Genomic DNA, 288358 nt, shown 5'->3' on the forward strand with positions numbered 1-288358 from the left:
TCTTCCTCCAGACTCCAGGACCTTGATTTCCAAATCAAATTCCAAATGTACTTTCATCTGAAAACAGGACTTTTTTCCACTGAGCAACAGTCCAGTCCTTTTTGACCTTAGCTAAGGTAAGACACGTCTGAGCGTGGAGGCTTTTGAAGCACTGACGCCAGCTGCAGTCAACTCCTTTTGAGTCTCCTCCAAATTCTTGAATGGGCTTAATTTCACAATCAATTCAATTTTATTTTTATAGAACTTTTAACAATGGTTATTGTCTCAAGGCAGCTTCACAAAATAAAAAGAAAATTTATGGAAGTGTGTCTGAATGTTAGCATTGTCGCCGCACCTCCAGGGTCCAGGTTAGGCTCTAGGACCCAAGTAACGCTGTACACAGGATAGATCAGTGAGCGGTATAGACGATGGGTGAGTGAGTTATATATGAATGTAAGTATGTTATTATCACACTGATTATAAATTAACCAGGAAACTGGGGCATGCAAGGCTCATCTATGCCTGCGGGGACAAAAGGCTAGTGTATCCAGTCTGATTTCAATGATCCTGATCCAATTGAGCACATTTGGGATACGCCAGGGAAATAAGTCCGATCCACAGAGGGCAGCACAAGGGCAACCTACAAATTACTAAGCTTAATGTTTTGCATTAAAATTGCATGGCTAATCAGAGAAAAATAATTCATTATGAAGGTTTTTTTTCTATTCTACTATTGCAATATTAAACACATATCAATATTCACTCGCCTAAGAGCATTTGTGGTTTCAGACAGTTACAGTAAGCGCAGGTCAGTGACAGGTCAGAGATCATGACCTCAAGCACATCGTTCTTGGAGGTGGTATGCTTTTGTGTGGATCCTGGCTTAGTGGAGCTATTTTTGTCAGCTCATGTCAGTGTCCTTGAAGCTTAACCATGATCCCCTTGTATAGGCGTCTTAAAAAGCAACTGCCTGCCAATCAATTCTTTGGACTGAATCTCTAGCTCGAATCAAAGCCTCAGGAAAATTTATAATAGAATCTTCTATTTTTTTTTAAATCTCTTGAGTCTGTTGAAACAGAGAAACAGAACTCTGATTGATTCAGATACATCTATGGTGATTCCTGTGCTCTGTGACAGCCTGTGAGTGGGCAGCAGAGCTGAATGTTCCTCATTGCGCTTGTAGCTAGGACCTGCCTCTGCTGGCATGCTTTGCCTGCATTTCCGTTCATTAGAGACTCAGCAGGGAGCGTAGCAGGCTGGGGAGGACAACATGCAAGGCACAGCCATCAGGAATGTCCCACACTGGCACACTCAGGCTGCAAGCTGTTTGTGTTCAAACTGCTGTGAGCGCTTGTGTTGTGTTCTGCGTGTGTGTGTGCGAGTGCATGTGTCCGTGCATGTGTGTGTGTGTGTGTGTGTATGTGTGTGTCCATGTGCATCCACCTCTTTAAGCATTATGTCCCTCTGAGCTCATTCTGCCAGCTGCTCATGACAGTATTCCACGTTCCAGCTAGTGTTGCATTTGACAGTCATTACTTATATAGGTTATCCAAGATAGCTATTCTGGCCAGGGAGTACAAATCAATATTCATTTTTATTCTCATTATCCATTTTTTTTTTATCAATTCAGTGTCCTAAACCATTTGTCTGAGCAAGTTAATGGAGTCTTCAGCATTGAACAATAGTGTAGAGAACTGTGTGAAACATGAGCGCTCTAATACAGTGTGAATATGTCTGTGTGCCGCATGCTCCTATCTTTAGCTATAGCGAAGGACCAGAAAATGTGGTGAGGGTTCAGCCCGTTGCCATGGAGACTTTTGTACCTGCCTGAGGCTGTTGAATGATGGCATGAATGATGGGGAAAAAGAGCGGGGGAGTACCCTGATAAGAAAACACACTGTGAAACATTATATCCATCATAAAAAGGACATTTTGTATATCAATGTGTATTTATCTATAATAAATAACTGTTACATCTCCACCAACCAGTTTCAGGAGGCAGAGTAGTGCAATGAGAGTGTATTGTTTAAGGAACAAGATTATGTAACAGTACTGCATTCTGAACCCACATTTCCGGAAGTCCTTCAATGTGATTTCATGAATGCGATCCCTTAGGTAATATGTAATCTCAAGTGGAGGATGAGGCAATAATATTTTGATGAGCACTGTGCATTCGGATCTGTCGTTTTACACATCTAAAATGCTCTTGGTGAATATAATAAGCATTGTAATATTTTTAATAACTCTGTTCCGAGCCACAGTGCAACTGTGGTTATGAAAATTAACAAAATGCTCTCTGATGCAGCCTGTGCAGGCAACACGAATGAGATGGTTAGATTCCAAATTCCAAGTCATTTGCAGTTAATTTAAAAAAAAAAAAAGAAATAAAAAATGATATAGATATATTTTAAAGGTTACTTAAACACTTGTGTGAATCTTTATTGGGTGATTGAGATTCAGTCAATGAGATCTGCATATTGGAAAGCATCAGTGTGTCTGTTTGTCTGTTGTTTGGCAGCATTATATTCGCATATGGTCTGGCAGCCCAGTTCTGACAGGCTCAGGAGGAGCTTGGAGAGTGGGAGAGAGAAAGGAGAGAGAAGAGAGGGGAGTGAGAGAGAATTAACCAACAGAAGAGAAGAAAGTGGCGGTATGCAAGTGAGGGAACGTGGGGGCACTCTGCCAGAGAGTGATAACCCCAGCTTAACTCTCAGCCTACATTACCTGCACTTCTACACACTTATTAGTACACACGCATGCGCACCCACTCAGCAATGATGGTCTGTAGTCTGAGCAGAGCAAAGTGACTTCCCTCCAGTTTGTGCTCACCAAAGATCTCACAGCAGCCACAAACTATTGGTAAGTCTATGCTTTTCTTTCCTCCTACTGATCGCATTCAGTGTATATGTTTAATCTTCTTTAACTGTCTGCCTGGTACTGTCTGATTAAGGCTAATATCTGACTTCACTATGTTGATTTGAAAAAAGGGGGGAAAAAGTATAATTACTGGCGTAGATGGCATTGGTTTTGCTTTGAGCATGTTGTCTTTGATTCAGTAATCTTATAATTCCTTTAAGCTTGGCGTGTTTCCATGCTTGCCAACTGTCCCAGTGGGAGGTCTTTAATGCCTTTATAATAAGATTTAAAATCGTCTGACTTTTGGTAACTCATTACTGTCATCGCTGATAGTCTCAGGAGGCTTACAGAGTCACAGTGACAGCAGCAGTGTGCTGGGGGGGAATTCCCCTACTCATCCCTCTTTTTCTATTGTTTAAATGCTTGAATGCAATCATGATCATCTAAAACACAACTCCAATAATCTATCAATGTCCGTATTAGCCTCATGGTTTATGAAATAATAGACACATCTGTTTTTCATGTCACTTATTGAAAATCAATTGTCCTGTAGGATTAGACTGTTAAACCATTAGCAAAAAGATTAAGGACTGAAGATTACTCTGTCTTTCTGCACTCTAACACGATGTTAGCTAGGAAAGCTTAATAAAAAACAAATGGAGCTAACTCCATTTACAAGCGATTGGAACAGATTGACTGCTTTGTCTTGTACACGTTCATGCATCTGCCACATTAACCAAACTGGAGATACAATCCTGTTTGCTGTGATTACAGAAGGATTAAGATTTATCCTGATTTGATTATGTTCTGTGAATATTTAGTCCTGTGTTCAGTGTACGATTAGAACTACATAAAAAGAGAGGATGTTAAAGTGTTCAGACCAGCTACTGACCCTTACCTGTTTACAAATACAGCATGATGTAATTGTTGTCCCAAGTCAGCATGACTTGTAGTGTTTTTTGTTGTTGTTGTTCACTTACATTTAAGCTAAATTATCCGTTTCACTTGCTGACAGGCCTGAGGAGCACACAGGATAATAGCTGTGTTCCATGGCTCGGCACAGCTGGAAAAAAACAAACAAAAAAAAAACTATTTCCGATCTTCTGACAGCTTAGGCCTTCCTGACATAACCTTTTGTAGTCTGTTCTCAGAGTGCTTGTCGTATCCTATACCACTATGTTACTGTTGCTGAAAGTTTACTGTTATGGACTAATGAAGAAAGCCAATAAGGGAGATATTTATTGTTGTCTTATCTAATAGATCACCAGATCTACAGTACTGTATGTGCTGTCACTTCTGTTTTCCTCGAGAGAACAACTAACCTTTACCTTCCATAGCAAAAAAAAAAAAATATGTGAAAAGAAAATATTATTTATAAAGATTAATACTGTATATATATATATATATATATATATATATATATATATATATATATACACACACACACACACACACACACACACACACACACAAATCTGTCCAAACATTCTTTAATTAGTATGAGATTTACACAGATAGAGGATCAGTTTAAGCAACACATCTTTAATCTAAGACTAAAAAACAAGGTCCTGAAATGAAATCTAGAGATAATTACTGCATGTCTGTTACTGCAGCTTGTATATAAAAGGCGTGTTTTTATTAGTCATTGGACCTTGGGAGGGAGAATACATTCAAGGCTCTATTTTTGTATGTAATGTCTACCGCCATAACCCTATCAGACATAGGCTTTTTGTTTCCTATTTGTGCTCAGTTGCCATTTTGTTGCTCTGAAATTAAAGCATCTGTGCTGATCCGGATGAAGCAGTACAACATGGGAAATAACATACTGAAAATTCAGCAACGCGGGCTGATTTTTAAAGTTTTCAGCTGTCAAGGTCTTTTCTTACTGTCAACACATTACAGTATATTTTTATCATAAAATCAAGTAAAGATGCTTTGCAGATGTGCACTATTATATCAGCCCACAGCTGAACCAATGTCAGTGTAATCCAAATACTAAATAGAAAACCTAATCACAAATGACTGAAATACAACTAACAAAAAATAAAATGAAATGTAAGTATGAAGAAAACAAAGTATGATTAATAATGCATGTAAATATTTAGGACAATAAACTAAGCCCAAACATACTGGATGAGCTGCTGAAATTAATGTCAGGATAGCGATGAGTGTGTTTGTAAAAGAGATTTACAATAGTGCAGCGGAAAAAAGCATATTTAATACAGGTTAATATGTCAGTCAGCTAAAAAAATATATAAAGATGAAACCTGGAAAATTAAATAGCTCATTTTGAAAATGTCACTATGGTGCACCATGTATACTCAGTTCATAATGATCAAATCTGACATAAAAAAAATGTTCTGGACACCCCGATATTGTGAAAGATATTCTATGGTATTTATCTGGTATTTTTGTTAGTACTAATTTGCTTGTGAATGTGATTTTGGTCAATTTTACAGCTTAAATCCTTAACAGAAAGAAATGAGTGAGTCCATTAATTACAACTTTGGATTAATGTGTTCATTAATAAAAAATTGATTAGCAGAAAGTCACATTGATTTTAATCAGTCAGGTCGTAAAAAGGAGTTAAAAGTCACTGCAGCATGATAATGTGTCACTTAAAAGCTATTTTAGGTTTATCATCTTTATTTGATTAAAGTACGGTATATGCAGTAGCAATATATATTCATAATACTGTGATAGACATAATATTCCAACATAGACAATTTCCATGCTACTGTAGTCATATTCAGAAATATTAAACCCTTTGCAAGGGGTCTAACACCAAAATGGAAATACAAATACCTATACATCTAATTGAAGAGGGACAAACGCACATATTTTCAACATGCACTGCAATATTTAGCACCGTAGAAATATTTGTTCATAAATGAAAATAAAACATATTTATTAGACATTGTGCTTTAAATGTTTAATACATTTTTGTTTGCATATAATCTGAGTATTAAGCAGCCATCCATGACATCTCCTACTGTGGCTGGAATATGAGGTTACACAGAGACTAAGTACCCTTTAGTTATTCACATGGGGAAGATTAGAGATACACCAGTAAAATTAAACAAATGGGTTAATCTACATCAATCAGCAAACAGATATAAAATGGCAATGGGATCTAATATAAAAAGCATTGTAGAGGATTAGTGTTTATTTTCCCACATGCACAGTGAGGAAGATGGTAGCATTAAGCTTCCCGCTGCTCCAAATATACAATTAGACACTACCTCTATGTCAACAAACTGTTTAGAAGCTATGCCAGAAAAAGTCTGTCCTTTTTATGCAACCTCAAACAAAAGTGTCTGAGGTTCACTAGGCACAACTGGAGCCAAGTTTTTTCAGGTCAGATGAGCCTACAGTGGGGTTGGTGGAAAAAAGAGGTGGGGGGGGAGGCAGAATCTTATAGAGATCTTACAAAAAAAATCTAAAAGCAGAGAATCTGTTAGTTACTGTAGGGCTTATGCTCTAATTCTTATAATCAATTCTCGAGGGGTCTAGGTAAACTTGTTAAGTTACATCACATCACGGATTGCATCATAGAGGAATTTATTTAATTAAATATTGTAGCTGCATACATAACCACATTCCTTTTTGATGTTTTAATGTAGACAAATGCTATTTTATTAGCACCTAGGTGTCCATAGACAACGATGTTATTTGCAGTGGGGCTATTTACGCCAGTGTGTATAGAGGAACTCTAACCCTACGTAACCCTCACCATATTGAGCCAGTATTAGTTATACAAACAGCAAAACTGTTATGTGTAGCGTACCTTTTATGAGTTGTTCTACAATTTAATACAAATGTATACAGTTAATTTAATCTAATTTTAACTATTCATACTATATACAATTTACAATATTTAATCTACTCCCTCTTACTCTCTCATCGTCATGGAGCCTATCCCAGGAGACTTAGGGCACAAGGCAGGGTACACTCTGGACCTGGACATGGTGCCAATCTATTGCAGGGCACACACATACACACACTCATTTACACACAACGGGCAATTTAGGAAAAAATTAACCTAATCTGCATGTCTTTGGACTGTGGGAGGAAACCCACTAAGCATAAGGTGTGCTAAAACACACTCTATAGACAGCAAGTTTAATTAAAACAGCAACAAATCTGCGTTGATTTTACTGTCATTCAACATATTCATTCTGCACTGCTCTTCCCACTTTAGAGACTGTTTAGTGCACATGCTTTACCAGATTTATTACATTTTAAAACATTATTTTGCTATAACTGTTGGGCTAAATTTACAATTGATATGAGATTTTACTTTATAATTAGTCCTATGATGAATAATTTATATATAATAAATTACCAAAAATTTTGAATAAACAAAACTAATAATTTATACTGTATATTTATTTTATATATATATATATATATATATATATATATATATATATATATATATGCACATACAGTGAGGTCAATAAGTATTTGATCACCCTGTGATTTTGCAAGTTCTCTTACTTAGAAATCATAAAGGTGTCTACAATTTTCAGCATAGGTGCATTTCCACTGTGAGAGACAGAATCTAAAAAGAAAAATCCAGAAATCACATTGTATGATTTTTTTTAACAATTTATTTGTGAATTACTGTGTCAAATAAGTATTTGATCACTTACTCAGCAAAAAAAGAAACGCCCCTTAACAGCTTACAGAAAGTAGGCATTTAAGGTCACAGTTCTAAAAACGCAGGACACTAAAGAGACTTGTCTACCCACTGTGAAAAAAACCCCAAAGAAAGATGCCCAGGGTCCCTGCTCATCTGCGTGAACGTGCATTAGGCATGCTGCAGGGAGGCATGAGGAAGCAGTGGAAGACCACGTGTAACAACACCTGCACAGGATCGGTACATCCGAATATCACACCTGCGTGACAGGTACAGGATGGCCACAACAACTGGCCGAGTCACACCAGGAACACACAATCCCTCCATCAGTGCTCAGACTGTCCGCAATAGGCAGTCCATGAGGAGGAGATGCACTGTACTTCAAGCATATATATATATATATATATATACATATATATATATATATATATATATACACCCCAAACACCATGGCCAGGTGACTTTAATACCATTCATTATTAATTATATACCAGCTCCATACTGGTGACAGGATCATTGGCATCCAAGGCTCATCAGATATCAGGACACACAAGGCATCACAGCCTGTTGTGTATGAAGCTAAGCAGGCAAAGAGTTCAAGGATGTGGCTCTGGTCTCCATGAAATGCACTAGACAAACAGATCTGATCCATAGAGGCCTCAATTTGCGATCGACAGTGACCCCCCCACTCATGTCCACATACCCGGATGTCTTGTAGGTTAAGGCCCTAAGGGGCCAGAATTGCCCTGGCAACATTAGGGGAATCTACACAATTTTGTGCTTATGTTTTGCGTTAATTTAATGGCTGATCAGTGTATATAGGACTGTGCAAAAGTCTTGAGCTTCCAAAGAGCCAGACCTTCTTATATTTTTAACATGGTCTTATGGAACAATTCTCCTGGCTTCCTTGGCTCTCATTTTTGGCCAATTTGGCCACTTGTTTTTCAGTCCAGTCCCTGTACCTGTACCTGTCCTGTGAATGTTTATGACGAATCTTCTAGGCAGAAGAAACCATCTAGCATTGTGGTTGTGGCATCAGATTGTGGCAGATGCAGGTAATGGCAGATGATCAGGCCAGTGATTAGTATACTGGTAATTCAGTATACTGGAGTGCTGAATGGGTGAAACAGACAAGAGGGGAAATGATGGTGCTCCTAAGGTTGTTTCATAACCAATTTTTAATGTATATTTAAGCACTGTTTAGCCTGTCACAGCAAAACAGTTGTTCCCCTTTCTTTACTTTAATCTACATAATTTAATTACATTTAATTTAGGGGTGAATTCTTCACGGTGTATATTAGATAGAAAATGATAACTTTGACTTAATGTGATTTCCTGGAGAACCTTTTAAAGAATGAAAAGCTTGATGGCCACAAATATAAATAAAATGTTTAAATAGTATTATATTGGTATTATAGTAGCTTGAGTAGTATTATATTGGTATTATAAATCCTCCACTCACTAGGTATGTAAATTTTCTTTTGCAGTAAATTTTCCAGTTATTTCTTTCAGTCCATGCCTCCGAAAGGTTTAAGAGTGACTGACTAAGTGACTTTGTGGTGGTGGCTTTAACATAACCTAAATGACACACATACTTTATAATACATATAATGAGGAATGTATGTCATTTAGGTAATCTTAAATGTATAATAATCTATATAATGTATGTATTATATATATATATATATATATATATATATATATATATATATATATATATATATATATATTGCAGTAACATTGTAAAAAAAATTGTTTCTTATTGTCATATCATGCAGTAAAAAAATACTTTTTTTTTTACTGCATGATGTGACAATGAGAAACGAAACAATTTTCACAAAATATGATAACAAGTAACAATCTTTGGAGCACTTTAACTGACGCAATAACTTTAACTTGCTTTAACTTGAAAAAAAAATCTCTTGAAATTTTTTTTTTTTTCAATCTAGGTCTGGATTTTTTGCATCAATTTGTGCTACATGGTAGGACCAGACAAAGATGTGCACGGGCCTCAATTATTGTAAAAATGTGTTACTGCACATTACAGTTCTATCAGTATATTGTTGAACTATGTAGATATATAGAAATATATATAAGTAATATATATATATATAAAAACAGAGTATATTACAGTATATAATATTAGTATCATACAGTATATTGTTGAACTATGTAGATCAGAAATATATATAAGTAATATATGCATTCTCAGACTATATGAGTTAATATGCAATGTTATAAACAGACAAGAGAACATTCTTAAAATACATCAGTCAGAGGTAGGCAGTATTTTGAACCACAGAGAAGTGTCATCCCTACACTGAATCATTGCATACTAATCATTCCACCCATCCATCAACTACAAACACGCTCACACCACAAACACTGAATACTAACATAAGTGCAAACTTGTGTATCACTTCACACAGCTTGTGTATCACTTCACATCACAACAAATGTAGACCCAGCTCAGCTGGACTTCTATAATGCACTGCTGTTACTGAGGAAGTCTGGCAGGTGCTTTAAACCAGTTGTTATGTTGGTGTCAAATGGACACTGACCTCTGCCAAGAGGTAGTTTCTTTTCACTACAGTGCTGACAGAGATTCCCAGACATACACGCATTAACATGCTGTAAATCAGCCCTCCTGTTGGAGACTTGAGAATGGATGCCTAATGCTGGTTTTTCGGTGCTGAATCTCCAGTGACATTAGCAGACAGGTAGTCTGTATGAATACGTCAACACACTACAGAATGTTGTCATTTTAGTGTGGGCACCGCATCAGTGCTTATCAGATTCCTCCAAAATGTGAACGTGTTGGGAAAAAAATTGATGCAAAAATAACTCTGTTATGTTAATTACCCTTGAGAAGTAGTGTTTTGACATTGAAACCTCATACGAGCCTGTAGTAGTTGGTGTAAATCAATGGCCTATTTACAGTACGCACCAGTGCTATTCCTGACTGGTATTCACATAAATCACTGAGGAGCACTCCTATCTAGGCATGTTTCATAACTGCACATTGTTATCTGAATGCCTTTTTCTGACTGAGTAACATAATGGAGGCCAAACAAAAACATAAACAACATAGCCTCTGTCATTCATGTCCAATCCATCACAAACTCACTTTGAATATGAGGAATATTTATAGATCTTATAAAAGGACCAGGCTTATAGTATTGGGTTATGTTCTTGGAACAACCATTTTAGTGACAGAACCTAAAACAACTTGACATCTATCTTCCATGATACCATGACAAAAATAACCCACAGCTACTATCTTTACTGATACACTGGCATTTACATTATTTCCCTTCTCTTATTACTGGCATGGAATTTGTTGCCCCATTATCCCTTATTTATTAGGAATGAGCATGTCACTTCCCAATGTAAGGTCTTCGTTTTCCACACCCACAGCTGGAACAATCTGACATGTGATATGTCAGGAAAAGCACCACAAACCTGTTTCTTTCTTTAACTGACACTGCAATAAATTGTCGACCTGACCCAACACTACCAATCCAGTCATTCCTCAGAGAGAATAACGTTTTTTTTTTACATCTTGCACTTTTTTACTTATTAAATTTTGCTTCCAAACCCCACAAATTTTCCAGGTTTACCCAAGAAGGAATTGTGCTCCTCTTTACCAACCATCCACCCACCCATAGTCTAAATTTGGATTCTTTTCTCTTGAATTCTGCCTGAACCCCATTCTGGTTGTGTGCATCGCTCTGATGAGATTCTTTCTCAGCTCTCTGTTTTAGAGGCAGTATGGAGGAGGCTGACCTATTGCGGGAGAGACTACAGGCCATCACAGTGAGTATACTACTAGAAACACACTACATGTAAAAATACATAGTAGAACAATATTTTATGCTTGCTTGTTGGTTTTTACCCAGTCTTCATGGCTTCTACATATGAGGATTCTATATTTGTTCTCCAAGGTTCATTCAAGTGTGCTAGTATACTTCTTTAAAATAAAATAAAAATAAGAGTATGCTTTCAGTTTACGTTTGTGCACTTTATAAGATATATAAAACAAAATAATTATAAGGTATACTTGGTTTAAATTGACAAGTATCCATAAAAGTGTAAATACTTTGGCCTATTTAATATACTTTTGTAAACTGTGGAAAGAATATAATGTTTTTTTTATCCCTACTTATCTGTACTGTACATCTGAAAATAGTATTTTCTTAAAAGCACTTTGTGTCATTACAACACTAAAACCATTTAAAAAAACATTTTGTCATTACAAATCCCTGGCATAGTTTAGCATAATGTTCATGTAAATTTAGCAGTGAATCCTAATAAATGCATAAAATATGTACAATTAATAAAGATCTGGATACTGTATAAATCTGATTCTTCTCATATTGGTACAAAAATGTTATCATTTCTTCCTTTTTTTGATAGAGAAAAAAATACTGTTTTTAAAACAAATATTTTCATTCTCTGGAAATTTTGTTTAGGCCAATGTTCATGTTTTTTTAAATATGTTTATTTGTTGTACAATTATCAGATTTTGTGTCCTATAAAAGAATTAAAGGCACATTGGCATTAAAACCTTTCCCCAAAGGTTATACCTCTCAATATCATAAAGAAGCAGTTATATGTAGTGACCTTATGTATAAGCAGTTATATATAACTCAGCTTATAACTGCATAAGTGAGTCCAGTGACAAAATATACAGAGCTCACATCAGCTTAACAGATAAGATAACAAATAGGCTAACTGTTTCCAAAGTTTTGGAGACTAATATGTTTTTGTTGATCATTTGTTGAAACAGGAGAAAAGAAGAATACAAGAAGATATTGCAAAAAAAAGGAGAGAGATTGAGGAAGAGAAATTAAAGCTTCAGTATCTAAAGGTATATAATGTCTTACAGTTTTGCTTTACGGCTTATTGTACAGTTTTGTAGTTCACAGCTTTGATGGAGTTGAGGTCTATAACAGAGAAATCTCACTGTTGTCCGAATAGAAAAAAGCCTTGCGGGAGCAGTGGCTCATGGATGGCCTGAGTAGTCAGAATGAGCAGGAAGAAGAGGCCATGAAAGCACAGGCTCAAGAGGTGCAGCGGCAATCCATGTTCTTGCAACAACAAATCAACAGGTACTCCAAACAATAGAATGACTTCAGTTTTTCTGTGTCTATTTCTGTTATTTTAAGTGCATGTCTGGACTTCATCCTGTGTAGCCTTAGGCTTCAAGACGAGTCAATTTAATGCTTAAAAAAAAAAAAAGACATAAACCTATTTTGGAAGATCTTAGAGTGTCTACATAGGACCATCCACAGCAGCAGAAGTGCAGAAGCTACATATATAGTTGTAAACATTTACTTTTTACATATTCCTTTTTTTTCTTATACTTAGACTTTTTCATGTCTCATATTCTTTTCTTTACATATTCCAGCTTGTTGGGATGTAGGGATCAGAGCCTTAATACAGCCCTTCTTGAACAAATAAGGTTTGACAGTGCTGGTGCCCGAGCCCCTCGACCTCCTGACCAGTAAACCAGACCCTTATAATCATTAAGCTACCACTGACCAACAAGTCAAATAGCATCAGCATGAATCGGATAGGGGCAAAGGGTCAGAGGAGCCACAGCACTAGATAGGTCTAAGGATCAAGAGAATGTGTCATGTCAGGCAGAAAGATTATTATATATTCTGTCTACCTACATTGGCTCAACAACTAAGAAATGACTGAAAAATAAGTACTAAATAAGTCATCAAGAAAGCAGTATTTAATGTCTGATATCTTAGAATGGGTCATTTAAAAAAACTGAGAATTTGTGAGAGTAAACAAAATAACTAATTAATAAATTCAGCTCTACCTATCATTTATATCATTATATTTAAAATGATGCAGTCCAAAACCTGAACATAGATCATACCACCACAACACTTTGTGCCACACAGCTTTGTTTCTTGTTTTATTTCAAGCAAAAAGAATATAAATTGAGACTACTTTTGGCTTGAGAATCTCCTGTACCTTAGTGAACTGTCTGGGCTTTAATCACTAAAAACAAAAGGCAATCTGCGGGAAATCTGTCCTGTCAAACAGAGGAGACAACACATCTTTTGTTTTTATAAATGATTCTGACACTTCAAGTTCAATGTCATGCCCCCAATCACAGCAAGGAGAAAGACATTCTCTGTCTTCACTCTATTGTTACAACTGTCTGTGACCAACAACCTGGAGGATTAGTTTTACATTTTTTCCCAATTCTCTGGCACTTGTCTCAGAGCAGTCTTGCGCTTCTCACAACACTTGTGCAACTCTTAAAACATGTCCTATGCTGCAACAAACAACTAGTTTTACCTGCACGATGAAGACACCTCTACCCCCAACCCCGACCGCTGCCACACAACAATTTTTTTAATTTATTGTGGGGCAAACAATAAATTATATAGTGAAATACAGCACTACATCATATAAACTGTGGTTTAATACTTACAGTATAAAATGTTATTGCAGAGAACTGTAATGTGCAGTAACACATTTTTACAATAATTGAGACCCGTGCACATCTTTGTCTGGTCCTACCATGTAGCACAAATTGATGCTTTTGAAAAATATCATACAAATTGAAAAAAGTATGATAATAAAAACTATGATAATAAAAAATTCTATGATAGTAAGGCATCAAAACACTCTTTTGGCGCAGCTTGGTGTATATGAAGCTTAGCAACAAAGAGTTCAAGATGTTGATCCTAATCTTAGGATCAGCATTGGAATACGGTTCGGAAGATCTCAGGTTCGAACCCCACAACCACCAAGTTGGGCCCTTAAGCAAGGCAGTTAACCCTCAACTGCTCAGATGTGTAATGAGATAAAAATGTAAGTCGCTCTGGATAAGAGCGTCTGCCAAATACCTCATTGTAAATGTAATCTCCGGATCTCTAAATTTAATCGGTTCAAATGTCTATAGGACAAATGAGTCTGATCCATGGAGGCCCCACCATACAACTTATCGCACTTATACGATCTACTGCTAATGTCCTGGTGTCAGACACCACAGCACACCAACAAAAGTCTTGTTCTATCATGGTTTGAGGGGCAGAACTATTTTTGTGTCACGAGAAGAACTTTTTTTATTAAATGTTACGGCTGATCAATGTACATGTATAATATACACTTGCTGTGAGAAATTTAAAGCAATTTCACCACCTTCCTGTTAATGATGATTATTAACTAGAGCTGTGAGCTTCTCTGTGCCAACAAAAAAAGATTTGTCAGACAGCAGTCATTCGGTTGACCAATGCACAGTGGAATAGGAAAGTAGACTTACACAAATCAGGAATGTCTCTTGAAGCCATTTAGAAGCAATTGCAGATTCCAAGATCAGTTCACACTTGTATTTAAGTACAAGTTACTAGGAATTAAGTCTTTGCAAAGGTCTGGAAGAAGATGCAAACCGTCACCTTCACATGTAAGAAAATTCATTCGGAGGGACCACTATGCCACAGACCTGCCATGAACTGGAAGCTTCTGAAATTCCAATGTTAATGTTTTCAGTCAAATGAGATTTACATCACCATGGCTGCTATCCAAGAAAGAAGAACCTGCTCCAAAATTAACACCTTCAAGGTCATCTAATGGAGGTGTCTAGAGCTAACTAGAGCTATGTTTGGAGAATTAAAAGTGAAACATTTAATCCCAAGAACACTGTAGCATGGTGGTGGTGGCATCATGCTTTAGGGTTGTTTTGCTGCTAGAGAAAGTAGAATAGTGAAAAAGGAAGACCTTCAGTTCTTCAGTATAACTGCAAATCATTAGCTAGATAGTTAAAAAATGGACAAAATGTCCACCTTGTCCACATTTTTAAAAATATATTAAAGAATAAATATATTAAAGATATACTTTATTTTATACAATAAAAAAAAAAATCAACAACATGATGTAAATTTTTAATGACCACAACTGTATAAATCTTTTCAAACATCCTTTGGAACAGTGCATTGGATGGAAGTCTCAATGGAAATATGTATTAAATAAGCCTCACCTCTCAGATTGGCAATGCTACGATAGCGGTAAATAGACAGCAGACAAATAATAACATTATCAATGGGCAAAATAATAATAATAATAATAATAATAATATTATTATTAATAATAATCGTGATTTTTTTTTATTTATGTCATTATTTTTTATTTCATTTAAATAAATTATAAAGTATGTTTAGCTTGCTCAAAGTTAATATTATTTAGATGTTTCTACATGATAAAATGTTTTTATTCTTTTTTTTCCCCTGTTCTGCAGAATAGAGAGGGAGATTGAGGATCTTGAAACAGAAGAGATGAATATCTCAACAAATGAAGAACTCATTTTAAAGCGACTGAAAGAGGTGGAGAAGAAGGCTGAGGATATTATAAAGGTATTGCATACTTTAGTCCTTTTCTCATGAAGGCTCTGATGACATACTTCAGGATGTTGCCAACAGCTGATGGGTCAATAGTGTAAGGTGTGGTTAACTTTCAAAACTATTATTTTGGCAGTCCGAATGGACGAAAAATGGTTTGGCAGAATAAGTTATTTTGTCAGATTTTTTTTTACTTCATCCTGTGTTTTCATATCCACCAACTGTATTTCTACACAGGAAGTTAATGGCGAAGTCAAAAAAGGTAAAAAAAAAAAAAGAATATATATATATATATATATATATATATATATATATATATATATATATATATATATATATATATACTGTATATCTTTCTTTGTTATTTTTTGTGTTAGAAGTTGTAACATATTGCTGTTTTGCAGTATCAAAACCACATGATTTATTTTAGTAATATCTCATTCATTGCTTTTACAGAGATGATTCAATTTATCTGCTCTGCAATACCTGATATTCCTAACTCATATACCCCAGGCCTTATGAGAAGAACCAACACTGCGGTAAAGGATTCTAGTAGTGAAGCAGAGAAAAGGGGTATGCAACTTAAGTAAAAATTTTAATATTTGAATAAAAATTATGACCATTAAGATTATCTCATACCACAAAAATTATAACACTGCAAATCAAATTTTACATTTAATTTTATTTAAAAGGGAAATACAGTATAGATTAAGCAACCGTTCCACCAGTGACCCGAGTCTTTGTATTTACACATCGTTTAATTTTCTCCACTTAAATCCTAATTGAACATTTAGCACTGAATTACTGTCTTATTAAAGGTCTTCATTATCTTTCAGGGTAAAGTAGTTAAGTGTATAGATAAATTACTTATGGAGCGTATTAGCAGCAACTGGAAGACAAATAAACATGCGGTGCTAAAAGCAACTAATTAAAGCATTCCAGGTTTAGATCTTTGTCAGTGAATTTCCATTAAATTTACATTTCTAATAAAAATGCAAAAACATTTCTAATGTCATATTTTGTAAACTTAAAAATAGATTTGTTTTGATTAAATAAAATTTATTTTATTATCAACATGATAATAAGGAAAGGAAAGGTGTGGGTTGTCTGAAACATGTCGTGAAATTACGTATGGTAGAAAAATATAAAGAATATTAAATATTTCATATTATAATATTGCTAATATGAGTCTTGGGATGACGACATTATACTCTTTATATTAATTAGAAGCTGCAAGACTACAGTAACCAGGTGAAACCCACTAAATCAAAAGGTGAGTCTTAGGTATTATATGTTTTGGTGGGGAGGCACTTGTGATGCAGGAGGTGACTCACAAGTGCTGAAACCCACAGAAGCAGTAGGAACAGAGCATAAGAATAAGCACTGGAATGAACTATCCACAGCAGGTAGAGCGTCAATAGCAGGAAAATCTGTCAGAATCAGGCACCAGCATCAAATCAGGAAGCAGTAGAAGACTTCCAGATAGAAAGAACAGTTTATTAGGTACAACCGGATTGGCTGTGGATTGTGAAGGACTACTTAAGACAATAATTAGTTATAATTAAAAATATGAGGGCACCCTATGGTGTGAGCATGACATCATTCAACAACATGATTGACTGCGTGACAGACATAATTATAAGGTCAAAGCATCACACAGCATCACACAGATGACTGTCATGCCCATGACAGTCATCAATCTGCACCATTATCTTAAAGAAAAGCTATTTAACAAAGTCTCTGACTGAACAAATAGGATATTACTCCAAACACTAATTGGGAGGCTGATCCATAAATGGAGGTTTTTTTTATGAAAGACAAGATTTATTTTTTTAAATAGCATAGATAATGTTGAAAGCCAAGTTTAAGATTGTTGATGTACCTACTGGAATATCCAGACAACAAGGCATTACAGGAGACCAACCCACACGTTACTAGTTTAAAAATGGTAATTGATGAGCATTTTCCTGGGATAATGTTTAAAACACAGTTGCTAGAGTAAGCTAACTGCCTAACTTAAGCTAACTTAGCCTTTATCCTTCAGCCATGTTCGCCATGGAGATCAGCGTGGAGAAAGACCTGCGCACAGGCAAAAGTCAGGTTCTATCCTCTGCCACAGTCACTCCACAGGAATTCCTGCAGGAAGCGATCAAAGTCTATGATGATGGAAAGAAGTCAGTCTATGCTGTACAGTCAGCTGGAAAAGAGTCTGAGGATACACTGGATGAATTGAGCCCCCTGGAAGTGGAGGAGCTTATAAGAAAAGCTGCAGCGAAGAAGAACCCAACTGATGTGGAGTATCATGAGCCAGTTTTCTCCAGCAGGTTGTCCACTCCTCAAAATATGGAAAGGGGAATGGTTAGTCCAGGTCCCAATGGGTTCCACATACAGAACAAGGCGCCTGACCTACTACAGCCTGACAAACACACCTCTCAACATCAAGAATGTTCCCAAGCCATGATTTCTTCTATTTCAGATAATGCTACTTTCAACAAAAATGCTGTAAACAGACAAAACAACAATATTACTCAATTTCATGAAGGTGAGCATACAGATAAAGCAGAGCTTATGCAGGAGCTACAGGAACATAAAAAGCTCGTTCCAGTATTTGATTTAAACCTGGGATTTGAGAGGTGCTGCACTTTCGATCCGAGAGAAAATGCTTGCTTTAGTATAGACACCTCGTCAGAAATGGACTGCAGTGAGCCCGTCACTTTGATTTTTATGGGTTATCAGAATGCAGAGTCTGATGAGGAAAATGATGTGATTCAAGCTGAACTGGTGGTAATAGGCAATGATGAAGAAAAAGATGATGAGGAATCACCTCTCTCATATCATCCACAAGGCTACTATAGCAAGGTCTTCCAACCCAAGAAGGATAATCTTCATCGTTCTGAAGTCAGGGACAATTTTACCAAAAATCACAGCCCTGAAGGACAGTGATTAGTATACCAGTATTAGACACAAACACAGACACCTCAGGTATAATCAAACAGCATGCCGAATGTGGCATCTAATAGCATGATATATCACATTTAACCTTTCTGTAGTGTGCATTCAGGAGACATTCGGGAGTATAATATTTCAACATGCCTGCTGAAATATCCCATATTTCCTTCAGTGGTCTAAGGAACTCTTTGCATCTTTTGCAAGTATATCTTAACCAAAAATAATGGATGTTTTGACAATTAGTACTTGTTTGGTTTAGGTCTATTTTGCTTCAACATATAATATTCCAACAACTACATCAAGGCATGGCATTAATTATGTGATATCATTTAGCCAGCAAGGTGCTGGACATTGTTAGGAAGACTGACTGTTTTAACTTGGTCAGCTGTAATATCAATCTTGAATACGTTTAAAAAAAAAAAAGATAAAATTTTGCATCACATATTTCAGCAGGGGTGCTCTACTAACAGTTATGCTGAAATGTGTAATTACTCCTGGCAGATAAAGAAGAATTAGCTCCTCTCAGTGGACACAATTAATATTTTAGTAATAATGTAGAAGCATAACAAATAAAAAGCAAATATTTAATCTACTTTTTTATTTGTTTAATAATGTAACATCTAGTAAATATAATCTTACCTGTTTGTTTTTCCTCTAATAAAATCCAATTTAAAAAAAGCATTGCTTTTGACATTATTTACTAATAATTAAAAAATGCAAGGGCAAGGACATTTACTGATTTAATTCCATTTCGTGGCTAATTTTCTGTCACCATAGTTTTAATAATCTGTCTGTTGTATCTATTTGTACTTCTGGGTCCAAGCACTCATCAAACATCAATTTTTCTTGAGTCATGCAATGTGTCTTTTGTTACTTTCTCCTCCCACAGACATCCACTGGGCCAAAGTGGGATTGAACATCTGTCTATGGCCTGTGTGAAAGTATAAAGCACAGTATTTCACAGTATTTCCATGACCTTTCCTGTACATCATTCTTCATTGAACAAATTGTCCTTGGTCATTTTCAAGGCACAGTGGCTGTTCAAAAGACATTTCATAACAGCTGCTTAAGATTCAGTTACATAACCTATAAAACTATCCATTATATAATCAAGAAAATAACAAAAATGTACAAGACTCTATATAAATATATGTTTTCTGCCCTGTTCCTTCCATAACAGTAGAAAAATTTAATCCAAATTCTACTTGTACTCATTGCGCTCCCCTTTTTTCTTGACAATGAAACAGCCTCAGCTATAAAAATGTGTAGTTCCTGCACAGCACGATCCCAGACATCCATATACAATGAAGACATAACAACGAAACTATGGGCATTAGAATCTATTGTGCTTTAAAGTAGAAATGAGATTTAATATAATGAATATTAAAAAAATAACAACGATCATTAAGAAATAGATGTCTTTTCCTTCAGAAAATAGTTTTGTGTCATTTTATGTAAAATATTATATCATATGAACACATTAATTTAAGGCATATTTAAAATGCAAAGGAGCATATAAATTTTGTTTTCTAGTGAGTTATTTAAGTGTAAAATAATTATATATTTTTTTAAACTACGCATCTTTAATATTGCAGCAAGATAATTCCAGTACACGTTTCTTGTAAATGTACTTTTTGTTAGAATGAAATAAATTGGTATAGTAATGAGCAGAGGCTTAGGTGGCTGTCGCCTTGCACCTCCAGGGTCCGGGTTCGATTCTTGTCTAGGTTCGATTCCTGCCTCTGTGAACATGGAGTCTGCATGTTCTCCCAGTGCTTGGTGGGTTTCCTCTGGGTACTCCAGTTTCCTTCCACAGTCCAAAGACATGCAGATTAGGATAAATGGTTTTCCCAAATTGCCCGTAGTGTGTGAATGAGTGTGGGTGTATGTGCCCTGCGAATGTTTGGCACCCCATTCAGGGTGTGCCATGCCTCATGCCCTAAGTCTTCTGGGATAGGCTCCAGGCCCCCCACGACCCTGTATCCTGTAACTTGTAGCAATTTATTTAACAATTAAGCTATTTAATTCACGACATATACAGTACAAACTATCAGCGCAATTGTAGAGTGCTATTTGTTACATCTAGAATTGCTACATTTTAGACCCTACAGAAACCCTAGTTGTAGTTCCTTCAACAATTGATTAATGATAGACCATTTTCAAATCTGGTATAAAGGCTGAGCACTATTATAGATGCTCTTGGTGGTCGATATAAACCCAAAATCAATTTAGATTCAAACATGAATTTGCTGCTTTGTTTTTTTTTATGTTGCTATCATGTTTTTAACTTTGTTGCCATGTTTCTAAATTAGCTGTTGTGTTTTTTGGTTAGTGTGTTGTATTTTCTTTGTATTTGTTAATGTGTTTTGCAGTTTCGAGGCACGGTTAATCCTTGAAAAATCCTTACAGTAACTAGAAATAAAGTAAGTCTTCACCTGAGGTGAATGCCAACCCTTTGTATAGCCTAAAATATTTTTGTACTGTGTGTGATGATGTGAGAAGAGGAAACATGTTTCAACATTTCATCATTTTGATGTCATCAGACTTTTGCCTGGCTAATATTGTTTTAGGCAGACTATTTGTGTATCCCAGTTTGACAACTACTGTCTGTGAAAATACATTGGCTGGCTGTGTATTAAGTAATCATAGGAAACTTGTGATTTTTGCAAAGTCATTAATTGTGTGGGTTTGGCTGATTATCACTGTTTTGGGTTTATTCAAGCTGCGCTTTTATTATTATAATGCCTATGTATCTTGAGCACCTGCAATACTATGAACTGAATAAAGAAATGTTTGAGTGCGGCCAAAGTTCAACACAAAACTCTTTAAGGGTCCACCGTGTCCCCGTGGCCATGGCTTTCCATTCCAGATGTACTGAAGACCACATACACTTATTTAAAAACAAGGGGAATACCTTAAGCACTTGACTAAACAAGGCTTAGCTTGCATGGAAAACTGTAGCAGCATCAGTCCTCTATAAATAAAATCAAACTTTTGATTTTAACCTACTCAGAATAAGAAATGTTAGGTTTGTTTAATCAGGACATTTCCTGTGTGTTGCTGACAAACAGGAAGAAATCTGAACTCACAGATCTGATTCCTGCTTGTGAATGTCAGTTGGAGCTAAATATCTGCAGTTCTTGCTGACAGTTTCTGAGACCTCCTGTGAGAGCGTTAGTGTGCATGTATTTGTGCGAGTGTGTGTGAACGTGTAACGAAGCAGCAGAGACAAACTGCTCAGCTATTGGCTGCTTCTCACACATTCAGTGCTAGTCGCGTCTCTGTGGCTAGAGGGAAGAGCATCAGCTTAGCACTCTCCACTCTGCTGCTGCCACATAGCAAGGTAGGACAGCGACAGCCACACTCACAGACAACTCCACACTCATTCGCTTCACTTTACAATTACAGCTAGTTTATCAAGTGACCTGTGTGTTTTATAGGCAGGATGATAAGCTTTTGAGCGTTGCAGTGCTGTTGGTTGGGAACCTTTTAGAGAGAGACTGCAGGATTATTGTGGGGTTTTAAACCACCAAGTAATAAAGAAATACTGACTTTAATCTCACAGTATTGCAAATAGGTGCAAGTTTACAGATAGATAGGTTATTGCATGTAGATTGCATGTATGACCCATTTTTTTATGTTTCTTTAAATGTGATTTTTTGCTGCAGTGTTATCTGGCATGAGAAGCAGATTTGGGGTAAATTTTGCATTTAAGCTTTTTACAGAAATTACATTTTAAGATTATTATATTTAGGAGGAAAGAGAATCATGTTTATGTTGCATTCTAAATACACAAATTTTCATTCGATCATTTTAAACAATTGCATCATCATTTTTGAAAAGCAAACTTTTATATCTTTTTTTTCTGTAAATATAGATATCATTATCTTTTGAAATTATACTATTTTGGATACCAGCACAGATTTTTCTGCACCTGTCAGCATTATTTCTGATAGCTTGGCAGTTGCAAAGTTTCATATTGTGAGAGGGAGAAATTATATTATATGGAGATTATTGGTACAAATGTCCTTTGTCCATTTTTTTATGTTTATTACATATATATATATATATATATATATATATATATATATATATATATATATATACATATATATATATATATATATATATATATATATATAGAGATGAAAATAGAAAAGTGCAGATTTAAAATGCTGGTCAATATCAAATGCTTTTCCAAACCATTAGCATATACTGTATGTAGGACAGAAATCAAAGAAATCAGAGTGGATGGAAAGTCAGTGGAACTGATTGCCGATGATGAGTTTCTGCTCCGTCATTAAAAAGGCAAAATGCAGGAGGTAATTGAAATTCTGTAGCAATGAGAACTTGTTTATACTCACAGCAGTAGATCTCTGTAATGGTAACTTGAAATCATAAATGACTCTTAGATTGACAATGTTTTTGCATTCTCCAAATGTGATACAATAATAATTGTAAAATGTTATATAGGGTTAAAAAATACATATGGTTCAGTTTGAGTAGATTTACTTGCTGTATCAGATCTTTTTTTTATGACTATTCTCTCGTGAAACTTGTGAAACATGTGCCCCTGCTGTGCAGTGGCAGATGGAGCCTAATCAAGCTGTCTCTTAAGGCTGTGAGCTTTTCAGAAAAGTGGCTGGCTGGAGGTCTGAATGGCCAACCCACGCACTGCCGAGTCACTTTAACTTCAACTCTGATTATGATTCACAGGTTATTGTGCTTCAGAGAGCAAAATGTCCTTGAAATTAAAAAGCTAATTATTGCACCTTCTTGATTCTCATTGAACCAGGCAAATTCTCTAGGTTCTGAATGATTATATGAATTTTGAATATCTCTATTGCAAGATGAGAGAAATGATGAGAAAAGCCTATCTGTATTTCATAACCTTGATCTGACCACTGACCATCGAACTACACATGAGCACCCCTTCCAATCCATGCATGTTGTGCAATCAATTACAGACCACACAGATCATTATGAAAGCTTGGAGTGGAAGAATTGCCCGAAGCGACAGGCATTACAGACCAAAGCAAACATATAATGGCATATCTGACATTAATGCCATTTAAAGGTTCATGTATTTAACCTGCAATCACAATCAGAGAGCATGCACATTTTTAAAGAAAAATAGTGTACTTAGCAACAGCATAGAGATGATCGCCTACCGGCGATTCTGGCTAGAGACTATGGTAAATGTTTGGCTTCCGAAATACCTCTGTTTCTCTGGGTCTTTCTTCACTTCTAATGTCACTGAATTATTTATTGCATACTGATTATTATGACACAAGTGCTGAGACTAGGAGGCTGTGAGCATGGACGTTTACTCACCAGCTGAGCTGTTATACCTTCTGGGCTGTTGCCATGGTACTCAACACTTTTCCCTGTCTGTTGTTTTCTTTTAATTTCATTGCTCTTTATGCTTCTTGTAGGGTTCATTTAGTTGAAATCATGTATAGAAGTTGAAGTGGAGACCAATTGAGGCTTTTTTTAAACTATATTTAAATGCTTAAGCTTTCAAGAAGTATTCTGAGAGATATATTGTTGTGAAGAGGTATTACATGGGAACAAAGATTATGGATAAGAGCAAAGACTGCAGATTGTGATGACGCAACACCGAAATGTCGATGAAACACGTTCTCCAATAGCCAATGAAGTTTAAATGTATTCTGTAGTAAATCTATGCTTTGTAGCCAGTGGCTCTTGTGTAAGAGGTTTAGAATTAGAATACACACTATACTAAAACTTGGTAGAGGTACTGTACTGCTAAACTCATTGTTAACTTTCATCAAACACACAATCAGTAGATGTAAATGCACTATACTGTACAATTAACTGATGTGCAGTTTTTATTTGTGATTTAAACCCTCTGACTGGATAAAACAAAAACATACAGCAAATGTCTTTAAATCAGTTTTATCTAATTCTGCTTAGTTGAGCTTTGTGTAAAGTTCTGTTTTAGAACTAAAAATAAGGATGTTTCATTATGAGATTCTGATCTGTTTCATTCACTTCCTCTCTTCAGCTTAATGGCCAATAAGGCAAATAAAATGCCACGGTGCATCATACTGTATGTGTGTGAAGAACCCATTCTGCATGCTTACATAAGGAAAGCACTTAATTACTTAATTCCATCAGGTTTTAGCCTTTCCTTACTCAATGTCACGCAATGTGTGAAAGGATTCTCTACAGTAGTAAACAAATGTAGCCTTTCGAGTTACATAACGTGAAATCCATTATTTTAAGGGCTTTAATCAAAGTGCAATGTTATTTACAGTTTGCAGTGAATGGATTGTGTGGTTACACACTTTTAACAGGGAAAGACCGGAACATTTGAACCAAATGTATTTGCTTCAAAAGGTATTGTAATTTGTGTTAGGGTTTAAGGTCAAGTTCATGCTTCTGTCATGGCATGACATCTGGTCATGACATCAACCAGGTAAGGTACCCATAATGATGCTATTAGCATATAAGCATAATTTATGCTTGCATTTAAAACATTTTTTCCATAATATATTACTTGCATTAATAAAAAATGTTTTTGTTTCATGTTAATGAATGTTGGTCTTAAATAAGTACAGGTGCTTAAAACAAGGTTCAGTTATACAGAACCTTGTAGGTTCTCCTTGTGCTACCTGGGCAGCTCTGGCCCCTCAGGGTAGGACTCCACAAGATCTCTCGGGGGTGTGCGGTAGTGTCTGGCACCAGGACCCGGCATATCCCATGGGTGCTCGATTGGAGTGGCATTTAAGGAATTTGGAGGCTGGGTCGGCAGTCTTGTGCCTGTCTGGACACGTTGCAGCAGTCTGTGGTGCACTGGGCCTTCTGGTGTCTTTCTATCGTAGCCAGTATTGATTTTTTTTTTTAGCAAGTTTTTTAGCTGCATTGGCTTTTCTGAGGGATCATACCTAATTGGCTGGCCTTTGGGCCGCCCCAGGCATAAGTGAGCCTTGAATGCACATAATCCTGTCACCAGTTTATTGGTATATAATTCGTAATCAGTGATAATGTGATTTCTGATCACTGTATAACACAAATAATCTTGACCCTTGTCAAAATGCTGTACATTCCAGAAACTGCTAAAATAAATATGGTGTGCTCAATGCCTGTTAATGCCTGTTAAAGACTAATCATCACATACAAGTATAATGCGATCTTACTAGTTAATGGCCTCCGATCTGGAATTTATCATTTGTTTACCTCTTTATACTTATGAAAAAGTGTTTTTTTTTTCTTCTTCTTCTTTTAGGGAGCTGTAATTAAAAATCCAGAATCAGTTGGGACAGAAGTGAATGACGGTTTATCTCCCATTGAGAATCAGAAACAGACAGAACTTAAGACCCTCTCCAACACAGTCACCATGGAGACAAGTGAGCAATCCAACACAGGAAATATACCAGACTATGAGATGGAAGTCCAGGAGACCGAATTAATTGAAAACAAGCTCACAAGTGCTGAAGATGAACAGGTTTGCAATGATGATGTTCTATTCGAATCCTTGAATGCCAATGTAGCTGATGCCATTTTAGCAGACTTGCCACCCACAGTGACAAATGGTGATGAAATTGAAGATATGCTCCCCCCTAAAGAAGCTTTAGTATTAGATGACACAAATGGTGAGCTTAACCGCAACGAATCTATTACCTCGTCTGTGTCTGACACCCCATCTAGTGCTGAGAGTATGTATGAGAATGAGGCGATGCAAAAAAGACAGGATTCAGTTAAAGAGGAACTGTTAAAAAACATTGTGCCAGTAATAGAGGATGCTGAAGATGTAGATATAGTGGATCCACTTAAAGCAGAATTTCATTCAGATATCTTAGATGGCTTAGCCTGTGAAGTAGATGAATCTTTGTTGGAATCATTTATCCGGGAAGAAGTTATGTCAGACATTTCAAATGAATCTGGTCAAAATCCAGAAGACTTGGATGAGTGTCTATTGGTGGAAATCGCTGCAGCATCATCTGACAGTGAGACTGATGAAAAATGGAGAACAATATTTTCTTCCTCCATTAATAGGGAGGATGATGACTCCTATCTTGACAGCCTTCAATTAAGTGCACAAGAGCTTTTCATTCAAAAGCCTGCAGTGGAAACTGTGGAGAACCAATTAGATTCACAGGAAGATCCTGAGCAGGAAGTGCCTGTAGAAGATGCTGTGTTGGAGCAACCTGAAAGTTCTCCAACTTACGTGCAGCCTACACAAGAGATCTCTTATAATCCCTCCACACTATTCCATGGCTTGTCCAAAATATCTGAGGATGAAGAGGAGCTTGGGAAGGCTTCTGTAAACAATAAAGACTTTTCATCTACTTGTGTCAAGGCAGACTCAAACAAGAAAATGCCAAAAGATTACTGTGTGATTCAAGAGATGAAGAGTGAAAACGTCAGTACAGAGCATGTGGATTTCAGAGTTGCGCGCAATCAGTGGCTGCAGATGGAGGAGCAAACAAAGACCTTCACAAACCAGTCAGTCATCAGGCCTGCGACCTGCCAAGGCAACCACAGCTATATGTACACACCAGTGCGCAACATTGACAGGCAGAAGAGGGAAGCTGAATTAGAAAATTTGTCACTTGCCAGAGACTACCTTCAGAACCATTTTAGCCCATGCTCAGAAGATTCAGGTGTCGATGACTCTAGTTTCAGGTCAGCTAATGATGACCCAGAGACCCCAGTCGAAAAAGAGATTCGCTCTCCCGTTGAAAACCAAAGACGTGAAAGGGGAATGTCCAAATCGTTCTCAAGTGACTGTGTGCCAGGAAAGGGAAAACCAGTCATCTTGAACCCTGGGAAATTATGTCAAGAGGTTGATGTGAAGAGAAAAATGCTTGAACATCAGGAAGATGATTGTAAATTATCCCCCAGCACCCAGATGCCGTCATTCATCATTACATCCTCCCCAACAAGAACAAATAAGCACGAAATGGAAGCCAATAACGTCATTATCCTCGAACCTGAATCCAACCATCAAAGCCCACGTCATGCTGGAAAGCTGGTGACATCAAAATCTGCTGACTGGAGATCAGAGGAAACCCCCAGTGTAATAATACTGGAAACATCGAACCTCATTATTCGAAGTGCATCTGAGCTAAACCTTAACTCTGCCTCTGCAGTACCTGAAGAGAAAGCTTTTCTCAACAACCCGTTTTTCAAGCTGCGGTCCCGGAGCACCCTCTCTTTGGTCGATGAAGAGATTAAGATGGTAAAACAGCGAGAGGAAGAGCTAAAAATACAACGAGAAAGTATTTACTCGAAAGAGAATTTCCTGGCTTCTCCCAGTCTGCTGGACAGCACATATGACAAGCAAGGTTTGTGCATTTTCATATACGGGGAACTTTAATTTCCATGAACTATGATTAATTTGAGAATCTTTAAAGCTTCCTCACTTGTTGGCAAATATATACCATGCAAGTTTTTTTTTTACATTTAGAGAAACACATTATAAAGTCATTAACTTCTAATTTTCAGATGATATTCCATACAAATGTAAATCATCTCCCTCATCCCCTATGAAGACTTACAAGATGGATCGGTCAACCCTGTCCTGTGATCACAGAGTGAGTTCCAGTCAATCTAAAGTCTATACACATAGTTTATACAGTATATGGCCAAAGGTTTGTGGATGCCTGACCATCACACCACATGTGGACCTTAATCAAACTGTTGCCACAAAGTTTAAAGAACAAAATAAGAATGTCCTTGAATGCTGCAGTATTAAACATTACCTTTACTCTAACTAAGCGCCCCAAACCTTTTGCAGCATAGCAAGACCTCTGTACACAAAATAATGTATATAAAGGCATGGTTAGTGAAGGTTAAAATGGAAAACTTCAATTGGCCTAAACGTAGATCTTACTGCAACACCATTGAACACCTTTGGGGTAAATTGGATAGCTAACTGATCTCACAAATGCTAAATGATGGGGAAATCCTCATTACCACATGTCAAAATCAAGTGAAAAGTCTTCTCAAAAAGAGTGAAGATTATAATAATAGCAAGGTCTCTCAAAGACTAAGTCTCTAATAGGATTTTAAACTCACATATAGGTGTGACAGTCAGGTGGCCATATAGGATATTTTTTAATCATTATTTTGATTATATGATATAATAATACTGGAAATGTAGCTCATTTTTTCAATTTAAACTTACGTTAACTATTTGCCCCCATAGTTTCCTGAGGCCTATTCTGGTGGTCGTCGTAAAAGTGCCATGGCTCTGCGGTGGGAAGCAGGAGAGTTTGCAAATAACTAGAGAAAAACAGACTAGATATCAATCAGTAATTATTCTTGTTCTTCGTAAGAAACGTAAAGCACTGCTACAGACTGATACCGAGTTCATCATAAGCACATGCTGTTGCTTGTGTGATATTTGCAGCTTTCATTTATGTTCTCTCAGAGTCTAGAGATCTGAGCGCTTGGCAAGATGCCTAAATGTTGCTGAATCTTAGTAGTTCAGTCTATGCTTGTTCTTGTCACAAATGTCCGAAAAGATTTTAAGCATATTTTATTGTAATGTCTTAGTACAGAGTTCAGGAAAATGTGTCCTGTATTTTCATACTGTATTTTCTTGTAAGGCAGGTAAGTAGATTTATCTGGGCTATACCTAAATATGTAAAACTACAAAGATTACTTGGGTTATTTCTACCTTTATTCTGCACTACAATGAAGCCAACCTAAGATTTAGGCCATTAGGCAATGTCTTCTGCTACCTTTTTAAACTGGAAGTCAGTATTTGGACAAATACAGGTAGTCTACATGGACACTGTTGTTTTATGACAAGATCTTCACCTTTTAATACTGTATACGTATTACATAGATTCAAAAGGGAGAGTAATATTAAACACTGAGATTTAACTGTTTTTTCTGTGCAAATGTAGAATCATAATGTAATGCATTCCTATTTGTCTAAAACATATTTGTATGCTCATGTGACTCTGTTTAGGGCAATTAGATCTAAGTCTAAGTATTATGGCTATACATGTTACTATTGCTAGTTTTTATTCATATATGCCATCAGCAAGTACACATACGCATCGCTTTATATCTGAGAAAAGAATGGAAAAAAACAACACTTAAGTTGTAATTTAAATGAGCATTGAAACAATACATTCAAATGAGCATTGAAACAATAAAATTTAACAATAAAAAAAACATGACTTCTTTCTTACATAGCTAGAATTCTTTAAAAAGTAAAAAGTAAAAAAGGTCTGATAAATGACCTTTAAATAATGTGAATCCAGACTGGTAATAGATTAGCATAAAAAATAGCATGTCTAACTGATGCATATAGCTCTATCAGAAAGGAGCTCAAGAAAGTAGTGAAGCAGTAAACAAGATATTTATTAAAGGCAAAGCCATTAGGCAAAAGTGTTTCTTTTAATTTGTACATACATTTACATGATTGGTGCGTACACAACATGCATAATGATTTCTATACAAAATTGAAAGGGCAGTCACAGTGCAAACCATTAATATAAACTTAAGCCAACTGTACTCAACCTTTTTGTGGCTTCTGCATATCATAATGAATTGTGTTAATCCAGTGGATTTTTGCTATAAACTTTTCATACCAGCACCCAACCCGATAAGAGCCAATCTGACCCACCCAACCCACTCTAAAATGTGCAAAAGCACTAGCACCTGCCGACCAACCCAAAATAAAAAATTATGAACTTTGTAAGCACTAAACTGATAAATGGGATACAGGTTCGGACTGATAGCAGATAGCAAAGAAGCATGGGAGAACTTAAATTTTTACTCTAATAAATATAGTAAATTAAAATAAAAATAAAAAAACTAATCCAGTAGTTTTCATTATTATTAAACATTCCATACATCAATTTTATATGCGTAGAACTGCATCACAAAATTATCTGTGACCCCAAAACATCTTAAATGACACTAAAGTTAAGAATGTGTGACTTAAGGTATACTGTATATAATTTAGATTTAATAACTTTACAAACAAGAGTTTTCCTTTCTAATATACCACACTAGGATTGAAACTTGCATTTTCACTCATTCCTCAAATTAGAATGATATATTTTTTACATTTTATATTAAGCAAACAAAGTTCAGTCTGGGGGAAGTGGTATGAGACATGTAGGAAATGTAGAGTCTAGTAAAAATCTATGCATTTTTTTTCTTTTCTAATTAAATCAATGCAAAAATGAGTATTTGGTTTTCACAATATTTTTAAATTCAAATTATTATAATATGAATATTGATTGTCAAATATAACAACAAAAATATTCACCATCCACTCACTATATTAGAAAACCAAAACCTCCTGTGTTCATTCAGCACTCTCAAAACATGATTTATGTTGCTACAGATTTATGAAAAATAAAATAATGTTTCGTCAAAAAAAAACTTTTTTTGACGAAACAGATTGAAGCATTGATCTAAGCAAATAATGAGACATTCTGTACACTTTTTCTTATGACAATATCAGGTCAGCCCTCTGTGTCATTGCTTGGCACATAAAATTTTGGCCTGGAAAATAAACTTCTGTTGGAATGCTGAATTTTAAGGCTTGACCAGCTTATCCAGTGTGACTCACTTAAAACAACCTCAAATAAGGCCTTTTCAGCTTCTCAAAGAGTAGCCGAGTACAACAGCAGACATCAGTAGTGCACATGGCTTGTGATCCTTTAAGATCATACCTCAATGATGCTAGCAAGGAGACATGCTAGAAATCCAAGATTTCCAAATAGGTAGACTACTAACACAATTATTTTAAAAGATGAACCCTGCAAAAGAAGAAAGTAAGTTAAAGTCATCTCCAGAATTATTGTCATCCCCCGTACAGATGGGTAAAGTTAAAAAAATTATTTAACTGTGGTAAAGGAAATCTTACCAAAACCTTATTGATTCAGTTAAAACCAAAATATTTAATTACAAATAAATTCTTCATAGAAAATATCATTTTCTTTTTCAAACCAAGGATGACACTAATTCTCAGGCTAAATATACACCAAATTTATCCATAAAAACAAAACAAATCATTGTATGTGTTCTAACCTTGCTCTCATTTTGGGACGGAACAAACAGAATCTCCTCTTTGTCTTCTGTTTGGAGATTTTCTGTGTAGACCTGAAAGTTTCTAAAAATTTGCCCTAAAATATAAGACCATTGTGTGAGATTTTAAATTAGTGTGATTAAAATTAAAAGTTACTTCATGATGTACGTCACTTTGATAAGGCATTTTGCTACATCCTGTAAAACAGTTTGCATAAAATTGCCAACACAAAGCATGTTCTGACCTGCTCTAATTACACATTAGTCATTAGCATTCAGAGCAACAACTCAACTCTTAACAACAAACAAAAAGCTTTTTACAATTTAATGCAATCTGACAGATCAGTTGATTGTCTTGCTGCAAGCATAGCAGCCTAAATCACCTCTATGGCTCAAATTTTTGCTCTGAATGGCAAGTAAGGTCATACAAGAGAAGCCAGAGTGTAAAAAGCCATAGAGAAATTTATTTTTATTATAAAAAATTTGTAAGAGCACTGACCTATGGGGAACAGACCCCTCCTATGCACCTCTAGTGCCAAGTCTGCCAGCACAAACCAGACCACACAGGCTGCAAGAAGTCCTGTGGTCCAGGGGGCAGGGAGCAGCAGTGCCTGCTGATGGATGCCCAGGAAGATGGCCACGACTAAAATCAAGAGGTGAAACAATATAAAATACACACTTGCTAGGGATGGGGGGGAAAAACAACTACTGTATTATGGATTGATGGTCTTAAGATATGTATCATGCAGTATGTATGCAGTATTTTTATGCTCTTAGCTGTGGTCAGACTTTAAGTGGGCCAAGTTCAAATTATAAGCCACAATTGTTTAATTTCAATTTTTGGTCAGATCAGATTTGCATGTCATGATAGTTCACGTTCATAATTATACTTATATATAATATACCATTATTATTATATGTTCATCTTTGCTCATGCCATCTCAGGTTAAAACACATCATGAGTTTTTGCGAGCACTTATTCGTTACAAACAAGGATGTTTTTAGCTGTTTGAGTACTGCTATGAAATCTCTGACATCAGCAAGCACACGACACATAAACTGGGGCAAAAAAAAAAATTCACATGAATTCTGATCTGCCTGTTCTCATTCAGGTCACTTGTCCATGTATCAGCTATGAATCTGTTCTTAATTTTTCTACCCATCCCGAGGCATCTGGAGAGCCAGCTTCAGTAGACAAAGGCCAACCCTGCGAGGATGCTGAGGTATCCAGAGAATGCTGCTCCTGTGCTCCCAGTGATCCAGACCCCATAACACCCCATTTCTATCCGTTATCACCCAAATGAGGATGGGTTCCCTGTTGAGTCTGGTTCCTTTCAAAGTTTCTTCCTATTGCCATCTCAGTAAGTTTTTCTTGCCACCGTCACCGTCACCCTTGGCTTGCTCATCAGGGACAATCTCATTATTATCTAAACACATTTTTCTTACACATACACACTTCCATAAATTTTCTTTTCAAATTTTCTTTTTATTTTTGTGAAGCTGCTTTAAGACAATCACCATTGTTAAAAGCACTATATAAATAAAAATGAATTAAATCTGATCTAGGATCCCAAGTGACTCGAGCCAATCTAAAAAAAACATTCAGCACTCAACATTTGCATTCAGACATCCCTAGAAAAATCTGGGTAAAAAAATTGGAATTTAGTCACTTCAGGCTGGTAATGTGAATGTAGCCAACTGTATGTTCTTGTGGGACGTGCATGTAGGCCTAATCTCATGCTTCCTGGTTTTTGTTCATGATTGGTAATGAGTTCTGGTGTTTACATTTAAGTGTTCTTAGTTACAAAACAAATGCAAAAAACTATACATTTTTTATGCTTTTTTTATTGCCATTTAATTTCCTGATGTTTTCAAGGTTTTCCAACTTATCTACTTTTGCCATAGATGCTATGCTCTTGTTTTTGTTTCAGTTGGTTTAATAAACTTACGCCTGTCCTAACACTGTGCCTTTCTTTCGTTTCATGATACTTTACACCAGCAACTTTTTTCTTTTTTGCAATTAGGATAAGTGACACAACACTTGTGGATTATTATTAGTAGTACAGTATTAGTATTTGCATTACATTGTTATTATATTACTACAATTATTCTTTTGCAGAATTCACCAAACATGGGTACCAAACATCAGTGGTAACACAAACAAAAGGCTAATATATGCTGGTATATAGTACTGGCTGGTCAGAACCACTGCACTTCTGGCAGATCCCCACACCATAATGAACAGCGCATAGTGCATTAACAACAATATACTGATGAATCAACTGAGATTGAGACTGATCAGCAGATTTTTTTCCTAGTATCACATTAAAAGTAACAAAAAAATATTTTAATCGCATTAATATATACTGTAAGATGGGGGGGACAAAAACAAACCATATTACATTAAAAAAAAAAAAAAAAAATTGTCTCATCCACACAACTTGTATATGTATCTTTCTTTACCTAAGGTTTATTCAGTCATACTGCAATCTAGTAGATATAAATAAGAGCTATCTGTATCTATTAAAACTGACAGAATGCAACAGGTTATGCTTCTTATCTGTTATTTAAAGATTAACTATATTTAAAATATTTTTCATTAAATGTTTGTGATAATCTTTTATATAGTTATACCATCTAGTGACAGAGATGTTACTTACCAGCGAGGACCTGTGCTACAGTGCCATTGCCCAAATGGAACCAGTTAAAAATATATCTCCTTGGGGGGAAAATAAATAAATAAAACAGTAAATGAAAAACACATAATAATAACGCATTCTAATTATGGCCTTGTCTGACTATACAAGTATAGACTCTCAAATATATACAGAATTGACAGTAATATTGTTAACAGAGTTGACAGAATTTCTCCTTTGATGAACAACCACTGGCCATGTTTTACTGACTTTACACCTCAGTCACTGACACTGACCAATATAAAACACTACTGACAAGATGGTAGTGTCAGGACAATGTCAGTACAAAATCTACCATAGGTGTTCAGCTAAAGTGTATGACAAAAAAAATTGGACTTAAATAGGATTCGCTCTGTTTTACCTGGAGGAGTCTGGAGCAGGTCTAAACAGAGCCACAATGGGTTGGATCACAGCCAGAGCCATGACGGTACAGCCGAAGTAAGGATGTGAGCCTGCGCGCTTAGGAAAACACATACAAAGTGTTACCTTGAAGGATATGACTATTGCTAACCTTTTTACTCCCATGCTTTTGTCTCCACAGAGTAAAGCTGAAACAGCTATTAATGAATCACACACTAGACACCCAAGTGTGTAGTGTTGCCAGGTGATTTTGAAAAGGATAGACAGTCTGCATGTTCAACATTACAATGGTGAAAGATCGACATCTATTGGTGACACTGAAGCATACTGCCTACTGGTAGATTTATGGAAAGAAAACAAAGAACCCAGAGGGAACCTGGGTTCCTGGGAAGAACATGCTATTCTTTGCACAGACAGTAATATGAATTTAAAATCGAAAAAGAGTCCCTGGAACTGTGAACCATCAACACTACTTTTTTATGTCATAATAATGAAATTCGTTAGTTATAAAGCCATATATCCGAATAAATCTAAAAACATTGGGGAAATGGAAATTTCCACTATTTAGTAATAATAATAAATAGCTTTTCTGTTTTTTCCCTTATGTGCATTTTCTAAGGAAAGACATGTGAGTGTGTGACACATTTAGACATAATGAGAAGTCATATTGGTACACATTTGGTGGTGGGGGCCTAGAGAAAACGTGACACACAGATGAGCATTAGTCACACCAACTGTGACACTAGCATTCTGTGTAGTGTGTCTTACCTTGCTCCAGCCTCTCCTGTATACAAAAGGCAATATGAAGCCAATGCATGTTAATACGACCGTGAGTAACATAAGACCTCTGTGAAACTGTGGAGACAACATTTTGTATTTTTAACATCAGTACCAAACAATAATTATCATGTCTTTTTCTATTGTCATATCTATTTAGTTTTTTTATTTATTTTTTATTTTTTTACCTGAAACCACACTCTCTGTCCACAAACAGTTGTTTCAGGCCAGTCAGGTTTAAAGTATCTGGCTATAATTACTCCAGTGCTGACTGTTGTCATCCAGCCAATGAGCATAAACGCAGCTATAAATACAGAAACACTTGGTCAGATCTAATCATTTAGCACTCGTGGTTTGAATAAGATGCATTCAAAGATCCGCACATTTTATTCACACTCACCATGAAATTTGATGAGTAAGGGAGCACGAGAGCCACTCAGATCCTCTGGAGGACCGGTAATAACTACTTGCTTTGCAGAAATAAGGGGCTGGCGATCATGTCTGTGGGTTCTCCCTACAGTAAACAGAAGAACAGAGAAGCTTTAAAGAAACATGGTGAAATATTACCCGTGTACAGCATACTGTTTCGAGAGGAAACAGTATGCTGTTTTCTTTGTAAAGAAAATAACAGATGGGGTTTATACCATTCTCTGTCCGACCATGAGCCATGAACAAGTAGTGCATCAGATCCAGGTCAAATCGCCCTTTATTAGGGGTTGGAATGTGTATGTTTCTAAGAAAGCTGCACTGGATTACCCCATCAGCCATCCGCCATGCTGTGTCCCTCAAAACATTCTGGAGAAGCAAGAGGGCAAAGTGCAGAGAGAAAGCATTCTGATATCATATCAGGAATATTACTTAAGCACAGTTGTTTTTCCAAGGCTCACTTGAAGGCTAAAACATAAATTGTGGAGCAATGTCATTTTCAAAGGAATAGTTCAGGGGGAAGTAAACATTTTCCTTCTTTAAATGACTCAATGTCTTCCCATTATAGATATACTGGAGTGACTATTCTTCATAAAAAATAAATAATGAACAGACATTTAGCATTAGGGAAGAGCAAAATGATTTTGTTATGCAATACGATTAGGATACATTTTTATCAGTTTTGTCATGATTTTCTAACCCTATTGTTATTTACTAAATGTGTCCAGTCCGGTTTATTCCTAATTAATACATTTTTAATTTAAAATAAACAGTTCCACCATTTTGTTACTGCTTTATTAATTAAAGCAAATGAAAAAAAATCTTACACAGCATGCATCACAAAGGCAATCAAGGTATGTTTGCCAAATCACCCGCCCCCAAAAAAGTGCCACCCATTCATATTAAACTGCATCCAAACAGATTGATTTTTATGATTTTGGCATCGAGTGTGCAAGTTAGTTTACTCACTAGTTAGCACTAGTTATTATTTCAGGGATACAGAAAGCTTAAGTTAAGCATTTTCTATATCTGTCATTTGTTTAACCATGTACTGTAACTGTGCTATACATGTGCAAATGTGAGAGTACCTCTAAAGCCATCTCTGGATGTGTCCTTCCCTCAACATAAGCGGCACTGATGCTGACACTATCTTGGTCCCTAATACACATGTAAACGTCATCTTCCCCCTGAAAACAGGCAGTACATTTACAGAAGACATTTCCACAAAAGAAACTAACAAACTGTGCTGTAGACATGAACATATAGCACTACCATCCATTTATCAGTTGATAAGGCAAAGGAGACATAACCCGCAGCTGGTCCACTTAGCTCAAACTTTACATCCTGTTTGACTTTTCTAAAGGACAGGAAGTAACAGAGTGTATCGTTCTCAGGATTGCAACCTTCTGGATCCCTCAGGCAAGTCTTTGTAGTTCCACAGCCTTCTGACGTGAACTGCAAGGAAGTCGGATAAGGAGCAAAGAAACATTTATTCTCCAGAGACAGCTACTTTTAACACATTATTCATTATTGACCAGATTCATTTATGACTAAAAGTCAAGTTTAACAGAAAAGAGGAAATCTTTTTACCCTTTAAGAAGAGAGAATAAAGAAATCAATAAAATCAGATATTACCACTGAAAGGATCCAAGCCCTGCTCGGACAATATGAAACAGTGGGCAAAGTCTGAGTTCACTGCAAGTAATATGCAAATATTCACTGTGGGATCCCAGCTAAAGAATAAAATTTAAATGTGCCTAATAAACACAAGCATGCCATCCTGGCTTAAATAAAAAAATCCCACTATGATGCTTAGGTTGGACAAAGTTACAAGAGACATGACATCACACTGTAAATGACATGCCACACAAGGTGTGTTTGGTATAAGGTTTCAAACGTACAAACTGTAATATACCATCCCGGGAAGTGAATACAGCGACTCAAGGCAGTTTAAAAAAATAAATGAGCAGTTCCCTACGACATAATTTGTTTGGATTATTACTTTGCGTATTACCCCAGCCCTAATAACTGTAATTTCAGCTTTGTTAGAAAACTGATGCATGCTCAGACATGGTCAGGACAGAAGAGAAAATCATGTGTTTATTAAAAATGAGAAAATACTATTACTTACTGTAAGCAAAGGCAGCTTTACGATAAAACAAAAATTAGGTCAAACTAAACTTGTTGTGTAGCAGTACTCACTGGGTGGGGCAGAGGCGTAGGAGCTGTGGTTGTCTGAGGAGATAATGATGGTAAAGGAGGTGCACCCTTTTGCGACACTACAGAACTTGGTATCTTCACCCAGAACAGATCATATTTCTGAAGCACAGTTATTCTGAAATGCATAAAACATGAACATCAACTCCTGGGAAACTGGTTAGAAACAAACAATCAGTGTAATGGGCACTCACAGAAACTGGATACTAGGTGGAGAATCCTGTGGTGCTGTCCACATTACCTGAACTTCTTTTTTATGTTTATCACTGGTGTGACTGACAGCAGAGCCCTTACAAAATAGTTCAACAATACCATATATAAAAGTCATAGAGTTTCACAACATTAACAATACAACAGTTTCTTATTTCCATATCATCAATTAAGTCTCACAGCCTTCGTAAACATTCTTGGGTTGCTGACCTCTCTGTGGTCACATGTAAGAAGCTGCGAAATGGACGAGTCAAGAAGAGTAAACGTTCCAACAGATCCACTTTCTAGAGCTGCAGCATTACGGGCCTCTATTAGAAAGCCTTCAAAGTATGCAGTGTTATTTGCTGATAAAGTCACTGTGAATAGACAAAATTAATCTTTATTTATTGAGTTAACAACGGTAAACATGTTCTCAAGCCACCATTAGCAAAAGCAAAAAGAAATCATGTTAAAACATCTAATTAATAAAAAATGATTAATTATAATAAAATGAAAACTGCAATGAGTTGTTTGTTAAATATGGATAGCTGTGCAGTTATTTATGACAGGCTAGTACAGTAAATGTACACAACATTGAGAAAATAATTGTGTATTTATAAGACCCAATGCAGCAAAAGATTTACATGATGGGGGGGTAAGAAAGGGAGGCCGTGAGGAGCGTTCTGTAGAGTTTCACGTAAAAGCTTTATATAAGTTTCCAATAGGTTTCATATAACACCGGAAGTTCTCTAGATGACTGGAATCAAGGCAAAGTCTGAACAATATAGCAGCTGTAACATGATATCTTGGTACCTTTAATATGATCACCAGGACTGAATATAGACTTATCCATGGTGATGGTGTATGGTGGATTTTCAGGGCTGGGCTGATGTTGATGTCCGGGGATCATCTTCTGACAAGCTTTTTGTACTTTTCCATTGCTGTAGCTAAGGACAGTCCTTACACACAAAATGAACAGGAAGAGCACCTTCATCTTCACACAGATCTAAAATAAACAAACAAACAAGCGAGGGAAAAATCAAAAAGGAACATGTGACAACCATGAAAAAGCAAACATTAAAGACTGTACATATCTGTTTTGCGTGTTGTTGAAAGAGATAAAAATGAACTCAGACGTAGAGCAACACACTTAAGACCACTTTAGACATGCAAATAATGGCTTTAATTTTTACTGCTGAAAAAGCAGCTCCTGATAACCAAGCTGTATGTAAAGATAAGTGAGTGTTGAAGACGGCCCTACATGCACAACCTTAAGAGACACTTAGAAACCATGAAGATGGCTTTCAATAGGAAATGATACGAACAATTTTGCCACACTGGTCTAGAACCAAGACATAATTGCCTTGATAGCTTTAGGATTGCAATCACCACTAACAGCTTTCTGCTTAAGTCTTTGTCAGGGAACAACTGGTAACTTCAACAAAACAGACATGTTAAAACTGAATTTCCTGTTTACTATAGATCACACAATTATAAAAAGAAATTCTTTAGGGTCATGGTATCCGGTGTCCCCCAGATGAGGATGTGTTCTCTTTTGAGTCTGGCCTCTATCAAGGATTCTTCCTGGCTTTCTTTTTCCCCAATCACCTCTAAATGTTTGCTTGGGATGAAAGAAAGTGTAAAAATTGGCTGAAAAAAAAAATGAATCCCTATATAGTTATATTATTATATATTCATATATTTATTTTAAGTTATTTTGTGACAATTTCTGTATAATATAATATAATATAATATAATATAATATAATATAATATAATATAATATGAACTGTATTTGTAAATTACTTTTAATTAAAATTTTTTTACAACCACTCATTTCATTAACAACACAGCCAGGTGAACTAAATAATAGTGATCATCAATAACATATCAGTGAACTAATGACATGATCATGGGCACCCAAGGCTCATTTATGCCTGTGGGAAGCAAAGGCCAGCCTGTCCAGTCCAATCCTACAGAAAAGACAATGCAGCACAAACTGCTGAAAAAAGTCAATGCTGACCACGAGAGAAATGTATCAGACCACTCAGTGCACTGCAGCCTAACACGTATGAGGCTTAGCAGGCAAAGAGTCCAAGGTGTCGATCCAGCCTCCAAATTCCCTAGATCTCAACCCGATTGAGCACCCATGGAATTCACCAGACAAACAATTTTGACCCACGAAGGCACCACCCTGCATTCCACAGGACCTATAGGATATATCAAAAGACTGGACACAAGTTTTATAAGGATTATTTTTCTACATTCTAGATGTAGAAACTATGAAATAACGCATATGGTATTATGTAATTAAGCAATAACAACAACAACAACAACAGCAGCAGCAGTAGTCGGTTGTTATTTTAAGAAACAGAGGTCACCTATTCTGGAAAGGTTCTTGCAAGAACAGTATTGTCAAGAACATTTGGAAATCCATTAAGCACCATGATGAAACTGGCTTTTGAAGATCATCCCAGGAAAAAAAAACCAAACTCTACCTCTGCTGTTAATTTAGAGTTACCAGTCTCAAAAATCACCAATCAGCAGCACCTCAGATTAGAGCCGTTATAAAGGCTTTACAGAGCATAAGTATCAGACACATCTCAATATCACCTGTTCAAAGGAGATTATTGCATATTTTAGATGCATTCAGAATTGTTCTACAACGTCTAACAAAATAAAAACCAGGAAAGAACATGGAGTTAGGTGTGTCCAAACTTTTGACTGGCAGTATGTGTATATTGTATATATGTTACGACTGATTGGTGTAAATATACACACCAAGTGTGCTAACTCGCACTTTAAAAGATGGACAAAACATAGCAAAAACACTGCTGCACACATGCCATATTTTACTATGTTGCGCATTCTGTGATTTCATATTCTGCACATCCTGTGTAACGTACATAAAATTCCTTTCTGTCTTTCCACCACTTTATGTCACTTTTACTGGTCATGAACAGTCATATTAGCATTTCACTGCATAGAGTATTGTTTCACTGTATGTGAAAAATAATTTTTTTATGTGTGTGTGTGTGTTATGCATTTTTAAATGTAACTAATTTAAATATGTAACTAAATATGCAGTATTTTAGGAAACATTTGCCTCTTAAAACCAGCTATTTGCATTACCTCTAGACGGTAATTATCACAGAAGAAAACTGTAGTTATAAACAGTTATTTTACACAGAAATTTTACAAAATAAAGAGGAAATGCTCAAATAAAGTTACGACAGATTGAGATTTTTCTCCTACTATCATTTTAATGACATTTATGTTTATCACTGTAGTTATATTTAGTTGTGTTGCACTGAACTGAGACACATTGCTGTGGTGTTGTTGTAAAGTTTCTGAGATACAGTAAATGTCTAAACACAACCTTCAAGGTCACTGTGTACAGTATTAAGTTCACCTTTTGTACAGCCGCGTGCGCGTGGGTGTCCGAGCGCTGACCCACTTTAATGTAATGTTTTATCAATTATTACTAGTGTGAGAATAGACTATTAGTTATGTAACTTCACCAGCAACACGAGGAACCCCAGGTAGTTATGTTTAACTGTACACAGTCCTAGCCTATTTGGTGCTTTTACCAAAGAAAAAGTGTAGAAATTATGCTATAGAGACGTTTCCATACATTCAGAAAAGATAAACAGTGTGCTACGCTAACTATGAGCAGGTGAGTGTGTTAGAGTAAAGTCACATACCTCCATTGTCCCTGACTGGTGAGTGGGGTAGCGAACGCCGAGGCGTTTCCCTTCTAGAGTTGTAAGAAGGAGCGCTCTGATTGGCTCAGAGCCGCAAGAGGAGGAGCAGCACAACGCGGAAGCACATAGACCTGATCTATAAATCATTACATTGCGGCAGGTAATAGACAACGTGATTTGTTGATCGGCAGCTCCCACCGCGGGGATCTGTTTTTATTCGAGTACACCCTGATAAACCCGTTGTGTAGTGCAGTGTACATAAAGCGTAAGGAAAACGTATGAGCACTGGAGGCGCTTTGCAAAATAGCATCCCTAGTGGCCAATATTGTCCAGTGCACAAAACAACATACAGACTACAAGATTCTCAGGACTTGAAGTCCCTAAGCAACCTTGCTCACTTTGAAGAAGCTACATGGATGAGTAACGAAACATTTCAAACTATTTAAATTAAGTCCAGTTAACATGATTCAACTTCTATGAAAAAAAAAACGTTTTCAAAAATATATAAAGTAGTTGGGAAAAGTTTTCAGATTTCAAGATGGTAGCACAGTGCTAATGCTTTCTAGTGAAATCGAATTTTTCTGATTGGCTAGCGATATTAATAAATAACATCAGCGGCAATTGAAAATATGTAAGAAATGCAATATTATTATGGATTTTTTTACTCATTCTCTGTACCGCTTTTTTCTGTACAGAGATGTGGTTGGCCTGAAGTCTATCCCCAGAAGACTCGTGCCACCGTGCAAGGTACACCCTGGATGGACCCAGCTGATCCATTGCATGCACACTCAGCCTGCTCTGCATGTCTTTGGGAGGAAACTGGAAAACCCAGAGGGAACCACCAAGCACAGGGAAAACATACAAATTCCATGCACACACACACAGTGGGAATCTTACCCTCGCCCCTTGAGGTGCCACAGTCCTAATCACTATGCATTTGCGCTGCCCTATTATTATTATTATTATTATTATTATTATCATCACATATGCATTACTGCATAATACATTACAGAAAAGTTCTTTATTTGTGAACCCAGGCCCAGTTAGGGTCAGAGCGCAGTAGCTACAGCATCCAAGAACAGATAGGGTTCAGGGCCTTGCTCAGGGGTCCAGCAATGTCAAACTGGTGGAGCTGGGGATGGAATCACCGACCTTATATTACACATAACCTTATATCACACTGAACTTAAAACATCAATTCACGTTGCAAAATCTGTCTGGCAGGTACTCAGCATCTTGACCAGATATCATCATATCAGTCATAAATTAAGGATGTGCATTCAGTGAGAGGGACCGCAGTGCCAAGTTTCAGCTTTTACTCCCAATGTCAAACAGCTAGGCAACTCCACCAGCAGCATCAAGAATTCCTCCAAGAGCTCAAGAGCTACTTAACTATAACCCACCACCACTAATCCCATCAGTCCGTATATCCTTATATGGATCACAAATGTCGACACTCCATAACACAGAGCTGAATATACTTAAGATTTTCCACATTGGATATCTGTTGTTGGATATATGTTTAAACAAGTTGCACAAACTAAACAAAATCGAAAAGGTAACTCAAAGGAGATGTCTGTGATGGTTTGGACATATTTGCTAAACGGATACCATAACAGCTTCTCTGGCTTCAGTCCAACAGTTTGGTAGGTGAAAAGATCTGTGCCAAAAAAGATGTGGTCCAACTTAGAGGAAATTAATAAACCAGGAACAAGACCATTACTGTGGATTGTAAAGCAAGAAAATACATCATGGACGAAGTTCGAAATCCAGCTGCATCCTCAGCAGGGTATTGGCTTGAGACGAAACCTCATTCAGTTTCTACTTAGAGGTCAAAGAAATAATGAGCAAACAACTAAACAAAGAAATATAAAGAAGTGTATTTATGTCCTGACTTTCTATGTCATCTAAAGAAAACTCTGTTCTCCTCTATGGGAAGCCAACTGATCCCATCAATTTTTTTATGGTGAGACTGTACACTGTAAAAACTTCAACTACATACATATTAAATTAATTAATATTGTGTTGTTGGCCCAACTTCTTACAGTGGTATTTGTTAAACAACAGGTAACATTGTGTTACCTTATCAACAACTTTGAAGATTCAGACTAAATTAACAAAAAAATCAAGTAACCAGCAATTTACCTTTCATAAGATTAAAATCATGTGATTTATAAGACCCCTCTTCCCACTGGACTGATGCTATTAAACTGCACTAGAGAGGTGAAGATGGCCGTTAGGGGACTCTTTATTCTGGGTAAGTATTTATTTATCCAAATAAAATATGTTTACAGGTATTTGAGTGTTATATACGTGAGAAACAAAATCGTTTTTTCGTAGACCCTTTCTTTTTTGTCTGACACATTGGGGGTAAATAATTTTCACCTTAACTAGTTTTTAAAATTCGTTATGATATTTTATATAAAAGAAATAGCAAGAGACTGATGGTCTCGGTTTTATCCAAGTATTTTATTGACCTTTAAAGAAAATGGAATCTGTTCTGTACTCTACGGTTTTATGCAAATCACTGTTTTAACTTTGGCTAGTTTTTTAAGTAATGTTTGTGTGTTTTAATTGTTGGGGTATTGTTGGGCAAACCTGTTTTTATAAAGTTTTTCACTTGAACCAACTACCGTACATCAATGGACTACAATGGGAGACAAATTACTTTTTTGAGTAGGTGAAAAATTTGACTAAGTCAACCCTAGAAAACATTACCCTTAATTAACAGAGCCCACAATCAATACTATTCGAGCTGACTTAAATATGTAAACCTAAAAAAAGCTGTGCTAAACAGCTTTTGTTACTAAGTACTAAGTAAGTTTTGTTACTGAGGCGGCTTTTTTTGTTTTGTTTTGTTTTTTTACAGTGTAGGCTCTGGGACTGTACCTGGACTGATTTGTTTTTGCTTGCATCTCAGCAAAGTCATATTCTCTGATTAGGACTCAGTAACATTAAACTCAAAGCCTTTCATTGTCTAAAGTATGTAATAAAATGAGATCATTTATGACATAAAAACAGCTTACAATAAAGTACACTGTAATTATAGACAACATACCTATCAGCAATAAAGTTTGCTCAATTATATAAAATTCTGTCTTATTCCAGCCTACAGTACAAGGATAAATTATACACAGCTCACCTCACCATTTCCACTGAACACTATGTTAAAAGGTCATTTTTGTTTCTGATACTGTATATTTAGCATATCTTCTGTGAAGTGTGAGTTGTTCTAAGAGTTCACATGTTAATAGTTAAACAAATTGAATGATTTATGCGTATTTATTACTACTGTAGTCTAGTTTACTTACACAAAATTCTAAGAAAATTTTGATATAATTTTAAATATAAAACATGCAATTTTATTTTTGTCTATGTATTTATTTTATTTTTAATAGAACATTAGAGCATAAGTCACTAACCTATACTTTGACTTTGTTTTATATCTGTAGTAATTCTTTTGTATTTGTTTGTCCTAACCAGGAAAAGATAAACGAATGGGTGTGTGTTTCCAATTTATCAGGACACCTGTACAGAGTAATGTGAGGCTACAGTGGGCGCAGGTTCACTTACAATGAACAGTTCTCACTCATTCACTCACTCACCGTCTATACCGCTTTATCCCGTATTCAGGGTCGCGGGGGCCTGGAGCATATCCCAGGAGGCTTAGGGCACGAGGCAGTGTACACCCTGGACAGGGTGCCAATCGCAGACAATGGACAGTTAAAGATCTTATTTTTTACCTGTGCAGTTTTGGTGAGGCCTGTGCTCACTGTAGCCTCTGATTCGTAGATGGAACTTGATGTGACCAGTTGTAACCCATCTGCTTCAAGGTGTAAGATGTAGCACATTCTAAAATATTCTTTCCTGCAAACCACAGTTGTAAATAGTGATCATAAGACTTAGACTAAGACCATAGCCTTTATCTGAGTTTGAAACAGTCAATTTTCTTATAAACTCCTTCTTCAGCAGTATTTCCACCCACGAAACTGCTAACTCACTGAATGTTTCATTTAAAAACTATGATCAACAGTTCCTGAAATACTCAAACCAGCCTGCTGTGTCATGATGTTGTGTTTGCATCATAGGGCGGATGTGCAGGTACATGGGTGTTTCTATTAAAGTAGCCAGTAAGTGTATATTTAAAGTGAACACTTAAGCCATCATGCAGTCATATACAACATGATTCATAAAAAATGTCAAGGTATATAATGAATGTAAATAACTTTTTTTAAACAAGGATTAGGTAAATCCATGACAATCAGGAAAACTTTAAACCCACACTATGTGTACTAAGGAAAAAGGAAAGGTAAGCCAAAGAACATACAGTACATGTTGTGATAGCTAGATTGCTCTCCAATTTGGTGGAAATGCCACATTCTCCATAAACTACATAAATACTTATAATATGTGTGTTTAATGTAGCAATGTATAGTATGAGGTTTCTTTTTGCATGGTTTCTGATGCGGGGTGGGTCATGGCAGCATGCACTTTGGGGAGGGCCAGCTGCTTATAGCACAGAAATTATTCATTTGTCCCAGGTCCTACTTGTCTTCTCTGGATATATTCAATTACTCTTAAAGTCTCATGTATAAAGAGGAAACTATATTTTAATCGGTCCAGTGGTAACTCTGGTGTAGTACAGTATCTCGCTCTATAGATTGCACTTAAATTAGTTACAGTGCCATTTGTATGATAAAGGTACCCTTAGTTATGGGCTAAAAGTGTCCTACAAAATGGGCGATGTGCAGGGGAAAATCCTCAGTGATTTTATGTGCAACTAAATGCCTTTGGGAGGTTGTAAAGTGTGCAACCTGAAATATTCTGTAAAACTTGTTTGACTAAAAAGCCTCACCTGTCTTCTCACAATGCAAGGAAAAAGCTTTTAAAGACTTTCAACTGATGTGTGGGAATCTGCACAATCTCAATGAAGGGCAGTTGACATATAGGTACAATTATAACTGATCCCAACTTTTCATGCCAGCACATGCATGAAGTAATTAACCAGTTCTTAGCTTAAATCGTGGGATGTGTGGCATATATTAAATGTTAAATGTTGAAAGCATGTTGCAAAACTCTCGGATGTCTTCACCATTATTCTTTAATACAGCTCTTATGCTACAATTCAGCAGGAAAAATTGCATATCAAGTTGCACCGTTAAATATAATGTGTTCAGCCACGTATTGATTATTGTAGCACAATGTGGAATTGAATTACAGCATGTTAGACCTTCTTCAGTGCAGAAGGGTAATGTATATCTTATATCTGAACTTCATTGCGTGTGCGTGTATGTGTTAATATTCATCACGTTAATACCTTCTCTTCCACTAATAAACCTTTTATCTTTCTTTTAATTATTATTAATATTAGTATTTTCTGTTCAACTAGGGTCACCCAAAAGATGTTCCATGACCATAGAGGGGTGCTAGTGAGCCATTGGAGCTCACACATGACTAAGCTTCCGGTTGATGGCATGAGTACAGAGTGAGCAATGTCTGATGAGTCACATTGTTATTAAGCCCTAGACTACTCATTTTAAGGTAATAAATGTATAAAGCATAAGTTTTAAGAAGGCTTTTGTTAATATAACCTTGTTTTCCCATAGATTCAAAATTCTAAATGAAATATTAGTTCCTTTAATGGTATCTGTAATATAAAAGCAGCAGAGCAAAATAAGACACAAGACAACAACCAGTGCTTCGAATCTAAAAAGTAAGAAAGATCAAAGATCATTCTAACAGACAGAATCAGATCTGTCTGCGTGCATCTGTTTCTAAACTGGGTGGCCAAGACAGGCATGTAGCAGTTTCACAATACTGCAGATGTGGCTTTATAATGGGAGCTGATGATTCAAGCTAGTAAATGTCAGAACAAAGAACAGTGATATTTGGCTAAAATAGTAAAATACTTGAGAACAGCCACCCAATTGTGCATAATTGATGTCAGTCTTCAAGTATAAAGATGTCATTTAAAAAGAAAAAGCCCTTTGGCTACTCGGTCTAAAACACTTCCCCAATTTGATTTATCTCTCTCTTTCCACTGACTCTCCAGTGGTCCTGATCCTGAACAGTCTCTGTAAATGAGTTGTTTGTATGATATTTGTTTACACAGTGCATTAACATTTTCTAATATTACAAGACAACTTTTAGTGACTTCTTAATGTCCTAGTGGGATCCATTTCTTACCATTATCTTCTGTTCTTCTTCTTTTCAGCACTTAATTGATCAGAGGAAATGTGTTTTGAGTAATCTTGGGGTACGCATCAAACAAGAATGCACCAACATAAGGGTTTAAACAAATATAATAGAGAGAGTTTTGGCTGACTGGCTGAATTTATTTATATCCTAGGAGACTTAGGAATCCATTATCGCATTGGCTGCTCTATTAGGTTTAATTTACTCTTTATTGGAGTATTATAGATGTCAAAATGGACTCCCTTTCTGCATTGTGTAATAGTAGAATCCCTCATGCTAATTCTGCACAGAACTCATTGTGTTCACTGATACACCTTTGATTGCATGTACAGGATTTATCATCTAAATCTTAAAAGCTAACCCAACAAATACCCACAAGAGACGATTGTTAGTGGTGTTTTTTTATTATCATTTTTTTTTGCATTAGGGTTTATTATAATAAAACAATTATTAATTGGCTGTTGGAGGCAATGGTGACTCAGGTTTTAGAGGCTCTGAGTTTCTAATTAGCGAGTCAGGGGTGTGACACATTGCCATTGTTTGGCTCTTGGGCAAGACCCATAAACTTCGGCCCCTTTAAAAAAAATCACTCCACCAGTGCCAGTCCCAAACCCCCATGAGCAAAGAGAAGGGTTGGGTGTCAGTCTAGCGACCCAGCCCTGCAAAAAATCACTTCTGCAGAAACTAGGGACCCCATCGCATGATGTGCTCAATGGCACAGGAGGAACTAAACAACCTCTTAAACAAAAATAGAATTTTTATGAAACAGCTCATACTATACATGATTATTTATAGGCTTGAGGTTCATGTGCGCAGTAGTGATGTCAAAGGATGCAATCCTTTTCAGAAGACAGTGAGAGGTAATAGGGCAGCTTCCCACTCAGATAACTCAACCAATCTAATAGTGAGGGACTAACTTTCCGGCTCGCACTCACTAATGTGGTATCAAATCTCTCTCTCTCATCTAAAAATATGCCTGTTGTACCAGCGTGTGCTGAGGAGAATGGCTTAATCCACTTTCTTTGTCTTTTCTCTGGTCAGTCTCCGTGCCTTCTGGCTCGACTTCAGGTGCTTTAACAAAATGTTAAGTTGATCTGTATCTGGTGGATGTGCTGAAGCTTTCTAAACAGAATATATTAGTCATATATATATGTAGGTGTTGTTGTTTACATTATTCCATTAGTAGTATTAGGAGGAGCAGTTTATGCAATATTGGATAGAACTGTTCCAGTTAGCACTCTGACCTTTTATTTAAAAAAAAGTTTCTCACATTCATCTTACACAGTGGCATGCTTAGAAAAATATATTTTAGAGCATGTTGTTTTGTCAGTTTTATTATCATATTAATTTGCATGCATAATTAGTTGAAATAATTTCCTATTCCATGCTCTACAGAAATCCAACACCGTCAAATAAAGCTGCTAAGATGAAAAGCTGGTGTTTTTTGCATGTAAATGGCAAATGTTATGGTCTGAGCTATAGGTCATCACAGACATCCTTCTTACATTATCATAAAGAGGCTCTTTAAAAGCTGCCGTCTACATTTACCTCCCCTTTAAAGCAGAAACTATCCACTGCTACAAATGCTGCCCACAGTATCAATGTAGCCCGGTAATGCCATTTATATAGAGGCTTGGGACATCCTGCTCTTTTCCACCCAAAGGCGTCTGGCTTGTTGCATGTTTTATGATGTTGCTGACACATGGTGGTTTAAGCTCCGGAAACTGGTGGTTTGTTTCATTAACAGGTCATCTTACAGCATGACAATATACAGACGTAAATACAGTATTATCAACAATATCACCTTTATGAGTAAATACATTTTATTAGTAAAACTGTCCACAGAGGCAAGAAAACTGAGGTGCATAGAAGAATTTAGGTCTGTGCATGTAGGGAAAGAAAAGGGTGAGCCAACCGACCTAACCCATATTGCCAAAAAAGAACTTGTTTAGTTCAATGTGTATTAAAGAAAAAAGAAAAGCACTAGTTGCAAGTGTCTTGGAGGGCTGGACTTTTCTGAGTAGGAGGAGTTTATTAGAAAATGTATTGACTCTACTTGCAGGGAGAAATTCCCTGCCCCTCCCATTCAAATGCTTTTTCACACATGCACACACACAGCACAGAATCAGTCTCACATCCAACCACACATTCACTTTCCTGGACGAGATGGTCAACAGGGAATCACATTCATCCGATCACCTCACTGGAGGTCCTCACAGAAGGGTAGGCAGAGCTGTCCATTTGTTTCTTTGCATGTTTATATGAGCGAGACGAACCAGCAGTGCTTATTGAACAAATCATAGGGACAGTTAGTGACAGTTGCAAAAGTAAACTTGATCTGAATGATTGTCTCAAATAACATCAATGCTTGTGTCATTCCCTAACTATTGCATTATTATTTCTATTATATGTTTTGTTTATATGTACAGTCTATCTGTGTATTCACTTAAGGCTATTTATAAGTTTAGATAGTTTCATCATAATTTTCTGCAATACACTGTTTTTATTTTTAGCAGTTTTTTCTCATTATGGTAAACCACTTAATGCTTATGTTTTGTTTTTTAAAGACCTGCATGTTCAAACCTAAGGTATTAGGTTTAATCTTCAGCATCCAAGTTGATTAGATTGTCTGTGTATCTCATAGAATGCCAAATTAAAGCATAGTAGCTACAAATATTGTTTGGTGCAAAGTGTGAGAGAGGGTGTCCCAAACGTCTCCATAGTGAAACCTGCCTAGGAAATATTAACACTTTTTTTTTTGCAAAATGTAAGTCTACAAAGCATCCTTAACATAATCACTATTTCTTTAATGGTGAACAGCAGTTGCTTTGTAACCTTACTAGAGCTTTTCGATCCAGCCATAACTATGGTATAAAAATATTTTTAATGAAGAAAAAAACACTGATACATATGATATAAAAGCATCATTAAAATTTCTAAAATTTCTTTGTAATAGTTTTTTAGATCAACTATGTAGAAACAATATTAGCACTCCATTTCTTTTTATTTATTATCTCTACATTGGTAATTCCTTTAATCATTTCTAGTTCGTAGCATTGTATTTCTTGACACAATTGTATTTCCTGTATCTGGCACCAGCTGTCATTCTACGTACGTTGAAGGGCACTCCTGTCTTTTCTTTCTCACATTTTTCTAAATGTATCTTATTTGTCTCACGCCCTCACTCAATGGTATTTTCATGGTAACATGAATTAACCAAGTGTTAAAGAGTCAACTGAGTTTACTTACGTGCTTTTTGTTTTACTTCTCTTTTTCTACTTTTACAGATCATGTCAACTAAACTGGCAACAGCCATAGCTGCTTTTTTTCTACTGGCCAGTATAGCAGTCATTATAGCCATAGCTACAGTTCAGGTGAAACAGAGAACTTACCTTTCTCCTGGACTTAAGGTAAGACTATTCAAATTGCATATGCAAAATTAAACTCAAAAGTAATTGACAGTGAATTTGTGGGACATACTGTAGCAGCCTCACACTACAAACTGCTATTAGGCCTGTAATTTCCTGAGGAAATCCTGAGTATGAAAGAGTTCCTGCAAACCTGCTACCTGACAGCTGCAAAAAAAAAATTCGACTAGGATTGTATCCCTGCTATTATTCACTTCACTTGAGTGAAAATGCAAGTTGTGTACCCTTAAAAGCATACCTATAAGACATAATTGAATATTTAATGGCACCCTAAAAAGCTTTTTCTTGGAAAGTCTTCATGAAAGGGAAACACTCTGTTGTAATGCCTGTTTAAAGGTTCCCACAGAGGGATAACCAAAGAACCATTAGGCATTATACACTGCCTAAGTGTGTAGGTGTGGATTTCACACTGCAGAGAGATCTCTGATTTGCTAGATATTTATAGTTTTAACTCGCTATAAATTCTAAATAGTAACATAATGGTTAAATACAAAACATATCAGATTATTAATTAAATTAACACAGCTCCACCCATCATCTTTATTTCTTCAACTATTTTTTACCTATTTTTCGTTAGAGTTTCTCATGTTCAAACACGTAATGTAAAGGACCTCAGGCGATAAGGTATGTCTCTTACAAAGATGAAAGTATTTTGTTGCTAAAAAGCCAGAATGTTAATGCGTGAGCATAGATTCCTATTAATTTTCTACAAAATATGCACACTACCATGCCTTGCTGTAACATGCTCTATGTGACCAGAGGTTTGTGGACACCTGACCACATTCAAGCACTTATTCAAGATTTAATCCCAATTTTTTTGTTATAATAAACTCCCCTCTTCATGTAAGGCTTTCCGCTAGATTTTGAATCATGCCTGTAATAATTTGCATTAGTGAGGGTGTGCACTGATATTGAGCGAGGAGGTCTGTGGTGCAGTTGGTTTTCATCCCAAAGGTTTTTAGTGAGGTTGAGGTCAGGGCTCAGTGCAGAACACTTCTTCCATTCCAACCTTGGCAAACCATGTCATCATGGACCTCACTTTTTGCACAGGGTGTTGTCATGCTGACAAAGGTTTGGGTTAGGCTTACTCTTTAGTTCCAGTAAGGTAAAATTAAAATGCTGCAGCATACAAAGTTGTTCTAGACAAGTGTGTGCCTTATTAATATTCCAGCACCACTTTAAAGGAGGATTTAATGGTCAGGTATTTATGCATGCTTGGCCTTATAGTGTATGTATTTTTGAATCCTTCTCAAAAAACTTTTATTGATCAGGCGTTCAGGAATAATTCTCCTGGCTGTCAGATTTTCAACACTGCCGGACAGAAATTAGGCAAAATGGATTGAGTTTTATTTTAGAATAAATTGAAAAATATAGAATACTTTTTGTGTTTAAAAAATTGTCCCGCATTTTGTTCTTCTGTTCAAAATAACATCATAAATGAATATTAAGTGAAACAAATTCAGCTGGGGCACGTTGATAGAGCTGTAACTGCTGCATTCAACTGGGACTTTTTTATGACTATGAATGTTCTATTATCTGTGTGTGTGTGTGTGTGTGTGTGTGTGTATGTGTGTGTGTGTGTGTGTGTGTGTGTGCGTACAGTATGGTATTGTGTTAGATGCCGGCTCCTCCAGAACTACAGTATATCTATATCAGTGGCCCGCCGAGAAGGAAAACAACACCGGAGTTGTGACCCAGACTACAAAATGTGCAGTTAAAGGTTTGTAAGCATCATTCATTCACATAACGCGCAGCCTAAACTATAGACGTCAGAAGAAAAACACTTTTCTGTGAGATTTCACCCAGCATTGACACCCTAAACTCGATCTCATATTTCCTGTGGATGTGAGACAATGAAATGGACTGAAATCGTATTTATTGATCGCTTTAACAAATAAACAATGATTAAGTTCTTTTTGAACAAAGAGACTAGGAGTGTTTCGCACCATATTGATGTTTATAGTCAATTTCATGAAAGCAAACAGAACAAGAACGATGCCTTGTTTTTGGACGATACATATCTCACAGTTGAGTGATTGGGACAAGAGAGATTTGGACTGAGGATTTGTTTACATCTGCAACCCCAAGTCAATATAATACTGCACTGTATTGCTACTAATGCCTATTAAAAAAAAATGCATTTCCATATAAAGGCTGTTTGGCAGCACTATGCAGTTTTTCCCAATTATGATAGAACATCTTGTGATGGATGACAAGTATTATGTGTTGGATAGTGGGCTGTTAAACAAAATGACTATGATTGTGCTTCTTGACAGGCCCTGGTATCTCAGAGATGAATGCAGAAGCCTGGAACAGCCTTGAAAAGTGCATGGAAGAAATAAAAGGACTCATCCCTCAACATCAACGAAAATCAACGCCCATCTTCCTTGGAGCAACCGCCGGAATGAGATTGCTCCAGTAAGCTTATTCTCATTTCTTTTACCTTTTTTTCTTTAGAGCTCTAACTTTACATCAGGGTTTCTGTTAGGTTGATTGATGAAAATGTCTATAATTAAGACATTCATTTAAATAAATTTGAATTTATTTATTTGGATTACATTTAATTTTAAAGCCCTGTTTAAACCATTGTTTTTATTTGCTATGAATGAACTAGCATCCATGGTTCCATTAAGATCTCATGTTAAAATGTGTGTGTACAGGCAGAAAAGTGAAGAGCAGGCCAATGCTGTCCTGACCTCCATAGAGAAGTATCTTCGTTCTTTGTCATTCGAGTTCCACAATGCTTCCATCATCTCAGGTCAGGAGGAGGGGCTGTATGGGTGGATTACTGTCAACTACCTGATGGGAAACTTCTTGGAGGTCAGATTATAAGAAAGCTTCATAACCCACAGTAGGATTTTTATATGTCTGACATTTTCAGAAAATTTGTCAAAAATAAAGCTTTATAGTATATTTTTAGGTCTAGGATATGTTGATGGTTTTTAATATAACCAACATAAACTGCAGGACATTACCCAGATCAGTAGTATTTTACCAAGCTGTGTTTTGTATACTTTGATCTTTACAGAAAAATATATGGAATGCTTGGGTTCATCCTCATGGCGCACAGACTGTGGGATCATTGGACCTGGGTGGAGCTTCCACTCAGATTGCCTTCACAGCCCCGCCCGATGCCAGAGGAGCAGATCTCATCCAAATTTCACTCTATGGCTACGAATATAATGTTTACACACACAGTTTTCTGTGCTATGGCAAAAATGAGGCTGAAAAAAGAGTTTTGGCAGAGCTTGTGAAGGTAACAATTTCTAGCCCTGTAATAACTTTGTACTTATACAATTGTGAGAGAAAAACCAGCTGTACAGCCAAGTGCATAATTATAGGACTAAAAAAAAAAAAAAAAAAAGAAGAAAAAGAAAAAAATAGAGTATAGTTAGATTTAATGTGTTAGGTTTGACAGGTGTCACTTTATAAGCATGAAAAAGATAATAATGAATAGGTTTGCATCTTCCTTCTTGAATGTGATACAAAATTAAATCTACTAATTTATTACCTTTTGCATTTAAACCTCTATTACACACTTTTCTTGACATATCTGATTTAACACTGTAATTTAAAAAACAGTCAAATCAATCAAGACAACAAAGCAAAGCGAAAAAAAGCAGATTTAAAAATATATATTTCCTTCTGATCACTACATTTTTTAAGATCTGTTTTATTCTTTAAATTGGAATTTGACACAGGTATTGTAATTATTATTATTATTATTATTATTATTATTATTAATAATAATAATATCCAAAAATGTATATGTATTTAAATACATTGAGACATGAATGTCATGTCAGTACAGTATTTGTCCAGTGTTCAGTTAATGCTGCATTATAGCATCACAGTATTGATCAATCCATTTGACTAGTTATAATCCTCACACTAATTACACAAAGCGGACTGGAGCAAAGCAGAGTGCAAAATCCCTGTAAAACCTTTCTTACTGTAATACAATAATGTTCATACACAGTCCATTTAAAGCAATGGAGTGTGCTTAATCCTAGATATATTAATGCTTTCTCAGACTACTCTGACATTAGTAACATCCTGTTCAGAAGTGGCAGATACAATTACATTAGCCTTCATTATCCCTCTTTTATTTTTGCTCTTCTTAGCTAGAAATGATACCATACACCACAGTATCCGGATGTAACTGATGTGTCATCTTTCTTAACACACTAATGAGTTTATTTGAAAAAAAAAAAAAAAACTTTCAAGTTTTAATAATAAATAACTTTAACTTGCCCTTTTCAGTCCCAGTCTAGAGATTCGGCGCGCATAAGTCACCCATGCTACCCACTTGGCTACAGCAGTACCATGGCTGGAGAAGACATCTTTGGTAGTGAGTGTACAAAGCAAAGTACTACTAGCTACCTACAGAGGAACTTCACTTTCACTGGACAAAGTGATCCAGAAAAGTGCAAAACCATGGTCAAGAAGATTTTTGACCTGAGGTCCTGTCAGGGGAAAGAGAACTGCTCATTTAATGGAGTATACCAACCACCTGTGACAGGTGACTTCATGGTAGGCGTTCGTAACTAATGTTAACATTTATGAAAATGTGCATTTCAGTCTTTGTGGATTGCTAAAGAAAGCAAGACAATGAATCCAACATACTGAAACCAACATTTAACAGTGTATTTTATTCCATCTGGTCTTATCCATCATCACAATGACTGCTGTAGTACTGCACTCTTGATGTTAATGTATCTATTGCTGTTTAAGGCATATGCAGGATTTTACTACACAGCTGGGACTCTGGATTTAAAGGGCTCTAACAGTCTGGAGAAGTTTAACTCCACCATGTGGTCTTTCTGCTCTTTGGACTGGAAAACAGTGAGTACCTCCCACATACTGTCAAAGAGTTTATGTGGTACCAATTAAAATTTTGATCTTGAATCTATTTAAATTTTACCGAATAAGCAAAAAATGACCACTGACTGAGCCAATTCTGTATTTTTTCTCTTTTTCCAGCTCAAGAAAAATTATAACATCTCAGAGAAACACTTGAAATCTTATTGTTATTCTGCGAACTATGTTCATACAATTCTTGCAGATGGATACAAGTTTAATGCTGGAAACTGGGAAAAACTAGATTTTCAAAAGGAGGTACTGTATTAAATACAATCATATAAAATACAATCGCCCAGGTTCAGGGTCATGCAGGAACCCATGACAGAAATACTGTGCTTGACAGGCTAATAGTAATGATCAATCATCAGTTTAAATTAGATCTCATTGTGTAAATATTACAACACAAGCATCAACCTGACTTACATTTGTCAAATAGTCAACACAAGCGGATTAACTAGGGGATCATGTAAACATTTGCTCACAATGAGCGACTGAAAAAAAAATGCATACAACAATATATTTACATTAAAGGCAAAATTTTACTCAAATATAACATGTAATTTGAACAAAGGTTACCATTGGTAAATAATAGTAAAAACTGCCGTGTTTGGGTTAACTAAAATTAAGTATACTACAAATTATTTATTTATTCATTTATTTTAGAAAAAGGACATATCAATATGTAAAATCTAGGCAGAATGAAATGATTACAAAAATCACAAAAATTATATGATTAATTGATGATATTTCTTGCTGCAAACCTAAAATTATCACAGATAAATTAATATTTGGTACAATTATTTTGTTAATTATTGAAAACTAATCAATTAATTATTTCATTTTTGAAATTATCATTACATTTTTCCTTTATTTATGAAGCATATGTAAATAATGTTGGAAAACAAAGTGTTTACTGTAACAAACTGTAACATACAAAATATTCAGTCCATTTATTGCACTTTTTTTTCTTCACTATGATTAGAATATTTATAAAAACTTTTGCTTTTGAATAAGACTTATACTGATAGATACAATATTTTGCAGTACATTCCTTTGTCACTGCACCTCCTGTATTTCCTACCCACTGTCCTGATTTAACAATTTAAAGAGCCAATAGTAAAAAATAATTTTTGTTGTTTTGCAGGTGAATAAGACGAGTATAGCCTGGTCCCTGGGCTACATGCTAGCTCAATCTAACATGATCCCTGCAGAGGCAAAGCTCCTGAAGCTACCCATTTCCAACAGCATTTTCGCTACCCTGCTCTTCCTGTTCTCCGCTCTTACCATCATCACTCTTATGTTCCTCATCATCACACTAGTGCGGGCCTTTTATTGATGTCTCTGAAAGCCCTACTCAGGAGCCTAGCTTTGGCCTTTGAGCAGCAGCACATGAAAAAAAGCACAACCAAATGCAGGAAAACGTCTGTTTACCATGCTGTCTGTGCCACTGGTTGAGCTATTTCTGACAGGGCCCAGGAACAGGTTCACACCGCAATATTCACTGCCTGAAGTCTTGACATCTCAACCAAAGAGATGCACAATAGCACGTGTAACCTCTGATATATTATTGCAGCTAAATGAGGGATTCGTCTTTATTGCCGGAATGCGAAATAAAAATATAGCTTTTACGATGGTGTGATACTGGGAAAGAGGTGAGAGGACATGGCAAATGATGCTGCCACAAGGCTCTGCTATGACTACATTTGCTGACTGTGATTGGATTAAATTCATTCAGTGTGTCGCTAAGACACTTACAATGAAAGTGAAATTATTTGTTGAAATAACTTGGTCATTCACACATCAAATTCAAATTAATCTACATGAAAATTATTGTAATTAAATGTATTAAAACAGTTCAGTTCAGTTTAAACATTCTTTTACTTTGCTTCAATGTGTGAGTCACTTCTTATGACACAGTTGTGTGTGATTGTTTCACAATGGCGACAGATCTTATAGCTCTAATTGAATCAATATAAATCCATACTTATTACCGTATTAAGAGCCAATAGCAATACTGCAGATTTGTGTCCATTATTGAAGCCACATATTAGAAGCACAAATTTTAGACAGTTTTAATGTAAAAAAGGATCTATCATATTAAAAAAGTGAAGAATTCATATTTATTAGTGCTACTACTAAAACTACTCATCTGTAACCACTTCATCTACATAGTCACTATTTTGACAGGGTTACTTAACACTGATGTGTTTTCTATATTGAATGTGTTGGAGTTGCAACAGAAAGCCTATAATTTCTAGCAAATTGTAAAATATCTACATGTAGACCTTAAGAGTTTTCAGAATAATGATATACTGTATATAAAATATACTAGTCTTGTCTTAGACCATATAGTATTCAACCCTAAATATAAAATAATATTATGCCATTACAGGAAACCATCCTTGCTTTCATCAGTGCTAATGATCTTTTGGAAAGACACGGGTTTACATAGTTGATTTTGCAGATTTGTACAGAGCATTGTTTAAGCAGGTCAAAAAACAAATAAAAAAAAGTAGTCCTAGTGAGAGATTATATTTTCTCAGGACACTGATTTCTCCTGTCAGAGTTAAGAAAGCGTTCAACAATTTTTCACTGTTTTAGGTTTGTTTTGTTGGCTTGCACCGTGTTTTAAATATGTTGAAAAGCATGTCATACTTTAATGCATATTTTAGTGAAACGATAATAAATACATGAATGTGAAAAAAAATACATTTTTTCATGATGATTTTTGTTTCGGTTCCTGTATTCTCATAGATAGATAGATAGATAGATAGACACATTTTCTCATTCCTAAACTTGCCAGTAGAGAGCAGTATTATCCTAGATACCGTTACAGTCATGAGCTAATGGACTGATTAAGTTGATACTGACAGTAGGTGATGGGTTGTTCATGATAATGATCCTACATGATTGTAATCTGCTTCCAGCGCACGTGCGTGACGTGTGCGCGCGCGTGGGCAGGAGTTTAAAAGCTTGCGCGTGAGCGTTACATGGCAGATTAATAACTCAATTAGAGAGGAGTGCAGCGTGCAGACTCGACTTTTAAATCCTATAATGCTTTATAAAGTTTAGGTTAATGCATGGCGCCGGTGCACCGACAAGTCTCCAGGTTTAAAAAAAAAAATAAAATTAAAATAAATAAATAAAAAGGTGCTTTTAAACACCTTGAGTGTTCCTGAGAGCACACAGTGATAAACCCGAGACAACAAGATCACTATTAATGAAAAGGTGCTTCCTCCTCGCCTTCCCCTGCTCCTCCAGTCAGTCGCGCTCTTCCAGACGGTTTCCCTGTGGGTTAAACACTGCGCATTCTGCAGCTCTCAGGTTTCACTCTTCACTACGAATCCGAATCCGGAGGGATTGTCCTGCTCAGCCAGTCTAGCCCCACTGCTGAGGTTTCCGTCCTGGAAGAAGAATGTGCAGTGAAGTTTTGCAGCTTTTGTAGCCTTAAAGTTGAAGTGGAACTCAAAGGTGCACGGTCCGACTCTCTCTCTCTCTCTCTCTCTCACACACACACTTGAAGAGAGAGGACAAAGAGAGAGAGAGAGGGAATAATAATGCAGCCTGAGTGCGGGTTCTGCAGCCTTACTGCTGTTTCATGCCACAGGAATGAGAATGATGATGTGGCCATGAAGAAGAAATGATCACAACCAAGCACAGACCTGCGTGAACACCAAACTGCTGGACCTGCTTTTGAGATGGTAAGAGGACATATCTAATGGTCTGTTAATTCCTGTGGATATTTTTTTTCTTCTTCGAGAAAATGATCTCCTTATTACCATATGCACTAAAAATATTGTGAAGTTTCACAGCTTTGCAAGCTTGTGCTGTTTGAACTGCTTGAGTTGTTGTGTTTCTCTCCGAAGTTGAAGTTAATCCTGCATGCATTCTACCATGGTACAGTATACTGTATGCATGGCGGCACAGTGGTGTGCATTGCACCTACAGGGTACATTTCGGTTCCCGCCTCAGGTCTGTGTGCATGGAGTTCGCACGTTCTGCCCGTGTGTTTGTGAGTTTCCTCTGGGTGTTCGGGTTTCTTCCCATAGTCCAAAAACATGCAGATTAGACTAACTGGTGTTCCTAAATTGCCCATACAGTAGTATATGAATGTTGACCAGAGATCCTGAGGTCTAGATATCACTTTTTCCACATTTTGTTATGTCACAGCCTTATGCTAAAATTGATTAAATTAATTTGTTCCCCTCAGAATTCTACACACAACACCCCATAATGACAACATGAAAAAAAAGTTTACTTAAGATTTTTGGAAATTTATAAAAAAAAATAAATAAAAAAATAGAGACAGCACATATACATAAGTATTCACAGCCTTTGCTGTGAAGCTTAAAATTGAGCTCAGGCACATCCTGTTTCCCCTGATCATCCTTGAGATGTTTCTGCAGCTTAATTGGAGTCCACCTGTGTTAAATTCAGTTGATTGGACATGATTGGAAAGGCACACACGTGTCTTTATAAGGTCCCACAGTTGACAGTTTATGTCAGAGCACAAACCAAGCATGAAGTCAAAGGAATTGTCTGTAGACCTCTAAGACAGGATTGTCTCAAGGCACAAATCTGGGGAAGGTCAGAAAGAAAATTTGCTGCTTTGAAGGTCCCAATGAGCACAGTGGCCTCCATCATACGTAAGTGGAAGAAGTTCGAAACCACCAGGACTCTTCCTAGAGCTGGCCGGCCATCTAAACTGAATGATTGGGGGAGAAGGTCCTCAGTCAGGGAGGTGACCAAGAACCCGATGGTCACTCTGTCAGAGCTCCAGAGGTCCTCTGTGGAGGGAGGAGAACCTTCCAGAAGGACAACCCTCTCTGCAGCAATCCACCAATCAGGACATTATGGTAGAGTGGCCAGAGAGTCTCATCAGACCTGAGAATTTAGTTTCTCATGGTCTGAGAGTCCTTCAGGTGCCCTTTGGCAAACCCCAGATGGGCAGCCATGTGCCTTTTACTAAGGAGGGGCTTCCCTCTGGCCACTCTACCATATAGGCCTGATTGGTGGATTGCTGCAGAGATGATAAATTTAATCCATTTTAAAATAAGGCTGTGACATAACAAAATGTGGAAAAAGTGATGTGCTGTGAATACCTCCCGGATGCACTGTATGTATTGCTGACAAGACAGTACCAAATAGAGATATTTAATTTATTCTGTTCAAACAAGTCTTTACAATTTTTTGTGGCCCTTCTATAGAATGACTAATTCTAGTTACCTGATACTTCTACATGATAATTGTAAATACTTTACTTAAAAAAAAATATATCTTGTATTTTTTTCTGATAGTTCCATGCTTTTGTGAAATTCTATTCTATCTATAATTACTTTTACTTACTATCTTTGTAAGGACCATCTACTAAAAAAATTTTTTATTTAGTCTTTAGTAGCCACATTATTCCTGGCCAGAGTCACAGTGAATCTGGAGCGTATCTCAAAAAAACAGTAGATGAAATGTTTGAGAATTCCCACCAAAGAAGTTCCACAACAAAATTGTACACTTACAGGCAATTTAGCATGGCCAGTTTACCTACCTGCATGTTTTTGGGAGATGCAGGGAAACCCACAGGAACATGGGGAGAACATGCTGCAAAAACACACAGACAGTAAGCCATGCTTAGGATCAAACATACCCACTAACATATACTGTACACTCACTCACTACCTCACTCACTCATTCTCATATACTGCGCGCACACACACACAAATTTCTCATCAATCCCCTAGACATTCTCCACACACACACAAAACATCAGCAGTGAAGGGTTGATCAGGTCTATATTTAATGCCTGAAATAGGTCTACTTTGGAGTGTGGTCTCAATCTGCCCCTGCGGTCATTTATCATGAATTCTGTACTCACATCATTACTGAACACATTTTTCATTTTTGCGGCAGATTTCAGTTCTAACCAGGTTAGATATATGGAACATAAGGAGGAAAGAATAATGGCCAGTTATGTTCTTTTTTTGATTAATGATATAAAGGAAATTTAATGGAGGATAAGGTTGTGTGTCTGTGTGTGCATGTGAGTGTGTGTTTGTGCACATTTGTAGCTCTAAAATCACACTATTGCCACGGAAGCATGGGTCAGATTGCATGCAGATCCTTTAGTGAAGCAGGCCAAACATGCCCAGGTTCTGCTTCATCGTATCCATTATAAATTATGTATGTATTGCTAACCGGATTAACCATAAATCTGTCACTCACGGGTCCTGGGAAAAAGCCGAATTATTGGGGAAGCATTTGTTATGCGGAGAGTGACTGCATTCCGTAATATGAGTCATGACAGTTATATTGGTGTGTTGTAACTAAAGTACATGTGAGAGCAACTCAAACAAGACAAGGCAGTTCAGACTGAGAAAGAATCCATATTTGGTTGAACAAGTCCTGATAATGTAAAAATGTATGTATTTTTTTTTTAGACTTTACTTTAGAGTGTACAGAACACAGTCAGTGTAGAGCTTGTTCTGCAATGGACAGCAGTTTTACATCTTTAATATGTGGCTGACTATGCAGCATCTTAGATTAATTTTAAATAAAGGAATACTATTGAAAACACATCTTGTCATTTGCTGCTAGAGTCCAGTTTACTGGGGCGTTTTGACAGTTGAGTTAATTTCTGGTGAAATAAATTCTGAAGAAAAAACTGTATACTGACAGCCTGGAAATATTAAATATCACATGCTTCAGATAGGGTAAGAGGAAAAGTGGTACCATTCTTTAACGGCTCTCAAACCCTATCTGTTGGATCTGGACACGGCAAAATCCCTCGTTGTCTTCATTATAAGTATTGGCATATTTATTATAAGGTATTTCTCCCCCTTTGCCCCCTTCTCTCACCAGGGCCATGCCTTTCACAGAGGTTTTCTATAAATTATCTATTGATCAGCCATAACATTAAAACCAAATTCCTAAGCAGCTCTAACCCACTGATCCATGGACTCCACAAGGACCTCTGAAGGTGTACTGTAGTATCTAGCACCAAGATATTAGCAGGAGATCCTTAAAGTTAGGCAGAGAAGAATGCTACTTTGACATTGAATTATTTAACATAATGATTATTTATTTATATATAATAATGAAATAAAGTCATTTAGTTTCAATATTCCATGGTATTTGTTAATATATTGTATTTACAATAAAATAATCTAAACTGGATTATGTTCATTCGTGTTCGTGTACGCGGGGTGCCGGAAAAATAATGTAACTGTAGGCACGTACATTTTTGAAAAGCATGTGACCTGAGGCTGAGCTCAAATTGGATTTTTTCAAATCATCCTTGGGGCGCAGCACTGTGCGCTCCGAACCCTCCCACTTTTGTTCTTAGCGAATCAATATTGTTTTTAAATATTTGGGCTCATGTGATTGGACCATTCTCAACGTGTCTTATTTACGGTCAGCAGATTGTTAGTTAATGTATTGAATAGTGATTGATGTAAAAGCCAGCTAAATATGAGAGGAAATTCTGTAATTTCTTTTAGTGATGGGAAGTTTTAATCATTTTAGTGACTCGGTTCTTTGAATCTCGTTCATCAAAAAATTGAGTCATTTAGTTTATTTTGTTCTTTTGATCATAAATAAAATAAAATGTTGCTTTTTTAATAAAAAGACTCCTAATATGTAAACATACACAAATTTTGGCTATAGTTTCAGTAATGAAAATATTACAATGCAGCTAAAAACATATTATAATAAACAGAATGAGCAGCTCACCGCTTATATCTTCCAGTCTGAGTCGTTCGTCCTTTTGAATCTATTGCACCGCATAGTGTCTATGGAAGTCACGTGACAAAGGAACGAACGAATCAAAGTTGAAGAGTCATTGAGAAAAAAATCATGAAAAAAATTTCATGAACGACCCATTACTAATTTCTTTGCTAAATGCCCCGGACGAAGAAAAAAAAAGATCTTGGACCAGATCTACCCGATTTTCTCATTAAGCAGCAGTCAAGTGATCACGGCCGAGCTTACACTCTGTGCTTTTCCAGCACTTCTTCTGGCAAGCGGAGCAGGCTGACTGGACGTGATGTGATTCATGCCTTTATTTTATACTAGTAGTGATGATGCTTAATCACCTGATAAATTAAAGTTTAATTTAATCATTTTGGGGGTCCATAAGATCTCCATAGTGCCCACTGGGATCACATGACAGGGGAGGCATGGGCACTCTGACCCATCTGTATCAACGACAGAAAGCTGTAACACACTGTGTGTCCTGGAACCCTGCTATCATCAGAGCCAACATCAAACTTTCAGAAATTCGTACTACATAAACTCTTCTGTGGGATTAAATCAGACAGTCAAGCCTTCAATCCACACATGCATGACCCTGTCATTGGTCCAACGTCGGTTTCCCTTCCTTGTACCACTTTTTTTAGATACTAACCACATACATGGAACATTCCATAAGACCTATTTTTTTTTAGAGATTCTCTGACCCAGTCTTATATATTATATCTTCTGTATTATGCTTAGCTTCAAAAGCTGTTTAATGATACTTAAGGTCCAGGTAATAGTGACATGGAATGTCCCATATGGGTTGTGTTCTGTGTATCACATTCTTGAGCTCCTTCGATTACTGCCTCTAGCTTTTGAAGTGTAAGCGACATGAACTACTGTCCTTAACAATATAGAGTACATGGAAAAATGAAGATAAAATATAAAAATATATACCACATGACTTCCCCACAATCTGTATCATAAGAGAACCTTGTGGTATATTCTTCTATCCTCCACGTCATATTCTCTAGGAAAATATCTCGACCCTCCTTCTGAAATGTCTCATGCTCAATACCATGAAACTTAATGCGTTCTGCAGGGTGTGGTATGATTGGAATCCTGTGGATAATGTAAATAGCTGGCAGGCCATAGTCATGTCTGTGCACAAGTAGGTGAGAGGAAATGAAAAAATAAATGGATTTTTTTTTCTTCCCAAATTATTTAAGGGAAGATTCGCTCTATATACTACCAATGTAGTGTTTTGAAATTCTGAAAGATTACCTTTTAGGAAAAAAAAAGGTAAATGTAGCAAAACCACAGGCTTTGCCACAGTCTCCCATTAATCTGGGACAATAGGTCTGGTTTGATGGGTAGTGAGCATGAAGTGCCTGTCTGTAACAGGTGGTACTATGGTTTGTTCAGTTAGAAGGTGGAATGGGCAGGTTTTCAGCCATCAATTTGGCCAGTCATATGTCAACATGTCTTGGTGCAAAGCCTCTGTCTCTGTCATATCTGGAACCACATAGAGTTGCCTGTCAGTTTGAAAATAGATCAACCGCTGAATGTTCCAACGGCAGGTGAACTACCTCCTTGTGCTTTTGACATTCCCTGGGTATAGACCTGCTACTAAACATTAAATCTGCTGTCTGATCATATCAGCTGGATACTGTAGGTATACATCTATCATACATCTATGCATCCACCAACTTCCAAAGCTTGTTCGCCTCTTTCAAAATTGCTTGTGATTTTGTGCCACCCTTACTCGTGACTAAAGCATCACCCGCTGTGGTGTTGCTGGTATTCATGTGCACATAGAGACATTGAGATTTAATAGTCCACAGGGCTAATTTTTTTTAGAGGATACAATCGGTGGTCATGTATTATACATTACAATGGAACTGCCTCAGTTTTTGCCAGATTGCACATCCATGGAAACCCCATTGTTCCATGTTTCAGTGTTCAAGATTTGGACATATAACTGTATAATAGCATAATTGGTAATACCTTCTTCCTTCTAAATGTCACAAGCTGGTAGAAACAGTATAATACTCCTCAAGCTCCTTCTAAATCACATCCCCTGCAAAAACACACAGCCAAATAGGACAATAAAAATGCTTAGAAAAACACAAGAGGATCTGTGTCTGCCACTGCAACATTTTTCTAGATATCGTAAAATTGTTGCATGTGCACATGAAGACCAGCAACGTACATAAAGTGTCATATAGAGAGACAGTGATGGTTAGTGAGGAATAAATGCAGGGTTTTAGAATAGTTGTTTAATTAAGTTTACTTTAAGAATGCTTAACGTTGGTTTTTATTAATCCTGAAAAGTGATTTACACACACACACACACACACACACACACACATACACACACACACACACACACACACACACACACACACACGTTGATATACGGGAGAGGAGCAGATGGTTCATCTCTTTCACACACACACAAACACACACACACACACACACACACACACACATATCTTGATTTAAACATGATCACACATACTTTTGCTTTTTCTCTGCTGCCTCATTTCACTTTTCGCCTTCATTTATCTCATGCTTTATCAAACACACTTGTCCCATATTTTTGATATCTCAGCAAAAAATAAACATCATCAAGCCATACTTTACTAGAAGACCAGGTTTCCCTGTAATAATATAAATATGTTCCAGGTCATCATTATGCAGTTCCCTAAAATGAAACGTTTTAATAATGATCATTAAATCAGAGACAGATGGGAATCAGCTATGACTAAATTCAAATATTATCAGATTACCTGGTGCTTTGTCACACAGATTAAAGTAAAATGTAGGAATCGATAGCTTCTGTTCTGTTGATTATTTTCATATGAAAAAATGTGGATGTGGACTTACTGTATTAGCTTATTCATACTAGCAGGTGAAATGGATGGAGAAGGTAATAAGGATGTTAATTTCCAAAAGTTGATTTGATGTCATAACATGATTACCTCAGACGTTTTGACATAATGATCATATAATGATGTGCAGGTGACATTAGCTAATTCGGATATTTGAAACTTTCTACAGTAATTAATAGCTGGTCCTATTTAGGATTTAAATCTCAAATGGTGTAAAATGGAGAGCTAGTGTGCTAGGGTGTACAATTCCTTGTTCCGCACACCAATTAGTGCGCTGGATCTGGGATTAGAGAGGTATTTGAAATTCAGCCTTGTGTTATCAGCTAGTTAGCTTTGCAGCTCATGTTAGCTGTGAAACACAACACATTTTCTGAATCACTTAGATACCATCACTAAGTAGACAAATTGTTGTTTAAGATAACGATGTTATCCGTGGCTGGTTTTGTATGTGGGCTTTGGCACTGGCACTCTGATAAATTACGTCCCTTTTGGGGTTGAGAAGTGGACAGGACCATGGCGGACAGACAATGTGATGTCAAGTGTGAAAGGTCTGTAAGAGCTCTGGACACAGAGAAACAGATCCTTACAGAGTGCAAGCTTTGCTCACGAATCAGGCTGCACTTCACAGAAATGCAGTAACACACAGTATTCAACATAAAATCAGCATAAGGAATACATTGCTAATGGCACTTGACAGCATTTTCATTCCAGTATCTTTGCTGACAATGAGCAAAAACCATGTTTTAGTTTCATCCAGAAAAAAAAATATATATATATATTAATGCACCTACTGTATAGGTCAAGGCCAGGCACTGCTACGATTAAAGTCTCTCTCTCTTTCTCTCTTTGTAACTTTTTGTTATGTGTCTTTCTAACTGACATAACTTTCCTGACAGCTCTAATGGTCTCAAAGTGCAGTTTTGTTTAATTACAGCCAAATACTGAATGATTGTTTATTTCCCTCTGCTTTTGACCTTCTCCTTCACTGCATACAAGGCTTTTGTGCAGAATGATTCTTTATCTTCTGTCTTCCTCTTGAGGAAGATGACTTGCTGTATGGGCTATTGACACGTCTCTAACTCGCAGTTGAAAGCCAGAGGCGATGTAATTATGCAACTCTGGCAGCTCGTAAGAAAGGCTTGATCATTATCATTGAAATTGCTCCTGACCTTATCTTAATCATCTCCTTGGTGGGTTTTGTATTCACCTGTCCCTGCTGTGTCTTTATTATCCTCAATGTTTAATGAGATCAGCTCCTTAGAGATCTTCTCTCAGTCACAGCCTGTTTGCCTGGTAAAAGACTAAATGACCTCACTTGCCTGTACCTGTGCTGGAATTAGTTAAAGGGATAGTACAACATTCTACTTTTCTGGAAGATAAGTAGCTTTGTAATACAAACAAACATAAAAAAAAAACAGATGTCTTATTATTATTTCAATATAACCGATTGTTAAAATACTTGAGTCCAGTTAATATTATTTTTTCTAGATAAGATCATCTTTCTTTCCAAGAACGAGCAACTCACAAACCGAAGATTCTGCGCGATGTTGTTTTATTGTGCGGTTTTAAACTTTTTGCACAGTTTTTTTGTTTAAGGATAAATTACAGCTACAAACTTAATGTTCACATCATGTCTTATAGCCTCATATTTATGTTGGTCTTGGGTGTGTATTGAAAAATCAGGGGATTTAAATGCAAATAGATATTATAATAGATATATATTAGAAGAAGAACAACTGCAATAATTTATCACCCGGACAGATTGTAAAGTAAAATGTTCCATTAAGGTTATGTGTGGTTTTTACATAGCTGGAGGTCGAGACGGAGCCAGTGGCGCATTTAAAGTCACTCGGCTGTTAAGTACAATCTATTCTACTGCCAATGTTTGTCTATTAAGACTTAAACGTGATTTTATCTACCTGTTAGCACTAGGCGGGACAGAAACACCCAGACTCAACAACCACATAATTTTTGGCTATACAGTGTAGTGTAGATCTGGGACTGAGACATTATCAAAAATAGATGAAATAAAAGCAAGTCGTGGCTAACTTCTCAGGCTCTTTATTCTGTCTTGGTGTTGTGCTTGGAGCATTGCCATGCTGAAAAAGCATCTTTTCCTTCCTCTTTGGAATTGTTTTTACTCTGGGAGTGTTTAAGTTATTTAAGGGGGCAGCTACAGCATGCAACTACTGTACAGCATGTTGGCATGGTGACAGGAATGGGATGATGGGATGTGCTAAATGCTTGACTACTTAATTAGAGAGATGTCATCCAAAATGCAAAAAAAAATAAAATATGTATATATATAGTATGAAAGACACTTGAGGTGGTCTCTGTACTTATTATTATATCTGCGTCCAGTTTGTGGAAAACCTTCTTATGTGGCCACTATTATAATAGTCACAGATGAAAGCATGGTGATTTTTATATGTCTTTTTGTTTATTTATAGGAGAATTAGTTACATTTCAACTTTAATATAAAATTAAATACAGATCTATGTGTTGCACTAGACTATAACTTCTCTGTTACATTGTCTACCTACATGTTTGATTTCTGTGAATATCAAATATCAAAACTACCGTATACATACAGAGACTTTTGATCTGTCCTGTAGATTATTTTTTCTGTGCATGTCAGCCACTTCAGTGTTTGCTCAAAGCTGACACATACCATCAATGCAGCTGTCTGTTTGTTCTGTTAGCAATGGTGAGCCACAAAGCCAAACCCGTATCCTTATTTAAAATCAGATATTTCTACTTACTCATCATGCTATTACTTTCATACCCATCTCATTCTGCAGCAAACCATCCCTTACACATGCCACTGAGATGATGTGCATGTCCCTGCAGAAGGTAGGAGTGTATATTAGTTTCCTCACAGGCAGGAAAAACCAATCCATAAGACCTTCAGCCTTTTGGTGCTACAGGCATGACATTCTTCAACCTGCCAAATAATGGGAGCCTTTCATAAGCACTATCTGGAAAAGTCATAAAAACATTCAGCCGGTGTAAAAGATCCTACAGAGCCGAAACATTCCTCTCCCCTCAGGTTTCCCCTCTTCACTATATACAGATACAGAGACAGAGGAACATTGGACACCAGATGTATCTTTTGAGCAGAGGGGAAAATATTCTAGGAAAAGGACAACATGTGAAATGAAAATACAGTTAAGTGAGAAAACAAAATCGCAGAGTAAAATGAATCAAAATGCCAGTTTTTATACAAAGGAAAAACTTTGAAAACGTTTCGCCTTTCTTTATTTCTTATTTTAGATGTACATTGGCAGACAATTGCTGCCATATGCAGCTTAAAATTATAGCTTACTCTTCAAGAAAATGGTGTTTTGGGGCCAAAATAATTAGAAGTCCACAGAAAAAAAAAAACTAACTACATGTTTGGTGTCATTCCATGCAGATTATGATTCTTTTCTTCTTTTTTTTTTTGATGACGAAAGCAGTTTTCAGATTTGTTCCAGTATTGCTTAAAGACATGGTGCCATTTTGGGAGTAATGTTGAAATGTAAATGATAACAGGCCGAGAGGGAGAAAGGTGGGTCATGATATTCTGTATATGCCAGAAGAAAAAGAAATGTTGAAAAGAAATCTTTTTATATAATAGCCAAGTCTGACTGCTGTTCATATAGCACCAGACCCTAAATGTTTGTTTTTTACTCATGTGATCTGAGCTGCTTTTCTCTGTCTAGTTTAAGGAAAAAATAGCTTTTTTGTGTGATTTGCTGACATTGTCACCCGAGTAGTTATTGCTGTACGATTTGTCTTAATCAGCACTGTTTCTTTGCTCTGTCTGGCAGGGTCTGGGAGCAGGGATGAAGCTGAAAGTGAAGCAGCGCTACATTGTGGTCTTTCTGTCTCTCCTCACCCTGTCAGTAGTGATGATAAACACATATTCACCTTTACCCTGTGAACAGAAATGTTTGCTGTCAGAAGGGCCTCACCATAACCAGCCCAGTGAGGCAGAAGCGAAGAACTTGAAACATCAAGTACCTCAAAACACACGTAACGGATCTTGGAAGCTTTCTAAAATAAAAGCTTTAAAAAGGCACACACTATTCATTGATCAGCACCGATACAGGCGCAGTAAAATACAGGGAAATGCCAATTTTTTAACCAGAAATGATGCAAATACAACATTTGTGACACTAAAACAAGTGATTTATCAAAGCAGAAATAAGAATTCCACCCAAACATATATGGCCAAAACAAAGGAACAGTTTTCCAACCAACGCGGCAATGTCACTGATTCCAAACATGCCAGCCATCTTCTTGTTCCCAGACATGAGCAAACCATACCCCGGTCTGCCAGTATACATTCCCTCCACCCAGACATTAAGCCACGCAGGCACAAATGCACTCCAGATGGGCCTAAACCAGAGGAGATGAAGTGGAAAGCTAGTGTAGGGTTGTCTCCAGAACTGGGGTTGTCCCCAAAAGGAACCAAAACATATGAAGGACAAGCAAAGTTCTCTGAGAAGAAGCAGTACCACTCTGGTGTTGAAAACAACCATGTCTCGGGAGAAGGGTCTGAGGGGAGGGACTTCATGCCTAGCTGGTGTGAGACTTTGCATGAAGTTTGGGACCAAACCAGAATTGAGTCTTTGCCCTGGTTCAGTGAAGATGATGTTAAAAAAATAAATCTGCTTGCCAGAGGCACTGTGTTGAGTAAAGCCAGAATTCCAGGCCATGGCCAAGTTCTTCAAGTAGGACTTGGTGTTTGCAACGAAAACAATGCTCCGCTAACGGGAGACCATAACAGTCGCTGCCAGCTCGGACAGTGTGCCCTGATCAAGCGTCCCAGTGATTGGTTTGAGGTTCTTGCGTTTCATTTGGACAGGGTTTTGGGTTTGAACCGCAGTCTTCCAACCGTTCTAAGGAGCTTTCATAGTGATCTTTTGCCATATAAATATACCAGTGGTGCTGGCAGACCTGTGGTGTGGTGGGATCCAGATATTCATCATCTAGCTGATGATGATAATGACCAGAACTCCTTTTCCCTCACCTGGCCCCAGTATCAGGATCTGCTAAAGGCAAGATGTGGAATGCGATTGCCTCTAAACTCATCAGTGTGTGTAGGTGTGCACCATTCAGAGTGGGCAAGACTGGCGCTGTTTGACTTCCTGCTACAGGTGAGAGGTTAAATAGTAATTGTAATGAAAAATAAGGCTTTTTTTTTTTAAGTAAGGCAAAGAAACCTTAATTATCGAATGCACCACTAAGAAACCCTGTTTTATAAGAAAGTAGTCATAAATGCTTTTTGGGAAGTGCATGTCTCTGGGGCATCTAGATTAGATTATGCACGGCAGCATTAGGTGAGTCATACTGTAAGTGTAGAAGCTCCAAGCTGGAAATACAGCAAGGACAGATGAGTATCAGGAAAGTCTAAAGGTTGAGAGGCGCCATAGAAAGAGAACATCTTACAAATCTGGTACGAGTCCAGCTAAACAAAAATGTTTAGTTATTACCATATCATTTTAACATCACCAGTATTGAAATTACGTTCCACAATGATTCACTGAGTGAAGTGAAGGACTCTGCCAAGTAAACAGTGACTTGCCTGCCAAAAGCAGTACTGCACAAAACTCCTGATGAGCTTTTTTATCAGCAGCATTCATTTCTCTCTCAGACATCCGACCATCTCAGACAGCTTTGTGCAACCAGCTTCTTATTGTCCTTTTTTGTTTACGATTGCATTTTCTATTCTCATGATACACTTCTAATTACCAGAACCCGAGTGCATAACTCTTTCTGCAGTCTGGTTGACAGTTAAGTTCTTCTGTGATTCACGAATAAATTTTATGTTCCATGCTGCAGGGATGGGTTTTATTAAATGTATTCCTTAATGAGGAAACATTTATCTACAATGATGATATATCTGATGTGTTTATTTACCTTACCCATAAGTCTGTGTCTTTGATAGGTTTAGTGTTTGCGTTGAAGCGAGAGCATCATTAGCAGCACTGCAGTAAGTGTAAATGGCAACTGTAATCTGCCAATTATGGTTAATGATGCTATTAAGGGCTTAAGCTGGTATGACAGAACCCTAACTGAGCTATTAGGCAGAAAATATTCATTTCTTACTGTTCTTGCTGTTTATAAGTAACTGCAATAAGTACAGAGCTTCAGATGAGAAAAACAATTACACAAAGCAAAAATATGATCCCGAATCAGAACAATAGATTTTACAGTCTAACATTAACAAAAGGAATATATTTGTCTGTGGTCAGAGCAGTGAATACTCTGGTAAGTGTGGTGGCTAAGTGGGAGGTGTGTAACCTATTTAGTGACACCAGGGCCAGCTAGGATGACATGACGATGTGTGTTTGATCTCTCCATTAAAGAAGATGCAGTATAAATTTAATAGTGAGAAACATGAGATTGAAGTTGATTATTCAAACAAATGATTTGGATGTATAATGTGTAATAATTTCCGTTTTTATAATCTATTAGGATTAGGATTATGTAACATACTTTAATTGTAATTTTATTTAATTAGTTTAACTTAAATATACCAAATTTACTATTATTTACCATTGTTTATTTTTGTTCAACTTACGTTTTGCTTGAGTAGAAATTCATTTAAATTCACTCACTCATTACTCACTCATCTTCTATACCACTTTATCCTGTATTCAGGGTCACGGGGACCTGGAGGGTATCCCAGGAGATTTAGAGCACGAGGCGGGGTACATCCTGGACAGGGTGCAGGGACAGCCAAACCATCACAGGGCACACACACATACACACATTCATTCACACATTATGGGCAATTTGGGAACGTCAATTAACCCAATGTACATGTCTTTGGACTATGGGAGAAAACCGGAGTACCCGGAGGAAACCCACCAAGCACAGGGAGAACATGCAAACTCCATGCACACAGAGACGGGAATCGAGCCTGGCCGGGAAACTAACCCGACCCTGGAGGTGCAAGGCGACAGTGCTAACCACTACACTACCGTGCCATTTAAATACATCGTTGCATAAATATTTTTCAATGCAGTAGAGGAGAACCACTAGAGTGACTGTTCTTATGAAGGGTCATAGGCCAAAACACTTGATTGTTTAAGCTAGCAAACAATAAAAATGAATAAATTTTGTTGCAAAAAAAAAAAAAAGTCATAAATGTGTGTATTTTTGAGTGTAAGATGAGAAAGCTATGATAGGCCGTGAAAAAATGGAGAAAAACATCAATAAGTCTAACCCGGCCAAAGGCTAATAGCATGGTATTGATTTGGTGTGATTGCTGAGCAGGATCCCTGAATGCTTGTTCGAAGATGCTCGCTCAACAGCTCTGCTGGCTTTGAGGTGCAAGTTAACACGCTTCAGTGTGAAGGACACATTCACTGTCACTACAGAGATGGAAGATTTTCTGTGCACTGCGGATAAGACCTTTATGTCTTGTTTGCTTCTTCTATACTTTTTCACAGTTTTGATGTTTCAAGGACAGTGAAAGCATAATGTTGAATATCGAGCATGCTTATGCATTCCCACAATTTATTACTTTGGGTTACTGTCCAAGGGATTTACCATAGGGTGCAAGAAACCCGAAATACATTTGTAACAGGGTGCCGTTTCAGACACAGTTTTAATCTGCATTGATATCAGGTGGCCAGGGGTAGCTTAGTGGTTAAGGCATTGGACTACGGTTCAGAAGATCCCAGGTTCAAACCCCACAACCACCAAGTTGCCACTGTTGGGCCCTTGAGCAAGGCCCTTAACCCTCAACTGCTCAGATGTATAATGAGATAAAAATGTAAGTCGCTCTGGATAAGAGCGTCTGCCAAATGCCTAAATGTAAATGTAATGTAAATGTACATTTGCCCATGGGGCTTATATGCATAGAGATATGATCATTATTATACCTGCACATGCAGTATATACTTTTTTTCCCCATATATAGCTCATCTTCTATCTTGGAAGGAAGTTCAGATCAGAGCTCATGGTCAGCCATGGCACAACAGCCTCGAGGCAGCCTAGGGATCAGCACATTCATCTGCTAGGATTGAAAATCACAGCCTTGCCATCAATAGCAGAGAACCTGACGAGAGAGCCTCTGAAAGACTATTATAACAAGGAATGGAAAATTTGGGATATTTATTTGTCTACAGTGCAAAATGACTGAGTATGGTTCACTGGAGCAAGATTGCACAAGATTACATAACTAAGTAATAAGGTTATGTAAGTTAAAACTGAGGTTATCTCTGTGCAAAATAAAGCACAAGAGAAAATCATAAAAATAAAAAAAAAGTACACATTGTGTACAGCATTTGGTACAATTTGATGTTAAAACAGACCAGGTTGCAAAAAAAGATTTTCCAGCTGTGTAATATTCTCTTATATGATTATATGTCTTATTATTTGCATTGTTTATATTTGGATATGACCCAGATGTATTTTCTCTATATTATGTTTTCCATATCAAAAATAATCTTTCAGTTTGACTTATTAGCCTCTTACTGGCTACCCTGAATGTGTGAGACATATGCTCTTCCAAACCGTGTGCGAACCTGTTGGAAAGAACCTGGGTTTTTGTCTGATCTTCTGAGGGATGCTTTTCACAGCCTTGTGCAATGTACCAAGCATGTGTGAAAGCCTGAGAACTGGGGAAATAGTGCTGTCCCATTGTGCACTGTGATAGTGATTATTACCCATAATCCTCCGCTTCAGCAAGTGAACCGTGCTATAACAATAAACCATAATTATTCTGATTATCTCTAGAACTGCTTCTCTACTGGCACAGAAATCTTCAGTAGTAGGCTGGAGACTGACAAATGTTCCTGCAGTTGTGTGTTCAATCACCTCCTGAGTAGTGTGCGAGGATAGATGAAAGTAGCACATGATCATGAAATGATGCTGTAGCAACGATTTACTAATTAGCACATAAAATCAGTGTGATGTTGATGAGATGTATGTGTGGTACCCAGGAACGTAATGTCTAAAAATGTCTACTTATTGCCCTTACAAATAGTGTAGAAACTGTGGACACCAGAAATTCTTTACCAGAAAATGCACAACAAGTGTGTGTGTGTGTGTGTGTGTGTGTGTGTGTGTGTGTGTGTGTTAATGGCCTCTGGTATGGTTTGCACTCTTCTTTATTTTCACTTAAGATACTGAAGTATGGGTACACTTGGCTCTGTGTGGGTGCGTGGGCAGTCATTTCTTGCCGAGCTGTGGCAAGTTTGCTCTGTTCGCTGAAGGAGCACTATTATAAAACCTATTATATGTCTGATAAAACACACGCCTCAACCACAGTGTACCACATCTCTGTTCAGTTTAACCTGCAAGAGACAAACAACACATAGGAGGAAGCAGAAAGAAGAAACAATAGATAGATAGACAGATAGATACATACATACATATTTTTAATATCATTACTTTTGCTTCTACATCATTTAACCCTAATACTATTGCTGTGATTATGACCGTATGCTTTTCTCTCTAATCCTTCTGTCTGTGATTTTTGTTTTCTCTAATCCATATGTTCTTATCTCCCACAGGTGAATGACAGACTGGACCGGTACTGCTGTGGGTTCCAGCCTGACCCTGCTGATATGTGTGTGGAAAACCTTCTCAATGTCAAATGTGCAAACCCTAAAGATTTAATGCTGGTGCATATTCTGGTAATCTTAATTTTCTCTTTAGACTGCTACTGTAGGAGCTGGTTTAAATGGTTTAAAGTAGCGCTTGTGCGTTAAGGAATCAGCCATGTCCTTGAGCAGTTTTGGACCTTAACTCTCCCTTTGACATCATTGCATGCATAAATGATGACATGGTGGCTTCAGTGAAACATAACACTATTGCACCTTTTAGTGCATGTGCATGCACTTCTACTGACCTGACAGAATACAAGAAGCTGAAAGAAGCTTTTGCAATCACTATGAAACAAAACAGACTGGACCGGTACTGCTGTGGGTTCCAGCCTGACCCTGCTGTGCAAAGGATATATAATGTATTATATTTTGCTACTAAAATTAACATACTTCATTATTTGCATTAACACTCTAGCTTTATATATGCCATGAAGCCCTGAGATACGATTAAAAATAGAGCCATTCATTTTATTACACTCTCTCAACTTCTTCACTCACACATCAAAAATAAGTACATGTGTTATTTAAACATCTATCCAGGGATTTCTCTGTGCCACACTATTATTCAAAATTATATATTTTTATACACATTTTCTAGTGTGTTGTGTTTTACAATACACCACTGACTGGCACTCAGTATTGAATTTGATGATAAGTATCCTCATAAAATATTCTCAAGTACTTAGAAAATATTGCAAAATTCTTGTATTTCAAGATGAAAATGTAATTATATCAAAAAATGACAGAAACGCTCTTAGGGACAAAAACTGTCAACCGTGTGTCAGCTGGATTACTTTACTTGTTATATGATTTGACAAAATGTGCCAGCATTACTTTTTGTTTATTGTGAAAAGGCTTTAATTTCACTAACATGATAATAGCAGTTAATTTAACGTAATTAAGTTTCAATGTGGTTGTGCCTTTTAAGTGCACTTGCATTCCCTAAGAAATTCTTCTGCTCTCTCCAGGTTCGGAGGACAGATTCCTCTAGACTAGTCTTTATAGATAATGCAGGCCGGCCCAATCACCCACAGGACAACCTCAACTTCAGACTGATTGAGGGCATTGATGAGTAAGTGCTTAATTAATTAATTATTAAAAAGCTAGTGTGTGTAAGGAATTGTACAGTACATATGCATGTGTGTATCTGCTTTATATTGTATAAAGGCATTTGTTCAGGCACACACATTTGAAATGTTCAATATTAATAAGAAGGTTTATAGATATTGAGTCAGAAAGGGCACTTATTCAATAATAATTCTGTCCTGGTGTGGTAAGAATAATCCCAAAATGTGTTCCAGACAATGAAGCATTATATCAAGTTCGTTTATTGCGCTCTTATATGTGTGTATTAAAGATTTGTGTCTACACATTATTCACAAGTGCTAATTAAAACAGAAATTTGATCAAACACAGCTATATGGCTGGATACAGCTATATTGCAGTGGCAATTTCATCAACTACTGTACATTTTCTGAGTTTAACAGATTAAAGAACAAAATGAAAACAATGCATTAGGTTAAAGAGGGAGTCAATGGTTTTTAAGTCAGGTTCTTTTTACACTTTACGTAATATAACATCCATATTACTGCAATACATTACGTTCTCAAATAAAGTTAAATATGTAAATGAAAACTGAATTTAAGGGGAAATTTAAGAGGATAAACACACTTGTATGAAATATTTTGTTAGGGTGCTCTAGATTAAAGGTTAGTACCTTATTCATAACTTGAGCTATTATATAGGTTGAAATGATTGAATTATTAAAATTACCAAAAAAAAATAAAAATAATAATAATAATAATTTCCCCTCATAATAATATACAAGAAAATGTTATTCTTATACATCTTTAGTAGGACTAGATGTCATAAGTGAATAGAATATACACTACCGTTCAAAAGTTTGCAGTCACTTTCTAACTCCATAATCGTTCCTGGTTTTTATTTTTCTACATTGTAAAGGAATGCTGAAGGCATCTAAAAAATGCATTAATCTCCTTTGAACAATTGATATTGAGATGTTTCTGCTACTTATGCTCTGTAAAGACTTCATAACGCCTCTAATCTAAGATGCTGTTAATTGGTCATTTTTCAGGCTGATAACTCTAAATGAACTTCTCGTCTGCGGCAGGGGTAGGTTTTGGTCTCGCCCTCCTGGGATGGCCTTCATGAGAGCCAGTTTCATTATGGTACTTGACGGATTTTGCAAATGCACTTGACAATACTGTTCTTGCAAGAACTATTACAATAAGGCTGACCTATGTGTCTTAAAATAAGAACTAACTGTTGTTTTTCTTGTTGTTATGTAATTACCTAATTCCATATGTGTTATTTTATAGTTTTGAAATCTCCAGTCTTGTTGTAGAATGTATAAAATAAATCACTAAACAAAATCAAAGAAATTTGCAAGTGACCCCAAACTTTTGAACGGTAGTATATGTCAGTTCTGGCTTAGGCACTTGAGGCTGGTTGGGTGTTTGATCCCCATAAAAAATCACTTTGCTGCTGTTTCATTTAAAGCCTGGAGGAGAAAGGGTTGGGCATTGGGCTAGCAACCCAGCCCTGGAGAAATAACTGTTGCTATAGAAACGATGAAAACAATGTGTTTTATAATATCCTGTAATGTGCAAGAATATCACACAATATCCACAATGTTGCAGAATGCCATGGAACAGAATATGGCTCACATAAGAAGAATGGTTTATTTTCTGTTAAGGTCCATTTGGAGCCCAACAGATAATTAACTATTGTCGATTCAAGAAAACATAAAATCCAGGCATAACTTTAGTTTCTGAATTAGCTTTTATACAAATTTAAACATTTCCTAAAATATTAGTATACCAGCAGTAGAATTTATAGAGTGCACAACATATACTCGTACAAACAGAACCCAACTAATATAATATATGATGTATCGTGTATGTTATGTAATGTAATTTTACTGTAATTAGCGATTCTGTTTAAGTTAGTTAGTTATAGCAAATATATCAAAATATCTGTAATAAAATGTCTTATTATCTGTCTAAATTTACCCTGTAGTAACTCAACCTGCACTTACTGTCAGTTTTCATAAATAGGAATAATGACAGTGTATTTGCATTTATGTGAACTTTAATATGCAAATATGTATGAAAAAAAATCTGTGACAAAGCAAATTTTCTGAAAATCAGTTGAACAGATAATGCTGATGTATTGCTGTAACTAGCAACATCAGCTAATCTGGAGTCCACTGTTTATTACATGCATGAGCAACACCCAGGCAATCAGACAAGGAAGCACATCTATCTGCCTGTCAATCATTTTGTCTGTCGAATTAGAAAAACTAACTAACTTAAATTGCACTAGCATTTCTACATGCAGTGCATGTACAGTATCTCAGTGTGTGGATTTACCAGGAAGATTAAAGAACCAGTCATATTTGTTAAGATGCAGAGCTCCATATCAGCTACCTTCAGTTAACCTGTACCAAAATAACCTGAGTGCAGAACATATTTTTGACGGGCAGGTTTCCAGAGAGAGCCATGTCAGTGCTGAGGTCTGGCTGTCTGGAGCAGCTGCTCCTGCGCTCGCTGTCTGTGGATAAGGAGCTGTGGGAGAGTCAAGGAGGAGCACCAGGCCTCAGAGCCATCATCCACACTCTCCAGCAAAGAGCTGAAATCCTGCTGCAGCACATACAGAACAAGAGAGTAAACAGTGATCTGTAAAAATACAGTACTGTGCAAAAGACTTGAGCCACCACACATTTCATCATGTTAAAGTAAAGAAATGGGAGTATGCTTTTGCTGTGACAGGCTGCAAAGTGCCTGAATATACAATTTAAAAACTGGTTGTTTATGTAACAATCTCAGCAGCAACCTCATTTCCTCTCTCGTCTGTTCAAACCACTCAGTATTCAGCATCACCAGTATACTAATCACCTGCCTGATCATCTGCCATCATCTGCACCTGTTTCTCACTGGTACAAGAGCTTTGCACAGTGCTGCATATCTTTTTTTTTTTTTAAGAATTTATGCTAAACAATAGGCAGGTAAAATGTGGTCATTTTTAAAGTTTTTTTAATGTATATATTAATGATTAATTTGTGATATGCAGTATGAAGCTGCTGCTTCATTGTGTGTCTAATAATCTGTGCTATAGTTATTTTGCATTGTTGAACAAGGCTTGGTGCAGTGCACTTATAAGAAAGTACTTCATGTAATATTCATGTTGACCATTCTCAAAAATTAATTTGGGATGTGTTTATTAAAGATAGACCTTTTCACTATCATAAAAAAGTTCTCTAAAAAGAAAAATGAGCAAGCTAACCTAAAAGTATAAAAGGCATCAGATTTTATATATAGGTATAGAATTTTAGGTATAAAATCTTGTGAGGCAGAAGTTTTGCAAAAGTGAATTTTGTGTGCTTAGAATTAGAGAAATCCCCTTATGCACTAGAGTGCAAAGATATAATATAATCAACTGTGTTGATTTGATCAGTTCTGACAATCGAGATCTCTGTATATTCTATTACAAATTGAAGCTATTTTTCACAAAAATAATGTAATAATTTATTGTAAGAGTACATGACACTTAAAAACTGTAATGACTGACTTTTTTCCAGGTCACTAAGAGATTACAATTAATGCTGTGTGTTAGGAACATATATAAACACATGTCAAGTTAATGGAGAAAATTTAGTGTAAATTTTAGATGTATATACAGGTCAGGCATCATATGATAAGCATCATATACTGTAAGTACTTAGTTGCATAAGTCTAAATGATCAAAGGTTTTTGTGCCATGTACTCGGACTTGCCGTATATGGCTTGCCATTGAAAGATGCAGAAATGCTGCTGGGTGAAAAAGCATGTCAAAGAAAAGAAATACTGCGTCAGCATTCTGCTAAAAAGGGATTTAACCCATTCAGATGTACAGCTTTGCTTGGTTGAACCATTTGCAAAGATAGTTGGGTGCTAAAGAGCTAAATGATTATTCAGCGTTTTAGCTGACGTATGAGACTGGTTTCTGGTTTAAGCAAACATTAAACCTAAATTCTGTTATTAACATGGGAAATTTTTGTTTCTGTTTATTTTTTATTTTTCCTTTTCCCAGAATGCTGTTGCATGTGTGGTGTTTAACCTTGTACTTGATATAATTGTTCAGGAGAACTGAATTGAACTGAATTTACTCACGTACTCACTCACTCACTCATCGTCTATACCGCTTTATCCTGTAGACAGGCTCGCAGAGGGTCTGGAGTCTATCACAGGAGACTTAGGGCAAAAGGCGGGGAACACCCCAACTCATCACAGGACACAATCTGAATTCAATTGAATTAATTTTCATTTGGTCACTGGTCAGGTTTCTCTATACAGCTTGCTTGTTGATTTCAAATCCTCCTAAGAACATCTGGGCAAAATAGTCACCAGATGCATTAAAACAGTGTTTAAGACTGACATCACTAAGTAAATCACATAAAAACAAATCATTTAATGAGCAATAAAAGCTTAATAAACATGTGTGCCGTTGTTAACTAGTAATATTCAGAACTCAGCAAGGTTAAAAACTTAACCCAGGAGTTGATTAATTGAACTTATTTTTCCTTTTTTTTTTTTTTTTTTTTGGTTTTTAAATTAACACCATTTAAAATGCATTCATCTTGGTCAGAGTCATGGTGGACCCCCGAGCCCATCCTGGGATCACTGTTTGCTGGAATACTCCCTGAATGGTTTAATCAGTTTAAATAGTGATCTTAGTGTAAGATTTATCTTATGCACAGAATTCTACCTTTGATTCAGCCTTTCACATGTGCATTGAGCATGTTTCTAATTGTAAGCCAAAAACTCTAGCGAATGTTCTGCTTTTAATCAAACTTGAATGCAATTCAACTATGTACATTCCTTTTATTCTTATGTCAAGAGTTCATCGGAGTATACAGATGTTTAACACCTGGAAATACGAGTGTTGGACTGAATAAAACAGATTTTATTTATCTTAAAAGCTCTGGGTTTTATTTTCATTTTGAATTTTTATTTTATGTTAATATTAATATTAAAATATGTGAATCATTTTAAAATCCTACATCAAGAAAAGATAAAACATCTATTAAAACTATAATGTAATTTAAGGTAACTATTTCAGTACCTCTTTATTGAAGAGATTGAAAGATGATTATTCCATTAAAATAATACTACCAAAAAAAAAAACTTGGATAGGTGTAATAGGTGGAGTCATTTGTAGTTATAAACACATTGCTTCAGACATTTGAATTTTCCTACAAAAACAGTTTAAGTAACATCTGGCATCATGCAGTGATTTCACTGTTGTAAATTCTTTTCTTTATTGTTGTTGTTACAGCATATAACAATATGGTTTCTCCACTGCAGCCTGATTAAATACCACAATACAACAGATTTTTCTACTGTTTTAGGCTTATAAATACTCTCACCAGCCACTTTGATACTTTTGAACTGCTTGTTAACGCAAATATCTAATTAGCTAATCATGTCAGCAACTCATCACATTGAGACAGGTGATTTAAGTGATTTCAAATACTGCATGGTTGTTGGTGCAAGACAGGCTGGTCCGAAACTGTGGATCTACTGGGATTTTCAACCACAAACATCTTTAGAGTTTATAAAGAACTGTCTGAAAAAGCATCTCTGAACACACAATATGCTGAACCTTGAAGCAGATGTGCTACAGCAGCAGAAGAGCAGGTACCTTCCCTGTCAGCTACGAACAAGAAACTGAGTCTACAATTCTCATGGGCTCACCAAAATCGGACAACAGGAGATGTTGTACTGTATATGTTGTCTGTTTTGAGAAGTCTCAATTCCTACTGTTGAAATTTTTTAAAAGTTGATCTATTTTTCCCATATACTTTACCACACAGGGCACTCCCTTGTGTGCGGTAGTTCTTTGTTCCTTGCATATCCCAGTTTTGTTAGGAGGCTGGGGTCAGAGTGCACTCAACATTTACAGTATCTTTTTACAATGGCACCAGGAAGTGGGAGGGATATATCGGGCAGCGAATGAACATTTTGTCCCTGAAGTTAATATGTTCGGAGCAGAAAAAAATAAGCAAGCATAATGATTTGAGTGACTTTGACATGTGCCAAATTATAATGGCTAGATGAATGGCTAGAAAAACTCCAGAACTGCAGCTCTTGGGGGATGTTCCTGGTCTGCAGGGGTCAGGGCCTACCAAAGGTGGTCCAAAAAGGGACAAATCAATGAACTGGTGGCAGGGTGATGGGTAACCAATGCCCACTGGTGCACATTGGGTGAGAAGGATGGTCAGTGTAGTCTGATCCAATATATAAGTCCTATAAAAATGTTACCAGGGTGAGTCAAAAATTACCCACCTTCTGTTGGCTGCACAGCAGTGAATAGGGAGAGAGTAGCCATGAAGGAAAAGCGCTGTGCAGCCAACAGAAGGTGGGTAATTTTTTACTCACCCTGGTAACATTTTTATAGATGTGAACGTGTTACACCAGTTCATATATTAACTGTGGTGCGAACACAAATGGATGCCCCACTTATGATTTGCCCGAAAGAAGAGGAGTGTGCAGTGATTTGTGGTCTGAGGGTGTACCTGATGCCGAGAAAACTCATAAACCGGACCCTTTGGATATCTGCAAACAGAACTTGGACTGTTTTCTGGGATTCTCAAGTGCCAGTATTGGAACATAATCAGGAAAAAGGCTCAACAATAAACAGCGCTCATTACAATGAGAGGCTTATTAATGAGCTGAAGCCAAAACTTTGAATTAAACACAGAGGACTGCTATCCAAGTGCATAGTGATAAACTCTACAGCCAGACTGAGAATAATTCTTGCCTCATTCTGGTATGTATTCATCATGCATATATTAAGTTTAAAACAACTCTAACTGGGAGTACGTTATTTAAAACGGTCCAGCATAGTGCTGTATGTCTGCCTATTTTCAAGACTTTCAAGATGAAATTTCTGGGGAACTGAGACTCCAGCCAGGCCTTCGCAGGTCAAAATGAACCTGAGCAACCCTCCCCCCAAGTGAGCCATGACATCACTCTGGTTGTGATTCTAAGCTCCCTAAACAAGCTAGACAAATTCAAGTTGGCAAAAGTCATCTTTTTCAGTTGTTGTTGAGGTTTTTTTGTGCTTCATGTCCAAGCAAAACACATCACAGACATTTCAGGATGACAAGTGTGGGCTGAATCAGGCCAACCTTGCTGTGATTGCATGGTTATGATGTAATGCTGGACCACATTGGCTGACCTTCAAAACCACTGTGACTCAATCCCACAGAAAATATGAGCTCCCAAAGAGAAGCGGTGATCAGAAATGTACTTAGGAGATGGATAATAAACAAAACGATGATTAAGGATGTAGTATTACCAAACAGTGCTTAACCATTTAAAACCTTATAATCAAAGCTTTAAAATCAGATGAGGTTAATAGCTATATCTTGCAGTTGCCCATGCCATCATTTATTTTTGTAAATTAGCAGGCTACCTTCAGTAGGAGGCCAAGACCCTGCATGACTTCTGTTTTATGGCATTAATTAAATGTTAATCTTTAATTAAGCATGTCATTCAATTAATTTGCAGTCCTCAGAGAGCGAGAGATAAAATCATTCAGAACTTGTTCATTTCCTGTCCTTGTATCTGGCCATCAGACCTCAACACCGTATGAAGATGTGAACTTTGGCATCTCAGCGCAGATACGTACTGTCAGACAAGTTCCTCAGTCAGAGGCGTGAATCCAAGGGCTCTGCCCTCCGGTGGTGCTACTGCAGAGTCGTGAGGGTAATAATTGAGTCCTTAAGGTCCTCACCCGGGAGTGTTGCCATGACAATGCACAATGAGCTGAAGGCTGGCTCTCGGCTGTGGTGCGATGATGTGATTAACGGCTCCCACTCGAGGCCTCAGTCCCAGGTGTGGTGCTGATGCAGAGGCAGGAAAGGCTGAGCTCTGCTCCAGCGAGGCCTTAATGACAATCTGTTCTGTGAGCAGCCCTCTGTCACAGGCTATGTTTGCATCTGGATCTTTCCCCCTTGATAACCTGACATCACGCATCAACACCAAGCTTGATATAAGAAAGCCGGCTGCTCCCCTGTATGCATCTGCTAAATTAGTTTTGCATTAGTCACACAGGCGAATGACGCGTTACCCGCCCACTCAAATGAACAGTGCAAAAAAGATTCTAGAGCCAGTTTAAGACATTGTATTGCGAAATGCTTTGTGTTTTCATAAGAGTTAGATAAAAATATTTACTGGAAATTACTGCCCTGACTCACCATCACCAAACCGGGAACGCTACCCTATATTAACATTTGTATACCACATTCTGCTTTTGTGCTGTTATCCTTTTTAATCAATACAGATGGTGAGCAGAAAGTTAATTTATTACATTGAGGCATTTGGCAGACACTCTTATCCAGAGCGACTGACATTTTTATCTCATTACACATCTGAGCAGTTGAGGGTTAAGGGCCTTGCTCAAGGGCCCAACAGTGGCAACTTGGTGGTTGTGGGGTTTGAACCTGGGATCTTCCGAACCGTAGTCCAATGCCTTAACCACTGAGCTACCCCTGGCCTTTATTGTCTTGTCTGTACTATTATTTCCAAATTCTGACCAATCCTCTAAATGTTTGAATGAAAATTTTACTTCTATTACACATTCTGCACATTCTATTAAAGGGAGCCAATAATTTTGGATTTGATGTCATTTAAGAGTCAAGGGTGATAATACAATAGCAAACTGAATGAATTTCTGAGTGTCTTCGGTATTCAAACTTCAAGGTCAGAAGTCCAAATGTGTAAAAGAAGCCCGACAGAGATAATCAATGAGACAAAACCCCAAACTTCAAATAAATGAGGCTTAACCTGGTTCCTCTCTTCTCTACATCAGGGTTATTTTTGCAAACATGAAGGCCAATTAGTGGCTCACAGTTCCCTCTGGAGAAAAAGACAATGTGCTGTCAATGTGCTGTATGAATCCCAAAGATCTCTGAAATCCAGCTCAAGGCAAAAGACTCCGGAATGAATCGCCATGGCGAGACAACTATTATTGGTTTTAGCATCACCTTGTGCAAATCATTTATAAGTGCTCAGTACATGATAATGTCATTGGTAATGGATATAACGGAAGTTACATAACCGGTGTTTAATACAGCTATAAAATGCAGTTTTCACTTCTAATGGCCCTTTTGATTTGGTTAAACTGTACTCATGCATGTTGTTTAAAGAGTGAAAAATGGAAGGTCATTACAAATACTTTCCATTGATCTGCTGGAAACATGTAAGGGAAAGACTCAAGCTTTTCGGCAAACTGAGACATACAGTAATGCAGCAGGCATGAAAAGTGAACTATTTTCTGACGCTCTGTGTATCTAAAGTCACAAAAGTCCAAGGTTACTGGACAAGTTAAACGCGTTTTATTGAAATAAAACCATTAATACCTAAACACACTGAATTCATGCTCTACTTCTTTTTATTGTCTTTTTAAGCTCCTTAAAAACACAGTTTGGTGTAAAACTTCTAAAATCCCCTGTATTGACATTTTCTGCAGGTTATTAAACTACTCTTCTACTGCTGCTGATTGATTGACATTAATTGTACGGATACAGCGGACATTGTTTAGATATCAATGCTTTAATGCTTTAACAGCAATACTCACTTTATTTTAGGTTCAGCCATTAAAAATGAAACCTCTTTAAAGTATATGTTGTAAGGTTTGTGGAAAGCTGACCATCAGACTCGTACGTGGCACAAAGTTGGATGAATGTCTTTGCCTGCTATAGTGTTTAAATGTCCAGCATGACAATACCTCCGTGAACAAAACAATGTCCATGAAGACATGATTCGCCACGAAGTCTCGCTAATGCTCGTGTGACTGAGTAAGCAGAAATCCTTGAAGTCACGCTCCAAATTCTAGTAGAAGTCCTCCCTAGCAGAGTGGAGGTTATAATGACAGTGACTAAATCGGGAAACAGGATGTTTAACAAGCACATACAAAAGAGATGGTCAGGTGTCCTCAAACTTGTTGCCTTTTCATATTATATCATAACTAAAATATAAAACACACAAACAATAGAATCTATATAAGGGCTGTAACATTATATAAGAAGTTATGCGAGCTACTACTTTTGGGTCATGTCGAATCATAAGCCAGCAGGAGCCTAGAGTACAGGGAGAAGAAAAGGAAAAAAAAGCAGATGTGACATGAGGACATCGAGTCAGAGCACTCACCTGCCATACACTGTAGTGGGTCATGCTCCTCCAGTGTCTAAAAACCTCTTCCCTGTGCTGTGCTTTCACTCTATAAAATTTTTTGCTCAATAAATAATAAGGCATTTGCTTGTTTATATTGGACAGGTCATTAATCTGTAATGGTGAGTGCACTTTGCTATAAAAATTTCTAACTGAAGGTGGTGACCTCCAAACCTCCGAGCAGTCCAGCCAAAAACTATACAACCGAACACGTAAACAGTAAATATAAGTGAATATGAAATGTGAATCACAAGATGCTAAATAATTGAACAAGCAGTAAAACACTAATATATTTTTTTTCTTACTTAAACCTAAACAGATGGCAGGAGGTGAAATTCAGAAACAGTCTATTTGTCTCCTTGCATTCCACCTGAGAGTAATATCCACTCGAATTGTCATGATGAAACTGAAGCCAGAAATAAGATGTTTCAAATCAGTCTGATTTAAATATAAGACCATGCAAATGTCCTGACCACATCACCAAGCCTTATTTATATCCTAAGTGTCAAACATAGTTTTTAGTACGATGGAATTAGATCCCTTTTTTTCCTGTGATTACTGGCATTAGACATCACAACGATTTTCATATTGCACTCAGCATGGCATAATTATTCCCATCTTATACATGAATATGATTAGCATTTAATTATGTCAATCAAAAAACACTGAATATTGTAATATAAAGTGCAGCTGAGATTTCTAAGAAAGAAAAAAGCCTCCAAAATAAGTGAAGACGTCTAGACTTTAATTTTTCGTATTCTGTAAAGGAATGGACCCCTGACTATTTTGCACTCGTACATAAAAATGCTTCTGTTTCTCTTTACAGTTGCCCAAAACCAGATGTCTTCATTCATTTATTCATTTATCTTCAAGGGGCAAACAATTTAGGGTAAATTTTAAACTTTGGACTGTGGAAGGAAACCGGTATACATGAAGGAAGCACAGGTGGAACATGCAAACTCCACGCACACAGACCTGAGGCAGGAACCAAGCTCTCGACCCTGGATGTGCGAGGCCACAGTGGCGCCGCCCAGACGTATTTAATGGTGGTCAATTTTAAATATTCTCCTCTATCTTAGCTTACTAAGCCAATGTGATATATAAGCAGTACATCACTGTAAAGTAGCAAAATGAACAGTGTGGTCAAATACTGATACTCAAGTATGGGACTACAGTGGAAAAGGTTATATTTTTAACTTTTAGAAGTTACTCACGTAAAAAAAGTGAATAATTGACACTACAGGTAACAGTCCAACCTTTTCAATAGTTTGATAAACCCAAAAGCAGCTTTATATCTTTATTTCCATTTGATCATGAAAGCCCACAATTTAAAGACTCACCCCTTACATTCCCTGTTCCCAGTACAGTCAGTCTGTTTCAATATCAAAATAGGCAAGCACGTCTTTTAGAATAAAACGAAAAGAAAAACAAAAAAATCATCACTGAAAAACTACAAACAAGTCACCACACATACAATGAACAAATGAGGAAGAACATCTTTCTAAAACCCCTATGTTTTTAAGCTAATTTGGCTCAATATGCTATCTAATGTCAAGCTAAGCAATGAGAGTTTAACGACTACAGGTAACATTTGCTCGATTCACAAAGTCACATAAAAGACAGAATTGCAAAATCTTAACAAAATTGCTTGTGCCAAAAAAGTAGGAAACTTTTAAAATATCTATCTGCGCACCACGCGGTCACACAAGGTCACGATAAATTTCAGCACCAGACATCATTAACTAATAAATAAAATAAATTACCTCACGCAGTTTTATAAATACAATTTGAATACTGAATTTTTTTTTAACTCATGATAAAGTCTTTTTCTAAAAAGAGTCTGATTTGGCAGTTCAGCCCATATGTATTATTTTTAGTCCTCCTCAGCACAAACGTTCCTCTTATTTACTGGGGTAATGAGATACAGTACAATTTGTGTCATGCTGCAGAAAAATCTTCTTTTTTTTTCCCCTCACACAGACCAATCCATCTTCACAGTATTTGTAATCAGCCTTTTTTCTGACTCTGGTCATGACACTGTGAGCTTAACATTCAGAGTTAGGTTTTACATATAAGTACGTCTGCGAATGGTCCCAAAAGGTTCTTGTTAAAGATACAGCGCACCCACACTAGGTATGTGGTAAAGGGTTTAATGTTCTCTGAAAAAGTATAGTTCTGTTGGGAGAGAATGTAAGGCATGTACGTGTTCTCTCCCTGCTCCTGGATCCACACTTCATATTTGACCTCTCTTACCTTCAAGTACTTGAGGTTCCAAGGAATCTGCCAGGACACAGAGAGCTTTGCTTCATGGGCAGCCTGCACTGATGTCTGGCATTTGGGTTGTCGGACCCTACCAGGATGTACTACACTAGCAGGTTTGCTCTTTTTTAGATTCGGCTTCACTTTTAGACCTTCTTTAAGGACTTCCAGGAAGGACCGAATGTCCACAATGGTGTCCTGATAAATCCGAAAAAGCCACTCCGGGTTGCGACAACAGAGGTGTCTGGGCACCTCCTTGCTAGACAGGATACGTTCCTGTTCCTCTTTCTCCAGATGAGTGATGCCTCCTTGGTCCCAGGGGCGGTCGGGATAAGCAACAGAATTCTCTTCGATGGTGTTTCTCCATGCTATATACTGCAGGTCCATTCCTGGCAACGAGGCCAGAGTTTTATACGGCGTGTACTGTTCAGGATTGACCGCGTACGGGAAAAGCTCGACAATAGCAGCCCCTCGGGGTAGAAACATGGACGTGATCAGTTGAGCGCCGTGCATGCTGACCAACATGGATGCTGCACTAATAAGCTGGACTATACTTGCAAATGTTTGCTCTTCCAAAGAAACAGTGACTGTCCTCATTTTATACTCTTGAGCCAAAATAAGAAGCAACTCCGCCTCGTTGAGTATCAGCCTGTTAGAAGTTCTACTAAACACTACTATATAATCATCACCTTCAGGCCTCTCCTCTGTTGTGATATTCAGCCGGTCCATTAGGAATGAAGCAAACTGACGAATCTCATTTCCCGACACCAGAATGTTGGCTTTGGGCCCTTGGGGCTGTACAAAGCCATACTGATACCACGTGGTCATCTTTGACAACCCGACATAAGATTTGGTGAAGCACATGAGTTTCCCAAAGTTCCGCAAGTGCTCTTTAAGTAGCGGCTGTTTGCTGCTCAGCAGGCGATAGAGATCAAAATGGTTCCCCTCAGCCCAGCCTTCCATGAAGACGAGCCTGGCCTCATCATCCAGATCTGTGTACTGCTGCATGGTGTAGAATATTGGAAGAAGATCATCGTGGAAGATGTGCATCAGGTTATCGGCGTTGAAGCGATTGAGGATGAGGGCGACATCTGGCACAAACACGGGTTTCGGCATGTACTTTAGCGCGGCTGCCGGCAATTCCAAGAAGTTAAAATACTGAGTGTTGTGATCCTCGACGGACGACAAGTCCAGCAGGGCTGGTTGGAAGCGGCGAGGGCCCAAATTCGGAAGCATGACCGAGGCATTGCTATGGAAGAATATGAACTCCTCAGCCTCGGTGCTGTAGCAGAGATAGTCGAAGCGGCAGATGCGGTCAGTGTGCATTTTTCCAGTGCAGACCATCCTCGTGCCTTGCTCTTGCAGTGCCAACAGGGCGGCATGATAATCTATACGCACGTGTGAAAGCTCCTGAGATTGACGCGTCAGCTGTAGCTCCTCTTCCAGTTGTGCCATGTGGTCGCTCAGCCGAACGTACTTCCACAGGAGGGCTGCAACCAGCGACACCAGCAGGCCATTTAGCACGGCTGCAAGGTTCATTCTACAGCCTAATGCATGCATCGCAGCTGAGCTCCACCATGCTCATGCTCAACCTGCACCGAGAGAGAGACAGAGGGGTGGGGATGGGGGTGGGGGGGGGGCCAAAGAGAGAAAGTTAAATACTGTAGTTGTAATCTAGTTGTAATCTAGTAAAGGGAAAACATAATAATACTGCAGTATAAAAATGACATCCTATCATACAATTGTGTGCCTCCACCTTAGAGGCCAGATAATATTAAAGGCCCATACAGGGGTATCATGGTTAGGTGCGCACAAACCTTTGGCCACGTATTGAACGTCTTTACTCATAGTAGTGACTTACAGAGTTAAAATGAAAAAAAAAAAAAAAGACCAATGGCCTAACTTCACACATTAGTATTTAATTTTCAGAGCTGCTGACTTTCATTCAGCCTCAGACACACATGCCTTGTAGTCCTGAATAATGTATCCATCCAAGTCCATCTATATGAGAGATTGTTTGCCTTGCAGGTGATTATTACACTCTTCCATTTTTTGTCTGTTATAATATGCGCACTAATAATCTGAATCAATATTTGCCAGCAGCCCCTTTTGGAAAAAGTCCTTTCTATTTCCACTGAGGAATTTCCTCAAAGGCTTTACAGAGATGATGTCAATATTACACAGGGAGCTGTGGGAGCTCCATAGCTTACAGGTGCTACTCCTCTGACTTTATTCATGCCAAGACTGGCAGTTTGTTTTTCCTTACACCGCTCTTGAAAAAATTGAAAAAGTTTTTCTCCAGAAAAGTGAACGGTGAGCTGAGAAGTATAAAAATGCTTGGAGTAGACATTTCAGTTATTTAACGTAGTACGATACCTATATACACACATGTAATATACGTTATACTAATGGTCATGTATAATTCTATAGCTTGTAGCTTCAAAAGCAACTTTTCATGCCTTAGATAGTCTGGCTTGTTAATGTACTGTACAGTCTAGGGCTGTAGCTATTGAATATTTTAGTAATCAAGTATTCAACCAAAAATCTATTTATCGAGTAATCGGATAAAATGCAATTTTGCTTAACTAAACAGCAATGTAAAACATATAAGAGAAACAAAGATTAATTGGTTTTCTTTTTAGAAAAATCAACTTTTACTTTTTAAATGCATAAAGCATTTTAAATTAAAGTTGACTGAGATGAATTAAGTGCATTACAGTGCCTTACATTCTTATTTTAAAGCCTTTTCTGAGATGAAAAAAACTTTCAAATGACTTTTTTTTTTTAAACTAAGGCATACTGTTATGCGCTAAAATGCCTTCCTGCCACGGATTTGCTACTACCGCTAATAATAATAATAACTTTCATTTGGGGTTTCTGTTTTAGGTCACTTTATTATCTGACTCACTTTATTATCAGGTGAAATAACTCCAGATGTGACCCCCAGATGTGTGTGTGTGTGTGTGTGTGTGTGTGTGTGTGTGTGTGTGTGTGTGTTTTTATAGGACAAAGCTACAGTTCAAAACAATCAAACTAAAACCTCAGATTAAGTCCATATAGCCTTTACGTTTACATCTAAATACAGAAACACCAAAAGGTAACCAGTAGCACCACTGCATTGCACTACCCCTAATCAGTAACAAAGGAGACAAAAGATCACAGAAAAATCACAGAAAATGGTATCAAGGCAAATCAATTGTTTGGGATTCTGGGTGCTCAAATGATGCCTCAGTACAGTAAAAGCTCTCTGTTCAACCTTTGTACAACACCAGAATCGTACTTTAATGAAAATACTAATAAATGACGATGTGACAGTCGTTCCTTTTGCTGGATCTCCAGTGGTAGCCAAAAGTATTAAGACACCATATGCCATGTATTGCAGTTCTCCCTGTGCACAAAACATGTGAAGTCCACGCTTGGCAGAATCACACAAGACTAGGAATACTACAAATGCAAAGGGCAAATCTCGCTCAATATAATTTTTTATCCTGGGAGTATCAGATGCTGAGAATCAGAAGGCATTCCCATATAATCTGATCATCCGGGACGAGGACGGCTGCAGCAGCGTTTCCAGTTGTGTGCCTTAATCCTGTCCACTGAGTGAAGAGATGCATGAACCATTGACTGTTACTGCCACTTTACTGTTCCACAAAACATGAAAAGAAATTGACTCATGCCCCTGAAGCCACTTGCGAACACAAGGCATTTTCCAGATGACTTCAGAAATAATCTTTATCTGTTTTTGTAAATGAAAAAAAAGAATGAAAAATGAAAAATAATTCTATAAAATATAATGTAAACTGTTGTTTAAAAAAAACACACAGCCTTAAATAAAGAGGGGACTGCACCTATCCTAATTAATGAATATGACCTTTACATTAGAGCTGTCATGTTCGACCTAACATGCTTGCTAACCTAGATGACTGATTCTGAAATACAGGCTTTTGGGAGAATGGAGAATTGCAGTACGAGTTTAGGATGGAATAAATTGAAAAATGTAAAATATTAATAAGTCCTTTATATTCGTTGTGCTTTGTGGTTTACCTTTACACAGGCAGGATTTCTGGAGCTAAAAGAAGCCAGCTATTTGCTTGACTGATCTGTTCCACATTAGCTGGTTTACTCACAGTGGCTCTGTTCCATCTCAGTTGAGATAAACGAAAGGGCAATCTTCGCTCTTTATGCCTTCAGTGTCACTAATTTATTGTCTGTGCCTAAGCTAATGCACTCATCCTTAAAACTATCTGATGAAATTTTCTGTATTATCGTGCAAAAATGCGCAACCTGCCATGAGGTATTGTAAAAATTATTAATTTAAGAGGATCCTTGAGTGACAAATCCTTAGACATTTAATCAAGTTTACATCGGGGAGAAAGGTCTTAATGTTGAGCCACACCAGGAGTCAGACAAACACATTAAAGTGGCATTAAGGTGAATAAATTGGCACCAAATTGCTAAAAACATTAAAAGACTCTTTAAGCAGTTGGCATCATGAGATTTGGCACTAATGCAGTCAGTCAGACATAATTCATATAGCATATAGCAAGCACAGGCCATGTCCTTGAGCTGCTCTCCCTCCTTCTCTCCTTATGAATGGAGAGGTAAAGCAGAGATGACAGAGCTCCCTTGGCTCTGTGGCATACAGCTGTGCTGTTTGCTGTGGGGATGATAAGCACCACAATGATGGGGGGAAGGCTGCCTAGTGCTCCTAATGCATTTTAATCAGGCTCATGGAAAGACACTGCTCTCAGTCTTCCACTGGACCACGTCCCTGAAGCGCCCCAAAAAGAGAATCTGGGATGTATCGAGCACTTTTTTTCTCTCGACATCAAACAAACGAAAAACAATTACACCCTCATTGTCCACTGCCTTACTGTTTGTCGCTTCAACCATCATTCATCTTCCAAAGTGTGTCCACATTTATTTTTATCTCGGCTGCAAAGAAGCAGATGTGCGTGATATAGGTAATAAAAATGATAAAAGTTACCAACAATTAAAGCAGTCATGGAGCTTCACACTACATAAAGCTTTATTATTTTTAAAGCTCCTCCACATGAGTGGACAAATCACTAGCCAAGGGCAAGCAGAGTTGGTGTTTCAGCCCTAGGGTTCATCAAGTAGAAAATCCACCCACCCGTCCATCCATCCATCCATCATATATAAAGCTTAACCTGTGTAAGGTCATGGGGGCTTTGAGCCTATGCCAGGGAACTTACACTCACACACCCAGTCATACACTATAAAAACAAGAATCAGCCAATCACCACATGTCTTCAGACTGTGGGGGTAAAAAAAATAATAAAATACCTGGAGGAAGTCAATAAAGCACAGGAAGAACATGACAAAATATATTTATAACAATGTAATAAAGTATTATGCAATTTAAATGTAATGCAATGCTGCACTACACACATTGGCTGAGGTCATTGCTAAAAACAGTCAGGAACATTTAGGTATGAATAAGTACTGCTAAGAACAATCAAAGCTTAGTCATTCGATTACAGCCTCAACTGCTAAAACATTAAATCAAAATATGCCAGATGCTGGACAAACTCATATAATATCTTTTAAATTAAACACCACACCTCATAACGTGTTTGCATTTTGCACTTCAGGGAAAAAAGTATTTGTTTTTATGTTCTTTTTTTGTACTTAAGGACTGTATTGGTTAGTTTTTTTGCATGTATTACTTTTGTGTGATTGTGTTTTGAACTTTGATGCCATGGTGTATATATATATATATATATATATATATATATATATATATAAAGTAAGAATTCTCCCTAAGAAAAACTTCCTTTTTCACTAAATGAATTTAATTGGTATGCTCTTTTAAGCAATTTAGAGACACAGAGCACTCATAAAATCAAAATGCAAAAAAAAAAAAAAAAGCTCAGTATTGTGTAGGATCACTTTGTGCTGCTGGGGCAGCTCTGGCCCCCCACAAGACCTTGCTTTGGTGTGTTGCAGCAAATCCATTGGGTGCTGCGGGTTGCACGGTGAGGACTCCTTGGATCAGACTTGTTTGCTTAATCAGATTGAGATCTTGGGAGATCAACAACTTTAACTCTTTGCCTGCTAAACCTGTATACCCATTATATTCCGATACCTGTCTACTGTAGCAATTTGCACTGCATTAGCTTTTCTGCGGGATGACCCTGAAGGGCTTGTCTTTGATCCGCCCAGATATAGATGAGCCTTGGGTGCACATGATCCAGTTACCAGTTTACTGATGTATAATTGATAATCAATTTTATTTAATTCGACTGCCAGTGTTGTCAGCGTTATGGCTGATTGGCGTATAATTACTACAGTCGGTGAAGAAACATTCAGATGGGTGGAATCTAAATTCATTACTGGGTCACAGATATCACTTTCTGAGTGGTTACAGGCAACGTTCCAAATGCCTGCTAGCAGTGACGAAACGCCATCGTGGCCCAGAAGCCCCTGTTCCTCAGAGACAGATGAGGAATGGAGCTGAGACAGTCCTCCTGCAGGGGTTACGAGAAACAATGTCATTTGTTCCCATGAGGAATAGGGCCATACGCAAGACTGCAGCACTGAGATGAGGATAAGACAACAGCATGGGTGTAAGACAGAACTCAAAGCTAAATGTGTGCCAAATGTTTAAACACTTAAAATATGTGGGTTAACAGGTATTTATAGATTTTGCAAGTAAGATTCCTAATAAAAAACATCTCACAGCTCCAGGTTCCTCAGAGCAATTTCTGTGGAGACTCCTGCGTGTTTGGGATTTTTGGGGGGTTCTTGGTTTCTTTCCCATTCCAAAAAGAAAAAAAAGAAGAAAAAAAAACATGCTGGTATACCGTAGGTGGACTGGCTCCACTAAATCACACCATCCCTCTGATGGACTAGTGACTAGGCTCCATAATGTCCACCACATGACCCTCGCCAGGAGACAGCAGTCACTCTGTTAAAGTAATCGAATAAATAAGGGACTTCTAAAAGATTGCACGAAAATAAATCTGATCTCATTAAAACTGTATGAACATGAGAGACGCTCAAAAACATTATGAGGTAGCAGAGCGTGCTGTTTTTTGTTAGTTTTTTTTATTCCAGCTGATCCGTGTTGGAACTCTAAAGACAGACAGTCGCACGTATTTTAAGAGACTAATTTAAATCGAATACCTGAATGACGTGATAAATAAGGCGTATATAAAAGGCAGCACTGACTAACTGACTGACTGATTGAACTGTAACGGTACACTTTATGGCACAGACCTGCGCGCGCGCCTTTCCCATCGCGTCCACCTGCCGTTGTGTCGAGCCGCAGCACACCGCCTCCGTTTCTTCTCTCACACACTTAACCGGCGTAAAACTTTTTCGCTGTACACTTTCTGAGAGAACTGGAGTAAAATAATACAGCACTCACCCAGAAACAGGTCAGGAATACGAGAAGTCAGTGCGGTCACAGCGCTCCTTCACTAACGGCTAGGACCGTGCGCGGCTCTGTGAACACGGCTAGCGTGGCATTTCACCAGACCGTTTGATTTCCCCGAAGCAGACGAGCACCGACTACACCTTCGCGCAGCTAAAACACTCTGCTTTCTTCACAACACGGACGAACCATCTTTCCTCACTGTTCTGTTACTGAGGTGAATCCGACTCACTCGCGCACTGCCAGCCTGTACAAGCCTAACCCGGCTGAGGGCGAAACTCCACCCACGAGAACTGAGCTCGAAATCAAATCTCGCGATAACGTGAACGAGGGCTCGCGCTGCCCTAAAGTCACTAATTGGCCCTATATAAAGGAAACAGTGGTTTGTGTCCCTTGTGCAGTAAATTAGTGCGTTACAAGTGCTACAGTTTGAATAGTGCTTCACAGCTTGAGGGCTCCAGGTTCAATCCTGTGCATGGGTTATTGTCTGCAGAAGTTTTGTTGTGCTTGTCTGGGTTTCCTTTGAGTTCTCAATTTTCCTTATCTTTCCCAAAACATGTCAGTTGATGGAGTGTATAGGTTTTTGACCTAACCCTCCCATTTTATTTAGGGCTTGGGACCAGCACTGTGTCCAGTTGCTGGTGTTTGGGCATTCTGAGGGGGTGAATGTGTGAGTGTGTGTGCTTGTGCTGTTCAATGATTATTATACCATAATACATTACATTATACCATTGTACTACTATTAAAGTCGGATTTTATAGAGTAGCATGGTAGGTACTATGTCACTTTAATGTGTACCCACGGTACTACTATGGTATTATGGTCACAACACATGTGGTTGCAACCCCAATTTTGTGAACCCCTGGGTTCAAGTACGTCTTGAGTCATTTATTTGTTGCATATCCGCTTCACAAATGTCCCAATAAATTCCACTCAGAAGATTCAGTACAATGAATTTGACGCTTACACAATCACTTTCTTCACTCAATGGGTTGACCATTTTGGTAGTCCCCAAAGCACCAGGAATTTAGATAGCACCTGACAGCCCTCAGTAGACACCGGACACTCTCTAATTTGCAATAGCAGATTCAATCAAGCTCTGGTATGCAGGCAATGCTGCTATGATTTAGGTTAGATCCAGACAGGAAATAACACAGCTATTTTGTAAGGGCTGCATGCCAGAGGCACTGGGTGAAGTTACTGAATAAGTCGTATTCTTTCATGCCCTCTGAGGCGCACTTCTCGTGTTGCCATTGACATTAAACCGCAGGCAGAATAAAGCTGCATGAATGCTTGCTGAAGCACTGACATGATGGTCGCACGAAATCTGGCTGCTAATAATATTTAACTGCATCAGGGCTTGACAAAACAAACCGGTTGCTACTGAGACCTGAAATGCTAACTTAAAATAGTAGTCATGCATACTGTTCAAAAATTTTTTGCTTGTTTTTACTTTTCATGGCAACCACATAATCCAATGTGTAATTTAATACCCATCGCTATTCTAAAATTATATGAAAATAGTCAAAATAATTATAAAAAAGGTGTAGGGTCTGGGTCTGAGTGCATGGAGTTTCTTCTTCCTTTTCTTAGTAGGTTTCCCCTGGATACTCTGGTTTCCCTCTCACAGTTCAAGGACATGCAAATTAGGCAAATTGGAGTTTTTAATTTGTCAATAGTGTGTGTGAGGGTATATTTGTTTGTATCCTGCAATGGATTGGCACCCCGAGAGTGTACCCTGTCTAGTACCCTGACCTGCACAGGATAAGCGAATGATTAAATAAAAATGTCCATATATTTTTATAGTATTTTTATTATATCAGCTTTTGCCAAGAAACATTTTTAACAATAATAACTTAAAAATATACTAATAAATAATACTAATATACTAAAAATATAATGATAGTAATAATAATAATAATAACAATGATTATTATTATTAGTAGTATTATTATTGTTGTTGTTGATGATGTTATTATTTGAAAGGTAATTGAAACAAAATATCCATCCCACTACTACTGTAAAACAAGAAATTAATGACCCTCTGCACGCATCCAAAATCAACACAAAATAGTTATGTTACCACAAAACCAGACTTTTGCAAAGGCTGACTTAATCTCGGTTTGGTTCTCCTTAAAACATGTGATTTGCATTGTGAAGCATAGATTATAAAAGAGTCTGAAATGTTATTATTCGTGGTCTGGGTCTTTGATGATTCCTGTACAAGTGTCTCCAGTCCTTGAGACCTTGAACTGTTACAGGCGTTGCTAATTACTGATTTTAGAGAAGATTTTTTTACTGAATTTTCTGATGTTAAAAATAATTAAACTAAAATGTTTACCCTCCACCTGCCTTAGTAAGGTTTATTTATTAGTTATAGATTATTAGTAATAGTGGCAGCAACTAACAATTTTCAGTTGCCAATACATGCTTCTCTTCTGGTAGTGGGGATGATAATAATCACTTCAAACCTTATGGTCAATGCATTATGGAAGACTTTAAACTTAACCCTATCATATTTAGATTTTGCTGTGTTATTACAGGATCTCATACTGTATGTCTCGATTTACTAACATAATAAATTATGTACTTTAGCCTTCTAATAATTCAGATATGTTAAAATAAGATTATTTATAAGAATATATTTTTTATTGCAGCACAAACATTCTTTAAAAAAAATAAGACTTTATGGCTATACTGATTTCCATATGTAGCTGTACTCATGATCAAAAGGGATAACATTTTAAAAATTCACAAAACTAATAATAATGATGATAATGATTATCATTATTATTGACAGCATGGTCGCTTAGTGGTTAGCACTGTTGCCTTGCACCTCCAGGGTCTGGGTTCGATTCCCGACCAGGTTTGATTCCCGGCTTTGTTTGCATGGAGTTTACATGCTCTCTGTTCAGGGTGTGCCTCGCCTCATGCCCTGGGTCTACTGGAATAGACTCCAGGCCTACCGTGACCCTGTACAGGATAAAGCAGTATGGTTGATGAGTAAGTGATTATTATTATTACTATAATCTCCTCCCCCCAGACAGATCCCCCCCCCTCCACCCCCACCCATCATTTTGTGCATATTAAAGTACAGAGCATTTTCAAAAGTTGCTATGTTCCAATGCTAGATGTTATGTCAATGGTTTAGAGACATCCAAATCTTACTGGATTTTGGTGTGTTTTTACTCTTGGCCTGTTTCAGTGCTCCTGGTGATGTGAGATCCATGACTCATTGTACATTGTTTGTGTGTATGTGATCCCCTCTAAAGTGAACGATATAACACTGTTATGGTTTGTTTATTTCTTTTTTTTTATTGATCCCATTTGTGTATTTTGAAATTTAGAATCGTCTCAATCTGCTTAACATCTTAGAACTTGAGAGATGATGTACATACAAAGATCTAGTTCTCTGAAAAAGAATATAATAAAATAATAATAATAGTATTGTCTCAATAACAGAATTTTTTTTTGGTATTTTTGGTCCATCTAGCACATCGGAGGACAGATACTCCCCACCCTGGAGATATATCCGTCATTTCTGTCGGGTGGCAAACTTGATGCCAAATTGTAATTGTATGAGCAGAATTTGGGAAAGTAATTTAGCCTAACCTGCATGTCTTTGGACTTTGGGAGAAAACTAAAGTACCCGGAGAAAACCTTCCAAGCACTGGGAGAACATGCATACTCCATGCACACAAACCCAAAGGCATGAACCAAACCCGACCCTGGAGGTGCAATGCGACAGTTCTAATCACTAAGCCACCGTACCACAGACAGGAACAGTAGTTACTCCATAATATTATTAGTAGACTGGCTAACAAAAAATATTGCCATTTCAGAAAGGTTGAATTATTGGTGTGTACAATATACATTATGTAGAGTATGCATGTATTTTGTCTACCCTAATCACTCACATTAGACAGTACTACGGTCAGTAGCTCTGTGGCATTGAGTAGCTTTTAATGGATCAGCATCCAAAAAGCTTTTGGTGTTCTACTTTAAACTTTTTATCTACTCTGTCTTTTAGACAAGTTAGAGAAAAGCATCAATTTTAATTAATGTCACACGTCTAAGATAAAAGTTTTAAAATAGTTTAAAAATAAAAAGAAATGAAGAAAGAAAGAAAGAAAGAAAGAAAGAAAGAAAGAAAGAAAGAAAGAGAAAACCTTGCTTTAAAAAAAATGGTCCAAAATCTCATCAATGCTTAAATTACTGTACCTGAAAGAGCAATGAGTCTCTCTTTTCAGTCCAGTTGTACTGCAAATAGCAAAAGCACTGAGGTCATTTGCAGTTTTTGAGTCCACTCAGAGGGAATAACTATGTTTTTAAATAAACCACACAGGAATGTGTATGGTTTACTTAAAAACGTAGTTATTCCCTCTGATATGCATTACTGTGTATTTCCCCGTTATTGATACATGTGTGCTGAAATCATAGTTTTGGAATGGATGTGAACCTGTCCTGACTGTAAGGCATTCAAACCCATACTGTAATTCTGATACTGAATGGTTGAGATTTGTGTTCATGTGCTCCTTGAGATCTCTTTCGCATGTATGAATGTAGCGCCCTCTGCAGCTCAACTGTGGAAGTGTTTCAAAAAGTGAGCGAGTTTTAGAAGCCTTGCCTTATTCTGGACTTTTGACAAAATCCTCAAACATGAATCATTCACCATTTTAAATTAACACTATGTAAAAAAATGTCTTTTTGGGATAAAATACTTAACTCTGCATAAAATCAGATTTTAGTGATATTTTTAGCATATATTTATTTATTTATTTACAATGAACAGTAATGGTGAATTCTCATGAATTCTTATGAATCACTTTCTCATAATTCATCAATTTCATTAAGCCTCATTATGTTTTGCTATTTAAGAATTAAGTGCCTGTTGCTTTTTAAAACTAACACTAGATGGCAGTCGAGTCTCATTTCGCTCTCAATAAAGCTCAAGTCTGATATTTATAGTGTTAATCCAGACAGGAATAAATCAAAGGGTACTTAATGAACACAGAGAAAAGAGCCTGTGGTTTTATTAGGAAGCAAAGCCACAGAGCCACTTAATGTGCTGTTTGCTTTCACTGGGCTTCATAAGACTATTTGGGGATTTTGTTGCTATATTAAGACATATGGTCCTAATTTAAATGTAAAGCTTTTTGCATTTTCTAAACATGTTGAAGTTTAAATGTACTAAGAACTACCAAGTCAAGAGTAAATTAAGGCTTAGTATGGATCACAAAAGATGTCCAGTTGACTTACAACCAGTCGAAGTGCCCAAAGTCAAGTCAAGTCAATAGCTGTCTAACCAAATCATTGGAATACCTTAAAGGGGTGTCTTACTAGTTTATGTGCTCCCAGTGCCAAGCCATTAATTAGTCCCTGGTATGTAGACAATGTTGCTACGTACACCTTTAGGGCAGACCAAGAAACAGTTCTAGGAAAATCTCTAAAGCACTGATCACAATGAATGAGAAGGAACTTACGCCCAATATTTTACAGCACAGTAAAAAACCTACTCACTTTTATACTCTTGTATAATACTACTGCATACAAATCTCATTTTGCCTAAACTCTTGGGAACATGCCAGTACACCAGGGGCCAAACCTGTCATATGTCTGTATCTTGTCTGTCAAGGTGTAAAATCTGCAGTGCCATGGTGAACTTTGTGTCTGATAAATAGTGGGCATGGACATAGTTGCTACCATGTATGGATATAAACAGATATAAAAATGAACAAACTGTTCCATCCTGCATATTTTCGAAAGATTACTAATCTACGGTCGAGTATTAATACTGGTCATTCAAAAATCAGTACAGGTAAGTCCAACCCTTAACAGGATTGCAGGCTTGCAAGTGCAACCAACACTTTACAGTCTCGCAAAGATTGACTACCAGTTTGTCCAGCTTACTCTGTGCTCTGCTGCTGGCACTCAGTCAGGCTTTGGAGACGTTACAATAATGAAAGCTACAGTGATAGAATTAAATAGTATTTAGTGATAATTAATTGTAATTTTTTTAAAATCTATATTTAACATAATTAGTGTTATGCATGTCGATGTACGCCTCTTGCAAAGATGTCAATATGGTAAAATTTGCAATGATGGCAGCATTGTGGCGTAGTGGCTAGCACTGTGGCCTTACACCGCAAGGGGCATGTTCTTGGAGGGCTTCATCTCACAGTCCAAAGAAACGTAGGTTACGCTAATGTACATTTAAAATAGCCCTCAGTGTGTGAGTGAATATATGTAGTTGTGCCCTTTACCTGACCCTGTACAGAATAAGCGTAGAAAATGAGTAAGTGGGTAATAGATGTTGTCTTTTAGCTATTATAAGAATCAGAACCTCTGTGCACCAGTCGCACCAGTCTTCGAGGCAGCCAGACAACTCCAGATCTCAGAAGTATACATTAACATTGACTTGTATGATGAATAAATAGGTATTTAGGCTTAGTTTGACGAGCCAGTGACTATGGAAACCGAGGGTAAACTCGTTTTACCACCTGGGTGTTAGGACAGAGAAGAACCCTGATGCATGTCTTCCTTGTACTTTGAATGATGGTCAGTTGCATAGCACCAGAGGTGTTAAAAGAGAGTGACATTGCAGAGTGGGGTTTGTTCTGTTGTTCAATCAAGATTTGCCCAAACATTTGATGGAATACAGGTTGAGCTTGTCAGACTTGAAGACCATCTTTTTCATCTTTTTTGTTTCTTTAATGATCAGTCAGTGACGTTATGTTTTGGAATCAGGAAGCTTATCAGACTAATCTGGATCTTTTTTTTTTCATGAGGAAGGCAAGTCATTTTTATCTCTTGTTATGTGGGTATCATTGTCTTAAATAAAGGTGGCTTGGGGGAATAATGGTTAGCACTCTGGCCTTGCACTTCCAGGGTCCTGGGGTTTGATTCTAGCCTCTGGGTTGAGTGTGTGGAGTTTGCATGTTCTCCCTGCACTTGGTGGGTTTCCTTTTGGTACTCAGGTTTCCTGCAACATTCCAAAGACATGCAGATTAGGTCAATTTGCATTCCCAAATTGCCTGTTGTGTGTGTGTGTGTGTGTGTGTGTGTGTGTGTGTGTGTGCGTGCCCTGTGAAGGATCAGCGCCCAGGGTGTACCCCGCCATGTGTTCTGTGTACCACAGGATAAGTGGTATTGAAGATAAATGAATATTTTAAATGAGATATGAGAAGGTACAAACAGGCAGTGCACAGCAATGTAGGGGAACTTACAAAAAGAGACAATTCTACAAACAAGACTAGTCAACTAAGTTGAGTTTATCTTCACCGTCTAGTCTACACTCTACTCCCCAGTCTAGAAGCTCAATGAGGTTCATTCCACTGGATGGCTCGGTTAATTAACCCTCCTAGTGCCTACGTCGCTGTGACGTCAGTGGATTGCGCATGCCCAGTAAGGCGCGCTGCAGCTGTTGAGGGAGGAGAGCCGCTCGCGCAGACAGCTGCTTCTACACTAAAAGCAGGAACTGTATATATGTGTGTGTGTGAATGTGAGCGTGAGAGAGCGCCGCTAGAGTCAAATCTCCAGCGCTAAGCTCCATTCACAAGGCTTTTTTTTTTGTCTAACGCCTTTAAATGTGAAACAAATAATATTCCCTTTCGGGCGCGTTTCAGCGGGTTTTAATGTCCCCGGAGCGAGTGGTAAGTGAAAAACTAAGCACACACTAGTTAGCTTTACTCAGCGACTGGATTAGGAGCTAACGAGCCTTCGCTAGCGTGTGCGCTAGACCTTGCTAGCCGACAGTAATTCTGCAATTGTTTAGCCAGTGTGGTGTCGCGCAGACTCTAACACCTGATATGGCTGATAGTGTTGATGTGTATTGTGTGCATATGTGTGTAACTAACTCGTGAATGTGCTTGGTGTTGGATAATCTGCTGTGTTGAATCCAGCATCACCGGCGGTCCAGGGTGGGTAGCGTGCTATCCGGCTAGGTGTGTAGCTAAAGCGGCTGGTTAGCTAGCGAGCTTCAGGCGGCGCTTTCCGCTCGGACTCCTGCCCGAGTCAGCGCTGTGCTTCACCAGGAGGAAATGAATACTCGAAATGTTGTAGATATTCAGTGTGTGTGCAGTCGAGTTATGATTATTTTCTTTTCAGGTGTGTATCATCGCCAGTATTCACTGTTTGTGAGCTGCATGTCAGATCCACGCTGCTGTCAGAGCACACACACACACGTTTGGTTTGATCAGCTTTTTCCCTTATGTCATTTCATTGATTAGTCTTAATTATCTGGATTATGCACATATTTAGCATGAGCAAGATCACACACTGGAAAGCTCCACCTTTTGTTATTTTCCTGCTTAGTACCTTAGTCGATGTTACTATTAGAATTCATTCACAAATTTTACATTTTGCCCGTTCACATAGTTTTAAACTACCACCTGTCTGAAACACAAACGGGTGTCTGTTGAAATATTTGAGGTTTGTTTATATTCATTCTGGTGCTAACGTGTTGGTGTGTTTCTATTATTCTGGCCGTAAGAGAGCAGTTAGACTGGAGTGTCACGCTGACGTCAGAGTTCCAGTAAAGTTTCATAGGAGAGAGGAGCATTTCAGGGATTTCAAATCCTGAAGGATCACTGATGGATCCCTTAGCAGAGTCCCAGAATGCATTGCTGCTGTACAACAGGTTTGCGTTGTTCTGGACTTTTTTGTCGAAATATGGTACATAAACATATAGTGTTGTGCATAAGAGTTGGAAAAACAATGTTGTGAAGGTAAATAGGATTGTTTTTGTGGCGTCTATCAGCGAGTAGCATGATTCGACAGAACACCAGCTATGTGGTGACAAGCATGACTGTTAGGGAAGGGAGTCACCAGGGACCAGCTAAGAGGATATCACGATACCCAGGTGATGATTTGGATAGGTATTTATAAACATCAGTATTCGATATAAGGATTTTGTTACAATTCTAAACAAACTTGGTAAATAATTTGTTCCTACTACACAGGAACTCTGCTTCCTGCCAATGTGTGAATAGTTTAGAGTGCACCATCTGTAGGATTATAGAGGAACTGCAACATATTTATATATAAAATAAAGTAGTTACCATAAATCGATTTGGCAGTCAGCATGGTGATGTATGAATTGCTACATAAAAGAATCACGATACGTAACTGAATTGATAATTTTTTTTCTCATCTCTAATGACTGTTAGTGGTTAATATTTGCGCAAAAGTGATGCTTTGTAAACAGTTCTGTATGAACGGAGTGTAAAAACAAAAAGGTTAGAAGATTGGACTAATTAAAGAACTAAAGCATCGCTGTTTTAAGATAATAAGGAAACAATTTATACCCCACCGGTGGATAATGGGGCAGTGGTGGCTCAAACAGTTACTGATTGGAAGGTCGGGGTTCAAGTTCAACCATCATAGTGTGAAATACACTTTTACTGCCATTATATTTAAATATACAAATATATCTATTTAATGCATTCTTTAACAAAAACGTAAATTTATATTATTTTTATTATCAGTGGCAGCTTTCTCTTCTGCCATGCGGAAGGCCTGAGTTTTTAATTCCCAGCCAATGCCCAAACCCCAGCCACTGAATGCAGTGCTGGTCCGAAGCCCGGATAAAATGGGAGGCTTGCGTCGGGAAGAGCATTCGGCATAAAACCTGTTCTACAACCCGAGTTCAGGAAAAGTGAGGATGTTTTTTAAATTTTAATAGAAGGAAAATTAACTTTTAAATCCCATGGACCAATATTTTGCACACAATAGAACATGGGTAACCTATGCACTGAATGAGCTAATTTTAAAGTTGATACCTGATACGGATCTCAAAGTTGGGTTGGGAGCATGTTTACCATAGTGCAGCATCTCCTCTTTAAAACAGTTTGGAGACATCTCGGCATTAAGGTTATGAGTTTCTGGAGTTTCAGTGTTGGAATTTGGTCCAATTTTTTCCAGCTGCTGAAGAGTTTGTGGTCGCTTTGACACATTTTTTTTGTTTAAGGATGCGTCAAATGTGAAAGATCTGGACTGCAGGCAGGCCAATTCAGCACCCAGACCCTTCTACTACGAAGCCATACTGTTGTAATACTGTAGCTGCAGTATGCGCTTTTACATTGTCCTGCTTAAATACACAAGGCCTTCTTTGAAACAGACATAGTTTTAAACATTGATATACCTTTCAGCCTTCATAGTGCCTTTTAAAATTTGCAAGCTGCCCATACTGAATGCACTTATGCACCCTTGTACCATCAGAGATGCTGGCATTTGAACTGAACGGAGATAACAACCTGGAGGGTCTCCCTCTTTTTTAGCCCGCATGATTTTCAACAAGAATGTAAAATTTGGACTCGTCTGACCATAGAACACTTTTCTATGTGACTTTACTTTGTCTATTTTATATACCACAGTCTATTTTTAATGATCCTTGACCCACAGGACACAACAATGCTTCTGAGCCATGTTCACATACGGCTTCCTATTTTGCATGATAGAGCTTTAGTTAACATCTGCAGATGGCACCGCGGATTATGTTTACTGACAGTGATTTCTGGAAGTATTCCTGGGCCCATTTAGTAATGGCAATGACACAATCATGCCGATGAGCGATGCAGGGTCGTCTGAGATTTCTTCAGTTTTTTTGATGATGGTATGCACTGTACATGATGAGATTTGCAAAGGCGTTGCGATTTGACATTGAGGAACGTTGTTTTTAAAGTATTCCAGAATTTTTTTACGTACTCTTTCACAGATTGGAGGACCCCTGCTCATCTTTAGTTCTGAGAGACTCTGCCTTTCTAAGACATCTTTTTATTTTTATTTTTATAGCTAATCATGATACAGACCTGATGTCAATTTACTTGGCTGAATCTTTTAAATTTTTTTTGCTTTTTCAGCCCTCTGTTGCCCAGGTGCCAACTTTTTTGAGAGATGTAATGGGCTTGAAATTTTAAATTAGTTCATTTAGTGGATAAAAGTTTAAAATTTCAGTTTGAACATTTATGAAGTTCTCGATGTTCTATTGTGATTAAAATATTGGCTTATAGGATTTAGAAGTCTTTTTAGTTTGTTGTCCAAACTTTTGTTGTAACTTGTTGTGCAGTTTGTATGGTCCACAGCAGCGACCCCTGAACAGGAGCAAACCAAAAGTCCACTGACAGCATTATTTAAAAAATATATATATTTTCTTTTTTTTGCTCGTTTCGGGTTACCGAATGACCATATAAAAATGGCTAGGCCTCTTCGAAAGCCCACCCAGTTTGATAAAAACAACAACCAGTCAAATACAGGGTATGAGCTTCATGTCCCAAGAGACACTGCAGTAATTGCGTTGAATGCCCTACAAATAGCAGGGGCACAAAGGTATTTTTGAAGTCCTTCAAGGGGCACTTTAGCAATTGCAAGGGCAGAAAGGCATTATCATCATTACATCGTACACAGCAGATCATTACATGACAAGAGAAGTGTGAGATTTAAATTCAAAATAAAAATTTGAGATATCCCATGACCGTATGAGCTTGCTTGTCATCATCTAGGTTATGAAAAATAATACGCAGTTCATTGTAAAGACACCATGATAATGAATGAATGAAATGAGCAAGAAAACTAGTATTTTACTATATATATATATTAAAGTTTATTCCTTATTTATTGCCTCCATGGTTTCTGTAAAGCTGCTTTGTGTTATTATTAAAAGCACTATATATTTTGTACACACACACAAAATAGCATTTAATTGAATTTCTGAAATTATATAATTCCATCGTGGCAACAGGTCAAGGGATTTTTATTAATGGCATTTTTAAGGCAAATTTGTTAATGCACATACATTTTTTCACTGATGTTAGCCATCTATTAATTACTAGCCTGAAACACATTTTTTCAGTCAAAGGTGATAAGAAGTAGCCCACAGCTAAAAGTTATAGGGAAACCACTCAATCTGGCAACACTGTTTGCTCAACTTTTGTGCCTAACGAGAAAGTCTGATTGGGTTTTTACTTTTCAGAACACTAATACCCTTTACTTTTCAGGATATGAACTATGTGTGTCCTCTTGTGATGTACAAGTTAATAGATATTGAAGATATCGAGCATTATTATGCAAAACAAACATTATTGGTAAAGATTGACACAGATAAAGAAGTTAAATAAAGTCACTATAGCAAATACAATTTGTTCTATAAACATTTAAATAATTGAATACGGACAAGACTGATCCTGTGTACACGCGTCTATGATAGACGTTAATAAACATTAATGAGTATTCAAATACAATAGTCACATTACAAGGCGTCAAAGCAAACAAGATGTTTGAAACCCAAACAAGTTTTATTGGCAGATTCCGTAAAAATGTTGCATCTTTTTTTTTTTTTTTTTTTTTTTCCTGGTGAGCTGTGTAATCATTTTCTCTTGGATCATTGTGTAAATTTCAAGCTCTTGACATGAGAACTTAATCCACACTGCTGGAAAAAAAAGTGTCCCAAAGCTACCGTATGTTTGCCTGCCTATGTAACAGCTATCCCAACCCCAAACCAAATAGGATTGTTTTTGTGGCGTCTATCAGCGAGTAGCATGATTCGACAGAACACCAGCTATGTGGTGACAAGCATGACTGTTAGGGAAGGGAGTCACCAGGGACCAGCTAAGAGGATATCACGATACCCAGGTGATGATTTGGATAGGTATTTATAAACATCAGTATTCGATATAAGGATTTTGTTACAATTCTAAACAAACTTGGTAAATAATTTGTTCCTACTACACAGGAACTCTGCTTCCTGCCAATGTGTGAATAGTTTAGAGTGCACCATCTGTAGGATTATAGAGGAACTGCAACATATTTATATATAAAATAAAGTAGTTACAATAAATCGATTTGGCAGTCAGCATGATGATGTATGAATTGCTACATAAAAGAATCACGATACGTAACTGAATTGATAATTTTTTTTCTCATTTCTAATGACTTTTAGTGGTTAATATTTGCGCAAAAGTGATGCTTTGTAAACAGTTCTGTATGACCGGAGTGTAAAAACAAAAAGGTTAGAAGATTGGACTAATTAAAGAACTAAAGCATCGCTGTTTTAAGATAATAAGGAAACAAGTTATACCCCACCGGTGGATAATGGGGCAGTGGTGGCCCAAACAGTTACTGATTGGAAGGTCGGGGTTCAAGTTCAACCATCATAGTGTGAAATACACTTTTACTGCCATTATATTTAAATATACAAATATATCTATTTAATGCATTCTTTAACAAAAACGTAAATTTATATTATTTTTATTATCAGTGGCAGCTTTCTCTTCTGCCATGCGGAAGGCCTGAGTTTTTAATTCCCAGCCAATGCCCAAACCCCAGCCACTGAATGCAGTGCTGGTCCGAAGCCCGGATAAAATGGGAGGCTTGCGTCGGGAAGAGCATTCGGCATAAAACCTGTTCTACAACCCGAGTTCAGGAAAAGTGAGGATGTTTTTTAAATTTTAATAGAAGGAAAATTAACTTTTAAATCCCATGGACCAATATTTTGCACACAATAGAACATGGGTAACCTATGCACTGAATGAGCTAATTTTAAAGTTGATACCTGATACGGATCTCAAAGTTGGGTTGGGAGCATGTTTACCATAGTGCAGCATCTCCTCTTTAAAACAGTTTGGAGACATCTCGGCATTAAGGTTATGAGTTTCTGGAGTTTCAGTGTTGGAATTTGGTCCAATTTTTTCCAGCTGCTGAAGAGTTTGTGGTCGCTTTGACACATTTTTTTTGTTTAAGGATGCGTCAAATGTGAAAGATCTGGACTGCAGGCAGGCCAATTCAGCACCCAGACCCTTCTACTACGAAGCCATACTGTTGTAATACTGTAGCTGCAGTATGCGCTTTTACATTGTCCTGCTTAAATACACAAGGCCTTCTTTGAAACAGACATAGTTTTAAACATTGATATACCTTTCAGCCTTCATAGTGCCTTTTAAAATTTGCAAGCTGCCCATACTGAATGCACTTATGCACCCTTGTACCATCAGAGATGCTGGCTTTTGAACTGAATGGAGATAACAACCTGGAGGGTCTCCCTCTTTTTTAGCCCGCATGATTTCCAACAAGAATGTAAAATTTGGACTTGTCTGACCATAGAACACTTTTCTATGTGACTTTACTTTGTCTATTTTATATACCACAGTCTATTTTTAATGATCCTTGACCCACAGGACACAACAGTGCTTCTGAGCCATGTTCACATACGGCTTCCTATTTTGCATGATAGAGCTTTAGTTAACATCTGCAGATGGCACCGCGGATTATGTTTACTGACAGTGATCTCTGGAAGTATTCCTGGGCCCATTTAGTAATGGCAATGACACAATCATGCCGATGAGCGATGCAGGGTCGTCTGAGATTTCTTCAGTTTTTTTGATGATGGTATGCACTGTACATGATGAGATTTGCAAAGGCGTTGCGATTTGACATTGAGGAACGTTGTTTTTAAAGTATTCCAGAATTTTTTTACGTACTCTTTCACAGATTGGAGGACCCCTGCTCATCTTTAGTTCTGAGAGACTCTGCCTTTCTAAGACATCTTTTTTTTTTTTTTTTATAGCTAATCATGATACAGACCTGATGTCAATTTACTTGGCTGAATCTTTTAAATTTTTTTTGCTTTTTCAGCCCTCTGTTGCCCAGGTGCCAACTTTTTTGAGAGATGTAATGGGCTTGAAATTTTAAATTAGTTCATTTAGTGGATAAAAGTTTAAAATTTCAGTTTGAACATTTATGAAGTTCTCGATGTTCTATTGTGATTAAAATATTGGCTTATAGGATTTAGAAGTCTTTTTAGTTTGTTGTCCAAACTTTTGTTGTAACTTGTTGTGCAGTTTGTATGGTCCACAGCAGCGACCCCTGAACAGGAGCAAACCAAAAGTCCACTGACAGCATTATTTAAAAAATATATATATTTTCTTTTTTTTGCTCGTTTCGGGTTACCGAATGACCATATAAAAATGGCTAGGCCTCTTCGAAAGCCCACCCAGTTTGATAAAAACAACAACCAGTCAAATACAGGGTATGAGCTTCATGTCCCAAGAGACACTGCAGTAATTGCGTTGAATGCCCTACAAATAGCAGGGGCACAAAGGTATTTTTGAAGTCCTTCAAGGGGCACTTTAGCAATTGCAAGGGCAGAAAGGCATTATCATCATTACATCGTACACAGCAGATCATTACATGACAAGAGAAGTGTGAGATTTAAATTCAAAATAAAAATTTGAGATATCCCATGACCGTATGAGCTTGCTTGTCATCATCTAGGTTATGAAAAATAATACGCAGTTCATTGTAAAGACACCATGATAATGAATGAATGAAATGAGCAAGAAAACTAGTATTTTACTATATATATATATTAAAGTTTATTCCTTATTTATTGCCTCCATGGTTTCTGTAAAGCTGCTTTGTGTTATTATTAAAAGCACTATATATTTTGTACACACACACAAAATAGCATTTAATTGAATTTCTGAAATTATATAATTCCATCGTGGCAACAGGTCAAGGGATTTTTATTAATGGCATTTTTAAGGCAAATTTGTTAATGCACATACATTTTTTCACTGATGTTAGCCATCTATTAATTACTAGCCTGAAACACATTTTTTCAGTCAAAGGTGATAAGAAGTAGCCCACAGCTAAAAGTTATAGGGAAACCACTCAATCTGGCAACACTGTTTGCTCAACTTTTGTGCCTAACGAGAAAGTCTGATTGGGTTTTTACTTTTCAGAACACTAATACCCTTTACTTTTCAGGATATGAACTATGTGTGTCCTCTTGTGATGTACAAGTTAATAGATATTGAAGATATCGAGCATTATTATGCAAAACAAACATTATTGGTAAAGATTGACACAGATAAAGAAGTTAAATAAAGTCACTATAGCAAATACAATTTGTTCTATAAACATTTAAATAATTGAATACGGACAAGACTGATCCTGTGTACACGCGTCTATGATAGACGTTAATAAACATTAATGAGTATTCAAATACAATAGTCACATTACAAGGCGTCAAAGCAAACAAGATGTTTGAAACCCAAACAAGTTTTATTGGCAGATTCCGTAAAAATGTTGCATCTTTTTTTTTTTTTTTTTTTTTTTCCTGGTGAGCTGTGTAATCATTTTCTCTTGGATCATTGTGTAAATTTCAAGCTCTTGACATGAGAACTTAATCCACACTGCTGGAAAAAAAAGTGTCCCAAAGCTACCGTATGTTTGCCTGCCTATGTAACAGCTATCCCAACCCCCCCCCCCACCCCCCCACCCCCCCACCCCGCCACCCCACCCACACCGCCACCCCACCCACACTGTATGACCAGAAAGTGGCACATAAAAAACATAATCAGTTTGAATTCTGCCACTTTAATCTTGGCACTGAACTCTTGCCAACCCGACATTCATAATGATCTCCGCTACATCTTACAGGATTTGTCTGTGTGTTGACATGGACTGTTGCTTTGTAAACAAACTCCAGTGTAATACTTTCGTGCTTTCTTCTAGAGTCGCAGTTGCGTTAAAAAACAAATGAACACAGCCTTAACACCACTTGACAGTGACTCGAAGCGATTCCAAATCAATGCTTGTCATGCAACACTTTATTATTTAAGCTTTGTAAGCTCGCACTGCACAGATAGAACGGTTTGTTTAGATCACAAGCTTGATTATGTCAAGTGAGAAATGAACATCAGTTTCTTGCTGTTGGTTCCACTTCATGTCTTTCTGTTAACATTTCTGAGTCACAGAATAGTTACTTTAAATAGCATGTTCTTTTTCCACACACAAGTTTACTGTTCAAACTCTTTTTTTTTTTTTTTTTTTTTTTTTGTTCTTGCTGTTATTAAACTCTGTAGGTTATATTTTTATATATGGTGGACATTTTTCTTTGGTGATGTGACCGCCTGTCAAGCATTACTTTATCAGAGTTAAGGCTCTACATTGATCTGATGATGACGGTCACCGGTTCATCTGAACTCTTTGATGGCCCTCCACTGAGCGCATGTGCAATCTCTCCATGCCAACAGCTTGTTTTAGTTAACATTGCTTAGTAACACGTTTCCTTTTTAGGTTTAAAACTCATCAAATGAATTACGTAAATTATTCCAACTGCTGTTAATCACTTCTAAGTTCACATAATAAATCTCCTGTATTGTAGTCATATTATATTGTATTGCTGTTTATCCTGTGTGGGCTAGTTTAAAAAAAAAGTTAAAGTGAAATTCCAAATAAAAGTGTGCGGCATATTCAAGCATAGTCTCAGTCCTTCAGGTTCTGCAAGGCAGACTCGGATAGCAATATTGAACTTCTGTTATTAGCTGTAGATCACACTTGCTCACGTTGAAAGTTGAAAATCAAACAAAAATCTTTCACTGCAAGTTCTTTTCTGTTTTGATAATTCAGTATGCAGCATTGAGATTTGTCAATAGTTAATAATAGTTAATAATCAGGTGAAGGCATATTTTAACCTTCTCTTTTTTTCAGCCTGATAATATTTTAATATACTTAAATTTTGCTTTGTGCATTGGTGGTTGTTACCTGTATGTACGACTGTGAGCATGACTGCATTGACTGACTGTACTATTGATGTTTAATCTGTTTGAAAAGAGTGTACAGTAGAGAAGAAGAAGAAATCAACCAACATTAGTCAAAAATCAAAGTTCGTTACAAAATACTTTTTATTGAGTTAAAACCTTTTTTTTTTGCTTTAAGAAGCTCTTTGGTCAGTTTAATCCTTCTGTACTGTGAAGTGCATGTCCATACCATGACATTAACTCTACCATGTGGCCCGTGTGGTATTCTTTGGATCACCATCAGTCCTTTATCTTTTTCATGTTTCTCTTCCTCATCTTCCTCTTCTCTTCTGTATCATTTGGGAACAAGTAAATCTTGGTCTCATCTGTCTGAAGAATCTTGTGCCAGATCTAAGCAGGCATTTTTCTGATGTCTCTTGATCGTAGACTCCGTGTTCGAGACTTGGCTGGATGTTGTAAAGTGGTTTTTCTTCACTAAGGAAAGAATTATGTGATTATCCACTTTAGTATTCTTCCAGGCCTGTTGGTGTTGCTGAGTTTACCATGTATGGTCTGATCCATGGAGGTCCTTCCGCAGAACTTTCAGGACTTAAATGATATGTTCCCCAAATCTTGGTGCTGGATATCTCAGCACACGTTAAGAGGTCTAGTGGAGTCCATGCCTTGACCGGTCAGACCTGGTTTGGTGGGACAAATGGGGACATGCACAATAAGCAGATTGTTTTATTGATGAGGCTGATAAAGTGCACACACACCAATTAGCTGTTCACATTTTTACAATGGTTGTTTAACAGTAAGTGAGGTCTTTAGCATCCCACCCACACAAAAAAAGTGATTTAACCATAAGGCCTTCAGTTTCATCTTCATAGCACTGAACTCAATACATAAAAATATACAGCGCTTGTGTTTGTAACATTGTAATGGTGCACTACTAACATGTCTGTAATGTCAATAAACAGGTACCTCTTTAATCAAGCTACATAAAAATATATATGCGTTATATTCAACTGTACCTGTTGAGGTGGGGTTGTGATGTATGAAATGTTTTGGCAGTAAATTTTACAGACTTTTTAATTTTGGTCAATTACAGCCTGCGCTTAATGATTTCAGCCGTATCACACCGGCACCATTTGCTACAGAGTAATAAATATTAGCTTACAAGAGCTCCATTAATCACAGATGACTGTTTCCATCGAGCTGTGCTGTGTAAGATGTTAGGTATTTAAAATATGTGTAGGGAATGTTGTCGTCGTCAAGTCTTGTTGTTGCATTCAGCCACAGTGAACCACTCCCAAAACCAGTAATGCGTTGACAGCCAAAACTCTTGTGTAATTACATATTGCTTTAAAATGGCAAACACGTTTTACACAAAGTAGACGTCATACAGCATTTTTTTTTTGCATGTCTGTGCTAGATAAAATGTTTTGAATAGGCTTGACAAACACCATTCTCATGGTAACCAAGAGCCCAGTAATTCATCATCTGTGCAAGTCCATGGGGTTTCAAGGGGATTCATTTACATTTAGGCATTTGGCAGACACTCTTATCCAGAGCGACTTACAAAAAGTGCTTTAATGTTTACATCATTGGATACATACTTACACTGGGTTAACTAGGTTAATAACTAAGTGCGATTAGTCGAACACAACTGGGAAGAGTGGAGGGGGGGGGAGTACTTGTCCATGTACTGGAGAAACAGATGTGTCTTGTAATGGTGCGTCTTGTAAAGGTCCCTGTAAACTACTACTGCAGCTGTATGTGTGTAAATAATTCTTGTCAAATATTCTGTACCAATAAGACAAGCCTAATAAAAAGGCATTAAAATACAAATCACTTTAAAGAAGGGTGTATGATCACCTCATTGCATTTCTATAGCGATGTAAAAAAGTGACAAGTCAAACCAGAATTGCTTAAATTGTAAAATATTACCAGGGAGGGATAATTTATAAATGATTAAATTTAAATATTACAATATATTTTTTTATTTACATGTTCCTTTCATGTCTTAAATGCTAGAATTGGGTCAACAAATTGACCTCTTGGAATATGATTCAACAGGTAACACTCGCTTTAATTAATACGAGTAGTAGACCACTCTGAACCTGACAGTTTCACTGTGGGTGTTTTCTTAAGTTCAGTCGAGTGTAACATGAACAGAACACACCGTTTGCAAAAAGAGCAAGTTTGATAATTAAAGGTTTGCTTGTTGAAAAAAAAGAAGTCAATTAAACTTAAATAAACGTAAATAAAACTTTATCAAAAACTAATTTTATGTCAAATATTTGTTGAATAAAGATGAATAAAGCGTGAATGTATGTATGATCCAAAGTTTTGTAATTCACGGTCAGTGGTACAGTAGTAACCATCATGTTCTCCCTGTCATTAAGAAGAACGTGTGTGGAAGACTAGATGTAGATAAAACAGTTAGATATACATCTGACTAGTGTAACATTAGATTTTAGTGTTTATATGCACTCAGTCTGATGGGAAAGCTCTGAGTCACTGAGGCACTTTAGATGGGAGCTGTGGTCTGACTGGTTACAGCAGTCTGGAATGTTGGAGCTCCGTATATTAGGCCCGAGCCTAGTCACTAGTTACAGGTTCAAAAATGCTCAGGAGTGTGTGGTTATATAACTATAGGACTGGTGGAGTGTGTGTGTGTGCTGTCAAACAAAACCAAATTTAACATGACTTGCAGCTTTACTAATCATTTTACTGCATATCGTACTACTGTGTATGTGACAAATAAAATTTTAATTTGCTAGGATTAGTGTTACTGGCTTCATTATTGGGTATCCATTAAACAACGAGGTAGAAAAATGTAAAAGAAATGTATTGTGTGCACAAATGTTTGGTGATTCAAGATTCGAAGAACTTTATTAATCCCAGAGGAAAATTGCTTGATGGACACCTGACCAATGCTTTCTGGACGTCTTGTTCTGGTTGTTTTGTTATAACGTCCACTTTTCTGGGAAGGCTTTACACTAGATTATGGAGTAGGGGTGTAGAGATTAATGTGTTCAGCTATAAGAGCATTAATGAGGTCAAGTACTGATGTTGGTGATAAGGTCCCGTCCACACTGTTATTCGTGCCAAAGACGACTATTGGAGACGAAATCAGGGCTCTCAGGTTCTTTCGATCCAGCTTTGGGAATCTGTGTGTTTACGAAGCATGCTTGTGCGTTGGAAGCGTTGTCATGATGGAACACGTTTGCACACCTGACAGTTATTCCGTGTAAGAACAAAATAATTATTTTGTGTACCAGTGCACAAACAAAACAAGTGCCGTTTTTCACTCCCAGATCTTTGATGTTTCACGCTGAGGTGCTTGACACGTGAGGATTAGTGTTTGCACTAATATTTTTACATAATTATTCAGACAGCAAAGGGAAGTGTTTTAAAACACCGTTTCAAAGACCAAAGTTGCTTATGAATCACATTTAACGCTGTTATCCTCATATTAAATTTTCAACTGAAAATAAAATGATAAAATTTCACCTAATTTCTTTTTAATGTTTTTAATTTCCCTCTCAGGATCCTGTCATGATGGGTCTGCTGTTACCAGCCAGTGTACTAAAGTGAGCTCTCCTCTCCCCCTACCCCACTATAAACTCCTCCCCTGGGGTTAAACCCCTCTTCCTGTCCAGCCGGGGAGTAGCAGTCATGGCAGGTATTAAGCGTGGCTATGACGGCAAGATCGCCGGACTGTATGACCTGGATAAGACGTTGGGGCGCGGTCATTTCGCCGTGGTAAAGCTGGCACGCCATGTATTCACCGGTGAAAAAGTGGCTGTGAAGGTCATTGACAAGACCAAGCTGGACACTGTTGCCACAGGACACCTTTTTCAGGAGGTGCGCTGCATGAAGCTGGTGCAGCACCCTAACATCGTGCGGCTTTACGAAGTCATCGACACGCAGACCAAGCTGTACCTGATCCTGGAGCTTGGGGACGGAGGCGACATGTTCGACTACATCATGAAGCACGAGGAGGGGCTCAACGAGGAACTGGCCAAGAAATACTTCGCCCAAATCGTCCATGCCATTTCTTACTGCCATCGGCTGCATGTGGTGCACCGCGATCTAAAACCTGAAAATGTGGTTTTCTTCGAGAAGCAGGGCCTCGTAAAGCTCACTGACTTTGGCTTTAGTAATAAATTTCAGCCTGGGAAGAAGCTCACAACAAGCTGTGGGTCTCTGGCCTACTCCGCCCCAGAGATCCTGCTGGGGGACGAGTATGATGCACCTGCTGTAGGTGAGTACACGGAGGAATCTATAAGGCATAGGCAGGGGTCTTTAATTATAACATATAAAGGTAATCATAAACCATTGTAATTAAAGTTAATATTGAAATGACTTATTAGTGGAGATGGAGCGATTCAGTTATGAATCAGGATTAATTTGTCTGACTTCAGAATCAATGTTTTAAATTTATTATTTAGGTTTATAATAGGTTGATTGTCCCGTGTCCAGAATTGGCTGTTTTTCTGTTTGATTGTCCTTGATGGGTGATTTTAGCACAGAAAATCAGAAAACTGAGCACAGAATTTTCTGAGTGGAGCAACAGAAACGTTACATTATCAAAAAAACACCACGAGGTGGAAACATTGCCATTTATTTATAATCCTACAGGTGGTGCATTTTGAACTATTCACACCATTTTTATTTTGTTTAGAAACTATAATTATAACGGTAACACTTGCTGTTTTTTTTGTTGTTGTTTTTTTTACTTGTAGCCTTTTTTGCTTAATTTATTTGAAGTTTTTAATTATTTTTTTATGTTGGTTTGTATTGTTAAACGCTGCCCTTGGTTTTTAAGTAATTTTGTAAGGAACGGGCTACATTTAATTAAACAATACAATTTTAAACCTTTCAAAAGGTTTAAGAAAATCAGGAAAAAATTTATTATTAAATCAGAATATTTTATAAAATCGAGATACTTATAAATCAATAAATCATTTAGTTTGATCTAAATATAGTCAGATGGTCAGTAAACGTGTTACGTATGGGCCAAGTACAAGAATGAAAAGTTCAATTTATCCAAAAACTAGCCTAAATAGTGTACACAGAAAAGAAAAGCCTAATATTATATAGCTGAATAAATGTACATGAAGTATATTGTATTTAGATTTTTTTTTGTCTGTAAGGTAATTTAAATTAATAAATTAGTGGTTTCTGTAAATAATAAACAATGGGTTAATGCAGTGGGTCCCAACGTTGAACTTCTAGTTCTAAGTTTTTTTTGGCTGCTCAAACCAGCTTGATCAGACTAAATGGAACTTTTTGAGACTAGTTGTGGATGTACTAAAGGAGGAAAAACACTAACATTTAAAGGGTTTGTTTGGGCTAAACAGGAACATATTCATATTGCATGTAGATTAGAGAAACCTAATGTGACGCTTTGGTTTCCTGTTCTATTTATATCTTTTTTATGCCTAAATATAGAGTTCAGCCTTAAACACACGAGCCAAACAGGCTCCCCTTGCATAAGTGGGTATATGATGATCAGAACTTAAATATGAACAGCACAGCAATTGCTTGGTTTATTTTTTTTATTTTATTTATTTTTTTTTTTGCTTTCCACAGTTGAAATTTTGACAGAACAGTAATCCAAAGCTTCAAGATCTAACATTCACAAGATTCACCTGTTAACGTTGATACAAATTCTGCGTGTGTGTTTATTGAGAGAGACAAGCATGTAAGAGCATGCTGAGAAACCAATCGTCAAATACTTTTTTCTTTTTTTTCCCCCACCAGTATCAGCACTGTTGTTGCTTTCTTTCAACTCTTAATCCTCATCCATTAACACTTTTTATCTCGTCTGATTTTTGCATGGCAGTTTAAGGGCATCTCTGTGCAGGTCCGTTTCTCCACCGTGTCTTAGTTTGTGTTAAAGGAAAGAAGACAGGTGAACAGAATGGCTGCTGGTGCTGTTTGGATTTGTAGTCTAGTCACAGTTGCAGGCGATTGGCTGGTGGAACAGTTAATCCTGTCTTTGTTTGAACTGAAGCCTCACGGCTGGAGCCGTGATTAAACATTCCTTATTGACACTGTCAGTGTGATCAAATACACAGTGTGCTCTGATTGCCATTGGACTCCCTACTCGGATAATTCCCGGCCTTGCTTCCTAATTGATGGTACTTTGTTCGGCATTTTGTTTCTGCAACAGCTGAAGTTAGACAGAAGCCCTACAAATTATCGCTTGGTTCAGACACTGTCCCACCACACCACAGACAAATGCCCATGTCTGGTTGGTCCAAAGGTCCACCATCATCACATATAACAGCACAATGAACTCTGGCTATAGCATGAACATTTTAGACTTTCATGCAACATTTATTGAAAGGAATCTCTGTTGTATAATCTCAGATTATTATGGGTCATAAAGGTGTTCAGGTTGGAGTTTACGCTCTGTTTTGTTTGTAAAAATGACAAATTGCTTCAAATTGGGGGGGGGGGGGGGGGCGTTGAGGACATAACTGTTTATCACAGCTATAGCATGAGAGAGAAGTTTTCTTTTAGATGTTTAAGACCATTAAAATGAGTTCCCTATTGAGTCTGGCTCCCCTCAAAGGTTCTTTTTATTGCCATCTCAGGAAGTTTTTTCTTGTCACCCTTAGCTTGCTCATCACGGACAATCTGATGCTTATTATTTTAACATACTGTATGTCCTCAAACTTTTCCTACTTTTCCATTTTTTTTCATAAGCCGCTTTGCGACCACTGTTAGGGGACCACTCCGCTTTTGCGACCACTGTTTTTAAAAAGTAATCAGTTACATTAGTGTTACTTTCTGATAAAAGTAACTAGTCAGAGTACTTTTCCATTGCAGAAAATTAAAACTTCTTTGTGATGCATGTTGTTTTAGTCAAGACCTTTATAATTATTCTACCATCATCACCCAGGCCCATAATCTGTTAACTACTAATACCCCAATCTCTGTTAATTTAATTTAATTAAATATAACTTTAAACTGTTAACATATCACATGTTTGTCACATTTAAGAGGTTAAATAAACATAGCAATTGTTGGTAAATCGTGTTATTATTGGAACAACCCACTTCAGACAGTGTGAAAAATGTTTCAGTGTGCAGTATTTTGAGAACAGCATGGCTTGTTGTGTGTTTTTCCTCACTAATCAAATCTCAAAAGCTAATATTTAGACTTTGATTTGACTGTAATTTGATAGGTAAGTACAGTAGGACGTGTTTGTGGCGTTAATTCGGTTCAGAGATTTTGTTTGACTTCCTTGTCAGTATAATGCTTGTCCTTGGGTCTTGGGGAGGACACGGCAAGTGTGCTCGGTTCAGCCTGAGAAAATTCAAGGCAGCATGTTTCCCTCCATCTGTTTACTCCTATACCGGCTACATAAACACATTGATTCACTTCCTCTAGGGAAGTCAGTTTTGGGTCAGGATCTTAGTTATAGATTAGGTTTTAAACAATAAGCATAGCTCAATGTTATGTTTGTTTAATCCGTTGAGAATAATTTTGATTAATTAAATTATCTAAGGTGGTATTGTGGTCAGCACTGTAGCCTTGCACCTCCAGGGTGCGAGTTCGATTCCCGGCCAGGCTCGATTCCCGTCTCTGTGTACATGGAGTTTGCATGTTCTCCCTGTGCTTGGAAGATTTCCTGTGGGGTTCTCCAGTTTCCTCCCACAGTCCAAAGACATGTAGGTTAGGTTAATTGGTGTTCTCAAATTGCGCGTAGTGTGTGAATGTGTGTACGTGTGTACGTATGTGTGTGTACCATGCGATGGATTGGCGCCCTGTCCAGGGTGCGCCTCGCCTCGTGCCAAAGTCTCCTGGGATAGACTCTAGGTCCCCCCTGCGACCCTGAATACAGGATTAAACGGTATAGATGGAGATAATGATTAATTTATCTAAGGTGTCTTTGTTGGTAAAGAGATCCACAGTTTAATACAATCCTGGTACAATAAAATAAAGACAAATTTAAGAATTGGGCTTTATTTATTTATTTATTTTTAATGTTTTGGAACTCTGTTGTAAATAAGGTTAATGAAGTAATATTCCACTTGTAGTTATTTAAGGAGGCAAACTAATTTTGGGGCACTTGGCAGACTCCTTTATCTATAGCAGCTTACACTTATCTCATTACACACATGAGCAGTTGAGGTTAAAGGCCAAACGGGGCAGTTGCTAGGGTTTGAACCTGGGACCGTCTGATCAGAAGTCCAACACCTTTAACACTTAGCTTTCCCGGCCCAATTTAGCTCGTCTTATTTTTTTCAATATTCATTTAATAATATTAATTAAATATTATTAAATCATATTAACTATCTGCTAAATTGACTAAAAGATGACTAACAGTGCCGTTACTTAACACTGAAGCAAAATCTAAGGCTTCGTGTCTCTCAGAAATAAATATGTATTTAATTTGAGACACTGCCAGCGAAACCTCGTGGCCTCCTGTGCACTTTTGCGACCTCGCTCATTGTGTAACTGGTGGCGTGTTTTATCCTGCCGGAAAATGACACGGTCATGCTCTTTTACATTACAAAGAAGCATGCTGTTTTTATGCAAAATCATGTTGAGTGTATTATTACCAACTCTCTGTTCTAGGCCCTTTGTTGCAAGAGGTCATAGACGTTAATAATCTAGTGACGTTCTGTTCATCCTCGATACTTCCATAACGGCAGAGTGAAAAATTATTGATTTAGTTACTCTATGGGAGGAATGAAAAGTCACTCAAGTGTTACTAGAAGAAGCTGATGGCTGGGGAGATCTGTTTAACCCTTAATCAGGTGAAGAACCGCATTTGGTAATTAGCGAGTGACTGCGTTATTACCTCAAGAAAAAAATATAGCTGTAGGAAATTTATTTGCAACAAGTGAAAAGTGGAAAAAAAAAAATATATATATATATATATATATATACACAGTGGAAGCTTGGATTGCGAGTAACTTGGTCTGCAAAAAAGAGCAAAAATTGAAAAAATTTTAACTTGCGCTTTGTCTGCCAAGCGTCACTGCTGAGCCATTGGTTCTTCTCTCTCTCTATTATGCTATGGGATTGTGGGTAACAGTCTTCCCTGCTCAGTCTCAGTGTGTGTGCGCCACTCAGATAGATAGATAGATAGATGGATGTATAGATATACTTTATTGATCTCGTGAGAGAAATAATAGTGTTACAGCAGTAGCAGGTTACACACACAGCAATAAGGGGAGGGGGAGGGGGTAAAAAGTGCAAACTAGCATTTCAAAATAAGAAAAAAAGAGATAATGTGCCACTTTTTTAGTCAACATCCATGCAAATGTAAATTTTGTTTTTGTGTCTTTGTGTAGTGACTGCTCTTTAGTAACTGTACTATAACAACGTCCTCCGTGAAGAAAACAAGTTTAAAAGGCTGTAGGAGATGTGCAGGACACAGACAACGCAACGTTACATTTCAGCGAAATCCTTAAAAGGAGGCAAAAGCAAGTTTCATTAGAGAGGTTCCTCGAGGTTTCACGACAGAGCAGTGATTCTGTTAGAGTGTGTTTGTGTGTGTGTGTGTGTGTGTGTGTGTGTGTACATGCATGTTTGTGCTCTCCTGTCTTTGTACTGTCTCATCCTATGCAGCCCCTCTCAATCCTCTCCTCTTTCGTTTTACTACAGCCACGAAGTGTTTTATTTTTACTTTATATTTTTGAGTTAATTATTTTTATATGGATATTTTTGGTTTGTGGAATGAATGATCTTCTAGTTTCTATTATTTCCTAAGGGGGAAATTCACTTTGATGTACAAGCACGTTTTCGGAACGAATTCACAACCCAAGTGTAAGAGAGAGAGTGTCTGTGTGTCTGGGTCTGTGGGTCTCACTATTTCAGCGAGCGCCCTATAAAGGGTTAAGGCATTCAGCACTGATTAGAGAGCACCTGAAAAGACCATATGGGCTACGTAAAGGCCGCCTGTGTGTGTACGTCGTCCTGCTGTCTCTCCGTCATGCTGTCATTAGATCTGATAACTGAAGGGAGTTAAGAGTTGTGGAGTTAAAAGGTGAGATGGACTTACAATATCAACATGCTGTGGAAAAGAATGACCTCTCTGTGCTGCTGCTGTTCTGTTGTGGGTTAATTATAAATCAACTAGGCAGTGTTACTTATACACACACAGCTGAGCTCAGAAGTTTACCCTGGAAGAAATTGTTAAACATTCCCATTTATTTAGAAAATATAACTGATATTGCAATTTTATTTTTTTTTTTTGAGGATAGTGTTTACGTGAAATCATTAATTATCATATAGTTGTTGTACCCCTTTTTAAAAACCTATTGATAACTGAAATCACCCAAACAGCCCTGATCAAAAGTTTACATATTCCTGAATGTTTGGCTACATTATAAAGGTTGACACACACATACTGGTTTAAATGGCTATTAAAGGGACATACAGTGGAACCTCGGATTACGAGCTTAATTCGTTCCGGAAGTGGGCTCGTATTCCAAAACACTCTTAAACCAAATTTAATTTTCCCATAGGAAATAATGGAAACTTAAATTATTCGTTCTACAGCCCAAAAAAATAAATACATAAATATAATTAATACAAAATATAAAGTAAAAATAAAACAAATTAACCTGTACTTTACCTAAAAAAAATGTAAAATTAAACCCCGACAGATAAGGGTTTTCGTTTGTGCATGCAGAGTGTATGTGTGTAAAATGTGCGCGCGCGCGCACACACACACACACACACACACACACACACACACACACACACATTAACGGATAGACCGTTTTTAAAACCATTTAAAAATTAGCAAGGAACATTCCTAGTCACACTCACGTGAGCGCATACTAACAGGATCACTGCTGTAAGTAAAACAACAACAACAAAAAACAAATTAAACAGCTCCTCACCTTTGAAAACAATCGCGACAGAGAGAAGTTTGTGTGTTTATTTGGCAACCTGAGAGGAGGGGGGCTGAAGGGGGGCTCGCTCGCGTTTACAGCCCCCTTCTCTCAGGTTGCCAAATAAACACACAAACTCTCTGCCTTACACAGACACAAACACGCGCACGCAAAAACACTGCAGGCACTAAGACCCAGCAGGGGAGACGATAGGTCTTGGCTTTACAGCTCCCCTTCTCTCAGGTTGCCAAATAAACACACAAACTCTTCTCTGTCGCGACTGTTTTCAAAGGTGAGGAGCTGTTTAATTTTTGTTGTTGTTGTTTTACTTTACTGTAGTGATCCCGTTAGTATGCACTCACGCGAGTGTGACTAGCGATGTTCCTTGCTAATTTTTAAACGGTTTTAAAAACGGTCTCTCCGTTAATGTGTGTGTGTGTGTGCGCGCGTGCGCACACGCACATCTCACACACACACACACACACACCCCCACAGCGCGTGTGTGTATTCACCCAGCAGGAGAGACGATTACCTACAATTCTGCTGCAAGAGAGAGAAAAACCGTTGGCTCACTTGTAATGACGTAATGCTCGTTGTTAAAACAAGAAGCGCATGCGTGAAACATGATACTCGGTGCTCGTTAACTAAGACAATGCTCGTTTTTCAAGTAAAAAATTATTAAAAATTGTTGCTCGTCTTGCAAAACACTCGTAAACCACGTTACTCGTAATCCGAGGTTCCACTGTATTCACACCTGTGACTCAGTGTAATTGTAATTTGTGTATTAGTGCATTAAAGGTCAGTGAATTTCTCAGCTTATGAGGTGATGCACTGGCTTGGCTGAATACTGCACCATGGGAACATATCCCATGAGTACATAGAAACTTTCCTATAAGAAAAAAATATATATTTCTTTTTATGTTTTCTTTAAAAAAATGGAACAAATCTTGCATAATCTTCTAAGGTATACAAACTTTTACGCACAACCTTTATATAAAATCGCACCATATCCCTATACTGATTCGGCTGTCAGTTTCACCACTACTAACTTATGTTATGTAATTAGTGTTAAACACACACTCAGTGCTGTGGATAACTGATACAATTTCCTAAAAGATATTTTCAGTATCATTATTATTATTTTTTTGCATTTTACGACTTTGCATTTTAAGTATTGCTATCAATATCGATCGTTAGAAAACCCAATCTGCTGCACACTAGTCTTAATAATTCACATTAAGCTTTGACATTTACTCGACTACGGGCTATACATCCTTCCAAATTCAAATTTTAAATTTTTTCACACAAACAGTCATACATACGATATGCAGTGATATTCCTGTGATATTCTTGTTTAACAAATTTGTGAATTGTTTTAATTCAACGCATTCAGTTCATACAGCTCAGTGTTTAGATATTAAGTGAATTTCAGTATTTTTTTCGTTCATACCAAAACCCTTGCTTTGATTCTCAGATTCTCAGTAATGTTTCTAAAGCCAGTTTCATTTAAAAACTTGCGCAAAATAAGAGGTTTTTTCCTTGTTTATTAATTCTCGTGTTAGTCACTTCAGCAGTTGAGGAGAAACTAGAAAGGGAGATTAGTGCCAGAGTGGTTTGGGATTTTCTTTCTTGTCCTTTTGTGCTCTTGCTAATTTTACAACTTCAAATGCCAGTAATTCTGTCAGAAACTAACCAGGGTGGTTTAGTCCACGTACATACAGGAAATGGTTATACTGAGCGACATGGAAGTTAGGTTTAAAGTATGTGTTAAGGTGCTTTTGTTTAAAGTCACCCTCTTACATCGTTACTCATCTCCACGTCTATTCAGGTACCTCACTGATACAGTACTGAACATACTGTACATGCCATAAAAAACTGTCTATTTTGCTGCTTTGTCAACATGTACGCACTATTTTTATTATTTTTTTTAAAGTCTGTTCTATACGTTCTCAAATTGTCCATGCATTGATTTTCATGATTAATTTATGTGATTAGGATTTTTGCCATTTATTACTTTGAACCGAACTAGAGCAAAACAACACGTTGTTGGGGTATATGTCTAAAGGTGCTTTCCCACCAGGCCGTGCAGCATAGCGTGACAGTCAGTTAACCACAATCCCACATTTTGTCCTTGTTTCGATTGCCAGCTGTCCCATACTGAACCCGTTGTGTTGAAGTGATCCTTCATTTGCCCCTGTGCCTGCAGGATGTGTGGCTTAAACTATAAAGAGTGCAGATAACTGATCTCTGGGACACAAACGTCCTGATCATGTCTCAGGGTGGAATCACTTTTCTGCTCAACAGTTGCCAGTAAAAAAATTTATTAGTACTGATAGTGGTGTTTGTCAAGCTATGGGCGTTTTCACATTAGGGCCCTAAGATCATATTTGAGAACATTAAGTCTGGTTTATTTTGATTAGTAAGTCTGACCTACACAGATATATCGAAAGCCTTACTTTAGACTTTATTTGTTTTTTTGTTTTTTAAATATCAATAATAATAATGATGATGATAATAATAATAGGCAGATCGAGAAGGTTAACTTCCTCATTATTTTTTTTCTCCTGTGTTTATTGGTGACTCACAGACCAAGTTAGGTGCATACCGGAGAGTGTAAATACGATGTGTACCCGAGAAAGGAGAAAAAAAACAAGATGCACAAGTTTTTTTTTTTTTTATAATAATTGAGTTTTTTTTTTTTATAGATATTGGTAGACATTCTCTTAAGACAATTTTTTCTCTTATCTATGCTCTTAACCTAAATAAATACGTTTAAATACAAAAATGCATAAAATGTACTGCATACTGGATACAGTTTAAATGAGATAATTTCGACACAGTCGCAATATGTTTTGAAATAATCTAAGTGATTTTCAAATCAAAATGGTATAGCCCCATTTTTCATTTCTCTGACGCATTCTCGTTAGTTTGTTTTAAAGTTTCTGTATTTTACTGTTGAAAAAAAAAAACTGAGGTTATTCAGGTTTGGACAAATCCCAAAGTTCTCCCAATGAGTTTTGTGTAATCTGTATACAGCACTGTGCAAAAGCCTTGAGCCAGCCCACCTTTCTTACTATTACATTAGAAAAAATTAAATGATGTAGATTAAATAACAACAAATGTTTTACTCTGCCTGGAGATGCAATTTAGAAATTACTGGTTAATGTAACAACCTCGGCAGCAACTTTATTTCCCCCCTCATCTTTTCCAACCCCTGAGCATTCAGCATCGCCTGTTTCTCACTGGTTCATGCCTTAAGGTACATGGTTTTATGCCTGAATGATTTGTAGATCGCTGTATAGCTTAAACAAACAAACAATAATTTCTCTGGAACTGCTCAGGAACTGGAGTGAAAATGAGCAGCAAAAAAAGTCCTTCAGGAAGCCTGGAGAACTAATTACACAAAACTGCATTAAAAATACAACAAAGTTCGGTTCTTTTGGAAGCAAAATATGAAAAAATGAGGAGTCGCTCGAGACTTTTGCACAGTACTGGAGCTCTGTTAGGTGGCTCAGGAGCTTTTGAAGGGACGAGATGACAACATATACTTTGGACAAACTCACCGTTTTTGACCAAGGAGTTCAGTCTCATCATTTTTGGCACTGTTTTTGTATTTTCATTTCTTATATTTCTTTTTTCACCTGAAGGTGAAGTTTTGAAATAATTTAGGCAAAGCACCAAAGTGATAAACCTAAAGGTACAATTTTAATGTTGCTATTCTTTTCTTAAATAAATAAAGTAAAAATACACACCGTTGCAGTTTTTTTTTGGATTTTTCAAAAGTTGATACAGTAACAATACTTCTTCGCTCTATTTCCTCTCTTTAAAACGATATCAAGCGACTATTGTGTCAATTTAAAATAAAACTAATGTCCCGCAGCTACACGCTGCACAACTGCGCCCGTATTTTTATTAATTTCTTTTTTTTTTAACCGTAAGTCTATGAGGAGAAAAAAAGAGCCAGTGATTATCCGTGCAGCCACACAAAAGACCGGGCTGGGAACTAGTGATCTGAGCTTTTATCTGTTCGCTCAGCCATATGAAGTCATTTAGACATTAATATTAGTCTTTCAGCAGTTTAATGGGACCACACAGTAGCCTACATCTGTTTGGCTGTGGGTTAAAGCAAATGTGTTTGTGTGTGAGAGAGATATCAGCCGTTCTCCAGGCATTTAGCGGTTACATGCTTCCCACTGTGGCAGTTCTCTCACAAGTGCTGTAAATTAAGAGTGTACACATTTAGTACAGGTCTCTCCCAGCACAGTGACTGGGGACTATATCCTGTCAGTAGGCAGATTTATCTCACCGTGTGTACACTGTTGATTTACTGAGTGTTGGTTAGACTGAGTGCACACTTTTATGATACTGTTGGAAAAGGTGTTCAGCTTGGGGATACTGAAAGAAAGACAGGCAGTGAATTGAACATCACTTTATTTCGTTTAACCTTAAACCAGCATTAGTGTGTATGGATCAAAGATTTAAGAATATAGCATTGTTTTTTTGTATTTTTTTGTGAAGGTGAAGTTATGAAGTAATTCGGGCAAATCACTGAAGTACTCAGGAGGTCACATCTAGCTGTATTTACTCCTTTCACTGACCTTTTAAATGAGGTCAGCTCTCAGTCCACTAGACGCCCTGTGTGTTTCACCTCACACATTTACCTTTTTCCCCCCATCTATTACTGAACTAGTGTTTTGTACCACTAGGGTTTGAGGTGTATAAATATTTCCCATGTAGCTGAAATAAGGAAAATGACGAGCTGCCTCGTGTTTTGAGTTTTTGTCGCACCGTACAAAATGATTTCAATAAGCTCACGACTGGATGCTAAAACAGACCAGATTTTAATGCGATTTCCATGATGGCCTGCGATTAAAGTTAATGACATAATCCTGCATGCATTTAAAATAGACCTCTAAAGAGTTTTTTTGGCCCTGCTTGAACTTTGCTGTCAACTGACTTCAGTTAGTCACATCGGCCATAAATTTCTTTCCAGTGAGCATCACGGAAGATCTCGACTCGCAACCGGAGTTTTTTTTTTTTGTAAGTCCCAGAAAGGGATTTGTAAGACGTCTGATTAGTGCTCTGTGCTCTTCTATGATGTGAGGAAATGACAGCAGTGGAGTGTGTAATCAGCCTTACACTATATGGCTGAGAGAATGCAGGCCTTCCTCAGACTGTTTACCACAAATGCTGCAAGAACACCTTTGTATAGAATGTCTTAGCATTAAGATTTCTCTTTTCTGGAAGTCAGAACCTGGAAGGCCTGAACCTGTTTCAGCATGCATGTGAAGGGTCCTGTATTCCCTGAGCCCTGACCTCAACCCCACTTCAATGGAATGTAGACCGCTTCCTGGGGGACCATCAGCAACTGACCTCAGTAATGCTCGAGTGGCCCAGTGAGGACATACTTACAACCATGCTAACAATCAAGTGTTAATTCTTTTCCAGAAGAGTGGAGGTAATTAGATCACCAAACGGAGAGCAACTCTGTGTACATGCCTACGTATGGGCGAGGTGTGTTCATGTTCTGCTTGGCGTATAGTGAACGAGGGTTAGTTCAAGAATGATCCACACTCTGGCATTAGAATTTATTTTAATTAACTCGTAGAAAAGACAAATGCATTTTTCGACATGGTCTCCTTGCTTTGTGGTGGTAAAGCGCTCGCCCTATCATCCGGAGATCGCAAGTTTGATTCCCGGGTGATGCTGTAACCTCTCGCAGCCTTAATGTGGGAGTGCCCCTAGTGACGAGAAGGAATTGGATGCGACTAAATTAGGGAGAAAATCGGGGGGAAAATCCAAAAAAAAGAAAATAAAAATAAATGATTTAGGCTAGGCTACGAGCCACGAATGCACCACTGTCTTTACTTCTTAATCAGAAGTGAATCTTTGTCCTCGTAGTGCTGCTTTCAGGGGACCAAACCGGTGAAAGGCTGATGCAGCAAGATCAGGCCTATAGGGAGGATTCTTTAACACTTCAACACCTCAAAACCTCAAGAAAAAAAGTTTTTGCAGAGTGTCAAGTGTGGGCAGAAGTGAAAGGACACGTGTTGTCATGCAAGATCACAACGCCCTTGGATAGCAGTCTTTTGTGTTTAATCTGAAATTTAGGCTTCAGCTCTTTACCAAGCTTCTCACTGTTTATTATTGAACCTTTTCCTGATTATCTTCCCGTTCTGGCCCTTAAGAGGAAAAAATGTAAGGATAAATGTTCCACTTGTTGACTTTTGAACTTTTTTTTCCTCTGTTGGCGATTGAGATTGTTTCCATTCCGTACTTTGTCACTTGCGCTCAGGCTCTTAGTGATGAATCCATGTCTCGACTCCAATAATAATTCTCTCTATAAAACTTTCACCTTTCTTAGAGTATCTGTCCAGATTTCCAAACACTTCTGTTTTTGCTCCTCCGTGAGTTGTTTTGACACCAGGTACACCCCCTTAGACCACAAAAAAAAAAAACCAGCTTATCTTTTGTGCAAGTGGGAACATCCGTTTTTGCTTGCACGTCCTCACCTGCACAGCAGTGACAGACGAGACAGTAGCATTGAACGGAAAACACTGGTGAGATAAGTGCTGGTAAGCAGTGTAGAGTGCAGATTATCTTTGACACTTTTGTTAAAACTGCCTAAAAGCTTAGTAGCGACAGTTTTCTAAACATCAACAATAGTCAACAATCAACAATAGTTCTGTAGCAGATCATCTTTTCTAAGAAGTTGCCCTTTAGGACATGTTTCACTGACATTCAGAGACTTGGTGAAATGAAGAAAAACTGTCAAATTATAATAAGTATGAGTTTATTCTTTAGTATGAGGTGAGAGGATATGTTTTATTAAATTCAAGTCTTCCTGTGCGTCCATGGCGTTAGTCAGAGGTGCTAAAGTAAAGCAGCATCAAATCAAGTGGTTGTGTTTATAGATGTACAATAACTAACAGTTAAGCATTATACTTCCTCATTTAAAAAAAAAAAAAAATCTAAATACGCGAGTAAGGGCAACAAGACCAAAAAAAGTATATACAGTGTGCTCTTGTTGCCTTTATTCGCGTATTTAGATTTTTTTTTTTTTAAATGAGGAAGTGTCTTCATTAATTTTCTTTGCCCCTTCCCTGATCAAGTGTATGGAGGCTTTACTGGTGTGTTTGAATGAAACCAGTGGACTGCGTTCTCTTTTGACTAAGCTGCTGTCAGATCTTGTACACTTGCATATCTTGTTGTCGCTCTAATGTTGGTTGAAGCAGCGGTGGAGCGATACAACACACTAGGAGCAGACTGGCACAAGTGTCAAATTCCTGTATTGCTCATTAAACCACCACTGAGGTGCATATGTTTGCACGCGTGCTTTACACCAGTCTTGCTGCTCGTGCTGCTCTGACACGGCAGGAAAGCTTTTAAGGATGAAGCATCCCACCCCCCCACCCTTCATCTCCTTTTTGTTTTCTTTCCTCGTCTCTTCACCCCTTTGTTTTCAACAGATTGTTTTCTCTTCGAGTTGGCACCTCCCTGCTGAAGCTTGGGGGGGAAGAAGAATAACAGGAACGAGTGCTCGAAAGGCAGGAAAACGGAATGGACGTTACGGAGCTATGTTTAGAGCAGCGTCTTCCTGATCTCACCCATGTGCCAGCCAGACGCGGTGCCGTTTGCCCACGGGGTAATTAATCCAGTCTGCTGGGTTGCTATAGCAACACACGGTGCCATCTGAGAGAGGTAGTGGTGGGTACAAGTGTAAGAGCAAAAGGGCACTGGGGAACGGAGGTAAGGTAAGGTGTCTCCAGGAAGTTGCTCTGTTTTACTCACCTTGGCATCCTGTGTGCTTAAGTGAATGCTGAATGTCGGTGTACCTTCACACGCAGGTGCTTTGTTTTGCCCTTTAAGGGTTTTTTGTTTGTTGGTAATTTTTGCAGATCGTGTCATTTTATCCTGGGGGATTACAAATACTTTTACATGCTGGGTTTTAGATGATGCAGCCAACAAAAAACAGCCACTTATGGTTATGTTCATCTTCGCAATGTGGAGCAATTAAAGCTGTTTTTTTTTTTTTACTTTTCTTCCAAACACTCCAGATGAGACTGGATCTTAGAGAATTTGTGCCAAGCAGAGGGTGTAATGTAATTAATGTATAATATAGCTTAAGAAAGTGTTGAAGGCTACATGGTTTAACAGTAACTTTTAACAACTAGCATGTAAATCCTTTTAAAACCTTTGCTTTTTATAAATGTTTTATCTCACAAAATAATCTGGTGATTTATCTTAAGTATAAAAGCACATGCTCTGTAGGTCCGGTCTTGGAAGCATGCTTTTCAGTGTGAGCATGTTGCTTCAGCTCTTGTGTGAAACTGACAGCCGTTCTGCTAAAGCTGTTGTTCATTAAATTTAAATCAGTCGGTCGATTCAGTTCCTAGAACCGAAGGCTTAGTTTTTGTTTCAGAATTGATTCACATTTAAGTATATTTACGTACCCAAATCATTTTAAGATGTATCACAGCTTTGCTGTAAATGCAAACCATTTGCACCTTCCACAATGTATTTGCAGAACACTCGTTTTGTAAAAGTTTTACTTATTCATTGTTGTCTTCGTTTTGAGTCAACGAGCAGGTTGTACAATACTGCCAGCTTCTGGACTGGAGCGTGTAGCAGAAGATTGGAGAACAAAAGTATCACCACTTTGTTTTAAATATTTAAAGTAGTCTTTAATATTTTCAAACTTGGCTAGTAAGTTAGAATTCTTACAATAATCACTGGTGCGGCGGCACGGTGGCATAGTGGCTAGTACTGTGACATCGCGCCGTCAGGGTCAGGATTTCAGCCTCGGGTCTGATTGGAGTTTTTATGTTTTCTCTGTGATTGGTGGGTTTCCACTGAAACGCAAAAAACATGCAGATTAGGTTAATTGGCGTTCCCAAATGTGCTTTTTTTGCGCAAGTGTGTGCACATGAGTGTTTCTGTGCACTATGATGTATTGGCACCCTGTCCAGGGTGAAACCCCACGTTTTTCCCAGAGTTTCCTGTGATCAGTGTTCCTGCGACCCTGTATAGAATAAGCTTTATAGAAGATTAATGAATGAAACCAAAATCGAAAAAAATCTAATCAAAGCATATTCGAATACCAAGGGTGAGGATAGGTTATTAGTCTAAGGAATTCCGTACTATTCTGTACTAGTACACATTTCCGTACTATTATGGCCCTCAGGCTAGTATAAAATACATCTAGAGTAAAGTAATTATGGTGTAAGTCCCTATTTCTGTTGTCAGGTTATTGCGTGTGGCTTCCTGTTGAACGCTGGTCTTGTGGCTGCTCCAGTTTCTGCTCGCTTCATTCTGTGGATTAAAAAACGCCTTCAGATTCCTCCACAATGATGGAGTGATTGAGCAGCAAGCCAGGGCCTGCCTTCACTTTCTACTGCAGTCATTTAAAATTAAACACGAGCGCGGCGGCTGTTGGCCCCGGGGACGCCCCTCTCTTATCTTTAAGCTCACTCCTGTAAGTCCCATGCTCTGCACACGGCTTGTGAAACCTGTAGTGAGAAGTAAAAGGCGTTCGATTCATTTCTGTTTCGTTTTCTGACAGACCGGTTCTGATGCCTGACGTTAGAGCTCATGGAACTGGGACGGGATGTGGTGAGCTCGGTTAAGTCATGCAGTGGTGAGTTTTCCACCACCAGCGTGTTAAGATTTAGCAGCACTGCAGCCTCAGCAGAGCGAGGTGTACATACAGCTACCTGCAGATTTCTCTCTGACTAGGCTGCCAACTGTTTCACAGATGTAAATGCCTGGGAACGTATCCTAGGGGACTTACAAAAATAATAATAAAGAAACAAATAAAGAAAACTAACATGATATGGCTGTGCAGTCTGAGGTGAGCTTTTGTGTGTGAGGCTAAAGCAGTGTTTTTTTTGTTTTTTGTTTTTTTGTTTTTTAAAGAAACAAATTCTAAATGAGTTAGATTCCAGTCATGTCAAATCCAGTGAATAAACAGGTGTCAAAAATATGCTCTGGAGTGCATCATGTCTTATTTTACTGTTTTACTGACATGCAAATGCGCCATTACATGACATAATCTGATACTGGGACATGGTTTAATTTCATTCCCACGGTGTCAAATTGCTGTCAAAACCTCTGATCCTTCTAACACAAACATACTCATCTACCTGACAGTCAAGAGGCATTATAAAACCCACATTTTTACATGTATAGTTTTGGAAATCCTATAAGGGTGGAAGGTTTGGTGGGAAAATTGAATGTGTTTAGTGTCTTTTGGAAACACACTAGCCTTACAATTAGACATGGTCAAGTGGACACAAGATGCTGAGAGACACAAAATAAGTTATACTTTACGATAGCTAAAGACACTCCACCGTTAAAGGAAACCCATTATGAATAATTCACTTGTTATTCATTTTTAGCAGTAGTTCATTTACATACACACTGAAATGCCACATTTGGAGGAGAAGTGAAATAAAGGGACCTTGAATTATGGAAATGTGCTTCATCTGAGGTATGTTTCAGCTGTATGATGTAGGATTAGAAGACACTTTGAGAGACTTGTAAGCTTTTTCAAAGCGCAGACACCACAAGCGGCTTTATGAAGTCAGGATTAGTGTTCAGAAGTTAAGGCTCGTTTATTTTTGTCTGTCAGGTGATTTGTAATATGTCTGTGTAACATACATTAATTGCTTTAACAGCAGTTAAATAACCAACAGTATCTTTACGTGATACTGTAGTAAAATTAAGTGTGCAACTCGGATCCTGTTTTCCTCCATCTTGCGGCAAATGTAATCTAGTCTGTAAGGTTTGGAAATGTATCACTCAAAATATGCAGCGTTAATCGGAAGGTTTCGTCGGGATTTGATCTCTCGTTCTCTGGAAATTAAGATGAAGCATATCATATCAGTTGCATCACTCAGGATGTTGAAATAAATTATTTAAAAGCAGTGAGTGATAATGCAAAAAAAAATCATCACGAGATTGTAGAAATGAAAGCGAGGTGCATCAAATCACATAAAAGGATCTGTTTTTATTTTATTCATTATTATTATTTTAATTTTTTTGAGCAAAATGAGTTGTGCTGTGAGTGACATAATCCGAGTTTTTTTGCAGGTACACTGCTCTATTGCATGCTGAGCCAGATATTTTTATTTTTCCCTATACGTCATTCTGTCAGGAGCCATAAGGAAACCTGCAGCTTGGATTTATTTATTTTTTTCCCCTTTTCCAGCATGTATGGAAAAAAAAACGCAGCAAGAACACTGAGACTGACAGACAGACTGACTGACTGTACCGCTGTTTCCATTAATAGCCGTATGTAGCTCTGGTGCAAATATAGCAGAGGAGAAAAGTGGAGTTCTGTGGGAGAATAAGAGTTCACGTGGGTGTCATTCTGCTCGAGTGCCTCGACTCTGCACTCCTTTTTATTTAGGATCCCTAGTCTTAGCATGTCTATATATTGAACGATATGTTAATAAGACTATGTTAATAATAAACTATGAACAATATGTTGTTGTAAGATACGAACAAAAACAAAACAGTCACTATGATATTTCATGTCTTCTTGACTTCGATGCTTTTGTGCGTTTTGTTAATTGAGTTGTCAGTTTGTTAGGTTCTTTCTCCTAAAATTAAGTCCGGCTAGAAAAAGAGACAGAGGAATCCCTCGAGAAAGAAGACTTAATAGAAATTTTACTCAATTCTTTTGTGCTTCTGTAATTACAGCAGGATTAATTTTAAGTCATGTGCTGGCTAGATTTTAGACCATAGGCAAAATCTAATATACATCCAGGTTAAAAATAATTATTATTTTCATAAATTTAAACTTTACCATTTTCTTATTGCTTTTTTTTATGATTTCAACCTGGCCTTAATACTCTCCAATACCTTTTTGCCTGTATGATGACGTATAATTTGTGTATGTCTTTATCCTTAATCCATAATCCATCCACCTCAGATGAATATCTCTCTGTGAAAGTAATACTTTTCCATTGATATATTTTTACATTTTTATGAACACTGTATGTTTGTGTTTGTTTCTCTGTAGATATCTGGAGTCTAGGCGTGATCCTTTTCATGCTGGTATGTGGACAGCCTCCTTTCCAGGAAGCCAATGACAGTGAAACCCTCACCATGATCATGGACTGTAAATACACCGTACCGACCCACGTCTCCAATGCCTGCAAAGAGTAAGGGTTCCTTGTACATCATCTATGATCTCTGAAGGCATTTCAGCTTTGTGCTTTGGCTCTATATTATTCTAAACTGAGATTTTAAAGCTCGATTGACAAGAAGATAGATATTTCCCCCCCAAGGTGTTGATATAAGTCATAATAAGTCTGATGGTGCCCTCAGTCCCAGCAATGCAGAAGCACCAGAGGTACAAATGCAGGTTTTAGAAATGGCCTTTATGATGAAGACTGACTTTTCCTCAGGCTGTAGTGTTGTGTAAACTCAGTGCACCCCAGAATAATAATATCTGCTATTTGTTCCCCATAAATCACACCACCCAAGTGAGATGTACTGCACAGACATTAGGACAAAGGGCAAAGTGTGCATGTTCAAAAATGCCATGTTTACTGTTTCTGGATCTACTTGAGCTGCTTTTTGAATGTAATTCTAGTGACACCTCTATACAAAATCTAGTAAATGAGCATAATAATAATAATAAACATTTAAAATGGAGCATGCAGCTTAATTGAAAGATTTTCTGTAGTCTAACGTGTATATTTAAACTAAAACACAATGTACAGACATGCTGATGTAGTCTGTATATGTATAAATCAATGTACTGATCATGGCCAAAAACCTAGTGATTGTTTATTGTTTTTCCCAATAAAAACACATTTTTTCATAGACAAGCTAAGGGTATAGAAATGCTTCCAATCCTACACTGGTGGATTTCGAACGGAATATACACGTTGTAGTGATCCGGATCACAATGACTATGGGTGGTCCACCTCGTAGCATCGCATTTCTGCTTTTCTTCTTCTACACCTCCATTTTGGAATTGACCCCATGAGTAACATAAACCAAGACTGGAGTGGTGGCTCAGGTGGCTGATGCGCTTGGTTGTTGGTTTGGGGATCTGAGGATTCGGATTTAAGCCCCCCTTTCGGTGATAGCCACACCCCTCTATACTACTTAGCCACTGCATGCAGTGTCGGTCCCCCAAGCCCAGTTAAAATGGGAGGGTTTCGTCAGGAAGGGCATCCGGCGTAAAAATCTGTGCCAAAGTTGTGTGCGGATCGAAGGGTCTGCTGTGCCGACCCCTTGAGGGAGGCAGCCGAAAGTACGTTTTAATGAACATAAACTAAAATTACTAAATGAAGCAAAGACTAACAGAACAAAGTGTGAAAGTGACTCAGCTAGGTGGCATGGAAACCCCAACATTAGGTAGTGGTCACTTGAAACAGGACTATAAATCTGATTTAATCCTTTGTTGTTGTTATTATTATTATTATTATTATTATTATTTTGGAGGAAAAGTCAAGAATGACCCTCTTGCGTGCGAGTGTGAGATGAGGCACAGGCACACAGGAGACAGACACAGTAATGGTGGTGCATCCTAAAAAGCGCTTCACTTTCGTCTTCAGTTGTGTTTGACTTTTATATTATATTCAAGCCATCTTGGAGTTAAATGTACCGTGTGCAAGTCCACTTAAAAGGGTGATCACGATACAGATTATACACGCTATGCAAACGTGCCCAACTTTGGCGTCCAGAGCACTGGAGGCTGTAGTGCTTAAGCACCCTTAGAACAGTGGAGAGTCTGAGCGCTGCTTTGAAAACAGCCCCTGAGCTACAAATATATCTGTAATAAATAATCTGCGCTCGCAGCATTGACCTTCCCTGTGTGTTCCGTTGAGTACGCCCGTCTATTTGAATAGTCAAAACAAAAGTACACTTTGTAATATGAATGCAGATTTCCTCTTGTCTTTGGTTCCGTTAATAGAGTTGTGAAAGCTGTGGTGTTGTGAAAAAGGAAAACACATCCGTGTTCGACACGAGTCCTTCGCCGGGGCCCGCCGTCTCCAAAGAATTTAACACATTTTCAAAATCCAGACATTAATAAAGTAGGACGGCATTCTGACATGTTGAAAATTGTAAACAAGTCGCAGCTGTAAGACTATGAGTCGTTTGCATACTTCCACTCAGAGTGAAGTTTTTAATATTCTGGCAGGAGTTCATGTTAGGACCCTTTGGATTTCCCGTCATGTTTTTTGAAGGCTGCTTTGCCTGGTTGTTTATCACGTATCGGTGAAACAGTAAGGCTGATGAACATTTTACAGTTTATCTTTTTCCCAAGATGGATTAGTACTTCCCTAAATAGATTTTATTTGTATTTATTAATAATTCACTCAGACATTTATATTACACCCTGCATCATCGTCGCATCCAAATTCTCACTGTTGGTGTTGGATTGTTTGGGACATCGGATCTAAACGTGGGTTCTGTAAACTCCCTTGCCCTTTTAAAATACCTGCAAACAGTGGTGGAAAAGACAATTTATATATTATTATAAAATAGTTGTGCATTCATTTATAATAAAAAAAAAAAGTTCATGCATATTCAATAAAGTTATACTAGTTATTAGTCTGTTAAACTAGGTATGAGTAAAATGGGTTTAAGTCAAGTCTGTGTAATTTGTCGATTTTGTATTCTGTTCAAAACTAATACACACACATTTATATAATGAAATTACTAATTGATAAGTTATAATATATTCCTTAAATAATTGTGTCCTGAGTACATCTGTGGCGTTTGTGATTTCGCAGTTAAAGGGCCACCAGGTTGCAAAAAAAAAAAACATCAAAAAGGAAGAAACCCTGGCTTAAGACATTTGTTAAGGTTTTGTAACTAACAACGTTAAGGCGTTTGTCTGCTGTTTGTCTCTGGTAACAGTGGCGGCCGTTGATTGCGGTTATTTAGCTCCATTTGCCTTTGATTTACCCACAATTATTCACGTGTAAGCTTTCACGTGTACGTTGCCTTACTTGGTGTCATTCCTGTGGTTTGGCTTGGCCGGCTCTCTGATGCATCAGTAACGATCCAAATGGCATGTCTGCCTCTCTAAATATTTGTTGCATGACTAAAGCAAGTGCTTCCTGCCACTTTTCCATGTTTCTGACCACTCTTCAGGACTTTCCTCGGGCTCTTCACCCTGTACTATGCATGAAATTAAAGGCGGACAGCGGCGTTATCTGAATGCAGCAATCCTGTAACTCATTACACCACTGCTGGAAGTTATGTAATATCTGTTCTGTACAGGGTGTGTCCTCTTGCATCTCAGAAAATTAATGTCTTTGTGGTTCTTTTTTGCGCTGCAGTGTTTATTTTGGCTTCCTGCCTGTAGCTGTAGCATGATGTTGCAGCTCTAAGGGCGAGCATATCGGACGAACGGGTTAAAGTCTCTCACTTCGTAATAGACGTCTTTGGCTTCACTTTTGCACAATAGAGGAAGTTAACTGAAGTATCTGCTCACACTTTGTTAATAACCTTCCACTTAGATCAGTCAACTAGGAGTACAAAAAAAAAAAGAATGTAGAGAATACAAAGAACATTTTAAAGGTGTTTTAAGATGTACTAGCTCTGACTAACAATCGCTTTGTACATCCCTCATATTGCACAAAATATACTAGATTCATTTTAAGGCTGCATAAGATGTGTGACTGACATGGCCATCTGTTTTAAAAAAGTGCTTGTGGCATTTTTTTTTTCCTTATTTTCGTGAAATTTGGTCACCCGCTAATTCCCACACACCGGCCAGCTCTCCTTGTCACACAGCAGCTACCAACTGGGGAGGCTGGAGACTAACACATGCTTCCCAGGAGACACTTGAAACTAGTCAACCACTTCTTTCAACTTGTTGCTAATGCTGCAGCTCAGAGCAGCACACACACACACACAGGAAAGCTCTATCCATTCTCTTTTGTATACATGAGCTTATCGATGTTATTGCCAAGGGTGAGATCTCCTGAGGATAGAGGAACCGATCTTCTGTTGTGTTCACTTTTCAGTACAGATTCTCCCTCAGCTGGATTTTTACTCTTTGCTGTTTGGAGAACACATGGCCTTCGAGAACGCACAACCCTAATCTTTTTTTTTTTTTTTTTTTTTTTTTTTAAAACTAATAGCCGAAAAGATGTTTGTGTCTTTGTGTTAGATTTTTTACCCCCAGAGTGTAAGAAAGTGTTGTTTATTAGTAGTTAAAGATTTTATTAGGTCTTGATCATAGGCCAGCATTCAGGCCCCTTATTTACAGGTTCCACTGAGTTATGATGTAACTGGGAAATGTATTAAATGATGGGTTAGGGCCATTTAACTATATATGTATAATATAGTCTATATCTAGAAGACCTGAAATGAAATCTGTAACTACTAATAAACAACACTTTCTTAGACTCTGAATCACTGATTTTACAAAAGATAAGAATAAGATAAGTGTAAACCTACATCAGTCTGATGCTTCTTTTTACATCTCGGCTGGTAGAATTGGGTACAGCTGGATTGTGGCTGATCATTTACTTTGTTAGAAGTGCAGCTCATACGTCTCCCTCTCCGTTTAGAAATGTCTGAGATCACAGAGGAAAATCTTGAGTTCTCATGGTAAACTCTGTTAGTAAACTATAAATAACTGTTGAGTGCTTCAGGCAGCAGTCCCACACTGGTCATCCGTTTCCACTTGAGAAGATAATGAGGATGTGTTTATAGTCTTCAGGAAAAGAGGAAGAATAATGATGTTTGGACACTTTCTTTTGCTGACCGTGTCCATTTAGCATAGCAGTTGTGTGAATTATGTAATGACAATGACATGAAAATAAAAAGATATATGAATAAAAACCCCTGAAATGCTACAGTAGGTGTGTTTACATTAGGGAAGGGAAATTACCAGGAATCATCCGATACAATATTATCACAATACATAAGTGATGGTTCGATTTGTATCAATTTGTACAAATAATTTGCTTAGGATGCTGTGTGAAAAGTTTAAACTGCACCCTCTGAACGATTGTAAAAAGACAATATTTTTCCACTTCAAATGCAACAGTCAATAAAAAAAGTATTAAAAATTGGTTACACAAATGTATTTTCATACAAAAGAATTGTAATGCATAACTAAATTCAATCCTGCATCTTTAGTTTACATAGACTCTAATATTCCCCAAGCATTAAAATAATTGACTCTGCATCATGTAAACCTTACTCTAAACATTTTGACCTGATTCGGCCCAATCTGTGTAAATTTTCATTCAAAATTAGGGGTGGGTATAAACTTTTGATAATCAGTAGGTAAATATTAGCCGTGTAAATACGTGATCCGATTGTTTCTCTCTTGTTAAAATACATATATTCATATATTCATTTTGTGCGTGCTTGCTCTGTGTGGTGGTCTTGGAAAAATTTGCTTCCATTCCTGGTCGGTGAGATGTTAGAACAGCAGTCTTCCTCCTGTGTTTACTTTAGATTTTTATCCATGGATCTTTGACTGAGGAAGAGAAAACTGATTGGCACTGCGCATCATGTCTAACCCAGTCACAGGCGAGGCCGAATTCATATAACCGATCACAAAACAGGAGGCGAGAAAAAACAGAAATGATGAAGGAACATGCTACTTCAGTTAGATTTCTGTCAGGTTAAACTCTTCACAGCAGGCAGATCCACTTTGCACATGTCGACAAAGTTATGTTCTGATTAAGAACTTTTTGCATGTAAACACAAATCGTAATTGCCCAGCGTCCACGTAAACAGTCAAGCTGGAGTCTCTAATCGGATCGTTTTCAATCTGATTGAAGAAATATTGTCGGTGTAAACATGGCTAATGCTAACATTGTGTTCTAACTCAGGATCTTGGTTCAGAGATGATGTTTGTGTGACTGAGAGCTCTGGATGGACAGTTGCTGTTGGTCTGTGTTGGTTAACCGTGCTGTAGAACAGCTTTACATATTCCATTTCAGTCTTCATAAATATCAAACCAATCTGTTACCTTTACACTTTTATCGCAGATGTGTGATAAAAACCTTATTTGGAAGGGATTCAGATACAAATTGCCAACGTTGCTTTCTGAACTTTGCCCTTTTCCCCCAGTAAACTGTGTGATGCATTTCATCATGCACCTGTTAGGTCCTTCATCTTTTGACCCTCGATACTTGTCTGCCTGTATTATCAGAATTGAACGAAAAGCACTGAAAGGACAGAACGCATTTTTTTTAGATGACAATTAAATATGCATTTGTGACAAAAGTCAAAGTGATTATATGAAACCATGTTCAGGGGCTCCTTGTTTTTTTCATAGTCAGGGACGCCTTTAACTGCAAAATAAATGCTATGGACCATCTTTGTGCATATTTATTTTTGTGTAAATTATGCTTTGCTATTGTTGGGAGAATCAAAAGGAGACTTTCTAATTGCCATTATTTTGTGACGGGACATGATTTATATTTTTGAGATATTGTGCGTTAAACCCGTTCAGTGACCGACTAAGTAGGAGGATAACCAAAAAGTAAAAATAAATGTGTTATCAATATTATTTCCAGCACTGTAGCAAAATCTCCTTAGGGTAATTAAGTAATCAATTGTATGAAGTTCTGAGTTCATAGACATTTTGAGTTCATAGAATGCTCTGGTTTTCAGTCATTTTATATATATAAAAAGTAATGCCCACATATATATATATATATATATATATGTGTGTGTGTGTGTGTCTAGATTCTAGATTTAATTCTATCAGATTAATTCAATCACAGTGTCTCCAGGTGTATTTGTGTTTCTTCGTGTTTGAGCTGGAAGCGAGGCCATTTAGCAGACCTCTATCTCACCAGCACGTGCAGCTCCTTAAATTGAAGGCTTACAACAAATCCGGGCCTATTGTCAGTTGATGAGCGTAATTAGAGCAATTGAGCAACCTCGTTTCTTTCCAAAAGACCACAAGATTTTCAGATAAGAAATGCATTTTCCCCATCAGGCTCTACCGAAGTGCTTCAGATCAGGGAAGAGATTGAGTGTTTCAGAGGTGTGTAAATGTGGAAGAATTGATATGGGCTCGTATATAAGTAAGTCGGCAGCTGCGGCCTACTGCATGAACTCATTGTAGGACTTTTGTTGTGCTCCTTTGATTCGATTCTTGGCTCATTAAAATGGGAAGCTGCATGTATTATCTCGACCAGCTGTTCACCTGACACGGGCAGGTGTGTTGAAATTCTTTGTAGCAGAGCACTGGTATTGTCACCCTCCCGTAGCCCGAGAGGTTACGTGCCAGCACAAAGTCAGCGCAGTGTTGGGTGAAAGGTGAGGCTATAAGATGACGGGCGTTATATTAGCACTGTGAATCACACCAGTAGTCTGACTCGCTCGCTATCTTTGTTTGATTCTACTCAGAGCCATCGACCAGCGCGCTATTTTAAGAAAACCGAACCAAGAACATGCACATGCTTACGATCTAACACCCGTATGAGCTGTATCTTTAGTAGATTACTCGACTATCGATACTGGGCATGATGAGGGGCTAAATGTGAACCCCATTATTTAGTGTCTACTCCGTGATTATACTCCTCTGGTGGCTACAGCCTTGGCAAGAGGAGCTGATGACCACAGTTCCTGAAATACTCCAGAGGAGGTTTGTGCCATAGCCTGCATACTTAATGCTGAACAAAATGTGTCGTGTAGGAACAGCGAGATTAACTGAAACGGCGGCTAATAAAAAGCCTTAAAATAAATTGGACCCCATAACTGATGACTTCAGCATCTTGGCTCATTTTTTTGGCGGTATTTTCTTTACGTAGTGTTTATCTCTTTCACCTTTTTTAAGATGGTAAACGCTCCAGCTCTCGAGTAAAGCAGTCCGACCGTTGTACGCTCATGAAACCTGAGCTGCGGTTTTCTGTGGAGTTGTAGTTTTGGCATTGTACATGTGCTGAATGCTGAAGGCCCGCTGCCTGTCTGCTCACAAAGCCTGAAACCCCCTGCTGTTTTTTTACACGACTCATTTACACTTCTCGCTCCTGTCAATTCTCACTGACTACTGAGTCTGTAAAGGCTTTCAGTGGCTCAAGAGAGTTTTTCAGAACCGCCAGCTAATTTGTTTATGTTAAATAGGAACGTAGTTGATTACCGATCAACTACCGATGTATGATGTTATAATTAAATGTTTGGTTTTATGACAAATATTAGAAATCACATTTTAAAAACAAACTGTACAGATGCGGTCGGCTAGCGTCACTTGGTTTGGAGGAAACACGCGATAGTTTTCGGCCCCTCTCGGCTGAGTGGTAGAAGTACTCTTAATGTGGGAGCCCCATAGTGACGGGGAGGAATGGGACACGACTAAATTATTTTTCTTCGCTGCAATAAAACATTTAAATTTTGAAGAAGTATATCTGTGAATGATTCAGAAAGTGGAACACTTAGTGAAGCTGGGGATTGTATGTTTTTATCTCTTATAACTGTATTCATAGTGAATAATAATTCTCACTGAATTCTTGCGTTTTGTTTCGATCATGGAACCAGTTCTAAACCCTGTGGACTGATTAAAGTCAAGCTCTGGTCACTCATGGAGTGAAACGGAAGTCGCACATCTATGGAAATATCAGCCGAGTAAAAAAATTTAAGTGACATTAAGATGACTGGTGGTGCTAAATAAACCTGATATATATTTTATTAATTTATTTTTTCCTTCCTCCTAACAGTCTGATAAATCGGATGCTGCAGAGGGACCCCAAGCATCGTGCCTCTCTGGAGGAGATCGAGAGCCACGCGTGGCTGCAGGGAGTCGATCCGTCTCCAGCCACCAAGTACAGCACTCCGCTGGTGTCTCACAAGAACCTTTCTGAGGAAGAACACAACTCCATCATCCAGCGCATGGTGCTCGGAGACATCGCAGATCGAGAGACCATCATTGAGTAAGTGCGCATACAGCACGGTCCTGTTCAGAACAGATTCCTCGCTAGTAGTTTGGATTTTTTTTTTTTTGTACTCCAAGCGTGAGAAAACAGCTGATAACTGAGTATATCTTCAGAGTATAAGAGATTTCTGCCCTTCTTTGTGTTCGAGCTCTCAATAAAACTGCCCTGTTTAATGTCTACTGTTTGTTTATTATCATGTCATCTCCGAAGAGCAGAAAGGAGGGACTGCAAATATGCTCGAGCCGCTCCTAGCACTGGAACCATGCTGAGGACATGCCAGCTTCATTACATCTGCATTAAGAAGGATCTGAGAAATCAGCACGCATGCTTATTTATAAAAGCCCTCTATTTTTAGCCAGGCATGTTTGAGCAGAATAGTAGAGTCAGGCAGCGTTATCATCACTGGTGTACTTATAGGATAGCATCCTAGTGGTCTGAAAATTCTTTACTTGCTCTCTTTATATCACTTTCTATCCTTCTAAGTACGTTTTTCTGTCTCTTTAGAGCTTTAGAAACTAACAAGTACAACCACATCACGGCTACCTACTTCCTGCTGGCAGAGCGGATCCTGCGGGAGAAATCCTCCAGCCCCAGCAACATCAAAGCCCATTTCAGGTACGGATAATGACCAGTTTTTTGGCTCTGCACTGCCGTGGAACCCAGTAGTGGAGCTGTAGCTTTACTCAAACTGAGTACAGACTCCTCAACAGTCTTCAGGTGTAATGCGTTCACAAACTGCCCGAGCTCTCACCGTCTCCCAGAATGTTTACATCCTGTGCTTTAATTTCTGAGAGAGTCTATCCAGAGCAGGGCTTGAAAGCACACCTGTACAGTATCATGCTAGCTAGATCAATTGATGGCACACATTTGCCCCAAGATGCCCCTCTTCAAGGAACAGGGTTTACTTATAGCTTTCTTCCATGGGGGGGATGTCAGGATTTGTCTCCTAATGCACATGGAGGACAGACAGCATGTTTCTCCTTCTAGTGCTGTGCAGGGGTGATGAATGTGTTAGAGGACTATAAAATTGGTTTATACTGACCTAGAAAAGCAGAGCTACTGCCTTCTGTCTAAGGTACTGTAGGAGAAAGGAACTGAATTGTTAACTGTTTGATTCCTCAAGTCTTTTTTTGTTTAAATCAGAATGTTTTCTAGAAAATATGTATGATGAGATAAATAGTAGCAGCTGTTTGTGTGTGTGTGTGTGTATATGTTTGTGTGTGTATGTATGTGTGTATATATATATATATATATATATATATATAATATAAAAATTTATGCTTGTGTTGCATTTCTTGCTTTGTACTTTGACATGAGCAAGGTGCCCTGTTTGGCTTGTCGCCGTGTCAACAAAGCTTAGTATTGTTGATAAAGGTTTGGCAGTGGTTATGAAAACCTAGCAACATAAATGCAACTCTGTACTGCAGGGACTGTGATTATGACTCTGTTGGGTCATGTAGCTTCAAAGGCTTTCAACAGTGTGGAAACAAACCCGTTACAAACCCATTACAGTGCACCTTGTTTACCACCGAGGCTAAAATAGATCCTGGAGCCTAAACGTGTTCTAGTGGTTCGACCCGAAGCTCAGTTCTGTAATTGTTATAGGCATGAAAAACAGTCGGCTCTGCCTCTCTTACTGGTGTGCTTGAGTCATTTTAGTCATTCCGGAATAGATGGACTGTATACGTCACTTATTCAGTCATATGACTAAATCAGGAAGCGAGGTTTCATCTCTTGATTTATATTTCTGCTTCTATTCTTTATAGGCAGTCTTGGCCTACTAAAACTGACATGCACCAGGATATTGAGGATAGTCTGGCGGCCTCCTCCATCTCCCACGCAGGGGGTCCACAGTCTCCAGCTCGAAGTGTTGAGAACCTGCTGAACGGTCACCGTAACAAAGGACTCCTGGATCTGAGCCGGCGGGAGGAGAGCAGCGAGGCCTGCGGCACTGCCGCTTACCCCGGCCAAGTGACTTCTCTCACCCAAAACCCCCTGAAACCGAGCACCACCGCTCCTCCTGCCGCATCCTCAGCCAAGCAGAGGACATGTCTTTTCCGTGTGGAGGAGGACGAGGAGGAAGAGGAGGAGCAGGAGCCAGCGCCACTCCCCATGCAGGTGATCCTACGCCGCAAGCCGCCGTCCGTCACTAACCGGCTGACGTCGCGCAAGAGTGCACCGGTGCTCAACCAGATATTTGAAGAGGAAGGCGAGTCGGATGACGACGACTTCAACATGGATGAGAGTCTGCCACCCAAGCTAAGTCGCCTCAAGATGAACATGACATCACCGGGTACAGCGCAGAAGCGCTTCCGACGGAAAAGCCAGGGCCGCGGCTCCAGCTGCTCCAGTTCAGAGACCAGCGATGACGATTCAGAGAGCCACCGCCGCCGCCTCGACAAAGAGTCGGGCTTCACATACAAATCGAACCGTAGGGACAGTAGAGAGGGGCCACCTGGAAATTCAGGGGGCAACGGAGGGGGTGGCAGCAGTGGCGGACAGAGCAAACCTTCAGGGGAGGGTAACTCGGGACCAGACAGGGGTGGGAATGGCGGAGGCGGTGGAAGTGGAAACGCAGGAGAGGGAGGAGGTTCTAAAGGACAGGGAAGCCCTTCGAGCTGCTCCAGCGGCAGTAGCAACCCTTCCTCAGGTTCCACACGAACTGCAGCCCGGAGCACAGGAGAACTGATGGAGAGCCTGAAGCTCATGAGTCTCTGCTTAAGCTCCCAGCTGCAGCATCGGCGTTCAGGAGGAGGAGGAGGACGCTTCATCATGGATCCACAGAGTCTTTCCAGCGTCAGGGTGCAGGAAAAGTCTTCGTGGAAGATGTGCATCGGCTCTACAAGCAGCCTGGAAAAGACTCTGAACGTGGGCGGCGGGTTAATGAACCGTTACCCGGACCAAACAACAGCCATGCTGAATGAACTGGCGCTGGCCAAGGAGAACAACCTGAACTTAAAAGCCAACGTGCTTCAGCTACCTCTGTGTGAGAAAACGATCTCGGTGAACATCCAGAGGAGCCCCAGGGACGGGTTGCTCTGTACATCGGCCCAGGCCAGCTGCTGCCAGGTCATATGATGGTAGATCACATGACCAGACCTCATAGTCGATTTGCTCCTATCGCTGCATTTGTAGCATAATAATGATTTGAAAACTCCTGTAGCTTTGTGTGATCTTTCCCAACCTCCTGTCGTCCTAATCACATTCTTTCAACTTATTTATTGATTTCCTTTTTTTTGTTCTCTGGACCTCTTGGGTTTTATGAGGTGCACACTGCTAGCCTTCTTACCACCTCTTGTCTAAGATTGTGTCATTTTTTTAGTCCCCTTTACTGTTTTATGTTTTCTTCTGATCCCATTGGTAAACCCCCCCCCCCACACACACACACAAACCCAACCAACCAATCAACCTTTTTCTTTGCAAACATTTCTTTTGCCTTTTTTTTTTTTTTCCTTTAACATCTCCTGAACTGATAAGCTCTTAAGATGGTTTACATGGTTTGGTTTTGGCCGGTCAAATCAAACAGAACTGTAGATTTTTTTATTTAATGATAAAATGGAATATTTAATAAAGAGAAATAAATATGACCAAAAGTGTGACAGAGTAGCACCCGGTAGGTCGTATGAGCACTTAAAAACTTTACGTGTAAACAGTGCTACAATCACACTCCGAGTTCAAACCTTGCAATGAGAAATCTAAGGGGAAGCTAGTATCTAATAGTCTGCCTTTTCTGATGTCTTAAACAAATTGAACAATTCATAATTTCTCAGCCCTTGATCGAATTACACAGTAAAGTTTTCCTATGCAGGTTTTAATAAACTATGTGATTTGAGTTCCCTGCAAAGGGCTAAAAACGTCAATTCATAGTTTAACGTTTCCCTCAAAGTGGTGTCAGCTTTTTCTCCTGAGCATTAAAAATTTTACCATAGATTTTAATTTCATTAGTTAACCAAATCCACTTTTCTGGTATAAATAATAATAAGCCACGTTTTCAACATAATCTCAAGGTTTAGATACAGTAAACTAAAAGAAAAAAACCAGATTTCTTTGGTGATGAAACTATGTTTTCCGTGTGCAATCAGCAGCTATTTTTAATTCTACATGCCAATAATCAGATAATGAAGAGCGTCCTGGTAGGACAGCTGTACAGGACACACAGGAACATTGATGCGCTCTACAGAGTGCTGGAGCTCTGCTCATTATATTGGCACGGTTTGGCTCTGTTCTCTAGTTTGAGTTTAAACAGATGGTTTAATTCTGTGAAGAGGTTCTGAGTAGTAGTAATAATAATATTTAGTATCTTTATACAGGAAATCATTTCCTATCTACTGCTGAGCTCCAGATCCCAACTGTTCTGACCTCACTCACTTTGTCTGTAGTTCGTAAAAACTCTTCAGTTACTGTAACTACCAGTCTTCAAATAAGACTGGCCTCAGATGCCTATAGGGTATGTAAATACCTTTTTAAAAGATTTTTTTCCTTGTTTGTTTGTTTTTTAAAGGACTGCTGTTTTAACATGTGCTGTGTTGAATACAGGCATCAGGCTGGTTTTTCGAGTTAAAGGGTGCTGAATTTTCACCTGGCTCTAAATCTCACGTACAGCTTAAAACACATCGAGGGATATAATCGCTCATTCAGGCAACAGATAATAAAAGAAGCAGGCCGTCTAAAACCTGGTGCAAAAAACGCTGTACAGAGTCCAGGCTGAATCAGAAAGAGCGAGTAGAGTCTTGAGATATTTTAAGGGCATTGGCAATAAGCTATAAGTTGCAGCTATTTGTAAATATATGTTTTTTTTTTTGTTTGTTTTTGTTTGTTTTATAATATGTACAGCCATAGAATGGCTCACTTGACCGAAAAAAAAAAAAAGAGAATTATCTTGAGTATTTTTTTTTTTCCTTTTTAAACAATAAGGTCTGTAAATAAAGATGTAAATACAGCACGCACTCTGTAAAACCGCCGCAGCAGCATCAGCAATCTGGTTCCTAGCTGTAATATAGCTTTACTAGTCGTAAGTGTCTCCAGTAAATTTAGCCATGTTGAAAAAGCAAACAGTGCTATATTCATAACGTCGGTCTCAGACTTTGTCCTGCGCTGATGTAAACAGGTAAAATGATCACGTGCATGTGTTGAACGTTCAACATGATTGATTGATCCATGGACGTCGAAAAGGAAAGAGAACTGCCACAAGATATTACTGGACCAAAATTGTGTACTAAAAAAAAAACTAAAAAGAAAACAGCAGTAAAGAAAAGCAAAAATGATTAAATGTTCTGTTGTTAAAACTTGTCTTCACAAGTTATATATTTATATAGTTATGGTCATGTCCAAAAAATTAAATGTTGTGGTAAATGTCTTTAAATTTGGGCTTGGTGTGTGTGTGGTTTTTTTCTTCCTTTTTTCCCCCCCAGTACATGCAGTTTGAGCTCATATGTCACACTAACACACAGACGATATTTGTTTAATCTGATTAAAATCTGATCAGATATGTATTTACATGCACAAAGCATTTCATCAGAATATCTTTTATTCACAAGTGGTTCTGCTCTTTTCAAAACATATATAGTCATCCATGATTAGTTAGATGCTTTATTATGTGTGAAAAGACAAGCCAGTCAGAGCTCTCCCCTCAGACGGTGACTCAGTGAGTGAAAGTGAAGACAGCTGGGGAAGAGTCTCTCGTTCATGGTTTACAGCTCTGGAATTGATGTAAAAAAAATTCCCAGGAAAGTCATCAGTTCACCTAGTTTTACTTCCATGTGAGACCAATGTACAGATAGAATGTATTCATTCCGACAAGAGAGAAACAATCTGATTAAGTGTTTACATGGCTAATATTTACCCATCAAATCTACCCATCACAGGTTCATCAACACTCCTCCCATTCACACTGATTGGGTCAGACTGTTCTGATTGAGGTGTTTACTTGATGCATATTTATTACAGTTGGGTAATTAATCCCATTATTGGTTGAACATTAGGGTTCCTGTAAATATACATATTGAGATCTTCAGTGGCTTTAGAAAAAAAAAAAACTGATTATGGGCAGGTTGCGATGAAATCATAAAAAAAAAAAATGTAGCTACTGCAAACAGACTAAATTAAATTTCTATATTTAATATTTTACTTGGGCAGCACAGTGACTTGGTGTTTAGCTCTGGGGCTCCACACCTCCAGGATCGAGGGTGCGTTCCAGCCTGAGATCTGTGTGCATGTTCTTCCTGTGCTGGGTGGGTTTCCTCCGGGTACTCCAGTTTCCTCACCACAGTCCAAAGACATGCAGATTAGGCTAATTGGTGTTTCTAAATTGCCTGTAGTGTGTTCTGTGATGGATTGGCACCCTGTCCAGGGTGTACCCAGCTTTGTGACCTTTTAGTCTCCTAGGATTGGCTCCACTCCCCCCTTACCCACTGAGCCCCCAACCCCACCCCCGTGACCCTCTACACACAAATTTCTTTTGCTTGGCAAAAACTACATATGGGTTTCACTCTGTGTGGTGCACAACTGGGTTTTTCTCCTATAAACATGCAGTAGCAGTCCATAGACATCACTATAGTGGGATGTGAAAGAATCAGATGTAAAGACCAGGCAGTAAGATAATGTTAATAAAGTTGGCATATATTACACAGCAGTCTTGATTTTTTTTTTGTTGTTGTTGTTGTTGCTGCATTACAGTTCTTTATCATTTTCTTCTCCAGATGTTTGCAGTCAGGTGTAACAGCTAATTTTAAGATTTTTTATATATAAGTATCCCTTGAAGGTTTTTCACTCACTAAAGCCTAAGCCGAGTCGCCGCTTTGCCCGGCGTTCCTGCTGCGAGTTCTGCCCTGGCACAGAGAAGTGAAACATGACGTGATTTGGCAACCCGCAAAACGCTGCTGTTGAAAGGTTTCCTATACTGATTTACTACCAACATGTGGGCTGCCAGATTTCTCGAGTATCCTAGTGCCTTCCAAGGCCATCAGAGACTTAGACACATGTATGCAGTGTGTTCCACCTCGTCTGTGTTCCCACACAGTGTGAGTAAATGCCAGAAGGAGGGGATGAGTTCTGCCCTACTTAACACTGCCTTGCACTTTCTGATGCTCTTTCACACCGTTTCACATGGTGTGTGTGTGAGTGTCACCCAGCCCGCAGCGCTTTAGGATGACATTTGCTGCTTCAAACATGATTCTACACGCTGCAGGACTCGTCTAAGTGATAAATAAAAACTTTACTGAACATACACACTGATGTCAAAAAGACAGTTCGGTTTAAAAAACAAACAACCTGCCACAGGTAAGAAGTTGTGGAATAGACAGAGAACCTCCTGTATGTAAATGGATTATAGACTAACAGTTTAGCTGTACTTTTACCTGCCACTTTACCAGGAACACCTGCACATTCATGCAATTAATAAATCAAAAGAGCTTCAGGTAATGTTCACATCATAATTGGGTTAAAAAGTGACCTCTGTGTCTCACTGTGACACAGTTGTTACTGCCACAGCAGTTTGGATGGTTTAAGTATTTCAGAATCCTCTGGGGATTTCACACACACAACAGACAGGCTGCAGAAGTCAAACGGAAAGCAGAACCAAAAAAAACAAAAAAAAAACAGTAAGTAGCAGTTCTGTGGATGGAAATATGTTGACATAAATACATAAAAGATGTCTGAGGAGAATGGCTAGACTAGTTCAAGCTGACAAACTCAAATTTGCCCTCTAAAACCATAGTGAGTCAAAAAAAAAGCATCTCAACACGTCATCAGAGCTTGAGGTGGATGGTTTACAACAACAGAAGACCTCATCATGTTCCACTCCTGTCAGACAAGAACAAGAATCGGAGGCGCTGGAAATTCCACAGTTAGAAACCGAGAAACTGTCCGGTCCCCATGTAATACTGATCCCCGGTCAGTTGTTCTTTCATGTCACTTTTGATGTTTGATGTGAACACTATCAGGAGCTCTTGATGTTGTTTCGCCTGTCGCTGCTGCCACATGACTGTCAGGTTTCATGGACGTATACTGAAGTGGATAGCGAGTGTATAAACTTGTAAAAACTTTTGAATACACTTGTTCAAGCAGCAGAACAATGGACACAGTAAAACAATTAGCTGTAATAATAGTTTAGGTATTTATTTTCAGCTGAACATGATTTCAAGTACACTGCGCACATTGTCAGCAACACGAGTATCTGATATAATAGCAATTAAAGGCACAGCTCAGTCTTTGGTTGAACAGGTGTGTGTGTGTGTGTGTGAGAGAGAGGGAATAAATGCTCATATTGCCAAGAAAAAAAACAAAACCTTTACCCTGTTGCGTACATTTCAAAGCTACTTATGCCTGGGTCACAATTCAAGCCAAGTTACTGGACCTGCCTGTCGCAAGAGTTCCTCAGGTGTAGGCGGGTCATAAACGATTATCCTTCAACATTATCCTGTATTGGCTCAAATCTAGATTTAGCATCTGTTCCCATGTGATACCTTTCTTTAACGTCCTGTAGCCTTGAGGTGAGAAACAACATGAGGATTACAGATAACTGACAACAGACCCGTGTTGAACTTGATCTAGTTGTGTTCTCAGGAAAATTCTGAAGTAAATGCTGTTGGAGGCCAAAGATGTGCCATGTTTGTGTTTTTGGAGTCTCATCTATTTTCCAATAAGAGTTATGATCTGATAAATCTTTTAGTGGCCCAGGCACAAGTGCTCAACCCTTTTTCACTAGCGACCCGATTACACTAGTAAAGTGCAACTCATGCTTAATACATTTAAAAAACACAACGTCTCATAAACTTTATAACCAAATTCCACATACCAATATTCTTTTTAGCAGTCAGTATATACTTCCTGGCTTTATGGAGTTGAAAATCTCATAAAAACAATACAAATCATAACTAAAAGCTCAAACATGTAGCTCAGTGGTTCTCCACGCGGGTCCTGGAGGAGCACTGCCCTGTACATCTGAGTGTTTTCTCAGCTCCCTGATTTACCTAATCAGTTGATTAACAGTCTTTTCTTAATTTAAGTAGGTGTGGTGGAGCAGGGAAAACATTACAGTATGCAGGGTGATGGTCCTCCAGGATGTGGGGTTTAGGTTTAAGAAAGTACTGCTCTAGCTAACATGCAGTGAGTGAGTTGCAGCTTGCGCTGGATGTCAGCAGTGTTCGCGAGGAACTTCGTCAGGAGTGCATATTCATGGGAGGTGATACGTAATGCTTGACTGGATACACTGTATGTAAACACCTGAGGGAGGTTTAGATCTGAATCAGTAGCTTTGCCACCGTCATCCTCTTTATTGCTCCTTGTTATTTAGTGGTCTTTGGTATCGCTGCTGTCTCCAGCATTTTCTGAAAAGACAAAGACAGGCGTTAATACTGTAACACATTTATGATCAGATCCAACTGCAAGCAAAGTAAGTTGTTGCTCTTGATAATACTGCTATTTTTATCTTCATGCAGACTGAAATAGAAACCAGCTATGATCTAGGAGGAGGTGACCACTCTGTGACTCTGTGGAACTAACTGATTTTGAACGAGTCAGACTTTTACCGTAAGTGATGGTGATGGGAACCATCACGAACAAGAAGACTGGCTTGCCATGTTTTAACTCATGCTTAACATTTTAAATCACATGCTCTTTACAAAGAGAAGAGCAAAGCTGTAATGCACTGCAACTTATCAGTGAGCAAGATCTTCCTACTAGGCCTGGAGGTTTTCAAGATGTAATTATTTTTAGACATACAGCCATGTCTTTTTATTAAAAACATGTCCCAGAGTGCACATCCTGAGCTACAGTTATTCTGTTGATCCTGTTGCCTGTAAACCAGAGCGAATTTAAACCTCAGTGAAGAACGCTTCTGTACAATTAACTTCCTGAGGCAGAAGTGAGATTGATGCAGTCACATTGCTGACACTGTGGCTTTTACAGCACTGGGTTTTGTTGCTCTTTTGCATATTAACTAAATAGTCCGTTTTCGAAAACGCTATAAGGCACCCAAGTCCTAGTGTGTGTCTGGTTACTTGAAAAAAAAAAAAAAAAAAAAGTCAAACTTTTAAACTAAGGCAAACCGATAGGAAAAATTGAAACCATCTTCAGAAGAAGGCAGTTGTATTTATTTTCACTTCCGTGCAACTGAAGCAAATGATGAGCCATCTGATAAAATCCACTCAATTACTCAAGCTGACTTTATATTAAACAAAAGTTTCATGAAAAAGTGCAGAAAGGACACAGTCATTCGCAAAAGGCCTAACAGAGCTGCAGCAGATGCTGTTTCTATGGCAGACTGTGAGCTGCTGATTATAGTATTGATTATGTGTGAAGATAATAGAGTAGCAGACAATAAGCAGCACACGATGAATCAGTTAACACACACGCAAACCCGCACACACAGTTTTGCAAAGACACAGAGAGATGGCTCAAACAGTTGCACTAGAATGAGGACAAATCATGAGGCGGAAAATATACAAGCTGAAAGCATAACCAAGATGATATGACACATGACATATAGTTTATTTATTTATTTTCATTAGCAAAAGGTATTTTTTGGTGTAATAAAAAAACAATAATAAAATCTAATTGTATTGGGCAAATAGAACCTCAGACGAACAAAAACGTATTACTTTTTTCACCATGCCATTATTATTTTAATAAAAATGACTGAAATCGACCATGGAGAGTGCAAGGCCCTGGTGCTAACCACTACACTACGCAGATCAAAAAATGGACTTCTGGACAAAATGCATGCTTTCATTAAAATATCAATTTAAGTTTACTGTACAGTAGCACAATACACTGACTGTGGTATTGCACTGAATATTATAAACGGTACAATTCACCCCAAACACATTTCTCATGCCTGTTTTTAATTATTTGTGTAATGGTACAGTATAGTGTTTGCATTTTGACTTTTTTAGTTTTCCTGCATTATATATGGTGGATGATCAAATACATTATCTCTCTTTCCTTCAAGCAAATGCACCCTGAGATGGATTATTTTCATCACAGCAGCAATTTTCCAACACTATAGAATGTCAAGTCCTAATTTTTGTTTCTATTTATAGTCACATTTATGCCTGTATACCTTCCTTTTCTATTTACATGTTCTGTAGTTAAAAGTTGTTGTGGAAAATCTGTGAAATATGTTCCTTTTATCACTTATGTTACAGCAGCTACAAACAAACAGTCATTCCTTCACCAGCTTCTCTTTTCCCCCAAATAAAAACTTAAATGTTTATAGATTTTCGGGTGGGTGTTTACAAACTTATCCCTTTAGAGAAATATCATAACCTTTTAGTAATGTATGTTTCCTTTTTTTTAGTTTATTCCCTTCTTCTGTCGATGAAGCACCGTGTTAAGAGCCATGTTCTCATCGTGATAGCGCATACTGTACTGTATCCTACAAAATCCATACTGTCATTACAATGACTGTCCCTGACCCAGAACACCAGCACACTAACAACACGATCGCGTGGTGTGTTAAATGTCACACCACAAACAGCGTTTACTGAGTCCACTGTAAAAGCGTACTTACAGCTGGGCAGCAATTTCCGCCCATGAATTCGCTGTCATGATTCATTTCATGCTCAATCAGTCAGCGCAGCACCACTGGCTTTGTTTCCCGTCAAAGCATGGTGAAGGACACGTCCACTGCTTGAGGCATGACAGAATGCTTTAGATGATGACGTTTATCTGGATCCATTTTTGGCTACACCAGCTAGACTGCGAGGCTGAAGTGCATACGCTTTCTGACAAACAGCATGACACCACTGACCTGACGTGCTCTGCTTTTCCCTCTCCTCACATCGTCCCGAATTGTTCCACATTTGAGAAGCACCTTCAAAACCAGTGTGACTCAGGGATGACTGCTGACCTACATTGCTGCCCTAAAAGGCCCTTAAAATGACAACATTTAAAAATTGATGAATCGTTGAACTATTGAGGAAATAATACACTGGTGCTGAAAACGTGTCTTTCCCCTGAGACAGAAGCAAACAAATCATGTGACAAATCATCTGGTATAAAGAAGCTGATGTTATTGGAGCAATCTGCCATCGGTGGTGCTACATGATTAAGTTTCCACAGCAGGACAGGAAGCTATTCACACACAATTCCCCAGTGATGAAAGAGTGCAGCAGACATCATCAGCTTTTATTCAGCACCTTCAGCACTGTGCAGTCTGTCCTTAACAACATCCTGCTGTGTGTTTGTGTTGACACAGAGCATCATAGGGGCTTTTATCAAGAACTTACATTTCTGACAGTGGAAAATCCAAAGAACTACACAGGACACTGTTACAGGGAAACAACCTGGTTTGTAAACACATCTGCACACTAATATCAGTAGTCTTGTTCCATCCTGTTAACATGCCCGAGACTAGCTAACACGCGGTACAGGCGACTTGGAGCAGTAGCGGTTTCACTTTACCATGAAGACGGTTCTAGACTTGACTGATGTTGACAGCTGTTTCTCAGAGGACTTGACTTGGCTGCAGTCACTCGATAGTTCAGGACTGGTCTCTGTCCTGACTGGTCTAGTTCAAAATTCAAATTTTATTTGTCACATACACAGTCATACACAGTACAATATGCAGTGAAATGCTTATACGACTGCGAGTGACCTTAAAAAAATAAAAGTAAAAAACTTATACGTAAGAAATAAAAATAAATAAAATGAAATACTAAAGAAAATAAATTTAACTAGTAAAATAAAATGTACAAATAAGGGTATAATAAAAATATTACCAAATATTGAAATATAGAAGAAAAAAGTATATATATAAAATTTGAAAGTGGCAATGGTTGTGCAAATATGCATAAAAAGTGACTTATTAAAGTGTCTTGTGCAATGGTCCAGAAATGAAAATATAAATACGTAGTGAAAGTGTGCATGAATGTGTCCATGATTGTCCAGTCAATGTTGGGAGTTTATAAAGATGTTATTAGTCCTGTATGGTGATGTGGTTGAGAGACCTTATCGCCTGCAGGAAGAAGCTCCTCCTCAGTCTCTCTGTGTTGGCCTTCAGGGAGCGGAATTGCTTCCCTGACCGCAACAGAGAGAACAATCCATTGTTGGGGTGGCTAAGGTCCTTCACGATCTTCCTGGCCTTGGTCCAGCACCGCTTGCTGTAGATCGAGTGCAGGTCAGGGAGCTCGGTGCGGATGATGCGCTCAGCTGATTGCACCACCCTCTGTAGAGCTCATCTGTCCTGCATGGTGCTGTTTCCAAACCAGGTCGAAATGTTTTCCGTCAGGATGCTCTCTATGGTACAGGAGTAGAAATTCCTGAGCACCTTAGAGGGCAGTCTAAAGTCTCTCAAGCGTCTGAGGTGGTAGAGACGCTGCCGGGCCTTTTTCACCACAGTGTTGATGTGACAGGACCATGACAGGTCCTACGTGATGTGAATACCGAGGTATCGGAAGCTGTCCACTCTCTCTACTGGGCTCATGTTGATGATGGGGGTCTGTTAGTTCCTCTCCTGCTTTGTACTAAAGTCCACTATCAGCTCCTTTGTCTTGCTGACGTCCAGGAGGAGATTGTTCCTCTGGCACCAGTTCTCCAGATTTCCAATCTCATCTAGGTAGGCCGACTCATTATTGTTGGTGATCAAGCCCACCTTCACAGTGTTATCAGCAAACTTGATGATGGCGGTGAAGTTGGTAGTGGCCACGCAGTCGTGGGTGTACAAAGAGTACAGCAAGGGGCTCAGAACACAACCCTGGGGGGCTCCAGTGCTAAGAGTGAGTGAGGCTGAGGCGATAATCGTTGAGAGAAGCAGGATAAGGTTTCTTTGGGACAGGAACAATGATGGACTCTTTAAAGCATGTGGGGATCACCGACTGAGATAAAGAGATGTTGAATATCTCTGTGAACACAAGTGCTAGCTGGTCTGCGCAGGCTCTAAGAATATGACCTGAGATGCCGTCTGGTCCTGCTGCTTTCCTGGAGGCTTCCCTCTTACGTCATACTCAGTGATGAGCACCTGAGCCTTCAATAACTATCTGGACTCCATATTAACATCAATTAACTTCCTGCCACCTAACACACAGTATGAATGCAGATCAATTCATGCTTTCTGTTGCACCCAAATGAGGATGGATTCCTCTGTTGAGTCCGGGTTCTCTCAAGGTTTCTTCCTATTGTCACCTCAGGGAGTTTTTCCTTGCCACTGTCACCCTCGGCTTGCTCATCAGGGACTATCTGACCATTTTGATTTATACACATCCACATTCCGTACAAACTTAAAAATTCTTTTGATTGTGTAATGCTGCTTTGCGACAATGACAATTGTTAAAAGCGCTATAGAAATAAAATTGAATTGAATACAGGCACAGCTCGAACCTCATGGCAGATCCTCTCATGACTGTACAGAAATTAACCTGCTCCATAGAATTGAACCTATAAACAGAGAAAGTACAGTATGACCTGTTTAACGAATGAGTCTTGGGAATTGTTGATACAGTAAATCACTCACTCTGGAATAAACTCACTCTGGAATACAGCACTTTCATGAGAGCAGCATCCCATTACCCTGTCTATGTAACTGCTCTGTAAAACAGCATGCCTCATCATCATCTCTTCCTTACAACATTATCCTGCTTGTACATCACATGCCCAAAAGCTTAAACAGGATTGAATGTCGTGTAATCACTTTGGACTATGTACAGTTGTGTAGGTGATGAATAAAATTCGAATTTGAATATAAATTAGGCATCTACCTTGTAGGCTCATGTCACATGCTAGCATAAAAAAAATGACTTCATATAAGAGTCTGTCTAAAAGCCTCCAATATCAGATGTATTGTTTAATTCTTTAGAGTGCATTTTAATAATTTTACACAGATATTTGGTTTCTGGAGGAAACCAAGAGGCATCAATCAGGGTTGTGAAAATCCACCCACTGTCTGTCCACTACTGGACGTCCCAAATGTCTCCATATGCAGGGAAAGTAAACACCTTTTTTTGTTATACAATGTTTATATAACTTTTATTTAGAAAGCTTTTAAGAGTATACAAGAGCACGTAAAGTCCATGGTGTACCAGGAAAAGATATGACAAAGATCATTTAATAGAACTCACTGAGAGAGATGAATTTGTGTGTTTGTGTGTGTGTGCACGCGTTTCAAAAGAAATGTCAATCATGTAAAGAATATTTTGCAAATAGTTACTATTTTGCCAAAAAGTGCTTCCCCTATGTACGGAGACATTTGGGGCACTGTTTATTAGGATGCATTATGAGAATACATTTTTTTAATGACACTTTTTACTTCCTGCTATGTTTTGTGAAATAATAAAAATAATGGTGCCCCCATTTATACAGATTAATCACAGCACTAGACGGCTGGATTTTTTTATTTATTTAAGTTACGGGCATATGTAAATACAGCTCATTCATTTTGACTAACTGTGCTTGAAGTTAAAATTTTACATGTGAAGCAATGGGCGTGGGCATGATGAGTGTGTAGGATGCTCAAGAAATGCCTGCTTTCTATTTCTGTTCATCTTCCATAAAGAGCAATTTAATACGAGGACATGGAACTGATGGAGAGAGAGAAAGCTGTCATGTTACACACTGAGGCTGTGAATAAAGCCGGTGTGGAGATATATATTACTAACTTGTATCACTAACTTCTACACTTGGGGTGGTAAAGGAAAAGTACAGAATTGTAGGAAAAACACAGTGTATTAGCATGTGCTGTAACTTAAGCCCCATTGAGAATGCTAGCGCTGCCTAACACGGCTTTGTCCTGGAGCTCACCTCCAAGTCGCAGGTCACTTTCCAGTGCTGGCTATGAACAGGGGATTTCCACTGCTTCTGTGAGTGTTTGCTATTTCCAGCCTTCCCTTTGACTCCAGACGACCTGTTTCCCCCCTGCAGATAGCCGTCTACACGCTTACAAGCTGCTGAACACATGGAAACAGCTGGACTCAACAGCCACATGCTGCTACTTTACAGCTATGTAAATGCTAAAGCACATAATACCAGCTCAGCACTAATAATATCGAGTCAGTGCACCACACACTCCCTCCCTGACTGAACCTTCAGTCCACAGTGACTAACTCCAATTAAGGTCAATCAAATATTGCAGAATGATTCAACACACACGCGCTTTCTCCTTCTAGTGGCCAAAGTCAAGAATTTGCAGTTCTGTAAAGTTTGCACTTTAAATGATTGCAGTCAGCTCGGCTTAAACGATGAGCTCTTGTCATTGTGATAAAGAGGCAGGAAAAGCAGAGTTCATGAAAAAAAGTAGAGCAAAAGGGAAATGAAGAGATATCACATTCTCCATCATTCTGAAACATCATCAATATGTTCAATAAGTAGTTTACAACCTGCTACTCTGAGTAAATTTAAACAAATGTTAGTTACATGAAGCGCAGACACAGTAGTCACACCTTTCTTTCTTTCTGCTTAAGAAAGCTATTTCTTTTAGTTTGTGTTTACACCACCATCACTCAGCTGAGCGCCTCGACTACTGCGTCAGATCTTCGTGCTGTTTATGTTCCGCTTTCCATTTTTCCACTAATGTAATCAGGTCACAGTGCTGATCCAGAGACAGATATTCGTTTATCAGGGTGCAAACTGGGCAGATCAACTCCACATCTGTCCATTCGAGAGAACTTAATGTTACGGAGGGAAAAGCTAAACAGAACTGCATCTGAGATTATCACTGGCGGTTACTGGAAGAATATTACAGGTACAAGAAATAATACCAAACACAATACGTGATAAACGACACTACTAAGAATACAAGTCCAAGTTCTCCATTATGATGATGATGATGATGACCCCCACCATTATAATAATAAGTTTAAACTGTGTTATGATCATTTAGGCCTCTTATGAATAAAACGTTTTATTGACTAATACACTGCCTGGCCGGGAAAAAAAAAAAAGTTGCACAAAAAGATTTCATTTCATTACCTTTGGCTTCGAATATGCAAATGCTCTTACTTTCACTATTTAACAGAGCAATTTTTCATTGTTGATTTATTTACTTTACCAATGTTCGAGTGACCTACATTTATAAAATTTTTTTCAACCACATTTCTTCCATCTTCTTTGTGTGTGTGATTGTTTATTAATATTAGTAGTAAGGCATTTTGTTACAAACCTTACAGTCAGTAACTGCATTACAGTATGTGTTTCAGCACATCATCAACCTACATCATGCCTGTAGGCAAAAGACCACAGCACCACATATCTCCTGTTACTGAGAGCGCCTACAGTTGAGATTAGTGTTTGGCAGCTGTTCATGTCATACGCTGGCAAGCACTATGCAGCCGCCAAAAACAGACTTACCGAGCAAGCGCTTGCTGCACAAAACCAAAGAGAGAGACAGGTGAAATGGGCAGTAAACACAGCATTGTGTTACATAACAGAATATATGAAACATTTTATCCCAAATATAATTTACATTACAATGATACGGTATACGGACAAGCTGTGCATATTTTACTTCTTCTTATTATTATTATCAGTCTTGTGAATTTCCTGGGTCATATGAATTCAGTGTACCTGCTGTGAATCCAGTTCCATGAAGTAACTACACAGGAGGCATTTTTCCACAATGGAAAATAAATCATTCTCCTAGAAACGATCGGAACTTTATATGTTTACGAACATGAGCCAGTGCACATGCACACATGAATGCTCATGTGCACCTACTTCTCTATTCAAGGTGATAAACATCAGCCAAGGCATATTAATCAAACATTTACACAAGCACACACACTGAAATGTCAGTTGTGAGCTTGAGTATGCATGTTCTCTATGAGAATATGCATTTCTTTTTTTCTTGTCTGCAGCACATGTGCTTTTCTGACGCTTATACTCTACTGACAGTGTGTCACCAACGTGTATGTTAATATATACCCTGGAGGGATCATCAGAGATTTCCTAGCTACCTGAAGATTATACCATGCTCAAGACTACACATGCGCACGCGCACACACATAAGTGCTTACCTTTTTCTTTAGAGCTTCCAGAGACTCAAACTCTAGCTTGGCCAGTTTGATCTGAATGTGCTTGGGCACATCTGGAATAATGAAGGCCAGGATGAACTTGAAGGCCAGGAGGACATGCTGCAATACAGAACAGAGCAAGAAACATATTTTCATTCAGTTAAATGTTCTTAATCACATTAATACATTCATACACACAAATCATATGTGATGCATTCTGTGTATACTGTCTATACTGTCTATAATATAATCTGCTGTTTATGATCTACTTTAGCTTATTAAGTAGTTTAAAGTAATCTGGCCTCCAAAAAGTAGAGTTTTTTTTGTGGAAAAAAAAGAAATGCTAAATTACAAATTACTGTACAAACTACTCAACTGTATTATAAGGGTACAAGAAGTGATGGCAGCAGTTTCTCTCTGATATCAATCACAGTAGCATGCAAGTGGAAGTGGCTGGATAGCGACGCAATGGTATCGGACCAGAACAAAATTAATTTGTAATTCAACAATAATAATAATTAATCTGTACATTGTTCTACTTCCAGGCTCAGATGTGATTAGCAACCCATACAATAGCTCTTTAATTTCCTTTTGGATCAATAAAGTATCTATCTACAAGAAACATAATAACCTAATAGTAAATAAATATACCATTATTTTTACCTATGTACAGTATAACCTAATAAAGAGGTGACACAGTGCTGCCAAAAAAATACATGTCTCCCATCTCTGTTGTATTTACACTCCATCAACTTATTTTATTTTAGTCTCTACACTAGGAAAAACATTTCAGTATCTGAAGTCAATTACTGACTCCCACTGAAGACTAGCACATGTTTTTTGAGACTTTGACTTGAATCATGAGAAGATAGGATTTGTTTCAACCAACATTTCACCCCTGTGAGATGTGACTCTGCATAAAGTGGCATAGACAGACCGTGAGCAGTTGGGACGCACAGACAGGATTAAACGGGCCATGTTGTTTTTTTATAATGTTCTGTGTGATCAGAACACATGTTCCAAAGGTGTACGCATTTAGGAGAGCATCTGCGCTCTCACAGTTTTACAGATTCTGCCCCACGGCACTATTTTACTCATCACACGCTCATCCAGAGAGCCACTGATGAGATGTGAATGAGAAAATGACAGCCTCTCAGTGCCAGGCATGCTCTATAAAAAAGCTAAGAAATTACAGTACAATACAGACATTTTACAGCATTGAAATATGTGGCACTAAGGTCACAGCCTCTGTGTACATGCAAAGATATCTGAATGACTTCATTCCATTTGCAGATTTGGAATTATTTATACCCTTTGATACTATATGTATTCTTTTAAAGCAATCTGAAGGGAAAAATTGACATTATAATATAAATCATCCAGGAAGAAAGGTCACTCAGAATGATCTCACAAATGCTCTCAGGTGGCAGGTAAAATAGAGAAAATGGCAACCAAATAGATCTTGTCACAAAGATTTAGTCTAAACTGCAAAGTGAAGAAGAAGAAGGAAAAAAAACCCACAATGCTGCTGTCTGTGCAAAAGCCCTAAGCTTCAGTTTCACATTAATCAAAAACAAACCCACTTGTTCCCACTTAAGAAACAAAGGCTAATTTTTTTCATGTTGGTTGCGTGTGATAGGTTTTTAGCGATTCTGTAGGGGACTGTGTGTTTATTCAAGCCAACTGCATGCATTTCCATTTCTTGAAAATGAGGATGCACAGGTCGAGCTACGCTACAAAGCCAAGAGGGGCTCGGGACAACATAATCAGCTAAAATAACGCTCATCATATCCTATACCGTCTAACCATCAAGAGAGCAAACCTCACGCTGACTGAAAATTACGGCAATGTACTGTACATTACAAGCCAAGTGTTTGGAAGTAAACAAATTGGACTTAACTGTTTGCAGCAATGATTCAGGTACTTACCATCACATGCTCCTGAAAGCTCAATTCAATAAATCATGTGATTAAAAAACAGTCAGCTATGAAACTGAAAGTTATAAAAACTTTGGGAATTTCCAACCTTACCATGGGGCAAAAAAGCAGGCATAATTTATCGGGCTTTTATCAATCTGTGCAAATAAACTAAAGATAATGGGCAACATCAGCTTGGTTACATTAGCTTCTACTGGCTAAACTTTCACTTACTGTATATTAAACAGTATAAACCAATGCTAAACATACAAAGGCACAAAAAAGAACAAAAATGAAACAAAGAAAACAGAGGAAATGAAAGAGAGAGAAAAGGGCGAGAAGGGATGTCAGCAATAATTACTGATTTCCTTAATAATTTCCTAGTTACTATTCAGTATTCAAGCATGTTCTTTAATACAGTTAGGACTGATTTAGACACGCCACATCTATAACACTAAAGACTTTCAAAAACATTTATTAAAAAAATGACAAACATTTTTAAAACTACACTTTTTGTGGTAATTCACGTCTCTGTCATGGGACAGCTGTAATGCTTTCTGCAGTTGCTTTTAAAATTGACACCTGTACTTCATTACAGGTGAAGCTATTCTCTAGTTTGTCCATTTTATGTCACATCCATAACACAGACAAAAATGCTGTATATTTTAAAGATGGACACTACCACTCAAAAGTTTGGACAAGCCTTTTAATTCCATGGTCTTTTTAAGTGAAATTAATTTACTCACTGTATACTAAGTTTTCTGTTCTGAGCCTTTTTATTTACCAATATGAGTCCAAATGTCACATTTCTAACACTGGACCAGCCCTATAATTCTATATGGTATAATACTGTACTTGAGTGTACTCAAGTATAGTGCTTCGTTAAACTGACTAAATCACTAAATCATTACATTTTGGAAATAACTGTTTGCTGCCTTCTTGATTCCTGTATTGTGCCATTTGTTTCTACATTCTTTTGTATAATAAAAAACACTCTTACTGTGAGGATAAAAGCTATATACTGTATTATGTCCTATGGCTACTATTTTTATCACTGTTAGTGAACCAATAAACGCTGTTAAATTCGGAGACATCTTGTACTGTAGCTGTCGTACAGAACTAGAAGAAAACATACTGCTGCACAGGATACGCTTTTTTAACAAAGAAGAGAAGATGTTAAACAGGATAATCGGCGCACAGCAAAATGCATGAGGAGTGAAACTAAGTGTGAGATGAGCGGTTCTATGTTTAGACAGGAGGCTATGATGCTCAAATCAGAGTTGTGCTCAAACACATTACTACTTAATGATGCTTTGCAATAGCTCCAAGGGGCATCATTTTAAAGATTCAGTCAGCTGCAGAATTGTTGGCACCCAATACAAAAAATAAATAAATAAATAAATAAAAAAAAGTTAAAATCACATACAAACTGAAAAATATGCAATAATTTAATATAGTGTTGTACAGTTTGTAGAGCAATTTCTCTGCTAAAACAATAGACTGTGATGTTTGGGATCACAGTTGGCTCCCTCACCCTAATCCAAGCTCCTGGTTGTTCCTAATGACATTTTTAACTGCTTGTGTGTTTTTATATCCATTACCTGACTTTGGGAGAACGACAACCATCTGGCTGTTTTGTATTAAAGACCTTACGGTCAGGGTTTTTGGTTTTGGAAACTGATCCAACAAGAATTCATGCTTTGTTATAGATCAGATGCACAAGAAATGTACAGTTTGCCATGCCTTCACTAAGTTTGATACTCTTTTTAAAAAAAGCTTTAAATTTGCACATCTAAATCAGACTTGTGTCAACACTGTCACACTGCAATAATTATCACATTTATTGCAAAAACGAAATGTGCATTAATGCATTTTATCAGATTTTTCCATATGCTCTTACCGTCACATTATCGTCTACCACTATTCTGCAGTCTTTTCCTTAAGATAAACATCTTTAGGCCATTTTACCTGCATTTCTCTATTACTGTTAACATCTCACTCACAGAACCAAGACTTTAAATGCTTGGCAAATTTCAGACTTTAAATAGAATACTTCATCTGAGGATTTTCCTTTACTGTTTTCTTGTACAGCGCTGCATCAGGTAATGTACAGAAATGTTGAAAACACAGCATTTAGCTAAAAACTTCCTGCAAAACAAAGATTTCTAGTACCGATTATAAGACAGGAAAGACTTGCCTAAACATGTTCAAGTTAAGGATTGCCACTGAGACACTCTTGGAAAAAAAGAAATGTTGCACGAAAAAAATAAGTACAAAAAATACAAAAATCATAAAATATAGTTCATAATTTCATTTCCTTTTTTAAATTAACAACACAGGAAATATAAAATCATCATCATGCTCAGTAGAGGTTAAACTAACTCACATATCCCTGAGGAGTGCTGTGCACATGCATTTAATTTGCCATGTGATTCTGTCCAGCTGACACGTCTACGTATCAAAAGTAAGAAAAACAAACATTCTGATTGTGCATTTTGTCTTTATGTTATTATGATCCATTTAAAAGGCCAAGAATGAATTCAGCAAGACAAGACAGAGTAATTTGATGGCGTCGTTTGAGGAACTGTTCACAAAATTCTACCATTGCTGCAGCTGGCTATCCAGGGTTAAAAATAAGAAGGTGTTGGACTATTTAACCACGTTTGTCTGCAGTTGGATTGCAAGTAGGCTGTATTATGGGCCACTTCTCTCTGACATTACCAACATGATCTGAACTTTTAATTCCTGGTGCAGGTGGACAGATTTTTGCATAAAATTGAAAAACCTGAAATTGAACCATAAAATTGAAAAAAAAAATGAAAACTTTAATTATTTGACAGAAATAAATAGTAAAAAGGTATATCTGCTCAGCAAAGGATGCAGACAACATGTATATATTATTACAGTATCTTAAAAAATTTGGAAACAAACTGATTAAATGAAATGAAAAGTTTTCAGATTTTGAAACTACAAATCTCGACACTATTTGTCAAAAGTTTGAACACACCTTCTAATTCCGTAGTGAAGCCATCCGAAATATTCAATAATCTAATTTTAACAGTTAATATTTACAGTATATGCATCTGCTACTTACAGTATGCTCTGCAAAGCCTTCATAATGGCTCTCATCAGAGGTGATGTTAATTGGTGATTTTTGAGGCTGGTAACTCTAAATTAACTTCTCTACACCAGATGTAATATAACAAGTGACTGTTGTCGTTACTTAATAACCAAATGATATATGCGATATTTCATAGTTTTGAAAAAATCTAGAATTCCGAGTCACATCAACAAGTTGCTTTTTTCTCTTCTACTCTCTACATCATAGTCCTTTTTTTTCCTTTTCACTTTGCCTTTCTATAAAATCCAGCATCTTCACAACAGCTAAACAGTAATTTCTTCATAAGTGCTACAGCAGGAATAGATGAAAGCAATCAACCATGAAGAGTTGTGATAAATCAGTGCATGTGTTAGGACAGGACACACACTGGGAAGGTAATAGGAGACATCTACTGACAGAATAAGAATAACAGTGGATGTTAGAAAGCGTTCATAGTCCTTCCAATCTAGCTGTCACTTTCTGACATGTCACGTTTAGACATGAGTGAAACAAGAGAAAATGAGATTGATGAAGAAAGATGGAGCAAGGCAGCTAGTCTGATCTGATCTTTTAAGATGTCAGACATGTGTAGTGAATCAGGCAAGAGAACTGAGGCTGCAGTCAGACAGCCATGTTTAAGCCTGTTAAAGTGTGCGTGTTATCATGAAAGTCTGGACCGCTTGATTTACACAAGCGCCCACACATATTCTGGTTCACTTTTTTAACTTTCTTACAGACAGACACGGACAAATCGGACAATCTGAAATCCAAATAAACACTTCCAGCGTGAGGAACAAGACAGAATCTAGTACAGCTTCCATTCCTGGACAAATCGCATTTCGTATGAGATTATTATAAAATTCAAATCACTATATTTATTTTACAAAAAGACATGGGAAATACTGTGAAGGTGTTATGAATCCTATATCATTTCTAGCCCTATCCATTACATAACAACGTTCCTGTGAGCGTAGCTCGGCGCACACAGCCGTCCTGTGTAAAAGGCCCAGCTTTGCCCTGCTGCCATCAAGTCTTTCAATTACTCCTGATCCTCGGCCCTCTCCTGTCGCCGTGGCTACACAGTTGCCTGGTTACTGCTCTCTGAGGCATGCCTTCATGTAATAACCTGCGTATCGAATGGCCCAAAAATAGGCAACCGTTTCGGCTCCAACAAATCAAGGATGACACACACAGAGACGTCTCCAAAACATTCCCCTCTGAGTCCATGACAATGCAGAAAAAAGGCCGAGCGAATTCGAGCTTCTCCATTTGGAAACTTTAGACAGTGAAGGATTAAACCCGTTTTTGCCTCTGGTTCAGATTTACACTATTTTAACTTTGCAAACCAGACATATACAGTACTAACGCTTTCCCTATGAAGGACGATTCATTACAAAACGATACAGTACACATGATCGATGATGATAAAACAATACAAGAGTATTGGGCATTGTGTAAATAAGCATAGCATTGTGTATCATATAAAGGGGCTGTTGCTAAAAACAGAGCTGAAATTCAGACACAACATCAGCCTCTGAATGCTGATCATCTGCTGTGTTTTATTTCCCCTCAGTTCCCATAATGGACTAAGAGAGAGACAACAGAGACAGACGGAGCCAGAGAGAGTGGAGGATAAAAGAGAGCGAGCAAGAGAACGTGCCCCTGCTGCTAAATGAGTGTGTGAATCACTGCACACACACACACACACACACACACACACACACACAGACACACACAGACACACACACAATGCATAATGACTTGCTTTGCATCACACCAACTTTCTGATATGTGTATTATAAGCCCTGCCTTGATGAGATTGGGCCCTGGGTTAAAGAATAGGTCCCGAGTTTAGGATTAAGGTGTAGGCAGCGTCAATGTGTCGTGTTACACAAGGGCTCAGAGCTGCAGGTCTTGACAAGGTGGAGGTAAACGAGATGACTGTTACAGTTTGTACTTTACTGGACTAGTTTGAGTTTGGATAGGGACACACACTTTAAGTCAGAGCATAGGATGCAGCAACATGGCAGAATGAGGGCAAACTGAGTTTTTTTTAAAGGTTAGAGCATTCAGGTATACACACACACACACAAGCTAAAAGCAAATAACACTCAACTAACCATCCATTATCCATTACCAGTGTAAAATAAATGTACCCATCAATATGGAAATAAATCCATGGGATTAGCGTCCATATGGAATGATAAGGGCAGGTTTTGTGTGATCATTATCAAAACCTCGGCTTGTTACTGGCATGCTATTATGGCTGAAATAAAACAATATCACTAGAGCACATTACTGTGCTCCATTCTGCTGCCAAGTCCTACAAAAAGCGAAAATCATAAACAGCACAATGACTTCCTTTCTAAACTCACAATAAAATACAACTTATTTTAGAAAAATGAAAGTGAGCCACTGTGTGTGTGTGTGTGTGTGTGTGTGTGTGTGTGTTTTTTTTTTTCCCGGAATCAGTTATTTTGAGTGGGTCTCTTGGGGCCTACAGGCAAAGCTGGGTTGGGTTAATCTGGCACGAACACATGTGGACTAGCTGTTTGCTTGGATTGCTAGTGTTCGCGACACACAAATACATTAGATAGCGTACGTTAATCAATTCCTGTCTCACAGTCAACAAAGCCCAAACGGCCTGTATTATCTCAGTCTAACAAGATTACCGGAGGGGAGTCAAAGCCTTCACCCAGAGCCAGGAACCTCAGCAACCTCTCACCTTCAACACAAACACGGCTCACTGGCACCATCTGATGGCATGAACAAATGCCATGGCTGACTGATCTGTATATATACACTGTACATACACACAGTATTAGGACAAAATATGCCATGTATTATAGTTCTCCTTGTGCACAGACAAGTGATTTTACTAATTAGTTCTAGCCTGCTTGGCTGAGGAGTTATGGCTAATTAACTGAAAAATGAGTGAAATACTGGCTATGTGACTATGATATTCAGCTTCTGGAGCCGTGGTCTGGGTAATCTCCTAACCTAAATCTAATAGAAAACTGCTGGATAATGGGGAAGAAGGCAGTAGCAGTCAAAAAACCATCTTCTCTACATGATCTTCAGGACGCAATCAGACATGGATTGAGCGATGATGATGGATGCCGGATCCGGCAGGCTTTCAAAACATAAAGGACTAACTAAATATTAATTGCTGCATGGCAATTTCACTGCATACAATTCCTAATTACTCTTATTATGTGGATCGTCATAAATATACAAGATCGTGAATAAATATTTCCAAAATATAGAATGTCATTAAAACACAGAATTTTACTTTAGTCTCAATAATTCAGGCCAACTACAGTGCTGTGCAGAAGTCTTAAGCCAACCCTTATCCCCTCATTTCTTCATATTTTTCTTCCAAAGAGCAAGAATTATTAATGTAGTCTTGAGGACTCTCATTTTCAGTCCAGTTCCTAGACTGAATGTTATGAAAACATTGACACAGTTTCGAAAACATCCAAGTTAAGGCATGAACCAGTAAGAAACAGGATGATGACAGATGATTTACTGTCTGTATTTCTTTAATTTAATCTACATAATTTACTTCAAATGTATTACACACACACACACACACACACAAAATCATTATTATGAAGCGGTTTAGAAGACGCGATAGGACAGAGGATTTACCTCAACAGCCACTATAGTGAGGATAAGCTGCGTGTCCGCCTCAGGAAAGTAGGCCTGTACTTGAGGAGAAAGACCGATCAAGGCACAGTTGGTGACCACAGCAATAATGCTCATCGTCTCGAACGCCAGCTGAAGCAGAGAGTGAGAAAAGGACAAGGGAGGAGAAAAAAAAATTAGCACTGAATATAAATGAATTATCATCCTCCTTAGAATTCAACACTTCCGTCTGTGTTGTGGTGACACGTTTCATTTTCCAGGATTGCGGTTTAAAAATTTGTTCCTGTTACAGTGAATAAAAATCTTCAATATGTTTACTTACATTTTTTGGGGGGGTGCAAGCTGCACAAATGTACACATCCCTTAATCAATACTTTGTTAAAGCCTTTGATTATAACACAGCACTCGAATTCTCTGGGCAAGAGTCTACTAAATTAACACATCTTAGATTTGCCTAATTTTATTCTTTAATTTTTACTGTATATTACACAAAATAAAGACTTGTCCAAAAAAACGTAAGCTCCCTAAAATGGTATAACGATATACATATATAATAGACGCATTAATAAAGTGAACTAAGCATCCTAGCGAGCTTTTGAGAATATAAGTTACTTGGCAATAGTGCAGCAAATGAAACAAACAAAGGATTGTTCACCCCTTTCTCACCTGCCATACTCCAATGTCAGATGCAGGCTCAGAGAATGGACGCTTGAACACGTGAGACATTTTAAAGGCGTCTGAATAAACCTCTGTAATGTTGTTGAGCACCACCAGCACGGCAGCAAGAGGATACACACAGGAAAACAGACTGACATAGCCAAACAGTAAGAACTGCTCCAGATAGTCATCAAACGTGCCCTGGAGATCAGACATAAACCAAAAATAAGTCTTCTTAAAACACACCATAAGGTCTTTCTTTAACCTTTGTTTTATCAAACACATTATAAAAATACCCAACGCTACTGTTCTACAGTCTTGTAGTCTCAGTTAGTTTAATTATTTGACCGTCACTTATGTATTTAATCTCATAAGACATAAAAATATTACATATATTTATCTAAACATAGTTAATATTTAACTTTCCAGTAACTCCAGTTATTGGCTCACCAGATAAGTATTCATTTCACTCTCCAGCTGGACCTGCTCCACCATGGGGAGCTCCTGATCTCCCATCACCCTCCTCACCCTCTTATGGACCTTCTTATTTCGTCTCCTCTGCAGCCAATATGGCAGGAAGGCTTCCATCACTTGGTTCAGGATTTGTGAGGTGATGAGAAGAGTGGCAAGGCTCTGACGCACAAATAAAAAACAAAAAAGCTCATTTTAATCAACACTACTCCAAGTTTTGACACCCATTCATTTCCAACATGAAGGTATTTATTAAACCAAAAAAAATTATTATATTTATACACTGTTTGGCCAAAGAAAGATTTAAATAAGCAACTACACTTAAGAGTCTTTGACTAAATAATTGTTGCAGTTACGAAAGGCAAAAAAATGCATATTATCATATAAAATAAAAGGGAAAATATTTGCCCAAACTATGTCTCCGGAAATGAGTATGATCATGAACATTTCTTCTTGTTTAAAAACCTGCAGTATAGTTTCGCATAATACCGCTAAAGGGTGAAAACCAAGGCAAAGCATTGTGGACTGCTCACAAATAGATCGGGATGACAACGCGCTAGCCCATTCAGCTCATGAAATGGTAAAACTTGTAGGTGACATGGGGTCGAAATTCTGCCTAATCCTACCTATTCCCCTGACCTCACACCCAGTGACTTTATCGTCTTCCATCACTTGAAGAAACCACTTCGTGGCAGGTGTTTTAAAGACAACAAGGAGGTTACTGAGATGGAACTTTTCCTCAAGAGCAAAAAAAAGTCTTCTTCTAAAATAGTCACCACCAGCTCATCCTTTGTTTGGAGAAGTGTGGCCTTCGATGAAAGATATGTGGAGAAGGACTAAGCTCATGACCAACATTCGTTTTCATTACATTTTTTCTTAGCAATAATAATTTCATGACCGTCCCTCATATTAATAGGTTTCAGTTTGTAACTCTTTTAAATCTTAACTGATGCAGTGAGTAGCTTCCCATTCCCATCTACAACGACTACGTTGGAAGACAAATCCTGTAGTCGTGAAAAAAACGTTATTCTATTTCTGCCTCTGAGTGGTGTGGTGGTAAAGTGCTCGCCCTATCATCCGGAGATCGCTGGTTCGATTCCCGTGATGCTGTAACCTCTCGCAGCTGGAGGTCTAGAGAGAGCTGATTGGCCGAGAGGGAGGAGAGGTATTTAGTGCTTCCACATTAATCACGGCTCTACATCGTCTCTGAGCTCGTGCGGAAGGAGCAGAAAGTGCTGTCCTCTGAGTGTGTTACTGTACGCTGCCCCCAACGGTGCGTGAGCGAGCAGTTCGAAAAGATGCGGTCATGAATAGTGGCCTCCGTACAAGCCTCTGGGGGCAGTGTTATGATCTGGGCTTGCTTCAGTCGGTCAGGTCTAGACGCAGCAGTGTTATGTAGCAATAAAATAAAGTTATACCATCAATGGATTTTTCTGTCCCCACGGCACAGGTACATTTCATGACTCAATTTGGGAAAAAGAGGTTTTGGGAGCATAAGAAATTATTTTCACACATGAAAAGGCCTCCACAGTCCTGAACGTAATCCCTTTGTGATGTGCTGGAAAAGACTTTATGAAGAAAACTTCATAGAGAAGATTCTCAGCCAAAAATAAAGGATGGAAATAAATGTCAAAACGATACCACAGAAAATTTGTGCCATAATACAAGCTAAATGTTTTCCAAAGAAATTTCCAAAGAGTGTACAATCTCTTCAATACAGATCACTTAGCTAACGAGGTAACAATTACAGCAACAGCAGCTAAAAATTATCTTTATATTCTACAGATCAGTTTAATATTCAGGAACATGACTTTAAAGACAGTAAAATTACAAAAATAAGTTAATGAAATATTATTTGACATTCATAATCAAAATATTCATTACTATTAACAGAATAATATATTATATTATTATAAAAATAATATCATAAGGTTTGCTCTATTACTCACATGTCGAAGCAAAGCCATATCTTGCATTACAAAAGCAATGTAGAATAAAGAAGAAAAACAGTTGATGAAGTTGAACTGCAAGAAAAAAATTTATGAACAATTAATTAGTAAAGAAAAATAAACTTTAAATCACAAATGACATAAATCACAATAACTTGAAAATCTTTAAACTCACCACCAATACTTTAAGAACCAGGTGATTCTGAAAAGATGATTCCAGCCTATGGTTTTCTAAACAGAGGACAGGTGAGAGAATAGTCACATAAGATGTACAGAATCAAAAGCTTATCTGCGTAATAATGATAAGTTTCACCAGGCAGTTAATGTCTTTTCTTCCTGCTTCAGTGTAAAGATTTTAGCTCTTCAGCCATACACACATAACACCATGGTTTTTTATTTCTGCACACGTACCCCAGTTTGTGAGAAACTCAGCTGCGTAGCGGTATAACAGGTTCATGAGCTCAATGACCACTGCATACACAATACTTGGTATGAACAGCAGCACACTTGTTAGGAAGTTTGGCTCTTCATTATAAATATCTATCGCCCATCTCTCCATGTCAAAGTAGATCATCATCACACAGAGAGCGATGTACAGGCACAGCAACACGAAAGGGACAGACACCAGATAGACCCTTAACTGCCGTCTGAGCAGGAACAATAAACAAAAGAAATCTTTACAACATACTGTATTCTTGGATATCCTGCACAACATATAATTTTTATTATAATATTTGGTAATATTTAATTGTTATATTTAAATTTGTAAAATTAGAAACATGTAACAAGTATAAAATTATAAATATATAGACTTGAAAAATTTAGATTTTAAAAAAAGTTCTTCAAAAAAGTTCAATCTTCAAATCTTTTTTTGCCAATTATGAATCTTACAGCTGTTAATAATCCATTACCTTCATATTTGAAACATTTAAAAGAGATTTAAAAAAAAAAGATCTGATTGAAATGACTTTTGTCGTCACGTTTATGATCTGTACGTACTTGGTGTTAGAGTAGGTCGGCTCCTCGCGGCCTGTTACAGGATTAAGGCCAAGAACGCCATGAAATCCCGGTCGTGGTTCTTCAAATGCTTTCTTACGACTCAACGTTCCCCATCCATAAGCCAGCTGTGCACTATATCTCTTCCACACCTCCAGGAAGACAGTGGACCAAACCAAGTTCAAGACAGCAAAGAGAACATATTTATCATAGTCCTCCCAATCAAAGAGGTAGTAGGGGATGCCAATCAGGGCCATTGGCACCAAGGCTAATGTGAAGTACTCGAGAAAACCAAAGTAAAGCGCCAAACCTTCGCCAAAGTAATGCCTGATGTCATCTGCATCATTAAGGACACAAATTAAAATAATTAGCTAGGCTTTTTAATAAAGAACGACACAATAAAAAAAAGCTCGCAAGAGCCAAAAATTAAAATAATTACTCCATAAATTACTTAAAGAAAATATTTAATCCTTAATTTAAGAAAATCTGAGCTACCAGGTCTATACTCACTCAGTGGCTGAAAGGAAAACTTGACCTTTTTGTACCAACTGGAAGAGAGCCTCTTTAACTCCTCTTTATCATGGAGTGGGAAACATTGGACAAGAATCCCTTTAGACTGCAATCTACGGACTGTAAAAACATAAAAGCAGCAGTTAGACAGTATTTTTGAGCGTTTGCAGAAATACTACTATTACAATCTTAAGATAAAAACTATCTAATGTAATCAGGTACACTATTCTATTAGGAATGTAGACCTTGTATACTACAACTTTACTCCATGTAAACTAAGTGTTGGTGCAAATGCAGACTTTCTGGTTAACTTACTGACTGACTTTCCAGGATAGAGCCTAAGTTTGGGGTATCCTGGAACATGGACTTCATCCTTTGCCCTTAGGGTGTCCAACTCGTGTTTGATGATGTACTGACATTCTGCAATGCTAAGGAACCCATCGCCCTCACCTGAAACAAAACCAACAAACAACCAACAGCTACCGTATAATCGCTGTTTTTAGTGCACTTAAATTAGCGTATTAGCCTGCTTTTTTAATATTATTTTTTTTATAAACAAGTGATGTGTGTGCTAAAAATTAGTGCTGCACAGTTAATTACATAAAAATCAAAACCGCAATATGTTCATGGAAATTCTTTAATTGCAAAAGGTTTTAATTTATAACAGGTAACAGACACATATTCAGGAATTCATGTAGAATTTGTCAATATTCTTTAGTATTTTATCTTTTAAAGTGATAAATAAACACTGGCAAACTGGCATTTTCTGCTGTTAGACCAGATAAATACATTTGAATTCAAATTGTAATAGTTACATATCACAGTCTAAACTGAAATTGAAAAACGAGTCAAAATACTGTGAGTATTTTTTTCAATAATTATTAAGTAAGTAGCCGTACTAAAAATTCCTTAAAATTTTCACTTAAACACTTAAAAGGGTCTTAATGACCATCTCCATCGGCTTTCTTTACCCTGGAATTCTTTGAAACTCTCCCGATTGGCATAAGTGAATCCTCGCATGGTACCATCTTGGAACTCCTTAAAAAGGCCCAGATCTTCTGCTCCAGTCAGGAGTCTCTGCCAGGTAGCGCCCACAAGAAAAACATTAGGATGCACTTTTGGCTTATCTTGTCCTTCAAGTGACAGCTGCTGCTCCACCAGCAACTCAGCTCCTAAATGACCAAAGACACACATAAACAAACATCAACTAAACAAAACCATTCAAGCTGTTTGACTAAACCTGTGATACTTCAGCAACTGATCCAAACTATAAATCTTATTTAATAGTCATTCGAAGCATATGCACAATTTGTTCTGGTTTAATACTGTATGTCAGATAAGGTTTGGATTATGTGGTGTTTCGAGTTTCAGTAGGGACAGCAGCAAGAAATAAAAACACAACAGCAAGTGACAATGATATGCTTAGTGTCTGAGTTTTATGGTCCTTTTGTGTGTTTTTTTTTTAGCCTGAGATTTGATTTGATTTGTGACATACAGGGTTATTCAATCTTTAAACTTTAACTCCTGCATTTCTACAGGGCCCCCTGGTGGTTTGGTGTTTGAAACAGACCTGGCTATTTTTCAAATAAGTTTGCCTGGCCAGGTTTGATTCTCACTTTTGCATGCATGAAGACTGCATGTTCTCCCTGTGCTTGGTGGGTTTCTCCTGGACAGTACCACAGTACGGGGACATCCATATCAGGCTAATTGGCATTCCTAAAATTGCCCATAGTGTGTGTGTGAGTGTATGTGTATGTGTGCGCTATGATGGATTGGCAACCCTGCCTCGTGGCCCAAGTCTCCTGGGATAGGATCCAGGCCCCCCTGTGACCCTGTATACAGGATAAAGCAGTATAGATGAGTGAATTTGCCTGTCTAATTGGCTCATTCATTTCGAAAGAGAATGAGATACACCAGCCATATTCACTTTCTGTCAAATGTAATCGTTAGTGTTGTGTAGCGCTGTGCTGAAAATGGCTGACTTGCACATATGGATTAAGTTTTATCAACATGCATGACAGTAAATGACCTCAAAACACTATCAGCTTATTGAGCTTTTCAGATTGGATGGTGCATGGCTAAAAATTTTCCATGCACAGTCAAATAAGCACCATAACAGAACATTGCAGAATGCTGCTGCAAGGGTTCTAACAGGCACTAGGCCCTGGCACCACGTCACTCCCATTCTCAAACAGCTTCACTGGCTCCCCATCAAATCCCCCATTAGTTACAAAGTCCTCCTCCTCACCTACAAATCTCTCCACGGACTGGCTCCCCACTACCTTACTGACCTCCTCCACCCCTCCACCCCTCTGAGGTCCCTGCGGTCCTCTTCCAAGGGCTAGCTGATCGTCCCCCGCAGCAGACCCAATACCTTTGGCGACAGAGCCTTTAATGTAGCTTCCACCACTCTCTGGAACAAGCTACCCCTTCATGTCCAATGTGCCCCTTCACTACCCCTGTTTAAAAAGTACCTTAAAACACATCTCTTCACAGAGGCCTTTGGCCTCTTGTCCCCGCCCCCCCCTCCCCCCTTACATGCTTACATTACACACGCCTTATACTGTAAAGCAACCTTGGGTATTTTGAAAGGCGCTATATAAAACTGAGATATTATTATTATTGTTATAACGATACAGTGCGACATCCCAAACTAGACCACAAATACAAGCTTAAGGGCATTTTCACAAAAAGTTCTGTCACTAACAGCATCCAAGCTCAATTGTATTACAGCTGGTGTGTTACCTCCATTTTGCTGCTTGTCTCTTATTCTTCTTAATAACCATGCAATGGCCTCAGGTTCAGTATTCTCGGCCAACTCCAGCACCACCAAGGGAGCAAATGGACAACCATCACTGTCGTAGACGATAGAGCTGTTTTGCATTTTTTCAGAGCTCTGTGCAAGATACAAATGAGAAAATATACAGTTTAAAAACAAAGACACAAACATGCCCTGTTTAGATATTAGATATTAGCTGATAACTAGACCACTGGAATGTAATATTTAAATTAACATGCCATGGGCAAACCCATAAACCACTTTGAAATGCCCCCTTGCAATGCACTTTGCAGGTATGCAAATGTCTTACAGTTAACCTCAGCACCAGTGCAACTTTATATACACATTATTTTTAACTTACGAGGGGCATTCAAGTAAAACACTAGTGAAACACTGTGATTATTCACAGTGCATTAGTCTAACAGGGGATTATATTGTACTCTCATACCTATGTTCTCTTTTTCTTCACAATCGAAAGTCCAGGTTGGACATGAACACCCTGTGTATATACACATGCTTTGGTGGCATGGTTATAGGTACATGGCAATCATTGATAATTTGTATGTATGTATTTATGTCTGTATATGAATTTTCAGATAGGATCATGTAACACCATTTTTCATAATAATGTTTCTTACTGTATCTCCCAATCCATACTACATTTTTGTAAATATGCATACACATTTATATTTTTGTCAGATAAAAAGCAATACATTTGCTAAATACAATTTTAGTAGATATACATACAATTTCAAAAAATGTACAATAGTGTCTGTAAATTTGTTGAATTCAAACCTTTCGATGGTCTTAATTGTCATTCAGGTTAAACTTGTCCAATTCACATGACAAGACATAAACCTGTAAAAGTGTATTATTCTAAAATGAAAAACTGTTAAGATATTGCAATGTGAATTCGACATGGTTACGGACACTACAAAAAATATTTTTAAGCTTGTTGCTTATATTGAAGCATTCCGTTTTGTTTTTTAACAAAAAAAACGGAATGCTTTAATGTACTGTAAGCAACAATTTTTTACAGATCATATGCTTCTAGAAGCTTACACTAACTTTAGTATGGATGCTCAAAGAAATATAAACAATAAGCATTTTACATTATTATTGTTTGAAGCGAGACAGTATAACACTGTAAAATGGTCGTTTTTGGGTCACATATTGTATAACATCACCTCTCCAAAACGGCTTAAATTAACAACTTGAAATTTTCAGGGAAGCAAAATTGGTCAATACCATGTTGCATAAACTTTATGTTGCACACACTTCCTGTCTTGCATGTATAATATTTAAGAAAATAAAAAATAAAATAGATAGATAGATAGATAGATAGAAAGGAAGGAGTAAATGCAAGTGGAATCAAAATTAATATCAAAGGTCTAACTACAAAAACTGCAAATGTATGTTAAATTGTATTCACTTACACACACACACACACACACACTATACAGTCAGTTTGTAATGTTTAAGACACACCGGCGGAGGAGAACTAGACGGGTGAGATTTTCAGTAAAGGAGCGCCGCGCGCGCACGCACACACACACACACACACAGCTGCAGTAGTGACACAGTGTAAACACTGCACCAGACTGAGACTGAATGAGACTCCCTGTAAAGCGCTAACAGCTAAACTTATAACATAACACACATGAACATTACTCACTTCTTACGCATTCAGAAAGAGAATTTCTGTTGGAAATCTGCAGAAATAAGAGACAGTGAGCTACCTGACAGGGAGGGGCGCTCAGTACTCAGTCTGTAACACACACACACACACACACGTCTCGTGTTAGCTCCGAGGTCTCCTAACGTCCTGTCAGAATCCCCGACATCTAACATTAAACACAGAAATAACTTTACACGGATTTTCGCATCATAAATCCAGAGCTTTTAACACAAAACGGAGTCACCGGCTAACTCTGACGTGCTAACTCGCTAGCGTGCTAACAGGCTACTTACAGAGAGACTGTAACGTTACACGCATTCACAGGGCTGCGGTTCCACTTAAAGTCTCGTTTATTTTAATACATCGGGAAATTGGAGAAAGATAAAGCGAGAGACGGGTCAGTGCTGTCTACTTCCGTGTGAGAGTTCAGCACAGAGTGACAGCTGAGTCCTGAAGACTCCGCCCAGTCATCCAAACACCACACTGAACCCAACAACTCCCTCTCTCTCTGAGATCAAAGTGCACAGGACTGTTTTAACACTGTCTTCCTATTTATTTTTTATAGATAAATAACCAACTGCAAATAAAGGAATAGAAGGAACATGAAGACATAAATGAATTGATGTATTACAAAATGAAATGTATGTGTGTGTGTGTGTGTGTGTGTGTGTGTGTGTGAACAGAAATTATGTTTGTTTGGTGGCCAGTCACCGTCACAGGTGTTCCTCACCAACTGTAACAGTAGGCAGCCTTAATGTCTACAGTAAAAAACGGGTAGTCAGTCTAAGGTCATTAGCTACTAAAACCACAGATCACAGTCTACAGCGATGGCGCAAACGACAGGCAGAAGTGCTGGGGAGCCGAAACATTGAAACAGCGTGAGGAGTGGTGGTTAGTTGACCAAACACTCCATGGTAGCATGCAGTGTCTATAGTCTTCTACACTGCTTATCCTGTAAAGGGTCACAGGGAGCCACTTTACAGGATAAGCGGTCTAGTAGACTATAGACATCGTCACCTTGATGATGCCCAGGCCATCAAGAAATAAAAAAATGCATTAGAACAGTAGTCAGCTAACCTCATTTTTGGGGCACATAATGTTGCTGAACTGACACCTGACCAACAGAAGCCAGAACATAAATCTGGGCTCATCTGACCACCTTTTTCCAGTGCTCCACAGTCTATTCCTTATGCTCCCTGGCAAATGGGAGGCATTCCCAGGATCTTCAGGCACAAGGCAGGGTACACCACTGATAGAATTGCTAATCCATCGCAGGGCACATATATGCACACACCACACACTCATACACTGATTACAGGCAATTTGGGAATTCACCTAATTTGCATGTTTTTGGACTGCTGGAGGAAACCCACCAAGCATAGGGAGAACATTAACTCCTAAAAAAACCTATCCACACAGACCAAGTTGCTGGAGGTACAAGATCATAGTGCTAAATGTTAGATAAATTAATTAGTTAGTAGTTATTTAACTTATCTACACTACCTAGCCAACAAAGTCACTTACTATACAGTTATATTTCATTAGATCCCCTTTGCGTTGATTGCAGCCACGGCATCCTTTCGATAAGCTTATGCAATGTCACAACATTTATTTCGCACTAATTTCTCTTCAAGATTTTGTATGGATGATGAAAGAGTCGGTCGCTGCATAAAGCCTTCTCTAGCACATCTCAAAGATTCTCAGTGGTTTAAGGTCTGGATTCTGTGGTGGCCAATCCATGTGTGAAAATAATTTTTCATGCTCCTTGAACCACTCTTTCACAATTTACTCTTAGTAAATCCTGACATCATCACCATGGAGTATGCCCAGGGTGTCAGGAAAGAAAAAAATCCATTAATGGAAAAACCTGTTTATTCAGTATATTCAAGTAGTCAGCTAACCCCATTTTTGGGGCACATAATGTTGCTGAACTGACACCTGACCAACAGAAGCCAGAACATAAATCTGGGCTCATCTGACCACATGACCTTTTTCCAATGCTCCACAGTCTATTCCTTATGCTCCCTGACAAACTGAAACCTTTTTTTATTATTAGTCCTACTGATAACTGGTTTTTTTAAGTCTAAATAGCTGTTTAGGCCCAATCTTTGAGTTCTCTTCACATTGTGGAAATGCTTTAATTTAGCCGGGTAAGCCTCTGCATTTCTTTGGAATGTGGGAGGAACTAGAGTACGTGGAGGAAAACCAACAAGCACAGAGAGAACATGCAAACTCCACACACAAATCACTAAACACTACGCCACTGTGCTGCCTCAATGTAAATCACTCCTACAATACATGTATGAAAGCCTTTACTTATTTGTTTTATTTTTAATCTCTTAAGACAACATTTCCAAGATATATGTGGATTATTTATATATTTGCATTAAACCCTATTTGTCATCTAATAATAATCCCATTTTTCTTGGAGTGTACTGAGACTTTTGGGAACAGACAGTTGGGTGAAAGTTTAGCGTGGTAAAGTGCTGAGAATGGCTGAGTCGCAACAGCTTTCCTTCTCTATGTAGGAGTGCACTACAGAGGAAACGCAAACACACACACACACACACACACACACACACACACACACACACACACACACACTACTTAGTCGACTACATTGTGAGTAGCGAGCGATTTGCAATGCGCAGCTTTTACAGACAGCACGGTTGTAAAGCAAAGTTCGCGATGACGTCAGAGATCCTCTGTTTCTGAAAACACAGTATGGCTGACGGCACAGAGACGTCTCAGGAGTTAGGGTAAGAGCTGCTAAACTGCTTCATAATAACTTTCTAAACCGAAGAATGTGTGGTTTACACATTTTTATTGTATTAATATATTTTTCGGGATGTAATATGGCTATATTTTGGACTGTCAGTTACACTTTAGGTGTACACACTGTCTAGCAGGCAGGCTCTCTGGTTATCAGTGTTTATAGACACCTGTCTGATCCTAAACCGCCATATGCACTCCAGACTAGCGAACTACCTGTGGTCTAAAATAATAATGCCTAATCTACTACTATGTAGTGCACTTAGTAAACTCTGTTCTATATCTCGAGCTTCTAATAAACTGAATTGGAATTTACTCTGTTTAAAATGTACCTGTGTGTTTATTAGGCTTTGCTATACAAGATGGTAACCTTTAAATGACAAATATGAAATAAATATGGGCTTCATGAGCTAACAAACGATGTAAGGTAATTTCTTTTTATTAATTAACAGCACAAAAACTCTAAAAACTTCACATTGTCTTGGCTTCAGACTGGCACATCGTGCTCTGGTGTTTCTGCATATTCATACTCTTTTCTACAGTCTTATCAAATTCCTGGACGCAGCTCTGAGGTAAATCGTAAACTCCATAGGTGTCAATGCTGTGAAGCCTCTTGCTTGATGGACTAGTGCATGACCTCATGTCTTGTGTCATAGTACGTCCTTTTGTCATTTCACACTACTTCATGTCCACGTCGACTGGTGTCTCACTGTCACTCTTCCTTACACATGGTGGACTGTGATCCATACACTCATCCTGATAAGACCTAGTCCATTCAGCACTCTGTCTAAAGATCACTCCTCCATTTCTTGGGCATTGTTTTGTTCCTGGTGTTTGTCGGCATCTTTTGGTCATTTCACAAAGCTTGAGTGAGTGAGTGTGTGTGTGTGTGTGTGTGTGTGTTTATGTATATCCCATATGTTTATGTATATCCCAATGCTGTAACCTGTAAAGTATACAAATGCTTTGCCAAAGCAATAGTACTAAACATTGATATTAAACATGTTGCAGGTCATGGGGAATCAGCAGCTGGCTGCCTTCATGGTGCCCGACATCTCAGGGCAAACTGGAAGAGGCGGAGGAGAGGATGCTGCAGCGTGAGTGTTGACCATTTTCCAAAACTCCTAAAGTACTAAAATACCCACTTGCCATTAGGGCAGCACGATAAATCTGAAAAAAAAAAAAAAAAGAAATTACAATCTTGATTTAGGCATCTCATTTCTGAATGGCGGCAATTTGCTTGTATTTCCCTGCATTCACATCACGCTCCATTCACGTGTTAACTTATTTACTTGACAACAATCACTGATGTTGTATTAGTCACACCCATTGGTCACACTCATAGTGCAAAAATGAAAAAAAACATGACTTATTCACCAATCAGGTCAGAGATTAGCAAATGATTCAGTCACACAACTCAATCACTTCTCATCTCGCTTCCTCATTTAACGTGTCACAACACTTACTTGCTCAATTTCCATTTTGTTTTCTTTTGTTCCTGCGTTTAGCAGATAGTATATGCTTTATCATAGTATGCATTAGATTATATTTTTATTTTTACACAAACTACTGCCCAAACGCAGACAGACATGTACAATAGTAACTTACTGTATTAGTTAATTAAACCTGTATAGAGAAGTATACTAGAAGCATGTTAAGATTGAGCAATAAAACCTTTGACAACAATAAATTTAACTACCTAACAAAGTCTGTGACATTTACCTTATGTTGATAAAATAATAATGATATAAACTAACAGTAAAGTAAAGGTGCTCTTTATTAGTTATTTTTATTTATTATTGTTAACATTTGGTTTATGTTCAACAGCTCCTAAGTCATTCACTTTTAGGGCTCTAAAATTTGGATTTTTATTTATTAACAGGAGTCGAAAGTCCTGTGTATACCGCACTTTAAAATATAATTAAAATATTGATTTAAACTTCTTTTAAAATTAAGTTTTGGTTGAAAAAATGAAAATAGTGTGAAAAAAATCGTGATTTTAATTGCCATGAAGAAAAATCATGATTCACATTTTAGCAAGAATCGTGCGTGCCAGTATATTCCTGATTCTACATTTTCTCTTTACTCACATGGCTAAAAGGGAATGCAAACAACCAAGCGTCCTTACCATATCTGACAACTATTGTATCCTCCACCTGTGCAAGTCTGTGCAAGACAGCGAGATGTGCTGTGATGAGTGTGTGCAAGTCACTCAGTTGCCAGTGATATAAAAACTTTGTTCATAACCTAGAAATTAGATCGTTCATTTATTAGATCCCCCTCGTCCTGCTTCTACTGTTGCTTGATTAAAATAATGAAGAAACAGGAGTCTGCATTTAATCCCACTGATAATGTGCATATTATATTTAATTTGGTAATGGTATGTTGTGTCATTATAGTGATTATGGTGTAATTGGCCCTTTTTTTGACCAGCTTTTCTAATTAGATTTCAAAAAATTAAGAAGTGTTCTTATGCCAAAACGAAAGGATCTGTCTTTGCTGGCAGGAGATTTAGCTTATGCTACCCACAAGACATAGTGGGGACATAATCTTAAATTATCTTTAATTGCACATAATGACTGCATATTACTAATTAAGCAAGTCTAAACAGAGAGCACTTCTTCTTTTTTGTAGCCTTTCACTCTCTCTTGTTTTTACATCTATTAGCCATCCAAAGCAAGTTCTCCAAGCAGTATGTCCACATCTCCAATGACAACAAGCTGTGGACGCTGGTGTTCGATGACCGTGTGGAGCGTCAGACTCCACTGGTGCTGCTGCATGGTTTTGGCGGTGGAGTTGGTCTCTGGGCTATGAACCTGGACGCTCTGTCCCGGCAGAGGCCTGTGTATGCTCTTGATTTGCTTGGCTTTGGTCAGAGTAGCAGGCCTGATTTCAGTGCCGATGCCCAGGAGGCTGAAACACAGTTTGTGGAGTCCATTGAGGAGTGGAGGGAAAAACTAGGCCTGAAGAGGGTAATCCTGCTAGGACACAACTTGGGAGGATACCTGGCAGCAGCCTACTCACTTAAATACCCTTCCAGGTTTGCAATTAAAATTCATTGCCTTACTTTGTGTCATCTTTAAATGATGATTTGTCTCATTTATCAATCCTCAGTCATAAGTAACACAGTAAAGTGTTTTAGTAAGCCAAACTGGGCTAATATTCTAGGCATACAGTGAAACCTTGGTTTGCAAGTAGCTTTGTCTGTGAGTGTTTTGCAAGACGAGCAAAGTTTTAAAATAAAAATAAATAAAATAAATAAATAAATAAATAAAATAAAGCTTGATAAATGATAAGGTCCTGACATACTAGTAGTAAGCATGCGCCCTGTCTGCCGAAAATCACGTTATCACAACTGAGCCAATGGTTCTTTTCTCTCGCACGCTGCAGGCTTGTGGGTAATCCTCTCCCATGCTCGGTCTCAGTGCGTTTGCATCATTCATATAGTCAACATCCGTGTGCACGTGTGCTGTTTATTATAACATTGTGACAACGCGTGTGTGTGTGTGCGCATAAAGCAAAAGCAAATGTCAATAAAGAGGGCGCTTTTCAAAGATCCAGTTTCCAGAGTCTCTCTCTGTCAGAGAGCAGTGATTCCATTAGTAAATCACAAAAACACACACACTGGAACGAAACACTGCTCTGTCGGGATTCTTTTTAAAGGTAAAGTGCAGGTTAATTTATTTTATTTGTACTTTACATTTTGTATAAATTATTTTGATATGAATAAGTTTTGGGTTGTGGAACAGATTATTAGAGTTTCCATTATTTCGTATAGGGAAATTTGACATACGAGTGCTTTGATATACAAGCCTGGTTCTGGAACAAATTATGCTTGCAGTCCAAGGTTTAACTTTGTTTACCACCATTTCAGAAACTGTGTCATTTTTCTGCCTACTCACCTTCATACAGTACCTGCCTACTTGTATAATTACTGTGTACAGTGTGTGATTTTCTGTGGCAATTCCAAACTTGGTTTGTACACGTTGTGAAGACTTGGGTAGTCAGATGTGCACATGTCTATGTTTAAAAATACGAGTCATGCAATAATGATGCGTATAAAACTTTTGATTAAAAACAATGATTGACTGAAATGTCGATGAGTGTCGTCTAATTGTGGTGAGTGTTAAATCTTTGAGGGATCTTTAACACAGTGCAGTACATTGGCTTTTCCTTTTATAGGGTGCCATTTCTTTTTCGTCCTAATTAAGTGACTAGATTTTAAAAGGTTGGACATACCTTATAACTTCATGGGCTTTAAAAAAAATAATTCTACATTATAAAGCAATACTGACAAAATGCAAAATATGCAATAATCTCCTTTAAATAGGTGATATTGAGATGTGTCTGCTACTTACAGTATGCTCTGTAAAGTCTTCATAACATATAAAATGGTTATAACCAGCTCTAATCTGAGGTGCTGTTAATTGGTGGTTTCTGAGGCTGGTAACTTTTAATAAACTTCTCCTCTACAGCAGAAGTAAGTTTTGGTTTTGCTGTCCTGACAAAAAACATTGACTTAGAAGGTGTGTTCAAACTTTTTTATTATATATTTTTTATTAATGTATTTGTTCCGGATTTTTGATTTACTTGGTTTACTGTGAAACGACTTTTCACAGTAAATGAAAATTTTCAATAGATTTGTGTGTGTTTGAAATGAATATACTCTTTAAGGTTTATATTAGTTTACACACAGAGATATAAATTAGTCTTTGGGTAATAGATGGCTGTGGATGGCACTTTTTGTGTAAATTCTTTTTGGGTTTTTTTAAGCTTGTCTGAACAGCCTACATACACACAATACATACAGTTATAACCAGCTTGATAAATGAGGCCTAGTAGTATCTTGCAAATAAAAAAAAGATGCCATTTTTGTGAAAACTGTGTTCTAATCAATAAATGTCAGTGTGAGATGTAATTTAACCTGCCTTAAATTAGCTTTGCTATTCTATTTGTTAAGCATTCTCCCTTGCTGTGATGCTGTAGGTGTAATTAAGGTGTTGACTTTATTCCCAAGTTGTTGTTTTTTAACTCCACATCTTCCTTACACTCTTTTTCTTTAGAAGAGATTTAACCGTATCCTCACTGTTTAATAATTTCTTATTGTGGTTTAGATGTAACTTTATTCAGCCTGGTCTGTTTAGTGTTGTTTTGTATTTTTGAAGCTTACTATGAATGGATTGCTACACAGAATAGCAATGGTGGCCATGAGATTAATATAGTCATGCCTCATGATTTTTCTGATGATAATTGTGCTGCAATAGCTCTGTATACAAATTCAGTTTATGTCATGTTTATTTCACGTTATTCAGGGTAAAACACCTGATCCTGGTGGAGCCGTGGGGTTTTCCAGAGTGTCCAGAGGCTGGTGAACAGGACGGAACATTTCCTGTGTGGATTAAAGCCCTCGGCGCTGTTCTCAGCCCCTTCAACCCATTGGCTGGCCTTCGTCTTGCAGGACCACTTGGTAGGATAAGAAAAAAAAGTCTGACTCATACAGTAATTAATGCCCCTTAAGCAACTGCTTGTTAGTTTATTTTACTTGTTTACAGACCTGAAAAAAATTTACATGTTTTGTTTAGACTCTTTAAACTCTGCTGTACTGAGTACAATGCTGCAAGCGATAATTTAAAATTATGTCAAGTGAGCAGTTTTATATTTTCCACTCATTCAAAATGGCCAATGATCTAATCAGCTTACGAATAAAGATAAGGATAAAGAAATCTTAGTGTCATTGTGGTAATGCAATGAAATTTGTTTGCTTGGTAGCCCTCAGAGACCAGCAGCAATAAAGAAAATCTAAGAATAAACAAAAAAGATAATTGCACAAAAATATAAATGTAACAAATATATATAATGGAATATATGTGCCGCAGGATTTGGATGGTGCAAACAGTCTCTGTTCAGACAATACCTGTTCACACTGCAAAGTATTGCACAGATTATAATAATAATACAGTCCTGGATGTAAAGTGCTCGGTGCATAAGCAGCAATATGAGGAAGAAAGGAAAACGGGTGGGTAGACAGCTTAATTCACTGCCGTTTTGGTTTTATGTAATGTACAGAATCTGTAATGATAGACAGTTGCGTAGGTGTTTTAAACACTTCAATAGTATCTGACACCCACTGGAAGAGCTAATAATTTTCCCCATCACACATGCGGTGTGATGGGGAACAAATGAGGCCAAATTCCCACATGCAGCTAATCATGAGATGTGAGTACATTGGTCATTGCTCACATCTCACTTGCATTCTGTTAAGATAACTGGATAATATTTTGTACAAGTATTTGTTAACATTAGATTAAATCTCTGTACGCCAGAGCCAATATCGGACTGCCTGCTTCACGTCTGAAACGCTGGCCTCCCAAGAACTCATTTAATGCCCTAAACATGTGGAAATGGCTTGGAACAAGGTCAGGACTGTAAGGGAGACATGGCAATAACTGTCGGGTGAGTTCTGGTAATGTGCAAGTGGTGCAGTGAGCAGCATCTTTCATTTAATGTCATGAAAAAACAGAAAGCCTTTGGTAATCAAACCAGGCAATTTTTTCCTGAGTGTGCTCCACTTAAGACGGTCATAGTCGCTGAATGTTCATGGAAACAACTGTAATGCGCTCCGAGACACCTCAGCCAGGATTGTCATTCACAGATGTACCACCTGCTTTAAAACGCTTGCACCATTCAAATGTTTTACTGCAGCTGAGAATCAAGCTGAATCTACTGTAAATGGCAATCAATTTTACGTCTCCATTCACAAGACATTTCATCATCTCGGTTTGACTTGAAGGCCCCTCGTAAACATCAAACAACTCTATGGATTAAACCCATCAGCCAAGAAAACAATTAATTAGTCATGTGGGCATGAATAGCTGCAAGGTTATTTTGCACCATAATAATGTGCCATTTTCTCACCATTTAGGTCCAGGTCTAGTGCAGATTGTGCGACCTGACTTTAAAAAGAAATATTCTGCCATGTTTAATGACAACACAGTCGCAGAGTACATCTACCATCTTAACGTTCAAAGCCCAAGGTGTGTTTATTTATTTATTTCATTTTTTATTTAAGTCTGTCTTTAACCTGTTTCTCTTTCTTCCTCTCAGGTACACAAAATTCTTCTTATGTTTGTTATTAGTTAAAATAATGTGTAAACAATAAAATTGTGTTTTTTGTTTTTAACAATAAAAATTAATAATATGTTATATTTCATTTAATATTACCAGGTCAGATCTGTCTGCAATAATTATGCCCTAAAAACTGACTTTTTATTTGTAGTGGGGAAACAGCTTTCAAAAACATGACCATTTCCTACGGCTGGGCCAAGCGGCCTATGCTGCAGCGTGTTGGCCTGATTCACAGTGACATTCCCATTACCGTGATCTATGGGTCACGCTCCAGCATAGATGGCCACTCCGGCAATTCAATCAAAGAAATGAGGCCAAATTCCCACGTGGAGCTAATCGTGAGTTCTACATTGAGCATTGAGATTTATCACGATTGTTTGTTTGTTAAGAACTGACCTGAATCTAGGATTTCCCTGGATTTTCTATAAGATTTATGTGTTTGATTTTCGCTAAAGACAAAGATATTAAAGTATTAACAAAGGTCTTATTAAAGACATAAAGAGGCATATTTATATCAGGGAAGCATTTAGTCAACTGTTAAAGCTTGTATTTTATTCTCAGAATGTTTCTTGTGATCACTGAATTAGTAAACAATAGTCTCGTCTCACTCGTCTATGTCTGGTGTCTAGGCCATACGAGGAGCAGGACACTATGTATTTGCTGACCAGCCAGAAGACTTCAACAACAGGTTGCTCCATGTGTGTGAAACAGTGAACTGAGGGTGATGAGGAATGATAGGCTTTTTAAGTTTATTTTATTTTATTTTTGTCATATTATATTTCTTCATATTATAAGCTTAAAGAGCTGGCTAGAGTGCCCGTGTAATTCTGTTTGTATTTACATGCCGCAGTGCAGTGCAGCACTACAGCATGTCCTTCGCCAGACTCATATTTTGCACACTGCAGGTTTGCGGATAACTGGAAAAAAAAACACTGTCAAACTCTACTCATTCAGAGATTAGTATTTTGATTGATGTCGACTGTGTATTCAGTCAGTAATAGGAATATATCTGCGAATCTATATTTGAGCTAGTAGATGGTTTTAACTGGAAACAAGGGGGCAAAAATACACACAATAATTATCCTAGGTTACATTTAACAGCATGCTGAGTTAAATGTAGTGTTTTAGTATTATGCAGTTATATCAAGCGTATAAATCGCATCACATTTTAACTTTTGATTCCAATTAATGCAGGCTTGGGAACAAAATTTCATTCATTTCACAAAAACTTGAACTCTTAAAATAACAAACCTATTCTAAATCTATCTCAATGATGACCACTAAGGACTATTTGGATTTCATCCAAATAGAGCAAATGTAAGATGTTCTAATATTTAGAACATGTTGCCCCTTTCTACCTCAATGAGTAACATGACGTCTGCCACTATGAAGAAGGAGCAATGTTTACTCCATGTGTTTTTGTGCAGTCTATGAAAATTGTTATTAGTATTATGTATGGTACACAATAGAGTTAGTGAGTTTTTGCAATGCAATGATTATGTAATTCTCAGTGTATGTATGTTTCTGTATTAACTGATCGATTTTATTGTACGTGTTTTAAATTAACTGCAAGTTCTAATGAGTGAGAAAATCCTACAGTAATTACTGTACTGAATTCCCAGTAAATTAAATCTTTGAAGATTATCTTTGTGTGTGTGAAATTATTTTTTTGGAGAAGGGTGGGTGTAGATATTTTTATTTATTACTTATATAATAATTAGCATATTTGTTTTTTCCTCATTGTCCGTTTTTGTTCAGACGAGTTCACGGTTTGTGTTCTCATCTGGATTATTTATGGAAAGTAGGAGCTACAATGTTTTATGCATATGGTTGCTTGTTCAAACATTCTGTATGTAATGAGTTCCTTTATTTTCATTGATGTGAACAGAAGGCTATAATAAAGTATAATCAAGCAGTAAGGCAAATCTAGGGCTATAATCAGTTTAAGTACTGCATTGTATTGTATATAGTCAATTGAGAATGCATTGCTTTGGCAGTGATCTTAGTGTCCCAGTATATATCCCACTTTTCCTCATCCTCATCCTTTAGCTTCAGAGCAGGAATCTGCACTTATTATCCCGTATACAATAAATGTATTTTAGCTTTTTGCTGCACTTCTATAAATATCACCCATTTATACAGAGAGATAAAGTTCCTTCCTGTCGCCACAAGAGGGCAGAATGACACATTGCATGCGGATCCCTGGCCCTGCACCTGCAGCACACACCAGGTCAACCATGGAAATGATTGTATTACTCTAGTCTCAGCTCTTTAGCCTTTAGCTCCTAGCCTCACATAGTTGAAAAACCTTCACTGTTAATATTCTCAACCTGTCTTTGTCCTCTCAACATTGCTTTTTTAAATAATTAGGTTTGAGTTATGAGATTAGGGAAATGCAATCAAAATACATTAATAGCTTTCAGGCACATATTTCCTGCAGTTATTTGATTTGATGGGAATGGTTTTAAAGGCTGTGGAGAGGTATATATAAAATGTATGTGCATTCAGACTGCAGAGTTTTTCCTAACCTGATGGGAGTTGCAAGACAAAAGACAAGACAGTCACGACAACGATGGCTGATGCTCTAATTCTTTTTCTTCCGCGGTACAGTACTAAGGAGATATTAATAACTCCTAGTAACTCTCTCTCTCTCTCTCTCTAAGCATATATTATAAGATATATTATACGTATATATATATATATATATATATATATATATATATATATACACACTCTCTCTTATACACACAGAACCTGGTGGGTTCTAGTATATGAATTCTATATGACTGTAAATGATAGGAATGAAGACTTTTGCACTTGTCCTGCTAATCAGGTTTATGCTAGCATAAGGTCAAACAATCTGTGTTTTTAGCTAGAAAGTGTAAAAGATTTCAGGTCCATTACAGAAGCTGTAGAATGAGAGCCCTCTCCAGTCTTGTGCACACTGCCACCTATCTTTATCATAAGACAGTATAAGTGGGTGTATATACTGTATAAGAAAAAACAACTGTGAGTGTCTTATATGTGCATACGTCCTGAGTGTTCAGGTTTCATCAAGTTTCTTTGTTTGGTACATCATCTGATCTTCTCGCAAGTCACCTTTTGGTCCTGACACAGTAAAAAACAGAGATATGTAACACCGTAGGCGATTTTTCAGCTTGGTGTAGACTGCAGTGTATGTTACAGCTTGGCGTATAGAATGTGAAGGCGACAGGGTCGATGGCGGCGGACTAGAGCCCTATGGGTCGTCTTGACATCAGGCCAGGGGAGGTCTTCGCACAACCCTCAGCCGACGGAGCTCTTTCACGTTGCTAGGAGACCAGCACAGCGCCTATATTAGATTTAATTTATTAAATTCCCCCTCACTCTGGTGCTTTTTTACAATCTCTCTCTCTCTCTCTCACGCCTCTTTCCATGTCCCTGTCTCTTCCTATCTGGAGATAAGAGAAGCAGGCATGCACCGGCATTGCAGCATGACTCAACTGTTAGTGTATCCATGTGCAGGTTTTCAGACAGTTGTGGGGTTTAACAGGCAGTTTAACACTGTGCAGTAATGACAGCACTGCACATACGGCATGTGTCATAATGACCTCATGTGTGCAGCAAAGTGTCATTGTCTAGGCTGCTTTCTTTCTTTTTTTTTTAGTGAAGAAGGTCAGTGGCTTCCACTTTCAAACTGTATCTTTCAATAAACCTTTAAATATCTGGTAGAAATTCATTGGAGCAGAAAAACCATTAACCAGTAACTAGCCCTTCTCTTTTGGCATTAATAATAGCATTCATTTAGACAATATGCAACTTTTTTTGTGCAAATGGTGACCCGTCTTTCGGAAATTCCATTATATATTTCTGAAATCCTATTTAATATTCACCCCAATCATACAAATAGAAATTTATGCACATGAAAGTAAACAGGCGTAATCTGTCTCAACCCAAATTCACTCTAATTATCTCCTTTATAGCTAACTGAATCACCATTTATAAACATCTTTTAAAGAGATGTGAGTATCAAGTCAAGACAGGCGCTATTCTGTCTGTTTTAATGCATGCAATCTGTAAGGTATTCATTTATCGTGACAGTTATAGAATCAGAAAGAGCTTCAGGTCTGAGTAATGCATTAGCAAGCAAGTAGGAGAGACTATGATCTCAACTATGATCTCAACTCTCTCAGAGGCCACGTCCATCTTTGCATCATCTTCCAAAAGTTGATGATGTCAGTTTCAAACAAGGTAGGAAGTTTGTAGTGAGTAATGCTGTTTGCAGAATTTAATCTTGGTCATGAAGGACGTTATCAGTGGAGAAGCTAGAGGGTAATAACTACAGAGTAAGAGGTTTCATATACTTATTTCATTTGAATATTTATAAAACATAAAACCTCAGTAACAAACTGTATACAGTAAGAAATATGTACTAAGTAATATGTATATGTAGGAAAGATAAAAATAAATATATATATATTTACACACACACACACACACACACACACTCACACATATATACTTAATAATCATATAAAGTTGTAGGATCATATATCATGTGTCATGTGCACCCAATGCTCATCTATACCCATGCGGACCAAAAGCCAGACTGTCCAGCACGATCCCCTAGAAAAGCCAATGCAGCACAAATGTTCTGATAAAAGTTGTGATAGCAAGACATCCGAACACTCACAGCATCACAGCAGCAGTGCATGCGGCTTAACAGACAAAGAGCTGAAGGTTGTCGATTATCAGACATAATTGTTGGCATCATGTTGTTGATGTCATCCTTGGGGTGAGCTGGACAAACAATTCTGATCCATGGAGGCACCACCTTGCAACTTACAGTACTTAAAGGATCTACTGCTAATGTCCTGGTGCCAGACACCACAGCACACCGTCAGAGGTCTTGTGGAATCAATGCCCGAGGGGTCAGAGCTGTTCGGAGAGCACAAGGGAAACATTAACACTATATTGGTCTTAATGTTTTATGATTTAAGTGTTAGGGCCGATCAGTGTATATGTACAGTATGTATAAATGAGCTTGCTGTAACCAGCACCACAGTATCAGTCTCAGGTTGCATTAGTCTTCATGTTTTTCTATCAAAATAAATAATGGTGACTTCATGAAGTCATGTGCATTTGTGCGCTTGTGTTTTATTGGTTGTGTATGTACACTAATTCTCACGAACTGGGTTTGCCGTTATGACTGTGAAACTGCTGACTGCTCAGGTGGGCCAAAAGTACAACAGTCGCCATGGTGACCAGAACCTGACAATTCCAGATGGTCCAACACTCAGCCGGGCTAAACCACAGTGCAGGGGAGTTAAGCTCCGATTTGTTTTAAAGCTTACACATACTGTACAGACCAGACCAAATTCTCACTTTATGTGGAGCAATGGATGAATGGTAGTCTGGTAGTCTGCCTGCTTTTGTGATAAGCCAAACTTTAGCCGTGCTAGAAGTGCACAAAGCTCTAAAATTGCGTATTAGGAGTAGCAGCGCTGCTGTATATGATTAATATGTAAATGGGAAGCACTGAGGCAGATTTGTGCCTCGTCTATTTTAAAGTAGCTTTCTCAGCAGGTTTCCATCTTTCTGCCTTTTTTTATTTAAAGTAGAGTGTCTGGGCCTTACCGCCGTTTAGGCAGACAGCTCTGGCAGCTGCTTCTGAATCTGAAGGAGAGTGAGTGTGTGAGAGATATGTACTGTAGTGTGTGCATGTGTGCCTGTTTATCCTACTAGCTTTGCTGACCCCACAGTAAGAGGTGGACGCTGGTTCATCTCCCCCTGAATACCCCCGCTGACTGACGTGACCCGAGATCTGTGCGTGTATGTCTGTCTACATTTGCAAACCTAAATACTTCTTCTGATGTCTGAGTGAGAGAGAGAGAGAGAGAGAGAGAGAGAGAGAGAGAGAGAGTGCGTGGGCAAGAAACAAGTATGTTCCTGCCAAGCCAGCACTAATAGTCCTAATGCTTCCTGAGGAGTTGCCCAGTGCTGCATTAGGCCTGGATGGGCTCATTGATTTAGAGCTAAGAGCTTCAGCCTGGCCCAGCCTCCACCCTCCTAAACCCACCCAGCTTCCTGTCCCAGACCTCGCTTCTTATCTCCCCAATGCAATTATAGCACAGCCAAGTGCACTTTCAGGAAGGGGGCGCAGCAATAAGGGCTCAACTCACCCCTCATTCCTGCTGGAGCCATAGATAGCCACAGCGGGCGGGGGAAATGGATGCACTGCTGCCTTACTGCGGCTGGAAAATGCATCGATGAGCAAGCACTGATCAGCAGGAGGGGCTGCACAAAAGAAGGAAGAGTGAGAGAGAGAGTCGGACAATTTAAAGGAAGAGAGTAAAATATGCAGTAAAAACGTAGATCAAACTAAGCTGAGGGATATGATGATGATGAAAAATAAACATCGTAATGGACCAGCTTAATTCGTCTCATTTTCACTCCACTCTTGATGACTGCATTAGTTTGTGTGGTTGATTTTTTTTTTTCATTATCGCACATTAATCAATAATATGTGGGTGCTGACAATTGCACTGAAGCTTTTTCACTAATCTCTTATGTAGCTCTAATGTATATTAGTAATAAGTATATATATATATATATATATATATATATATAACTTTGTAAGGAAAGACAAACTAGCGAACAAAAAAAACTGCTATATGGTTTTAAGCAAAAACTTTAAAAGAATATTTAAAAAATAGTGTTTGTAAGATACTTAATTATTGGATCATATTGGATGATCAGGGCAAAACGTAGCAAATCCATGTACACATAAGCATGCTTCATAAGTATTTTAATATTTGCACAAAGCTCTAAAATTGCGTATATATTTGAGTCTGAAAAACCTAAAAGCTCATAATACTAATGTGGATGGAAATAATTATAATTTGCTAAATTATTTTTTAAATATTCCAAACCACTGGTGGCATAAATATTCACCCCCATTAGTATGAAATCACATGATTTAACTGAAAGGAGGTCACCTGTTTGTGCGAATAAAGGGTCACATGGTCTTTTTTTGTGAGAGCATGTACCCGAACAAGATCCAAAGGGCTAACATGACATGTCTGGGACAAAAATTAATTAAAGTCATTATTTCATTCAAAAGAAATGTATTCTTGTCAAAAGAGTAATGTTGCCCCTACAAACATTTTCTAGCAAAAAGCAACGCATGAAACAGAACTCCAAAATTGAAATTAATTCCTTTTAGGTTTACATCGTCATCTCTCCTAAAACAATGCTCTCCTTAACCCCCTGATGCATTTACGACGCGTATTATATAAAGTCATTCTTCCACTAGTCCACTATGACATAACACACTAAATGGAAATACACACACGCATGGTGTGAATAAGTTTGTCTACTTGTAGCATTTAGATCTAAATTTAAGAGATGCTTATTTATTTATCTGACAGATGAGAAGAGAGGAGAGCAGACCGCCATTTGTTGTGTTCTGTCAATACCATAGCTCTCCACTGCCTTCTCCTCTGACTGCAGGCCAAATGCTTTAAATGAACCGCAGCAGGCTTTCAGAAATGCAGAATAAAAACTTATCAGAGGAATAAAGGGGAGAAAAGGAAGAGTAAGGATGAGACTGAGCAGTGTGTGTGTGCTTAAAGAGCATGTCTTCCTGAATCTTTGTATTTGCCTCCGCTTCCTGTAAAAGCCAGCCATCTCTGCAATCAATAGTTCCATAATTCCACTCCAATTATTGCAGTTTACTTTCTGTAGCAGCGCTAAAGAATGGGAAGAAACGGAAAAAATAGCGTCTAGCAAGGCCAGCTGCTGTGGCTCAAGTAAAGTAAGAAAAGAGCTAATAAAGATGAGATCTTCATCTTATCATGAAATTTCAGTAACTGTGATAACGTTTAAATATAGGCTATAGGACAAACAGAGCGTGTTGTTCTTTGTGATTTTCATGATCAGTCACATTAAGGTGGTCTACTGATTTAACTGTGCTAAATTAAAATTTGCCAGGTATTGCACGAGAAAAAAAAGAATTGAATATATACTGTATATAAATATTCTTTATTTTGTGGTATACTATTTCTGAGATTTAATATTTGCATTCCTTTTCAGTAAATTCTCAAAAAGAAGTACTGTTTCAAATGATTTATTTATGCAATATTTATATTGCAATTATATCCTGCCTGGCCAAAACAAACGGAAAAAAGCTACACACTCTATTTCACTGAATCACCTTTGGTGTTGATCACAGCACACAATGTGTTGGCCAGTTCATGTGGAATATGCCCGTGCCATCAGGAAAGAAAATCTCCATTGATGTGATAACTTGGTTATTCTGTACATTCAGATCTTGTGCTGACTTCATTTTATTTCCACATAACGTTGCTGAGCCTTGACCTGACCAACTAAAGCAGCTCCAGATCATACCTCTGCTTGAGAGCCTTGTACAGTGTGCAGTGCATAGTGCATGATGTGTGCATCGCTTCATGCACTTCCCTTCTTACCCTACCAGACTCATCGCTCTGGAATAGAATGGTTTAAATGATTTCTGATCACAGTCATTCATTCATTCTGATCATTCATTATTTTTTTATGATCAGATTTCTTTCTTAAATTTAGTGGTTCAGCACTATTCTTCTAAGTTTTAATAATGTGTATGACACAAACCAGGGTTATGTCTTCTGGTGTACCTACTCGGGACAGGGGTAGTTCACTGGTTAAGGTTTTGGACTGCTGTTTGGAAAGTCTCGGGTTCAAACCCCACCACCACTAGGGTGCCACTGCTGGGCCCTCGAGTAAGGCCCTTAACCCTTACCTGCTAAGATGTGATAAAAATGCAAGCCGCTCTGGATGAGCATGTCTGCCGTAAGGTACTGTAAATGTACTCGTCGCATCAGTTCGGGTTATAGAATGACTTAAAGGACAACTTTTTTTGTTATTGTTGTTTTTGGCCAGGAGCGTGTGACAAAATAATATTTATTTTCCTCAATAAACAATTCATTTTTTTTTGCTATAAAATCTCTTTTCTAAAATATCCTTTAAAACTGCTCATAATTGCCATTATGGTTTTGACCAAACATGAGGGTGAACAAATGTACTGTAAAATGATTGAATTATTCATCGCCATGGGGGAAACCAAGACACTTTCTAAACAATAGTCTGGTAATGATAATTATACACAGGTAGCTGAAAATACAGTTAAACCTAAATTGGGCGTACAATTACAATCGCATTGAAAACCTCTGATATGAATTGGAGAGGACATTCTACATTCTAACCTAGGAATATTAAAGGATTTGAAAGCGAGGTGTGGTTCAAAGACCATCTACAAATATCATCAACCATACGGATATTACTGGAAGAGATTCACTGCTGATTTTCTGTTCAGCAAATATTAATTGTGAGGGTGCCAATAATTCAGGAACTTGCTGTACCACTCCATGATGTCTGAAAGTCAGTGGGTTATTTGCTCAGACCTGGCGCCGTTCCAGTCGTCAGTAGATTAGGAAGGTGGTAAATGCTCTTTGGAAGAAATGCTGCAGGGCATGTTGGGGATGAATATACCATCCTGTCTATTCTACACTAATGGCATCAGAGGAAATCTGATTTCTAGAAATCGCTGCGTGTGTGTGAGAGTGAGTGAGCGAGTGAGTATGTGTGTGTGTGTGTGTGTGTGTGTGTGTGTGTGTAAGAGAGAGAGAGTGAGAGAGAGTACAAATCTGCACTAATAGCTTTATGAGTGAGGTGGCTCAAGTCTTAGACCTTCATAGCCTCTAAAAGCCTATATGCTTTTTACACACCCGCACACACACACACACACACACTCACACACAGTTTAGACGCTTTCTTATGTTAGTTGATTCATTATAGCAACAACTTCTGAAAGCAACAAATTGAAAAGTACAACTGCTTGTAAAAAAAAAAACAAAAAAAAGCTTTCGGTATCACACATACACACACACAGACAATCTGAAGAGGTGTGTTTGTCCAGATTGCAGTTATAATGTGAAAAACACCCTTTTTATCCCTAAACAAATCTCCTCGCTACACTTAGTGTCACTGCGTCTCCTTTAAACAGCCCTCTATTTGCCAATATTTAGGTGCAATTGTGGAGATTTTTTTCCTCCCTTGTATATAAATGATGTAATCGTAGAAACGTCTAACATTGTGCTACACATTTAAAAAAAACACACAATGTAATTCAACTTCATGATGCACTTCTTAAAGGGGAAACTCTTCGGAGCTCACCTCGCTGTGATTCTTAGACATGACAGCGAATCTTCATGACGCTCACATTCCTAGGTAGCACACGCAAGCTAATTTCCTTCTTTAAATATTCATGTATTCAGGAGAGGCAGTGTGTGCGCGTTTACACCTACACAGGGTCTTTGACAGGCAGACGGTTTGTTTTACAATGAGCTTCCCCTGAGGGGGAGGCAGACTAAAGGATGGATTTAAATCTGAAATAGCAACATTAAGGAGGCTGCGGCCGGGAACGAGAGGAGCGCGTGATTGAAGGCTGAAGTTGTGCGGCTTGGGCCGAACGTGCCTGCTGATGAATATAATCCCAGCAGCATGCTTTAGCCCGGGTTATGATGAGGTGTCAGAAAACCACATGAGCATGGCAAAAGCTTTCCCTCTTTTCCCACCTCATTTTCTCTTTCACTGACTATTTTGCTTCATCTTTTCTCACTGTTATTCATGCTCGTTAATTTCTTTCTCTCTTTGGCTCACACATGTACATGCACACACACACACACACACACATCTCTAGCTGAGTCTATAGGAAAATTTGGAATGGAAATAGATATATTAATGCAGTGTGCTCTCAGAAAGTCTCGTGTCTTCAAATAGCATGACTTATCCTTAATTAAGACCTACACGAGCAAATAATTTGCAAATGGATTGAAGGGTCGATCGTATTTCTGGTTTCATTACAAACATTTACCCTAATGATTTCTGCCTGTACATTTGGGTTGCTGGCGTATGGAGAGGCTGCTGTAAAGAATGGAGTCGTAAATGTGTCTCTGTACAGAGCCGAACTGCGTCCTGTGCTGATAGCAGGAGACAACGAGAGAAACAGCATTAGAGCAAATGAGATTACAGTCACATTACAATGGAGCCTGTCAGTCCTTCATTCTCTACTGCCTTCCCAAACATCTCAATCTGCAGCTTTCCCTGAAACACAGGACTGACAAGAGATATACAGTACTATACAGTACTATGCATATGTGTGGGGTGGTTTTGTTCCTTGCTATACATTTTCACCATATTCCCTAACTCACACTCATGCTGTTTTTTCAGTCAGCGTGGGTGTGTTCCTGTACTGTACACCACTAGAAACCGATCCCCATCAAAACTAGTGTCTCATACCCCCAGCACCATATGCTTGGGAGAGCAAGATTAATAAATCATTTTTATCCATATATAGCCTGATTTCGACACATTAGTAGAGCTAATTAGATGCATAATTAATGTCTGTTTCTATTTGCATAATCAGGTTAAAAAAAAGCTTAAATATTATAGTAGAAGTAAATATACATTCTTCATCATCCACAATTTAATTGGAGCTTGAGGCATGCTGACCAAAGAACTGATTAAAAGTGCGGTCTACTATACGCTTCTCAAGCTTTTGAGCTTTCTCTCACAACCAGTTGGGGCTTATGGCTTTGTTTTGAATTGAATTTTCTTTTAAATTATTAAAGTGAAATTATTAATTTTAAGCAGTAATTTCCCTGGTTAGTACAAAGCCCTTAGCTCTAAGTGGTTACATCATATTTTTTTCTAATTTGTTTGCTTGTTTTAATAATTGTTCTCATTTTTGTTTTCTCTTAAAAGTGCACGCACCACAATTAAACATTGTATTTCAAGCACATTGTATCTCATGTACATAAAGCTCTGTATATACACTATATCTTGTGCACATGAATTAACCAGAAGGTATATTAATTGTGTCCACAAATCAATAAAAAACTAAAAGGCAGGGTGGTGTAGTGGTTAGCACTATCGCCCTGCACCTCCAGGGGCCAGGTTCAATTCCCGTCTCTGTGTGCATGAAGTTTGCATGTTCTCCCATGCTTGGTGGGTTCCCTTCCCATATTCTGGTTTTCTCCCAAGACCTGTGTGTGTGGATTGGCACCCTGTCCAGGGTGTACCCTGCCTTGTTTCCTAAGTCTCCTAGGATAGGCTTCAGGCTCCCTGCGACGCTGAATACAGGATATAGTAGTACCTCAGCGCTTAAACAAGACAAATATATATATATACTGTAAAAAAAAATAAGCCTGAAGATATTAAACAATTTAGTATTTAAAAAAGTATTTAGGTCACTATTACTGAAAATGAAAACTGAATTACTTTCCTAAGCACAGAAAATTGCAACAAAATATGACACAACATTACAGTTTGATTCAACACATTAATGTTACAGATGCATTACCTAGACTTTTTGTTTTTTTTTAAGGCCGTTCAAACGAACAATTCCCAGCTTGCTTTTTTCTTTATTAGATACACAAACTTGTTCATCACTATACATTTACAGTTGCATTTATGGCAGTTGGCAGATGCCCTAATCCAGAGAGACTTACATTTATCTCATTACACATCTGAGCAATTGAGGGCTGAGGGCTTGTTCAAGGGCCCAGCGGTTGCAGCTGATAGAATGCCAAGACCAGAAAAAGACAAGTCTTTCTGTAATCATCTGCTTTCCAAAGAATTTGCTTTCTAATTGTAAACTGCTTACTAAGTTAAACTATTTCCTTCAAACACAAAGGTCATTTATCCAAAAAGTGAATATACCCTTTAAAGGTGTAAATATTATGACCAGTGATCTTCATTTACTGTGTTTGTATAGTAATTCAGTTTTTATAGTAAATGTTTGTGTCTGTTTATGATCCAGTATTCTATTTTATTGCAAAGATTTTCAATTTCTTTCCTGTCTGTTCTTGTCATTGAGTTTTTCTATGTGCGAATGCGTGTTATTGTAAGTGAAGTAAGAGGCAGCACAAAAAGTAATGATGCTATAAGAATGTATAAGTAGACAAGATTTAGTTCTATTTTGCCCTGTCTTCATTTCATTTTTTATTTTCCCACATCTCTCCCTTTTTCCCCCATTAAAAAAAAAAAATTGTGTGTCTGTGTGTATGTGTGTGTATGTGTGTAGGAAACTTAATGTACATTTAATATAAAAAATCTGATTAAGTGATTTATTACATGTCAGTAATTCAGAACTCCTTCTGTTATCTCCATATGCGCATCTGTTAATTCATGTATCAAGCATAGCGCACATCATTTATAGTTTGTAGTCTTTGTAACCACTATTCAGGACATGTGTGTGATAAATACTGGTCGTTTTACCATTTTTTTCCCCAAAGATCATTTCATCACAGATCCTTTGGCCTGCGGCAAACTGAGCACCTGTGGGGAGTTTGGGTTTATTATTATAATTAATAACATGATCCTTTTTCTTAAAATAGTCTCCTGCTTTCAGCTAAAAATAGGCTGAAATCGAATCTAAAGCATGAGATGGAGACAGAGAAAGAGACAAAGAGAGAGAGAGACAGAGAGAGAGAGAGAGAGAGAGAGAGAGAGAGAGAGAGCAGAGCCTGGAAAAGTGGGTTGTCTTCCCAGGGTATAAAAAGCTCTGCTACTGATAGCACCTTGCATTTGTTGCAGCTTCTGTTTCCCACAATTTGTTCAATAGATTTAAGTCTTTATTCAGCTCTTAAGCCTGTACAATTCGTGGACAAACTATAGGTTTGATCTGTTCTCACACTGCAACTGGAGAGGTGCAACTGAACACAACTCACCAATAGTGTAGCTGGTTATAGACTCAGAATAACCAGGGGAATGGAAGCAGTGTGTATGCATTATGAATAGTACAGTATATTTAAAATGGCAAACTCAGTATATTAATCTACTAGAAAAGCAATACTTAATACATATGTTTTGCATTACATTTAACTGATATCCACAACATTGCAAGTGAATTTTACAGCCTCACTCAGTCCTTGTCTATACCTCTTTATCCTGTGTAAAGGTTAAAGGAGGTATACCACTGGATGGGGTGCCAATCTGTGGCAGGGCACAAACACCCACTCACACATTATGGCCATTTTGGGAACGGCAATTATCTGCATGTTTTTGGACTGTGGGAGTAGCAGTGTATATGTAAGGCAGTGTCACAGTATGCTTCTGAGCATCATTTTTGTGTTCTTTTTGGACTTTGTGGTCAGGACTTTTGTTTTGTCACTGTCTTTACTTCCCAGTATTCACTAGTCTTTATTCACTAAGGTGAAGATCAGCGTTTTGATTTTGTGTGCATACTCCTTTTCTTCTGTTTTTGGCTAGCTTTAAAAGTATGTTGTGTTGAGTTTAAACTTTGGAAGCTTTTAAGTTTTAAGTTCTCATTGTCGTGGCTCATTTTGAGCCCACAGTTTTCTATTTATAAACTTAGAGTTTTCTTTTTTTTTTTTTTTTTTACTTTGTTCCTGTTATGATTGTTTTTCATTGATGAAATGCCATCCAGCCTCGCTCAAATTATCGGCAGTAAGCTACAGTATGAGGCTATTGGATGTAGCTGGTGGGGTCCCTGCTGCAGTAAATACCCGACTTATGAACAAGTCCCGTTGTGGGAGAATGTTTGTAAGTCAGATTTGTTAGTAAGTCTGACAAAGTCAGTTGCGATTTACTGTGAGTTTTTGCAGTTTTTACATTTCCAATCTTTCTGCATCTTTAAACATGTTCAATTTTTTCAGGTACGACGAGCGATCACTTGCTGTGCCTAACACCGTGTCTCCCGCAGCAATTCAAACCGCGTAGGTGAGATTTGGTATACACCCTTAATACAAATGTACAATGTAAAGCATAAAAAAATACACATGTTTGGTGTTTTGGTTACCCATTATACTCTGGTGAGACTGCACTTCTAAATCAAAAGGGGAATACTGGTGACGCAACTAGGTCAGCTGACCTCGTTTAAAGGCAGCTCAGAGAAGACAATGCCACATGATGTTTACTGCACACTTGAAGGATGCCATTTTGTCTCAGAGCTATATTTGGACTGTGAACTCTCATGTGAAGTCTCATGTGAGTATTTTCTGAAATTAGAATTATTCACTATCAGGACAGCCGTTTTCTCTCCTCGTGCTCTTGGACTGATTCTTGGAAAATGGTAAGGCCCAACTAATTTCTTCCTACATGCACACATACACATACAGTATGCCAGACTTTGAACAATTTATACATTCACTTACACAATGATAATATTGTATGTAATTTTAATGATTGGTATTTTGTACAATACACGGGAGCTATGGATCATTCATATTTGCGAAAATCCATAATTGTGAAAATTCATAACTCGAATTTTTGTACGTCGTGGACTTACTGTACTTATATTATTTCGGGGGAGCTACAGTCAGGAAGTTTGGTGGTGACTTCAAGTGCGGGAAGTAGACGGGATTACTCATCAGAATTTCGCAAAGAGCACTGAGGTGTCCAGAGTAAGTCTTACAGGATGACTCTCCAAAACAAACTCAGAAGAAAGGCTGACTGCACAGAGCATCAAGGTAAGGTAGACAAAACAGCTCAGTGTACTGTGCTGTGACAAAAGCCCAACAGTTTAGCTCTGCTTAAAGCCATGCTTCTCCTTCCAGCCATGCTCCCTGCTCAGAGCTATGTGGAATTCACAAGTTGAATTTCCAAAGCTTATTTTTATTGTTATGCCCGAATAATGCCATGTTCCATGTCAAGCTATGATAGCTATATATAAGCAATTAATATACTGTACTGTACTGACCTGCATTATGGTCTTGCAGCATGTCATGTGTAAATGCATCACATTTCATTCTTAATGTATTGCAATATCATTGTCCTTAGCTGTGCCCATTGTCTTGCACTATTTGCACATGCTTGTCACAAGTCTTTTTAAGTGTTTCTATTAGATATGTGTAGTTTTATGTTGCTTCATGGTCCTTAAGGAACGCTGTTTTATTTCACTATGCACAGTATCTCCTGGTTGAAATGATAATAAAAGCCACATTGGCTTGCCATGCTATGCCTTAACCCTGCTATGATATGCTCAATGCCCTGCTTTTTCTAAGCCATGCCCTGTTCTGACTGAGTAGAGTTATGCCCTGATCAGGCATGATATGTTCTACATGAGCCATACCCTGCACCACCTGAACTATGCTCTGCATCATGCTCTGCACAGTCCCAGCCAGGCCCTGCACCATCTCAGCCAAGCCCAGCTGCGCCCACTGGTGCCAAGGATGCTCTGCTAGCTCCACCAGCTGGCTTTGAGGACAATGTCCAACATGAGTGACTTTGTGTTTGCCAAGCACACTACCCTTGAGAATCCTGTGCTCTCACCATACTCTAGCTTTTCAGACTTTGTGTTTGTTTTGCACCCTAGCTTCTTTGACCTTGTGCATCCTAGCTGCACGGCCATCTTGGCACCACTGGCCAGCTTCAGGCACGCTGAAAATACATTAAACATTAAACATTAAAGAAGTACCTGCATCTATATCCAGTCTCCTTCAATTTTTTACAGGCAAACACTTTACATAATTGAAGCCTAATAATAACCTGATTAAAAACATCATTGTTATTTAACAAAGAAAAACATAAGTGGTAAAGTGACTGAAACTTTTTATAAGAAGGCCCTTTCTTATGGTAGGAGGACTTTTAGCTTTCTCGTTTCTCAATAACACGATAAGCTAAATTGCTTCTGCGCTTTTGTTTTTTTATATTTCAAGGGAAAGAATAAAGAGCTGAGTGCGGGGAATGATTGTTTAGAATTTTTTATATAAGTGATAACAGGAGCTAAGCTTAGATAAATTATTTAGCAGATTTTGTTTAATAAGTTGTACATATTGTGTTCATATTTTAAAAAACAATTATAATAATCATACACATCATCATCATTGTTACTACTGGCAAAATGCTTTAGTAAATGTGACATGACACTGTGACATCACACATCTCAATCACTGATTATTTGCATATATAACAGCACAGATTTATTCCTTACATAATTATCTGATAATAACAAGACCTTTTCTTTGTATTTTTTATTTGATATTTTTTTTGAAATACAATATATAAATCATATCCCATATATATCAGGTCCATTCTTTCTCTGCTTCTTCTTATTATTATTATTATTATTATTATGTAACTTTGTATTTTTTTGTCTTTGCACACAACCACAGTGGATTTGAAATGATTTAAGCTAAAGACTTTCATATATATATATATATATATTTGGCAGTCAGTTTAATCCATTAAATTGCAATTTTTTGCAATCGTTAAGGAATTGCAGCCACTTTTTCAAAGTCCCTCCCGTTTTCACATGTTCAAAAGTCCATCTGACTGATGAATAGATTGGCTTTCAGTTGTGGCCTATTTCTTAGAGATTTCATGACACATTAGGGAGACAAAAAGGTTTGCTCCCATATCTGATGGGACCTGGGTGTTGAAGGCAAAAAGTCCCATACACAAGTGGCAACTAAAGGCAGCTGCAGTAAAGATCTGGCAAAGCATTTCATTATTTACATTTACATTTACATTCAGGCATTTGGCAGACGCTCTTATCCAGAGCGACTTACAAAAAGCATGTGGTGATGTCTGTTGAAAGCTTAATGTCGTGGGCCCTCAACCTTGAGAATCAAATTCAAATAATATTTGTCACATAGAACCATACACGGTCACATGCAGTAAAATGCTTAACTTGCTTGAAATGTATGAACTGATAAAGAGCATTGAAATGTGTTTCTTATCAATTGCCATGGTCAAACACACAAACACCAAGTCTGAAACCCCAATTACACATTTGAAGCTTTTATTACATAAATTACCGGCTTATTAACTTTATACTACTGTAGGTTTGTGAGCGGACAGCTCTGGTGTATATTATATACCCCATGTAATGTATAATGAGCTATTAAAGTATGTTTTATGTTGTAAAAACTTAATTGTGTCCTAATAATTTTCATTACTGAGTGTCAGTAGTATACAGTTAGCTAGAGAATTCATTCTGCTGTAATTAAAGTATAGTTGTAAAGCCGAAAGGCTTGCAAGTTTTTATTCGAGCCACAGACTGCAATAGGTTACAGTATTTCACTGATGAGTTATTTTATGTTGGATGAATCTGAGTTAGTGAAAACACCTTGTGAAGATTGTAATTAGAATGAGAATCTGCTCCTTTGTCCAGCTGAAAATAGGGTTTGGGGAGAGACAGACATTAAGGCTCATTGAAGCTGCATGTTCGAATGACATAGCAGGACAGAGCTGACTTAGATTGTGTTTGCTCTAAAATCAAGATAAATTTCCAAGAATTATATTTGTAAATGTTTATGAGGGAATAATGACAGATGCAAACATATAAAGATTTGTTGGACTAGTCAAGGAATTAGAATTAACTGTTGCATTTGAATCACAAGAAGAGAAACAAACAGCAATCTAACTAATCATGCATTTTACTGAGAAAAAAATAGTAAGCAAGTATCACAATCTATTTTAATTCAATTATTATTTTTTCCTTCTGGATTTAAATTTCTTAATTTTGTGCATGGGCTGAATTTGGCCAACCAATGTCATGGAGAGATAAAGCAGAGCTAGACCGTTCAAGCAGAGTCGGTTACAAGGGCGACATAATAATAATAATACAGTGTATATCTGTCTGTAAATTCTCCATGCCTACCTATACACATTGTGTTCTCTGATCATTTGTAACCTTTTTTTATTATTAAAAAAGTAAAACAGTTTTTATTTAATTGGTATTAGAAAAAGCCTTTCTTTCTGTTGAAAAGTATGTTTTATTACACATTTATTACACTCTGATTGTACAGTAATAACATTATACCAGTGTGTGTGTGTGTGTGTGTGTGTGTGTGTGTGTGTGTGTGTTTGTGTGTGTGAATAATGACGAGTCAAATGTAAGACATTTTGTATATGTATATACCATGTTGTATTTGTATATTCCATGCTGTACATAGTTGATGAAATTGTATTTAAGTAGGCACTTACATGGTGCATCAATGTGTGAATGGTTTCATTAATGGTATTATTTTAATATTTGTGTATTTAATTTAATTGTGATTGAATTAAGCTTTCTTTAAGATTTTTTTCTTTTCTTTTTTTTTTATTCTACAAGCTTAACCAACTACAGCTGTAGTGTAGCAATATACTAGCAAAATAGCTTTTTTTCTGCTAAAAACAAAGTATATAATGCAGCAAAAATGAATAAATAAATTTTAAAAATGTTATTATTAAACTCGGAAAATGTAAATATCTTATTAGTTATCCCTTGTCATGCCTGAAGGAATACTTTTAACAAATAGGGACTAAACCAAATAAACTAAAGGAGCGCAAAACAATGTATTAAATGCCAAAACTAACAAACTAAAATTGAAATTCATATCACATGGTCTTGTCTGAATTATTAAGCTAGATATTATATTGATGCATGTTTTGAGAACATATACACATTGTGCGCATTAAAATGACACACCTGGTTATAGCCTACAAACATAATAATAATCAGTTCACGGAGCTACACAATGCCTCATTTTTGAAAGAGAGACCGTGTGGCTTTATAAATTACTGGAATAGATTGAACATTTGATTTCATTAAATCCCCTTCCAAATACAATTAATAATGAGCATGTAACTTTTAATGGCTCATAATTAGAATATATCAGTCTTCACACACACATAGGAATATTGAGCAAACACCTAATGAATCACATCCAACTCTGCTTTATTTGTCAGAATTAAGTGCTCTCTGAATAAATTATGTTCATGGTGTAACTTGGTTTAATTTAACTATTATTTGGGGATGCGTCTTGATTTCTGGATAAGTGGTATATACCTATAATGTAAAATAATCCCATTATGTTATATATTGTGGTTGACTACAAAACTGAATAAACTCTCAGAATACACAGCACCGCCATGACACACTTGCTAGTAGTGGCTTTTGATCTGCACTTGACTCATGTCTGTTGCTGCTAGCTGCTTGTTTGTGATTGCTCCTTTGGGAGCCTGGTGTCGAGCTGTGTCTGGGAAGCAGTGTGGGATTCTGGGAAGGTGGCGGTGGCAGGGGAGGAGACACGAATGTAGCCAGGCCAAGAATGCTGACTCATTTTGGGCTTGATACGTTTCTCTCGTTTGTGTGTGTGTTTGTGTGTGTGTGTGTGTGTGTGTGTGTGTGTGTGTGTGTGTGTGTGTGTGTGTGTGTGTGTTTGAGTGATCAGAGACTGGTGAGAATATCATTTCCCCTATGGCTGAATGCTGAGTGAAATGCTGGTTCAGTGGCAGTGTCACGGTTGACAAGGAGAAGGAAAACACCAAAACAAATCCTGCTGTGTACTCAGCCACCAGGCAAGAGCACCTCTGACTGAACAACCTCAGGCGAATAACAGCATCTTCTCAGTAGAAGCTTTTACTTATCTACTTAATGCAAATGGCAGAGCTGAAATACATTCTGCAGATCATTTCACATGCCCCGCAGACATGTCAATCAAAAAATAGCCCTACATAAGCTACTCACCTGCATTATGGGTGTGTAAAAACACAGCAGATGTCAATGGATGCAGAGTTGCATTGAAGGTGCAGTGATTTCTGTTCCCTTACCACACACCCTGACTGTGTCTGCATTCAGAGCAACTCACTGTTTGACATGAAGCAAACCATATGTGATCTAAATGACATTAGCTTATCCCTAGACAAGTAGAGGGCAGGTGGAGAGCTGGCATCTGGTGCTGTTGATAGCATTACAGCAAACTCTTTTTTTTTTGTTGCAAAGAATAGTATAGTTTTAAAAATAATTTATTGATATGATGCCATACTTTACCTAACTCTTCACCAGCTGGCTAGATGTGCAACATAATATCTGTATCTGTATCTGGATATTGCTTTAAATATTCATATCTGTATTAGTATTCAGATTGAAACCTAAAGTGGGCATGAAGCTCTCCTCCAAGGTTTCATAAAATAAAATAAAATAAAATAAAATAAAATATCAAATAATTATTTTATTCTAAATAATAGGCCTTATTTATTAATATTTTAGTAAAGTTGTAAATGTTTGGGTAAGCCAACGCAAATAACCTAATTATTAATTATTGCCCAATCCACAATCCTTTAAAAGAATTATTTTCATTTTACTTGCATTACGTTTAATGCATACGGTATGTTGATCATCCTTAACCGTGCTGCTGTGTACACTGCAATTTCTCCTCACTGTATTTCTTTATCAGCACCTGATAACCATAACCTTAATCAATGTCTTCAAATAGCAAGTAGCTTGGCAAAAAATTCTATGCATAACATTTATCATCTGAGGACTGCACAAGGAGATATACACAATGTGGTTGGGAGAAGATTTCATGTCCTCTTATGGGGACATTTAGGTCTCAAGAGAATAAGGTGCAAAGTGTATTTCCGACCCTTCTCATTTACATATAGTGATGCCCACAAAACTCCATAATAGATCAGTGGTGAGAGCATGAAATGACTAAATGAAACCGAACAAAACAAAATCAAGACATTTGAAATAATATTTAATATTAACAACATGTGAGAGCATTTGATTTTACTTTACAGCTATGCACAGACATGGTGACCCATCCTCCATTTATAAAACTGCTTTTCCTTTGCTATAATTAATGATTCGTTTTATTTGTCTTCAATTTATGAGTTGGTGCGAATCCTTTTTTTCATGTTCTTTAATGACTGGTTTTTCTGTTCCATGTACCTCATGGTATTTAGTTCCATGTCCTAGTGAGCTAACACATACATATCCAAAGATTCAAAGCCCTTCAATAAGCAGCTCTGCATAAGTATGTCTGCTGAACACTGCATAAATCTTTTTTTTTTATTTGGCAGTATGTTTAATATAGACAAGTGTAGTAATCGATGCAACTTATATGAATCTTGTTGATGGTATAGTGATCTTGTGCATATATTTACATACACTCAGGGACATGAGTAGGATAAGGATAAAATCTAGACATTTGTTATCTGAAATTAGATATTTGATGTGTATGACAGTTTATATGGCTTACATTTAAAAAGGATTCTGGCTGTGTGTAGTTTTCGGATTGATATTATGTAAATTTCACCAAAAAATCTATTTTGCACAGTAATTATATATTAATAATATATTAATAATATATACTGTATGTGTATGGTATATATATATATATATATATATATATATATATATATATATATATATATATATAACAGTAAATATATTAATAATAATATTATTTTTGTTCAACTTACATATTTTACTTGAGTGGAAATTTAAATATGTTCATACATTAATACTTTTCAGTGCCGTTAGACATATTAAAGTTTGTCTTACTATTTCTTTATGCTGTCTAGGGAGGATTTCATGATTGTTATGTCATTGTTATTGTCCTAATGATATTACATTTGCAACTTAACACATTTTCTGAATTATGTAGCCATGCAATTTTGTCGATGTTAAACTGATGCTGAATGCTAAATCTTTCTCCACTCCCTAGCTACATTAGCTTCATATCTCCACTGCAACAGTCAAAAAAGAAAAAAAAAGAAGAAATGTTGGACATGAAACCTATTTTGTCTGACTGAGTAGATTTGGGTAAAAATTACATAAATCAGATCTTTCTTTGGCTGCACAAACATCTCACATAGCTATCAACGTCATGTTAGATCGCATTACTCATACTAATCTGTCATCAATTTAAAAAAAAAAAAAAAACCTTCACTAGCTTTAAGAAAAGATAAATCAATCGACATCGATTTGGATCGTTGTTATATTGAGCATGGGAAAACTTCCATTCTCTGGATTTTCCTTTCATTGTCCTTCAATCTCTTTCTTTCTGCAAAAGCACTGCAGTGGAGTTTTGCTTTAAATAGCCGAGCCCTGACAACCGTCTGTGTGCATCCTACACACTCTCGCACACACATTCACTCATGCACGCACAGAAACACTAACTCACATACATTCTCTCATCCTACACTAGGGTGGCAGGGTTGAGCTGGACCTAGGACAGCTGGGTGTATCCTCAAACAGGCGAGTAGGCAGCCATGCATTTGAGCTGCTCAAGATGCTGACAGCCGGCTTTTAACTGCACAAGGGTGCATGCGTGCACACACATACACATACACATACACACGCACATACATGCACACACTCACATACTTCTTCATGCTCTCTCTAGAAATTAGTGACCCATTTCAGATACTAAGGGATGTCTAATGAGGGAATTCAGCAAGCGAAGAGGGAGAATGTGAGAAAGACTTGGGGCTTAAACGCTGTTGATAGTGCATGGTTAACACTCTGCAGAAATTAACCCTCATGATTTGACACTCTAGATCAATAGACAATCAAGGAATGGAGTCATTACATGGAAAATGAGTCAATATTTTAAAGCTCAGATATTCTCAGTGTCACAGCGGCCCTGCCACAGTTTGTAAATCCCGTGTCCTGGCTTTCAGAGAGAGCTCCAGGAGGCCAATATCACTCGGGTGGTGTGAGCATAAATATTAGCACGATCGCTTCCTTCTATGTGGGTGATGGGATCAGACAGATGGAGTCCATTAGAAAAAAAAAAGCCTTTCTGAGGACTGTAGAGAGATCGTTTCGGGATGCATCATGTTAACACTCACACACGTGCATAGACAATTCCATGTAGGAAAAAAAAGCCACATCTATGAATGAGCTGTTGTAGCATGCACACACTCACATTCTCAAATATCATCCATTTACTGTATGTAAAGCCAAAGGGGAATTACAAGGTCTACAGACAAGCCACAATCAATGGCGCTTCTTCATGCTGTGCAGGAAACATATAGGCTCTCAAGTGCCCTTCCCCCACTCAACGATTCTCTTTCTGTCTCGCACTCTTACTTTCTCTCTGCTTTCTTTTTTATCACTGTCACTCCATCAAACTCAAACACGATCACGTGGTGGTGTCCGATCAATGGTGCTTTAAAGACGGAAAACATATACGACCGCCCCACCACCAGCTCCATCTCTACCACCCGTTTCATGATACCTTAAAATCAATAAGGCCGTTCCCTAAGGAAAGCGTATATGGCCAATTTCCTCTTCTCCTCCTCCTCTATCCCTATGCCATCCCTTTGGCATTTTCTCATCTCTCCATACCCTCCATCTCTTAGTCAATCTCCTGTAGTGGCAGCTAATCAGATCCCCACTGTGTCGAGGCAGACAGGCATTCCTATAGGGTGGGGTTGTTCCAGGCAGCAGCTTCGCCATGAATGAAGCTTACCCTTATTTCTTACACACCTCGCTGTCGCCGTGATCCATGACACACCAGGAAGCGACAATTTGCACATCCACCGAAACATTAAAGAGAAACCTATGTCCAAACTCCATCGATATGCACCAACACATGTCTCACTCTAACGCGCTAAGGTGGACACGGAAAGACACATGCGGTGTATGTCTGCAGTAAGAGTGGCAGTCAGGCGTGCAGATGCAGTTGCTTTGTTGGGGGCAGGGAGTGCAACCTCACTCCACAGCTACATTTACACAAAAACACATAGCAGCTCATACACAGTTTAGCAATGTGCATATTCAGAAATACAAATTTACAATTGCTTATATAAAAACATACATGATACTTAAGCACATTATTAGGTAGTGTTCATGAGTACAGGATGTCTGGGTTCTTTTTCCCACACTGAAGACAAAAGACAAAAGCCCCCCCCCCCCCCACACACACACACACATGCACCCACGCACGCACAAACACATATAGACACACATGGTGGGTTACCCTCCCACGCCTACCTGTCAATCATGCCCTTTATCAATATGAGACCCGATGGACATTTCCTTATTGTGGATTGGGAATTCATGTCAATCAACGTGAATAAATACACAAACTCTTAAAGACTTCTCAAATAAAATCATCATTATCATACTGCCCTGGGTGCTCGACACTAGCATGATTCTGTTTTTGTATTATTTGAGACATTAGCTTGGAGCTTTGCTAGTGCAATACTAACCACCAGGTTTTTCTATTTCTGTATTATTATGTAGGCATGCTTCACTTCTTTTTTTTTATAATTTTATCCATATATCCCACGCAACGCATCTGGCTCTTGGCTTGCAACAATTGCCGTACATTCTCGTTTAGTGTTACAGATTTAATACTGCTTTAACGTCGTTTATCTTTTACTGCAATGGGATATTAACATCCGCTCTAATTAGATAACAGTACAGTACGGAATGAGGTGCGGTTAATAAACCTGTATCAGCACACATTGTCTCTGTCCGTGTCAGTGCTGTATTGAATGCAGGATTATATGAGGTAAAGACTTCTGCATTTTGTGCATATAACAAGACAAAAAGCCTCATGTGGCTGCTCAGTCGACCGTTTGCCTCCATTTAAGTGCAACTAAATCATTTTATTCCTTTTGGGGGAAATGTAATTAGAGCTTTACAGTAAATTATTCTGATTAAAGCAAGTAGCTCATAAAATAAGCTGTTACAAGGTTCGATTCTAAATGCCTTTCTTTTAATGTCTATGATGTGTGTGACTGTAGTGTCATGCTTGCCAGATCTGTCAGCCCACATGCACGCGCACAATCACACACCGCCTCGGCAGCTTACACACCCATGAGCGCAGACAGAGCGCACATCATCGGATCGTATGTACAGTAACATGACTGCAGCGTGCTGATTTTAGCATGCCCCAATGACTAATGCTAATCCTTACATCTTAGGCAAATAATGTTGGCTGAATCGATCTCTGGCGTGAAGGCATCCCCCTCTCTTCTCTTCTTCTTTTTTTTTCCTCTCCTTCCTTGAATTTTAATGAAGGCGAAGTGGGAGCTCCAATCAGGGCGCAGGAAGTGGACGAAACCACTCGAAAGCAGATGGAGGGTTCTGCCGAAGGTATAGCCGCTCCACTTTCAGTACCACTCTTCTCCTTCCCCCTCTCCTTGACTTTCTCCCGTGGGTGGTACAACCTGGCAGATTACAAAACACCCCTCCCATGTGCCTCGCCACTCTCTGTGCCAGGGTGAAGCTACCGATCTGATGCTCCTGAAGAGTATGTAAGTGTGAGCGGAAAGAGAGAGAGAGGGGGAGTGAGATAGGGAGAGAGAGAGAGAGAGAGAGAGAGAGAGACAGAGTAAGTAATACAGATTGATAGAAGCAAAGAGAAAGAAAAAGCTAGGTGAAGACAATAGGACACAATCGGCACCATCGTCTACTGTGAACATTGGGGTAAGTGCCAGAAGCATGCATACATACACGCAAACAAACACTCATACACACATACATTGATTTCTGTTACATATAGTGTACTTTATTTGTGTCCTTTTATTTTTTCGTGCATTAGGCCTTTCATGCTTCAAAACTTTCAGAACTATAGTAACATGCATGCAAGTCATAAGGGTATGATGCTCCTGAACTCTTTTGCGTCACGCCGTAATAGTGTATAAACCTGTCAAATATGGAAACGTATGAAAAATGCTTTAATTGCTGTTGGCGCTGTAAAGACCTGGCATTCTAGAATTGAGTCTGGATCTTGCAAACCGCAGGCCTTGTACTGCATGCAGCACCAGTTTCATATAACATTGTTCACACTGTCCTAAAATCCTCGCACAAGGAGATAAAGCATCTGAGACGGCACAAGGAGCCAGAGATCTGAGCTACAGTCACATTGTAAATGTGACGAGTGCACAAGTGGAATGATCAGTCACAGTTACACACACACACACACACACACAGTCTCAGATTTAGGCAGGGATGCAGGGTGATACTGCTAATAGTCAGCCTTGAGATTGTGTCAATGTTTCAAAAAAAAAAAAACATTAAGTAGAAGACTCCAAAACCTTGCTATGTCAGTAAATCCGGAATGCTTAGCATTAAGCATATTGCTGATCTTTACAGCTGGGAATCAACTCTAATGCTGTGACGTGCACAGAGTGGAGTCTCTCTCAGGTCTTTCTCAGATTTGAGGTTAGGTCGGGTAATATCCCGATTCTGCCCTTAGTAAGTAGCATGGTGACGTTTGGAGTGTAATTTCTTTGAACGGTGACACACGAACCTGCTTCACGAAGGGAAAATATTTGAGTGACAGCACATAAGTCTAGTGCGATTCTGAGTAACTCGAAGGTTAAATGACTGCCAGGTTAAACGAAGAGGTCTTGTCAGATTTAAAATGACTTCAAAGTCAATTACTAGCTTCGCTTCAACATGGAGGGGAATAGAGACCCGGATTTTCTGTTAAAGCTAGGAACGGCGGGTCTATAGGATAGGAAATCTAAAGTCCGATGTCGTGCTTGATCTCTAGAGACGTGGACAGACGCGCAGTTTGATTTACACACCTGTTCTGTCTATGTAATTCATCCTCAAATATGGCAACAATTGTGGTATTTCCCATATGAGAACATGACGATTGGAACAGTTTGATCGTTAATATTTTGTGCTTTCATGCTTCGGTTGGGCATTCGCCTATGGGCGAATGCACTAACGTGTGTGTATAGGCATGTGTGAGGGTTTAACGGTGAGGAAAACCCATGTAGGGCAGCTGTCACTCCTGTCACTGCTGCTTGTCGAAATATGCTCTCACTTAACCTGGCATCACAACACACAGTACATCACTATATAGCACCACTGAACCATCAAATGATACAAGACTGCAGTAGAACACCATGGCTACATACAGTAAGAGTAGTCCATGTTACTAGACACTGTGTTAGACACTATGTTACTCAGAACGCAGAACGTATGTGAAAAGAACGTATGTTATGCAGAACGTATGTGAAAAGGGATCCAGTTTGTATGGTGTGTGATGCTTTTCTTAGGATAAATTTTTTTTTTTTTTTTACAAATATTACAGCCGTTGCTACATATTTGACATCTACCTACTCATCACCACTGGTAAAAGAAAGAGTTACTACATTACAGAGATATACGAAGCAGTCATTACAGATGACTCACTATCCAGTGAATACCACTTAAAATTACTTACTCAATCTATAAATTTGATTTATTAGAAGTCGTCCACTTGCGCACACACTTGATCATACGACATCTTTTCGAATCATCATTTCATCTGGCTGTGGTCCCACTTACGCTCTATGGCTCTGGGTGTGGTACCGTATGTAACCAAATGCAGAGCGTTTAACTTCATGTTCGCCCTTAAACGCATGAGCCGTAAAGCTTAACTGAACATTTATAGTATGGGAATCGTATAAAAGCACGTTTATTAAGAGCTAAGGTCTATTCAGGAACAAAATGGTTAGTCTTGATAAAATATTCATTAGTATAAAATCATGACTAAATCAATAACAATAAAAATAAATTATAATCATTATATCTATTATTACACTGACAAAAAGAAAACAGTGGAAAAACTTGTAATGCGCTAAAAGTCCTTATTTTATGTGTCGTGCATTTGATAAATGACATTTTATTAAACTGTTTACTTTTTAAGAATAAAGAAAAGTGATCATATGGCTCAAAATGCTTTAATGTTCATTACATATGATGCATATTGTATAGAATATAGCATGTAACGAGGAGCACGGTGCTTTCCTACTCTGCACGATCACAAAATGGCCGTGGCGGAGGTGCTGTCCACAGCCGTGTGATTGACAGGGAGCTCTACGGTGTGGATAGATTTGCTCTGTACATTGAGGTGCCACGTGAAGTACGCATGCTGAATCATACCGGCTTCTCCTCCTTTGTTCTCCAGGCCACATCCCCAAACAAAGGCAATTAGGAGCAAATGAATTCGATTTTTTATTATTATCAGGACGTTTGCTTTGTCTGCGCGCCATGCAAACTGTTTTAAACCTGTGGAAAATGCTGTGGCGCACATACCAAATGCACATGCATTGTGTGTGTAGGGGGTGTGTGTGGGTGTGTGCATGGATGCGTACATGTGCGCCGAGTGTGCGTGTGTCTTTCATCACATTCTATACCGGTTGCTTTTTTTTTTCTATTCATTCCAATACAATTCCTTCTTTGCTTTTTTTATTCTGCTTTACTGATAGTATGTTATACACACATACACATTTTCTTAAATTCATGATCAAGTCTTCAATAAAATTTTTCAGTGTTTAATAGTTTAATTTATCCTGCAATGACATGTAGGTGATCTATATTAAACATAGCCGAATGATTGTAATACTATGACATAAAAAAAGAAATTACATTTCCTAGTGATGAACCATGAATCAAACAGATCGTATCAGATATCAGCTAATGAACAAGCCTTACTAATGACTTACACTGATTAATTATGTGAATTTCTCAATATAGCACATTTCTTCTGATAATATTGTAGATTATCAAACAAAAGCCGTCTCAAAAAAAAAGCAGAAAAAAATCGCTCACAGAAGGAACGAGACTGCCTGTAAGCCTCCATCTATTTCTCCATCACTATCTGTTTCTTTCCATCCATCATCTCGTTCTCCCCACTCTCACATTTTCCTCATTGATTGGGTTCGTATGCTGGAATTAGCCATTCATTTCCGAGTCTAAGCCCTGCCCCCTCTCTTTTCCTCCCGCTTTCTCTTTCTTCCCACCTCTTTGGTGTATAACAGCTAGATTACACACTTACACTGTGCCACAAAATGTGCCACAAGGACAAGGACAATAGTTTATTGTTCAAATTCACTTTCCATCAAACCCATCTCTCGGCATCTCTCACATCCATCCTCTCATCTGAAGCCTTTATGAGTGTTTGTCACAAAATATCTAACTTCAGGTAGAGTAAAAGGCCTGTCGGTTCTATCATTTGCTTTCCTGAATGGGTCTGAGTGTAATGTGTATAGTAAATAAATAAGCAAGAAATATGAAAAACAAAAAAAATCCTTTTACCTTTTTTTTTTTTTTATGTCTGTCTCATGAGTCTCATGTGACCTTAGTCCATGGTAAACTAGCAAAACCTCTGTTGGATATAATGGCACCATTTAGACTTATTAATAATGCAAAGAGTGTGTATGTGATGTGGAAGTGTGTGCATTAGGACCCTCGTTCCCTTTCAAGGGTCTCATAAAACACACATGTTCTATATGTGCTGGTGCTTCGTGACTGTCAGGATGGTGCCTTATAGGGTTTCCCTAGACTCATTTCCTGTTTGGAGCAGCCCTCTGGTCATTTACACATTCACACATTCACACACATACACACACTCATATACATGCACACAAATAGATACACACATAGGCACGCACATGCATCATGTGATTGCACTGGATTCTCATCGGGATTCTTTGTGTGAACACTTGCATGCTGTCATGTGCACATTTTGCGTGTGTGTGTGTGTGTGTGTATGTGTGGTGCACACTCTGTTGCTCCTGCATATCTCCACACATACTGGGTGAGAGCTTTGTGTGGGAGGAGTTAGTGGAGAACAATGATGGGCTCTCTTGTCTGCCTGCCCGTGTGTATGTGAGAATGTTAGTGGGAGCGTGAGTAAGTGTGTGTGTGTGTGTATGTGTGCAGACTATGCTAATGCTAAAGAAAGGTAAGTCTTTTTAATTATATGGAAATATTATAATATTGCTCTACTATTATTTTTTTAATAGTAACAATATATATATATTTTTATATTTATTAATTGTCTGCCTCCATGGTACACGTAATATATATAAATAACCTGTTATAATCTGAACATTTAGCAGCTTCACTAATTTTTTTTTTAATCATTGTATCGATTTACACTATATAGTACAAACCTTTAATACAGTTGTATTTATTTGCTGCAAAATATAACATAGTTGCATGCATGTACAGTTCGAGTGATATAGTGACTATATTAATGCTATACAATCTCATGCATATCTAAATGAACATGCAAATGCAACCAACTGTCAGAATTGTATTTTTTTCTAAGAATCGAAAAGATCTCTATGACAACCCAGTACATACGTGTATATTCATTATCACAAGCTCCATGGTAAAACATTTTCAAAGCGATCCACACATTCCATTGTACTCATTCATGGTGAGACGAGTGCTTGGGCCTTCCTCATCTCTCTCTCTCTCTCTCTCTCTCTCTCTCTCTCCTCCGTGGTTCTGTCTCTCATTGTTCTTTCCTGTCTGGCGCTTCCACATCTCCTATCCACACTTGTCTGTTTGAACATCAAAGAAGCTTGTGCATTAGAAGAGGCCTGTAATGGCCGGTAAACGCTGTGTCATTATTGGGATAAGGCTAATATTAGCTCTGTACCATGTGCTAGGGACAGGAAGGATGCTCTCACATTGCTCTGGAAGGCTTCTTTTTGTTCGGCTCAGTGCTTTGTTACAGGGCTAAGGATGGGGCAGAGGTCTTTTCAGGTGTCTGAGACTACAGGAGCCTTTACTCACCTCAGCCCTATCTGTGGTCTGCCTTATCTGTGTATCTCTCAATGATCATGAACAACATTCCTGTTTATAATTGATGATGTTATATCCCGAACTATTTGAATTTCCACATCAAGCGCTAAAGTGAGGGAAAAAGTGTCTGCACGCAGGAAGAGTGTAAATCCCTCTACGCCATATAATAGACAACGGGATTACGGAGGTAACCTTTAGAAATAGCCTTTTGAATACATTTCCCTATTTTGAAAAACACATATTGTAGCAAAGTAAGGTAAGAAAAATTTTTATTTTTATTTTATTTCATTTTTTTGTGAATGTGCTGATTTGCTATATAATACTGACTGATTTGTGTTTAGCGTTGGCTAGGTTCTAAAGTTTTTTTCCAATGTGAAGAAGACAAATGTTCTTATAACCTTTTACAGCATATGATACAATACATTTAAATATATAATAACATACATATGATTTAAAGTTCTGTGGTGGAATCAGTTTAGAATGAACAAACCAACTTTTCACTATGTGAAAAAAAAAAAATCGTACCTACAGCTAATCAAAAGATTTTAAAAGATGTTGCCATGTCTGTTTTCACCATTTCACTAACTGCCAGAAATATGATGATGTAGTGTTTACTGGTGTTTGTCGCGTAGCCTGATTTCTGTCACATGAATTGGATAAATTGATTTAAGCAAACTGCTGTGCTCTTTCCTGTTTAGTGCAATAAACATAGACTAAAGAAGCCCTTTCATTAGTCTTATCTGTTGAGGCCATATTGTCTATGCTTTACCACAGGCATGAGCATTCATCTTAAAGGCAGGAAGAGGACATTGCTGTATGTGGAGCCCTTTGTTCTATTCGCCAGGACTTGAACTGTATTCATCTTCCCTGTATCTGAGATAGTGTAAACGCAAAAGCAACCCGGCCACCATTTTACACCCCTGAGGATTTACGGAAAAGATCGGACCCAGATTATTCATCCAAGATTATTTTTCAAAGTGTTATCAATAATTAACACATTGTCGTAATTGCTGGCATTCATGCTTCGGAATTGCATGTGTAAGAGGATTAGTTAGATGTAAATTGTGTGCTATTTGCATCACAGCTGAGTAATTCTAAAGCTACAGCAGCGGATAACTGTTTTTTTGTTTTTTTAATCAGGCAAAGGATAAAAAGTCCTTTGGTTAAAAACTAGCATGATTTGTTACTATAAAATGTTAAAAGTGTGTGTGAGCGTGTGTGTGTGTGTGTGTGCGACAGATAGAGTAATTAGCTGTTGTAAAAACACATCTCCATGTAATCCAGAAGGAAGTTCTCTGCTATCTCTTGATGCATCTGCTGTGATCCTGTGAACTGAATTAGCTCGAGATGCAGAAATGAGGCTGAAGACAATCACATTGTCTCGATACAACCCCATTGCAAATCGTCATTCACACAAACACCCCTTATACACAGCTACACACACACACACACACACACACCAACCATAAAACTGTAAAGTAATGGCGGCAGCACACTTGGGGCTTGTTGCACTACTTTTGAGAGGCTCCTCGTGATAGGACAGCAACCTTCCTGCCCGTGGCCGTCGTAAATAGATTTCACGCCTCTACTTTCTCTCCAGGAGATTTTCTGCTGCTGGCACAAATTTAGTCACAAAGAAAAGTGTCAGCGATTTTTACATGTGTGGTTCCTGCCAGACATTTTTGTTTCTTCTGCCTGACATCAAATACTGCTATGAGCATTAATATTGTTACTCCCTATGCTCTTTATGGGAGACACAAGGGTAACCAATTCAGGTGCTTGGAATGAAATTGTGCTTGTATATATGGGATAACATATCAGACATTTTGCCTTGAAAAAAAGTTGGACCATTTCTGCTCTTCACAAATATGCTCATGCACTCATATACACTTACTATTTCACTTATATACACTCGCTATTTCACTTATATACACTCGCTATTTCACTGTGTGTGTGAAACATGCAAGAAAGACCAACTAGCTGGTCCCCACAACTTCCTAAAAGCCTAAACTAAAGCCAAAAGAACCAAAAGGTTTATATTTAAATTAAAGGCATATTATTCATTAAGATTATATATTTATATGCATTTGATAATTATGCAAATAAATGGTCCTCATAAAGATTTGTGTGTAGTAAAATAGGTATGCGTGTGTACATGTGTGTGCATGAGAGGACAGTTGGCCTAGTCTGCAGTGTGAGCTATATTCCCATGTCTTTTTTTTTTTTTTTTTGGAACAGACAGCTATCGTGTGCTGCGTGCCCTGGGGCTTTACAATAATTCTGTAAAATTAATGTTTCCTTTTTCACTGCCCTATTTTCCTATCCTAATTTTCAGGAGTTGTGGCTGATATTCTTTTATCTAAGACCAGCTGGCTAGAGGTGTTTCTGCGCTCTTCCCTATTGACAGCACATAGTGTGCTGGTTCATTTCATTTGAAATATAAACCAGGGAGAAAAACAGAAATAAATAGAATGTAGGCAGTCTATTTATTCCCATACAGGTCAAGCAGCAGGGCATTTTATAATTCATTTCATTTATTCATGATGAATAAAACAGTAGATTTAAGAACTGAGAGAAAGAAAACAAGCTGAACACATCCAAAACACTTAACCTTTCATTCTTGTATGCGTATCATACAATTTCCCGACAGATTCCATAAACTAAACAACAGACTGCCTAAAAATATACCATGCCATTAATCTACAGGAAAATCTTATTACATTTTTTTTTCAACCGCAATAAATTTACTGATACTGAATGATGTGTATTATTAAGTGTCTTTGTGCAGCTATGTAGTATTGTTTAGTGTGGCAGTGTTAGACTCATCGCTGGGTGTATTCAATGCTTTATAAGTCCAGACTGTGGGGTTTGTCTACTGTGCATTCTGCCGGTCTGCTAAATGCATTAAAATGACAATAATAATAATAATAATAATAATAATAATAATAATAATGACAATAATAATAATAATAAAATTATATGTTAAATTTATTACAATTTTCTATATATTTGTATCAATAGCCTATAGAAAAATATATAAAAGTACTGAACCATATTTTTTTAATGCCAGCTTGACACTTCTCATCCTATTCACTTTAACAAAAAATCTAAAATATCTAAAATATGAACATATGAAATTTGAGGATAAATGTTAAGACCCTACTACAGATTTTTAGACATTTTTGCTGAAGATATTTTGACAAATTATTTTGTTGAATTATTTTTTTTTACTATTTGCTTAACATAATTTGTGAGAAATTTGAGAAAGGTTAACAGTTAGGAGTAATGATGGAGTTAGTATAATACCGTTGGATATTACATTTTGTAAAATGGAACATAAGCCAACCACATAAATTTACATTTAAATTTAGCAATTTAAAATTCATTGCTCAAGATTATTTCTTAAAAAAGTTAAATGATTATGCTTAATTTCAAAACGTGCTTGTGTATATGTCTCAACAATAGGTGAATCTCCAATTAATTTGATAAATGCATAACTAATTTACAAATCCTGCCTGAGAAAAGATATTTTATTATTTGTATATGAGGACAACTCAAAAACATTTTGTTTCCACTCTTTAATACACACTCAAAACTAAGGTTGGGTTCACACATGCTTACAGAAACATTTTCTCTATTTTCTATTTTTTTAGAACAATAATAAATTTGGATATTTTACAATTATTTTTCATTTAAGTCAGTACCAGTAATCCTGACGAAGCTTTGGAGACTTTTGGCTAAAGCTCGAGCAGCGACATGAGACTCCTCTTAAAGTTCCCAAATAGGACAAGAACTTTCATTCTTTAAGAAATGAAAAACTACTAAAAATATATCTATAGTTAAGGTATAAGATAGCAAGACAAATGTGTGTGTCTAGCTTTTGTCTTATAAGTGTGTATGTGGCCATACATAAATAAATTTCGAATTAAATTGTACTTTCGGTCCTGCTAAGGTAGGTCTTAACAGTCCCACTAAAAATACAATTATTCTAGCTCTAGTTTGTCAGCTCTCCTCCTCAAATCTATTAGTCATTATTAAACAATCCGGCCACAACAGGACCGAATGAGCCAGGTTAGAAAAACAGGCCATTTTTTTCAGTCTAATCAATGAGCATAATCATACAGCCTACATGCGATAATGAGCCCAGGCACTGACCGCTTGATTAATGACACTATTATCTGTGTGAAAGGAACCTGCTTGCTGTCCACCCATCAGCACACGGTGAGAAGCAGAGCTGCACCGCCTAAATACCTCTCAGTGACTCATCTCCTCTCCTGCCTTATTTATCAGCTTCCTTTCTGCATGTCCATCTCTGTCTTTATTCATCTTCACTGTTTCCTCTTAATCAATTTCTCAGGCTTTCCACGGAAGATTTATTGTTACTGTTCTCAGTTTACAGTGTGTGTGTGTGTGTGTGTGTGTGTGTGTGTGTGTACAGTACATGTAAGTACTGTAGGTGCCTAGATGGCAAACCTGATTTTAACAAATTTCCCACTATTACATTGTTTAAATGACAGATTTATCATTATCACTATTAAATATAATATAATAAATTATAGATTAGTTGCTAATAAACTGGATTAAGATAGGTCGACATGGTGAATAGCGTACAGGAGAATAATTAACAGAATATGACTTCTTTCTCATTTCAGTTTTCACAAAAACGTTCTGTGTTATAAATAAAAAGACTTGGTAAAGTGTTTACCAATCTACATGTTTTGCAACATTTTTATTACTATTTTTCTCCACAGCGCCACGGGGAGATGACGGCCCTTTACTGTGATTTTAAGCTACCGACAGCACAGTTGTATGGTAAGTCAAAAGAACAAAAATATTAGAACCTCTGCTTACTGCTTTATTTATTAATTATTTCTACTGTCTTTGTTTTGAGATATTATACATGATGTCCAATATAGAAGAAAAATTTAAAAAAAAAAATTACAGAATCAATAAACATTTACACTTGCTCAGTGTGTCCAGCATTTGTTTTCAGTGATGATTATAGAAGTAATATCAACTCCAAAAACACACGGTGTGACATGACTCAATATTTTTTTTACACAAAGGTTTAACATTCTTTATTTCATCTGACTTTAATTATTGGATTCTTTGGTCTTTTCCCAGATAGATCATGGTCTGGAAAAATATAAAATTATATTCTAATAATAATTATATTAAAATAATTCTGGTTGTAATGAAAAAAAAATTAGAAAATTAAATACAATTATGCTATTTTACGTAAATCTATATTTGTCTTGGATCTCGTTCTGTTGATATAAACCACTGCATGACAGCAAATTATTGACAGGCATCAAAAAATAAACTTGTGCTTAATCTTATTATAGATTCATGACAAACTGCAAACTTTACATTTTCTAAACAGTCTTTCATTGCTGCACCTTTTTAGAAAACATTGGGGAAAATTGATGCTATATAAATACAGTTCAACAGCAATCTTCATGAAATAATTGTTAATAAGATGAACATGTTACAAAAGTATGCTCTTAAAATCTAAAAAGAAAATGCTTATACTAGATTAGAATCTAATTAAACAACATGTGTCAGTTGTGCAAGCAGAGCTTTTCTTAAGCTTTAGAAAGTAAAACCAAATGACTAACAACATTATCAGATGAGCACAAAATTATTTTCATGCCTTATTCTATATTTTACAAGGATGGTTAGTAAAACAGTATGTCAGTAAATCATATTACACATTTAAAATAACTGAATGTAATTTAAAGACATTTAGTGTATATAATATGTTTAAAAGTTAAAAATTACAATACGTAGTTGACAATTAATTTCCCTGTAGTCAATCTGTCCAACAGCTTCAATAAAGTGAACAGCAGCCGTTTGCTCTGTTAAAGACCGTTGTGTTTTTCTTTCTTCTCTTTGTGTAGCATGACAGACAGAAGAGTGGCCACGTGTCCATTGTGTGTATGTGTGAGAGAAAGAGAGAGAGAGAGAGAGAGAGAGAGAGAGAGAGAGAGAAAGAGAGAGAGAGAGACTGAATGGTAGGGTAGTCCTGCTCTTTTCGAGAAACGCCGCATTGAGAGTGTGTCTTTCTTTTTTTCTTTTTTTCTTTCCTTTCTTCCTTCCTTCCTTCCTTTCTTTTTCTCTCCTTCCTTCCATCCATCCGTTACTTGCTCATCTTATCTCTGCTCTGCTTAAAATTTAATCAACCAACTACATCATGAGCCCTTTAGTCAATCCCAACAAACCACCAGTATTTATTGACTATACTTGTTTTTCCAATGTAGTAGTTAGAAGAAAGTGCAGACATTTGTAGATAATCATTTGTTTTAAAAAATTCACTGGTAGTCAATTTCACCAGGAGCTTAATTAAAGACCCTATCCTTGGTTCAGTCAGTATAACTAAAGAAATTAATATTTGCCTTTATATTTCTTTTATTTACAAACCTCTTTTGAGATTAATTTTAATGTTTTTGGATGGCCTCAATTTTATGCCTCTATAATTTAAGATCAAGATTGATAATGTACATAAAAATGGCATTTAATATTGCTTTGTATTCTCATACTTGCCTAATATTATATATACGTCAAAATAACTTCTTCCTTAACTATGTCATAAATGGTGGATGTGAGTGATCCTAATATACTGTATATATAATCATATTTAGCACCCCATCGCTTATAGTAATTGTTAATCATTGCATATAAGTTAATGGTGTGTGTGGTGTTGGAGTTTAATTGAACTCTATGTACTTGACTTTTACATAATTATTATCAAATTCAGCCTACTGTAGATCTAAATGGATGATATAATTTAATTTGCGGCTTTAGACAGAAAAGTCGGTTTCTTTTTCCCTCATGCTGCCGATGATGATGATGACGATGATGATGATGATGACGATGATGATGATGATGATAATGACTATGACGATGATGGATATAAAGGGTGGAGGCACTGCAGAATGACTTGCATTTTGTGGAGCCCACAGGGAAAGACATAATCTGAGTAGGGCTAATTAAGAAACGTAGAGTTTTAATGGACTTCCTAATGCACCACCGTTGCTTGCTCTTTGTCTGCGAGTGTGAGCAAGACAGACAGCGCAATGCATGAAAACTGCATTTCAGCTCAGGATCGATAAGCTGGTTGCGACAGGACCTCTAACTGATAATAGCTTATTTGGGCTGCTGATTAACGTTGTATATGTTCTTTTATATTTTGGATGTTTCATAAAGATTGGATTAAACTGTGAGGGAAGAACCAAGTCAATCAATCCTGCTGAATTGAATTCATTCATTAATTTAGAACAGAATTTTGATGCATACATTTAAGGGATATTAATTGTTCCCTTTTGTTAATCCTTTGCATTTTAAGTGATCCAGTGTGTTTTCTTCATCCTGGTGCATTCAACAAATTTCTTCATCATTTATTCCTGTGTCATTTTCCTGGCCTCAGCTCTCTTGTTCTTTTTCCCTTCCCTCCTGTTCTCTTTTTTCCTCTCCTTTCTTCCAGGGTGTGGTTTTTGTCTTTCAGGATGTACAGATTGTTCTGAGTTCAGATTAAGGGGACCTTGCTTTCTCTTTTTCTTTCTGTTTCTTTTTCTCCTCATCTCTCTATCACTGCTGCAGTGCCACACCTGCCAAACACACAAATACTCTATGAGTACACTATACTGTAGGCTCAGACAAATGCTTATACTGTATAACATGAAGCACCTTCCGCTACTCCTCCTCCATAATTATGTGTTCATGATACTAGAAAAAAAGGCATGTCAAATGTTATGATATTTCATGCTAATTAATTTTTCCACTGACAATCACAACAGGAATGAAGGAATAAAAAATAGCCGCATTGTTCCTACAGGTAGGCTGCCTCGGTAATAGGAAGAATCGTACTTGCTAGGATGATGGATGTGCCTTTTAGTCGATAACGCTTCCTTTTTGATTCAGCCTTGTAATTATGGAGAAACTTCTGGAATTGAAGAGACAAAGAGAGACAGAAAGCTGACGATAGAGAGAGAGAAAGAGAGAGAGAGAGAGAGAGAGAGAGAGAGAGAGATGATTTTGTTTTGTGATGCAAAGAGAGTGTGTGCTACAATCACTCAGTAAAGCAGACATTCAGCAGGGACCATAACTGTCGGCCATGTGTTCCCTGACAGCCTAGAGACCACAGGGCCTGTGTGCGCGTGTGTGCATGTGTGTGCATGTGCGTGTGTGTGTATATTTGTGTGTGTGTGTGTGTGTGTGTGTGTGTGTGTGTGTGTGTGTGTGTGTGTGTGTGTGTGTGTGTGTATATTTGTGTGTGTGTGTGTGTGTGTGTGTGTGTGTGTGTGTGTATACCATAAGAGCTTGCTCACAAAGGAACTGGTGCAGTCTGATTCAGACCAGTAGCTCGTCACAAGGCTTTTCTGCTCCTTAATGAGCAAAGTGCCTTCTGCTGTAATATAGAAGAATCCTTACAGACATGAGAATTATTCATTTACTTACAGTTTTTTTTTACAGTTAGTCTAATGTGTCATTTCCAATGTGTAATGTGTCTAATATTGTAATTTTTGATTGCTTAACACAAATCAGTAAACAGTTTGTAGTTTGTAGTCTTGTAGAGGTCACAAGAACCTATATATATATATATATATATATATATATATATATATATATATATATATATATATATATATATATAAATGTATGTATATACACCAATAAAAATGTTGGTCAGCATACCTAACTTGCCAGACAGGTAAGGGTAAGCACTGATGCATTTGTATTTACCTTGTATTTTTCTGAAATTCACCTTCGGCAGCTGCAGCAGGCTTGATAAGAAAGTCAGTTCTGCCTCTAAGTTGCTCTGCTTGCAAATGACCATGAACTCAATCTTATACACACACAAGCCCCACAAAGATATGTAAACATGCACATACACATATATAAACTTGTGCACACAATGGCATATTTTGGGCAAGTTTGGAAAGTTGTTAGTGTGTGCACCTGAATTTAATCCTGTTTTGCATTTTGATGTGTTGGGCAAAGAGTTAGCAGCATCTTGGTGAAAAAAAAAATGTTGATGCAGTTCTATCTATCTATCGATCTTGTTTTTCCATTCTTTCTTTTTCTGGTTGCAGCTATACGATTGATCTAAACGTCTGATTTCCAGTGGGATACCAAAAGCTGTTTTTAGATGCTAGACGAAGACTTTTTGCTCGCTCAGTGCAGCTGTCTGATGCACCCAGGAGATATGTGCTTCTCCATCAGCTGTCAGTACAGCACTGTACCTGAGACTTAAAGCCTAACCAGACAGTCCTCTGTTTCTGCATAACACATCTTTTAACTGCTAACTAAAGCTGTCAGCATTTAATCTGGAACGAATTTACAGCCTAAAAATGAGAAAATACTTAGCCTGGTAACTAAAACATACAAGCCTGGTCTTGATTAGTACAAAAACCCAGTGCATTTAAAACACTGCAGTAACTGATGATAATAGTCTGTACAGGACTATATAATGATCACTGTGTTTGAAGCCACACCTAGGACAGAGTGCTATTTGAACACAAAGCTAGCCAATATCTAATGCCATGTACAGTCAGAATCAAAGAACATTGATCTATCACATAACTGTCAGAGGAGCAGCTGGTGTTTCACCAGGAAGCCGCCACGGCCCATTCAGTCAGCCGAATACACTGAGCTAAAAAAAAAAAAAATTCCCTTTTAGAAATATAAAAATGCCTAACAACAGAACTGCTTTGGGATGTGTGCTGCATTATCTAGCTATTCACTGAATCTAAAAATTAAACTTAGTGCACCTTTTGATAGAACAGACCCAAAATCATCAGATTCTGGTCTAATAAACTGGGATGTGTTTTCACCACGGCTTCAGCACAGTATGGTGGTATTTTTTACTTTGAAGGGCATGGGCAGGCATCCAAGATTGCCCCGATCGCCTCTCACACCTTCTAATTGAACCCATAAAAAGGTTTGCAGCACAAAAGCCCTTCTGTTTGCTATGTTGCTGTTAGGATAAGCACAAAGAGGAGGTTAGCTGATGAAACAGAATTAAAGGGAAAACTACTGCGTTTATAGTATATCGTATGCTGGTGTGATATGATAAACAGTGCAGGAATTAAGAGGGATTGAGCTGCCGGGGTTAAAGATGAGGCAGACAAATAGCGGGATAACTGAGTGGCAGGAAGTGAGTTTATGAACCTGCTGAAATCATTTAACTAAAATTTGAAGAAAAATGTAACTGCTCTTTCTCCATACGATGCCTGTACAGTAGCTGTAATGGTGGAAACAATTCAGTGTGACTGTATAGAATATACTCAGGCAAATACAGTAGCTTACTGAAAGAACTCCGCTTCTCTTACAAGAATTAATCATGTTTAACAAGGTTCCAGGTTCGTGTCAAGTTTCTATCTATAAATCAGAGCTCTCTCTCTCTCTCTCTCTCTCTCTCTCTCTCTCTCTCTCTCTCCTGAACATCCTTTTAAAGTTAGGAAGTCATTAATAATAAAACAGACATGGATCATGGATTACTTGTTTGCATTACACTTTAAAAGTGATTCAGCTCCTCTGAGTCAGTAGCAATAATAGAGAAATGAAGTCAATGTTAGCTCAGAGATCATGCACTCGTCTGTTCAGAGCTGTTATTCTGACCTCAATAGTCACATTGTCAGAGATGAGAATCTTCACAGCAGCAAGACCACAGCTGGAGTAGTGCTGCAGCCCCAAGTTATTTGGCCTTGCTGCATATACTGTTAGACATAAGAAAAGACTTCTTTCTGTAAGGGTTACATTCAGAGATGGCATTGATCCAATCGTTCAGTATCTGTATATCAGAAGAAAATGTGTGGTCGGGTATCAGATGGAAAAAAACAAAACATATCCAAATCAATAGTGCAACAAATTTAACCTGACATATGACAAAATGGTTTTACTGCAATTTAGCATGAGTTACTGTAACAGAGTAAAGAGTTTTACTGTCATTATCTCCCTCCATGTACAAGTATTCGGTAGAATGAAATAGTGTTCTTCATGGGAAGAATATATTGACAACAATCCCATTACCAGACAACATGGAGAGCAATTTAGGAAAATGGGTCTTGTGATAATAACAGAAGGCACCTGATATATTATAACACCAACAAGTTATAATGTACTGTACTGCACACTTCTTATTTATTTTTTTATGTTCTTTTAAAGTAAAATTATTGCACATTCATTGCACATATATTTGTTGTTGTTATAAATCGTTGTCATGTTTTTATTTTTCTAATTGAAATGTATTTTTTTGGTAAGTTATTGATGCTATCTATTTCTTTCTGTAGGATATGTGTAGAGTTTGGATAGCTAAAGTGTTTTCATTTTAGATGACAATCTTAAGTTTATTCTTTTGATTTAAATGAATCATTTTACAGCTGACTTGGACTGAAATCACCAGTTAATCAAAGCTTCAGTGGTGGTGTTGGTATGAGAAAAAACAACAACTAGCATCATGCCATGTCTAGTTACAGAACGTGTAATTATCTGAACTATCTGATCTGATCTGATGTGTGTTTGTGTCTGATTGACAGGTGAGTGGTGCAGTTATCTGAGGACACAGGCACAAGCGCAGTGGACAGAGCTGTATGGTGGGGCGGGTCAGCTGGTGTTGTGAATCAGGCCGCCGTGATGAGTGGGCACGGCTTCTTCATAACACCAGGGTCACACCCTACCACACTCAGCACCTGCCAGTGCGCACATATCCACACACACACATATCCACACACACACAGTCAAAAAGACATTGTCCCATATAGTAACAACTGACATCAAAGGAATAATGGAAGGAATCAGACTGTCTGTGGCTCCTGACTCAACTATAATATATATATAATAACTATTTCATAGTTTTAATGCAAAGGAAAGAAAGTATTCCCATGTATATTTTGGCAGATTTAAAATGCTTATTCAAACAAAATAAAAAACTCCTACATTGTTAATAAATAAAAATATATATATTTGATGTACAGATGTTTCAGATTTTCAAATAAAAAAATGACCTAACATTTGATGTCTTCTTTTTACTAAGCCTGAAATGATTTACATAAAACAGTAAACCATCTTTAATGAGTCCTGTTATTTATCTGTTGTCTGTTGACATATTTACGCCTGGTGAGGTTTTAAGATTCTGGGCTGAGTTGATTAATTTGCGTAATTATAAGACATCTAAACAGACAGAGTGAAAGTTTATGGAGACATTGCTATAATTCCACTAACAGTAATGTGTTACTGTTATTTGGTTATTGTTTTTCACAGTTTTTAAAATGAATAACAAACATTAGCTACTGCCAATTTCTTTTTCAAAACATTTCCGAAATCTCAGCTCGTCAGTTTTACTAATGACCAAAAGGCATTATCAAACTATCAAACCACTACAAACACGTCTCAAAATAAATTATTTCATTAAAACATAACATTACAAAAATTATTGTTTATTTAATTGTTTATTTTTAATCACAAACATTGATGGGTCTTGTTTGTATATGCCATATAAAAAAACACTTCAAGAAAAAAAGTAAAAAAGATTATAATCTTTCATCTTTTGTGCATGTTGCATACTCACCGATCAGCCATAGCATTAAAATCACCAAGATTTTAGATTTCCCTTTTGCCACCAAAATAGCTCTGATCTTTTGAGCTATGACTCCAAGCATGTTAGCCGCAGATCTTTTATATGCTCTAAGTTGTGGGGTGAGGCCTCCATGAATCAGACTTGTTTGTCCAGCACATCCAGTGCCCGATCGGATTGAGATCTGGACTTTTTGCCAGTTAAGCTGTGATGCACTGTATGTTTTGATACCTTTCTATTGTGCTACATTCATTTTTCTGTTTTATCAGGCAAAGGTATTTTCCCTTTGGTCCCCACAGGAATAGAGCCTTGGGTGTCCATGATCCTGTCACTGGTTTACTGGTATAAAAGCATAAACCTGGGGCAGGGGTGGCTCAGTGTGTTAAGGCTGTTCAGAGGGTCTGTGGTTCGAGCCACAGTTCCACCAGATTGCTGCTGTTGGGCTCTTGAGCAATCCCTTTAACCCTGTCTGCTCCAGGGCCACTGTATAATGGCTTACCCTGCGCTCTGATCCCAGCCTACTAACAAAAGCTGGGGTATGTGAAGAATAAAGAATTTTACTGTAAGAAAGAATTGTCCCTTTTTCAGGACTGTCTATTTCAACAATAATGTTGTAAAAAATCAAATAACTTTACAGATCTTCATTGTAAAGGGTTTAAACAATGTTTTCCATGCATGTTCAATTAACCATAATCAATTAATTAACATGCACCTGTGGAATGGTCGTTAAGACCTTAACAGCTTACAGAAAGTAAGCATTTAAGGTCACAGTTCTAAAAACGCAGGACACTAAAGAGATTTGTGTACCGACAGTGAAAAACACCCAAAGAAAGATGCCCAGGGTCCCTGCTCATCTGCGTGTACGTGCATTAGGCATGCTGCAGGGAGGCATGAGGACTGCTGATGTGGCTAGGGCAATAAATTGCCATGTCCGCACTGTGAGACGCCTAAGACGGCGCTACAGGGAGACAGGAAGGACAGCTGATAATCCTCGCAGTGGAAGACCACGTGTAACAACACCTGCACAGGATCGGTACATCCGAATATCACACCTGCGTGACAGGTACAGGATGGCCACAACAACTGCCCGAGTCACACCAGGAACACACAATCCCTCCATCAGTGCTCAGATTGTCCGCAATAGGCAGTCCATGAGGAGGAGATGCACTGCAGTACTTCAAGCAGCTGGTGGCCACACCAGATACTGACTGGTACTTTTGATTTTGAGCCTCCCTTCATTCAGGACACATTGTGAAACATTTTTAGTTTATGTCTTATGGTGTTGACTCTTTTAGTGATCATACAAATATTTACACATTAAGTTTACTGAAAGTAAAAACAGTTGAAAGTCAGAGGATGTTTCTTTTTTTGCTGAGTATATATGTGACAAATAAAAGCTGAACTTAATAATAATGACTTCATGAAAATTTTGCAGATAATGATGAAAGCGACAGTGCTCTTCTCTTACAATTCCACACACTCATAGGACAAGAGGAAATATTTAATCTTTGCATGTTTAAAATACCATGTACAAACAGCTTGCTCTGTATCACCAACAACAGCAGCAGACTGTAAAGCAAAGGATCTGTTTCCTATTTAATGGTAGAACCGTTCGATTTAATATCAGAAGGCTATTTGCACATAACAATGCACACAAAAAAGATTTTTTTGTTTGTTTGGTTAAATTCTTGAAGCCTTGTGTGGATTTTCTAATGATCACAAAAGGTACTAACTAGCAGCTGGGAGCGACTACAGAAGAACCCAATGTGGCCAGTGCTGTATTTTATTCAGTCATTCATCTTTAATGATGGCTTTTTGGCGTTGAAGAAATCACTGGAAAACTGGGCATAAGAATACAGTCTGGAAGGGATGCAAGTCCGTCACAGGATACACACTGCCTCCACACACACACAGATACACACATACTAGGGGGGGATGGCATGATCTCTCTCCCTATCAGTCACAGTGACACTAACCGCTTTTGAGCGTTTGTGAGCTCATGCATGCGAACGGGGGTGGATAGTGTTTCCCTCTGAGCATGTTTCATGCCGTTGACTCAGCATAATTAGCATTATGAAAAGATGCATTTGACTGATTTCACGGGTCTCAGAAAAAGCAAGTGTAGGCTTTTACCTTCATTGGTAAGTAGTTGTCATATGATAAAGGACACCTAACTGTTGAGTGGGAATTGGCCTCAGAAATTATATAAATAATTAGCTTATATAAATAATTGGAAATTAGTTTGGAAATCATGAAAAAAACCAAAACAAAAGAAACACACACACACACACTCACTAATCACAGCTAAGTGTGACACCTATTTGAAAGTTGTGATATGTGGGATATTGATTTACTTGGCACACTGAGAAACCGAGTACAGACAGTACACAGAGCTTATTATTAAACCCCAGACATCCAGTGCCACAGTGCCATGCGCCAGCAAGTAATACACAGATAAAAGTAATATTTCATATATTTATTTAATGTAAACATTTTTGACATCATTTTGATTAGCAGAGTTCTACAAGTCCCTGTGCTAAAGGTCTCTTTATCTACAGATAAAACAGATTAAACAACATAAAATACTGTTGCTTCACAGTTAAATTCCAGTTTATTGAGAATATACCCAAAATAAATCACACCTTCTGATCTAATCAGTTATGAACCTATCGGTTTGTAAGTGACAGTTAAAATATGGTGTGTTATTTTGTTGTAAATGTCACTGATGGCATTTGAGAATATAAAGATATGCCTTCTCTGGAGTTCCATCCTCATTATAACATGTCTGTCTTTATATTATTTATATCCATTATACTGGAAATATACACCCCTTGAAGATTTTGATTGGAACACCTGTGCAGCTACATACTCAAGCAATAATTGAATCATCCAATCAGGTGGCAGCAGTGCAATGCATTAAATAATGCAGATACAGGCCAGAAGCTTCTGGTAATGTTCTCATCAACCATCAGAATGGTTGCAGAAATGGGATCACAGTGTGTTGGTGCCAGACGGGCTGATTTGAGTATTTCTATAACTGCTGGTCTCCTGAGATTTTCATGTACAACAATCTCTAGAATTAACGTAGAATGGTGCAATCAAAAAACACAACAGTGAGCAGCAATTCCTTAAAGAAAAAATGCCTTGGTGATGATAGAGGTAAAGAATGGCCAGACTGGTTCAAGCTGCCAGGTAGGATACAGTACCACTTTGTTAAATCGTAGCAACCAGAAAAGAATGCCTTGTGTTACTTGTCAGGACTGGTAGAGGTGATGTAATGGTGGTGGTGTAATAGTGTTATGTTTTCATGAACACTTTGGGTTCAATAATATCAATCAATCATCATGTGAATGCCACAGCCTATTTGAGTATTGTTGCTGACCATGTTCATCTCTTCAAGAGAACAATTTCCCATCTTCTAATGAGGCTGTTTTGAGAGCCAATGAGGCCATACCCAGACGTCCCCGTCTACCCAGTATTAGTATAGTGTTCTGTTTTCAATATTGTGTTCAATGATGGTAAGTGCAGGCATGTGGTCATACCTGTAGCATTTCATAATCTACCTCAGTTTAGGTATCAAACCTCTGAGAAATCATGTTATAATACTGTTACCACCTAATTATTTGAATATTAAGAAACGTCAAACCGATTTCCTAGCTACAAGGTAAATACAATAACACAATTTTGAGGCAATACATTTGGCACCAACATTCCAATAAAATCTTGCAGCTTAGTTCTTACTTAATGAAATGATGGAAACCCTTAGTGGGATCTTGTCATATCATGTTTACAAGCAAAAAAAGTTTGACATGGCAATAAGGCAGCATTATTGTCACAGGACCCATGGAAGTTGTCCTAACCATGTACCAAGCTTGGGAACAGGAAATCAACCTATAACTATTTTAGTTTGGGTAGGGTCACAGAGGATCTGAAACCCATCCCAATAATCCCGGACGCAATTGGGAACATATCTTGGCTGGGAAACGAATTTATCATAGGGCACTATGTGTGCACACACTCTTCGAACACTCATTTTCACACTCATTTACACCTTGAGGCAATTTAGTAATTAAGTCTCACACAGACAAAAAAGGCTAAATATGCACAGGGAAAGACTGTACCGACACTTTCCGCGCTCAGAATCAAATCAAGAACTATAGAGCTTAGAAATAGCAGTGCTACCCTCTGTATCACCAAACCACCCTAGGAGATCAACCATCTAACAACCATTTTTGTCTATTTTTGTTTTTTCAAACAAAGTCAAGTTAAGTTTGTGTACCAGTTGCACGGTATGAATATGTACAGTACACTAAAATGCTTTTGCCAATGATCAAGTTTAAAGCCACACACATAATACACATATAGTATGTACACACAGACAAATGACTAAAATAAGTACACGTGAATGCAATAAACAGGTACATAATTCAATACACATAAAAGAAAAATAAATGAAGTTTTGCAGAGTATCCATGTTCTCCATATTAAGTGTAAAGTGTCCGGTTGTAGATTTTCCAAGTGTCCAAGAGTAAAGTCTCCAGGTGTAAAATGTCTAGATGTAAAGTGTCCAGCTGTAAAATGTCAAAGTGTAAATTGACCAGGTGAAAATTGGCCAGGGCTAAAATGTCCAATAGTAAAATGTCTAAATATAAAATGTACAGCTGTAAAATGTCTTGGTGTGAAGTGTCTAAGTGTAAAGTGACCAGGTGAACGTGTCCAAGTGTAAAAGTTCCAGGTGTAAGTATCCAGGTATCAAATTTCCAAGTATAAACTGTCGGTAAGGTTTTCTGATATTGAGTGAATTTTCCAGTGCCTCTATGCTCGTAAAAAAAATCCCATCCAGTATTAGTATAGTGTTCTGTTTTCAATAATGTGTTTAATGATGGTAAGTGCAGGCATATGGTCATACCTGTAGCATTGCAATAATCTACCTCAGTTTAGGTATCAAACCTTTGAGAAATCATGTTATAATACTGTTAACACCTAATTATTTGAATATTAAGAAACATCAAACCAATTTTTTAGCTACAAGGTAAATACAATAACACAATTTTGAGGCAATACATTTGGCACCAACATTCCAATAAAATCTTGCAGCTTAGTTCTTACTTAATAAAATGATGAAAGCCCTTAGTGGGATCTTGTCATATCATGTTTACAAGCAAAAAAGTTTGAAATGACAGTAAGGCAGCATTATTGTCACAGGACCCAATGAAAGTTCCAACTATGTATCAAGCTTGGGAACAGGAAATCAAACTATAACTATGGTAATAGTTACTTAAATACAATAAACAGGTACATGGTAATACTCCAGATTAATCAACATACAATTAGCTTGTGTCTGCTGGAACTATTTGTCCAACTGGAAAATGCCTATGTGTCTGTCTTCGGGTCTCTCTACATATTTATGACGTTTATGACTGACAAGCTTGGGAATTTAATTCATTCTGTTGATTATGTATTGAGTACTAATGAATGATGAATTTAATTCATACTGTTGATTATGTACTAAAATGCTGAGTTGTACTGAGAGGAAACGAGAAGAAAGAATGTGTGGACATTGAGTTCAAGACACAGAACAAGTCAAGACAATATTGTGGAAGGATGCAATAGAGGTCTTAAGGAAGGCTGGTCTGGAAAATTGGTTTTAAGAGGCCGTAAAGATGAGGTAGGGTGAGAACTACAGTTGGCTGTAAGGTAACAGTGGTTTGGATTCCAACCAATGTTAAACAACAAAGAAGAAGAAAAATGTGCTATTATTGTGCAAAGAGGAGCATAGGTGTGAACGGATTATTTTGTTCCTTTGTTAAGCAGTTTTTTTAAAGCCTTTATTTGACCAGCAGTTGTTTGTGATTATTTTGTTTAGCTTGAAGACCACTGTACCAAGACCATCCATCTATCCATCTAGGAACCTCTTTAGTCCAACTACAGACCATGAGGGCCAGTAGTCATTACCATTGTATTCATTCCCATTTTTTATAACCATGGTGAGACATCTGGTCAACATTCACACACACATTCACACACTACAGGCAATTTGGGAACGCCAGTTTTTCTAATCTGCATGTCTTTTGACATGGGAGAACATCCACGCACACAGACCCCAAAGGTGGCAATTTGAACCTGTTTGAAAGCTAACCACTAAGCTACCATGCCACCTACACCAAGACCACTATATTAATAACTGATTCTCTGCTTCTAGTTAGCTTTAGATATTTAGTGAATATCTGCAATGTCTTTATTCCAGTGACTTGAGGCAAGATTGTTCTTTATTGTGGATTACTGACAATTATTGTTTTAAGACTATACAATGTCCACTCTGGAGCAATAATCTGTCTGTTAATGTTACAGTCTACAAAGTTAAATAAAACTGATAGAATTAGTTACAATGTACAAAGTCATCACCAGGGACTGTAAAGGCATACACAATTGTATGGAGGTTTGTCTCATGTTGCTACGGGTTTGCCCAGGTGTAACTGGAGGGGTCGTGGGCTGAGGGCTCTCAGTAACACTCATATCCAGTAGGTGGTGCTATTGCACTGTTGTGTTGTGTTACTGGTACATCACACGGCCTAACTAATGATATGCGGTGGTTGGAGTTTTACAAACCAAATATCTAGAATGTCAGATCGCTAAAAATGAATATTAACCAAAATGTAGCAAATATTTTGTATACATTGTTTTTTTTCTCTTCTTCTTCTTTTTTTTTTTTACAGTACTGGGGTTGAAAACCACCTACCAAATCTGACAACACTGGCTATTTTAATATCCAATTAGTTCTTATAGTGTTTCAAATAAGTTCTCTTAATTAGTAATTATGTTTCATAGGAAATTCAATTAATATTTTAAAATGAAATAAGCCGTGTTCCTTACTGTTTTATATTCCTTTCAGTAATTTAAGTGGGCATTTGGATGAATGTATTCATGGTTATACACCATGTGAGGTAATTTGAAATTTTGCAAGCATTTCTATAATTTGAGGAGGCATTTAAAGTGTATATTTAGATAAGTTACCCTTGGTATAAAGCGCCGTATAGGGCTTAAAGCAAACTTCACTCATGCACCCACACATGAAACACTTGCATAGACATATATGAAACAGTCTCACATACATATGTACTACTTACTGCTCAAACAACTACATATGAAACGCGCGCGCGCACACGAGACACGCGCACATTATAATTTTTTTTTTTTAAATGTATTTCATGTTTGCACCACTAGAGGTCGATATGAACACCAATACAAACACGACTCTTCTGAAACGTGTGTACTGTGACCTGCAGGGTGTCTGCAGTGGACTAGCAGAAACACACATTTGCTGAGCACACTCTCGGAGTCATGATGCACCTGTAAGTAAGATATTTCTTGTCCAGGCTTTATGAGATAGCGCGTGAATGAGAAAAGCGGATTATCCAGGCGACACTAGTCGCTACGTAAACAGCTTGTTTGTTTGAGCAGTTGGTTAGCTAGCTGCTAAGCTGAGGTAAGTTACCTAGATTGGACTGTCCTTGTGCTCGCTACAGCTGAGGTGGAGACATTTGTCATTGCGAACAGTTTGTTATAGAGTTAACCAACAAAGCAAAGACATTACATTTATACTTAATTTCTGTACAGTCAAAGCTCCTGCTGTTTTGCTAACACAGTGAATATGACTTGTGTTTATGTCTCACTGAATACAGCATCTGAATATTACTGGAGTATACAGTGTTAGATTAGACATAGTTACTGTCCTCTTCCTGTCCTGTCCTTTATTACCAGTAATTCACTTGTTGATTTTTTTTTATTATTTAGTTTCCACAGCATTCCACTGTTTTTTTATTTTTGATTGGGATTGTAATTGTATTTTTAGGACTGGGTTCTCCAGTGAAAGCTGAAGGATGTCCCTGACCTCACTCCTGCGTATAAGGTGCGCTTACTTCCAAGAAAAACAGAAACTTTGCTGATTCAAAGCTTAATATGTTTCACAGTGTTTCACCAAGTATGAAAAAATATCATGGTTATATGAAGGTATTCTAACACACAACCTGTTACTAAATCTAGCTATGTTAAAAGTCTCTTTGCACATCCTTGTGTACATAACAAAAGACAACAAGGTTGTGTTAAGTTTTTTTTTTTTTTACATCTGATAATTTTGTCTTAACTTTATCTGCCAAGTAATTGCTTTTAAGTTGTTCCCAATTGCCTTTGTGTTGTTTTATTGACTAAGACAAGCTAGAACGCTAACTAGCCTCAAACACAAGACTGAAACCCAAATCCCTCTTTAACCCCTAATTAAGGGCCCTACTTCTGTCTAAATGTTCCACATACACCAAGCAGAAGTCTCACACACACTAATTATTATTGAAAGATTAATAATGTGCCCTTGTGCCTATGGGCGCATCACAACAGAACTCCCTCTTATGTGATATTGATTAATTATAAGCTCTTGTTAAGACTTGTATAAGCCTACTTGTGTGTGATCACTGGAAGATCACAGGACCATATTATGGCCTTTGTCCTATGTGTTTTATTTCAAGACTGATTAACTGCTCGTAAATGATGCCTGCTTCTTTTTCAACCTCTTTATCTCACTCAGACTCAGCACTAAATGCAACTAGGCTGAATCTGAAAAATGACATATTAACAACTGAATTTTTTTTTTAAATATGATTACACCAAACCAGATATAATATAAGTATATTTCTAGGCACATTTTACTAAATTTTAGGCAATAAATAAATCTTTTTCTATGACAGATAATTTTGCTTTCAAAAAATGGAAAAATGAACTACCAATACAATAGGAATAGGCTTAAAATAACCTTAATAATCATATATCTGGTTCATTATAATCTTTTAAGAAAGTATAAATACATTTGACTAGATTTAAGGCATTTACCTTGCTAAGTTTTTTGCAGTGTAGGAACACAATAATGTGCATAAAACCCCTGGAAGCATTGCTTTTCTGACATGGCCTTTGTCCTGTGTGTTTTATTTCAAGACTGATTAACTGCTTGTGAATGATGTCTGCTACTTCTTCAACCTCTTTATCTCACTTAGGCTCAGCAGCAGATGCAGTACAAATCAGATACTTCAAATAAGAGCCCTGTCCGGTGCTGACGCTGTTAATGCACTCCGGCCCTTTTACTTTGTGGTCCACCCTGACTTCTTTGGCCAGCATCCAAGAGAGAGGGTAAGAAATAATGTCCTGATGTTACCCTTTACAAAGCTTTGGTGTTGATGTTAAATAAATATAAATTCTGTTCTCAACTGCTCAAGCTCTGCTTTTGTGCTCTGGGTTTCTGGTTTGCAGGAAGTGAACGAAAACTCTCTTAAAAGATTAAACGGCTACCTAGAGGGTCTTCAGAGGCCAGGCTTTAGGACTGTCAAACCTACCAAGCTCACTTTTTATCTCAGGGAGGTAGAGGAAAAAACAGAGAGCAATGATGATGTGCTACATTCAGGTAAGTTTTTTTTTTTCTTTAAAACACTGTCTCATTAGCATAGAGAGACAGGCTCTGAATAATAGTGTGAGTTAGTTGCCATATGAACAGGCCTGCTCAGTCTGACTTCCATTAAGTTGTGTGGTACATCCTGCTGCAGTCACTAATCTAAATGTAAAGCTATCAGTACCAAACACTATGTTGTGGTGCAAAAAAAATTTACTAGCTCTTTTATGTTAAAGAATTAAGTGCAAATTGCAAGACAGTTGGGCTTATGCATAATGGATTTTAATGTTACTCATGTACGTAGCACTTCAGCTAAATGTTGTCGTAGTCCCAACGGTTCGGTGAAAGATTGTTCTATGTTAAACTGTCATGAAAAGTTCAATTAAATCTTTTGTGTCACTTCCTGAACAATAGAAGGAGAACAACTAAACAGAAATATTTTCATATAAACCATCATGATGCAGTCTTCTGCTTACAACTGTTTAAAACCAGTCTTTTTGGCCAATTGAAGATTCATCGATTCAGCTCTTTGCTCACTGCTTAAAATTGGAAAGAGTGTAGGAGACAGTTACAAGTGGCCTTCCTCTCTGCTTTTTTTCATACAATTTTTGTCTTTATATATTTCCCAGGATTTCGTTTGGTGACTTTCACTCTGCAGGCAAAGGATGTCCTGTGTGCGGTGGTGGATGTTTTGAAATCTTGTAGCTTGTCAGTGGAACACATGCAGGGACTTCTCACAGCCGGTGCCCAAGGCCAGAACTCTGCACAACAAGGTGGAATTCCTTTCTACCGCCCGATTAAGTGGGACAAGACATACTACTCATTTACAGGCTTCAGAGACCCAGAGCAGGAGCTGGAGCAGGCAAAGAAAATGGAAACCACACTGAGGTTACCTTAAATCGACACAAACAAACCAGTTTTATAAAGTCTGATCCATAGCACATTGAGTCAGATCTTAAGCTTATTACTATATGTGGTGGTGATGAATTTCTAAAATGTTTGAGGTAAATTATGGGCTGCTAAAAATATGTCAGACTAGGACATGCTCCATGGCTGTCTGTAGCACCGCTGCCATAGAGTAGATTGCTGCTCCTGGTTTGTTTGTTTTTTAAAACTATAATCTTCCCTTGTCCAGTGTTTAAGATAGAATAATTTGAGTACAGAATGTGCTGAACTTTAATAATTACCTTTGGTGTGTTGCACAGCATTTAATTAGTTACAACCTTTTAAAAGATAAACTTCTATCTCTCAGTAATATAAGCTTGTGTTCCATTAGGCTTTTTATTTGTTGTATTTAGAAATAGGAAGGTTGATCTGCAAAGCTAAAACAGCAAAGTTGTGAAGTATACAACAAACATTACTCACTAGTTTTACTCAAGTTGCAAATCCCTGTTAGCATTACCGTAATCATGGCACATTCTTGAGCATTTTGGTTACTTTTCATTTACAATTCTAAAAAGCAAACTGTTTAATATACAGTAGTAAACATTTAAACTTTGGGATTTTACAGTCTGTGGCTGAGGAACAATGAAAAAGAGGCCACTACAAAGCAGAAGGACAGCGTTCCGCGACGAGTTGAGCTAAAAAGACTGAAGAGAGAGCTTATTGAGAAACTCGGCCTGCTTGATATCAGGTCAGCATTGATATAAATGCATGTAAAGCCATTTCAGTACTTACGAACAAAAAGCTAGATCATGGGCACCTAGGCCTACATCAACATTCCTACACTGTTGAGAAACATGAGTTCACTCAGGTTTCCACCCAGATCTTATCCTAGATAACCGCTCATCAACTGAAACCTAATCTCAGTAAAACTGAACTGTGGTTCATCTAAGGTGATTCATCCCATGCCAGGATCGTATGATCTCTCTGGACAACACTCAAATCACTCCTTTAGTTACTGCTCAGACCCCTTGAGGGTAACTCTGGACAATCTATTGTTCTTTTCTTTTTTACATTGCTACCCGTACTCACTCGTGTTGATTGCTTATTTATAATATTAGAAGAATTTGTCCGTTTTTTTTCTACACAGGCACAAAAGTTTCTACAAAAAGTTTCCCTTTTTTTTGTTATAACAATCACTGTTCCTCTGGGAAGGCTTTGTTCTAGATTTTGGCTGTGTTCTAGATTTTTACATGTAACCTGGCTGTGTTTTTTTTCCATTCTGCACTGCTGAGGTGAGGCACTGATGTTAAGGCATGCAGGCTGGCTTACAGTTCATCCCTGAGGTGTTCAGTTGAGGTCAGGGCTTGAGTCACTTGAGTTTTTCCACATCTAAAAGATATTGCCTGTTAGTTCCAGTAAAGGGAAAATATAATTCTACAACATAAAAAGACAACAGGTTGTTTGGTGGTCACGAGTTCACTTACTTTTGTACATTTGGTGTACAAGTTGAATCTGTTAAAACGTTTATATTGAAAAGATGTCTTATTTTTCTCTTTCCTATAGGTGGCAGCGCAAATGGGGAGTTGCGCACAGATGCTGTCAGATGCAGAGTTTGAGCCGACTCTTTTCACAGAACCCCGAGGCCATGACTAATCTCAGAGGTACTGTACATTCAAAAGGCTTATGTGACACATGGGTTATGTTTTTGTTGTTTGAACAGATGAGTAAGCATGGCTGCATGGCCTTTTGTATTGACATTTTCTCACCGCACAGGCCACACAATACTCTTTACTGACCAATCGGGTATGAATGCCTCAGGCCATGTTATGCTGGGAACAATGGATGTGCATCATCAGTGGACAAAGGTAATTCATGTTTTACTCTCCATTTAAAAAAAAAAAAATCTCTTTTTAGTAAGTCCTATATTTTGGCCAGAGATTTATTTTTTTGTCCATGTGTTCCGTAATCCATGTTGCTCCATGTTGTTTGGTGTGTGCAGATCTTCGAGAGATTGCCTAGTTACAGCAAGCTACTGCAACAGACAGAGTGGCTAAAGGATAGGATCAGTTTCCTTTTAGGAGGGATTCAGGTGACCCATATGGAGCGTGTGAGTCTGGTGTTGCCCCTGGAAGAACACTATAGCACCCTCAATAACTTCCATAAGAGACTGTTGTCTCACAGACTCTCTTTGCACCCTCGCAGCCTACAGGGTCTCGCCATGACACTAGAAAAGTAAGATGTTCTCGATTCATTTCATTTCTTATGTACACTACTGCTCAAAAGTTTGGGATCATTTGCAACTTTCTTTGTTTTTATTTATTGATTTATTATCTACATTCTACAGCAATACTGGGGACTTTAAAACTATGAAATAACGCATATGGAATTATGTAACAACAACAACAAGCAGCCTTTCTGGAGTAGTTCTTGCAAGAACAGTATTGTCAAATACCTTTGCAACCAAATCAAGCACCATAATGAACCTGGCTCTCATAAAGACCATCCGAGTAAGGCAAGGCCAGGACTTTGGTTCATTTAGATTTAGCAGCTAGCAATCTGGAACTAGAGCAGTTATGAAGGTTTTACAGACCATGAGTAGCAGATACATTTCAACATTAAATTTTGAAAGGAGATTATTACATAGTTTAGACACCTTCAGCATTGTTTTTCAATGTAGAAATAAATAAAAAATCAGGAACGACCATGAAATTAGAAAGTGACTCCAAAATTTTGAGCAGTAGTGTATATTGTTTACTGTTTACAGTTAAATCAATGAAAAATATGAAAGTCTTATAGGTCTTAGAGATCGTCCACAGAAACTTTGCTAAATGATTTTCTTACTTTGTGTGTTGGTTGTGGTGAGAGCAGAGAATCATCTCTGGTCTTAAATTTCTCTGTGCACTGCTCTGATCACTACTTTGTGTCGACTGTAGTGACCGCTCTAGTCTGAGTCTCCATGAGATGGGACACTTCATCATCCCCACCATGTGTGACCCTGTTTACCTACAGAGTTTCCTTCAGAGCAACGCCATGGAGGCTCGAGGACGTCTGCAGCGCAAGGAACAGTTAGTGAAAATCTACCCTTTATTCCTGCTCTGCATTTTTCCTAGCCACATTAGAGGGGAAACAACTGGGAAACATCTGTAACAAATTATTAAATACATAATTGAGAGGAACTTTCCCTGTAACTTCAAGATTTCATGTAGAATCTTTATTTTCCAAAATGTCTCTATTGTAGGTTTCTTTACAAGACAGAAAGCTATAAGATAACAATGTCCATTTCAGTATACTCTCTTTATGCCCTGCAGGTTAGAGGCAGAGGAAGAGGATGTGGTGTCCATTTGTTTGCAAGGTCTGTCTCTGCAGAGTCTGTCCAAAGAGCCCAGTGTCTCCAGCAGTCAGATGATTCCATGCTGCAGGCGTTTGATTGAGGAGAGTTCTCCTTATATGCAGGGCCTTCACCTATGCATCTCGCATTTCTACTCTGTGATGCAAGACGGTGATCTGTGTATACCTTGGGATTGGAAAGGCTGATGCACTCTTAAAGGTGTTCAAATACAAGCAGTGTGTGTATGTTTTCATGTAGGTGTGCAGGCTTATTGTGAAGGTGTGGTTTGTGTAGTAATGTTATTGAATATTGTATATTTTCATGATGCAAGCAGATGGGTGGACTGATTATAAAATCAAGATACCTTGTGAAGGGATTGGTTGTTTCAGTATACCGATTATGTGTACTCTAAATATGAGCACTTTGGGCCTAGTCTCAGATTTCAGCTTGCTGTGTTTGTTGGCCATGAACCAAAGGTTCAGTCAGGGTGCTTTGTATGTCAGAGTGCCAGTTTCAGGTGAAATGTGGAATCTGAAAGCAGTCTTGACAGACTGTATTATAACCTTATTACCATGGCTATCAGCTACATGATTCCTGGAATTAATGTCCATTAACACTGGGGTTATCATTTAAAGGGTGTCTGAAACGATCTGAAGGTTTTTTTTTTTTTTTTTTGATGACTATTTGTATTAGTGCTCTGTGTATCTCAGCACATAACTAGCAGTCTTTACTTTCTGAAAGAATTACAAATTATGTAATGCACCTTATTTCCAGGAGATGGAGCACCTGTACAGTGTTGAGGAACAGTGTTCTCATAAATTAATCTCACATTTCATATACTAAAATATTGAATCAAGATTATAAACGAGTATTACTGTGTTAAATATCTGATGATTAAACCATGGACAAAGTTTTTAGAAACTGATTTTTTTTTTTTTAACGGTTTCCGTGTTGAATCTTGCTCCTTAAAACTCTCATGCAATTCAGATGTTGTCTTGAGAGTAAGGATGGAATCTGACACTTAACCAGAAATCTTAAAACTATACTGTTTATATTTTTGTAGGAGCAAAAGTGCAAGTGGCAATGTTAATGGGTCCTAGGTAAATGTGGACACCTGACCTTCGAAACCATGTGTAAGTCTGAACATTTCCCATAAAATACGTGATTGTCAACAAAGTTTTTGCATTTAGTAGCATTAAGATTTGCCTTCACTGGAGCTAGGGGGCTTAAATCATGACCGTCAAATCAGCTTTATCATGACATCTGTGCGTCTGTGCACAAAACAAGGTCCATAAAGGCATGGTTTGTCAAGCCTGATGTGGATGAATTTGAGTAGCACAAGCACTGAACAACTTTGGTATGAACTGGCACCCAGACTACTGTATATGCCAGGTCTAGGGTAAGGTTTAACCCCGACCCTAGGGGCAGGATAATTTCCCAATGCACAAAGCAAGTTATGTAAAGACATGGTTTGCCAAAGTTGGAGTGGAGTTTAAGTGTCCAAAACTCCACTGGACACTATTGGGATGAACTGTGTGCCAGGTCACCTCACCCAACATCATGCCTGACCTCACTAATGTTCTTATAGCTGAATTGACAAATCCCCACAGCCAGGTTCCATGCTTTCTGAATTGGTTGTTCAAAAAGCACATACGAGCGTGACTGATGTGTCACAGTGCTGCTCTTTTTCTGCAACTTTATTTATTTTGTTAATTCTGTATGCATTATCCCATTAGTTGGGCTAATATGTTTTGACTTATAAATGCTACAGTATATATATTCTTGTGTGGTTGCATTAAACTTTTGGATATCACATGAGTTGAGCAATCATGTAAAATGTGTTACATGTAAAATACGTTTGTGTAAAGTTAATTTGTCATTTTCTATGTGACAAAGAAAAGCAGTTGAATTTAATAAAACCAACCTCTATTACTGCCCTATTTTTTAAAAAGTCTTTTACTACTGTATTATGTTGTTTTTAAGAAAAGTTGTTCATTTTTTTTTAAAGAATCATAATTAAATAATATTTTTTCCTTAAAAAATATTAAATCCATTTTCTTTAAATATTAAAATTATACTTTCTTTCCTGGTCTTACATTTGTACCATAGTAATTGGTTTTCAATGGTTTCTCAGTAACCTTGTGGTTCTTTTCAGTGTCAGACTTTCTTGCAGTTTTTAATTCTTAGAGTAATAGTAGATTGGTTTTGTTACTGCAGACCCCATCTGACTTTAGGTGCATGTCTGTAGGCAGTGGTATTAAATCTACTGTAGAGTCTGGTTGAACTTTGTGACATTTAAATGACAGAGAAAGAAAATGTGAGTTATCAAATTGGAGAGAACATTTTGTTTTTCCACTTCACTTCCCAAAAAAACACCTGAAGCACTTTTGGACAAGCTGCAGCTTGGGCCTCATTTTATCACTGATCGATGGCATTGATGTATACCAGATTCATTTTAAGCCCTTTCTTTATTACTAAGTAATTGTACAATACAGCTTTATTAAATAGTAAATTTTATTAAATAGTAATATTAAACAGTAATATTCTTTCTATATATTCTAACTACTGAGGAGGGACGAATACTACAGCATACAAAGATGTAAAATGTTGTGCATTTCAAACATTTTGGCAAAAGTTTAGAAAAGAACAAGATGTGTTCTTTATTTACATTTAAATAAAGAACACATACTTGCCTTTGTTAATCTGCTGTAGTGTAGATATTGTTAAGACTGGATGAGAAGATGATTCACACTGAAATCTAAGGTGAAGAATTTGGTCTCTCTGTTTTTGTTCAAAAGCTGTCTGGATAAGCACATGTGATGTGATATATGAATACCCAGCCTAACTTCAAAACTCCTCTAGCTTCTGTTAAAGATGTATAATCAGCATATATCCTTGGAGATAACGGAGATGAAAAACAAAACATAAAAAAAAAGCATTGACAGTTTTTTCTGATTTTCACAAATTATCGTGATTGTTTCTCATCCAGTAAACACTCCACCATTCTTGAAGAATGATCATATATTTAATTAACTGCAATGTGTAATATATGCTTGTTTAGTTGAGAACTAAAAAGGCATAAGAAAAACAATTATAATGACATAGAAAAAGAGAAACACTCTTCCACGAACATCCTTCATTTCAGTTATAGTTCTCTTCGGCTCTTAATGCCAACAAATAAGCCAGACCGTCTCTTTCCTCACAAACCATCTCAAGGGAAAGTACCAGGCAGCTCAATATTACTACTATTAGCAGTTCTATCTTTTTCATCACATTTGATTCCTAGGTAATTTTACACAATAAAACCACAACTAAATTGCAAAAGTTAAGAGAGTTTAATTGTTATCCTAAGCCAGTATTTCCTTTAAATTATGGAGAAAATGGCAACTATGTGGTGCAGTGTTCTGAGTCACCTCCTTCCAATTAGCATGCATTTTTGTGTGTTCTTAACTTATATACACTTACATACTTACTTACTTACTCACACACACACAGTTGATGTGGTTTGTACAATTTAAAATGTAAATAAACTTGAAATGAGTCATGTGACCTTTATCATGGAAGCAAAATGATTTATGTCAGTAACCTGGTTTGTTGGAGAAGAAAACATGCAATGTAAAAGGGAAAATAAAAAATAAAAACCTTCAGCGAACCTTGGAAGAAATTTCAGACTTTCAGCAAATATGGAAACCACAATTTATCTGTTAATGTTGCTAATGCTTTTCAAAATCTCCAAAGATGCTCAATTACTCAATTTAGCGTATTGGAACACTAATCGCATCACCAGCAAAAACTCTTTTTTAGTAAAGAGGGTCTAACACACTTAGAAAGTACTAGTGCTAGATTCACTCACTGTACCCAGCTAGCAGTTTTGTTAGGGATCATAGTTGGACAAAGTCATACAGCAAAACAGCCAATAACTTGGAAAAATTTAAATATTACTCTGTAATAACTGGAATGCACCCAGACCTGGATACATCCATCCACTGGTGCACACACATCTAAAACAATTTTGTCTGTTTATAATAATAATAATAATAATAATAAGTGTAGTTTGCTAATCACTTTATTTCCATCTATCATCAGCATTTACGTGTAATAATTTTTTTTTACTAAAGCCAGTGTTGTAACAAACTGTTTTATTGTTATTGTTTGGTGTCAATGTTATTTTTATAACTAAATATAACAGCAGAAGCCCAAATGGGCTGAAAGTCTGTGACTTTTTTATGTCTTATTTTTTATCTCAGACCATGTGTTTTTTTTTTTTTTCATGAGTATCGTCATAAAAATCCTTGACTAATACAAGACTTGGGGAAAACATAAATGAACAGTATTTCTGTTTTGCTGATTGTTGATATCTGTATTGGTCGTGTAGTTCTGTGCTTCCTGTTTCATTTATCAGGACACAGTGTGCTAGATAAAAATATGATAAACGTTGACTTAAGCCAACTCATAGTACGTAGCTCCCAAATGATTAAAGTTTAGATGTACTCTCCGTTATTCATTGTTTCTTTTGCCCCCAGGAAAACGTGACAGATTTATAGCTGCTTGTTTTTCTTTAACATAATTATATATATATATATATATATGGGGACATGTTTGCCCCTGAGCAGTCTAGTTAATGTAGGGCAGTGGGGGCTCAGGTGGATGAGGCTCTGGGATGGTGATCAGAGGGTCAGGGGTTGGAGCCCCACCACTGCTGGGTTGCCCCTGTTGAGCCCTTGAGCAACGCCCTTAAACCAGTGCACATATAAGTGTCACAAGGAGAAGCACAACCCCATGATGTCAAGGGTAATTTGTGAGAACGGTGTAAAGTAGACAGTGAAAGAGCAGACCGAGATTGGGATGCCTAGGAAGCTGACCATTTAAACCATGTCCTAACAGCAACAATAAAAAAGTCTTGGTGATGGTTGATCCACCATATTGTATTTTATCTAATTCTTAAAGCAATGATAACTTGACGGTTTTTCTCCATCAGAATATAAATAAACAAAGTGTTGAATTTAAAATAAAAGAGCTCTGGACGCACAACACGACAGCCTTAAGAGTGATGATGTTTGTTATTTGCTGTGTTATTATTTTCAGGTATGAGAAAAGTAATATGTCTCAATAATAGTATGAATAAAAAAAGTCTAATATGAGATTATTGGATCATAAAATATATTTTTTAAAGAAATATATGTATATTGGTAGTTAAAAAAAAACTTTAGCATTTTTATGATATGAATATATAAAATCGAATTAACTGCAAAATCGGCGTACCTACTGAGGAAAAACGACATTTTGGGAAAAATTTCACTTCTTTTTATTGGTGAATAGGAAATATATAATTAAAAAAGAATTAATAAAAAATATATTTATTTGATCAAAACCTGATTGTGCTAGCAAGCTTTTTATATAAGAACTTACATTTATACTATATATTGCATAATCTAAATATACTAAAGCTTTGTGATAATTAGTGCAAGACAGACTGATGGAGAAAGGGTATTTCAGCTCTTCTGCTAAAATGTAAAACAAATCAATGAGTGAGCGGGCACCGAGAGTCATCTGAGACAAATCTTCAGTTAACCTAAATGAATGTAAATGTAACACATGGTTGATCTTCTCCCTAAGGGAAAACTGCTGATGCTTCTAAGAGTCACACCATAGCAGCTTGTTCACGTGACTGCATTGAACCACTTGCAAACAGATTATGTAACATTTCACTACAATTACAAATCTACAATTTCAAATATAATGCACATTTGGTTTGTTTAATTTCCCATTTGACAATGTATTGATACCAGTACATTATTTTAAACAAACTTAATAGATTTATCACAATTAGTTGTAGATTTATGATATATGTTTAGATTTAGATACTTTTGAATACCATACTGAACATCTACTGTCTTATACATTTTCAAAATGGTCATCGACTTTCACAGCATTATCCTTCATAGGTTCTGAATGAAAATGTCATTCAAAAGGACTGCCTGTTTCCTGTGCTAAAGAAAGAACCGGCTTCTCATTATACACACAACCCCCTGTTCACATTGCCTGTGGTCATTTCCACTATGTGACATGGCCCTTCCTTGGTTTACTGAATTTTGCTGAGTGGGCCCCTGCCCTACCCCCAGCACTTCCTCATGAAGATCAATGAGATGTCCTTGGGATGGCCACAGAAGCTTGAAGCCACGAGTGGCCAGCCTTCAACAGCCTTAATCCAGCTCTCAATAATGGGGGTCAAAGGGTCTTTTACAGGGCCCCGTCATTCAGCTGGGCGTCTCACAGCCTTAATGGGCAGCACGCATCTGGAGCATAAACCCCACTGTGAAGCTCCTTCCTCTGCCACCAAAGCCACAGCATCACCCCATCCTGGGAGCCTGTAAATGAGCTCTAAATTCAGGCCTCCATGTGGTAGCTATCTTTTACAGAAAGGACCATCAATGTTGAATTACAAAAGAGTGAAACCAACTCTCAGTTTTAGTGCTGGGGGTTTTGAATGACCAAATTAATCATGTGTTTTTGAAATTCCAAACAATGGACTGACATGCAACAGACGAGGATGCGGTGCACGCATAGAAATAGGTATCAAATTGAGCTTTTCCTGATCTCTTAGTATTTTTGTAACTTTCCTACATATCTTTCATCTTGAAATGTTATAGTGTATCCAAAACATCAATTTAAAAGATAAAATAAAACCTTAATGAGTATTAATGTATTTCTGGGGTATTTCTATTAAATGCTTGTTCAATTTAAGCCACATAAACCCTGCCAAGTAAAGATACATAATAAAGGTACAAACAATGTATCCTTAATGGTAGCACTCGAGCAAAGAGAAAATGTAACTTTTTTTTGAGGGGTAAAAAAAGAATCCAGTACCCTTGTATTCTTTGATTTGTATCTTTAGGGAACCGTGAAAGGTTTTAGTTTAAATCCTACAACACATGGCTTTCTTTTGGATAAGATCTTATATGCAAAGCGAGAAAAATTTACCTAAAGAACCTTTAAGCAAATTATTGGAGTTTTGGGATCATGTTAACATTTATATTAATTAATATACTTATTAGCAGTTGTATGCGTACATAAAGCCTTGGGATGCTTTAGATACACCAACATCCGCGCAGTCATTTATAATTTACACTAAACATTGAGTGAAACAGCTTTTGCGCGGTTGGACGCACTGGGGCTCTCTGGTATTGGATGATGCGATGGCCAACCCCCCCCCTCGTCCCTTAAGCCCCGCCCCCTTGTGGTCAAGCGGAAGTGTATTCGTATCTCTCAGTGCAGAGGCATTCGCTCGATAATGCTCTTTAATTCATGTAACGCGGACAGAAAATCAACCGGAATGCGCGCAGATTTGCACGGAGTCCACTGTGCTGATTGTGGAGGAGCAGCAGGAATGCGGAAGTGAGGTTCTCCGCCCGGGTTCTCCGCAGCGCGAAGCAAATGGGCTGCGATATTCTTCAGTCGAGGAGTCACGGGAAACCTCTGGAAAAACACACACACTGCTCTGCGCCGTTTCAGTTCGCAACCGTAGGTTGAACTGTTTCACCCCCTCACCCAAAAAAAGGGAACTGTAACTGACCACAGCTGAGAGTTTGATTTCGGAGCGAAAATTCATTTATTAGTCTGTTGTTGTTGTTTTTTTTTTTCTTTTTACTATTAATATTATTGATATTATTATTATTATTATTATTATTATTTCAGACCGCACAGTAAGAAGATCCCGCAAGGGGCTGGAGCTACATGTGACAGACACACTTGTGTGAATTATTTAATCTCTTAGCACCCCGCGTCACACGCCGACACGAACGACATCCAGCAAAAAAATAATTACAAATGGAGGCCTGGGAGTGAGCATGCGTGTGCTGGGAAGCCAGGAGCTGCGCGCGCGGGCCGCAGTGGAGGCGACGCTGTGCTGAGCGAGCGGCCCGGAGAGCCATGCGGCGCTGGGGGAGGATCGGAGCAGGGAGCTCGCAGCGCACCTCACGTTTCGCAGAAACTTTAATGCCCCACAGCGCAGGGCTCTAACATGTCAACAGGCCAGGAGGTAAAAACTTAAGCCCACACTGTGTTATGCGCTTTTACGCAAAGTCGCGACTTCTCTTGGTGCGTTAAGAGGCGTAACAGGCAGCTAATTAGTTTTCAACTTTGCCAATTTGAAGTTTAATTGGCGTGAGATAAATCTACAAGTTATAAGGCTGACGTCTTAAACATTATCTCGTTATTAATTCCACGGAAGGTAGACTGGTGTGTGATCTGCGATGATCTGATTTACGCCGGGGCCAAACCGCACATGACCTGCCTGACTTTACACTGATCTCCTTCTGGCCCCGAAATGGCATCGTTCCCCGATTCCGACGTGCAGACGTGTCCGCTGTGTAAGGAGCTGTGTGGCTCCTCTGCTCCGATCTCCTCCAGTTCATCTACCTCCTCCTCGTCATCGCAGACCTCCAACTCGTCTACTACCTCGTCCACACGAAGACTGCACGTCCTGCCGTGCCTGCACGCCTTCTGCAGGACGTGCCTGGAGAGCCTGAGGAGCAACGGAGACCCGCTCAAGCTCCGCTGCCCCACTTGCGACCAAAAAGTACCCATGTCCGAGTCAGGTGTGGATGCGCTGCCCTCGACCAACTTCCTGTTCAGCAACCTGCTGGACGTGGTGGTGTCCGCCGAGGATCAGGGCAGCTGCTTAGGGACCGGGGGGCTCCTTCGTGCTCAGCACGCGCTCTCGGAGCCGCAGTGCAGCTCGTGCGATGAAGGAAACGCCGCGAGCTCGCACTGCCTCGACTGTCAGGAGTACCTGTGCGACAACTGCGTGCGCGCGCACCAGCGCGTCCGTCTCACCAAAGACCACTTCATCGAGAGCCTGGCGGAGAAACTGCACGTGCCGGCGCGCACCGGGGGCCACGGAACGCCGCTCAGCCTCTCCCAGGCGTTTCACAACTTCTCACTGCTTCCGGTTTTCCAGGACCGAATGGACTACTGTCAGCAGCATGACAACGCGGTGAGTCAGTGACACGCACATAGTTATGGGAAGCACCCTCCTGTAATATCATATAATTCACCCTCAACCTCACATTTCACAACCATGGGCCTCGTCTCAACAGTCTTTGCGCATAAGAGAAATGAACAATCTACATCTAGCAAAATGTAGCTTTAATCACGAAACATCAAACGCTCCATTGCACTTACTTTGTAAACACACAGTCGCCTCTCCTCCTTTATGATGAGCTTGTGTTTACACACCAGGGCCCCTCACCACAAAGCTTCTCAGAATTCTTTCAGAGAGCTCCTACCTTAGCCTAAAAAGTCCTAGCTGGGAGTCCTAGACTAAAAATGATTTAGGAAACTTCTTAGAGCAGCTCTGAGTAAGAAAATGACAAAAACATTTATCTCAGTGAGGGGGTGTGTTTGACCCCATTGCTAGGGATGATGCAGCAATACCTTGGGTCAAGGACTGTAATTGGTTGATAAAAAATAACCTCTGACTTCTTTAAAGGTCTTAAAATGCACTCTCTGTAAAAAATAGAATATATGATAATAGAATAGACAGTGAAATTATAATGTTTGTATATAAAGAAATTGTATAATCATGACTTCAGGCTACTTTATGCAAAGTTTCAGTTATAGGCAAAATACCTTAAAGTTAATTAAAACAGCCAAATGTTGAAAATATGTCTACTTTTGAAGCAACCAATTTCCACAGTCGTTACTATATTTAAGTTCTCACATTTACTTATCATACTGATTTTATTATTTGTAATCAATTTTAGATTGATGGGTGCAAATCTAAAATGCCAGGTTACATGATTACAGTCTATTTTAGTTGAATGGGATGTAGCCAACAATCCTAGAGAGATGGAAGGAAGTAAAAAAATAAGAAAACCAAATTTAGCTTTACGTTTAGTGTTTGGAGAATATTTCCTTTTTCTGCCATTTTGTAGAAAACTAGAAACTATTGACCCTCTTAAAAGTCCTCCTCTCTACTCTTAACAATTTTCACAGTAGAAGCTGTTTTTAGGGCTAAGATGTTTTGTAAATCATTTTTATCTTTACTAAGATTTAGTCCTAAATTTAAGGGGAAATTCTAAGTAAATTTTATAATCCTAAGAATTTTCTTAGAATTTTGTCAATAGGAGCAACTTTTAGGCTTAAGTATCTTTGAGAATACGGGCCCTGGTGTTGTCCATGCAATTGTTTAATTATGCTAAGTTGCTCTATGTATAAAGAGGCATACTGACTTCACTGTTTACATTCCTCTTTAACGCACACACCAATTTATGGATCACCTCTTCATATATTTTACTTCACTGCTGAAATCTTTCTCCATGATTAATTGTAAAATCCTTTTTTTTGTCCACAATCCTTGGCCTGGGGTCACTATGTACAAATCATAGTGTGTCCAATTTCATACACAATTTCAGTGCAGGTTTTCCTGTTGCCCCCAGATCAGTGACCAAGAACTAATCGCTCAAGCTTTTAGATAGTCACGGTTAGATGTTAAGGCAGTCTGGTTGAAATATTATTGCAGGCAGTATATGGAAGGAAAGGTGAAAGGTCTTTTACTTATTACATAAATACTGTGTAATCAATATCGAGTGCCTCCTTGTAAGTTTATGGTTTATGAGCTTTGGCTGTGTAATGTTCCTACAGCTCTGTCAAAAAGACAACAGATTTAAAAAAAAAAAAAAAAAAAAAAAAGAGAGAAATATGGAGGATGATAAACACAGGATCACGAAACTAATACTATCAATTTTAATTACTGTAAGCTTCAATATTTTTTTTTCTCCACATTACCTTGTTTATATCCACTTTAAATTATTTTATACACTGCATTGATTCTCAGAAATCAACAGGGTTTTAATACACCATAGATCAATGCATGTAAAACATTGTATTAGCTGAATGTTGTTGTATGTATACGTTTTTTTTTTTGCCCCCCTGTGCCATGAGGCATCATATATAATTTTTCGAATTTTTAAACAAATTCTAAAAGCTGTTTGGTCTTTATATAGTCTAAATCATATAATTTCCAAGCTATCATAAAAAAGATTGAACTTTAAATTTCAATTATATGCCTGCTTTACCATCCTTCACATTTTGAAGTGAAGTGCCCCTTTCTAAAAAAGCATTTTTAATAGAAAAGGGTTAGATTAGTTTGTGTTGGAGGAGTGGTTTTAAATGTAACTTCTTTGTAATTCTTTCCTTTATTTTCAGTGTTTCTATTTATATAAAAATAAATACCATATTTAAAAAAACAGAAATTAATTCATATCCATTAATTAAAACATTAGTAAACAGTTTATTTTTGTTTTTAATGCAACACTACTGATTAATGCTGGAATTTTGAGACCAAACATGTATTTCCTGGTAAGAATGTGAGTCCTATCATGCCTTTTTGTCATGTAACCCAATCTTCTGTTTAAGATTCACTGCTGAGTCTGTTTTTGCTCAGCCTGCAATTGTTTGCTCTTGAACAAATACCACAAGATAGCAAAACTGGTTGATTTTGATTTGATTATTTTTACTTGGATTATCCACTTGTCTTTGTGCCATCCCCAGTTTGAAATGAATTAAGCATCTTGAGAGAGAGGATGTGTGCCTTACATCCTATGTTATGTGTTTGTAGTTATTTGATTGGAAAAAAAAATCTTTACCAGAAATCAATTAAAACGCACCTCTTCTCTAAGCGAGTGGGATGTATCCATTGCACAACTTTATTAACGGTCGAGTCAATGGGTCACTCCATAAAAACTGCAGCCATTTGCTGTCCATGTTGCGCTCAACATTCTCTTTCGGGTATAATGAATTAACGTATCTTACATATACATTATGCTGTAAACTAAAATAACTAATATTATAGTACCTTTAAATCCATAGAGATGCACTCTGTACCCAAGAAAGTCACTGATTCAGTGTGGTTAAAGTTATCACAAAAAAAAAAAAAAATTACATTGAAAAACATTGTAAAATGTTTTCTTGATTTTGTTTTTGACAATTGATGCATTCATTGTTAGTTTCATGTTCTTGTTACTTGCAGCTAAAATGACGAGTCATAACTCCTGGTTGAGTGGAGATGTTATCTTTTGTCCCATAGCCAATATGTCTGATAGTAATGTCAGTGTTAGGATGGGAGTGGTCTTCACAATTCCCTTTTCTGTAATTTTACTCTCATGTACCAATTCGTCTATGTAGTTTTCATGGAGAGATCCAAATATATATATATATATAATCTCACATTCATTTATATATATATATATACTCTAATTAATTAAATTAATTTTTATTTATTTTTGGTTGCAGGTTTTATCTTGCATTATGATTATCTTATTATATCTTGAGCAGTTAAACTAACATTAAATAATTGAATGTTGGCATATAATATATAAATAAAAGTATAGTATAACATAAGTAATATACATAAACGACTTGATGTTTGAATGCTATTTCTTTTAAAATAATAGCTATTATTTGAAATAACAGCTACATCTTTCTGTAAGTAAATATATTAATCTAAAATGTGATTGCAACATAGTTAAAGTGTGTCGTGTTTTTTGCCAGTGTATCATCATAATAGTTTATTTATTTAAATTTTTTTTATAGAGAATCATTCAGGAGAGAGTTAGGGCTCATATAAGAATAATAATAAAAATTAAAAAAACGCTTTTTAGTTCCTAATCTTAATCCAGATGGCTCCATGTTTTTCTAATCTAACACACAAAGTAATGGTCTTGCCCTCAGGCTTCTTGGAGCATTTGAGCTGATTATCAGCTAATTATCGAGCTCTTGGGATTATAGAACATGAAACAAAACACAAACATGCACAAGGTATGTGGTCTAAGCAACTGTAATTATAAACCACAGTCAGTGGTAGGAGATAAGCAGACTGTGGCTAAAGAGTATGAAATAAAGAAATGATCTAACTGTGGACTGTATGTAGCACTGCACCTCTATATTATTACATGGAAGGAAATGAAGTGTGTTTGCAGGAGGAGAGGGTAGGTGTGGGTGAGATCTAAAATCATTTCTGTAAACAGTTATGTTTGGTCTCCGTGGGGGAAAAGGGAAGCTGTATGTCAGATCCTTTTCTGCTGCAGTGGTGTGATATTAACTTCCAGAAGCTGTGCAATTCTCATACGATTTCCCCACCTAGCTATATATACACACACCACACACAGTCTCTTAATCCTGTATCTTCTTTTCTTTGGCTCCTGTTTTCTCTCTTACTTTTCTCATAATGTTATAATAGCTGTAATTATTGATAGTGTGACAAAAGCATTTCCGTTATGTAACATTACCAACAGAACAAAGAAGGACATTTTCTTGGCCCTGCTTCCTTTTCTGGATGCTCTACTTTACTTTATATGCTAGTTTAAATAATAAGAAAATGGCAATTTTTATTTTATAAGGTTAACAGTTAAAAAGCTGTAAATTACTGCTCTTTGCGCTTAATTTTACTTGTTTCCTGTATCTAAAGTCATTGATTTTTTTTTTTTTTTTTTTTTCTCCCCCCAAATGTTGAAAGCGTTAGTGTTTGAAATGGTGCCATAAAGTAAGGAATGTGGTGCACTGTTTGGGTTTGCTGGTTTAGTGCAGGCTGTAGTCTTGTAAGAGAGAGCACATCTGACCATTAGCAGCCTTTTACATTCCTCCTCTGCCAGGGGCCATGTGTGTCGCTGTGTGTCTCTGTTGTCTGTGTCTCCCAGTCTTCCCTCTTTCTCTCTCTCTCACTCTCCCTTCCTTTCTCTCTTTCTGTCTTGTTATTTATTTATTTATTTTGCTTGGTAAAGTGTCAGAGTGTGTACAAGCACCAGGTTAGAGGTCAGAGTCCATGCAAGGTTCTGTTGCTTTTTTGGGGGAAAAACTGCCTGTTACCATGAAGATTGAAGTTCGCTGGTTAAACAAACACTCAGGCTTTAGAATGAAATATGCTGTATGGCCCATTATACACCAGTTGGTTACCATTCACTAATTTGATTGATTGAACAGTGACTCGGGAGTGGCCCTGTAGCCGTACTGGGATGTTTCACTGTGTGTAACACTATGTTTATATCTTTTCACGACGTAAAGTTTTTCTTCCCAGTTTCATGTATTAAAATATAGGAAAATAAATTGTATATTTAGCCATATTCTGTCTGTAATGTTACTTTTTATAATTTTCTTGCTTATAGTATTGTTGGATGAAAGCAGTAGGAGGAAAAGTGTTGTTATATTGACTATTGTCATAGCTGTGCCTTTATTCAGTATAACTGCACTCTTGGTTAAATAACTTGCCAAATTCATGGTTATGTATACGGTAAAAAATTATAATAATTACAAATTATATAGACACACACGCACGCACACACACACACACACACACACACACACACATATATATAGTGTGTGTGTGTGTGTGTATATATAATTTTTTTAATTATTATTTTATCACAGTGTACATGACCATTTAACCAGTGTCATATTTTGTTTAGCCAGTATCAGTATTAGTTTAATAACTTGGGTTACACTTTGTGTTCTGATGTTCTATTCTATATTTAGGCCCTTTATTATTTGAATTAACCAATTTAGGAGATTAAGTACATTTAAAAAGTTTTTGTTTATGGTCTTTAAAATGCAAACAAAATGACTGATTTTGTTCGGACGGACAAATGATTTATTATCCATCGGTGGAGCCACCATATGATCAGATATTTTAAGCAAGCATGGAGGGGGGATGTCCCTGCAGTCTCTTAATGATTATCCCTTAGTTTACTGTGAACAGTTACTGTGGACAGTTTTGTCCATATTCATGTCATTTAAAATGCAATGAGTCAAGCCATTTAATTAGACCTGTTGAGTAAATAGTTGTACATTTTAACATGCACACATTTCACTCATGTACACCAAAGTCACTGATTAAGTACTATATTCATGTGCAGTGATGTACTTTTAAGAGCAGTAAGATGAGCAAAAAGCAATATTCAGCATTGGTTAACTAGCTAGGTGATGCTCAAGCACTTGTTGAGTTACCGATTCCCATTTTTGTGTTTTTGTTATGCGTTTTCTGTGTGTATTATTGGGACCAGTTTCTGTTGTCCAGGTTGTTACTGTAGGTAATGTGTGATTCACTGTTGAGATGCAGGGTTTCATGAAGGATTGTACAAGCAGAGTACAATTCTTTTACATCAGCAGTGATGGCAAGGCTTAAAGGGTGTATCCTTAAAACATCCACACCTTTATGAAGTTTCAACAATCAATTTGACTTTCAAACACTGTGTCGCCCAGGCGTGCATGAGCAAACAAAGTTTGCACGCAGTGCCTTGCTGTTCGCCAAACAGAAGAGTTCACACGTGAAACTTGTTTGCACATTTGCTTCAGCTTCATGCTTGAAGGCAATGTTTTGTGAGCTTAGTTTACACCTCTGATAAGGTGCCTGCAGTCAGAGCAAACAAAATAGAATCTGATGCCGTGATGCTGAGTTTTATAGTTACATACATCGTGAAAAAAACAGAAAATCTTATGTGCTGCATCTTTACATTTATTTTGACTTTCTCTGTGGGTGAATGTTAGTGGAAAGAGCACAAATTAATAAAGGGCAAATTAATTGACCTTAGACTGATCAGATGCTGATATAACAAGCAGAGGGAAAGGTACATAAAATAGAAGTTCTTTTTGTCAATATTAAAGCCCCCCCCCCAAATTCTGTTGTAGTCTGTAGGACATTCAGCTGGTATGGTATAAATTTATATTATGGAGTACATATAATCCTATAGCATAATTTGTTAATACTGATTATTTGACTTGTGCTTATGTTCCAGCAGTATGAGTAAGCAAGTTCAGCTGCTGAGCATGGTTTGTTGTTTGTGTGTCTGACACATCTTGTTTTGCGAGTCTAGTGTACACCCCTAAAGGAAGGGACTGGCTAGTATTGAGATGGATGTCCGGGATCTGTATTGTCTAGCCTTTTTTGCTTGCTTGAGCAAGATGTTTGTGATTGAGGCTAGATTGCACCTAATCTCCAATCTTTCAGCTAACTGCCTGGCCTCCTGGCCCAGATGATGTAGTTTCAGCTTCTGTTTTTTAGTGGTTAGGCCAAAGCTAACAGATAATAATGAAGAACAAGACAGAATAAAATTGTTGGGTTTTAGAGTGCATTTTATGTAATGCATCTTATGCAAAAAGACTTTACCTGTGTAACTTTACCTTTAAGTGTGATTATTCTAATATTCCAAGCCATAATCTAGAACTGCATGAAATACTAGTGCACTGTCAAGGTACCTAATTAATAATAACATTAGAGTAATACTAATTTAAACCTCTGTCACTAGTTAACCTACTTATAAATATGCTGTATGCTTATTCCCCTGAGGCATTATGGGTAAATTTTTGTCAATCATTATGACGTGAGAGACGGCCTTTTAGCTGGAGAATTTCTTTGAAACTTTATCTTAATTTTTTTTATATATTCAGGAACACCTCATCTACAGTTGTTGAGATATTAAACATTAGGACGTGACCCCACACCTTCTATCCCAGCAACCAAGGATGCCATTGTCTCTGCAGGGGATCCCATGGAATCAAAGCAACAAACCTCAGTAATTTCTTGGGGTATTTCCATGGCGTGCATGGTCTGACTTTTTTCAGTCATAAACACAATCTTATTTTAATAGCAATAGATTTAAAATAAAACCAAAGAATTAAAATTAAGTTTAGATGGACAGTGCACACTGACTACATGTGAGAATTTCGCTACCTGGCAGTATGGTGCTTTCACCCATCATTTGACGTGTTCTCCAAAAGACTCAGCTGGGACGGAGACAGCACCACAAAGAAAAGCTCAGCGGGATTTTTTTGACAGGAAACCTTATACTGTTCATCCTGTATTGCAGCGCAACTAGTACTGAAAATAGATAGTGTTAATTAAGCAGTAAATAGAATAACAAGAAGACATCATGGCAGAAATTCCAACACCCTTAATATAAGCTTAGGATATCTGTTCCTTAGAGAGATTACCGATCATTTGTGCTGTCAGTCTAAGTAGTCTGACCACTCTTTAACTTGATCTCATGGTTGTTGTGAGAGCTCTTCATGGCAAGGCTCCGGTTTCTGGCAGGGGGTTGTGTAAAAGCAGTCCTGAAAAGCCTTTGAGCATGCCTTTTATGACCCTGTTCTAGTGACTCCATTTCCCTGTGCTGCTCTTTTTTAACCATTTTCACATGCACTCCTCTTTGATACAGAATCTGGCAGGCCATACTTTAAACAAACCAAACTTCGAAGAAACCTAGAACTTAATCCATCTGGTATGAGACTGCTATCCTGAATCCGTTTTCTCTTACGGAGTTGATCCTTGGAGAGGAATGTGAAATGGTCAACACATTAAGAACGACTCTCTCTAGATTGATGTCTATAGACACTCCCAGATAGAACATACTTCTGTCTCTCGAGCTATCAGTTCCCATTAGTTTAAAAGTTTATTAAACAAATTTCCTGTTTTACGTGGCTGCAAATATGTCACTCTTGTTCTAAACGTAATAAGTAACATATTTAGAGGCAATTTCTTAGCATTTCTAGCCATTTGGATTTTATTAGTTTTATTATTTCCTAGTCTCGGAAGCCAGACCTCTAGCTTAGTCAGAGTGTCTGGTGTGTTTCATCTATAAATGTCGCAAAGAACCGCATGCTTTCGCAGGAAGAGGCAATTTGACCAACATGGGAAATGACTAACCACAGACCCTTTTCTGCAGCCCTTCGGCAAACACGTGAGATTATCTCTTTTACTAATGGTGGCTTTATGAATATCTGTTTAGTACTTTTTAAGTACTAGATTCTGACATGTTTTTTTTTTTTTTTCTTAAGACTTCTGTCTTGCAGTGTCCAGCAGTTTATTTTCCGAATGAGAACCAGTGTTTTAAAGTGTTTTTAATGTAAGATATTTTAAAGATAAGATTTTTAACCAAATATTACTTACAAGACGACAAGAATAATAAAAAAAATTAAAGTAAGGGCTTTAATTGCTGCTTCTCCTGGCTTTTTAGTTTGTCCCATTTTTTTATGAATAGGGTACATTTTATGTTTTTGTGTTTTAAAGCATTTAGAGTATATGGATTACAGAAGTTAAGTGCTACCAGCCTCACTGTTTGGATTGTGGTTTTAATTAGGGCAGTATTAGACATGGTTTTGACATGGTGAATTATGAGCTTCAACCCCCTTTTACTTCCCCTATCTTTACTCCTTCAGATGTCATTTTTAGAGATGTTGTCTCTGTACCCATTAGGCATAAGTTTGCATTAAGCGTCTGGACATCTAATGGTGTTAAAGTAGGAGGTAACACTCAAGTGCATGACGAGTTCCACCAGTGAACTGTTTATCCATGAATTGCATTAATACACACTTAAAGACAAAGCACTTCAATAAAGTAGTCTGAAGTCGCTGTAGGCAGTCACCCAGAAGAGGATTGAAGCAGTTTTGGAGAACATCCTGAATAATTCTACCTATCTGATCTACAAGGTGATGTACAGGAGAGCCAGTAACCACCATTTTTACTGAACTGCTTTGTCAGACTCCTATTAATAGGGAACCTGGGAATCTTTTCTGTCCAGTGCTTTCAGGCTTCACAATGTAAAAGCCTCGCTATTTTGCCCTGTTCCCCAAATAGACTAAGGACAAAATGTAATTTTAAAATAGTCACTGAAAATATATATCAACAACCCTTTTGTTGAAAATTTTCTGCATAGTCCTTGTACAAAAAAAAAAATCATAAATTCTTTTCACACTAAGCATATAACCTTACACCTAAAATGTCGATACTGAAATGTGTTTTTGCACTTTGTCTTGTTTGCCTGATGTGTAATTGGTGGAATTTATTCTATAGTTTATTTCCTGTGTTGTCCAGCTATTGGAGTTTCTTTTTTGTAAAAGGAATAAAGTACGATATAGTAAGATAAAGATAGTCTGTCTTTATCTCTGCCTGTTAAACTCATTGTTTAAACTCATGCTTGTTAGTTAGTTTCCACTCTGGCAGTGGAAATCTTTCTTCTAAAGTGTGTTTTGTCCATTTGGAAATTTTCATCCAAGGTTTTAGGTTGAGTCTGGATTAAATTTAAATGTAGTGTACAGTTTCTCTCTAGAATTCTGAATAAAGCTCTGGCCATAGGTGTGCAGCTGAAGCAAGACAGCCTGTAGCTGCTGGGTCTATAGGGATGTACACACGTGTACACACGTGTTCATACGCTGGAAGTCTGTTTGCCAGCAAAACCAGCTGACACGGCTTGGCCTCCCATGAACAGCCAATGAGGTCATGTAAGCGGGTAGCCGCCCCTCTTGAGTGAGTGAGCGTGTGTGTGTATGTATGTGAGAAAGTGCAAGCATGTGCGTGCAAGAGCGAGTGAAAATGCGTCTGATTCCAATTCAGAGGATTTCCTCTGAAGTTCTCTCTGATCCCAGAGTTCTGTAGGTTGTAGTATGAACAATGTTTCTTTGACTGCATTTGACTATATAATATTATGTGCAAAACATCCAACCCTCAATTTTGTAGTCTTTCAGACCGGGTATTTGTGTATATTCAGGCATTGTAAGGTCTTTTTAAATCAGCAGGGAATCCGGTTTAGTCTTTTTGTTTGAGCCCAGGCACGTGCATACGTGTGAAGTGTGATTTGTTTGGTTTGCCACTGAACTTCTAAGCAATATCCATGCATTTTTATTTAAAGAACATGTTGTATCTGTTATTGTGTAAACTGAAAAAATATTTGGCACACAAATGCTTTGCATTTTGCTGTCCTGGACACTGTAGTAGTTGTGTAGCACACTTACGCTAGTGCTAATAGTATCCTGAATGAGTATAACGTAAGGGGGAGACCTGTGGTAAACTTGTCAGTAAGCTCTCCAGTAAACTGAATAAACCAGCGACATTCATCGGGACTCATATGTCGAAGCATTGAAACAAACAATTGTACTATTGGAAATTGGTAAGCACACATTTACTTTTTTCTTCCATACAGCAACACCAACTGCTTTATCTGGTTTGGGTTCATAGTAGTTTAGATTGTGTGATGTTTTATATTTTTTAGAAACAGAATCAATTATGTTTGCACCGACACACAGCATTTTCTGACAATCAATAAAGTGGGTCAGATAAGTCAAAATTCATTCACAAAGTGGGTGGAAAATGAGATAAAAACAATCCCACATACACCTTCACTATAAAGATCCTAGACTACTGTGCAACACTTACTGTTTCTTGTTTTGCTTATATTGAAAACCTGTTTCACATGTCAGTAACGTGTCCATATTGAGGTTGAGAACAGCATCCAACCTGCATTGATTATCTTTCAATGTATCTGTTTCTTGTCCGTTGCCTCTTACCGCTTTTTGATTTAAATGTACTTGGTGGAGATTTCAATCGTCTGGATTTAGAGGGTTTTTTTGTAGTAAGGTATTACAGATCTAAATATCAGCACCATAAATGGACTCGTTAGGAAATGAGGGTTTGAGGTGACGGGACAGATGGATGACCCTGACCCTTGTTTTCCAACAACATATTCAGAATGACGTTATCACACATATTAATGATGTTGAAGTAAAGCTAAAATAATTCTATAATGTATAGACCTTATGTACTATATAGAATATGTAGGCTCCACCATCATGTTTATTGGAACGTCTCCCAGACTCTCTTTCCATCCTCAAAATATGAGGGGATTTCCTCCATCAGGAACTTCATACCAGAGCCAAGACTACCATTCCTGTATCCTTGCTTCTGACCTTTAGCTGCTCATTCCTGCTTAAGGATATAGCAAAACCATAGCTTGAAATGATTTGCAGTGAATATTATGTAGGACTGTAACTCAACCTTCTCAATCCACTTTTTCTTGACTGGGATAGTCGAATCAATCTGTGTAACTGAGTTCAGGGCTGTTCATCCTGTCTTCATTTGTCATGTCAGGTCTGTCAGAAAGGTTCTGCACTACATCAGTTAATGCTCTTTTAGTTTTCCTATGACACACAAATTACTCCAATTAAAGTGTCTTCAGTGGTGCAGATTCAGTGGGAAGAATTTTACATCATCTTCTTAGGATATGTAATACGATTATGTGGACACAATTTGTTCATACATTTACTCAATCTCTGATCAAAGTCTAAATACATAAAGCCTCACCTCTGAGGTTCTACACTGTCCAGCAGATATTATGCACATGAGTTGGGTAGTTTGCTAACCCTTTAGCTACTAGAGAACTGGATTAAACACAAATTTACACACTTTTACACACAACTATTCTGTATAATCTTCACAAAACTTACTGGAAAAAATTCCAAATCCACCTGGCCTGTACAAGATCAATAGCATTCCACTGATTAAAAAAAAAATTTTTTTGGTAACTTGTTACATCCTAATCTTATAAACACGTTCAGCTTGGAGACAAATTAAAGATCCACTTGTTTCTTTTGATGGAAATTGTGATGCGGTGATGGGTTAAGAGAGAAAGACTTATTGACGATAATGTAGATCTTCATCATTCTAGATTCACAGTCATCAGATTTCAAAACCCAGTTGGACAGCAGTGAGACTTTTTAAAAAAAAATTTTTTTACTAGTGTTAACCTGTGCTCTACCACTATTATTAAAACAGTAGAGGGAATATCTTTATAAAAGCGTGCAGTTTGTTTTAAATCTGTTCTGGTGGTTACCTTACCAAAAAACCTATTTTCCTTTAACGTGTCTGTAGATATAGTAAGATGGCATTCTATGCAACTTTTGAATTGATTGTTTAATATGGTGGTAATAGAAGTGTTGTCAGCACAATTTGTATTTCCCTTTTTTTTTTTCTTCTTTTTTTTTTAATCTAGTGGTAATGTTTTTTTTTTCTAACACTGGGTATTTGCCTTTTGAGTACTAAAGATCAAGATTGATTGAATGACCCTTGGGAATGTATCTTTAATAAAATGGAGATGTGACATGTAAACATAACCAAGCAGACTTCCATACAGCCCAGTATTACCAGGGCATAAAGTTAAAACAAGCTATGCATGATGTAGAAATGCCTTCCCCTTACTGTTCTGCTCATAATGTACCACTCGTAGATGTTTAAGTGTTCGTCCTTGTACTTGTACAAGAGTAAAGCGATGATTAAGCCAATTTAATTCAGTTAATTTTTCCATAAAAGATGTTTTTACAAAAAAGCTTTAAAGAAAAACAAAATTCAGAATTAAACCTCCAATATGTATGTTAACAGATACAGTCACAAGGAAAATCTTCCTGGACAACATGACACAGAATTTATAAGAGGAAGCAAACTAAAAAGTAACCCATCCTCTTCTGAGTGAGACTAGATGGTGAGATTGTATATTATTATAGTGTACAGCTGTAGAAATGTAGAGTAAAACAATGTTAAAAGCATGTTCAGTGTGAGCACTGTGAGAGTAAATGTCCTGGAATGAGCACAGGACAACCTTTATGATTACAGCAGTCTGGGTACAAGAGGGTTTAATATGCACAGTAGCAGAAGGTGATTGACAAGTCCAGAGGCTTCAAGTAGAAAGATCAGGTTGAATCGGGCAGGGCTGAAGAGTGAGTGGAGCCAGAGCATGAGCAGTGTGTCACGATCAAGCTCTTGCATTATGTCGGGTAACAGGAGCATACATACAGCTCAACAGAGAGAAACCGAGACAGAGAACAGAATATTGGGTAATCGTACAGGGGTTTAAAAGGCAGCAATTTTTAAAGGAAACCCAGCCCGTGCCCATTCTGCTGTCAGCTAACCTGCGTTGACCCCCACTCGTTACGACCACACCTTTACCTTTACACACAAGATAAAACCAAGACACAGCAGGTAAATAGGGTACACTATTGTATTGTATTGTATTACATCTAGATATGACAACTCATTAACTTAAAAATGTATTCTTATTTTTTTTTTCTTAAAATTTTTATTTCTTATTATTCACCAAATATTATATTTGGCTCTTAATTCCTAATTTTTTTATTTAAACAAAAAGGAAACTGTCGTTTATAGTTGTCATGGCTGCACGTGGTATGAGGTGTTTATGGCTCTGAATGGAAAAAAAAAGAGATTGTAGTAAATGAGGGGAAGCCTCTTTCACCAAACCTGTTCAAACCGGTAGGGTTGTGCCTTAATTACGCCTCACCATTTTGTGTAAAAGCCATGGAGAAAGAATGGAGGGGACATTGTTGTTGCACCATTAAGTTGACAGCAGACGTAGTCAAACAATATCTGTGTAAAAGGGGGAGCCGTCATTGTAGAACAGGGGTGTGTTTTGACGAATATAATGTGTATGACCTGCCACCGGTAGATTTAAACTGGACCTATTACACACATTTTTTTTATTTTTGTCAGTTTTAGACATTTAGATGGATCGCCAGTGTGTAAACAAAAACCAGATGTGAGAAGGGAAAAATGCTTTTTGTTTTTTTTTTCTTTTTTTTTATTAGGCAGAGTGTGACAAGGCAATTAGATATTGTATTATTGTGACATTATATAAGAATATCTGAAGCTCCCTGATGGGTCATAGCTCAGCAGTAACTCATTTATGTTTTTAATCTATTTAATCTATGAAACCAAAATTGTTCTGACACGTTACACAGCAAACTAGACATCAATGCTATTGTGTAACACATCCCACCTTCTATGGCTTCACAAACCCAGCGTGCTCTTTGAAAGCACACATTGAGGCGGCTTTAAACCAGATTGGTGGGTTAAGTATAAACTACTAAAGGCGAATGGAGGCGCATGCATGAGGAGGTTTTCTTAGCAGCTTTATTTAGTGATCTCTTTGTGAAAGTGCCTGAAGTAAAAAAGAGAGAGGGGAATGCTTTGGCAAAGATTTATATTGACTGAGAAATTATTGGCTTTTGTGTAAGGTCGAAAGGGTCAGCTGTAGTAAAAACCATCAGTCACTTCAGACTGTGCATAATATACTTGCGTACAGTTGCACATTAACACTTTTCAGATTTTCTAATTTATTTGTATTTTCTGTGTACTGTTTAGTAATGACTGTAATGCAGTGTGTATATATAGTTGTTCAGCATTTAAATGTAGTCTATTCTGCACCCGTGTAGCTCAGTGCTTTGGTGGCCTCCCTTTGTCTTTCATGTCGTATTGTTCTGAGGCTTTGTCATGGCTTCACCCAGATGGACAGTAATTCGGCATTTGTTAGACTTCCCACTTCAAGAACTCTGGAGGTCTTCCTGCTTTCCGTGTCTTTCCACAAGGATTTTTTTATCCCCAGGATACACTTCTGCATGAACTCTATATCATTGCCACAGTGAGGCCATCTGGTCCACAGGGAGAGGGCCAAATTTTACGAGCAGGTAACTTGAGTGCAATCACAGCTCTAAAGTTTACTGGCAGCTGCTGCAGCTTACAGACGGCAAGGACATAATTAGCGTTTGATCAGGCCTTTGGTAAAGATATTACAGTTAGACGCAAGTGAGTAGAGGGCTCGTAAAAAGCATTGTATAAGAAAGTGAATAGAGGTGTATGCAAGTGATGGAGTTTTTTTTTTTTTTTTTAAGGAAACATTTAACAAGGGTAAAGGTTCTGTGATCTTGCTTTCTAACACGTTGGTCCAGAGGGATAGGAGCTAAAGGCTTTATTGGGTTCTATCTAATCTGTTGATGGATAGACATTCTTTAAAGAACAATGAAATAATTCTTAAAAGGCCTGGATGAATGGCTGGACAATAGGGCTTGAGCAATCCATCACCAGGCCGTCAGAACACAGGAAACTGAGAGCAGGAATGACTTTGTTTTGTGCTTGAAAGAAGTTGGGCCTCCCCTTTGTTGCACATCAGGCATTCTCTGAGCTCTGATAAGCTCAATCTGTGTGCGCAAAGCAGCACTTTCACAAACAGGACATTATGCATGTCGACATTGATAAGATGGTTAGATTTTTGCTGTATATCTTGTCAGTTACTGGCTTCACAACTAACTTTTTGTACTGGGTATAAGTTTTAAAATGTTACTTGTATATCTCAGTTATATTCAAATTCATCACATTTTACCCATATTGTGGTATTTTTTTCATTATTATAAAAAACCTTTAAAATGTAATGATAGAATGTATACTCGTTTCTGCACAAATGAACAAATATAAGATCTGTATTTAGCTTTAAAAATATTGTACTGTATTTTGTAGAATATATTTAATACATGTATATCTTTAATGTATTTAATATAAGGCAGTGAATACTACAATTGTGGGTAGCTATAGTACATTTTAAAATTTTATTCCAGACAACATTATTAAATATAATAACCAATATCTATATTAAAACCTTTCCATTTCACTTTCCATTACCATTTATCTCTCTATCTCTTTTGAATAGTCCATAAGACTGCGATATGGCTATATTTTTAATTGTGCATTAAATTAAATGTAATATTAATTCATTCAGTGCCGTCATTTTTCTTCCACTGCCAAATGGTAGAGGGTTTATTACGAGTTTGCTATTAGAGTGAATACAAGCTACAGGTCTGTCCAGTTTGTGGTCTGTACACCATGTTTGGTCTTTTAAGACTGCGTTTGTTAGCAGTCTGAGCCTTGATGGCATCTACAGTACATGTACATTCCCATTCCCGTTTGATTTGTTGATTTTTGCTGTTTATCTCTTGAAGTTACCGCCAGCTTTTATATTCTCTTGGATCTTTGGGAATTGGTTTTGCTTCATAACTCTCTAACATTGTAACCCTAATATCCTAACATTTTTGTGACATTTTTTTTACATTTCAGCTTGAATGTTGTTCTGGGTGCAGGTTGGTCTAATGGTAAATATCTTCATGGTTGTGATGACAATTTGTCCTTATCTTTTTATAGGTGCTGCGTTTTTTCTGTGAGAGTTGCTCTGTGCCGATCTGCAGGGAGTGCAGTATCGGGAGACATGTGGGCCACAGTGTGTCTTACCTGCAGGACGTACTGCATGACTCCAGAGCACTCACCATTCAGCTCCTCGCAGACGCACAGCAGGGACGACAGGCTGTGCAGGTTAGTCAACATACCCCTACCATTAGTAATTATTTCATTTTTTTCTTGTATGCGCCCTGTTATTTTCCAGTTTATCGTATATCATCCTATCATATATAGATTCACTATATTGAGTGGAGAATAATTTCTGGTTCATTCGCTTTTGACAATGATGCATGTCATTGTCTCAAAGCAGCTTCACAAAATAAAAAGAAAAGAAAATGTATGGATTATATATATATTGTATATACGATAATATGATAATTACACGTAAAGTTTGTGTATATGTGTGTATGTATTGTATTATATTATATGTGTGTGTGTGTGTGTATATATATATATATATATATATATATATATATATATATATATATATATATATATATATATATATATATGTCATATTTTATATACATTCACATATATGTGCCTTTTATATAGTATATAGCACTCCATCACTTTCCTACTTGAACTAATAGTTCTGGCATGACCTAGAGGTGTGTTTGGGCAAGGGTCATTGTCTTGTTGTAAAAATAATGATGGTCCCACTAAGTACAAACCAGATGGAATGGAATGTCACTGCAAATTGCTGTGGTAGCCATGCTGGTTCAGTGTGCTCTCAATTTTGACCAAAAAGTCACCAACGGTGTCACCAGCAAAGCACCCCACACCATCACACCTCCTCCTCCATGCTTCACAGTGGGAGCCACACATTCACAAACCATCTGTTAACCCTATCTACGTCAAACAAAGACACGGCAGTTAAAAAATCTCACATTTGGACTCATCAACCCAAAGAGCAGTTTTCTACTGATCTAATGTCCATTCCTTGTGTATCTTGGCCCAAGCAAGTCTCTTCTGCTTGTTGTTCTCCTAAAGTAATGGTTTCTTTGCCGCTATTCGACCGTGAAGGCCTGACTCGCGCAGTATCCTCTGGATATTGAAATATGTCTGCCGCTTGAACTCCGTGAAGCATTTATCTGGGCTCTAATATGAGGTGTTGTAAATTGATGGTTTGATGATTTTGGCACCTGCACTGGGGACGCATTCAAAGTTCTTGAGATTTTTTGGATTACCTGACGTTTATTTCTTAAAGTAATGATCGACTTTTTTTTTCTTTACTTAACTGTTTTTCTTCCCATAATATGGATTTGTACAGTAGTTATCTGTACCCGCCTTCAACTGCACAAGACAACTGATGTTTTAAAGCACATTAAAAGGGAAGAAATGTCACAAATTAACTCTTGACCAGGCACACCTGTGAATCAAGAACATAGTGTAGTAAGCATAATGTAGGTACTTTAGACAATGTAAAATATAAAGTATACTCTGGGTTGTTTAAGACTTTTTTGTTATACATACATATGTATAATATGTATGCATGCTTGTTTGTTTTCCTCCAGGCTAAAAAGCAGTGATGCTCTTTTAGCAGGCTCTTGACCCCCAAACTAGCCACCCCCCTCTCTTTTCCCCTCTGTCCCTGAATAGAGCAGCGCCGAGCATCCCGCCTGCTCATATTCACATCCCTGATGGCGTGAACAAGATGGATCATTAGTCTAGCACAGTGAAAATGTTTCTAGCGCTCACGCTTTTTCTTCAAAAAGAAAAAAGCACAGCAGGGGATTGGGGGGGGTTGGGGTTGGGGCTGGGGCAGCGTCCCCACACTGTTCATGTGTTGTATGGTGACACTGAGCAGAACTGATCGACAGGAAGACCCAGCAGGGAGAATTTAAAAGTGAAAGGCTGTGCACAGTGTTTCAGTTTGAGTGGTGTTATCCCTCTGTAGCCTCTGTCTGGTTCACCGAGCAGCTTTACACAGAACATAGTGTTTAAAATGTCTTTGGGTAATTTAACATCGTATTTTTAAACTGTTAATAAAAACAGTTATTTGTTACAGTTTTTTTCAAGTGCTAATGCACGGACGATAAATCGACTGCTTAAAACTTTCTTTTTTGCATCTCGATTGAACAGTGAGCTGAAAGACCGGCATACTGCTGTTCACAGTGATGCCCTATTAAGTCTGACTTGTTGTTAAAACTTGATCAACTTCACCCCTGCAGTCTCTAAGTAGAGAGGCCAGCCTGCAGCTGTATGTGGTCAATTAGGCTGTTATATTTTGTCCTAATCGTATTACTACATGGTGCTGAAGAGGAAGACTCGATGTTTATGGACTTGAAAGCTCCTACAGTCTTTTACACCATATTGAAAGTGCTTTGACTATGACTAGAACCACCAAAAAAAAAAACTTGGCCTCTCTGACTAAATCGGCACCATTTAATCTCATTTACCGTTTCGATGCAATTCAGTTTTCAGATGTGTTTCTCACCTGATGTGAAGTATCAGTTGGGGTCTCTTAAACTGTTTACTCATAACATGGAAGAAGTGGGAGGTGTTGGTGTTGTTTTCTAATGCTTGTGTACTAATAGAGGACTGTTCAGGCTGTTCAGGTCTTTTGCACTGACGTGGAATGTTGTGTTTATTTGCCTATGTACTGATTTAATTATTATAGAATTAGAAATGTACCTAGTGGGAATTCTGTGCTGGTGTTGCTGTTCATGTACTAGTGTGTGTTTACTAGTAATGTGCAGAGATTAGGGGCAAATATTTCTTACAGTATTTTTTTTATTTATTTTTTTTTTTTACAGCTATCTATTATAAAACACTTGAAAGGCAAAAGGCCTTGAGCAGCTTGTATGTAAAATGTGGAAATGACTGGAATGGAATATTTATCTCTTTGAATAATTTAGTTGGAAATGTGATGGAGGTCACAGTTGGCAGGCAGAGAGCGAGTTGTTCTGATCTCCTGTCCCAAAGCATTGTACTCGTTGGACAGGGGTTAAGGGTCATGATGCTGCAATTTGACCTCTATTTTCTCCTCTGTGTAACATCACAAAGGGAATCATCATGCTTTTTTACATTTATTCATGTTTAGTGTGTCTGTTTGTCTGCGTAAGTCGCCGGCTGTGCATGTCTCCTAATTTAAACCCATTTCACTGTATGCGTTTTATCCAGGATTAATTATTTCAATTAGATTTCATTGATGTGACCAGTGGGTTTTTGCATTATTGCATGATATACAGGGTGTTTTGCAACATGCTATTATGCAATCTGTTTTAATGATAAATTATCTAAATATCTTTCAAGCTAAGCATTGAGAAAGTGCAAGCCATCGCTGAGCAGGTGGAACTGAAGGCCAAGGTGGTGCAGTCAGAGGTGAAGACCACCACGCTGCGTCACAAGAAGGCCCTGGAGGAGCGCGAGTGTGAGCTGCTTTGGAAGGTAAACAGGAACTTGGTTTTACCGCTTTTTTAAGAACCCTGATCATATAACCGTTAACATTAGCAACACTGAGTCTATTAACTTAACTGAAATTCTGCCTTGCCACTAAAGTTACCCCGGTTGCCTGGGCAGAAATTGTTCTTATTTACACAAGAAATTCTTCACACCACTCTGTACATTATCATAGCATATTTTTTGAGCTTTAAAACCTGTTGATGGGAAAAGGGTTTTTAGAAATGATTATAATTTAATTAAATTTTAAAATAATTTAATGTAATCTGTGATATTATTTCAGGTTGAAGCCCATGTTTATGTCTGCCTGTCTTTTTGTAAAGCAAAACTCTTTGCCTAACTTATTTATGCAAAGAAATAAAATCTTGTAAGGTTAAGTATCTTACGCCTTGTTTACGCTAGCCTGTACTTTTTTCATCGTCCAATAAATACACTCCCTGTACAGTAATCGAATAATGAATCACAGATGAGAAATGTAAAAAGTTGATCAGATAAAATTTAAGGTTTATAGGTAGGCTTGTAGGTGCATTTGTCATTTTGGTGTCTTCCACATACTCTGTGTATACACAGTAAACTGCAGCATTGATTGGCTCTGTTGAGTAATGCATATAGCCACACGCACTACAAGGAAAAAAAGCGCTGTGTATTTGTCCAAAAAGCGCTAGATGTTGCAGAAGTAATCTGGCACATAACTACTAAACATATTTTTTTCATTTATGATGCAGGTTTAACAGCGAAATACCTAACAAGGTTTTATTAAATTTTGGATGTCTGTCTGTCCGCCTGTCTGTCTAGCCAGATTTTGTCGTCCGTCCGCCTGTCTGTCTAGCCAAATTTTGTCACATCACGCAAAACTGGTTGGACATACAGACAGACAGAAATTTTTCTGGGACTAGTTTTGGGACTTCCATAAAGATATTAAAAGAGCGGGTTCAGACCAACGTAGACAGACAAAACTTTTCTTTTATTTATATATGACTATACACTTATCATCTATTTTATTATACACCTGTGCACCTGCATGATCATGCTGCAGCATGGCAGAAGTGTAATGCAAAAGATCAAACAGACACAGGTGAAGAACTTAAAGGGCTGTATCTGCATGATCTTACGCTTTCTGCTGCTGCCACATGATTGGCAAGCGTACATGTGCTCCTAATAAAGCGATCCAGGAGCGTATGATGAGCACCACTGACCATTACCTATTGTAGTCATTGTTTCTGAAATCATGTAGTTTTTAAACCTTGTTACCTTACATTATAATAGGATAAAGATTTTTTCCTTCACTGTTCTAATTGGTGCTGTGTTCATGTCCCTACGCAGTTGGAAAAGATCCGCCAGGTGAAGGCCAAGTCCCTGTACCTTCAGGTAGAGAAGCTTCACCAGAACCTCACTAAGTTGGACAGCACCATCGCCACAGTGACAAAGGTGCTGGAGGAAGGTCGCAACATAGATATCTTACTAGCGCGTGAGCACATGCTAAATCAGCTGCAGGAGCTCAAGGCACTGCGCTGCATTCTGCAGCCACAGGAGGATGACCGCATCATGTTCACCCCTCCGGACCAGGCACTTCTGATTGCCATCCAGTCCATGGGTCTGATAAGCAGTGGAGCCTTCGCATCAGCCACTAAAGCCCATGGGGAAGGTCTCAAGAGAGCTCTGCAGGGAAAATTAGCTTCTTTTACTGTAGTGGCATATGACCATGACGGAGAACCACGATTGTCTGGTGGAGATGGTGTATCAGTAGTACTGATGAGTCCAGAGGGAACCCTCTCTAGTGCGGATGTGTCTGACCACCAAGATGGCACCTACACGGTTAGCTACCTGCCCAAGTCTGAGGGGGAGCATCTTCTTTCTGTGCTTATTTGCAACCAGCACATTGAGGGAAGTCCCTTCAAAGTCATGGTCAAATCTGGCCGCAGCTATGGAGGTATCGGGCTGCCTGTTGCATCCTTCGGTGGAGAGGGTGATGGTGATGGACAGCTGTGCCGACCCTGGGGCATTTGTGTTGATAAGGAAGGGTATGTGATCGTGGCTGACCGAAGCAACAATCGCATACAAATCTTCAAGCCATGTGGCACTTTTCATCACAAGTTCGGCACTTTGGGCTCAAGACCTGGCCAGTTTGACCGACCTGCCGGGGTTGCCTGTGACAGCCAGAGAAGAATCATTGTGGCTGATAAGGACAATCACCGCATTCAAATCTTTACTTTTGATGGCCAATTCCTCCTCAAGTTTGGTGAAAAGGGAACTAAAAATGGGCAGTTCAACTACCCTTGGGATGTAGCTGTCAATTCAGAAGGAAAGATTCTAGTCTCAGACACGCGCAACCACCGAGTACAGCTGTTCGGCCCTGATGGGGTTTTTATCAACAAGTATGGTTTCGAAGGTGCCCTCTGGAAGCATTTCGACTCACCTCGAGGAGTCGCCTTCAACCAAGAAGGTCACCTAGTGGTGACTGATTTCAACAATCATCGCCTGCTTGTCATCAGGCCAGACTGCCAGTCTGCTCGCTTTCTTGGCTCTGAGGGTACAGGCAATGGGCAGTTTTTGCGTCCGCAGGGCGTAGCCGTGGACCAGGAGGATCGCATTATTGTGGCTGACTCCCGTAACCATCGGATTCAGGTGTTTGAACCCAATGGCAACTTCTTATGCAAGTTTGGGACTCAGGGTAGTGGCTTCGGGCAGATGGATCGCCCATCAGGTATAGCCGTTACCCCTGACGGAATGATTGTAGCCGTTGACTTTGGAAACAATCGAATCCTCTTTTTTTGAGCTGGTGTTCAAGATTAGAACTATATAGTGGCTAAGGAGGGAAAAATTAGGTACATCGTTATCAGGAGCAAACGTCTGAATGTCGAAAATGTGGCAGTAATGTGTAGATTCTTTTGTACTCATCTATATCTATTTATCCTGATTGTAGTATGATTTGCGCTGCTGGCGGAAGTGTTCATCTCGTGCACACGCCATTTATCAAAGAGAAGGAGTAGAGCAAAAAGACTGGCTGCTGATAGTGTTGCTATTTTGCTCTTGATCTAAGTCTCGAAATCTTTTTGTTTGATTTTTTCTCAGGGAATTTCCAGCATTCTTGAAACATTTTTCTCTCTGCATTATACCTACCTCATCTAGCTTGTGTATGAATGTATTCTCTTGTGTGTGCAGCGTCTGTGAAGTTTTATAAAGACGTCTACCTCAGTGCTTTTTTTTTTTTTTTTTTTTGAGGGGGGCGGGGTCAGAGAACATAACATTAGAAATGAAGCAATGTTTGGTTGATATTTGCACAGTTCGCACAAATTTCTTCTGATTGTTACTGTGCACATAACACAGATAGGACCCTGTTTTTTGGAGTCCTACCTGTCAGAATGTTTGATTAGAGTGATGCAGTAGACCAGGGCTGGATGTCAGCAAGAAATATTTGGATAATGTTTGGATAAATCTACTGTTTTGTGCTATGTTTTTAATCAGTTTTCATTTATTGTACCTCATCTAAACTTCTTACCTCATAACCTAAATGTACCTCTGTGTACAAATGCCTCATTGTACATACCTCACTTCGTGTTGATTTCCTGTAAAGATATGTAAGTCTCCCAAAATGCATAATGGGATGGCTAGTAAGGCTTTTTTTCTGAATTACTGGTAGGTCTGTTAATGTAGATTCAAGCCCAGAGTTTGAGCAATGCAGGGAACTAATTGCTCCCTTTCCTTAAAAAAAATTTTATAGAAGAAAAAAAAGAAAAAGGGCAAAATAGTTCTGTGAAGATTTAAATATTATTTGGGACCTAGGATTTGAATAATCTTATTTTGGTTATTTCTGTATGTCTTTTTCCCCCCCTCATCATCTAGCACCATTTAAGATGAAGTGATTATCAGAATAATTGGTTGGCACATTAGTGCGCTGACTGCCTTTTGCTGCAAGCTTGGATGTAATCCAAACCTTATAGGATGACTTTGATAAAAAAGAAAGAAAGAAAGAAAAGTACTTTCTGAATGTCTAAAATCTATTTATTGGCCAAAAGTTGAGCTCTAAAATTAAGAGCTGATTTAGATCTCCTGAAAGACCATTTGCTCAGTTAGTGGAACACAGTTTGACAACATGATTAATCAGCTGAGTGTGGTCTAAAATAAGAGATATGTTTTTTGTTTATTTGTGGGGGAAACCACTTTAATGATGTAATGGTTGCCTGCTCACGGTGGTGTAGTGGTCAGCACTGTCGCCTTGCACCTCCAGGGTCCGGGTTTGATTCCCGGCCAGGCTTAATTCCCGTCTCTCTGTTCATGGAGTTTGCATGTTCTCCCCGTGCTTGGTGGGATTCCACTGGGTACTCCAGTTTCCTCCCACAGTCCAAAGATATGCAGGTTAGGCTAATTGGTGTTCTCAAATTGCCCGTAGTCTGTAAATGAGTGTGTGTGTGTATGTGTGTGTGTGTCCTGAGATAGATTGGCACCCTTTCCAGGTTGTACCCTGCCTCGTGCCCTAAGCCTCCTGGGATAGGCTCCAGGTCCCCGCGACCCTGAATACAGGATAAGGCGGTATAGAAGATGAGTGAGTGAGTGGTTGTTTGCTTCTCCTGTATGTTATCAAAAAGAAAGCAATTGAAAGCAACAAAAAAAAGATCAGCACTGACATCCTGACATGTTTAGCGTTTATTAAACTGCAGTCTACAGAAATCATGTAATGAAAACCCATCTGAAACTATGGTGAAAGTTTCGTTACAAGCCAGTGAAGAATAAACATTCTAGTACCGTATCTACCATATCCTGGACATATTACCTTTCCAGGGCCTGAATCCCAAAGCCGTTGTGTCAGGTGTTGATCTGGATGGGCATTTTCTTTTAAGCTGCTCCTGCAGATTAAATTTATGAGAGCTCTTTTTTTTTTTCTAAATATTTTACATGTCTCGTGTAAAGACGAGTACATTCACTAGATAAATGTTATGTGGCTTTAATTTAATGTTACAGAGGCTCAGTGTGTGCATTCCTTTTTACAGCAGAACATTCTTATTCAAACCGTAACACAACAAAAAAAGCACAGCAGCATTTTAAAAAACACCTGGTCCCTCATAATATGGTGTTAAACTGTTAGTATTTTCTATCTGTTTGCTCAGTCAGATTTGTCTGCAGCCCAGGAGTCTACTCCTTGCCAAATATTAACCATTGGAAATGGTCAAGTGCCAAAACAAAGTGTGTCTGGGACACTGGCTCTTAAGCTGCTCTTCAGATTGGTTTTCTATCGAATCAGATCCTTAATGCAACTTCAACTCTACAGACCACCATTTAAACTGTAGAACTTAAATATGTATTTCACCGACGTCAAAGTCTAACGTTAGCTGTACTGTTGTATATGAAGGGCCATGTATAGAAAGCATCATGAACCTATTTGTGCATTGGTCCAAATGCAGTGAGATCACTTTAAAACCTGATACCAAAGTCACTGGATGAATTTCGGCCAGTGGCAAGTTACCAAAAAACAAGAAACATAAAATAAATAAATAAAATCCTATAGTCAGGTGCGAGGCCTGTTGTGGAACATGGACAATGTGAGCATTGAGCAGTAATGGGAGAATTTGCTGCTTCAAAATATCACACTAATTTCAGTATTAATATAAACTGTTTTGATTTGTGTTTGACGTTTAGCTGCAGCTCTGTCCCCAGAGAACCAAAGAAATCTCTATAAGAGAACATTTGCATGCTTTAAAAGCCCTTTGTAGGTAATTTTATTTGAAATGAGGTGATGAAGAAGCAGACACTTATTATTATATACCAAAAAAAAAAGTTCCTATGTTTTGGTGGACATCTTTGACTGCAAGTTTTTGATTAGTTTTTGATGGATAGCTTTACAGAGCAAGGTACTTGATTGTGCGTGAGTGTGTGAGAGCGAGATAGTGAGAGACACTAGAAGAAAGGTTTAAATTCATATGCCTTAACACTGCTGCATTGTATTTCAACTTTACTTTCCTCTTTTGGAATTTAATCAAACTGGAAACTGCCAAAGAGTTTGCTCAATTGCTTTTTTATTTTGTTTTGTTTTTTTATTTGCTTTTTTTTTTTTTTTTACTTTCCCTTCTTTAATCCCTCACTGACAATGTCCTTACAGGTTTGATATAACATTTACACTGAGCTACACTAAAATTAAATGTGGGTAGCAATGTCCCAGTAGAGTTGAAAAAAGCATTTGTGTTGATTTGTGCTTGAGGAAAACCTTTTCAGTCATACCGAGGAGCCATCGTGCGTAGAAGTGCAGGACTCCAATGAGCAACCACACAGAACTTGACCATCTATCATCCTATTATTGTATCTTCTATGTGTGTTGTTTTTTTAAAAATGGAAAATAAAGTTTATATTAGGAGGTTAGTTAAGCTTGTATGGTGCCAGAACAATGCAGTAAATGGGGTGCACATGTCTATAACTTATTAATTAGACTCAAATATTGCCCTTCAGAATGTCTAATCACAGCATACTGTCTCATTTTTGGACTTCTGGTCTGTGTCTCTACGGGTTTCCCACCAGTTGTGGTGTATTCCAGCTTTCGATCTGTTTCCCAGTCTTGAACAAGCAGAAGGAATGTGTAAACAGTTCAGAAGTGCATGGTCTTTTTTTATGATTGTATTATCTACGAAGAAAAAAAATCCCAAAAACTCAGGTAGCTTTATAGAGATTTGAATCAAAGTCAATATTTGTTTCTTACAAGTGGATAGTAAATCCTTTGTTAGTACTCCATAGGATTTAGTATCTATTTTTTGTGTGTTCTTTTTTTGTATTTATCTACAAAAATATCTTTGCTGTGTTTAAATTCCACAGGATCCTTTACAACCAAATTTTACTATTAATTGTTAGACCTGGATTGTTGAAAATAACATTCAGAAAAATAGTCTAGTTAAATCAGTCAAATGGCACTAATGCAACAATGTTGAGATATTTTTTGATTAGTGTGAGATTACATTGCTTACTGTATTGATAAAAGATGTATTTGAGATGTTCAATATATTACAAATTATAACATTTTCTTAATGCCAAGAATCCAACCATTTATACTTTAGTTTCCATTATGCTTTCATTACAGTTTACTAGATCTTTTATTTCCCTGATCGCACATTTGGCTATGAGACAAATGAAAAGGGACATGCGGAGAGATTGCTGTGTAAACTCAGATCTGGCATCAGTTTTGTCCTTCAAAATCAAATTATAAGGGTAGGATCAAACTTGTTGTCTTTTAGGTGAATGTAACATTTAATATCCTCCAAGAGGTCTCTTCCCCCCCCCCCCTCCTTAAGCAGTGTTTACCATCCATAAAATATGAATCACAAAATACTCATGGATTTCTTTTTATTTTTTTTTTTGTCTGCTGCTGTACACAGAGGAGGCTGTATGAATTAATTGGTGATCTACAGTCTTGTGTTTTTGTCTTTGTTGACTTTAAACATTTTCCTATGCAGATTTTGATTTTATGTTTAGCTGTTTATGCTTAAATAAACTTGTTGGGATCCTAAATTTGTGGGTGATGATTGATTTTTTTTTCTTCTCTTTGTCTTGCTGTTTCAGTTTGCGGTACAGTAGAAGCATATTATTAACACTGTTGTAGGTAGTGATGTATTTATACAATTTGATTATTCTGTTATCTTTCGTAAATAACAATTGGATGAATGGAATGAACGAATGAATGACATGCCTTACCATATCAAATCTAATTTTATCAAATAACAAAACCCAGCATGGCCACCAGTGTAGCAGGAGGAGCTTGTGTCACTGCATACCAAAGGGTCAGAGGTCATGGCAGAGCCCTGCCCAAAAGGTCAACAAAGCCCAGCTTCGAATTGCAGAATGACCAAGCAGATGGCCTCTTGAAAAAGTGATTTAAACCATGTATATACACACAGACGCCCTCAAACACTTCAGCTCAGTAAGCTTTCTTCTGATTCCTGTTGGTCTCAAACTGTTTTGCGAACTTGTCTTTCTGCATGCGAATTAAACAATCTAAAATGTTGTTGCCTGTTTAGAGGCCGAAACAAATTTTTACAAAAGCGGCAAATCGCATTTAGCTGGTCCGAGTATTTACACAGCCTTTGATGAGCAGGTTAAGGTTCCATTGCAGACATGGTGTTTATAAACCAGTCATAAGCTGTTAAGTCAAATAAAGAGTCCATGAATTTAGCCGTTTTATTGCTGTATCAATTAATGACTTCACTCAACCTACGTCAATGAAGGAACACGTTTGCGAATAAAAGCTCTTTGTATTTAATAGAAACATCTAAAGTTACACTTTGAGCGTCATGATGTCCTCTAAGTAGCAGATCTTTAAAAGGTTGAACAAAGCCCTCACCCTCTCACTTTCTCTAGAAGATCATTGACAGAGCTTGTCAGAGGAGAGATCTGGATAACAATGCAGAGGTGGGGGAGGAGGCGAGTGAACACAGGGGAGGTGAAGGGATTTAGCATGAGAAAAGAGCTGCCTGCAGGGAATCGGGAACTTCAGGCCACCCTAAAGAGAGACGTAGAGAAAAGGGAGGGACCACACATGAAAGAGAGAGGTGGTTCTCTCACAGTCGACTGGTCCCAATGCAGGTCAACAATCGGAGCACATTCCACAGTGGCTCTTAGAGATGCGTCACCCCCTTGAATTCTGTTATTTACTAAGTATTTCAGCAATACTTTTTTACGAATCTGTGTGAGTGTGTGTGTGTGTGAGCGTGCATGCTGCTACATATAGCACATACTAGCTTAAGCTTAGATCAGTGCTTCTCAGAGTGTGGCCTGTGGACGCTCAGGGGCCCATTTTTGCCAAATTCTTTTTTTTTTGCCAAATATTTTGTAGTTTCCACATGTAATGTAATAGTTCTGTTTACTTCATGAAAATATCTTTAAGACAGAGAAAAGTCTAACGTTATGTATAAACAACTGAAATAAATAATTCATATTATAATCTTTATATACTGTAAAGTAATACTGATAGAAAATAAATGTTCAAGTTTTATTTTAAAGAATTA

General features: G+C 37.8%; 10 protein-coding genes across 15 annotated transcripts; 7 read left to right on the plus strand and 3 right to left on the minus strand.

Moving 5' to 3' along the window:
• The first annotated feature begins 2630 nt into the window (after window positions 1-2630).
• palmdb (palmdelphin b) lies at window positions 2631-30005 on the plus strand. Its single transcript, XM_053494550.1, has 8 exons — window positions 2631-2838; window positions 11229-11293; window positions 12267-12347; window positions 12458-12588; window positions 15741-15855; window positions 26042-28103; window positions 28264-28352; window positions 28967-30005. Exons 2-8 carry the CDS (start codon window positions 11249-11251, stop codon window positions 29045-29047), a joined length of 2604 nt encoding a protein of 867 aa, XP_053350525.1. The 5' UTR covers window positions 2631-2838; window positions 11229-11248; the 3' UTR covers window positions 29048-30005.
• Window positions 30006-30114: 109 nt separating this feature from the next.
• Window positions 30115-42224, minus strand: frrs1b (ferric-chelate reductase 1b). Its single transcript, XM_053494551.1, has 16 exons — window positions 42184-42224; window positions 39294-39486; window positions 38712-38857; window positions 38486-38580; window positions 38277-38409; window positions 37347-37529; window positions 37163-37261; window positions 36293-36443; window positions 36049-36162; window positions 35837-35952; window positions 35640-35726; window positions 34873-34970; window positions 34476-34534; window positions 32315-32458; window positions 31819-31913; window positions 30115-31547 (listed from the first exon to the last, which is right to left on the minus strand). The coding sequence occupies exons 1-16, from the start codon at window positions 42187-42189 to the stop codon at window positions 31455-31457; spliced, it is 1812 nt and encodes a 603-aa protein (XP_053350526.1). The 5' UTR covers window positions 42190-42224; the 3' UTR covers window positions 30115-31454.
• An 8269-nt stretch (window positions 42225-50493) lies between these two features.
• On the plus strand, window positions 50494-58921 carry entpd3 (ectonucleoside triphosphate diphosphohydrolase 3). The gene is made up of 10 exons (XM_053494764.1): window positions 50494-50601; window positions 51666-51788; window positions 53409-53526; window positions 54083-54224; window positions 54467-54626; window positions 54835-55062; window positions 56070-56339; window positions 56541-56651; window positions 56790-56924; window positions 57814-58921. Exons 1-10 carry the CDS (start codon window positions 50545-50547, stop codon window positions 58003-58005), a joined length of 1536 nt encoding a protein of 511 aa, XP_053350739.1. The 5' UTR covers window positions 50494-50544; the 3' UTR covers window positions 58006-58921.
• Window positions 58922-60056: 1135 nt separating this feature from the next.
• gask1a (golgi associated kinase 1A) lies at window positions 60057-82875 on the plus strand. Its single transcript, XM_053493916.1, has 5 exons — window positions 60057-60370; window positions 71101-72432; window positions 76804-76926; window positions 77865-77968; window positions 80402-82875. Exons 1-5 carry the CDS (start codon window positions 60368-60370, stop codon window positions 80598-80600), a joined length of 1761 nt encoding a protein of 586 aa, XP_053349891.1. The 5' UTR covers window positions 60057-60367; the 3' UTR covers window positions 80601-82875.
• Window positions 82876-89417: 6542 nt separating this feature from the next.
• On the minus strand, window positions 89418-98041 carry pomgnt2 (protein O-linked mannose N-acetylglucosaminyltransferase 2 (beta 1,4-)). Of its 3 annotated transcripts, none has more exons than XM_053493903.1 (2): window positions 97786-98041; window positions 89418-91984 (listed from the first exon to the last, which is right to left on the minus strand). In XM_053493903.1, the coding sequence occupies exon 2, from the start codon at window positions 91950-91952 to the stop codon at window positions 90192-90194; it is 1761 nt and encodes a 586-aa protein (XP_053349878.1). In that variant the 5' UTR covers window positions 91953-91984; window positions 97786-98041; the 3' UTR covers window positions 89418-90191. The 3 variants fall into 3 exon arrangements, with proteins under 3 accessions (XP_053349878.1, XP_053349880.1, XP_053349879.1); XM_053493905.1 differs by lacking the exon at window positions 97786-98041 and adding an exon at window positions 97635-97769; XM_053493904.1 differs by lacking the exon at window positions 97786-98041 and adding an exon at window positions 97220-97402.
• A 7201-nt stretch (window positions 98042-105242) lies between these two features.
• On the plus strand, window positions 105243-152427 carry snrka (SNF related kinase a). The gene is made up of 6 exons (XM_053495011.1): window positions 105243-105443; window positions 118863-119580; window positions 138207-138348; window positions 146845-147057; window positions 147565-147675; window positions 148827-152427. The coding sequence occupies exons 2-6, from the start codon at window positions 118992-118994 to the stop codon at window positions 150136-150138; spliced, it is 2367 nt and encodes a 788-aa protein (XP_053350986.1). The 5' UTR covers window positions 105243-105443; window positions 118863-118991; the 3' UTR covers window positions 150139-152427.
• A 2722-nt stretch (window positions 152428-155149) lies between these two features.
• Window positions 155150-183139, minus strand: ano10a (anoctamin 10a). 3 transcript variants are annotated; one of them, XM_053494585.1, is made up of 16 exons: window positions 182997-183139; window positions 182765-182869; window positions 180992-181142; window positions 179218-179418; window positions 178562-178696; window positions 178247-178366; window positions 177740-178073; window positions 177152-177387; window positions 176916-176971; window positions 176741-176815; window positions 174771-174953; window positions 174330-174521; window positions 173667-173795; window positions 165003-165119; window positions 164338-164351; window positions 155150-156386 (listed from the first exon to the last, which is right to left on the minus strand). In XM_053494585.1, the coding sequence occupies exons 3-16, from the start codon at window positions 181128-181130 to the stop codon at window positions 156332-156334; spliced, it is 1986 nt and encodes a 661-aa protein (XP_053350560.1). In that variant the 5' UTR covers window positions 181131-181142; window positions 182765-182869; window positions 182997-183139; the 3' UTR covers window positions 155150-156331. The 3 variants fall into 3 exon arrangements, with proteins under 3 accessions (XP_053350560.1, XP_053350559.1, XP_053350561.1); XM_053494584.1 differs by lacking the exon at window positions 182765-182869; XM_053494586.1 differs by lacking the exons at window positions 164338-164351; window positions 182765-182869.
• Window positions 183140-185421: 2282 nt separating this feature from the next.
• abhd5a (abhydrolase domain containing 5a) lies at window positions 185422-194216 on the plus strand. 2 transcript variants are annotated; one of them, XM_053495208.1, is made up of 8 exons: window positions 185422-185462; window positions 185928-186047; window positions 186487-186572; window positions 188143-188515; window positions 190788-190942; window positions 192398-192509; window positions 192752-192938; window positions 193230-194216. In XM_053495208.1, the coding sequence occupies exons 1-8, from the start codon at window positions 185428-185430 to the stop codon at window positions 193317-193319; spliced, it is 1158 nt and encodes a 385-aa protein (XP_053351183.1). In that variant the 5' UTR covers window positions 185422-185427; the 3' UTR covers window positions 193320-194216. The 2 variants fall into 2 exon arrangements, with proteins under 2 accessions (XP_053351183.1, XP_053351184.1); XM_053495209.1 differs by lacking the exon at window positions 185928-186047.
• Window positions 194217-243726: 49510 nt separating this feature from the next.
• Window positions 243727-252092, plus strand: tcaim (T cell activation inhibitor, mitochondrial). Its single transcript, XM_053495462.1, has 11 exons — window positions 243727-243850; window positions 244351-244407; window positions 245540-245672; window positions 245793-245943; window positions 246558-246816; window positions 247439-247561; window positions 248377-248474; window positions 248587-248678; window positions 248813-249045; window positions 249747-249878; window positions 250122-252092. The coding sequence occupies exons 2-11, from the start codon at window positions 244379-244381 to the stop codon at window positions 250345-250347; spliced, it is 1476 nt and encodes a 491-aa protein (XP_053351437.1). The 5' UTR covers window positions 243727-243850; window positions 244351-244378; the 3' UTR covers window positions 250348-252092.
• A 5331-nt stretch (window positions 252093-257423) lies between these two features.
• trim71 (tripartite motif containing 71, E3 ubiquitin protein ligase) lies at window positions 257424-286633 on the plus strand. The gene is made up of 5 exons (XM_053494167.1): window positions 257424-257662; window positions 257837-259136; window positions 275940-276107; window positions 279231-279365; window positions 280701-286633. Exons 2-5 carry the CDS (start codon window positions 258468-258470, stop codon window positions 282150-282152), a joined length of 2424 nt encoding a protein of 807 aa, XP_053350142.1. The 5' UTR covers window positions 257424-257662; window positions 257837-258467; the 3' UTR covers window positions 282153-286633.
• Window positions 286634-288358: the final 1725 nt, after the last annotated feature.

Source organism: Clarias gariepinus, chromosome 4, assembly GCF_024256425.1.
Source record: "Clarias gariepinus isolate MV-2021 ecotype Netherlands chromosome 4, CGAR_prim_01v2, whole genome shotgun sequence".
In the NCBI taxonomy this organism is placed as follows: domain Eukaryota; kingdom Metazoa; phylum Chordata; class Actinopteri; order Siluriformes; family Clariidae; genus Clarias; species Clarias gariepinus.

Bases quoted from the DNA above. Each gene is read 5' to 3' on its own strand.
- abhd5a (XM_053495208.1), top strand. From the start codon at position 185,428: ATGGCTGACGGCACAGAGACGTCTCAGGAGTTAGG. The intron at 186,573-188,142 runs GTGAGTGTTGAC...TACATCTATTAG, and splicing joins GGAGGAGAGGATGCTGCAGC to CCATCCAAAGCAAGTTCTCC. The intron at 192,510-192,751 runs GTGTGTTTATTT...TTTTATTTGTAG, and splicing joins CTTAACGTTCAAAGCCCAAG to TGGGGAAACAGCTTTCAAAA.
- palmdb (XM_053494550.1), top strand. From the start codon at position 11,249: ATGGAGGAGGCTGACCTATTGCGGGAGAGACTACAGGCCATCACA. The intron at 12,589-15,740 runs GTACTCCAAACA...CCTGTTCTGCAG, and splicing joins TTGCAACAACAAATCAACAG to AATAGAGAGGGAGATTGAGG. The intron at 15,856-26,041 runs GTATTGCATACT...TTCTTCTTTTAG, and splicing joins AGGCTGAGGATATTATAAAG to GGAGCTGTAATTAAAAATCC.
- pomgnt2 (XM_053493903.1), bottom strand. From the start codon at position 91,952: ATGCATGCATTAGGCTGTAGAATGAACCTTGCAGCCGTGCTAAATGGC.
- snrka (XM_053495011.1), top strand. From the start codon at position 118,992: ATGGCAGGTATTAAGCGTGGCTATGACGGCAAGATCGCCGGACTGTAT. The intron at 147,058-147,564 runs GTAAGTGCGCAT...CTGTCTCTTTAG, and splicing joins GATCGAGAGACCATCATTGA to AGCTTTAGAAACTAACAAGT. The intron at 147,676-148,826 runs GTACGGATAATG...TATTCTTTATAG, and splicing joins AACATCAAAGCCCATTTCAG to GCAGTCTTGGCCTACTAAAA.
- frrs1b (XM_053494551.1), bottom strand. The intron at 38,858-39,293 runs GTACCAAGATAT...GTCTATTCACAG, and splicing joins TCCTGGTGATCATATTAAAG to TGACTTTATCAGCAAATAAC. The intron at 34,535-34,872 runs GTAAAACAGAGC...TTTCCCCCCAAG, and splicing joins CCTGCTCCAGACTCCTCCAG to GAGATATATTTTTAACTGGT.
- trim71 (XM_053494167.1), top strand. From the start codon at position 258,468: ATGGCATCGTTCCCCGATTCCGACGTGCAGACGTGTCCGCTGTGTAAG. The intron at 259,137-275,939 runs GTGAGTCAGTGA...ATCTTTTTATAG, and splicing joins GTCAGCAGCATGACAACGCG to GTGCTGCGTTTTTTCTGTGA. The intron at 279,366-280,700 runs GTAAACAGGAAC...GTCCCTACGCAG, and splicing joins AGTGTGAGCTGCTTTGGAAG to TTGGAAAAGATCCGCCAGGT.
- entpd3 (XM_053494764.1), top strand. From the start codon at position 50,545: ATGGTCAACAGGGAATCACATTCATCCGATCACCTCACTGGAGGTCCT. The intron at 51,789-53,408 runs GTAAGACTATTC...GTGTGCGTACAG, and splicing joins ACCTTTCTCCTGGACTTAAG to TATGGTATTGTGTTAGATGC. The intron at 56,652-56,789 runs GTGAGTACCTCC...CTCTTTTTCCAG, and splicing joins GCTCTTTGGACTGGAAAACA to CTCAAGAAAAATTATAACAT.
- tcaim (XM_053495462.1), top strand. From the start codon at position 244,379: ATGTCCCTGACCTCACTCCTGCGTATAAG. The intron at 244,408-245,539 runs GTGCGCTTACTT...TATCTCACTTAG, and splicing joins ACCTCACTCCTGCGTATAAG to GCTCAGCAGCAGATGCAGTA. The intron at 249,879-250,121 runs GTTAGTGAAAAT...TATGCCCTGCAG, and splicing joins CGTCTGCAGCGCAAGGAACA to GTTAGAGGCAGAGGAAGAGG.
- ano10a (XM_053494584.1), bottom strand. From the start codon at position 181,130: ATGCAAAACAGCTCTATCGTCTACGACAGTGATGGTTGTCCATTTGCT. The intron at 178,074-178,246 runs GTGAGTATAGAC...TTAATGATGCAG, and splicing joins GTTTTCCTTTCAGCCACTGA to ATGACATCAGGCATTACTTT. The intron at 176,816-176,915 runs GTGAGTTTAAAG...TTTTTCTTGCAG, and splicing joins TGGTTCTTAAAGTATTGGTG to TTCAACTTCATCAACTGTTT.
- gask1a (XM_053493916.1), top strand. The intron at 72,433-76,803 runs GTGAGAGGTTAA...TATCTCCCACAG, and splicing joins TGTTTGACTTCCTGCTACAG to GTGAATGACAGACTGGACCG. The intron at 77,969-80,401 runs GTAAGTGCTTAA...TTTGACGGGCAG, and splicing joins CTGATTGAGGGCATTGATGA to GTTTCCAGAGAGAGCCATGT.